The following is a 252,997-nucleotide window of genomic DNA, read 5'->3' as shown; positions in this document are numbered from 1 at the left end:
ATGGATGGATGATGGATGGATGGATGGTGGATGGATGGGTGGGTGGATGGATGGTGGATGGATGGGTGGGTGGATGGATGGATGGATGGATGATGGATGGATGGTGGATGGATGGTGGATGGAGGACTGTAGTTCTTTGAGAACAGGCAGTTTCTCTGTGGCCCTGGGCCTGGAAGAGGGCTGAGCCGTCTTTGCTGCATGTTGAGGAACCTGCGGAGTGAACCCATGTCTGGACCCCCATTGACGCCCTGTCTTTGGGGTCCCCAGGGGAAGCCTGTGCAGAGGTCCCAGGAGGCCCCGTGTCTGGCTTTGCCCTCCTGTTGCCGGGTGCGCTGGCTCCCTCGGGGCCTGCCCTGCAGGAGGGAGCTGGCCCGCGGCCCCCTTGGCAGACAGGCGCTCATTGAGCGTCCCCGAGGCCAGGCCCAGTGGGCGCCCCGGCCGCCATCGTTCATCACAGGCCGCGGCTGCCTGCCCACGCGGCGGCTTTGAGGCTCGGCCAGCGCCCGGTGGGAACGGCGCGCGGCTCTAATTGGGCTTCGCCGGCGGGAGGCGCGGGCCCTGCGCTGCTTGTCTGGGCTCTGGCTGCTGCTTCACCCTCTCAAGGGAGACACGGGCTTCCTGCTCTGGCGGGCTCCCCGGGCCACAAGTTCACCCTCGTTCTTCAGACGGAGAAAGGGAAGCCCCGGGGGACTGGGCCCCTGCCCAAGGTCACGGCAAGGCCGAGCAAGGTTGCCAGGAGGAACCGCCAGGAAGCCAAGCGACACAGCGCCGCCCCGCACTCTGCTGGCCGCTGAGCAGCGTTCCCACAGGAAAGAAACCCTCCCGGTCTCCCGGGCGGCCGGGCCCCCCAAGCACCAGGCACAGGACCCCGGCTCTGGCGTTCGTGTGTCCATGTGAACTGTCTCCCTACCAAACCCACAAGACGTCAGAGGAGCGTGTGGCCCACCGAAGTAGAGGGCAGGCTCCCTCTGGGGGAGCCGGGGTACCGCGACTGTTGGGTGCCTCAGTTTACCCTTCCCGGAAAGTGGGAGGCTTTCAGAGGCACGACGGCGGGACCAGGGGGGGCCTTGTCTGGGAGGCAACGTGCCTTTAGTTGGTCAGACTCAGGGCGACGCTCAGGTCGGGGGAGAACTTAGTTCCTGGCTGGTCCTGGCCCCCTCGTGGCGTCAGTCGTCTCTAGCAACCCCCCAAGTGCGGGCACTTCCTTTAGCAAGTGCATGCTCCCCCTTTTTTCCTTCTGCCACCTTCCCACCTTCTTACTGATTTTTAAATTTTACTTGAGAGAGAGAGAGGAAGGGAAGAGAGAGAGAGATTTGTTGTTCTGCTGAGCTACGCCTTCATCGGTTGATTCTTGTATGTGCCCTGACGGGATCGAGCCCACAGCCTTGGCGTATCGGGTCGGTGCGCTAACCAGCTGGGAACCCAGCCAGGCCCACCTTCCTGCTAAACGGCCATTCCTGTGCTGAGCCTCCGGGGCCCACGCACTGTGCCAAGGAGCGTCCGCCGGGCGAAGGCTGCTGCTCCCCTTCCAACCAGGGCCAGCACGTGCAGGCCGCCGGGACCTCGACCGGAGCAGGGCCAGGAGCGGTGAGGTGGGACGTGTGGCTACACCGGGCTCGGGAGAGAGTGGGGGAGGCCGCCCGCCTGGGCTCGGGCCTGTTGCCGGGCGTTTTCCTTTGGCGGTTGTGGGGCGCCCTCGCTGGGCCCATCCTGGCCTGGCTTCTCACCTGTGGGCTGCCTGGGTCGGGGGACCTGGCCAGCGTTCTGACCCTGCCCTTCCCCGGCGTGACAGTCCCTGCAGGGGGGCAGGGGGGGCGGGGGGCCCTCTCCCGGCTGCACCCGTGGCCGGGATGTGTGTCCCCAGTCGCCAGCGGTCACAAGTGTCTCCACACACACACCTTGGAAGTCTCTTCATTTCCTCTTTAAAATGTGCATTGACTCATGGCTGGTATATGTGTGTTTATTGATTTCAGAGAGGAAGCGGGGGGAGGGAGAGAAACATCAATGCTGAGAGAGAATCCAGGATCGGCTGCCTCCTGCACGTCCCCCTCTGGGGATCGAGCCGGCAACCTGGGCCTGTGCCCTGACCTGGAATTGAACCCGGGACCCTTCAGTCCACAGGCTGACCGACACTATCCACTGAGCCACACCAGCCAGGGCCGAGGGTTGTTTTAAATGCCAAGGGCTGACTTGCACGGTGCGTACATGTTGGATTTCTAACTTCTCCCCCAACTGAATATTCAAGTAAAACCGAGGCCCGTCTCCCTGGGCAGGTGCCCCTTCCGGACGCCCAGGCCCGTGGTGAGCTCCGTGTGGGGGTGTCCTGTGTGGCGGGGCGGCTGCTCTCCCAGGTCCTCAGAGAACCACCCTCATTCTGGGGGGCGTGCCCCCCCCCCCCCCCCGGAAGGGCCTGGCCCCTCCTCCCCAGCAGCTGCCCCCTCTCCCCTCCCCCCTCTCTTCAAAGTCCGCAGGGTCTAGCCCAGCACTGGCCGGGCTGGAGGTGCCTGTCCCTCCCTCCTCGGACGGACGGGGAGGCCCTGGCAGGCTCGGCTGCGCTTTGGGCTCCGTCCATGCTCCCGGGGGGATGGCTGAGCCCCGACAGACCCCAGGACCACCCAGTCGAGGCCCCTTATTGCTTGAGGACTGTCTGGGACCCGGGGAGGGAGGCAGACCCAGGGCCAGGCCGCCCGGGGCGACGTCGGGACTCTGAGCCGGCCTACAGGCCCTGGGCGGGCGGGGGCTGGGAGCCTGGGCCGCCCGGAGCTCCTGTCTGGTCACTGCGCATCCCAGGCCTGAGCGGTGACACTCAGCGGTGCAGTGGGTTGGCCCGGCCGCCGGCCCTTTGGGAGGGGCCTGGGCTGGCACCGGCGCGTGGGACCAGGGTCGCTGGCAAGGAAATGGGAGCGCCCCCCCCCCCCCCCCACGCGGCCCGGCTGCTTCCGCCGCTGACACGTAAGAGGATCAGGGCTCAGAGCCCCGAACAAGGGGCTCTTATTCTCGGGCTGCACTTTCATGGGCTCACAAAGTCCCGAGACCGGAACAAAAGGGGAGGAGGGGCCTCCCAATCCGTCGCCTCCAAGCCCTGGGCTTTGGGGGAGCACAGGGATCCCCTCCCTGCTTAGGGTTGGGGCCTGGCACCCAGCCCCATCGAGGTCTGCCTGAGGCTGGAGCATGCGGCCTGGTGGGGGGGCCGTCCTCACCCGCCTGGGGGTTGTCCCCTGCAGGCTGGCACAGGGGAGACCCTAGGCGGCTGTGGCTCCCAGGGGGATCCCAGAACCCCGAAAGTCAGGATGGAAGGAAGCATGCAGCCAGAGTCCACCTCTATGGGCATTTTCCTAGAGGGAAACTGAGGCCCAGAGAGAGGCCATGACTTGACCAGAGCCACTCCAGCTGGGACTGGAAGGAGGAATGGCGGCCCGGGGGCTGCCCGCCTGGCCTGGGAGTCGGCCTTGACGTCCAAAGGGCACGGAGGCCGACATTACCCGCCACGGGTCGGTTTTGCCTGCTCTCCGGTTTCTTTTTCTCTCTCTCTTTTTTTGGTTAATCTTCGCCCATTGATTTTTAGAGAGAGTGGAAGAGAGAGGGAAAGACAGAGAGAAACATTGATGTGAGAGAGACGCATCGATGGGTTGCTTCCTGCAGGAGCCCGACCAGGGCCCCGGCCGGGGAGAAGCCTGCAGCCGAGGTACCTGCCCTTGACCGGAATCGAACCCGGGACCCTCCGGTCCGCAGGCCGAGGCTCTGTCCACTGAGCCGCACCGGCCGGGCATCTCGGGTTTCTTATCGATGGAACCACAGGTCAGCGCTCTCTGGGCTGAGACTTCCTCTCAGCATAATGGCTGGGTGTTGAATGTGTTGGTGTTTTGTTCCTTCTGATGGATGACATCCCAGGTTGTCTGTTCGCCAACTGGCGGAACCTGACCTGCTCCCCTGTGTCATCACAAAGGCGCTGCTGAGAGCCTGTGCCCGGCCGTCCCCACCGAGCCGCCCGCTGTGGGACCGAGGACCGCGTTTCTCAGGATGTGGGGGGAGCCCCAGGAGGGCTCTTAGCTCAGGGGTGATGTCGGGGACTCAGTTTTAAGGGGTCCTTGGGCCTGGCCCTTTTGGCTCAGTAAACAGAGCCCCAGCCTGCGGACTGGAGGGTCCGGTTCGATTCTGGTCAAGGGCACGTATCTCGGTTACAGGCTCCTTCCTGGCCCGGGCCCTAGTCGGGCTCCTGCAGGAGGCGATCAATGTGTTTCTCTCTAAAAATCAATGGAAAAATGTCCTCGGGTGAGGATTAAAGAAAAGAAGCAACAAGGAGCCGAAACCGGTTTGGCTCAGTGGATAGAGCGTCGGCCTGCGGACTGAAAGGTCCCAGGTTCGATTCCGGTCGGGGGCATGTACCTGGGTTGCGGGCACATCCCCAGCAGCTGATCGATGTTTCTCTCTCATCGATGTTTCTAACTCTCTATCTCTCTCCCTTCTTCTCTGTAAAAAAATCAATAAAATATATTTTTTTTAAAAAAAAGAAGCAACAAGGAGCCCAGCGGGCTCGCGAGAGGGGGGGCGGGAGCGGGGGCAGGTCTGAGGCCCCAAGAGGGCTCCAGCCTTCGTTCTGGGCAGGAGGAGCCTTGGGGGGAGGTGGGGGTGGGGGGCATTCCCGAGGGGGCAGGCTCTGGAGTAGGAGGGCCGGGAGCTGGGCGCAGAGGCCCCCCACAGGCTGCAGCGCAGCTGTCCCCTGACCCCCGGGAACCAGGTCCGCTGGCGCCCACTGCCCTCTGCTGGGTCCACCCGGACCTGCGCCCGCTGCCAAGGGCTTGGGGTCTGTGGGTCCCTCCCACGCGGGGCTCCTACAAAACTCCTGTCCCCGATGGCAGAGGCAGCAGGGAGGCCAAGGGAGGCCATGGTGCAGCTGCAGCACATTGGGAGCGAGGCCACGGAGGCAGGGAGGGGGCTGGAGGGCGCAGGGGGAGGGCGCAGGGGGCACAGTGGGCGCAGGGGGTGGGGGGCGCAGGGGTGTCTCGCGCTCCCAGGTGAAAGGTGAGGACGCAGGGTGCCTGCATCCGGCTGGGGCCCCAGGGCACAGCCCCTGTGGAGGGTCAGGGAGCAGCGGGAGACGCAGCGGGAGCCGGCCTGTCAGGGCGGGTGGTCTGCAGGCTGCAGCCTTGGATGGAGGCGCCTTCCTACCCGCGGGTGTTGGGGTCCCGAAGGAGGACCCCAGAGGCCCAGGGTGAGGGGTAGGAATGCATGAGGCCATCTGGAGGCTGAGCCCCACATGGGCCAGCCCGGGGGGCGGGGACGGGAGTGGGATGTCCAGCGGGTCCTAATCGGAGGAGGCGGAAGGTGCTGGAGCCCAGGCTCAGGTGGAGGCGGCGGAAGGGAGTGGGCTTTGCTCCGAGCCCAGCCCCGTGCCAGGTGCTCAGGGTCCAGATCCGCTCGGATCCCAGGAGAGGTGTTTCTTTCCCTCCCTCCCTCCCTCCCTTCCTTCTGGTTGACTGAGCACCTGTCTGTGCCAGGGGCTGGGGCGCAAAGGCAGAGCTCGCACCCCTAGACCTCCCGCCCCCTGAGAGCGTCATCCAGAAAACAGCTGTGGCTGGGGCGGGTGCAGGACGCAGGGGGCGCCCCGAGGGACTGGGGAAGGTTCTCCAGTGGAGTTACAGCCGAGCTGGGACCTGAAGGATGAGGAAGGGCGTTCCAGGTGGAGGGAACTGCCTGTGCGAAGGCGGGGAGGCAGGAAAGAGCCCGCCTGGTCGGGGAACTGTGGGAGGGCGGTGGAGCCCAGGTCCAGGAGATCTGCTGGGTGAGGTTGGGGCCCCAGAACCCACTCCTGGACCCTCTGCCTCCTGGACCTCCCTTGCTCTCAGCTGCCTGGCCAGGAAGAGGCCCCGCCTACCTGCCCAAAAGGAGGCTTTGATGCTGGAGCCAGGGAGTGAGGAGGGAGGAGCAGCTGGTGTGTATTTTGGGATTGCCTCTCAGATCTCCTCCTCCCCCTCCTCCTCCCCCTCCGACACCATGGCAACCAGGGGGCAGCTGGGGGAGCCGCCTGTGAGCTGGCACAGTTGAGGGGGAGGTGGGCTGGGGGTAGGGGCCTTTGCTCCCCTCTCTGAGCTTCAGTTTTGGCATCTAGAACATGGGCACCGCCCTAGCCAGTTTGTCTCAGTGTATAGAGCGTCGGCCTGGGGACTCAAGGGTCCCGGGTTCGATTCTGGTCAAGGGCACATGCCCGGGTTGCGAGCTCGGTCTCCGGCAGGGGGCGTGCGGGAGGCAGCTGATCAATGATTCGCTCTCATCATGGATTTTTCTCTCTCCCTTCCACTCTGAAATCAATAAAAATATATTAAAAAAAGAAAAGAACATGGCACCACGACCCAGTTGCTGGCTCCTGTCAACCCAGATGCTCCAGGAAGCGGGGCCCAGGCTGGACTCATGAGGGGAAGCCTGGGGGTGAGGGCAGGGCTGGGGAGGGCCTCCGCAGGGACGGGGAGTCCCTGAGCCACGTGGCCTGCGCTTCCCACTCAGCAGCCCGCCTGCTGTGCCCACTGCACTGTCACTGCCCACGAGCCCGGGGGGGTTGGGGGGAGATAGGGCTCAGGCACAGACACAGGGATGGGTGTCCCCGGGAGCCCCGCAGTGAGAGGTCTCGGGGTCCCCCTGCCGGGGCACAGGGCTCAGCTGTTCCCAGAACCCGGTCAAAGCCCCCCAAGGAGGGGCAGGGAGGGGTCTGATTCCTGGGGCTGCTGCTCTGATGACTAAGACCGGCCTAACCCAGCGGGAGCAGGGGCTCTCCCCGTTCTGGGGCCAGAATCTGAAATTGGAACAATCTTCACCAGGCCCGACCCCCTTGTTCACGCGGGCACCTCCCGTCTGCGGAGTGGCAGGCGGCACAGGCCTCCCAGGGCAGCCGGGTGCACCTGGCCCTCGCTCGGCCCCCGCTGGCCCTGCCCAAGGGGAACCAGGTGTGGTTCCGCCCAGCCCAGGGCCTGCCTGGGAGGCGGCCGCCCTCTGCTGGCCGGTTCCTGTTCCTGCCGAAGGGAGCGTCCCTGCCGCCAGCCGGGCCGGAGCCCGCCCAGCACATCCTCCCACTTGGGTCAGGGCCGCCCTGCACGGCGCTGCTGCGAACACAGGTGTGCAGGGAACTGAGGTTCTGCTTTCGGTCTTTTTTAAAAAAAATGTATTTTATTGATTTCTACAGAGAGGAAGGGAGAGGGACAGAGTTAGAAACATTGATGAGAGACATCGATCAGCTGCTGCCTGCACGCCCCATATTGTGGATTGAGCCCGCAACCAAGGTCCACGCCCTTGACTGGACTCGAACCCAGGACCCTTCTTCAGTCCACCGCCGGCGCTCTATCCACTGAGCCAAACCGGTTAGGGCTGCTTTTGGTCCTTTTGAGTAGAGATACCCAGAGATGGGGTTGCTGGACACACAAAGAGACAGAGATGGAAAGAAAGAGGGACAGACAGAAACAGAGAGAGAGAGAGAGAGAGAGAGAGAGAGAGAGAGAGAGAGAAAAGACGGGTAGATGGAGTGAGATAGGGAGAGACAGACAGACGGTGGCTGAGCTGGTCCGAGATGGAGGAGGGAGGGCCCCGCTCGCTCCGGGCTGCAGGCACTGAGCCAGCGAGGCTTTCTCCAAACCCGCCCGGCAGCCTGGCGGGAAGGTCTGGGATTTCCAGCTCCCGCGCTGGCTGGTCAGACTATGAAAAGGCCTCCCAGGCCGCCGCGGGTGGGGCAGGGTTCCCACCTGGAATAGGTCACGCGATGGCAGTCGTTTGGCCCAAAGAAAACGGCCGGAGAAGCCCGGCCAGCTCCCACATCAGCCCCGTGTGGTCCAGTGTGAACCGGCCTGTGGCTGAGGGGGGCGTGGGTGCTGCCAGGGCAAGTGCGAGCGGCTCTGGGTCGAGAGACGCGCTCAGGCCTCTGCGCGTGTGGTGTGAACGCGTGTGCGCATTGCTCTTTGTGGCTCAGAACGAAGGACGGGTTCTGACTCCACCACCCTCACCAACACGGGCGCTGACAGCTCCCATTAGCGTAGCAGTGCCTCCCGTCTTCTCCACGTTGCCGTCATCTGCGCATCCCAACCCCCAGGAGATGGGCACTGTGACAGATGGATAGAGAGGAGCACACAGCAGCTCAGAGGTCCCTCCAGGGGACACGCTGGGCGGTGGCCAGGACTCGGACGCAGCCTCCAGGGCCCGAGCCTCTGCTCTTTCCTCCACGCGCTGCAGGGACAGCCGGCCGGGCGCTCTGCTCAGAAATAAGAGTGTCCCTGTGTGAGCGGAAAACAGGAGCAGGAGCTAGAATGGAGCTTTGTAGGGAGCACACAGCCCGCGCTTCTAGCACCGTCCGAGCTCGCCCGGACGCGGAGAGCGAGGCTTAGCGGGGAGAAGAGAGCCGACTGCGTGGGGCCTGGAGGGCGCCACGGCGAGGGCTCCAACGCCGCAGACCCGCAGGGCAGGAACCGAACTTGTTGCAGCCGCTGGAGCCGCCGGGCCGAGCGCGCGGCGGGACAGCGGCCGGATTCGCGTCATCACGCGTGCGCCGGAAGCGCCCAGGTCCAGGCGCCTCCTGATTGGCTGCGGTGGGCGCCGGCGGCGTCGCGCGTGCTCCTGGCCCGGGGGTGTGGGTGGCGTGTGCTGCGGTCCCTGCTGGTCTCCGCGGCAGTTTTACTTCCCCGTCCAGGACGCTGCTCCGCGAGCTCGGGATGTTCCCGGAGCTCAGTGACCTCCTCAATGCCTCCCCGGACCGGGCGGAGCCGGTAACCCGCCGCGCGGTGGGGCGGGGCGGTCCCTGGAGCCGGGCGGAAGCACGCGTCCCGGGCGCAGGGCACACGGACCCGCGGGCAGGACGCGCTGCCCACCGGTCGACCGTGCTTGGGGGTTGTAGTCCAGGGAGGGCCGGCCGGGCGTGGGCTGGACCTCGGGGCCCGCGTGGCGTGGGTTTCTGGGCCTTCTCGCGGCTTCGCGAAGGCCGTGGGTGCCCGTGAACGATCTGGGACGCATGTTCGACGTATGGACGGACTTAGGTTCACAAACGTGTCCCGGGAGCCCTCGGCGTGTCACCCGGTGGGGGTCCCGGCGCCCGGGGGAGGCTGCCGGAGAGGAGAGGAGAGTTGGTTCTCCACCTTCACAGCGGCCCAGCCCCTTCCCCGTCCTGAGTGTCCTGGCCCGGGAGCCCCCGCAGGTCGCGGCGATCGCTGCTGCTCCCTCTCCTGGCGCCTAGAAGCGCGCTTCCCCGCTGCTCTCAGCCAGCGCGGGGCTGTACCAGGCCACCTCGGGCACCACAACCTCGCACCGTTTCCCACTCCCCGCCTTCTGGGGCACCTCGACATGTTTCACCTTTTAGCCCAGGGGGGTTACCTCTCCCAGGAGCATCCCCGGCTCATCTCATAACCTTTGCCTTCGTAACGAAATGTCAAGCTCCCCCGGGCAGCCAAGACGCCTCCATGACCCCATAGTGCCGGGCAAATCAGCCTTCGGTAGGTCCGTGTGGATTTCCTGGTTGCCCGGCAGCTCTCGTCTGCCCACGCCTGCAGGTGGCGCTGGTTCCCTTGTCAATGGTCCTGCACCCCCGAGTGTTCAGCCCAGGGCCCAGCTGGGGAATGGAGTTCCCAGTGGGATGACAGCCCTGGGGGTCACCCTCAGGAGCTATAGTGTGATCTTTCATGTTTGTTTTGTTTTTAAGAAACACATTTTTTAATTAATTAATTAATTGTTAATCCTTACCCGAGGATCTTTTTCCATTGAGTTTTAGAGAGAGTGGGAGGGAGGGGGAGAGAGAGAGAGAGAAACGTCAATACGAGAGAGACACATCGATTGGTTGTCTCCCCCACATGCCCCAACTGGAGCCAGGAATCCAGCCTGCAACCGAGGTGCGTGGTGCCTTTGACCGGAATCGAACCCGGGACCCTTCAGTCTGCAGGCCAAGCAGGCCAACGCTCTATCTACTAGTACTCAGCCAAACCAGCCGGGGCATCTTTCATGTTTCATAAGTGAAAAAAGTCACAACAGCACAGAAGTGTCTAATCCCACTTGATCTTGACCTTCCCTTTTGCTGACAAGGAACTCGAGGTGCTGGGTCAGGGCCGCCAGGCATTGCAGAGACAACCATCCTGAGAGGCCTTTCCAGGGCTCCTGGCCAGAGCTCTGCCTGAAGCAGCGTCCAGGGCCATTGGTCACTGAGGTCTGTCAACAACCACGCCTTCCCTCCCTCCCACCTCCACACCCTCTAGCGGACTCGGCCGCAGAATTAGAAATGGGAGGAAGCTGGAGCAGACGGTTTTTTGAAGGTCCCTTCCAGTGTTGGCATACTCTGATTTTTGTTGGATTCTGATGGTAGACGCTTCCTTTGTCCAGTATCTCATTCCCCCAACACTAGTCCCTGAGTTACTAGGTGAGGAGTGAGGAAGAGGAGGGATTTTATTCTCTGTTTTGCTTCGGGGAAAATGGAAGCCAAGATATGCTTGCCCTTAATGAGTGACTTTATACTGATCACTTTAATTGTTGTTTTTCCCACAATTTTTACTTACTCTCTGATAATCCTAGTGCATGTGTATTGTGCATACACACGTACACACATACTCTTCAGATTACACAGCCAACCGCCCTCTTTCCGGGGATCTGGATCACCTTTTCGTGTTCCTCTTAATTTTTAGGGGAAACTGACTCTACTCTGTGATGCCGAGACCGATGGCAGTTTCCTTGTGCACCACTTTCTCTCCTTCTACCTCAAAGGTATGGGACCCATTGAGGCGACTGAGAAGGAAACCTGAGGCCAAACGTGCTTAGAAAAGCCTGTTTCAGGAAGAAATGGGACTAGTCGGGGCTTCGGTGTCTGGGTGGCCAGGTGGCTGTTCATTAGAATTAACTACGTTCAGTGAGGCAGCTAGAGCTTCTTTGCGTTTCCTTTATATCGTCTCGGATATAGGACCAGTTTTCAAAGTTAATTGTAGGGGCGATGGGGGGTAAGGACATATGTAACACCTTAATAAAGAAAAAAAAGTTAATTGTACTCCTGTACACTGACAAACAGAAAAATATAATTTCTTAAAGGCCACAATTTATTTACACTAGAGCAGTGGTCGGCAAACTGCGGCTTGGCAAACCACAGCTCGCGAGCCACATACGGCTCTTTGACCCCTTGAGTGTGGCTCTTCCACAAAATACCGGCTCTTCCACAAAATAGCGACTTCTGCGCAGGGGGCACGAAGTTTCAATCGCACTACGTGCGTGCCCACACGTGGTATTTTGTGGAAGAGCCACACTCAAGGGGCCAAAGAGCCGCATTTGGCTCATGAGCCGCGGTTTGCCGACCACAGCACTAGAGCAAAATAAGGTACACAGTAATACTAACAGAAGTACATCTCAGAATCAACTAAGTATTTTAAAAATCGCGTCTTAGAATCAAATTTGACCCCAGAGTCTCTAAGACCTGCCTTAGTGCTTCAGTTTCCAGAGGTGGGGGGGCAGGAGAGTGACTGTGCAGAGACATTGTTACGATACGTCTGTTTTGTCTCCCAGCTCATTGTAAGGTGTGCTTCGTGGCCCTCGTTCAGTCCTTCAGTCACTACAACATCGTGGGACAGAAGCTGGTGAGTATTTCAGACTCGGCGGTGAGGTCCCTGAGTGAGTGTGTGCGTGCCACACACGTGTGAGTGCTCTGAGGCGGTGGAGAACTTAGCAAGAGAGGGACTAGGGCCGTGGTCCGCAAACTGCGGCCCCTTGCGTGTGGCTCTTCCACAAAATAACCACGTGCGGGCGCGCACGCACAGTGCGATTGAAACTTTGTGGCCACGCTCAAGGGGCCAAAGAGCTGCATGTGGCTCGAGAGCCGCAGTTTGCCGACCACTAGACTAAGGAACTCGTGGGCCCCTAAACCCTTTATCTGGGGTTAAACAGCATCTCATGTTTTGTTAATTTAGAGTTTATGGACCCGGATCTTTGCTCGTTAACCAAACCCGTCTCTACTGGTTCTGGGCCAGTCCTGGTTTTCCCTCTCCATGTGGGCTTTCCTCTGGGCCCTGCTGGGCCGTCACAGCTTGTCTGCCCCAAGTTGAGTGGCTCCACTGTCTCTCCCGCAGTCTAGGGCTTAGGCCCAGATGTGGGGACAGGCACTTGGTCGCCTGCACCTCATCTCCTCAGATAAAGGCAGGTGGCACGTGAGGGCCCAGAGGCTGCTCAGGGCCTAGTGAGGCGTGTGTTTTGTTTTGATAGGCCGGCCTCACGGAGAGAACCGGTCACCCATCGGCAGCGATCTCTGAAGGGCCAGGTCACGCTCCTCCCTGATGCAGGGAGGCCGGTGGGAGGGTGCGAGGAGGTGGCTCTTTCTCACTCTGAGCAGTCGGGTCAGGAACACGCTGCGTTCCGGGTCAGGCACGTCCCCCTCTGGCCGCGGCGTCGGGCTTTCTGGATGAGAGAGCTGTGTCTCAGTCCAGACGGGCTGCTTTTCCGATGCCCGTGGCCTCACCGTCCACACGGCAGGGTGGTCTGCACGTGCTGGGTGTGCACAGCCTCGGTGAGCGGCCGTACCCGAACCTCACACCCTCTTGGTGTGTGACTGCACTTACACGAGCAGAATGGCCGTGAGCAAGAGCACAGGTGGCGGCCAGGGCGCTGCTGGCGCTGCTGGAGCTGCTGGTGGCGCAGAGTGGCGAGCTAGCGGGTGAACGGGCCATGGAGACCTGGCCCAGGGCTGTCCCCGTCCCTGCACAGAGAGGGAGGTGCCACCATCCTGGGCGCTTGCTGAAATGCTGACTCTTGGGCTCTGCCCCCCAGACTTCTGGTTCTGGAGGTCTGGGGTGGGGCTCAGGGATCTGCATCTTAATCAGTGTCTTGAGGTTCTTACTTGGGTGGTTCATAAAGAATCCTATTTAAGGAGTTCTCATTAGAGCAAGGGTTGACAAACTCCTGCCTGTGCCCCGGTGTTTTGTAAATAAAGTTTTATTAGAACATAGCCACACCCATTTGCTGATGAATTGTCTATGGTTGCTTTCGTTCTACAATAGCAGAGTTGAGTAGTTGCTACAGAGACTGTCATTCTCCCACCCTCTTACTGTTATTATTTACTTAATGCTTTTAAATGTGCTTAATTTTATAAATACATGCATTTAAAAAGGAATCTATATTACTGTTGTAAATTAGAATCTGTCTTGGGTAATCATAAAATAAATGTAAAAGCAAAAGATGCACTTTTTTAATATAAAGTGACAATCAATGTAAGTGCATCTCTGAAAACAGTGGGAATTGGGGGTGGGAACGCCCAGGGGAAAGGAGACACGCCCCCAGGGAGGGTGGACAGGTGCACATCTGCAGAGTTTGGGTGGGGCTGTGCCCTCCTGAGAGCTGGAGGCGAGAGCCCTGGGGTTCCCCCGCGAGGTGCCGTGGCTCACTCTTCTCTTGGTTGTGCTCAGGGTGTCAGCCTGACCACGGCACGGGAGCGCGGGCAGCTGGTCTTCCTCGAGGGTCTCAGGTCAGCGGTGGACGTCTTCTTCCGGGCCGAGGGCGAGGCACACCCCCTGCAGTTCCTCAGGTCAGTCCGCCTGCAGCCCAGCCCAGGGCACAGCTGCTGGAGCCAGCCCAGCGCAGCTGTTGCCTCCCCCTCGGTGCGGAGGGCGGTGCGGCTTCGGGTCAGACACGCCCCTGCTGTGGCGGCATTACTGGAAGCCCTTGCTCTGACCCTGGCCAGAGGGTGGGCGGGCGGCTGTCCCCAAAGCTGTGGGGAGCGTTGTCTGCGGGAATCTGGTGACCGGCTCTGTTTCTGGGAAATGGCTGCCGAGGGAGTCACGGGGAGTCACGGGGAGATGGGCCAGCTCCTCCAGGAACAGGTCGCATGTTACACACCAGCCGCCCCGAGACCAGAGCCCCTCACACCAGGACCCTGAGTTGCTGTTTAGCTTTTTACGCCCAATTAGGACCGGCTGGGAGGGCTGCTCCCGCCTGCCCAGCCACAGGGACCCTGCAGGGCCCTACCTCGGGTCAGGCGCGTGCTGCCTCTGTGGGCCTGCGGCTGTTGGCTTTTGTGTCTGCAGTTTGTAGCCCAGTGCCTGGTGCCCAGGGGGCCTCGAGGAGCATTTGTGTAGAAGCACAACTCACTGCACGCACAGGCCTTTTCTCGCCGACCACCTGACTCCTGGGGCAAAGGACTGGGATCAGCTCTCTGCCTCCCCAGCCCCTCCCTGTGATGCCGCTCAGTCCGAGACGCACGCTGTGGAGAGTGAGCTCTGCTGACTTCTGCCCCGTGTCCAGGGAGGCCAAGGCCGCCAGCCTGCAGCCGCTGTATGAGTTCGTGCGGGAGGCCCTGGAGCCCGTGGATCAGAGGGAGGCTGCCTGGAAGCGCCCGGTGCTGCTGGTGGACGACCTCAGTGTGCTGCTGAGCCTGGGCGTGGGGGCGGTGGCCGTGCTGGACTTCGTCCACTACTGCAGGGCCTGCGTGTGCTGCCGGCTGCAGGTACACGGGCCGGGCAGGCCCAGCCCTCGCCGGCTCGCGGTGATCTGTTGACTCATGGCTTGGGGTTGGGCTTTCCTCTGGCAGGCCCAGAAGTCTTTCGGGCTCTCTGCTCCCCGTAGCTGCCAGTGCTAAAGGGATGGCGAGCCGTGTGGTGCTGCGAGGTGCCAGCCCTGTGTGTCCTGGGCAGGTCACTGTCCCTCTGGGTGTGTTTAAAGATCAGTTGAGATAATGGGTATAAATTGCTTTAAAAATCGTGAGGTGCAGCACAAGTAGGCTGTCACCTTTATTGTCAAGTTATTAGGCAAAAATAGAGACTTTACCATACTAGAGATTTGATTTTATTTTTGGTTAATCCTCACCTGAGGATATTTTTCCATTGGTTTTTAGGGAGAGTGGAAGGGAGAGGGAGCGACAGAAACATCGATGTGAGAGAGACACATCGATTGGTTGCCTCCTGCACGCGCCCGCACCAGGGCCCGCGCCCGCCCCCCCCCAGGTGCATGCCCTTGACATGGAACCTGGGACCTCCAGTCCGCAGGCCGTGTGGCTTCAGGTGACGAGCTGGAAGCACAGGCTGGAGGTGCTGTTGATGGGATGTCCAGTGGGTGACGGGAGCTCAGGCAGGGCCCTCCCACAAAGGGGCTGGTCGAGGCGGCCGCTGACGGGGAGAGGGTGTGCGGCCCGATCCTGGGGTCCCTTCCGTCAGGAGAGGCTTCCGTCTGTGTCTGTTGCAGGGAAACATAGTGGCCCTTGTGCACGACAGTGGGGACGCCGAGGACGAGGAGAGCGGCGTCCTGCTGAATGGCCTCAGTCACCAGAGCCACCTGGTCCTGCGGGCTGAAGGCCTGGCCACCGGCTTCTGCAGGGACGTGCACGGGCAGGTGGGCAGCATCCTGCTGGGTGAGGGGCTGCTGGCGTCTGTGCCTGAGTCGCTCTCACGTGGGAGAGTGTTCTTTTAAAATCGGGACCCGGGCGGCTTTCCCTGAGGCTGGGTGGCCGCCCCGGGGGGGGGGGGGGGACGCTCAGGCGGAGGGCGGCCAGGCTCATCCCCGGCTGCCATGCTTCTCCGCCTTCTGAGGCTTCACCCAGCCCCACCCCAGGCTGACTTCCTGTGGCCACTCCTGCCCAGGGGCACTGAGAGGCGAGTGTGGGGTCTAAAGCGGCACAGCCATGCTGAGCGGCGGTGCTCGCGGCCGGCGTGAGAGGTTCTGCCGGGCGCTGGGGCCTGGCTCTGAAGGCTCAGGACTCGCAGCCGAGACGTCACCCAGACGAGCGGAGCCTCCGGGCCCGAGTGGAGCGCGTTCTAAGTTAGTGCGGCAGCAGGTGCTGACCGAGGAGGGAAGCAGGAGGAGGGCCCCACAGACACTGCGCGGTGGTTCCCTGGTGACTGTTCCTCTCCGTGGGGCGTGGATGTCACTGTCGTCATGGAGGCTCCTTGACTCTCCGCTGGTAGCAGAACAGCCTGGCTGTGGAGTCGGGCCCAAACCTGCATGGCACACGTGCCAGTGATCTGAGGCCCGAGGGCACAGAGGAGCCGGGAGGGCACGGAGGGGCAGGTGCTGGGCAGGGCCTCTCACTCTCTCCTGTCGCGCAGCTGAGGGTCCTGTGGAGGACGCCGTCGCCGCCCGCCCAGCGGGGTCGGAGCCTCACTTTCCAGTACAAGATCCAGGACAAGAGCGTGTCCTTTTTCGCCAAAGGACTGTCTCCTGCGGTTCTGTGACCCGAGGGGCAGACGGAGCCCCCGGCGGTTTCCTCACGGAGGGTGAAGCATCTCCGCCTTTGCAGCCGTGTTCCCAGCTGGACTGCGCCCAGGGATGAGTGGACTGTGGCGTGTGCCCTTGTCCCACGTTCAGAAAACACGTCAGGAACCCGCACCCTGCCTCTGCTGAGACAGCTGGGTGACGGGGTCCTTACACGTCAGCCCGGCCGTTTCCGCTGTGCCTTGGAGCCAGGGTGGGTCTGAGCGCCGGCAGGGACAGTCCGGTGTGGGCACCCTCGGGGACAGAAGGGGTTGTCCTGGCTGCCATAGAGGGCGCCCCAGGCGCCCCACATCTGGCTCCACGGGCATCTCACAGTTTCCACCTTTGTCTTGCAAAGGCCCTTTCCCTAAGCCCAGCGAAGCAGCAGCTTAGGAGGCGTGAGGCCCGAGGAGGCCACACTGGCTGACCCACCCTCCTGGGAAGGGGAGGGCTCCCACCCGTTCAGCTTGGCTCCCCCTGGCTCCCCCTGGTTCTGTGGAGAACGCGGAGGTGCTGCGGGGAGCAGGGAACAGGCAGAGAGGACAGGCGACGAGCCATGAAACCAGTTCGAGTAGCAGGAAGCGCACAGGCTGCCGTGGCAGGAGAGAGCAGTGGTCCCCTCGCTGGCGTGTGAGCGTCCGGAGCGGAGCTTGGGCGAGAAGGCGTGGTTTGGAAGCAGTGCCGGTGCGAGGCCTTGGAATGCTCCTGCTTTGTCTCTGAGGGCATCTTAGCTCCTCAGGGTTCAGAAATGTCTTTTCCTTCTTCACTGCCTGGAAGGGCTGTTCCTTTTTAGCTTAAAATAACTTCTAAGTGTTCCTTCGCTTTTGACTCATTTAGGATTCGTTACGGTCTTGTGCTTTGTCTCCGTGCTGATCATGAAATAGCCCGGCAGTACTGACTGAAGAGAACGTACTCTGATTTATTTACATGTAAAGTTTCTGACATTGAGCCTCTGTACCGTTCACCTATCTAGCTGCTGAAAGGTTAGTGTATCTGTGCTCTCAGGAGTCTTCAGTTTTTTATATCGATTTTAGAGAGAAACATCGGCTGCTTGTTCCACTTCTCTGTGTATTGGTTGATTCTTGTTTGTGCCCTGACTGGGGATCGAACTCACAACCTTTGTATATCGGAACAACGTTCTGACCAACTGAACTACCTGGCCAGGGCCTCAAGAATCTTTTTTGAAAGGGTATTGTGCCCGCCCTGGCCGGTTTGGCTCAGTGGATAGAGCATCGGCCTGTGGACTGAAGGGTCCCGGTTTGATTCCAGCCAAGGGCACACGCCCAGGTTGTGGGCTCGATCCCCAGTAGGGGGCATGCAGGAGGCAGCCAATCAATGATTCTCATCATTGATTTTTCTATCTCAGTCTCCCTCTCCCTCTCCCATCTGAAATCAATAAAAAAAAATTAAATTAAATATATATATTATTGATTTTTTACAGAGTGGAAGGGAGAGGGATAGAGAGTTAGAAACATCGATGAGAGAGAAACATCGATCAGCTGCCTCCTGCAACCAAGGTACATGCCCTTGACCGGAATCGAACCTGGGACCCTTGAGTCCGCAGGCCGACACTCTATCCACTGAGCCAAACCGGTCAGGGCTAAAAAAATATTTTTTAAAAAAGGGTTATTAAAAAAAAAAAAAAAGGGGGTTATTGTGCCCACTTATCAATGACCAATGACTTTCACCAGCACTTTGTCAAGTTCTATAAAGTGTTTTTCAGAGACTTTTCCTCATTTTTTAAAACTGTGGTTGTATATTTTTTTATTATTAGATTTTTAAATCTTTATTGTTGCAAGTATTACATATGTCCCCTCTCCCCCCCCCCCCCATTAATGTCCTCTAGCCCACCCCTGTCCCCTGGTTGTATAATTTTATTAAAACTAATGCAGAAATTGATTTAATACCCTCTCAAATGTTTTTTAGTTATTGGAAAAGGACTTACCTGATGTTATTGATTTTTTTAAAATGATGTTTTAGACATAGTAATGCAGTTGGCTTTTTAAAAAAATTTCTAAACTCTTCTAATGATTTTCAGATTGAGACTCTTGAATTTGTTAGATATTTCCCTTTTTTTAGGTATCGTTAACATCTGCAAATAATGGTACACACCTTGCTTATTCCTCCCTTGGATAACTTTAGTCAGCACTTTGCAATTTTTGAAATGAGAGTGGTGTGTAGGCATTTGCTGTCCAGTTTCTGTTTTTAATGGAATAGGAAGCATTTTCGTATAATACTTAATTTTAAAATATATTATCAAGTCAGTTTAAAAAATAATCTTGAAGAAGGAAAGGAGAAAGAAATGTTCCTCTTCCACTCCTATTCTCCCCCCCCCCCCCTTTTTTAAATATATTTTATTGATTTCAGAGAGGAAGGGAGAAGGAGAGAGAGAGAGAGAGATAGAAACATCAATGATGAGAGAGAATCACTGATTGGCTGCCTCTTGCACGCCCCACACTGGAGACCAATCCCACAAACTGGACATGTGCTCTTGGTTCTAGGTCAACGCTCAACCACTGAGCCACGCCTCTTTAAGGGCTCGACCAGTAATCATGGAACCCCGTGGACTTTCTCGGCTTCCTCGAGGTTCTGGCACTTTTCCTGTGGGTGTGCTGGCTGTGGTGACAGCTCTCGGGTGTATGACCCTTGAATCCCACCTGCAGTCTTGTCTTACTAGTATTTGTTCTATTTTCTATAAACTGCTGTTTGTTAGGCCAAAGATTTTAAAATTAATATTTATGTTTGAGATGGACTTATTTATTATGGTAGTATACCATCTGTAGTTGTGAGCAAAGATGACCTCTAATTATTTTTCTCTGTATTCGTCCAGTCAGGTTTGAACATGAAAATAATACTTGCCACATAAGCAGTGTTGAGGAACTCGCTGCCTTTCATATGCTCTAAAAGTCTTAGTGCTTTTTATTCCAAGTTAGGACTTGCATTGGTCAAGGTCAGGCAACTTTTTGGAATTTTGTCTTTGTTACTGGTCTTTATGGTTTTCTTTATTATCAGTTTTAGTACTAGTTATTTTTCAAATATTTATCTTTTCTATTTATTTTCCTGAAAAAGTATTTATAAATCATATATACAATAAGAGACTTGTGTCCAGAATATATAAAGAACTCTCACAATTTAATAAGACAACCAGTTAAAAAGTGAGCAAAAGATTGGCATAGACATCAAAGCAGAAAAGTCCCTGTTTGGGCGCCAAATGCTGGGGTCCAGGGGTTCCCAAAGGTGAGGACGGAGTCGGCGAAGAATGTTTTACACAGAGACAGCGTTCAGAACTCTCTAGCTTTCCTTAGTCTCCGTGGATCTTCCCTGTGCCTGGCTGAGGCCACAGAGAAAGATCCCAAGGCAAGATGAGCCTTTATTTTATAATGAGTGGTAAACAAGATAGTGGTTTCCATAGTTACACAGTTCTTTTAAGTTTCACTTGTTTACACTGCTCTTGTAAGTTTCACTTGTTTTTGTTCTTGTTGCACTTCCCTCAGCCCATTAGCTTCCCGAGTAAGATCTAGGGAGTGTCATAAGGTCAAGCCTAATTATGCTAAGAGGACTGTGCCCTCTAAGCTGGGGATTGTTTATGACTTTGCCCACAGGTCAGTCTGAGGCTTAACCCTATATCAGCTCCCCACACCAACATGCACATAAACATAAAATACTAACATAGCCCTGGCTGGCGTGGCTCAGTGGATAAGTGTTGGCCTTGGGACTGAAGGGTCCTGGGTTTGATTCTGGTTAAGGGCACGTGCGTGGGTTGCAGCTCCATCCCCAGTGTGGGGCGAGCGGGAGGCAGCCGATCCATGATTCTCTCTCATCATTGATGTTTCTCTCTCTCCCTCCACCTCTCTGAAATCAATAAAAATACGTAAAGAAAAAAAAGATACCTAACATAACTAGCCATCTGGGATGTTCCTTAACAGAGAATGTTGCTAATTACCACACAATTCAGCTAGAATTCAGTAACAGCTACAAATCAGACAGTCCTGTAGGTTTGGAAAGAAGGAAGCGTATACTTCAAGGAGCAGAGGGTCAATGGAAGAAACTGGATAACAATCACTTCATGCTCCCAAAGTGGCTACAAAACCGATGGGCCATGGGCCCTCGCAGGTGTGGCTCGGTGGATAGACAAACCCGGATCTACCCCTCACCCAGGCGACCAGGGTCCATCAAATGTCTCTCAAACTCAGCCAGCACGCCCACAGGAAAGTGCCAGAACCTCAAGGAAGCCGAGAGGGGGGCAGGAACAGGGCCATCCCACCTGGCGGTGATGGTGGAGATGAGTTTTTATTAGAGCACCGAGCACAAGACCTACACAACACAAGTGCTCCCTAAAGCGTTTACCCAGATCCCTGGCCCGTGTGGCTCAGTGGATAGAGCGTGGGCCTGCAGACTGAAGGGTCCTGGGCTCAATTCCGGTCAAGGGCACGTGCCCTGGTTGTGGGCTCCATCCCCAGTAGGGGGCATGCAGGAGGCAGCCGATCAATGATTAAGAATATATCATTAAGAATATATCTTAAAAAAGAATGGCTACTGTGTTTTGGAATCGAGGCATTTTACCTCTGTCCACCTGGATCTTAATTTGTTTCCAAAAGTCGCAGAGGTCAGTGTTGGCTGCATCCTGAGACCGGACTCCTCAGGTGCGGTTCCCTGAGGTCCAGTATTTTCGGGCCACGAGCAGCTGCTGCCGCTAGAACCAGGATGCAGAGCCGAGGAGTCTGGCCGGAAGCACCCCTGTCCACGTGATCCGCCGCCAGCTGCTGCCACTAGTGCTTAACTCGTGGTGAGCATGGTCACTGGTGCAAGTGACTGCAGAGACGGACCCGAATCGCCATGAAACACCCTTCTCTGTCCCGACGGCCGAGGTGCCTGGCCGTGGGTTGGAACCCAGAGTCCTGCGTCCAGGCTGTGGCCACCACGTCAGTTATTAGAGTCACCTCTCTCCCCTCTCAAAGAAATTTTCCTTATTTGTGAAATAGACCCAGCCCGTTTTTCAAGATTTTCATGAGGACTGGCCCAGTGTAGAAGCTTAAGTATGGGAAATTATGACTTCTTTTTTAAATATGTTTTTTAAAATTTATTTTGAGAGGAAGGGAGAGGAAGAGAGAGATAGAAACACCAATGATGAAAGGGAATCGATTGGCTGCCTCTTGCATGTTGGACCAAGCTCGCAACCCAGGCATGTGCCCTTGACTGGAATCGAACCTGGGACCCTTTGGTCCACAGGCCGATGCTTTATCCACTGAGCCAAAACCAGCCAGGGCTAAATATGTTTTTATTGATATCAGAGAGAGGGAGAGGGATAGAAACATCAATAATGGGAGAATCATGGATCGGCTGCCTCCTGCACGCCTCCCACTGGGGATCAAGCCTGCAAGATCACGTGCACCCTGCTGTGATCTCCTGGGTTGATCCTCAACCACTGAGCCACACCAGCCAGGCACTTCTTAACAAACTCTAAGCTCCATTTCATTTAATTTTTTGAGTTATTCCATGGTAAGCAATTTGAAGTACGGTTGAGCTTTGCTAATCTACACTAATAAAAGACAAAGATGCTAATTGTACCTTTGCTTTGCCCTAAGCCATGCCCACCAGCCAATCAGAGCGACTATATGCAAATTAGCCCAAGCAAGATAGCAGCCGGTAGCCACGGAGCTGGAGCAAGCAGGAGGCTTGGTTGCCTGGGTGATGGAGGAAGCCAAGCTTCCCGCCTGCCCTGGCCTGCTGTGGCCTCTGCTAAAGGCAACAAAGTTTCAATTATAGAAGCTAAATATATCCCAGATACCTGCTTCCAGCCAGCCTCCACTGGGAGCTTGGGTGGCTGGGGGTTGTGGCCAGCCTGCAAACAGCCATCAGACCCTCACCCAGGCTGGCCAGGCACCCCTATATAATAAAAGGGTAATATGCAAATTGACCCTAACAGCAGAACGACTGGGAATGACTGGTCACTATGACACACACTGACCACCAAGGGGCAGATGCTCAACGTAGGAGCTGCTGAGCTGTAGTGACTTGGCATCTGCAGTTCTTGGGTGACGCACCTGGAACCAGAGAGGAGGGAGCCGGAACCTGGGGTGCGTCACCTGAGAACCGCACTTTCGCAATCCTTGGGGGATGTCGGAGAGCCGGCTTCACCCGATCCCCGCAGGCTGGGCCGAGGGGTCCCACTGGTGCAGAGCCTGTGCACCGGGCCCTGAGTTGCCCGCATTACCGCAGGCTGGCGGCGGGGAGACCCGAGAGGACCGTCCCTTAACGCCTGGAGGGCGGAGCAGCAGGACGCGCGGCCCTGAGTATGTGTGGGAACCGCCTTCGCTACCCGCATCTCTGCGCCTGTTCACCGGGGAGCTTTCCAGGCTTCGGTTCCAGGCCGCCCACAGCCCCGCCCCGCCCCTCCGCACGGGGCGCCGGCGTCCGCCAGGGGGCGCGCGCAAGCTGCGGCGGGCGCGACTGCGCATGCGCGCGCCGGCCACGTGCGGAGGGCGGCGGGCGGGGCGGGCGGGGCGGGGCGGGAGGGGAAAGGTGGGAGGTGAGAGGTGAAGGGGCGGGAGCTGCGCGGCGCCCGGCGGCCGAGGGAGAGGGGCGGGCTCCACGCACCGAACCGCGGGCCAGGAGCGCGCACGCCGCCGCCGCTCTCGCCGCCGCTGCCCTCGCCGCCGCCGCCCTCGCCGCCGCCGCCACAGGTACCACCGCGCGGTCCCCACGGCGCCCGGTCGCGGGCCCGGCTCGGCCTCCCCGCGCGGCCGGTGGTTCCGGGATGGGCCGCCGCGGGCGCGGGCGTGGGCGCTGTCAGCAGCCGTGCCGCCCGGGCGGGGAGACCGCGGCCGGGTCGGGGGCCGGGTCGCCGTGTCCCCTCCCCCGGCCCCGCCCGCCCCGCGGGCCGCGCGCTCCCACCCACGCGCCGGCCCCCGTGACCGCGGCCGGGTCGGGGGGTCGCGCCCTGGGGCCCACGATCCCCGGAAGCTGCGAGCTCGGGACCCTGCGCGCCGGCCGCTGCCGCCTCTTGCGGAAGCGGAGCCGCGAGGCCCCGCGAAGCTGCTCGGGGGTTTGCTCGGCGCCGCTTTTCTGTTCGGTCCAAACCCCAGCCCGGCTCGCGGCCGGAGGGGCTGCGGGAGCCGGTCTGAGGGGCGGGGCGCCCGGCCCCTGTGCCCCCCTCGGCGGTGACCCTGAGCCCCGAGGCGGGTGATGCTCGGGCGGGGGGCGGGGGCCGAGGCCCGCGGCGCGGAGCTGCCGGCTCCTGTCCCCGCGTGTGAACGCGCGTGGGCGCCGCGCACCTGCAGCCGGAGCCTCCCCACGGGCGGCGGGGACAGGACGCGCGCAGGGGGGTCTCCGCGCTCCTTGTCGGGCCTCGGAGCCCCTCTCCGTCCCGCCCCGCCCCGCCCCGCCGACGGGCATCCGCTGCTGCAGGAGGCGGGGACGGTCCCCTCGCTCACGGCCGGAGTGGGCGGCAAGGTTGTCGGCTGCCCGAGGTCATAGGTGAGCGAACGGTTGGGAAACGCTGCACCTGTGGGCTCGGCACCCACGCGTTTCCTCTTCCTAACGCCCAGACTCGGGGGGCTGCTCTCCTGGTGTCCGGCCGCCCGGGCCCAGGGCCCAGGGCCCCCACGGGACGCGGAGTGTGCACCGCCGCTGCCCCCGGCGCTGCTGGCCCCGCAGGTCCTTCACGCACCGGGTGTGTCGTCACCCGTTGAACCGGTGGGAAGCTGCCCGCAGAGAAGGGGGTTCCCAGAGTCACCCGCTTGTGAGCCGAGGTCCGGCCTTCAAGCCAGACCTGCGGGCCTCCCCCCGAGCGAGTCCACTCTGACCCGCTTCCTTCCTGGGTTTGGCTCCTTTTGCTCCTGAAATAATAATTCTGGGCAGAGTTTTTCTTAAAGAGAATGTTCTTTAAAGAATACGTTTTTATTGATTTCAGAGAGGAAGGGAGAGGGGGAGAGAGAGAGAGAAACATCAGTGATGAGAGAGAATCATGGACCGGCTGCCTCCTGCACGCCCCCCACTGGGGATGGAGCCGGCAACCCGGGCCTGTGCCCTTGACCGGAATTGAGCCCGGGACCCTTCCGGCAGCAGGCCGCGCTCTATCCACTGAGCCACACCGGCCAGGGCTGGGTAAACGCTTTAGTGAGCACTTGCGCTGTGTCGTCCTGTGCTCGGTGCTCTAATGAAAGCTCATCCCCACCGCCCCGCCAGGTGGGATGGCCCTGTTCCCGCCCTCTTTCCCCACGCGTGGCAGAGGCATGTTTGGCGGGCCCTGGAGTGAGAGGGTAGATCCAGGCTGTCTGACAGCAGAGTCGATGCTTATGCTCTTGGCACCCGCTGGCTTCGGGGTCTCCTTTGTTGGCCGCGGGCAGGTGAGAGGCAGCAGCAGGTGCTGAGGCGCAGGGAGGGAGGCAGCGCCACAGACAGTCGGAGGTGGTGGAACTGAGCCGGCCGCGGACAGCAGTGTGGCCACTGCCTTTGACAGCTCCCGCTTGAGTGGTGGGCACCCCTGAGGACGCTGGTGGTGTCGCCAGGCCACGCACACGCTTTGCAGTGGAGTCCAAAGCGGGCGTGTCAGTGCGTGTGCGTGTGTGTTCGAGCACCAAGAGTGCACATGGGCCTCAGGAACAAAATTATAAACGATCTTCATGTTTATAGCAGCCTTACTGAATTTTTACTGTATAGTAATGAACATATGTAATATCACAGTAGTATGTGTGTATAACTTATATACATATGTGCTGCCAAAGCGAACACTATAATTTGTATGTAAATATGCATATATTGGTGATGTACTCAAATTGTTGTTGTGGATTCATAATCCAAAACCTTCAGAAACCACTGTTTATTTGCTCCTTAGCATTTTCTAGATGCATAAACACATTATTGAAGGCCTTATGCTAACCACTTGTTCTGAATTGGAAGTCTAGTGAGATTCAGTGCAATTCCACATAATCAGAGAGAATAGTATTTCATATTAACTGCCAGTTATAAATTATTTTAAAATCGCAGTCATGCGTGTGAGTGAGGATCTGATTTCCCAGTAGTTACGTTGCACACACAGCCCCAGCTCTTCAGTTTGAAGCTACAGTGACTGATAAAGCCCTTTGCAGGTTAGACTTTGGTTGAACTTCTTCTGTTTTAAACATGTTAGTTTCAGTTAGAAGCCAGCGAGACTGAAGCAATCAGTTCACAGAGATGTGGCAGTTGTAATCGTCATATTTGTGCTATTCTCCAACTCCAGGGTATTTTTTAATCATCTAAATATTTTGAAATTAAAATACAGTGATTTCTTATCACTTTTTACAAACTAGATTTGATCTTCAGTTCATTCCACTTTAGTGTTTAGTACGTTATCTCAAAATGAGCAGTTACAGAATTCTACCTGCTTTAAAAAATGACTAGAGGCACGCACTCAGGGGGTCCCTCAGCCTGGCCCGCACCCTCTGGCAGTCCGAGAGCCCTCGGGGGATGTCCGGCTGATGGCTTAGGCCTGCTACCCACGGTGAGCGGGCCTGCCAGCCCTGAACCCGGTGACCACTAGGGGGCAGCTCCTGCATTGAGCATCTGCTCCTTGGTGGTCAGTGCGTGTCATAGTGACTGGTTGTTCTGCTGTTCGGTTGGTTTGCATATTAGCCTTTTATTATATAGGATAGAGGCCCGATGCACAAAATTCATGCAAGGGGCTGCCCCCCCCCCACCCCCCCGTGGTGGCGGCCGCCTCTGCCTCGGCCCTCGCAGCCTTGGCTTTGTCCGGAAGGACGTCCAGTCTAATTAGCATATTGCACTTTTATTATTATAGATGCTTATTGCCCTAAGGTTTGCTCAATGGTTAGAGTATGCGTGCGCATGCCCACACACACACACACACACACACACACTCTGTCTGTGATCCTTGTGCAGCCACTAGTGGGTTTCTCAGGCTTCTTTTTTCTTTAATCAATAAAAATGTGTTTTTATTGATTTCAGGGGGTGGGGGGTGGAGAGAGGAACATCAATGATGAGAGAGAATCGTGGATTGGCTGACTCCTGCATGCCCCACACGGGGGATTGAGCCTGCAACCCGGGCCTGTGCTCTGACTGGGAATCGAACCGTGACCTCCTGGTTCCTATGTTGACACTGGGCCACGCCGGCCGGCACAGGCTTCTTTCTTGGTTATTCCTTGCTCTCTCTCTTTCTCACGGTATCATACTGTTCTGTATCCATTTTCTGTGTCACTGTGTGATCTTTTCATGTAAAAAACTATTCTACAACTTTTTTGGTTTCTTAAAACAAAGCCTCGTTTGTTTCTGTTTTCCAGTAGCTTCCTCCTGTGAGCAGCCTGCCCCCTCCGCCCCCCCAGCTGGCTGCACCTCCCGAGTGAGTGCTCCTCAGAGGGCCTCCAGCCGCAGCGTCTCCTCCCGCAGCGCCCACGCCCTGCCCTGCCCACGGCGGCCCACCCGGCCCGTCTCCCCTCTCCCAGCTCACGTCTGTACGCATCTCTGCGGGGTGATTAGGTTCCTTCTTTCGGGCCTGAGTCCCGGTCGGGTTCGACATCCGTTCACATATGTCACCCCAGTGACAGTGACTATGGCAAACGTCAAGACCCGCCTTAGCAGACAACAGGGAGCCGGTGCATCACGTTCTCGCCGGGGGGATAACCTTCAATTCTTCCCTCCCAACAGCCACCCCGTGTTCAACTGAGAGAGGACCCCCGGGGGCTGTGCGGGACGTGCACCTGTTCCCGGCAGCCTGAGGGCCTCTCTTCCCAGTTAACTTCTCACTGAACTCTGCACGACCCCATCGGCTCGCACTGGGATCTACATAGAAAGTCCCTGAGAGGATCCGGGAGGCCAATAGAAATGTCCTTCAGGGCCAGTGCCTGCTGAGCCGCGGCTCTGATTTTGTATTAAGTACAGGAGTGGGCAAGAGTAGGCTTACAGTCGCCGGTGTGGGGAAAGGTCAGGTTCCCATGGTTACAATAGCTCATTAGCTCCCAGGAACGCCACACGCCGCTGTAGGCCTGCCTTCGCGACACCAACTCTGTATCCTTCACACAGTGACGCCCGCGTCCCTCCCCCAGCCCCTGGCAAGCACCGTGCTGCGGCTCCTACGGTTCTGCCCGAGGACGTCCTGTGAGTGAGTCCCGGCATCGGTCTTGTGTTGGCTCCTCGCACTCATGACATCCTCATGGCTCCGCGTGCTGATTACTCCTCACCTGCTCATGGGCAGGGAGCTGCTTCTACCCTTTGGCTGCTGTGAGCACGGGGACCGCGTGTTCGCTCAGGTCCCCGTGTGCAGTTCTCCCGGGCGTGCACACAAGTGGACCCGCTGGCCGGGCGGTGATTCCATGGTTAACTCTCTGAGGAAGCGCCATCCTGTTTCCAGCGTTCGCACCACTTCACATTCTCACCAGCAGCGTGCAGAGTCCCAGTTTCTTCACGTTCTTGCCAACACTTGTTACTTCCTGTGTGTGTGTGTGTGTGTGTGTGTGTGCGCGCGCGCTAGTAGCCATCCTAATGGTGTGAGCATCTATCTCGGTGTAGTTCTGACTTTCATCCTCCTCGTATGTGATCTGGAGCGTATTTCCATGTGTGTATCCGACGTTGTATCTCTTCTCTGGAGAAATTTCTATTCAAGTCCTGTGTCCATTTAGAGTTGGGTTGGTTTCCTGTTCGCTGTGGACTCGGGAGCTCTGCTCCTTGTGCACACCCTCCAGGGACTGGCTGTGAGGTGTCCTCGCGCTGTGGCTGCCTTGGGCTCTGTTGACAGTACCTTCGGATGCACACAGCTTGAAGCTTCTGTGAAGCCAGCTGTTTATTTTCCGTCTGTGTTGCCTGGCCTTTGGCCCGGCCAGGAAATCGTTGCCAAATCAGCTGTCGTGAATCTTTGCTCGTTGTTTTCTTCTGGGAGTCATAGTTTCAGGTCTGGCATTTGGGTCTTGGAGTCTCGAGTGTTCGTTCTCACTAAATTTTGTAAGGGTGCAAATTCTTCCTTTTTCCTTCAAAATTTTTTATATGTGTACACACACAAAAACACACATATGTGTGTGTGTATATATATATATTTAAACATATTTTTATTGATTTCAGAGAGGAAGGGAGAGGGAGAGAGATAGAAACATCAATAATGAGAGAGAAGCATGGATTGGCTGCCTCCTGCACACCCCCCACTGGGGATCAAGCCTGCAACCCAGGCATGTATTCTGACCGGGAATCGAACCTGGGACTCTTCAGTCCACAGGCTGATGCTCTGTCCACTGAGCCAAACCGGCTAGGGCTATATTAGTGTGTGTGTGTGTGTGTGTGTGTGTGTGTATGTGTATGTGTGTGTGTATGTATATATATATATATTGATTTCAGAGAGGAAGGGGGAGAGCGAGAGAAACATCAATGATGACAGAATCATTGATCAGCTGCCTCCTGCACTGGGGACCAAGCCTGCAACCTGGGCATGTGCCCTGGCTGGGAATTGAACTGGTGACCTGTTGGTGTATAGAATGACCCTCAATCTACTGAGCCACACAGGCCCGGCTATTAAAAGCTATTGAACCCTAGCTGGTTTGGCTCAGTGGATAGAGCGTTGGGAGGGGTTCCAGGTTCGATTCCGGTCAAGGGCATGTACCTCAATTGCAGGCTCCTCCCTGGCTTGGGCCCGGGTCAGGCCCGTGCAGGTGGCAACCAATTGATGTGTTTCTCTCACATCGATGTTACTCTCTGTCTTTCTCCCTCTCTAAAAATCATTGGAAAAATATCCTTGGGTGAGGACTAGCAAAAAAAAAATTTTAAAAAGCTTTTGAGTGAGTAATAAAATAGAGACTCCTCACACCTCCACTTTGTGCGGACTGTCGGAACCCTGGCGCTCGCCGGCGGACCACTCCTGTAGGAAGCCAAGCGAGAGGCCTCCGTCCCGTGTGGCCGGGAGGTGTCCGTGTGGTGGGCACCGGGGGCTGGTTCTGGCCGTGCTTCCGTCTCACCTGCTGGCACGAGGCTCAGGGCACCTCCCCTGGGCCAAAGGGCTTGTCTTGTGAAACCTGGGTTGCCCGTGGGCGCCTGGTGGTGGCCAGCTTTAAGTCAGATCCTTGGCACACGCTGGTAGCCGTGGTCAGTTCAGGCCCCTGGCCAGTCATCCCTGCCCAGGTCAAGAGGGAAGAAGCGTCGGCAGCTGGCGTAGCGGGTCACTCTCTAGTGTCTGTTGACGCCCGCGGGCGTGGGGTGCGCGATGGCCTCCCCACAGGTCACGGATTTGGCTTCCCTTCCACCGGGGCGTTGCCGTGCCAACACGTACTCTGTCCCTCCTCTCGAGCGTGTGTGCTCCGAGACCGGCTGTCATTCCTGAACCAAATCTCTGTCTTTTCAGTCCACTTGGCGGTTCCTCCAGCTCACTTGGATAATTCTGATGCTTAGAGAAGCAGATTCCATCCTGGTCACTGGTCCCCTTTGCAGAAAAAACCTCCTTTTCCCCAAATGACTCGTTTGCGCCCAAGGGCTCGGTCGGCTCAGAGAACAGACCTGCCGTGACTCGGCACCAACCGAGCCCTGGGTGCTCCAGGGAGCAGAGGCCTTCAGCTGTGACTTCTCCCGGGAGGGACCCGGCCGTGAGGGAGCCGAGAGGGCTGGGATGCACGCAGGGCGGGGTGGGCACACGCAGGGTGGGATGGGCACACTCAGGGCGGGATGGGCACACGCAGGGCGGGGTGGGTACACGCAGGGCGGGGTGGGCACACTCAGGGCGGGGTGGGCACACGCAGAGCGGGGTGGGCACACAGGGCGGGGTGGGCACACACAGGGCGGGGTGGGCACACACAGAGCGGGGTGGGCACACACAGGGCGGGGTGGGCACACGCAGGGCGGGGTGGGCCACAGGGCGGGTGGGCACACGCAGAGCGGGGTGGGCACACGCAGGGCGGGGTGGGCACACGCAAGGCGGGGTGGGCACACGCAGGGCGGGGTGGGCACACAGGGCGGGGTGGGCACACGCAGGGCGGGGTGGGCACACGCAGGGCGGGGTGGGCGCACAGGGCGGGGTGGGCACACGCAGGGCGGGGTGGGCACACACAGAGAGCGGGGTGGGCACACGCAGGGCGGGGTGGGCACACGCAGGGCGGGGTGGGCACGCAGGGCGGGGTGGGCACACACAGAGAGCGGGGTGGGCACACGCAGGGCGGGGTGGGCACGCAGGGCGGGGTGGGCACACGCAGGGCGGGGTGGGCACACACAGAGAGCGGGGTGGGCACACGCAGGGCGGGGTGGGCACGCAGGGCGGGGTGGGCACACGCAGGGCGGGGTGGGCACACAGGGCGGGGTGGGCACGCACACAGAGCGGGGTGGGCACGCAGGGCGGGGTGGGCACACGCAGGGCGGGGTGGGCACACGCAGGGCCGGGTGGGCACACAGGGCGGGGTGGGCACACGCAGGGCGGGGTGGGCACGCACACAGGGCGGGGTGGGCACGCAGGGCGGGGTGGGCGCGCAGGGCGGGGTGGGCACACGCAGGGCGGGGTGGGCACACGCAGGGCCGGGTGGGCACACAGGGCGGGGTGGGCACACGCAGGGCGGGGTTGGCACGCACACAGGGCGGGGTGGGCACGCAGGGCGGGGTGGGCGCGCAGGGCGGGGTGGGCGCACGCAGGGCGGGGTGGGCACACAGGGCGGGGTGGGCACGCAGGGCGGGGTGGGCACACGCAGGGCGGGGTGGGCGCGCAGGGCGGGGTGGGCACGCAGGGCGGGGTGGGCACGCAGGGCGGGGTGGGCACACGCAGGGCGGAGTGGGCACGCAGGGCGGGGTGGGCACACAGGGCGGGGTGGGCACACGCAGGGCGGGGTGGAGGGACACAGGCTCAGAGCTTGTGCTGCTTGCACAGGAACCTTGTTGTTGTTTTAATTTTCCCTGTCGGTGCAGTAACACACTCACGTGGCACGGAGCTCAGCAGGCCCCGCAGCGTGCAGGCAGGAAGGCCCCTCCCTCCCGCCCCAGCCACAGATCCCCAGGTCCTCTCCCCAGGGCGGCCGCGTTCCCGGTTCTCGGGTGTCGGGTCAGGGTGTGCATGGCACAGACACACACAGAGCTCCTTTCTTTGCACGCAGGTGGCGCCCTGTGTCCCTTGCTGTTGGTCTCCGATTGTCATAGTTCGGTATCAACACGTGAGACTTTCTCGTTGTCGCTCACAATACCCCATTGTCAGGAGGTGCCTCATGTCCTTCAGCCAGAGCTCCTGGTGGCCGTGAAGGTGTGTCGTGCTGGTGCAGGGAACACGGGGCCCGGCGCACTCTGCTCCCTCACCGGGGGCAGGAGCACTAGTCGGGGGGTATATGCTTTGGCCTTTAAAAATTTTTTTTAATCCTCACCTGAGGATATTTTCCTATTGATTGAAGAGAGAGTGGAAGAGAGAGGGAAAGACAGAGAAACATCCATGTGAGAGATACACATCGATTGGTTGCCTCCTGCAGGTGCCCCGACCAGGGCCCGGGCCAGGGAGGAGCCTGCAACCCAGGTACGTGCCCTTGACTGGAATTGAACCCGGGACCCTCTGGTCCACAGGCTGATGGTCTATCCACTGAGCCACACCGGCCATGGCTGTTTGGCCATCCTGATGGCTCTTGCCAGATGCACCTCCATGGAGGGCTTGCCCACGCCGCTCACCGCGGGCAGTGCCACTGTCCACCCCCACCAGGTCTGTGCTACTGCGTGTGATCTCTGCCAGTTCGATAAGGGAAACCATTTCTCTCTACTTCCCCCCAGAACTTCTTGGTTCACATTATAGGGAAGTTACAGAGCAGCAGGCACACGCCCAGCGCAGGTTGGTTGCTGTGTCTCCGGCTGCCTGGCGGCTGGAGGCCGTTTCCGTTTCCCTCTGTGGAGGAGCGGACTGCCCTCGGCCGTTCCCGTCAGGCTTCGGCTTTTAATGGGTTTTGTCGACATTGTTTCTGGAGAAGCTTTGTGCTCCCCTGGCGCGAGGTTCGCTTGGGCTGAGAAGGATGTAAACACGTGGTTGGAGTCTGTGTCTCATATGCAAACACACGCAGGGTCATGCGGCGCCTGCAGTGGGACCTGCTCTGAGAAATGCATCCTTAGGCGATGGCGTCGCTGCACGTGTCAGCGTGACGGGCACAGGCCTGGAGGGCACGGCCTGTCCTGGCTGCAGACCTGCGTGTGCCACGGCCGAGTCCTGTCGGCAGCCGTCTCCAGTGCACGTGTTTGTGCGTCTGAGCGTGTCTGAGCCCAGACAAGACAGTGCAAATGTGATTCAGGAATGAGTGGGTTCGCCTGGACGCGGCGCCCACCGCGAGGGGCTTGCGGGACTGGGAGCTGCTCTGGTGCGTGTGTGTGTGTGCGCGAGGGAGTGAATGTCAAGGCCTGGACATGCTGGACCCGTCCGCAGACTGTAACGCTGCCCACAGCTCGGCCCCGCCTCTGCCGGCAGTCGGGGACGGCACACGGACGCTGTCCCTGTGCTCCATGGGCGGGTGGGGGGGGGCTGGGACACTGAGACGGGCTGCCTCGGTGTGGACGCCACAGTCCTGGCTGCCGGAGGGGGTGGCCGTGGCGCCTGCTCCCTGGGCAGGGGTCAGACGGGCTTTGCGGTCCTCAGAGCAGAGGCGTGGACGCGGAGGTGCAGACCCGGGGCTCAGCCGTCCGCCCCAGCGGAGCTCCGTGTCCTGAAGCTGAGGGAGCCTCGCGCGCAGCACGCAGTGTGCCTCACTCTTAACCCGTACGGCTACTCTGTGCCTTTTGATTCAAGAATTGGATGTATTTAGATTTAAAGTCATTGTTGGTCGTTAAGGCCTTAGTCCTGCCATCTCGCGCTCTGGCTGTCTTGTAAGTTTCCTTTTTGCTGTCTTTATGAATTGATAACTTTCAGTCAATTGAATGTTTTGATTCCTTTCTCTTTATCTCTTGTGTAGCTGCTGTATTTTTTCTGTTGTGGTTACCATGAGTTACACAGAACATCTATAGTTCAACAATCTATTTTAAGTTAAGACCTTAATTTTACAAAAAGTCTCTGTTTTTTATCACCCATAGATGTCAAAATTTACATTTTAAAAATATGTTTTTACTGATTTTATTTTTTAAATAGATTTTTATTGATTTCAGAGAGGAAGGGAGAGGGAGAGGGAGAAGAAACATCAGTGATGAGAGGGAATCATGGACCGGCTGCCTCCTGCACGCCCCACACTGGGATGGAGCCCACAACCAGGCATGTGCCCCGACTGGAATCAAACCCCAAACGCTTCAGTCTGCAGAGCCACGCCAGATAGGGCACAACTTACATGTTTTTATATTGTGTCTCCATTAACAGATTATTGTAGCCATAGTGATCGTCAACACTCTTGTCCTTTAACTTTTACATGAAAGTGGTTAGCACCCCACCACGTAATGCCGGGTAGCGCTGTGTCGGCCACCAGGCCCTCACGCGAGGCTGGTCTCGGAGGTCACGATGGGTTATGAGCAAACGGTTTGTCATGTTGTAGGTAAAGGCCCGGCCTCGCCGCGAGGTTGGGTTTGCTGCCAGCTGTGGGCGGTTTCACAGACCAGGCTCAGCTTGCTGTTCACCTGTGCAGGGGCCGGGAGTTGTGAGGGAGTGAGGGAGGGCTGGGCACGTGTGTGTGTGTGTGTGTCCGTGTCCGTGTGTCCGTCCCTCCTTCCTTCCCTCCCCGTCCCTTTCATTATTTCTCAGGTTTTAGCTCTCTGGGTCTCTTTTGATCTCTGCTCTCTCGCTCTCCCTCCTTCCCTCCTCCTGATCTCCCGCTGACAGCGCCTCCCTCCTCAGCCCTCCCCTTGCTCCCCAGTGTACACACACACACTCACACTCACACTCACACTCACACTTTGTCTTCTATACCATGTATTTACTGTACCTTTTCTTTGTTTGGGTAGGTTTACATCCACAAATACTTGGCGTTGTGTTGCAATCACCTCCAGCGTTCAGCCCGATAACCTGCCGTGCAGGTTTGCAGGAGCAGCTGGGCTGTACAGAGCAGCGGCCTGGTGTGCCCTGGGCGGCCTCGCTTGTGTGAGTGCATCCGGTGTGGACGCAGTGACGCAACCCCGTTGCTAAGCGATGCATGACTTGACGATGTCCTCACCTTGACGGGCGTCTACATTTTCACGTCGTCCTTCCCTTGGAGCTCGAAGGCTCCTCCCAGGTTCCCCTCGGGCAGGTCGCGTGCGGAGGAGCAGGGCTGCTGAGGCCTGTGCTTGGAGGGTTTTCTTCTCTTGCTCTGAGAAGTGAGGGTGAACAGTCTTGAAACAGATGGAAAATTAGACGTAAACTTAACATTAGAAATTTCATGACGAAAACGAAATAGAATTCGTTGAGTGGAGTCAGCGCAGAAGGGAGAGGAGAGAAGAGTTGTTTAACTTGGAGATGGAGCAACAGAACGGCCCCGTCTGGCCCGCGGGGATGGCGGTTAACGAGAGAAAACGACCAGCACAGGCCTCTCCCGTGAAGTCCCCGAGGCGGAGAGGGGCGCAGGCGTGCGTGAGGGGCTGTGGGGAGGGGGAGGGAGCCTGTGTGCAGGCAGCCATTTCTGAAGACTAGGAAGATGGGTTGGACCCTGAGGGCAGAGACGGCTCGTCTGCGAGGCTGGAAAAGCTTCTCGGGTGCCGCTCCCCATCTTCAGGGAGAGGGAGAGGGAGAGGCTCCAGTGGTGAGAGCATCACAGACGGCTGCCTCCGGCGCGGCCCCCACTGGGGAGCGAGCCTGCACCCCGGGCCTGTGCCCCGACCGACCGACCGACCGACCAACCGGGAATCAAACCTCGACCTCCCAGTTCATAGGTCGTGGCTCAGCCATGGGCCTCGGGGACCCTCTTGCGGGTCTGTCTCCACAGGGTCTCTTCTGAGTGTGTGTTTCCCTGTTGGGGACAGAAGGGGGTCGGGCACAGGAGCAGACGCTCCGAGTCCCGCGTCCGCCAGGTGGGGAGCAGTGGCTGCGGGTCCTGCCTGAGACTGTCCTGCGGGTGAGCCTGTGCCCAGCTCTGCTCCCGCCCTGGCCCTGGCGTGCTGCACTGACCCTGAGAAGGTGGCCGGAGAGGACGTGGAAGTGCGTGTGCGCGGAGGCTGTGCCTGCAGGGAGGGAGGGAGGGCTGCCTGCGGCCACTCGCTCTGCGTCTCCTGGCCCTGACACTGCTGAGGCGTCGGCTCTTTGGCCCGAATTTGCCTCCGGAGCCTCCGGAGCCAGGACACGTGTCTGAGCAGGTTCCTGCGCACCGACCGCAGCCGGGACCCAGGACGGAGCAGCGGGTTTCACGCTGAACTCGGGTGGGGAGCGCCGTGAGGAAGGGGTTCTGGGTCCCACGGACCCCGGGTCCCCCGAGTTTCCTGCTCAGATTGGTCAGTTTAAGGGTGTCCGCTCGGCGGCAGCAGATCTGGGCTTTGGCTCCCACGCGAAGGAGGGTTTGCTGGGACACGGGGTGCGGCACGGGGTGTGGCACGGCTGGAAGAAGCGGGGAGCTCGTCCTCAGAAGGGACCGGCGCCCGAGCCCCCACCCTCCTCCGGGGAGGGACCCCTGGGGGCGAATGAGGCCCTGTCCAGGTCCCCTCCTTCCTGCACAGAAGTCAGACCCCGGGGGGAGGCCCCGGCCTGCGGGCAGCGCGGCCTGAGTCCCTCCAGGCCAGGCCCCGAGAGGCGGGTCCCCTGCCCCACGGCTGCTCCTCACAGGGGGGCGTGGGGCTGTTGGCTGGAGGGGGCCGTCAGGCGGCTGTGGGTGCTTTCCCGGGGGGCTGACCCCTCCGGACATGCTTGACCCGTGAGTCCCTGCCGGTGGGACCAGCCCTGCCCGAAGGTTTCCCCAAAGGTGCTCTCGTCTGACCTGCGCACAGAGAGGGCGGCGGGAGGCGATGGCCTCACCCGCGAGCTTCCCTGGTCCCCGCGGGGCCACGCCCGGGGGAGTGCCTGTTAGACGCCCCAAGGCTCCCCCTCCCCCTTGCTCACTGCTTCCCCTCCCCCCAGGGCAGATGGTGGCCGCCAGCCCCGGGGAGCGCCTGCCGGCTGACCCCTGCGCACGTCCGGGATGGCAGCGAGGTGACCTGTGCTGAGGATGACCCTGACTGACAGGCTGCGTGAGAAGATCTCGCGGGCCTTCTACAACCATGGGCTGCTCTGCGCCTCCTACCCCATCCCCATCACCCTCTTCACGGGGCTCTGCACCCTCGCCTGCTGGTACGTGCCCAGGGCCGGGGGCGGGCGGTGGGGGGCAGGAGGGCCCGGTGCCCGGTGTCAGCCCTCAGCCCGCACGTCCCGGGAACCCACTCCGAGGTCGTGCTAGGCACGTGAGCGACCGCCAGCTCACCGAGAGGCCTGGCTCAGGTTCCCTCTCACAGCGACGGTCTCTCTGGTGCCGGGTTAACAGCAGGGCCTCCAGTCTGCGAGGCGAAGTCCTTTCGTGGTGGTGATGGGGGGGCTGGCCCTCACCACGCGTGTTTTCCCGTGACTTTTAGAGAGAGTGGGGGGGGAGGGGGAGAGAGAGAGAGAGACACATCGATGGCTGCCTCCCTCACACCCCCGACTGGGGCCTGGCGATCGAGCCTGCAACTGAGGTGCATGGCATTCGACTGGAATCGAACCCAGGACCCTTCCGCCCGCAGCCGACGCTCTATCCACTGAGCCACACTGGCCGGGCGCACCATCCGTATGATCAGCTCCTCGGGCGCCCCCTGGCAGACCTGCTCACCCAGGACCGCGGGGAGAGCGTGGCTGCCCCCCCAGGCCGGGGATGGGGACGTGGTGAGAGGAGAGGCCCTGAGACACGGCCGCAGGGAAGGAGCCGCCCCTGGCAGCCCGGTGTGTCTGACACGCGTGGTGCTGGCGGTGCCCTCACTGCTCCAGCTGAGGAGGCAGGTTCTTCCCGGGTGGACGGGGACGCGCGTCCTCCCTGGGAGGGTCCTGCTGGCGCTCGCGCATCCGTGGCCGGTGTCCTCCGGCCTCGGCAGCCGGGGCCGTGGTCCTGGCAGGGGTCCTGGCAGCTCCCACGGCACCAGAGAGTGGAGGCCCAGGCTGGTCCCGCCCACACAGCCCGTGAGCAGGGGAGCCGTGCCGGTCCAGCCTCGGGCCCTGGCCCGCCCTCGGCAGCGCCGACTCCCGGCAGCTCAGCGCAGGGCGCAGACGTGTACACTGTTCATTGCGTGTTGGCGGGAAGGCCTGGGAGAGGCCCCAGGAGTCGCCTCTAACAAGTCCCCGGGGGCCTGGGGGCCACACGCTGTGCCTTCCTCGAGGACCTCGGACGGTCTGCCCGGCTCCATTTGAGCGTTTTCTCTGGACTCTGTTGCGGGAGCGGCCGTTGGCTGGGCCTCGGGGACAGTGGCTCGGCTGCCTGTGGTTGGCGTGGGGTCCGGCCCCCTCTGAGCCCCGTTCCTCTGTGGCCTTCCCGCCTCTGCACGGGGTGAGAGGTAATGCGTGGTGGCCGAGGGCCTGAACGGGACTTGAGCGCGTGTCTGTGGGCAGTTGAAGGTGAAGGAGGGGTGCTGTGACCCTTCCCCAAAGGCCGCTCTGGCCGCTGAGGGAGGGGCTTCCCCTGTGCAGTCGCCATCTGGGCTGGGTGTCGCCGGCCGGCGCGTGCGGCAGCTGCTGATTCAAAGGGGGAGGGCCCGGTCCAGGCTTTGGGACGGGACTTCCTGTGGCAGGTGATGCACACGGAGCCTGGACGGCGAGTGACCTGGGAGCTGGGCCGAGCGCAGAGCGCGTCCCACACCTGGTGGGGAGAGCGCGGCTCCGGGCGGGTGGGGGGACCGTGGGCGTCGCGCCCTTTGCGAGGCCCATGGGCTTTTCCTGACATTTCACCCCCAAGGGCGGACTCCTGGACTCACAGGGTCCGCCCGTCCCAGACCTGGACAGGCCTTCGGTTTAGTCTGTTTTGTACGGAAAGTGAACGAGAACACAAAGAGCTTGACGTAAAAGGACGGAAACCGTAACCAAGAGGAGCTGGAGGCGCAGCCTCCCTGACGACCTTAGGGGGGCTCCGTGCACACAGGCCGCTGTGTGTCCTGTGAAATGAGCTTAGGAATTCCCATCTGCACCCGCCGGCGGGGCTCAGGGGTTGAGCATCGACCTATGAACCAGGAGGTCACGGTTCGATTCCTGGTCAGGGCACCTGCAGGGTTTCAGGCTCGATCCCCAGTGTGGGACGTGCAGGAGGCAGCCGATCCAGGATGCTCTCTCATCACTGATGTTCCTCTCTCTCTCTCTCTCTCTCTCTCTCTCTCTTTCTCTCTCTCCCTTTTCCTTCTTCTCTGAAACCAATAAAAATATATATTTTTTAAAATAAATAGAAATAAGAATTCCTGCCTGGGTGGCTCCCTGTCCGCGGGGGCTCCGCGCCCGTCCTCAGCGCAGACTCGCTCCGTCGTGTCCTAACTCCCTCTCCTCCTGCCCCTCCAGCTACCCGCTGCTGAAGCTCCCCCTGCCGGGGACGGGCCCCGTGGAGTTCACCACCCCCGTGAAGGACTACTCGCCCCCGCCCGTGGCCCCGGACCCCACGCCAGGAGAGCCGAGCGAGCGGCCCGAGTGGGTAGGTGCTGGTGCCGACTGGCCGGGGCCGGGCCGGGGCCGGGGTGAGAGGCGAGTGACAGGAAGACCAGTCTTGCTGACCTTGGAGGCGGCGGGGCGTGCAGCCAGGGGACGGGGCGGGGAGGGGGCGGGGGAGGAGAACTGGAGGAGCTGCAGCTCACAGGCTCGTGGCCGACACCTTGCTGGGGTCCTGTGTTTGGTCCTCACAGTGTCCGGGGCTGGAGATTCTGTCTTGTTTCCGCAGTGAGTCAGGGCCCAGCCTGGCGCGTGTGGAGACCGAGTCCCAGGCCCCAGCGGGGGCGGAGCCAGAGGTGGAGCCCAGGAGGGTCCCGAGCCTGCCCGGCCGGGACACGGGGACACGGGGACACGGGCCAGGCCTGTGCCCAGACGAGCCGAGTCCTGGCTCCTTGAGCCGTGGGTCAGGGTGAGGGTCTGTGCCCAGAGCTCTAGGTCGCTCTGGGTAAATGTGAGGAAGGATTGTGTTCTAGAAAAAACGAAAACAAAAGAAGCCTTCGGGCTCGGGCACTGGCCTGGCTCCCCCAGACCAGGTCAGCCGAAACCTGAGCCTCCTGCGAGCCCTGCCTAGGAGGCCGGAGCCGGATGTGGGCTTTCCCAGGGGCCTGGGTGACCTGCCTCACGCGTCAGCCGGGCCTGGGACGCCTGAGCCTTGGCTTCTTATCTGCGGCCTCGGCTCAGGGTCTGGCAGTCAGGGCGGCCAAGGCTGCCGCGGGGCTGAGGGAGCCTCCCCCCCGCCCCCCCCCCCCCCCCCCCCCCCCCCGCCCTGGTGCTTGGCGCAGGCCCCGCGTCCTGGCCTTGCGTCCTGGGCAGCTCCCCATGCGCCCACCTCACAGAGTGGGGGCTCCAGGGGGTGGAGGAGACAGGTTATTTTTTCTTCCAATTTTTAAAATTGTGCATCTTTTTTTTTTTTTTAAATATATTTTTATTGATTTTTTACAGAGAGGAAGGGAGAGAGAGAGAGAGTTAGAAACATTGATGAGAGAGAAACATTGATCAGCTGCCTCCTGCACACCTCCTACTGGGGATGTGCCCACAACTCAGGTACATGCCCTTGACCAGAATCGAACCCGGGACCTTTCAGTCCGCAGGCCGACGCTCTATCCACTGAGCCAAACCGGTTTTGGCAAAAATTGTGCATCTTAACACATTCCGTACCGCTAAGGAGTTTTCTCGTGTTTCGCGCCATCTGTTAAGAACCGCTCATGAGTGTTCTCGTTTTTCACGCCCGTGGAAAAAGGAGCTGATCTAGATACTTATGTAAATTTTGTTTGGTCCCTCTTCATAGAGGAAAATGTTTTACGCAGGACCATACGTTAAAAAAGTACTAGGAACTTTAATTGTTTAATTGTTTTTGTAAATAAAAATGTGATAGTTATTGAAAAACAACACCTAAAGTGCATTATGATGATTTAAATAACGTGCAGTTTGCCCAGAAACGTGCAGTCCCTGGCGTATGTCTTAGAGATTTCTATGCGGTACGCAATGTGTTAAAAATAAATGTAGCGTCTTAACCATCTTTACGCGTCCAGTTCAGTGGCATTAAACACATTCCCGCTGCGGTGTGCCCAGCACCGCCGCCCGCGTGGCTCCCTTCCTCTCATAAAACAGAAACTGTCCCTAAACAGGGCGCCGTCTCCCCCCCAGCCCTGCCGCCACCTTCTCTCTGTCTTGGCGAAAAGGGCGCTCGGAGCCTCATGTGGGGATCAGACATGCTGCCCCCCCGCGGACGCCCACGTTTAAACAATAGGTTTCTGTCAGTTCAGAGAGGAAGGGAGAGGGAGAGATAGAAACATCCATGATGAGAGAGTCATGGGTCGCTGCCTCCTGCCCGCCCCCCACTGGGGAACGAGCCCGCAACCTGGCATGTGTCCTGACTGGGAATCGAACCCTGACCTCCTGGTTCATAGGTCAACGCTCAGCCACTGAGCCCCGCCGGCCGGGCCTGGACGCCTTTGTTTCTGCTCAGCCCGAGGTGGACCGGCGGCGCCTCTGGCGCACTGACCTCTGGCGCCCGTCTCTCCGCAGTACGTGGGCGCCCCGGTGGCATACGTCCAGCAGATCTTGGTCAAGTCCTCGGTGTCGCCCTGGCACAAGGACCTCCTGGCCGTGGACGTGTTCCGCTCCCCTCTGTCCCGGGCCTTCCAGCTGGTGGAGGAGATCCGGAACCACGTGCTGAGAGACAGGTACCCCGGGCGCCCACCCAGCCCCGCTGTGGGGAGGTGGGCATGTCCTCGGTGCCACCACAGAGCCAGCAGCTCTGCAAGGCCCGCACCCGCGCTCCTGTGGCTGCGCCTGAGCTTGGGCCTGGGGGTCAGGTAGAGGGGGTGGCCCCTGGCCCACCCGCGAGGAGCTGCCTGAGGGCCGGTGACGCGTCTGAAGCCGCAGGTGTTGGCAGCAGGGGCTCTGGCGGCCCTGGGTGCACGGAGCCCGCTCTTCCCCTCGCCCCTCTGCCCGCTGGGTGGGCCAGGCGTCTTGGTGGGCGGGGCTGCGCACGCCCGGCCAGCCTGTCAGGTGATCAGCCTTTGGGCTCCACACGCTTGGAAGGTCCGACCCCCATGTGGCTGTCGACCTGGAGGAGCCTTTCCTGGCTGCCTGACCTCGGGCTCAGACACCGGCCTCTGGGGACTGGATGGCGCGGGGGCCGCCAGGCGTGGGCCTGCCCGTGTCGGCACACGTGCCTCCCTTCCCTGCCAGCTCTGGGGCCAGGAGCCTGGAGGAGGTGTGCCTGCAGGTGACCGACCTGCTGCCAGGCCTCAGGAAGCTCCGGAACCTGCTCCCCGAGCACGGCTGCCTGCTGCTGTCCCCGGCCAACTTCTGGCAGAATGACCGCGAGCACTTCCACGCCGACCCCGACATCATCGCGACCATCCACCAGCACGAGCCCAAGACCCTGCAGACCTCAGCCACGCTCAAAGGTGCCTCGGGCGTCGCCACCCAGCCCTGCGATGGGTGCTCGGCAGGTCAGGGGCCGCCCTCGTGCCAGGTGGAGGTGGGGAGGCCTTGGTCAGCGCCTGCTGGTTTCTCCCTGCAGATCTGCTGTTTGGGGTCCCCGGGAAGTACAGCGGGGTGAGCCTGTTCGCGAGGAAGAGGATGGCCACCTACACCATCACCCTGGTCTTCCGGCGCTACCACGCCAAGTGAGCCGTGGGCTCCTCGGGCTGCGGGCGCCACGAAGCTGGGGTGCCTGTTCCAGGCGGTGTCCAGGCGCCCCTGACGTGCAGGACCCGGCTGCCTGTGGAGTTTATCCCTCAGGCTGCGGGTCCGTCTGCTTGCAGTGGGGGGTCCAGAGTAAGGGGCTAAGGCCGGGCTGGCAAGCCCGGTGTCCTGGTGCCCCCAGCAGTCTCTCTGGAGCGTAGGGCCGGCCCCCCAGCTGCTCACCCCCGGGCCCCCTGGGGCTTGGCGTCCTCCAGCAGCGCTGCAGCGGCCCCAGAGGCCAGGACATGGAGCTCCTCCGGCTACCTCTCCGGGGCCTGGGCGTGGGCCTGGGCGTGGGCCTGGGCACTGGGTGGGCCAAGGGCTGGTACCGACTCGAGGAGGGAAGCTTTGCTGGGCCCCTCGCAGGGGTTGTCCTTGTCCCCTGGACCGTGAGGGACATCCCCCCCCGCCCCGTGCCAGGTTCCTGAGCAGCCTGCGGGCCCGCCTGATGCTCCTGCACCCCAGCCCCAACTGCAGCCTGCGGGCCGAGAGCCTGGTGCACGTGCACTTCAAGGAGGAGATCGGCGTCGCTGAGCTCATCCCGCTCGTGACCACCTACATCATCCTGTTCGCCTACATCTACTTCTCCACGCGTAGGTCCTGCCTTGTGGGGCTTGTCCCCGGCCTCTCGGGGGCCCAGGGCTCTGCGGGCTCCTCAGCAAAAGGCCCTGTGTCCCTGGGGTGGGGTGTTCGTGCTGTCCTTTCCTTTGGTGAAACCTGTCACAGTCGGGACACTCCTAGCAGCTCCTCCAGGGCTGTGGGAGCGTCGGGAACGTGCCCCTGACGTGCCCTCTGCCCTCCAGGCAAGATCGACATGGTCAAGTCCAAGTGGGGGCTGGCTCTGGCCGCTGTGGTCACGGTGCTCAGCTCGCTGCTCATGTCTGTGGGGCTCTGCACACTCTTCGGCCTGACGCCCACCCTCAACGGCGGGTAGGTCCCCAGCAGGCTCCCCTGGCCACAGGGGGGTCCTTGGGCGAGACCATGCCCCTCTGGTCGGCCCGGGACTGGGCACGTTGTTGCTTTGACATTTAAGAGGAATATTTTTTCCTCGTTAAGTTACCTGGCTTGTAGTCATATGTAAATAAATGGCGTGTGTGTATATGTACATGCATGTATATGTTGATGCATATGGGATATCTTTTATATGTATAAAAGCCCAAGTGACCTTCCGACCGGTAGCTATGGCGCACACTGACCACCAGGGGGCAGACGCTCAACACACAGTCATGGAAACATGGAACAGACTGATGAATCTCAGAGGGGAGGGGGGAGGGGGGAGGGCAGAAGAGATTAACCAAAGATCTTATATGCATACTAGAGGCCCAGTGCATGGATTCGTGCACCGGTGGGTCCCTTGGCCTGGTCTGCGGGGATCGGGCTGAAACTGGCTCTCCAACATCCCCTGAGGCGTCCCAGATTGTGAGAGGGCGCAGGCCTGGCCGAGGGACCCCACTGGTGCACCGGGCCCCTGGTGTATTTATGTGCCTGTATGTTGGTGCATGGACATGTATGACTATGTCTGCATTGTGTGTGTGCATACGTGTGGGTGTGTTTGTACACTTACGTGCATACTTGCGCATACTGCTCCTGCATGGCGTGAGCACGGGTGGTCTGAGAGAGAAGCATGCTCTCTTCCTTTTTCCTGTTAGAACATGTAAAGCCTGATACGAAGGGTCTTTCACAGTGAGGTTCTGAAGAGGTGCAAGCACCTCTAAGCTGTCACCTGGCCCTTTCCCTGCCCCTGGGCCGGGCCCCTCCCTGGGTTTGCCCTCAGGCTGCGGCTCCTTGGCCCTGACCCGGCCCCCCCACCCCGACCCGGCTGCAGAAACAGGGCGTCTGTGTTTCCTGTTACTTTCCCTGCTCACAGATCAGCTTCCTCTTGAACCTGCTGGTGCTAACCTCCCGCTTCCCACTGTAGTGTCGGCTGCGCCCGCCGAGCCCCTCCAGGCCCCACAGCAGCAGCCCTGGGCCCTGGAGGCTCCCCTCACGGCCAGGCCTCCCGGCAGCCTCCCCTCCTGCTGGCCTCAGTGGTGTGGCTGGGGTCTCCCCCTTCCTCAGTCCTGGGCCTGGCTGAGGGGTGGGGCCGTGGCCGGGCCTCCGGCCAGCAGGGCCTGGTGCGGAAGGACAGGGAGCGCCCTCCACGGACAGGGAATGCGCGCCCCCTGCCCTGTGCTTCTGGGGGTTGCTCAGCACCCCCACCACAGGCTGCACACCCCACCGCTGCCCTGACGCCGGCCCAGGCCTGTAGAGCTGGCTGCGTGTTGGGGCTCAGCACTCTCCCACCCTCTCCGCCCTCCCTGCCCAGCGAGATCTTCCCCTACCTGGTGGTGGTGATCGGGCTGGAGAACGTGCTGGTGCTGACCAAGTCGGTGGTCTCCACGCCTGTGGACCTGGAGGTGAAGCTGCGCATCGCCCAAGGTACAGGGCGAGGGCGCGGGGGGGGGGGTGGGGAGGGGGGTGTCGGGGCGGTGCTGGCTCTTCCTCCGTGGCCACGGGTCCTGCCGTGGGAGACGGGCCCTGGTTCATGTGTCTGTGAGGACCTGGCCGGACTCTGCCTCTGTGGGTTTGCTCGGCCTTGTCCAGGCTGGACCCTCCTGCCTCCTCCAGGCTCGGGCTCCTCAGTGGCAGGAGCTGGGGTCTGGGTTCTGGGGAAACAGGAGCCCAGGCCCGGAGGCCTCAACGCTTGTGACCCCTCTTCCCAGCCCCACATCTTGGGGGTCAGGGCTGAGGGCTGTTCACCCCGCAAACCTGAGGGTCTGGGGGAGCCGGGCCCTGTGCCAGATGTGGTGCCGCGGAGGTTCGGGAAGTGGCCCCACCCAGAGCCGCTCTGCCCCGTGGCAGGCGGGCATTCACCCCGTGCAGGGGTGGCAGCGCCTGGGCCCGGGCTCCGGCAGCCTGAGGGTGGGCGCTGGGGGAGTGGCTGCCTCCGGAGGCTGGGCCCCTCCCCCGTCTCTACCCTCGAGGACCATGGGTTGCGTGCGGACACGTAGCGGACGGCCGAGCGCCGGCCCACGGCCCTGCTGTCCCCGCAGGCCTGAGCTGTGAGGGCTGGTCCATCATGAAGAACATGGCCACGGAGCTGGGCATCATCCTCATCGGCTACTTCACCCTTGTGCCCGCCATCCAGGTGAGGCCCGGCCGCGCTCCGCCCGCTGTGAGCCAGGCACCGGGCGCCCCAGTGCAGGCAGCTCCCGGGACGGGGAGCCCGGCTGGGCTGTGGGTCGCGCTCCCAGCATGTCTCTGCCTGTGACCTTGTCCTCTCTGTCACTCAGCCGTGGGCAGGCAGGCTCGGGGGGCACCGGCCGGCGGCTGGCTCTGCCAACCCAGCAGACCTGGTCTCGAATGGGTCCCCTCCTTCCTGACCCACGTCGTCGGAGGGCCACCCCCTGTTGCCCAGAGTGGCCCTGCTCCTGGCACAGTGCCCTCGCTCAGCGGTGGGGCGGTGGGCAGGGGTGGGCAGCCCTGCAGAGTCGGAGCCGCCTGCTGCTGACCCTTCGGGGGGAGAGGCAGGAAGGGGGACGCAGCACGTCCGGGTCCTGCCCGGGGTGGGCCGGCTGCACCTGCCGGGCGCAGTGCAGTCCCGGGCATTGGAGCTGACGTGGCCACTGCGAGGGTCTGCCGGATCCCCCTGGGGGGCGTGCTGAGGCCTCACACGAGGGCAGGGAGGACTTAAACCAGGACATCCCCCCCGCCCCCTCCCCCGCCCCCTCCCCCTCCCCCCGGCCCAGTGCAGCTGTGGCGGGGCCTTTCTGAGCCCTGAGAGGGGCCATCCCGGCCTGTGGGCTGGTGGGGCTCTGAGCTCCCAGCTTGGATCCGACTCCGCGAGGTTCATGGAGAAAGACCTGGGTCTCTGCTGCCCCCTGGTGGGCAGGGAGGCGCCTGCACTGCCCCTGCTTGGCCGGGCCCAGACCCGGAAGGACTGCGGCTCCGCTGCCGCCCGGGGCTGTGCAGATGGTGAGGTGCCTGCGGGCTGGGCAGGGACCGCTGGGCCCTGAGGTCACGGGGCCGTTCTGATTCCAGGAGTTCTGTCTCTTTGCCGTGGTGGGCCTGGTGTCCGACTTCTTCCTTCAGATGCTGTTTTTCACCACCGTCCTGTCCATCGACATCCGCAGGATGGAGGTAGGAGTGGGTCCCGCCCTCCTGGGCCCTGGCTGAGCTCCCAGGGTCTCTGGGTGAGGTGTGACCTCGGGGGGCTGCTGCCCGGCAGCTCACGCCACGGGGCAGCTCACATCCAGGGGACAGCTCCCACTGACGACTGTGCCCACAGCTGGCGGACCTGAACAAGCGGCTGCCCCCTGAGGCTTGCCTGCCTCCTGCTAAGCCAGGGGGGCGCCCCGCGCGCTTTGAGCAGCAGCTGGCGGTGCGGCCGGCCACGCCCCACACCGTCACGCTGCAGCCGTCCTCCTTCCGGAACCTGCGGCTCCCCAAGAGGCTGCGCGTCGTCTACTTCCTGGCTCGCACCCGCCTGGCACAGCGGCTCATCATGGTACCTTCCCCGGCCCTGCCCTGCGCTTTGCCTTAGAGTTGGGGAGGGGCCTCCTCTTCCGCCCAAACCCGCTTCCCAGGTGAACAGCTGGTCTCGGGGGCAGCAGCCCTGGGGCGTCGGGCAGGGGTTGTGACCCCGGGCGGGAGCCAGGCCTGCTCCCTGTTAGGGTTCATCGCTGCTGGTCGTGTGTGGGCATCGGGAACGCTGGGCGGGCGGAGCAGATGGGCTTCCTGCCAGCAGGGCCTCCCCAGGGAGTGAGGTGAGGACAGGGCCTGTGGGTGGCCCTGCAGCAGGCCCGGCCTCGTCCCTCTTGCCGCTGACCCTGGGAATGGTCGCAGCTGAGATGGGGGCTGGCCTGCTGCTCGATTTCCAGGCCAGGCCACCCAGCCCTGAGCACGGAGAGGGAACTGGGTCCCCGGGGCAGCTGGCCCAGATGGTGGTGGAGGCTTGGGGGGCAGAGAGGACCTTGGCCGTGTCCTCTCCCCGATGCCTGAGGTCCCTGTGCTGCCGTCTCTGGCAGGAGGGCCAGGCATGTGGGGTGGGGCTGCCCCTTGCGCCCAGAGCCCTGGCTGAGCACCCCGTGCCCCCTGCAGGCGGGCACCGTGGTCTGGATCGGCATCCTGGTGTACACAGACCCGGCTGGACTGCGCATCTACCTCGCCGCCCAGGTGACGGAGCAGAGCCCGCTGGGCGAGGGCGCCCTCACTCCCGTGCCTGTGCCTGGAGGCATGCTGCCCGCCAGCCACCCGGACCCTGCCTTCTCCATCTTCCCACCGGACGCCCCCAAGTTCCCTGAGAACCACACGTTGCCGGGGGAGATGCCCGAGTCCGGGGGTCTGGCCGAGGGCATCCCTGACAGCCCCGCCCCCGAGGTCACCTGGGGGCCCGAGGATGAGGAGCTGTGGAGGAAGCTGTCCTTCCGCCACTGGCCGACGCTCTTCGGCTACTACAACATCACGCTGGCCAAGAGGTGGGTCGGGCTGCGTGCACCCTCCCCGGCGGTGTCAGCCCACCGTCCCCAGAGCATCCCTTGCCCCTCGCGGGGGGGGAACCCCCTGGTTTGAATGCTGTTTCCTGGCTGGCTGCGCGGGCACTGGTGTCTGTGACGAGCAAGGCTGAGGGGCCAGGCCTGGGCTGGGGAGGGGCCTCCTGGCTGAAGCTGTCCCCGGCCCTGTCCAGGTACATCAGCCTGCTGCCCGTCATCCCCGTCACGCTCCGCCTGAACCCCAAGGAGGCCCTGGAGGGGCGGCACCCTCAGGACGGCCGGAGCGCCTGGCCCCCGCTGCAGCCCAGGCCTGGCGGGCTCTGGGAGGCCGGCCCCCAGGGGCCAGGTGTGGCGCAGACCCACGGAGACGTCACCCTGTACAAGTAAGGCCCGAGCGGGACGGCTGCCCGGGACTGGCCTAGGCGCACCTGACCCGCCTCTCCGCAGGGTGGCCGCGCTCGGCCTGGCCGCCGGCATCGTCCTGGTCCTGCTGCTGCTCTGCCTGTACCGTGTGCTCTGCCCGCGCAACTACGGGCAGCAGGGCGGCGGGCCGGGCCGGCGGCGCCGCGGAGACCTGCCCTGTGACGACTACGGCTACGCGCCCCCCGAGACGGAGATCGTGCCCCTGGTGCTGCGTGGGCACCTCATGGTGAGTGCGGTGCCTCGGCCGGCGGCCCCTGCCTCCGTGCCCGTGCCCGTGCCCGTGCCCATGGCCGTGCTGTGCCCACAGGACATCGAGTGTCTGGCCAGTGACGGCATGCTGCTGGTGAGCTGCTGCCTGGCGGGCCACGTGTGCGTGTGGGACGCACAGACCGGGGACTGCCTCACGCGCATCCCTCGCCCCAGGTAGGTGTCTGTCACAGTCAGGCTCCCACCCCTGCTGCCTCGCCGTCCTGTCCTCACCCACCCTCCCGGCCCCACAGGCAGCGCAGGGACAGCGGCGGTGGCGGCGGCAGCAGCGTGTTCGAGGCTCAGGAGAGCTGGGAGCGGCTGTCGGACGGCGGTAAGAGCAGCGCAGAGGAGCCTGGGGACAGCCCTCCGCTGCGGCACTGCCCCCAGGGCCTCGCGCCACCTTCCGTCTTCGGGGACCAGCCTGACCTCACCTGCCTGATCGACACCAACTTCTCTGTGCGGCCGTGGCTCTCAGAGCCCACTCAGCCTGAGCCCCGGCACCGGGCAGGCTGCGGCCGCGCTCGGGACAACCCGGGCTACGATTTCAGCCACCTGGTGCAGCGAGCGTACCAGCAGGAGGGGCTTGCCCCCGTCCACGCACAGACCCTGTGCCCTCCCTCCCCTGGGCCCACGCTGCCCCAGGCCCCTGAGGACGAGGGGGGCTCTCCCCCCGAGAAGGGCACCCCAGCCCTTGCCTGGGCCCCCAGTGCCGAGGGCTCCATCTGGAGCCTGGAGCTGCAGGGCAACCTCATCGTGGTGGGCAGGAGCAGCGGCCGGCTGGAGGTGGGCAGGGGACTGGAGGGGGGAGCAGGGGGCTGGAGGTGGGCAGGGGACCGGAGGGGGGAGCAGGGGGCTGGAGGTGGGCAGGGGACTGCAGGGGGGTGGAGGCGGGCAGGGGGTGCAGGGGCTGGAGGCGGGCAGGGGCTGGAGGCGGGCCGGCCTATGGGCCTCTCCAGCCGCAGCTGCTCATGCCCTGGGCCTGCAGGTGTGGGACGCTGTCGAGGGCTCCCTGCGCTGCAGCTGTGAGCAGGTCTCCTCGGGAATCACCGCCCTCGTCTTCCTGGACAGAAGGTGAGCGCAGGCACCCGCCTCGGGCCCCTGTCGCCACCCGAGCTGTAGCCACAGGAGGCGAGGACCGTTTTCCTTCTTTGCTTCCTGAGGTCCAAGCTCTCTGGCCTCGATGCCGACTTCCTGAGTTTCTTGGCTGCATTTTCAGTTCCAGAAAAATGTGCTTTCAGAAGAGCCTGTTTAAACCTTCCTTTCCCGTTGCTGCTGGCCCGTTCCTCTCCCTCCCAGCAGTCGTGGCGCAGCCGTCCCCTCTGCACTCTCGGGACGGCTCTCAGCCCTGGCAGTGCCTCCTGCTGCTGCCCTGCCTGCCCCAGGCCGGCTCTGCCTTCCAGGGCCTGACCATGTGGCACCATCCACGCCTGAGCTGGAGCAGGAGAGGAGCCACTTGCCTTCAGCTCTGATTTCTGCTGCCACCCCCCCCACCCCCCCCCCCCGGCTTGTGGCACAGGCCCTGGCCCACGTCCTGCCCTCCAGCCGTGGAGGTCTTCCCTGCTGGTTCCTCTGCGTTAGGGAAAGCCCACATGTGCCCACTGCCTCCAGCGCTCCTGGCCGTCCCTCCCAGCCACAAGCAGAGTCTGGAAACACGCGGTGCCGTTTGCTGTGGCGTCAGCTTGGACCCCTGCTCACTGCCAGGCTTTGGGGCCCCTGGGCACAGGTCCCCGCCTGTGCCGGTCCACATGTGCCTGGGATTCTGAAGAAAATCCCGGTTTCTTTGTGGGAAAATAAATGGAGGGGGTGGTGCTTGCGCCTGTGCGACTCCTGTGGCTCCCAGCCGTGCAGGCCCTCCGCGTGCTGGTCTCTGATTTGCACGCTCTTGGGACCGCTCGTGAGGTGGTGCTGCTGCTCCCATTTCACAGATGAAGCACTGAGGCGGGTCATGGAGTTGCCATCTGGGCCTCTCCCGCATCTCTTCCCAGCCCGTCCTTCCCTCCTGGCTCCCAGCGGAGCTGACCTGTCCAGTCTGGTGCTCGGTCCCAAGGCCGGGGGCTCAGGGAGCCACCTGGCGTGCTTTCCTTTCAGGATCGTGGCTGCCCGGCTCAACGGTTCCCTCGACTTCTTCTCCTTGGAAACCCATGCTGCCTTCAGCCCCTTGCAGTTCCGAGGTCAGTGGCTTGGCCTGGGCAGGAGTTGCGTCTGACGTGTGGGTGAGGGGCCACCTGCAAGGGCTGACCCTCCGCTGGCCTGTTCTCTCCAGGGCAGGGCAGCTCTCCCGTGGCCCCTGTGTACAGCAGCAGTGACAGGGTGGCCTGCCGCCTGACCCACACCGTGCCCTGTGCACACCAGAAACCCATCACCGCTCTGAAGGCAGCTGCCGGGCGCCTCGTGACCGGGAGCCAAGACCACACTCTGAGGGTGAGTGCGGGCCCGTCTCAGGCAGTGGCGTGACGTAGCGCAGGGCATGGTGGTTTGGGGTCAGGGAGAGGCCGCAGGTGCCCTCAATGTGCTGTGGGAGGGATTTCCTGGCCAAAGTGTAATTTGGAAAAACCGACACCGGCACCTGATGCCCATCCCCCCAGGTGTTCCGTCTGGAGGACTCGTGCTGCCTCTTCACACTGCAGGGCCACTCAGGGGCCATCACAGCTGTGTACATAGACCAGGTGAGGACGCGGGCGGGTGCTGGGAAGCGGCGTGGGCCACCGCCGGGGCCTGGGGCCCCCCTGGTGGACACCCAGCTCCCGGCTCGCTCCCCTAGACCATGGTGCTGGCCAGCGGAGGACAGGACGGGGCCATCTGCCTGTGGGACGTGCTGACCGGCAGTCGGGTCAGCCACATGTTCGCCCACCGTGGGGACGTCACCTCCCTCACCTGCACCACCTCCTGTGTCATCAGCAGCGGCCTGGACGACCTCATCTGCATCTGGGACCGCAGCACAGGCATCAAGATCTACTCCATCCAGCAGGTGGGCGGGGCCCGCGGGCTCTCGGGGTTCAGGGAGGGACTCCAGACACTGAGCCTGTCCTGTCCTTGCCTCTAGGACCTGGGCTGTGGGGCCAGCCTGGGGGTCATCTCAGACAACCTCCTGGTGACCGGTGGCCAGGGCTGCGTCTCCTTCTGGGACTTAAACTATGGGGACCTGCTGCAGACCGTCTACCTGGGTAAGAACAGCGAGGCCCAGCCCGCCCGGCAGATCCTGGTGCTGGAGAACGCTGCCGTCGTCTGCAACTTCGGCAGCGAGCTCAGCCTGGTGTACGTGCCCTCCGTGCTGGAGAAGCTGGACTGAGGGCGGGCGGGGGCTGAGGGCGCCGTGGAGCCGATGCCCTGGACCGAGTCGGGGTGTAACGCGTCTGGCTGTCCTGCCTCAGGACGGGAACATTAAACTTTGTACAAAACCACACCCGCTGGGGCCTTGTGAGCAGTTGCGCTTTGTCCACGAGTCCCTCTCCCCGTGCCTCCCTCCAGCGGCTCCAAGCAGGAGCCCTACAAGGAGTGTCGGGGACAGTCCGGCGGGGGAGGCCTCCGTAGCCCCTCCGAGGCGTGCGAGGCGAGGGTGGCCCCCAGCTCACCCACCCACCCAAGGCCATGAACGGTGTCGGGTGGTAGGCTCCCTCTTGGAGGCAGCAATGGGCAGACATGGCCACGGACAGGTTGGTTTATTACTTCAGCAGCAAAGAGCTGGAAAAACATCAGGTCCCACAGTAGCAGGACCTGCCTGAGGCCTAAGGCCTGCGACACGTCTGCACCCCATAGGGGTGCGGGCTGGACCAAAAGGGCTGAAGGCAGCAAGGACAGGAGGAAGAGACCGGCCACCTCGGGAGGCCCTGCTGGGCGCGGGCAGGTGGGCGGCGGGCGAGACGACGTAGTGTGAGGACCAGGCGGGCAAAGCCTGCTCAGGTCTTGTTGAGCGTCCAGAGTGGATCCAGAAGGCTGAGGGGGTCGTCGGCGGGCGGGGCAGCCCGCAGCCCCTGCCCGTTGTGGGCGTGCAGGAAGTTCTGCTTGCTCATCCGCTGCTTTCCCCGCAAGGAGCTGTCCAGGGAGAAGGCCTCCGGGGTGAGGGAGGCCAGCAGCTCCAGGGAGGAGGAGGGGGGCCCCAGGCTGGGGACCTCAGGAACGGGCTGTTCCTCCTCGGGCTGGGGTGTCTCGGGCAGGGGTGAAGAGAGGGGCGGTGGGGAGGAGGAGGGGAGCTGGGTGGACTGTGGGAGACTGGCTGGCAGCAGGCCTGAGGGCTCCACAGGGCCTGGAAGGCAGGCCACGGGGGAATCCAGGCCCCCAGGCGGCCGGATGCTGAGCTTGGCGATGGTGGCCTGGATGGAGCTGATGGGCACGTCCCCCCCGAGGACCAGGTCCCGGGAGTCCTGAGGGAGGTGGTTCTGAAAAGAGAGGCGGGTGAGGGCGGGACACAGGCTGCGCTGTCCCTGTCCCAGCAAGCATCCCTGCCTCACCTTCTGGCTGACGCCTGTGCCAGCCAAGGGCCTGCAGGGCGGGGGCACACCATGGCGCTGCAGGACCTGCTCCACGTGTCTCACCACCGCCTCATGGCAGAACCGGAGGTGCAGCTGCAGGGGCACAGGCTGGTCAGGGGGGCGGGGGCGGGGCACCCCTCAGGGCAGAGCCTGTCGGCACCCAGAGCCTCACCTTCTCCTGCAGCATGTGCTTCCTCTGCTGCCGCATGCGCCGCACCAGCTGGGGCAGCTCGGGGAGCCTGTTCCCCGCCTCCACCTCCTGCACAGCCGCGTAGAGCAGCGCAAAGGCTCCCGTGCGGCCCACCCCGGAGCTGCAGTGCACGACGATGGGCGTGTGCAGGGGCCGCTGGTGCAGGTAATGCGCGTGCACCTCCTGGATGAAGCGCAGCAGGTTGCTGGGGCTGTCGGGCAGGCCTCTGCAGGGCGGGGGGGCTAGAGTCACACCTGACTGAGGCCTTGCCACCCTCCATGCTCCCCCCACCCAGGCGGCAGACGCACAGCTCGGGCCAGGTGGGGAAGTGGAGGTGCACGAGGGAGCGCTTGAGGCTCTGGTCGCGGAACTGCAGGCTCAGCACCCGTTCCACGTGGGTCTCAGTGGTGCGGACGCTGCTCAGCGCCAGGCTCAGGGCGCCGTGCACCATGGGCTGGCCTCTCTCGGTGGGGAAGTAGCGAGCCACCTTTTGCTGAGGGGCAGAGGGCGGTTAGGGGTGCTTTTCCAGGATCCCTGCTGGGCACCCACCCACCTCCCCCTCTCACCTTCTCCATCTCCGCCTCAGACACCAGCATGACAATGACCGACACTTTCTGCTCATGCACCATGAGCCAGAAGTCGGCAGCTGTGCCCGGCAGCGGGGCCTGGGTGGCCACCAGGGGCGGGCAGTACGGGGAGAGCCCCTCCACGCGGCTGGCGTTGATGTAGTCGTCCTTGCCCGAGCGCAGCACCACGCGGTTGCTGTCGTATGGCATGACGTCCTGGTGCCGGTTCTTGAGCGAGTAGCAGCGGGCGATGGCGATGGAGCGGCCACGGGCGTCATGCTCCTGTGCGTCCTGCAGCTCCCGCCACGCGGCATCCAGGGCCCCGGCATCGCCCAGCTGGCCCCGAAAGGCCTCCAGCTCTTGCTGCAACTGCTGCAGCCTCTCAGGACGCTCATAGGGGTCCCGCTCAATCAGCCGCAGGGCCTGTGGCCGCCGGCCCTCGGCCGCGTCCACCTTAGTCGGCTGCAGCAGGGGCTGCCCACCCCCGGGAGGCTGGGTGCCACCATGCTGGCTCTCAGGGCTGGAGGAGAGCAGGTCTGCAGCCACAGTCCCCCGGCGCAGGCATGGGGGCGGGTCTGCCGCAGGGGGCCGAGGAGGTACTGGGCCAGGCCCTGGTGAAGGGGCAGGTGAAGGCACCAGGTGGGGACTAGGGGTGGCCTGGCTGGCAGGTGAGGGGCCTTGAATGGAGAGAGGGGCTGCCTGGGGGCCCAGGGGCCGGGGGGAAGGGGCAGGACCATAGGCCAGGGTGGAATGGGGAGGCTGAGGGGGCCCAGGGCTGGAGAAAGGCAGAGCCCCAGAGTGAGGGGGCAGGGGTTCCTGAGAGGGGCCTGGATAGAGCTGGGAGTGTAGAGGTGGTGGTGGCTGCCCCAGGACAGCAGGCTGAGGGGCGAAGGAGTAGGGGGGTGGGGGAGTCATGAGCCCTGGAGCCTGGGATGGGAAGAGGTGGGGATGCTGGAGTGGCAGGGGCTGCTGGGGGAGCTGCTGGGGGAGCTGCTGGGGGGGCTGGGGCCCAAATGCTGCCCGTGGGGGATGAAGCTGAGGCTGGGGCCCTATCCTCGGGCCTGGAAACCCCGTGGGGATCCCAGGAGGAAAGTGGTGCTGGGCTGGGGGTGCTGTGAGGGGCTGCTTAGGCCCCAGAGGATAGGTGTAGGGCATGGACAGTGGCTGGGGTGGGGGTACTGGGAAGCAGGGTTGGGGAGGAGCAGGGTTGGGGCTTGGCCGGGGTGCTGTGTGGCTGGAGATGGGCGCCTGGACACTATCTACCGTGGTGGTGGCTGGCCGGACCCCCATTGCCAACTCGGGGCCCGAGAACTGGGGCGGGGGGGCGGAGGGCAGGCCTGCGGCTGGGGGGTGTGGGCCTAGGGCCCCATAGGGCGTGCCCACCACGCCGTGCTGAGGGGAGGAGCGGGGCACGAGGCCCAGTTCTGGTGTGTAGACAGGAGCCGCGTAGATGGGGGGTCCAGGCGCCATGGCCATCGCAGGGGGCCCCGGAGCCTGGGGGCCCCTGGGCTGCATCACCTGGGTGGGTCCTGAGTAACTGCCTGGGGGCAAGGGGCCTGAGAGATAGTGGGGTCCCGGGCCCGCAGAGCCAGGGAAGGGAACCGGAGCCAAGCGGAGTGTGGCGGCAGCTCCCAGGAAGGCGTCGGGCAGGCTGCGCAGCTCCTCGGGCGGGTCGCCCATCTCCCCGGCCTCACCCTCCTCCCTGCGGGGCAGCAGTGGCTTGGGGGCTGTGGGCCGTGGGGGTGGCTTCTTCTTCAGCTCCCTGCGGGACAAGGAAAGAAGGGGAACCAGCCCAATCAGCCAGACAGGGTCTGGGCTGCAGCGCCCTGCGGTCCCGGGGCCACACCTACCTGTCCAGGAGCTGCTGGCGGGCAGCCTCGCGGGCCTGGCAGGTGGACTGGGCCCGCTCCAGCAGAGCGGCCACCTTGCTCTCGAGGTCCGCATAGAAGTCCTTGCCCTCCTGGGACTTCTTCATCAGGTCCTCATAGGCTTCATAGGAGGCCACCAGGGTCTGCAGCGTAGAGTTCCACCTGGAGGGCAGAGGGGCCCGCGGGAGGTGAGTGCCGGGAGCCAAGCTCAGGGAGGGGCTCTGAGCAGGAGCGCAAGGCCAGGCACTGACTTCTGGTCCAGCTCGCTGAGCGCCCGGCGCACGGCCGCATACTGCACGTTGGCCTCGGTCAGCGCGCGGAGGACGTTGTCCTGGGCAGCCAGGTTCTGCTCCAGGTACACCCTCAGCTGGTCGTACTTCTTCAGCTGCTCCTCAAACAGCTTCTGAGGGAGTTGGGGGTGAGGACAGACACTCAAGGCTTTGCCACCTCAGGGTGGAGCCCACAGCCAGGGCCCTGCCACCTGCTCCCGCACCTTCATCTCGGAGCGGTCCGTGGTGACCAGCGAGGCGGTGATGTCGTCCTTCTGGATGAGCTCCCGCAGCTGCTGCTCCAGAGACACGCGCTGGTCCCGCATCTCCTGCACCTTGGCCAGGATGCGCTTCAGGTTCTGCAGCACGGCCTGGTCCTCTGGGGGGGGCAGCAGGGGTCAGTGAGGCCAGAGACGCCCCAGCCATCTCAGCCACGGCCCAGGAGGGGGGTGCTCACCTGGGGTGAGGGCTGGTGTGGGCAGGGCAGCCCGGACCTGGTCCAGAGGCCCACTGAGCAGGCGGAGGTTGCCAACGTGCAAGTTCATGGCGCGGTGCAGCTCACTGTTGGTGAAGGAGGCCTTTTCGTGGACCTCCACATACTTGGCCCATTCTCGCCTCACCTCTGCCAGCTCCGCCTTGGAACCGGCCACACTGGCCCCTGCCTGGCCCACTGCCTCCTGCAACTTCTGGTCTAGCAGCTCATCCTCCTCCAGCAGGTCCCTGATGTCCTTCAGCGAGGCCTCCACGTCCGTGAACACACCTGACAGCACTGAGGGTGTGTATGGGGAGGGGGACAGCCTGAGGCAGGCAGACCGGGCACCCACCCTGGCCTGTGCCCCAGGAGACAGCACTACCCTCAGTCAAGGCTGTGGGCAGCCCGATGCTTGCCGAGCAAGCACACCCAGGGTGTGGCGTGGGGGACGGTATTTGTGCCAGGTGCTGGGAGAGGTGCACCCTCCATCCTGGGGGAACAGGGGACGGAAAGGCCACAGAGGATGACATCCCCACCCTCACCTGCCTACCCCCTCCCACCTTGCATGGACTGGACGAGGTTCCGGACAGTGTCGGGCCGGACGCTGAGAGCTGCACACTTCTCCATGAGCTGGGGCGGGATGTGGTTGTACGTGTCCAGGTTGTCCACTGTCTCGGGATCCAGCTGCATTGAATCCATGAACTGGCTGTAGGGACACCAGGACCAGGCGGCTGATGGGTGCTGACCCAAGTCCTCACATGTACAGAGAGTACACTAGGGTCAGTCTCCCCCGCAGCTGCAGACAAGTCTGAGGCCCCAGCAGAGAGCAGACCAGCACCCTGACCTCCACCCTGAGGCTGGCCCGGCCCCAGGGCATGCCCACCGCACTGCGGACAACAGGGGCAGAATGGACACCCCTCCCACGACTCGGGCTCTCACTAACAAGACCTGAGTGGGGAGGGCAGAGGGGGGGGGACCACCCGCTGCCACCTTCCCTCCTGTGGGCAGCACCAGGGAACACCCGCTACCACCTTCCCTCCTGTGGGCAGCACCAGGGAACACCCGCTACCACCTTCCCTCCTGCGGGCAGCACCAGGGACCCACCGAGGTCTGGTGTGTACCCCCATACCCTAGCCCCAGCCCCACACTTACTCCAGCACCTCATTCTTGTCCTCAATCTTGGCCATTATCTCTCGAAGCAGCTTGGCCTTCTCCTCACTGCAGAAGCGACAGAGCAGTTGCTGGAAGCCTCTGTCTCTCGAGACACCCCACTCCCACCCGTGCCGAGGGCAGGGCCCGGCCTCCCACCCACCTGTACAGGGATGAGGCTTCATGGGCAGCCATGGGGACCAGCTTGGCGAAGATGTCAGGGCCTGTGACAGCTGGGTCTGTGGGGTTCACTGGCAAGGGCTTCACCAAGGGGGCACCTGGGAGAGAGAAGTTGTGGAGCCCAGGCCCTTGCAGCCCTCACTTCTGCTCTATGTCCCTGTCCCTCCTCCCTTACCCCCAGCCTCCCCCCAGCGGCAGACCTTTCACAGGCTGAAGGGTGTCCAGGGCCGGGACAGCCTCGTGGTAGATGAAGTCATTGTCCTTCTTGGCAGAATTGTACCTGGGGGTCCAGGGAAGGGGGGGGGGGGTCTTGGATGAGCAGCAGGGGCCCAGGAGCCTCCCTCTCAAGGGTGCAGGCAGAGGGCCAAGACCCCTCCTCATGAGAAGGACCAGGGCCACCCCCGGCCCCACAGACTCACTTTCCTCCAATGACGTCCATAGCAAAGCGAAGTGCATCTTGCACAGTGTCAGGCTGGCCCTGCAGGGTAGGGAAGGGGTCAGCATCAAGGCCAGTGCCAGCACCCCCGCCCGCAGGCTGCTCCGTCCTCAGGCTCTCGGGCAGCAGGCCCTTTCTTGTCTTTACCTTGGCCAACTTGATGGCTTCACTGAGCTTGTCCAGGGCGCTCTGGAAGTACGCGACCTGTGGGGACAGTGGGGAGAGCCTGGTCCTTCCCTGCTTGGAGTCTCCTCCTTCTGCCCCCCAATGAGCCCTGCCTGGCCGTCACATGACCCACTAGAAGGCCAGATAGCTGGGTGCCAGCCAGCCCCTCTGCAGGGAGTCTGCTATGCCTCCTCAGCTCCCAGGGATGAGGGCTGCACAGACAGGACACCCCAGGCTGCAGCAGGGGCATGTTCAGGGATGAGGAGATGGGAGGCCGAGAGAAGACCACCTCCCCTATTCTGTAGGGAAGGGATCCACCGGCATCTCACTAACAAGGCTGGAACCAGTCCTGAGTGCTGTCCTCACAACTCACTCACCTGCTCCCCGAATTTCTGCTGCTCCTCAGCCTGCTTGCCCATGTGCAGCTGGGAGGAAAGAGACATGGCTACTTAGTTCCCAGGCTGTGGCAGCTCAGCCCCGCCCAGAGCCAGAGGCACGGTGCCTCACATGAGCCACAGCCGCAAAGTAGTAGATCTTCATCTGCACCAGCTTCTTCCAGTCCTTCTGGATCCGGCCCAGCAGTGAGGCGGTGTCAGGGTTCTCCAAGGCCCGGCAGGCCTCCTTGTAGTAATCCACCACCTGGGGGCCCGATGGGGTCAGTGGGGCGCCGGCAGGACACCGAAGGCCAGCCCTGAGCACATCTCCCCCATCCCTACCTGGGCGCTGATGCGGGCCACCAGGAAGCTCTTCCTGTTGTCCAACATCGACTTCTCCAGAAGGCACTCCTGAGCCTGGCCCTGGGGCAACCAGTCAGGTCCACTCCCTGGTCCACCCGAGGCCTTGCCCTTCTTGCAGGCAGACCCCAGGGACACCTCTCCACACCCTCCCTCCAGTCCCCAGCCCTGCTCCTGACCCACCTGGCGCTGTCAGACCAGAGCCCAGGCCCTGCACTGCCCTCTGCTGGGCCTGTCTAGGGTCCAGCTCGAAGTCCCCTCCCTGGATTCAACTCAGTTCCCACCAGGGCACCTCCTTACCAGCATGAGGTTGACATTGAGAGTGAGGATCTGGCGGCTCATGTCGACGCTGTAGGCGTGAGGGAAGTGCTCCCGCAGGTAGGCAAAGGCGCCTGCTGCACACTGGAAGTGCGTACAGGAGACCTTCATGCCCTGGGAGGGAGAGAAGGAAGGTGGCCAAGGGCAGCACCAGACCTGGGGCAGGATTCAGCCCGACTCGGGATCTGAGAGCGCGCAGCAGCCCTCCCCGGTCACATCCCATGTCCCGTCCGCTGCCCTGCCCTGCTCACCTCTTCAGACACCCGCTTGTCCATGGCTCCCAGCATGGAGTGCAGTGCACCTGGGGAGGCAGAGGGCACAGGGTCAGTCTGGGGGTGCTCCCCACACCTGTGTTAACAGTAAGGCAAAGGGCGCAGCGTTGTCACCCATGATCAGGAAAACGGGTCTGCACTGGGGCAGCTGGTCCATGGATATCAAAGCTGAGCAAATGGGGAAACTCATCGACGCCTGGCCAAGACCCCCAGGCTCCTGCTCGGCACCAACAGGGGTGCCGGTGGGCGGAGGAGAGCTCCTGGGCAGACTCTAGCCTAGAAGTCCAATCGGGTCAGTCGGAAGCTTCTCCCTGGAGCCCAGCTGGGGCTGAGTCATCAGGTTGATAGCAGAGCCGGCTGAGCCCAACCTTGTTTTCCTTCTGCCTGGAGCAGCCCAAACTCAAAAGGGGGGTTGGGAACTGTCCAGTCAGAGCCATGGCGGCCATTGTCCCAGCGGAGCCCACAGCAGCCACACCGTGACAGCAGCCCCATAGAGCCTCTCCCCAACAGGTGGCTCCCTGAGGCCCAGAAAGGAGGCGCTGGCAGAGATGTGGGAGGCAGGGGAGGGGCCCGAATACGGGGGTCTTCCCTGCACCAGCCACGGCCCCATCGTCTGCTGCGGGGCGCAGGCAGCTCACCCAGGTTGTAGAGGATGCAGGCCTGCTCGTACTGGATGTCCTCGTGCGCCACAGACTTGCCCGAGAAGATCTCGGTCCTGCAGACATGGCACCTGGTCATCCTGAGGGCAGGTGAGGGCCCAGCCACCCCCGTGCAGGGTTGGAGGGAGGCCCTGGGAGACACCATATCCAGCTGCTCCCCACCCTCTGTAACAGGAAAAGGGAGGAAGGGGCATCCCCAGCACCCAGACGCCCCAGTCAGCTCTCACCAGGTGACAGGAACAGCAGCCTCCTGGCCTGAACCCATGGGGACCCGGCTCTGCAGGTAGTGGAGTTGGCCGAGGTACTTGCGGAGGACGCTGCAGCCCTCAAAGTCCCGCGGGACCCGGACGGCGTTCTGGGGGCGGATGGGAGAAGCAGGCCTGCCATCACTCGGGGCTGAGGAAATGCCTCAGAGCTGGACACTGCCCACCCAGGGGCCAGGAAAGCCCACTGCTGCATCCATGTCGTCCAACACACCGTCCCGCAGCCAGAGCGGTGGGCAGAGTCAGCCCACCGTCGGGAAGGCAGTCGACAACATGCATCCAAATTCTGAATATACTCAAACTGTGACCCACAGTTCTGTATCCAAAAACATAGAGAAACCCGGAGAGCGGCTGCCTCAGTGAGCACGAGGGACAGCTGGCACAGCGCTGTTAACAGGGCAAACAGCGAGCACCACCAACATGCCTGTTAAAGAGGCTGTTTAACAAAACGGAACAGACGCACAGACACAGAGCAAGGCTGATGGCCGCTGGGGGGGATAAAGTACAGCGCAAGGAATATAGTCAGTAATATTGTAATAACTATGGATAGTGTCAGACGGGTATTAGAACGCTTTATATGATTATCAAACCATTATGCTGTATACCTGAAACTAATATAAAATATTGAATGTAAACTGTAACAGAAAAATATAAAGCAGCTGTTTGGGTAGATGGGGGGGGGGAGAATTATTTAAGTAAGTTATGTCAAGGCCACCCACACAAGAGAATCTCTCACACAGAAAAACTGAAGATACGTTAAGATTTCCAGATCAGACGTATCATTAAGGCGAAAGTATGTAATAGATGAGGGACATGATTTCATTTATGTAACAGCATGTAGACACTGATATCCAACTACATTATATAGACAACAATAAAAATCTATACGGTTATATAGGAAAATGTCTGAGTAATAGGGTTTATTTTATCTTATTCTATACATACAGATATACATAAAGATATATTCAATTCTTTATGTATTTATAGTGAACACTTTCAATGTTTATAATAAGCAATAAAGAGACTGCTATTTTCAGAAGAAAAAAAACACACAAACAAAGCAAATGACCCCTCTGCTCCAACAGCAGAGCAGACGTAAGCCCTCTGAGACGCAGGTGCACACAGGGGGTGGGACCCGCCCGTGTGCCAGGACCGGACCCCCCCAGGTCCCAGAACTGAGGGCCGAGTGGGAAGCAGGCCACTGGCTAGAACTCCTCCAGGACTCCACACAGGACTGAAGTCTGTCATAACCATCAAACACGAGGAAGAAAGAAAGAAAAGGCATCCAAATCAGAAAAGAAAAAGGTAAAACTGACATTTGCAGATGACGTGATACAGAGAACCCTAAAGCTCCCACACAAAAAAGCTGTTAGAATAAATGAGCTCAGTAAAGTACAGGGTACAAGACAGATTCAGAAATCAGTTGCATTTTATACACCAACAACAAACTATGAGAAAGAAAAATTAAGACAACAATCCCATGTACAACTGCATCAAAAAGAATAAAATACCTAGCAATAAACTTAAAGACCTGTATTCAGAAAACGGTAAGACACCAAAGAGAAAAACTAAAGAAGACACAAGTGGAAGACTATAAATTATTATAAAAGGAAGAATTAACATAGTTAAAATGACCATACTACTCAAAGCAATCTATAGTTCAGTGCAATCCCTATTAAAATACTAATGACATTTTTCACAGAACTAGAATAATCTCAAAATTTATATGGAACCACAAAAGACCCTCAATATAACCAGAGCAACCTTGAGAAAGAACAAAGTTGGAGACAGCACGCTACCTGACCTCAAACTACACTGCTACGAGGTTAGTTATCAAAACAGGTTGGTACTGACATAAAAACGGACGCCTCGCTCTGGCTGGTGTGGCTCAGTGGATAGAGCGTCGGCTGGGGGCTGAAGGGTCCCAGGTTCGATTCCAGTCAAGGGCACATGCCCGGGGTTGCGGGCACAGCCCAGTGGGGAGTGTGCAGGAGGCAGCTGAATTGATGTTTCTCTCTCATCAATGTTTCTAACTCTCTATCCCTCTCCCTTCCTCTCTGTAAAAAAAATCAATAAAATATATTTTGTTAAAAAAAGAGAGAGACAAGAATACACGATGGGGTAAGACAATAAGTGGTGTTGGGAAAACTCAACAGATACATGCAAAAAATGAAACTAGACCACTTTCCAAAACCATATGCAAAAATAAACTCAAGTGAATTAAAGATTTAAATGTAAGACCTGAAGCTATAAAACTCCTAGAAGAAAACATAGGCAATAAACTCTTTGATATCACTCTCCGCAATTTTTTGGATACGTCTCCTCAGGCAAAGGAAACAAAAGAAAAACAAATGGGACTATGTCAAACTAAAGAGCTTTTAGGGTGAAGGAACCATCAACAAAATGAAAAGACATATTCGCCAATGATACATCAGATAAAGGGTGAATATCAAAATACAGTATAAAGAACTCATACAACTTAACACCAGGAAAAAAACACAATCTGATTAAAAAATAGACAGGAGATCTGAATAGACATTTCTCCAAAGAAGACATACAGATGTCCTAGAGACATATGAAAAGATGCTCAACATCACTAATCAACAGGGAAATGCAAATTAAAACCACAATGAGCTATCACCTCACACATGTCACAATGGCTATCAGCAATAAATCAGCAAAACAACAAGTGTTGGCGAGGAAAAGGGAACCCTCGTGCACTGCTGGTGGGATTGTAAATTGGCGCAGTCACTATGGAAAACCGTTTGGAGGTTCCTCAAAAACTTAAACATAGACCTACCATTACCATATAACCAAGCAATTTCACTTCTGGGTACTTATCCAAAGAAATGCAAAACACTAATTCAAAAATATATAGGCAACTCTATTTCTTTGAAAGGTGGGCATTAAAAACCCAATAAAAACAATGAACTGAGAAAAATATTTGTAGCACATAACACCAAGAAGCAGTATCATTAATACATGAATGAGTCTTATAAATTAGTAAGAAATAAAGTATAACACTCGCATAAAAAATGGACAAAGAGCAACAGCAGTCAAGTCCTTAAAGAGGATATATAACAAATACATAACAACTGTGAAACCTTACTATTAACCAAATAAATTCAAAGTAAATACCCTTTCACCTGTCAGACCGCCAGCACTGAACAGGAACAGGAACAGGCACACAGCTGCTAGGGAGACAAGTACATCCTTTTCTCCACCAGTTCCTACAGGAATGACCCTACCGAGACGGGGAGCATCAACTGGCAAAAACCGAAAATCACCTCGTGCTCTCCAAGAGGGGCCTGATGAAAATATACTTCAATGTAATGATCACAGGCCAGCCCTGACCAGTTTGGCTCAGTGGATAGAGCGTCGGCCTGCGGACTGAAGGGTCCCAGGTTCGATTCTGGTCAAGGGCATGTACCTTGGTTGCAGGCACATCCCCAGTAGGAGGCGTGCAGGAGGCAACTGATCAATGTTTCTCTCTCATTGATGTTTCTAACTCTCTATCCCTCTCCCTTTCTCTCTGTAAAAAACAAATAAAATATATTTTAAAAAAAATGATTACAGGCCATTGAAATACTCCTGTTGTATGTTCACCGATACAGAAACATATCCACAATATGTTGTGAAGTGAAAAAAGCAGGCGTATAGGTAGTATATGATTCTCCCGGGGTTTTATATAGTACTAGTGGCCTGGTGCACGAATTCGTGCACATTGAAATGAATTAGAACAGTGGTTCTCAACCTGTGGGTCGAGAGCCCTTTGGGAGTTGAATGACCCTTTCACAGGGGTCACCTAAGACCATTGGAAAACACATATATAATTACATATGGTTTTTGTGATTAATCACTATGCTTTCATTGTTCAATTTGTAACAATGAAAATACATCCTGCATATCAAATATTTACATTATGATTCATAACAGTAGCAAAATTATAGTTATGAAGTAGCAACAAAAATAATTTTATGGTTGGGGGTCACCACAACATAAGGAACTGTATTAAAGGGTCGCGGCATTAGGAGGGTTGAGAACCACTGAATTAGAAGAAATATTTATTTTTTAAATATATTTTTATTGATTTCAGAGAGGAAGGGAGAGATAGAAACATCAATGATGAGAATCATTGATTGGTTGCCCCTGCAGGACCCCCACTGGGGACCAAGCCCGCAACCCAGGCATGTGTCCTTGACCGGAATTGAACCCAGGACCCTTCAGTCTGCAGGCTGACACTCTATCCACTGAGCCAAACCAGCTAGGGCAGAAGAAATATTTTAATATTGCTGTTCTCCCTTTCTCTATAAGTGTCAACCAAATTCACAATCGACAATGACAGACTGAAAAACATGCATGCGATTAGCGCTAGTGAGAGCTTTATATGTATCACGCATGTGCGAGTCAACTTAGCCTTTTACAGTTAGAGAATAAACTCGCTTAATTAGACCTGTTTTCTGATGTAGCTAAACTTTTCCCAGCCCAGTGAAGCACCCCAACTTCTCTTTCAGGTAATTGTCAGCAACACAGCAGTAAATATCAACATGAAGCAGATTATTATTGTAGATCATGCAGGGAGAACAAAGGGTGAACTATTTAACTGCAGCCGTGTTTGACTATATTCTGCGCAGTGAGAAAACCTGAAGTCATTTTCAAGGTCCACCATTTCTTACTTCTTTTCAGTCGAGTCAAGTTTCTAAGCTTTCTAAATCTCCATTTTTCAGCTAGTGAAAAGAAAATAGGATTCTACCGAGTCTCCTATCCACCTACTCCAGGACTTCTGTGAGGATCATATGAGATGAGGCACAGAAAACGCTTCACAGACATCTGGTTAAAGTGTAAAGTGTTTGCACCTGGCTATAAAGCAAGTGGTGTTCCTGGGCTGAAGAAACTCCAAGGAGGCTAGTCGTTAGGGAGAGGAAGCCGGGCGTTGCTATGTGACGTCATTACCCGGTGCCCACAGCGACCGTTTCCAGGCTGGGATGGGCTGTGGGCCGCATTTTGCACCACGGGGTCTTGGCAACGTAGGCTGCGGTTTGGTGGGCTGTCGCTCCGGGGTGGTGGCGGGGCCTGTGACCCACTTGAGGGAAGCCGAGTGTTGCTTTGTGGGCACCAGGTCTGTGGTGCCATTTCTCTGTAAATGGCCAGTGTGTGTCATGGCAGCTCCTGCACTGAGCATCCGCCCCCTGGTGTTAGGTGTGCATTATAGCGACCGGACAGACACTTAGCATATTAGCCTCTTATATATATATATATATAAATAGATTTATAGATAGAAAGATAGATAGATAGTATATAGAAATAAAAAATTTTTAAAAAGATATAAAAATTACGAAATGACTTTTAGGATGGGTTTTCTTTTTGCTGTTTAGTATCTTCAAATTTTCCTATCATTAGTTTTGCTTTTACGCAGAAAAGTGCTACATTTAAATAAGAACACACAACAGCAAAACTGAAACTAAAAGGAGAACACAGCTGCAGGCGGTGTCTTCACGTCCCCTCAAACCAGTCCTGGCCACACCTCACACGCGGCCTCCTACCTGTCGGAGCAGCTCCAGCTTCTTCAGCTCCTCACTGTAGGCGTCGGGGTTCTCTCCGTAATTCTTCAGGACAAACTGCAGAGAGAGGAGGGGAATGTCATCCAGGGAGAGAGACTCCCGGCTCCTGCTCCTCTCCACCCCCCCAAACCTCCAATCACCAGTCAGGGCTCAGGAGCCACCCACACCACCACCACCAGCTCCTCCTGGGCCACCAGGAGCTCAATCACCGGGCAGCACCACGAGGCCGGCCAGAGCCTCCTCCCCTGAGCAGAACGGAGCCTAAGCCTGGACGGCCCAGCGTGAATCCCAGGCTGGTCTCCACGGCGCGGCAGCCTCTCCACGATGCCCAGGACTCTGCCAGCTCAGGAGGCCGGGGAACTCAGGGGCGGAATGGGATCCTAAGAGCATCCTCGAACAGGCCACAGTCAAGCCTCCTTTAGGTCGGACCTGTTGTGCTCTGGGTCACACCATACCCTAGCCCAGTGGTCGGCAAACCTCGGCTCCTGAGCCACATGCGGCTCTTTGGCCCCTTGAGTGTGGCTCTTCCACAAAATACCACGTGTGGGTGCACACGTACAGTGTGATTGAAACTTCGTGGCCCATGCGCAGAAGTCGGTAGTTTGTGGAAGAGCCACACTCAAGGGGCCACAGAGCCGCATGTGGCTCGTGAGCCGCGGTTTGCCGACCCCTGTCCTAACCCAACAGTAAGTGTCGACAAAGGTGCCAAGCAAGAGTGGGAGTGCAAGCCTCTTGAGCAGCCCACCCTCCTGGCTGGGAAGGCACCACAGAGACAAGTGGTCTGCAGTGTCCCCGGCGGGGAGGGAAGACCCATGGCTGGGTGACAGGGATGAGCAGACGAGGGGCAAAGGGAAGGTCACTGCTCACACCACTGCCTGCCCAGCCACCACCTCAGAACTGACCGCCTGGACAGTGACCACACTCACCGCTTGGAGGCACAGCCAGAACCAATGGGGGTGGGGACTGCCCTATCACCGCATTAGGGGCGAGTAAATTAAATGTTGGACCGAATATAGCAGGCTAGATTTTTAAAGATGTTTTCTTTTTAAAAAATATTTTTTTATTGATTTCAGAGAGGAAGGAAGAGGGAGAGATAGAAATATCAATGATGAGAGAGAATCATGGACCGGCTGTCTCCTGCACCCCCCACATTGGGGATCAAGCCTGCAACCAGGCATGTGCCCTGACCAGGAATCGAACTGCGACCTTCTGATTCAGAGGTCGACGCTCAACCACTGAGCCATGCCAACAGGGCTTTCCATTGATTTTTTAGGGGGAGGAGAGGGGGGGGAGGGGGAGAGAGAAAGAGAGAGAGAAACATCAATGTGAGAGAGACACATTGACTGTCTCCTGTATGCACCCCAACAGGGACCAGGGATCGAACTTGCAACCCAGGTACATGCCCTTGTTCGGGAATTGAACCCGAGACCCTCCCGCGAACAGGCTGAAGCTCTAAGCATCAAGTCACGCTGTTCAGGGTGAGGGAACTTTCTGGGCCTGGTCTTTCCATGCAGTGCACATATTTCTCCTCTTCCACTGGTGTCACCGTCTAACTTGTAAATGTCCTCTTCTAGATTACGAATGCCAGGAAAAAAGTGTCACCTCTTACCCATCTGTATCATCAGGGCTCAGCACAGTGCTCCACAGGCTGACCTGAACACAACCCATTTTTACCCTACTGTCCTAAACTGGACTCTACCCCTCAGCTCCAAGTGCATATTCCTGCAGCTCAGAGCAAGGGAAGAACAGGCAGAGTGGGGGCTCCAGGGCTGGGGAGAGCTCCCAGGCTGCAGGGCGTCACCTCGTCAGGACAGTCCCAGGGTGCCCTGAAGGAGGTGGCCATGCTCAAGCGCAGCCCACCCACCGATGGCTCCGGGGGCTCATGCAAACACATGTCAGAACCTTGTCAAATAAATGGTGGCACCTTTCCCACGTCCAAAGAAAAGGAAACAAAGAAAAAGAGCAGCTCTGCCGGTGTGGCTCAGTGGACAGAGCGTCGGCCTGCAGACCGAAGGGTTCCAGGGTGGATTACGGTCGGGGACACATGCCCAGGTTGCGGGCTCGATCCCCAGTGGGGTGCATGCAGGAGGCAGCCGATCCATGACTCTCTCTCATCACTGATGTCCCTGTCTCTCTCTCTCCCTTCCTCTCCGAAATCAATAAAAACATTTAAAAAATAAAAGAGCAGATGGACAGGAACTTGTCTCTTGAGCGGCTGACACCTCAGGCTAAATGGCTCCTGAGAACTCCTCTCGGAGGCCCAGCTTCTCCCACGGCGGGCACCGTGTCGCCAACGTGAGCCCCCAGAGAGCACCAGAGGTAAATTCCGACCAGGCATCTCCTAGGCCAGGGGTGGGCAACCTTTTTGTGAGTGCGTGCCAAAACCAGCAAAATCTCTGACTCAAATTCTTCTGCGTGCCAACCCTAGTTTTTTGAGAACATGTACGTCTACTTGATATCTCTTAAGGTGTACGTATGTGAAGAACCTTGAAGAAATAATAAAATTCATTCAAGCGACAAAAACACAGTATGTGATGATGAAAAATACATTTAATGTATACATGTACACTGAGAGTCCAACAGAAAACTTTATGACTCCGTTTGGTATTATCAATGGGACTTTTGCTGCTGCATCAGGTTTATATTTCGTGACCTTCAGAGATATGTGCGAGCTACTACTTTCATCCACCAGGCTACTCCTATTATGAGACTTAACAAAATTCATCACTGAGAACAAAGATTCACAAGCGTATGTGGATGCGCTGTTGCCAAGTTTCTTAAACAGAAAAAATTTTCTGGAATGGCATAGTTCATTTTCGACACTGGTACTCCTGTCTCTCATCGCTTTTTTTCAATGTTTTCCAAGTCAACTCTAAGGTCAATAAATTTCTGCTTCCAAATTGAGCTACCCTGAAATTCAATCAACTGCATTTCAAAGTCTGCCATGTCTATGGTCTTTAAGATAACTTGTTATGTAAAATTATTTATTTACCTAAGATGCACTACACTGAATTTGTGTGAAAAATAAAAAAAGCCGATATTAAGAAAAAACATCGTAAATGGAAGATTATAAGAGAGGGTTTCGCGTGCCAGCAAAAGTTACTGGCGGGCACTCCCAGGCGAGCGGGGGTGGGAGCGGGGGTGGGGGGTTACCCCCCAGCAGCACAGACAACCGTCACCAGAAGAGGATGAAGAGCTAGGGGTTCGTATGTGTGCGAAGAGCAGGTGGGGAGGTGGGAACGTCTTAGACGAGCTTCCTGGTTTTGTGAGGACAAAGGCCCACGGAGGTTAAATGACGGCTCCACACACAACGCGAGCTGCCAGTGTCTGCAGGAACGCAGGGCGGCGCAGAGAGGAAACTACTTCCCAGCCCATTTTCTTTTATTCTTTTAAATATATTCAGAGAGGGAGAGAGAAACATCGATGAGAGAACCACGAAGGCTGCCCCCTGCACGCCCCCCACTGGGGATGGAGCCGCCTGTGCCCTGACGGGGAATCGAACCCCGGCCTCCCGGTTCCTAGGTCGACGCTCACCCCCGAGCCAGGCCCCCCGCAAGCCCCTGCACCACCTGGGCCACCGGGCCTCCTGCGGGTCCCCGGGCCTCCTGTGGGTCCCCCGGGCCTCGTGCGGGTCCCCCGGGCCTCGTGCGGGTCCCCGGGCCTCCTGTGGGTCCCCCGGGCCTCGTGCGGGTCCCCCGGGCCTCGTGCGGGTCCCCGGGCCTCCTGTGGGTCCCCCGGGCCTCGTGCGGGTCCCCCGGGCCTCGTGCGGGTCCCCGGGCCTCCTGTGGGTCCCCCGGGCCTCGTGGGTCCCCGGGCCTCCTGTGGGTCCCCCGGGCCTCGTGGGTCCCCGGGCCTCCTGCGGGCACCGGACCTCGTGCGGGTCCCCGGGGCCTCCTGTGGGTCCCCCGGGCCTCGTGCGGGTCCCCCGGGCCTCGTGGGTCCCCGGGCCTCCTGTGGGTCCCCGGGCCTCCTGTGGGTCCCCGGGCCTCCTGTGGGTCCCCCGGGCCTCGTGGGTCCCCGGGCCTCGTGGGTCCCCGGGCCTCCTGCGGGCACCGGACCTCGTGCGGGTCCCCGGGCCTCCTGCGGGCACCGGGCCTCCTGCGGTCACGGGCCTCGGGGGTCCCTGCTTTTTCTCTCTTTTCCTCGGGCCTCGGCTTCTGCAGACTCAGCTGATGACGAGGATGCCCGGCTGGTCCTTCCGCTCCTGCCGACCCTCGAGGCGACCAGGGGCCCTTCCCAGGCCCACGTCGCGGGGCTCCCGAGGCGCAGTCCGCGCACCGGCCCGACTTCACACCCGATCTTCGGTCACAGGCCGCCGCCTCCATCGGCGCCAGGCCCGCCCGCGTCCTCCGACCTCCGACCGGCTCAACCCAACGTGCGAGGGCCTCCGGGCCGCTCCCGCTGCTCATCCCGGGGGCGGCTGGGAAGGCGGAGACCCGCCCCGGGGGACGCGGCCCGGACCGAGCGGCTCCGGACCGAGGGGCTCCCGGACCCAGCGGCACCCGGACGGAGGGGCTCCCGGACCGGGCCCGCCTACAACACGGGTCCGAGCGCCTCGGCGTCCGCCCGCCAGTCCCGGGGACCGCGCGCCCCCTCCCCCTGCTCCCGGGGGGCGGCTCTGGCGTGAGGAGGGCGGGGCGGGCTGGGTCCGAGCGTCACGCCGAGGAAGTGTGCGCCCCGCGGGCGCCGTGGGTGGCCCGGGACCGAAGTTAAACAGCGGCGTCGACGAGGCCGCGGTGCCAGCCCCGGGCGCGTGAGGAGCGGGAGCGGGCCCCGGGCGCGCGGGGGAAAGAGGCTGGGCCGGCGGAGGGAGCGGCGGGGCCTGGGGAGGGGACGGCGCGCAGGGGCGTCACGCGCGGGCCGACGGCGGAGACGCGGAAGGAGCGGGAGGGGAGCAGCGCTCACCTTCTTCACAGCCGCCTGGAAGAGGAAGTCGCCGGCCTCCTTCAGGTCCAGCCAGATCATGGGCATGCGGGGCACGGCCTCCATGGCGGACAGAGCCCGCCGGCCGCCGGGCCGCTCCCCTCGGCCGCTCCAGCTGCTGGCTCAGCGCGCGCACTGCCCCGCCCCTCCGCGCCGGAAGGCGGTCGTCACGCGGAGATGAAAAAAGCCCGCGCGGCCTTCTGGGAGATGTAGTCCTCGCCATGCCCGCGGAGCCTTGCGCACATGCGCAGTTCAGTCTCCGAGAAGAGGGCCAGGAGGCTTGCGAATCTCCAGCCCGAGGCGAAAGGGCTTCTGGGAGTGGTAGTCTTCCTCCCTTAGCTGCGAGGTAAGGCGCAAGCCGGTTTCTTCTGGGCCAAACAGACCCGCCTGCCGAACCTAGGCCTCGCCGCGGGACCAGAGCTGGCTAGCGGGTGGGAGACGCTAGCGTAGCGTCGCTGCGCAAGGAAAGGCGGGAGTGGGACGTGGGACCCGGGAAGCCGTTTGGCCACAGGACACAGAGCCCAGCACGAGGTCAGCAAGAGATCGGGATTAACAGCTGCTGGTCGGTATGAGCTGGAGCAGCAGGAAGGAAGGAACGGGGAGGAGTAGGAAGCCCTAGTGCAGCGGTTCTCAACCTGTGGGTCGCGACCCCTTTGGGGGGTCCAACGACCCTTTCACAGGGGTCGCCTAAGACCATCGGAAAACACATACATAATTACATATTGTTTTTGTGACTAATCACTATGCTTTCATTATGTTCAATTTGTAACAATGAAAATACATCCTGCATATCAGATACTTACATTATGACTCATAACAGTAGCAAAATCAGTTATGAAGTAGCAACGAAAATAATTTTATGGTTGGGGGTCACCACAACATGAGGAGCTGTATGAAAGGGTCGCGGCGTTAGGAAGGTTGAGAACCACTGCCCTAGTGGATCCTTGCAAGACAGGGAGGACCTAGAGAGGGTGGGAGGAGACGGCCGGCCAAAGGGGGCTCTGGCCTGTCCCCGGATGGAAGGAGCCGCGTGGGTGCTGCCTCCTGAGCTGCTTGGAGCAACTGTCCTTCCCCTTTTACGGAGCGGGGCCCGCTCAGCCGCAGGCTCCTGGGGTGGAACTGCAGACACAGGCCTGCGAGGACCTGGTGCCCGTGCCAGGGCTGCCACAGCCGGTGTCGGGCGGCATGGCCGGCTTCCCCGCTGGGGGCCACACGCCTGCGATCGAGGAGTCCCCACGCTGGCGTCTTGAGGCCCGACTCCTTGTTGGCAGATGAGTATCTGCCTGTGTGGCCACATGGCTGCCCTCCCGGGCACGTCCGTGGCCTAATCTCTTCTCGTGGGGACACCCTCAGGGCCTCGCTCACTGAGCCTCCCCTTTCAGAGTCTGTCTACATGGGCGATGCCTATATGCAAACGAGGTCTTTGGCTGATCCCCCCGCCCCCCGCACCCCCGTTCGGTGCTTCCGTGTCTCCGGATCCACTCCGTTCATCAGTTTATTTTGCTCGTTAGATTCCACACAGGAGTGAGAGCAGGCCTTCCTCTGGCTGTTTCCCTTGGGTCACAGACAATAGGGTGGTGAAGGCCTGGGACCGCCGGCTAGAAGAGGTCAGTGGGTGGGGGAGGAGACAGACGTAATATTTTCAACAGTGAAGATTTTTTAAAAGAATATCTACGAATAGAGTCACGTTCTAAGGTCCTGGGGCGTAGGACTTCCACACAGGAACGTGGGGGAGGGGGGCACCATTCAGCCCCTAACGGTCCTGGTGACACGAAGGGCAGTTGGTGTGAGAGGCGTCCAAGGCCAGGAGGCCCTGTGGGGAGGGGCCGCGGGTGCTGAGCGATGGGGTGGGCACGGGCCAGGGAGGCGGCCGCCAAGGGCGTCAGGGAAAGGTGTTTCCTGCAAAGGCACCCTTGGGAGTTTGGGGACACAGACTTGGAAGGAATGGGAAGGCGTGGGCCCGTCACAAGGGGGCAGCAAACACCCATTCAGCCAAATCAGTCACCTCTTCGTCCGCCCCCATGGGGCTCAGCTACAGGGTTTGGACAGGTTCAAGCCTCCGACTGAGGAGAGGGCACGGTCCTCTCATGGCCACGTGCAAGTCCCAGCTGGAGGGCAGAGCCTTCCCAGCACAATTATAGCCAATGGCTGTAGCTGTGAGCTTGAACCTGTGGTCCGAACACGTGGCCCCCCGTGCCTTGTGCTAGAGTTCAGGTGCATGTAGTTGAGTGAGGTTGAAACCCACGAGAATGCTGTAAACAACGTGATCACGCCCCTACTTTGCCTCGTGGCATCTGCTATAAAATAAAGACACGGCTTGTGGGCGCTGGCGCTGTCTCCTCATCAGGGAACAGCGTCCCATCGAGACCCAGCTTTCGTTCTCTTGTCTGTCTTTTCTGAGCCTTTCATCACCCCCACTCGGGGTCACCGTTGGCTGTGCTGGCGCGGCCCAAGTGGCGCCCGAACAGGGATGAGTTCGGGGGAATTTAAAAAGTGGTCAGGTGAAAAGAGGCTCCAAGGCGTGCGCAGAGAGTAAGATTAAAAAGCAAAAGTGAGATAAGGCCAAAAAGCAAAAGTAAGGTAGGGAGCCGAGGTGCGGTAAATTAGCTCGGTGTAAAACGGGGGACAATGCTTAATTGGAGCATTTTTAAAGTAGGCATTTTTAAATTTCTAAGGTAGAAATAAGCAGAAGCAACTTAGAGATTGCTATATAGCTGAAGGCCCAGAGAAAATTCCTGCTTCTATCTTCAGTTTGTGGTCCCTGATTCGGGACTACCTAGAGCCCCTTCCCAAAAAGGGATGGACGAATGCGGCAGGAGATGTAAGACAAACAGAGAGTGACCAGAGGCTTCCGACTCCACTTACACCTTCGGCACCTCCATTACCTCCTCCAGTCCCTGGGGCTACCATTCCTGTGGGGGAAAGCCCTCTGGACAATGTGCTTCCTCCAAAAAACGAACGAGAATTGGAGGAGGAGGCAGAGAGGGAACAACGCAGGCGGGACTGGGATGATGGGGGTCTAAGACAAGCCTTCGGGAAGCTCACTGTTACTCGTAAGCCTCTCCAGTCGCCTCTAAACAAGCAAGAACAAGAGTGGCATCTCTGTCTCTATTCCAGGGGTCTCTGCATGAGGCTAAGCAGGCTGGGGAAGACACTTCAGGATTTAGTAGCCAATCGTACTCTGAAAGTGCAATTACTAAAACAAACAGGGGGAGAAGAGGTTGTGTTTGTCTTTCCAGAAGGAGCAGTGCAGCCAATTTGGGTGCCAGAACGGTACGTGTGACACCACCATGGACCCAGAGAAGTTCCTTGTCCCTCCGTTCAAGGGACTGAGAGTTGCCCCGATGACAGCAAAGAGGAAGAAAAGGAAAACAGAGGCTACACTAGGGGCTGAGGTGCCCACATGGGGTCAGCGGAAGAAGCTGACAACGGAGGCCCAGCAAATGGCAGAAAAGCAAGGAGTGGAAGCTACCCCTTCAGCCATGTTTGTGGCTGTTAGCATAGAGCAGGGGTCCTCAAACTACGGCCCCGCGGGCCACATGCAAATACAAATATTGTATTTGTTCCCATTTTGTTTTTTTACTTCAAAATAAGATATGTGCAGTGTGCACAGGAATTTGTTCATAGTTTTTTTTTTAAACTATAGTCCTGCCCTCCAACGGTCTGAGGGACAGTGAACTGGCCCCCTGTTTAAAAAGTTTGAGGACCCCTGGCATAGAGAAATAGAGAAGTAAGCGGTAGAAAATAAGCGGTAGAAATGTAGAAATAAGCGGTAAAAATAAGTAGAAATAAGCTGTAGAAATAGAGAAATAAACGGGGGTTGCAACCAGGAAGGTTTGGGCAAGGGCAGCCAAGTTCATAGTTAGAGGTAGAGAAATAAGTAGAAAGTAAGCGGTAGGAGAAATAAGCTGTAGAAATAGAGAAATAAGTAGAAACAAGTAGTAGAAATAGAGAAATAAGTGGTAGAAAATAAGTAGGAGATACAAAATAAGGTAGAAATCTCCTAGGTTTTGTTTAAGCCACTGTAAAGCAGAAGATGGCTGTGGTTGCTGATGTTTAAGGAAGTAATTTTTTAAAAATATATTTTATAGATTTTTCACAGGAAGGGAGAGGGATAGAGAGTTAGAAACATCAATCAGCTGCCTCTTGCATACCCCCAACTGTGGATGTGCCCGCAACCCAGGTACATGCCCTTGGCCGGAATCGAACCCGGGACCCTTCAGCCCACAGGGCGACGCTCTATCCTCTGAGTCAAACCGGTCAGGGCAGTAATTTTTATTTTAGACCTAGATCGTAAGCTCGTGCGGCAGTTGCATTGTTTCTAGGCTTTGGTTATCTTTGCTTGCGGAACCAGATAGCTCCCTGGGACTTTGGGTCTGTGTGAGACCCCAGACTCAGAGTGGGAGGTCTTCAGCTCTGCAGGACCGAGGGCTGCTGGTTTCCATGCAGCCATGGCTAGAGAAAGAGGCTGAGAAGGGACCAGACTTCCACCTGTGCGGACTCAGTGCTGAGGACAACCGTCCAAACAGCCTGACCCAGGGCACTAGTTTTGCATCGGCGGGATATCAGCATGGAGTCTGCTGGAGAAGGTGGTGACTGCGGCCAAGCCAGTGGAAGCTATGCTAGCGTTGGTGAACTGTCGGTTTTCTGAAAAATCTTGCGGAGCTGAACCTAAGGACTTTGAGTAAGATGTCCTGAAAACGTTGACATGCTTGTAGTTTGGTTTTGCATTGGTATTGCTTTGTATTAGCCAGAGTTTTGTTCTCTTGTTAACATTGCTGTGTTTATGGTTTTGTTAATAGCCAGAAGTCAGTTTAATATTTCCTCCATGATCTTCAGCTTTATGCTGAATAATTTTAGAGTTTTTTGGATAATGTAAATAGGCATGTTTAAAAACAAAAGTAAAGGGGGATATATGGGGCGCAGCCACAGTGTATGGACAGGTTCAAGCCTCGGACTAATGAGAGGGCACAGTCCCCTCATGGCAAAGCCGCCTGCAAGTCCCAGCTGGAGGGCAGGGCCCTCCCAGCACAGTTAGCCAACAGCTGTGGTTGTGAGCTTGAACCTGTGGTCCGAACACGTGGCCCCCCCGTGCCTTGTGCTAGAGTTCAGGTGCATGTAGTTGAGTGAGGTTGAAACCCACGAGAATGTTTTAAACAACGTGATCACGCCCCTACTTTGCCTCGTGGCATCTGCTATAAAATAAAGACACGGCTTGTGGGCGCTGGCGCTGTCTCCTCATCAGGGAGCAGCGTCCCACCGAGACCCAGCTGTCGTTCTCTTGTCTGTCTTTTCTTAATCCTTTCATCACCCAACTCAGGATCACCTTGGCTGTGCTGGTGTGGCACAGCCCCCCCCCCCCCAAACTTGCCTGAGACACACACCCTCCCTTTTATACTGAGGACTGGACGAGGGAGAGGATCACTAATCTCCCAGCAAGGGTGGGCCTGGGTCTTCTCCCTCTCAGTTCACTTATTCAACAAATGTGTGTGTGTGTGTGTGTGTGTGTGTATTTTAGTCCCCATCCAAGGATATTTTTCCATTGATTTTAGAGAGAAAGACAGAGAGAAACATCGATGTGAGAGAAACACATCGATGGGTTGTGTCCTGCACGAGCACTGACCAGGGCCCAGGCTGGGGAGGAGCCTGCAACCGAGGTCCATGCCCTTGAACTGAATTGAACCCGGGATGCTCCGGTCCACAGGCCGGCGCTCTATCCACTGAGCACACCGGCCAGGGCTGTTCAGCAAATATTTATTCAGCCGTGCCCTGTGCGCTGTTCTAGGTGTCGCTGCGTAAAACAGGCGGACATCTCTGCCCTCATGGGGTCCCAGTGAGCGCGGGAGGCAGAGGGCGGCACGGTGGAGACGATGGGAAGTTAGAGGCATCACTGCCGTCTGCGGTGAGAGCGGGTGGGAACGTGCTGAAGGGGCACCTGCAGTGTCACACCTTTCATACCGGGGGACCAGGGCCGGCTGTACTGAGAAGGTGCTCTCTGAGCAGGGGTCTCAAGGACCTGAAGGAGCAAACCAGGGTCAGAGTGCGGGGAGGAGTGATCCAGAAGAGAGGACAGCAAATGCAAAGGCCCGGCAACAAGGTGTTGTAATGTACCCGGCGAATCACAGAAGGACGCCTCAAGAAGTCGAATTAAAGAGTCACATTTATTGCAATCCGGGACTCCGAGGGGGCATTTCCCTCTCCCAAACCTCGCAGTGATAAGATGGCCGCAGCACCAGACTTATAGGCAGAGATCACAAAGGTATTGATTACATCCCAGGGTTGGGAATGAGGACCCTGGTTGCACAAAGCAGTTACAGAAGCGAGATGGAGCCGATTAGTTATCTACAAAGATTAACTATAGTTTTGGGTCTTGGGGCCACTGAGTTGACAGGGAAACATTACCTGGAACCCTCAGGTCTTGGGATAATTGTGCTGTCCAGGTTCCCAGGTACAGAGGAATGTGCTTTCTAAAACCAGTAAGATCACAACCAATGGGATAGTCACATTACAATCAATAAGGCATTCAATCGAATGGGATGATTTACATAATTCAGAAAATCAAAATAACTTTTCTATTGTTAAACCAAACAGCAGGGTTAGAGTGAAACTACAGTTTCTACCTGAGATGGTTGCTACCGCACTTCAAAGGCTCCCGGAGCCTGCAGAACAGCAAGGCGGCCAGAGGGGCCGAGGCGAGTGGACGTTACACACGTGCATACGTGTCTGTGGACAGAGAGAGAGAGGAGGAGGAGGAGGACGCCAACATGGTGAACCGCTAGCATTTGGAGAACTTGAGTAAAGGGTACGAAGGGATCCTTTGTACAATTTCTGCAACTTCCCCAAGTAAGCCTGAGATGATGTCAAACTAAAAAGTTAAAAGGAAATCAGGGTGTTATAAGGAAAGTGGGAAAAGACAAGACCAAATTAGGAGAAAATATTGAGACATAAGCCACAAAGGGTTACTGTCTAGAACAGCGGTTCTAACCTGTGGGTCGCGACCCCTTTGGGGGTCAAACAACCCTTTCACAGGGGTCGCCTAAGACCATCAGGAAACACATACAAAACTACATATTTATGTAATTTTTGTGATTAATCACTATGCTTTAATGTTTTTGTGATTAATCACTATGCTTTAATTATGTTCAATTTGTAACAATGAAAATACATCCTGCATATCAGATATTTACATGACGATTCATAACAGTAGCAAAATTACAGTTATGAAGTAGCAACAAAAATAATTTTATGGTTGGGGGTCACCACAACATGAGGAACTGTATGAAAGGGTCACGGCATTAGGAAGGTTGAGAACCACTGGTCTAGAATATGCAAAGAACTCCAATGAGTTCTCAAGACAAACAACCCAGTAGAAAAATGGGCACATGTCTTGTATGGGAACAACCAAACATTCACAGGAAGATGTTCAACCTCACCACGCAGAGGGAAATGCAAGCCCAAACCACGACCAGCCCACTTGATACCCATCCGACCAATGAGTGCACGTCACTCAAAGATAGCGATGGTGCCCGGCCGGCGTGGCTCAGTGGTTGAGCGTCGACCTATGAGCCAGGAGGTCCTGGTTCCATTCCTGGTCAGGGCACACGACCAGGTTGTGGGCTCCAGCCCCAGTGTGGGGCGTGCAGGAGGCAGCCGATCCGTGATTCTCTCTCTCTCTCTCCCTTCCTCTCTGAAGTCAATAAAAACACTTTTTAAAAAGGTAGTTGATGGCGAGGATGTGGAGCAATAGGAAGACTCATCACCTGCAGAGGAGCGGCCACCTTGGGAAACGTGGGCATTGGCTCGTCGAGTGGACACCACACGTCCCTTGTGCCCACTGCTGGGCACAGCTCCAGGAAGAATGGGCCCAGTCACCCAAACAGGAGCCTAGGAGCTGCCTTCCTGGGATAACGATCACAATCATGGAGAGGGGAAGAGGCTGCCCCAAACACCAGGGGGGCGCCCAGGGGGGTCAGAGGTCTGGCAGGGCCGAGAAAGGGAGAGGGGAGAAGGGAAAGGGGACGGGAGGAGAGGAAGGGAGGGGAGGGGTGGGAGGGCAGGAGGTGCTGCTGGTCTCACCTGGCAGTCTGGGAGCCAGCGGAAGCGTCCCCGTCGCGTCCCTGCCCCCCAGCCACCCCACCCCGGCACCTGGAGCTTGGCCAGGGGACTCTGAGGCAGCGCCCCTCCCTTCGGCCCAGAGAGAGGCTCCCCGGGAGCAGCAAAGAAGCAGCTGCTCGTGACACAGCGGCCTCCCCTCTCCCTCCCTCCAAGGACCTGAGAGCATTGGTTCCTTCCTCCTGGAAAAGGCTCCAGCAGCACAGCTTGGGGAGAAGGGCAGCGCCCTGAGGCCCCTCCAAGAAGCAGAACCGCCTGCCGACTGGGGTGGCTCAGGGGTTGGGGGTCGACCCAAGAGCCAAGGGATCACGGGTGTGATTCCTGGTCAGGGCACATGCCCGGGTGTGGGCGCGCTCCCCAGCAGGGGGCGTGCATATGGTGGCCTATCCATGTTTCTCTCTATTCCTCTCCCTCCCCCTCTCTCTCAAATCAATAAAAACATCTATAATAATAAAAGCGTAATATGCTAATTAGACCATACGTCCTTCCGGATGACCTTCTGGACAAAGCGGGGGGGGGGGGGCTGCGAGGGAAGCCTGGACCCCCGGTGCTGGAGGGAGGCCTGTGCTGGCAGCCAGGGAAGGCAGGCCTCTAGTATTTAAATAATAATGAAGAAACCCACTCCCCCCCAGTTCTTGGACGTCACTTGTCCAGCAGATGGCGCCAGGGCCACCACCTGGGGCACCATTGGCTGCACAAAGGCCCGATGGACTTGAAATAAGGTGGTTTTGTTCAGAACCAGGTTTAATTCTCAGGCGAGGGGCACGCCTGCACCAGTGTCTGTGAAGGGAAGCAAGCAATGGAGGGTTTATCCCTCTCCTGCCAGGGACAGACCCCGGGTTCCGGCTGCTGGACGGGAGGGCCCGGGCCGATGAGCCTCAGGGTGCCCCGGGCACCCCCCCCCAGACATCCTCATCCTGGACTCCGCAGTGAGGGCTGGGGAGGGTCGCGCCCGGGGGTTGCCACACCTGCGGGGTCAGGGCTGGGCTCCACTTGGACTGTCAGAGGCCAGGCGTCCCTGGTAGTGGGGCAACTTGTGTCCACACGGCTGGTTTCGAAGCATCAGGTGTGTGTCCCCACGGGCAGTGGTGCCACAGCCCCTTTCTCCACCCGACTTGGGCAAGGGCTGAGGCCTGGGTCTCTGCCCGCCCTGACCACGCGTTAGAGCCAGAGGGACGCGGGGCCCAGCCAGGGCGGAGCCTTGCCCAAGGGCCGCCGGCCCTGGTGAAAGCTTTGCTTCCCCACGCTCTCACGGAGGCGCCGAAGCCATGGGGCCTGGGGAGGTGCTGCTGGCTCAGTGAGCCCTGTGGCAGCCACGCTCACCTGAAGGGGGGCTCTCGCCTCCTGCCGGGGGAGCCCCCATGTCCACTTCCTGCTCCCTGCACCCTCCAACGCCCTCAGAGCCTCACCTGCCCCCTGCCCCAAACTCAGCCCCAGGTGTCACATGCAGGGAAGGGCTTGGAGAAACCTCCTGCTGGACGCGGGAATCCTGCCCTCGCCCTCCCAGGCTCCAGGCTCCCTCCCAGCAGCTCAGCAGATGGGGGCCAGCAGCCCACAGCCCCGGGGAGGGCAGAGCGGCGGGGGCGCCACCCTGGGCTGGTAGCCCAGCACCTCCCAGCACCTTCCCTTACCAGCTCTGTGCCTGGGCTGTTCTTTTTTTTTTTCTTTTTTTAAATATATTTTTATTGATTTCAGAGAGGAAGGGAGAGGGGGAGAGAGAGAGACATCGATGATGAGAAAGAATAATTGGCTGCCTCCTGCACGCCCTCTACAGGGGATCGAGCCCACAACCCAGGCAAGTGCCCTGACCAGGAATCGAACCTGGGACCCTTCAGTCTGCAGGCCAACGCTCTATCCACTGAGCAAAACTGGCTAGGGCTGGGTGAGGATTTTTTAAAAGATTTATTCTAGGTGTACCAGTTAATAATGCGGATTTTTTCCAATAGATGGAGTTACACATATGTTGATATATATGCGATTTGATATGTATGCTATTTTGCTGTATTGACAACAAGCTTCAGAACTTCATATGTCAAATTTGCTGAAGGTGTTCACATCATAGATATTTTTACACTTAAAAATGTCGAATTTCATGCCAAAAAAAAGCATTTGCGGGAAGTTTTAATTCATTATTTTGAAGAAAATTGCTGCTGAAAGTGATCGTATACTTCGGGAAGCTTATGGTGAACATGCTCCATCTCGAGATCCTTGTGAACGCTGGTTTAAATGCTTTCAAAGGGATGATTTCGATGTGAAAGACAACATCCAGGTCAAACAAAAAAGTTTGAAGCCCAACAATTCCAAGCATTATTGGGTGAAGATGCGTGTCAAACTTAAAACCAACTTGCAGAAAAATGGAACGTTGCTCAGCAAACAATTTTGATCTTTTACAAGAAATGGGAAAGATTTTAAAGGAAGGAAAGTGGGTGCCACATCAACTGAACAAAAGACAAATGGAAAACCGAAAAGTCATCAGTAAAATGTTGCTTCAACGGCATGAAGGAGAGTCTTTTTGGCATCGAATTGTGCCTGGCGATGAGAAGTGGGTTTATTTTGAGAATCCCAAACGCACAAAATCATGGGTTGATCCAGGTCAACGGTCAACATCGACTGCAAGGCCAAATTGCTTCGGAAAGAAGACAATGCTCTGTGATTGCTGGGAGCAGGAAGGTGTGGTGTATTATGAGCTTCTCAAACCAGGTGAAACCATTAATATTGATCGCTACGGACAACAAATAATCAATTTGAACCACGCTTTGATCGTAAAACCACCAGAATGGGCCAGAAGACACGGCAAAGTAATTTTGCTTCATGATGACGCACCATCACACACTTCAAAACCAGTTAAAGACACGTTAAAAGATCTTGCCTGGGAAGTATTAACCCACCCGCTGTATTCACCAGACCTTGCTCCTTCAGGTGACCACTTGTTCCGATCGATGGCACACGCACTTTCTGAGCAGCCCTTAAAATATACGAAGAAGTGGAAAATTGGGTCTCTGAATGGTTTGCCTCAAAACAAGAAAGGTTCTATTGGGACGGTCTCCACCAATTACCTGAAAGATGGGGGAATGTGTAGCTAGCGATGGACATTACTTTGAATAAAGCACTTCTGATGTTTCTCTTGAAATTATCGTGTTTTCTTTGATTACAAAATTTGCATTACTAACCCGTTAATAGTCAATCCGCATTACTAACCGGTTAACAGTCAATCCGCATTACTAACCGGTTAATAGTCAATCCGCATTACTAACCGGGACACCTAGTAAATGGACATCAAGCACAAGAAAAAGGACACTGCCCATCCCAGCAGCTAGGAAGCCGTACCCCGCCTCCCAGCCTTGTCCAGGGAGCGGCCAGGAGGCGACAGTGAGGGTCTCCCGGGGAGGCCGCCACCGTCACAGCCACAGGGACGATGAGCCAGGGGTGAGCAGATCTGGCTTTTTCAGAGTCAGGCACAGGTTTCCGAAGGCTGACACCAGCTTGTAAAATGTATGTCACATCGTGGATGTCAGCCTGGCCCAGCCGCAGAGGGGCCGTCTCTGTGCCCGTGGCCGAGGGGCTGCCGCACACAGACTCCGTGTTCTGGAAGGTTCTTTGGGGTCAAACCAGAACCGCCAGGTGGAGACGGCACAGGGTCCTGCCGCCGGAGCCGGAGCCGGCCTCCTGGTGGCACAGGTGGGGACACGGGGGCCCAGAGGGAAGGGACTTGCCCCAGATCAGCCAGGTCTCCTGCCCCCGGCTCAGGGCTCTCGCCCCACTCGGAGGCCCTGAGCCGTTGCCCAAACCTGCTTGCTTCTTGGCCAATGGCATTTCAGAACATTGGCCAACAGTGGTGTCCGGCAAAGGAAGGGAGGGGCCCTCATGTCACCAGCAGCCCTTGCACAAGGCCGCCCAAGGAGCGCCTAAAAGGGCCAGCAAGTGGCCGTGGGCCAGAGAAGGGACATGGCAGGGGCCTGGAGGGCACTCGTGCTGGTGGCGGGCTTGGCGGCGATGGCCTGTGAGGCCCAGCACCGGCGGGTCCCCCAGGAGAGGGTTGTCGCCCAGGCCTTGCAATTCTTCAACTCCGAGAGGCAAGGCCAGCCCCTCTTTGGCCTGCTGGAAGTCCTCCCAACACCCAGATCGGTGAGCGTCCGCGGCAGCCCGCGAGGGCGCAGGCGGGAGAGGCGGCCTGGCACGGCCCCACGTGCCGGTTAACATGAGCTGTGGTTAACGTGGGGCTGCTTCTCCCCTCGAGGGGAAGAAAGGTGGTCATCTCTGGCCGGACAGCGGGCTAGCTGGGAGGTTTGGGGTCCGGCCCCAGGCGGAAGGATTGCACAGGCAGGAAAAGGCCTGCTCTCTCCTTCCCGCCCCACGGCCTCTCCTGGCAGGGAGCTGAGCGTGCAGGGCTGGTGTTCTTGTTTTTATTGTTTAAGTATTACCTACAGCATTTCATGTCTCCTTCCCCCCACTGTCACCCCCGCCACCCCCACCCCCCAAGGCTGGTATTCTTTTTGTTGTTTGTTTATCCTCACCTGAGGATAGTTTGTCCACTGCTTTTTCAGGGAGAGTGGAGGCGGGGGGGGGGGGGGGGGGGGGGGGTGGAGAGAGAGGGAGGGAGGGAGGGAAACATCGATGCGAGGGCCACATCGACTGGTTGCGTCTTGCACTCTCTAACCACTGAGCCACCGCCAAGGCAAGGCTGCTATCTTGTTCCTGGTCACAGCAGACGGGAAGTGGCCCCTCCGGGCCCATGGCTCTGAAGTGGCTCCTGCGGCCGGTCTCCGAGAGCTCCCCACACCTCCGAGGCCTGAGAGGCCCTGGCCGTGGTGGGAAGCCCGGGCCTGGGCTCAGCCCTTCCTCCGGGCAGTGGTGACCACTCGGTGCCTCGGCTCCGTCCGCTGAGGGACTCACCAGGAGCTGCTCTTGCTTCTGCAGAACTCCACCTTTAGGACGCTGGTCAGGTTCAGGATCAAGGAGACGGTGTGCCTCTCAGGGCGGCAGCAGCAGCCAGAGCCCCAGCAGTGCGCCTTCAGGGACGGCGGGGTGAGTCCCCCCAGCCAGCAGGAGCAGGGGGTCCTCTCCTCTCCACTGGCCTGGGGGGGAGGGGGCTCTCTGTCCGTCTCTGCCCATTTCCCCTGGCCACACGAGGTTTCACTGTAGGAGCCTTTTTAGAAATGTCTTCCCTATTGCTTTGTGTTTTCTTACTACAAATTAGTCCTTATTATAAAAGCAAAACATGCTACAAATGACTAAATAGTCCTGGCCGGTGTGGCTCAGTGGGTGGAGCCTGGGCCTGCGGACTGGAGGGTCCCGGGTTCAATTCCGGTCAAGGGCACAGGCCCGGGTTGTGGGCTCGATCCCCAGTGGGGGGCGAAGAGGAGGCAGCCGTCCCATGATTCTCTCTCATCAGTGATGTTTCTATCTTTCTCCTTTCCTCTCTAAAATCAACAAAAATATATTTTTTAAAAAAATGACTAAATAGAAAAAGAATAAAGTGGGACCATAATGTACCTAAGGTATGAAATTAGAAAAATAACATTTTCTGATGGCAAATTAACAAACTGTGGAGAAGCAAAATAAAATGAGGTCAAGATCTCCCACAACCCCACCCCCAGGGTCCGACAGCCCCGTGGGCGGCCCGCTTCGTGCCCCCACACATTTCAGCGGGCTCATTCGAGGGCGGCATCCCTGAGTCACCGACGAGCACGCCCTTCACCTGGGGGCGGGGTGCGCCTAGTCCGCGGGGCCCTGGGTCATCCTCAGCTTGCAGCTCTGGTTTGGGAGGATGAGCACAGGGCGGTGGGCTGTGGGGTGGGTGCCTTGGGCCCGGATCCGCCTCCAGCCCCTGTGCTCGCTGCCCCGCAGGAGGAGCGGATCTGCAAGAGCGCCTTCCGCCGGCGGGGCCGTCAGGGCATCCTGTTGGTCGACTGCAGCCCGGGCCCCGAGCGCCAGCAAGAGGTGAGCCACTGGCTTGGGCACATGGGGCCTCAGTTTCCTCGTCTGGAGAATGGGTTGATCACGATCAAGCCGTCCTCCAAGCCGGTTCTCGAGGGATTCTGAGGACGGCGGGTCATTTGGCACAAGGGGAGGGGCGAGGCCGGTGGTTGGGGCCGGGGGTGCTGGGAGCCGCTCCTGCCTCCTGGGCAGGACGCTGGCTCTTGGGAACCGACCCTCCTCTCCAGCCCACACTTGGGGGGAGGACACCACGGAGGTGCAGCCTCCTGGCCGGTGAGTGGAGAGCGGGGGGTGGAAGCGAGTCCCGAGGCCCAGGCCTGCCCGGGCCCTCTGGGCGCACCTCCAGCCCCACCAACGGCTGCCTGGGCCGCAGCCTCTTCATCGGCCTGGAGAGGAGCCCAGGCAGGACGGGAAGGGGGCGACAGTCCGTGAGGCGGTGAGCGTGACCACAGCGTCCCTTCTGCAGGACTCGCAGGAGCAGCCGTCGGCTCCACCCCCCGAAGAAGAAGCCGCTTCAGACATCGACCGCTCCAAGCTGCCCCCCGTGGTCAGGGACTTGTATGACAACGCCAGGAACGACATCATCAACAACATCCTGAGGAATTTCTAGGGCCGGGAAGGAGGGGAGGCCCGCATCCCAGCCATGACCTCCCCTCCCACCGCCCACTCCCTCGGCGCCCTCAGCACCCCCTTTGCTGCATAGTCCCCCACACGCCTCTCCTTCCGCACACCTGCTGCCCTCCGCTCGAACGCCAGCCCGTCCTGTGTCTAACTCCTACTCACCCTTCAAGGCTCAGCTCCAAGGCCACCTCCTCCAGGAAGCCCTGGGCTTGCCCCCAGCAGGTGTCCTTCCCTCCTCAGAGCCGGCGTGACCTGCTGTGCCCTGTGTGTGCACAGCTGTGCCCGCTGGCGCCGGCGACGGGGTGGGGGATGGGTTTCTCAACCAGGTGCTCCTGGGAGGACAGTCCTTCTGCAGGGACCCCGGCACCCCCGCTCCCGCCCAGGCCCTTCACATCCGCAGGCGTTGCCAGGGGGTCAGCCCATCCTCAGGGGAGAGGCTCAATAAAGCATTTCTGACAGAGACCGAGTGCCTGTGTGAATGAATGAAGTGTTAGCTGGGGCAACTGGACCCGGGGGCGAGGAGACCCGTGAGGCAGGCCCCGGGGCGGTTCCACTGCATCATGGTCCTTGGGGTCGGGACAGGGACGATTGAGAGCACACGGGATGCGGGCGGAGGGGGCGTGGAGGGCCCTGGGGCCCAGGGAGGCAGTCATCGGCCGCCTTTACTTCCTTTATGCCTTCTCCTCATCAGAGCTCCAGGCAGCACCTCTTCCCGACACCGACTTTATGTATCAGACACCTCCTGGGCCCCCCTGCAACATCCAAAGGGTGTCACACACTCAGCAGCTTCCCTCCGTCCATCCCAGGGCAACCGCCTCACCCCGGCCCCGACTGGCGCCCCCGGCCCCGACTGGCGCCCCTGCTCCTACTGGCGCACACCGACTGGCGCCCCTGGCCCCAACTGGCACCCCGGCCCCGACTGGCATCCCCGACTGGCACCCCTGCTCTGACTGGCATCCCCAGCCCCGACTGGCGCCCCTGACTGGCACCCCTGCTCTGACTGGCATCCCCAACCCCGACTGGCGTCCTCGGCTCGACTCTCACCAGCCTCGTCCCGGCTTGGTCCTGGCCACCGAGGCACCTGAGCTCCTTAAGGAGAAAACCTCTCAGGAAACGGGGCGTGGAGCCCGGAGACGCCAGCAGAGCATCCCGTTCCCTTGCACCTCCTGGGGGTGTGATGTTCGCTATCCGAGCGGCAGCCAAAGCCACGTGTGCGCCGCGGGGAGGAGTGGGCTCCGCGCCAGCGAGGGGGGAGGCCAGAGCACCGGCAAGGGAGCCGAAGCGTAGCAGCCCCTCCAGTGATGGGGTGTCGCTCACCGGGAAAGGGCGTCCCTACCTATGGGGCCGTGACCTTCCCCCACAGCTCGGAGCCCGAGGAGGACCTGCTGCCTCTTCTGTGATCTGCACACGGTGTCTCCTCGTCCCCTCGCTGCCAAAGCCCACGCCAGGCCCAGGCCGCAGACCACGCAGGGTGCGGGGCGGGACTGTCCCCTCAGATTTTTCAACTGTAATGTCAAGAGGAGCGGTGACCTGGACAGGAGCACGCAGGCAACACGCCGGTCGTCTTCCGCACGTTTTTCACCAGAACCCATCCATATAAAATGCACTCGTCTTTCCAAAGGCTGCTTTTGCTGTATCTGGCTGTTCCCTTGTTTTCACAGCATATTTTTACTTTGTTCTGTGTTCTTCAATGAATCACAATAAAAATACGACTTGCTTCTAATAGTGTTCAAAAAAATGAATCAGGAAAGGGCAAGACGATAGAAGTGTGCTCTTTATTTCTCTTTGGTTTAACACATGCGCTCCATAAATAAAAGGAAGTGAGATTTTCTGGGAAACAGTCAATTGGGGGGCGGGAGGAGGAGAATGTCTCCCTGCTCCCATCTTTGTGGCCACGTCAAAGGCTGGTCTCCAGCTCCCATCTCGGCTTTGATCGCAGATGAAACACCTGCTTTAAGGGGAAATGCCCAGGACACAGGTCACAGCCCTCTGCTCCGGGCTGGGCGAGACCCAAGGCCCTGAGCACAGCTGTCCGGCCTGGAAACCCCCTTGCACGTCTCCGGGGTGATGAGAAGGCGCCGGCACCAAAGGGCAGACCAGCTGCTGGCAAACATCCCCCTCGGACTGAGGGGCTCAGAGTGTAAAACTGTCGGTGTGTGTGCACCTGCGCTGAGCCGGGTCCAGGCCTGGCTCCCTCTCCTGGGAAGCGCTCAGTCAGCAGCGCAATGTCGCCGGGGAGGCAGGAGGGACGCGGGAGGGACGCGGGAAGGCCCTACAAGGGCAGCAGGTCTCGGGGAATGAGCCACCCCCAGTGGCAGCCTCCTAGGAACCGGCCAGGCCCCCTCCTTGGCCCACTGACCGATTCTTAGCGCCGTCACCAGCAGGCTTGTCAGTGCTACTTCAAGTTCACAGAAGGGGCTGATGAGAATCAGACGCGCACCACACACCGCTCTCCACCAGGAAAGCGGACCCACCTCCCCGGCCACCTCAGGGCCAATGAGAGGGTGGGGAATGTCAGAGCTGCTGCAGGGTCAGCTCAGCCGTATCGATTGTTGTCGTTAAAAAATCATGTTCAAGTGCTTGTCCCAGAGGCCCAGCGCCCAAGTGGCAGGCACAGGGTATTCCCTCCGGACACCTGGTGACTGCTCACCCGGCGAACCTCTCGGCCTCAGGCGGAAGACGACTCTGACCCACACTGCTCCCCGCCAGGCTCCCAGCCTCCGGGGTAGGCACCAGCGGACAGGAGGCCCGTCCTGCACTAAATACTGGCAGCAGGCAGAACACCAGCTCTGGCAGCAGCAGCTGAAGGACGGCCCCCTGCCCCGCGCTGGTGACCCAGGGGGCCTCCTGTGGGCCCGCTGTGCCTGTGAGGTCCCATCAGGGAGGAGGGGAGGGAGCAGTGCCCTCCAGAGCCCTTTGCTCTATCGGGGGAAGGACCACAAAGCTTGTTCTTTGCAGCGGCAGGAGTCCTCCGGCCTTGACTCTTCACTTGGGAAAGCCGGCTCTGCGTGCGAGTCGAGGTCCGTCTGCTGGTCAGGCTGCCGAGGGCGCAGGGAGGCCAGGCCCTGGGCTGCAGTGGGCGCAGCAGCAGTGGACGGGCAGGGCGGGCAAGGCCACCAGACCGAGTCCTCGGCTGGCTCCGGAGGCAGGCAGAGCCCCACAAGCTTCACCAGGAGCCTCTAGTAAGAACGACAGACGGGCCAGCGAGAGTCTGGCCAGATGGACTGCTTCCTGCTGGTCGAATAAGGAAGGGAACGAAAGGCGGGGAGGGGAGTGAGCGAGCCAGGGTGGCGTGGGCGACCAGAGGGGCGCCGGGGCCTCCAGCTACCAGCGGGGCGCTCCCCCTGCAGGAGCTGCGGAAGGTCAGCCCACTCGCTAAGCCTGCGAGGAAGAGGCCTCTGACGACGGGTGTGAAGACAACCGAGGAGCACCTTGCTATGGGGCCCGCCGTGCGCGGATTCGACACGCGGGGCCACAGGGAAGCCCGCGTGCGACCGGATGTGGGAGCGGTCACCACCCTCTACATGGTGGGTGGTTTTCTGTTTAAACACATGATTTCCTTTTAGTGTCTCTTTTTTTTAACATTTTCTTCTCGCAAAAAAATGTTTATTTAAAAAAAGGTATTTTTCTTTCCAGTTTCTTTCAAGTGTTTCTTTAAATTTCCTTCAGCTCCTTTCAAGTATCTTTTTTTCCTTATGTTTCTCCGGAATAAGATGAGAGAGACCTCACTGAGACCCCAACAGCAGACAGGAGAGCTCTGTGCGCCCTGCTCTCCCAGGAGGAGGACAAGGCCTCTGCCTGGATGGAAGGAGGCGCCTGGCGCGAGCCCCGGCCGAGGCGGCGTCTCCACAGGCAGCAAGAACTCCGAGTGTCCTCTCCCAGCCACACCCGCTTCCACGGCGTGGCCACTGCGGCTGCCCCAGACCGGCCGCTCCGTGGCCGGAGAACAGCAGGCAAGTGTCAGATGGAGCCTCCGGCCAGGCTGGCTCGGAGCTGGGCTTGGACGGGCCTGGGCGTGTGACCACAAGCAGCCGCTGGCACCAGCTGTGAGGCCCAGAGGCACCTGCCAGGCTGCGCGTCTTGGTGCCCTGGGCTCGGAGGAAGGACCGCGCAGCCGGGAACCGCCCCTCGGCTCCCCTGCGCCTGCTGGTCCCCCTCTCCGGCGGGCTGCCCTGGAGGGAAGTGCCCACGCTGGTACCTGACCCCGACCCCACCACGTCCCACCCTGCGCCTTAGACAGCGAGGACAGGAATGCAGCCCACCCCGACCCCGCCCTCGTGGCACGCCATGGGGGCCGTGAAGGCCCAGCAGTCCGTCTCCGGGTCGTACATCTCCACGGAGCTGAGGTTCGACTGTCCGTCGTAGCCCCCCACGGCGTAGAGGCGCCCACAGCTGGCCACCAGGGAGACGCGGCTGCGGCGGGTGAGCATGGGGACGAGGAGGCACCACTGGTCGGCTGCGGCGCTGTACACCTCGGCGCCGCTGAGGAAGCCGGAGCCGTCGTAGCCGCCGCAGATGAACATCTTGCTCCCCAGGGAGGCGGCCCCCGTGCCGGCAGCGCTTGTTGAGCATGCCCGCCGCTGGGTGCCAGGTGGCCGTGTGGTGGTTGTAGTGCTCCACCTGCAGCAGGGAGAGGCCGGCACGGGCGGTCAGCCGAGGCCCAGGCCGCCGGTGGCCTCACGGGCACCGAGGCCCACGTGGCGTCAGACTCGGGGACAGAGAGCCCTGCAGCGTGTGCCTGGCTCTGACACCGTCTCCTCGGTGGCACCCCTGCCCCTGGGTTTACAGGGACAGGGCAGAGCCTAGGCCAGTGATGGCGAACCTATGGCACGTGTGCCAGAGGTGACACGCAAACTCATTTTTTTGGTTGATTTTTCTTTGTTAAATGGCATTTAAATATATAAAATAAATATCAAAAATATAAGTCTTTGTTTTACTATGGTTGCAAATATCAAAAAATGTCTATATGTGACACGGCACCAGAGTTAAGTTAGGGTTTTTCAAAACGCTGACACGCCGAGCTCAAAAGGTTCGCCATCACTGGCCTAGACAGACTTTCCGTCTGTATTTACGGCTGCTCTGCGGGGGAGTGACAGCGGATGTGGGGGCTCCCTGAACCCGGCCAGCACTGAGGGGCCCTCGGAACCAACCACCAGTGACCGGCTGCTGAAGTTTTATTTCCAACAAATTGGGCCGAAGCATACAGCTGCCTGTAGCCGACCTGCTTGGGGCAGCGCTCTCACCAGTCGCATGCGGGTCTCCACGGAGACCGAAGGGGGGGCGCACTCTGCCCCCCGTGGCCTGAAACCCCACTAGGCGACGCCTCTCCCAGCAGCGGGAAGGCTAGTGTGTTCCCAGGGAACTGCCTTTCCCAGTCGCTCTCAAGGATGGAGCAAGGGCCCAGCCCAGGAGCCCAGACTCACGCTGTTGAAGATCTGCAGACCGTCGTGGCCGCCAGACACGTATATCCTGCCCTCGAAGACCGTGACCCCGGCAGCACTGCGACTGGAGCTCATCGGGGTCACCACTGTCCACCTTCAGGAAGAGCCAAAGCAGGAGGGGTGCTGTGAGATCGGGGTCCCTGCCCCCAGGAGCCTTAGAAGGCTCGGGCTCTGCCTGTGCTCCCCCCGCCCCGGCACCCACCTTCCCTGCGAGGCCGCCCCCAGCCTCAGGCCCGCAGCTGTCTCTGAGCCTTGAGGCCCCCGACCAGCCTCCCCGGGGCGCTCCCCCCCCCCCCCCCCCCCCCCGCATCCCAGGTCTTTCCCTCGGGCGCCGCCCCCTAGTGGCTATCCTGTGAACAGCAGCTTTATGGCCTCTTCTCCCTCATCTGCATTCTCGTGGCAACCAATTCCCCGCTGGTTTGCTCCTGGGCTTGCTTGTCCCCACCCCCTGGATCTGGGTCCCCCCCCTCCCCCCCAATCACTGCAGCAGCCTCCTTACAAGGCCCTGGCGCACAGGCCTCTCCCCCTGGGACCCTGAGCAGCACGCCCAGCGGCTCCCCCTGCTTCCTCGAGGCGGAGTCCACGCTGCCTGGTGTGGTTCCTTACCACGTGGTCCTGGTCTCCTCGCCGCCTCCGTGCCCTGCCCCACGGGCAGGCTAACCCCTGAGACCCCTTTCTACCACCTCCCTACCTCCCGAGCACCCCCAGATCCGCCATGGCTCGGCCCTGCCTCTCCCCCGCCCGAGGGGAGGAGGAAGGCCTTCCCCACGCTGGGCCCAGGACCGCAGCCACGGCCCGAGGGGACGACTGTGGGCCCAGCAGACAGTGCAACCTAAAAGGCTTAGATGCCCTGCTTGCTCCGACGTGTATTAAACGAATGAGGTACTGGCTTAAAACAGTGGTTTTCAACCTTCCTAATGCCGCGACCCTTTCATACAGTTCCTCATGTTGTGGTGACCCCCAATTTCATTGTTACAAATTGAACATAATTAAAGCATAGTGATTAATCACAAAAACAATATGTAATTATATATGTGTTTTCCGATGGTCTTAGGTGACTCCTGTGAAAGGGTCATTCGACCCCCAAAGGGGTCGCGACCCACAGGTTGAGAACCGCTGGCTTAAAAGACCGATGAATCCATCCTACTAATCCATCCTATATTGTTATATAACATGAGAAAATTCAAATACCGAAATGAAAAAACTGGGGCTGATAATTCCACAAGATGGGCCAGGAGTTACATAAATGAGGTGAACAGACACCACGTTTCCAGCTCACTGACCATGTCGCTCTGACATCCGCCCACCATCCTGCCCCTCCGGGAGTGCCGCTCGCCGGCTCCCCATTCTCTCGCCTGCATTTCCACCCTGACGGCTGAGTGGGTCTTTCTCACTCCCTCCCTCATTAAGCAGAGGTCACTAAGGGCCTGCAGGCCGCAGGCACTGCAGGGCTACAGGCAGGGCAGCTCCGCCCTGAGCAGCCTGACCTCAATGTCAGTTCTAACCGTTTACCCCCAGGTTCAGCCAGCCCAGGTGCCGGGGGCGGGTCCTTACTTGTCTGTCTCGGGTGAGTAGGTCTCCACAGAGTTGAGGGAAGAGTTGCCGTCGTAGCCCCCACAGACGTAGATCTGCCCGTCCAGCACGACCGTCCCCATGGCACTGAAAGACAGTCAGCCCAGGGGGCCTCAGCGCCCGGCTGCCTTCCTGTGCCCGAGACATAAACCCAACCACCAACCCTCCTCGAGAGCAGCCTAAACCCAGGACGGGCAAGTCAAGGTGGGAGCTGAGGGAGGACGCCGCCCTGGGCTCCCCGCTCTCTCATCCGGACTGCGGGTTCCTGCCCTCCTCACTCCGCAGGCCTGACCGTCTCGTGCCCCTCCTGCCACTGGCTTTGCTCCTGCTCTGACTGCCCTGCAAGGTCCTGGTCAGATTCCTTGCTCTCCTCCTCAAAAGCCACCTGATCCCTCAGCAAGAATGACTCCCCAGCCTCACACTTCCTCAGTGAACCCGACAGTGTGGTGTGAGGTGCCTGTACATACAGGCCTTGGCGTGTTTGGTGTGTTACCATGATCCTCCCATTCAACTCACTGTCAAGTTCGACAGGCGTGTTTTCAGTGCACACATGGCCCTGCATGGCCCTGATCTGCCGCAGTGAGAGGGGACAGCTCCTGCAGCTGCGCATCAGGACAGGTGTCAGGTGCCCTATGCTGCACTGTCCCCCGCCCCCCCGCCCCCCAGGAAGCAGCACCATCGTCAGGCACCAACGGTGGCTCCTGCCCAGCTGCCCAGAGAGGCGAGCTCAGACGTGAGTGAGACACGTCTCCTCCGTGCTGTTCGCAGGGCCAGCTCCCCCAGCACCAAGGACCCCAGGACACATGGAGCCTCGGTAAGCGACAAATGCCTAGCTGCCGACTCCTGTGTTCACCCGAAGCTGGAGGAGACTCTCGGTAAATCCTGGCGTCTAACAGGAACGTTAAATACCAGACTCCACTGCACAGCAAATCAGAGCGTCCACACGAGGCCCCGAGGGCCGCGTCACAGACCCCTGAGCAGCCTGAATGGGAAGAGGACTTGCCTTGGGCAGGGATGTGGGAAGGTCACACACCCACTGGACCTGCCACTGTCTGTTTAGAGGGGACACAAGTCACAACACGGAAGTTCAGCAAAAATATGAGAAATAGAGGAGCCACACCAGTGAGATGAACTACCAGCTCAGTGGTAAAGACGAGAATGAGGAGACCAGGGAAATGCTGGCTGGTCCGTGAGAGAAGGCTCCGGAAGCAGCCTGTCACCACTGGCAGGACAGGGGGCCGAGGGGGATGTCAGCAGGGAAGCGACGAGGACATGTGAAGGCAGCCTGTGACTGAAGGGGGTGCACGGAGCTGGGTCCACTGCTAATAATGGCACTGGCCGCGCGGAAACGCACCCCCAGGCCCCTCCCTCCCAGACACTCTCCAGCCCGTGGCCTGGAAGCTGGGAGGCTGCCCGGCGCCGACAGACACGGGAGAAGTGACTGCGGTCGAAGCAAACGGCAGCCACGGCCGGGACACGGAGCGGAGTCACTGGAGGCCCCAGAGCTGCCCAGGACCCACGGCCGCCCGAGCCGGAGGCGGCGACGGTGGGAAGAACAGGAGGGCATTAGCTTGCTCACCGCCTCGGGGGCGACCTTGCGGACACAGCTTTTCTCCCAGGAACCTGCTGTGGCCCTTTGTGCATCGGGTCTGACTGGTACAGAGGCAGGTCCTCTGGCTCGAGGCCACGGCTGACACAGACCCGATGGAGGTGGGACCTGTGCACCCTGGCGTGACACTTCCATGTGGCAAAGGACTTCACGCTGACCCTTCTCCCCCACTCACATGCAGCCACGTGATCTTGGCGTGGTCACATGATCTTACAAGTAGAGAGCCCAGGCATGGCCGGACAAAGCGGCCTGGGAGGCAAAGCCTTAGGCCCTTAAAGAGCAACCGTTCCAGGCTTTTAAACTGCCGCTTTCAGAGAAGCATTCGTGTAACTTGCCCCCCAAGTCGGGCGCAGGTCAGGGAGCTCAGCGTGTAAAAGTGACACGTGTGCGATCGGCTAAGAGGTGGGACCTGGGACTGCTTTCCTCTCCTCTCGGCTCTGGAAGAAGCATCTGAAACCCCTGATCCCGTGTGGCCTCACCGAGGGCAGGAGAGGGAAGAAGTGTCCAGCTCCACCCCACCCGCCGCGAACACTCCACGCACATCGATGGCAGGAAGGGTGCGCCCGTCACCTCGGCGCGGGAGGTGAGACGGCACTATCCGGCTGCCCTGAGTCCCACTGCTTGTGCAGGAAAGGTGGGCGGGCGGCGAGCGGCGGAGCTTGTCCACCCCCCCAGCCCTCCGCACTTGTGCCTGGGGTGGCCCTGAGGTGGGGAGCATGGCTGTGTTCACATGCTCCCTGGGCAGTGAAAGCACAGGCCTGGCCGGGGCCCTGGGGAAAGAAAGGGAAAAGGCAATACCTCGGATTTCCTCTTATCACTCCTTGTCCTGCGAGTCCCCTGTCCCCTCCCCTGACCTCCTCTCCCCGAGACCCTCGGAGGACGGAGGACGAGGCAGATGGGGCCGCTCCCACTGGAGGAGCCGCGGGCTGGCCTGGCTGCGGGGAGTGCCGCCCGCGCTCGTGGTGTATGCTGCCACGTGCCCGCTCGCCCAGCACGGTGCCCCGATGCCACGTGTGCCTGCGGGTACCTTCTCTTGCTGTTCATGCTCCCCGCCCGGGCCCAAGTGTCCGTCTCTGGGTTGTAGACCTCCACGGTGCTCAGCCGCAGCTGGCCGTCGTAGCCCCCGATGGCGTAGAGCAGCCCGTTCACCACAGCCACGCCGACGCGGCTGCGGGCGGTCGTCATGGGATGGCACTTCTCCCAGCGATTGGCGAGCGGGTCGAACACTTCCACCACATTCAGGGAATCACCTGCATAAAAATTTGCTACTCACATTAAACACATGACCCCCGTTTGCATCACAGCTGCCGGGGACTGGTTAGAGGGGATGTTTAATGTGGCTCTATCGGCTCTTCAAGCTGGAAGGGCCACTGAGAAGGGTCAGCCTGACAACCTCAAAGCTCAGCCTCGAAGGGAATCAGAACCGGATGGAGGCGTTACTCCCGAGGGAGGGCAATGGGTGCTCCACCTGCTTACAGCAAAGTGAAGCAGGTGGGTGCAGAGTTCCCCGAGCAGGAGGCAGGCCCCAGGGAGGGTGTGGGTTCCAGCGCCCACCTTCCTGTCCTCTGCTCACGGGAAGGCACTCTCGAGGGCAGAGCGGCCTGAGGTGAGGGGTGTGACCCGTCAGTCACCTGCCCAGTGCTCGGCAGCCGGTGATTCTCCAGCCTCACCTTTTCCTCAGGCTTTTGTGGGGGTCAAATCACACCCCCCCTGCTCTGGGCACTCAGCCTGCCACCCAACAGGTCACTGCTGAGAACTCAGAGGCCACAGACTAGTACCCACCCTGCATGGACTTTCAGTTAAAAACAAAGCTGCCCGGACTGCACACACCACCCCCCCGCCCCCCACCCGCTGGCGCTGTGGCAAGGCCTGGCCCTCGCACCAGAGACCAAACTCCCTGTCACTGCACTGCCCGTACCCAGGTGTCCTGCCTGCGATGGAGCCCGGGCGCGGCAGGGCGGGCCCACGGAGCTTCCCCCAAACCCCGACTGTCTGATACGAGAGCTGCCACTGGCACCCGGACTGTGAAGCGGGTGCGTCACACTGAGCGGTGAGAGCGACCAGGATTGCTGACCGTGGCCCACACTGCGCGTCTGTCCTTCTTGGGTGACATTCTCGCAGTCGAACCCCAGGGATCCATTTGACCAAATGGGATCAGTCAGCCTGGGGTCAGAGCTGGGTCTCTATGTCCTATTGAGGGCTGAGCCCCTCGACGGCCAGCGGGTATCAGAGAGAGTGCTGGCTCAGGAGTCAGGACCCACGATCCAGTCCCTGCCCGGCCAAAACCAACTGTGAGCACGGGGCAAGTTCTCTGGGCCGCAGTTTCCCCACTGGGAAGGTAAGGGGCCAGGCCTCAGGATTTCTAAAGGCCTCTTTAGCTCAATATTCTGATCAATGGTGTCAACACCTGACATGCTTTAACTGCAGAACAATTAAATAAAACCGAGATGGGCCAGAGGGGTGGCACGCACAGGGAGGAGCCAGAGGGCAGGCGAGGCTGCTTGGTGCTCCCTCACCCTCGAGTGCAAGGCAGGGCTCTGCGAGGGGGAGCTGCAAGGTACCTGCTGAGTTGAGGCCTCCCACTGCATAGATGAGCCCAGTGATGGACGTGCAGCAGCGAGGCCGCGTTCGGAAGGCTGGCAGGTGGGGCCGGCGCTCTGGCGTGAGGTGATAGTCCTTTGCTTCGTCCACCAGGTCCCTGGAATGAGTGCGAGGTGCTAGGACAGCAGGCATCCTCCCAGTGGGGTCCACACTCCCATTTCCAGCCTGGTCCCCCCACCTCCACCCGCAGGGGACTGTCGGCAGCGCCCTGGGCAGCCCCACCCTGCTCACCGGCACTTGTGGCAGCATCGCACCAGGTCTTCCTGCTGCACTCGGTCCGACAGGAACTGGGGCCGGCAGAGGGGCAGCCGGATATTGGACAGCAGCTCGGGCAGGCAGGGCCCCCTCTGCTCGCGGTCGTACCTGACCCAGGCCAATGCGGCTTCGAAGACCTGCCCAGACAGAGCGGACGCTCTGGCGGCAACTCTTCCCAGTCAGAGGCCACTTCCCTGCACCCCGACCTAAAGCCCCCCCCCCCCCTGCACTGAGGCAGTCCCTGGGCCGTTCCGTCGTTCCGACTTGTCTCCTGAAGCCACTGTCTTCTCTCTACTCCCCCATGGGGCTCCATCTCGGAACGCAAGCCTGGGTGACCATGACCGTTCGCGGCTTTCACCGTGACTCCCTAATGCAGCGGTCCTCAACCTGTGGGTCGCGACCCCTTTGGGGGTCGAACGACCCTTTCACAGGGGTCGCCTAAGACCATCGGAAAACACATATATAATTACATATTGTTTTTGTGATTAATCACTGTGCTTTAATTATGTTCAATTTGTAACAATGAAATTGGGGGTCACCACAACATGAGGAACTGTATCAAAGGGTCGAGCATTAGGAAGGTTGGGAACCACTGCCCTAATGGAAACCTGTCAGTGGAAGCTTTCCGTATCGCAACGAAGTCTGTTCACCCTCCTTCCTGCTGCTCCTGCACCTGCTCCCCCAAATCCCCGCCCAGGCAGGCTGGCTCCCCGCCCACACGGCCCCTTCACCTAGAATGCCCCTCCTCTCCTCCTCTTCATCTCAACCCACTCCCCTTTCTTAAGGTCTGGCTCAAGGTCCAGGTTCCCAGGAGCTGAAACAAGTCAGAAGCGAATGTGCACGGAATTACCAGCATCTCCCTTCCCACCCAGCCTGCCCCGGCATCTGGGTGGGCCCTGAAGGGCCTGCCCTCCTATCAAAGCCGCACCACGCGTGCTGAGTGCGTCCCTTCTAACCCGCCCTAGGCCATCACCCCAGCAATCACTCTCTGTTCTCCGACTGCCAAGTCTTCCCTCTTCTGGAGAATTCCCACCGGCGGTCCAACTGCACATCTCACTCCTCTCATTTGAACCAACAAACCCCTCCTGACTTCCTGTTTCCCACTGGCAACTGCCCCAAGGCTCGACTCTCGCTTAGAGAAAGACACTTTCAGAAAGTGAGCTATGCTATTCCCGGTTCCCCTCCGTGAGTTCTAACAGTGAAAACGGAAAATAACCCGGGCCTCCGAGAATAAGGAAGCAATGGAATGCCGTTTAGACACTGAAACGCATAAAGGCCCTGGCTGGTTGGGCTCAGTGGATACAGGTCGGCCTGCGGACTGAAGGGTCCTGGGTTCAATTCTGGCTAAGGGCACATGCCCGGGTTGCAGGCTCCATCCCCAGTAGGAGATGTGCAGGAGGCAGCCAATCAGTGTTTCTCTCTCATCATTGATGTTTCTCTCTCTCTATCTCCCTCCCCCTCCTCTCCGAAACCAATAAAAATATATTTAAAATAAAAGGTATAAAGTTTTCATGGAACATGCACATGATATAATACGACAAACCCATCCTACACGACTGTGTACATATCATGGTCTTCGCTTTGTTAAAAAAAGAAGGGAAGACCAGGAAGAGCAGCAGCCCACGTCGGGCGGCCTGCCTGCCCACAGACCTGCTCCTCGGACGTGACGTTCAGCTCATCGCGAGACACCAGCTCCAGCACGTCCTCCAGGGGCAGGCCCAGGAACTCCTCCGACACGGACACCTCCACGAAGTGCTGGTGGACGAAGCTGTCGGCCGCGTCGTACAGCACAGCGCACATCATCGTCTCCGCAAACTGGCGCACGCCCAGGCAGTTTTTGGGGTGAAGCCTTTTGCATAAGAAAAAAATGGCAAAAATAACGAGGCATCAGCCGTCTCTCGGACTCGCTTGTGGATACACACTGAAGGCAGGCTTTCCCTCGGGCTCTGCTTGGGGCCTGGTGCTCTGTGCCTCTGGGTGGGAAGCAGCTCTCGGAAGAGGAGAGAAGAGATCAGGTGCTGGAAACCCGTCTGCTTTCCTTCGGCTGCCGACGTTCCTGGCTGAGTGGGCACCGCTGGCCACCAGGAAGGCACCGAAGGCGTAGAATGAGAGAGAGCTTAAACCCCGAGGAGAAGTGACTCTCCAACATCAGGACCTTACATGTTTCTGTGTTTACACAGGAGCCCGATGGGTCCAACTAGTTAGACCCCCAGAAACAGCCGCAGGCAGCCACCCCCAGGGAGCCCAGCGCTTTGCCAGGCCTGTGATCTTTCTCCAGAATCTTAACGCTGCAGAGCAGTCAGGGCTGTCATTTTCAGGTGGAAAATGAGGCTCAGAGAAGCGATAAAGGGCATAATTGGGGCACGAAAAACGGCTCTGGTCTAAAACTCCTGTTCTAAGCATGTTTTAGGGACACGACCCTGTAACGGCCTGGATCCAGGGTGACGGCGATGCCCGCCACAGCCCCTAGGTGGAGCTGTTGTCCCGAGAGGCTGGCCACTTCATCCTTCCCAGGGTGCCTACTCAGCATTCTCCACTTTCCTGGGGACAGAAACTGAATCCAGGCTGCGTCCTTAAGCCGCTTACAAACGAGTAGGAGAGACAGTGTCTGCCCCAGCCCCGACCTGCAGCCCTCCAGCCTGCCCAGAAGGCACCCAGGGAAGGCTCCCGCCAAGCTCTGGGACTGCGGGTCTCCACCTGCCTCACCATGAACCCATGCACTCCGCACCCAGGAGAGCACCTCATGCTGGGCATCGCTGCCCGGGTCACCAAGACCAGCTGCACACAGCCGTGCCCATGAGCACCACCGGCCGGTGTGGCTAGCAGGGGCGGCCACAGAGCTCAGTGAATGGGGTTGGTGGAGGTGAGAGGGAGAGGTCGGCTCTAGGAGGGAGGAGGCTCAGAGGGCAGAGCTGAGGCGGGAGGAAGGCTGGTCTTCAGGCCGGGAACCTGCTGGTCAGAGTTGTCAGGTGCAGACCAGGCCCTGGAGGGCACCAGGCACAGGAGCGCTCGGTGCCAGCTCGCCTGCCTGTGTGTAGCCCAGCACTGACCCTCATGTCCACGACTCTGTGGTTAAAAGGCGGCTTTTACCTTATGACTAAGAGCTCTGCCCGCTTTGGAGGCGGGGAGACTGCTCAGTCATCAGAAGGGCACTGTCAAGCGCTGGGCATAGGACAGAGGTGAGCCCAGTCCTCCCCTAAAAGAGCACAGGGGACCGGAAGCCCCGGGAGGCGGCATCTGGGTGGGCTGTTAAAGAGCTGAAGAGGAAACAGGACGGAGACGTCCAGGACGGAAGGATCTGAAGAGGCGGTGTCTGGAACGGTCAGGGGGCACCGAGTAAACCAGCGCGGTGAGAACGGTCGGCTCAATTAGCAGCTGGTCAGCTTGGGGAGAGAGGACCAGGAGGAGAGGAACACGCCAGGCCCCGGCAGAGAGCAGGCAGGGCCTGCTCGCCGTAAACCATGTTCCTCAGGGGTTCAACCCAAAGGGCTGGGCACCGCCTGGTACTGATTTCAAGAAAGGTCGTTTCTGCAAAGTGGCCTCCGGCTCACTTCTTCCTCACACTCTGTGCCCCAGAGACTCGGCGAACTGGCAGGGGCTCCAGGAATGAAAAGGCCACGCTCCCCCCAGGCCGGCCCCCGCCCTCACCGTTCTTGGAGGAACGTGCAGCAGGCATCCTTGATGCTCTGCAGCTGCAGGAAGCTCGCCCCCATCAGCAACGACTGGACATTCTGCTGGTCGATGGCGAGGTGGCCGTTGTAGGCAAAGTTGATGAGAGCCTCCAGGGCGCTAGAGGGAAGAGGAGAGGTGCTCCTTAGAGACGGGGCTTCGCCCACGAGACTCGGCCCCACGTGGGCGGACAGTTCCACCTGGGGAGACGGGACCATTCTAGCAGCCGTGACATCCTCGCCCTTGGAGCGCCTACTGAATGGGATCCTTCCCCAGAGCCCGACTGTCCCACTCTGTCTGTGTCGCCCACATCGCTTTGTTACAGAAAAGTTTAAAAAGAGAAAGCAATCCCCCACACGTCACTACTGAGCAGGCCCACGGTGTCACCTCCCTAGGCCCTTTTGTCCCTCTCTGCACAAACGGTGTAAATCTGTTTAAGGCTCACGAGGCCCTTTCCATGTTGCTACACTGCCTTCACGTCTTGTTTTTAGGGGCTGCTATGCAGTATTCCGGAAGGTACGTATGCTCATTCCCTTTGTTACTAGGTGTAATAGCTACTACCATCTTACTGCCATTATCAATCATGGCTGTGGACTATTCTTTCTTTGGGATAAATGTCCAGAATGAGAATTCCAACATTTTCTTCTCTCCCCCGATGCACAGAGAAGACAATCCAAATTCCACCCAGGCCTGTCCGTGGCCTGGCTCCTCCACTGCACGACCTCGTCACCTTCCACTCCGCCCCTCACTCACCCGGGCCTCTGCATGGTGCGCCCTCTCTTCGGAGGGCTCGTCACCCAGGTGGCTCATTCCCTCACTTCAATGAAGCTCTGGGCTCCACGGCCACCTGGTCACAGAGGCCTTCCCGGCCTCCCTGAATACACAGGCCCCTCCTCACGCGCTCGCCTTGGCTCTGCTCTGCTCTCCTGACATCATGTTCACTTCCCGGCCAGCTCACGCGTGTACCTGTCTATCACCAGCTCACACGTGTACCTGTTTATCACCAGCTCACACGTGTACCTATCACCAGCTCACATGTGTACCTATCACCAGCTCACACGTGTACCTGTTTATCACCAGCTCACGCGTGTACCTATCACCAGCTCACACGTGTACCTGTTTATCACCAGCTCACGCGTGTACCTGGCTTTCACCAGATCACATGTGTACCTATCACCAGCTCACGCGTGTACCTGTCTATCACCAGCTCACGCGTGTACCTGTCTATCACCAGCTCACGTGTGTACCTGTCTATCACCAGCTCACGAGTGTACCTGTCTATCACCAGATCACGCGTGTACCTGTCTCTCACCAGATCACGCGTGTACCTGTCTCTCACCAGCTCACGCGTGTACCTGTCTATCACCAGCTCACGCGTGTACCTGTCTATCACCAGCTCACGCGTGTACCTGGCTATCACCAGATCACACGCGTACCTGTCTATCACCAGCTCACGCATGTACCTGTCTCTCACCAGATCACACGTGTACCTGTCTCTCACCAGATTCTTCCACTGGAGTCAGTGCAGGAGAGGTGCTTCCATGTCACCCCTCAGGCAGCCTCGCACACACACAGGTGCTTGGCGGCCTGCGAAGGAAGCGCCTGCACTGTGCTTGGCGATTAGCACGGCTCCTGCAGACACAGACCTCGAAGAAGAGAGTACAGCTGCCCTGAGACCCACTTGTGTGTGCTTCCTCCAAATCCCCGGCCTGAGCCGTCTGCAGTCGTGGTTATAAATCCTCTCCGTGCCCTGGGGCCGATACCTCAACCAGCAGAGGGCGCCACAGGTTCGCAGCCCCTCTCCCTTGTATTTTCACACCGTGAGGTGAGGCAGCAAATGGCAGGCCACTAGCCAGTGTTAGAGTCACTGGTCATTTATTGTCTCTTCCCACGAGAACGTCCTCACCCTTGTGCGTCGTGCCTGCTGCTGCATCCCCAGACCCCAGGTCAATGATAGGCACAAGGAGGTGTGCAGGGCACCCTGGGATACAGCCCAGGTTACACACACAGCCTCAATTCATAGATCTGCAGCAGATCTTTTTAGTGACATAAACATGCCTTTTCCTTTCAAGGCCCAAAAAGGCATACTATGGAACATCCTATATAATCCTATGTAATAAAAGCCTAACATGCTAAGTGTCCAGTTGTCTGTTCGACCAATCAAAGTGCAATATGCTAACGATATGCTAAGGCTGTTCAACCGTTCACTATGATGTGCACTGACCACCAGGGGGCAGATGCTCTGACCGTTAGGTTAGCTTAGCTTGCTGCTGGGGTCCGGTTGATCGGGACTGAGACCGGGGACACATCCTGGAGCCCTCCTGCAGTCCCTCCCCGCTGGCCAACCTCCAGCATTTCTCCCCAGCCCGGATCATACACGGGTGGGGTCTCTTGGCCTGGCCTGCGCCCTCTCGCAATCCAGGACCCCTCGGGGGGTGTCGGAGAGCTGGTTTCAGCCCCATCCCGCAGGCCAGGCCGAGGGACTCCACTGGTGCACGAATTCGTGCACTGGGCCTCTAGTGTTTATATAAAGTCTTTAGACAGAAACCAGGGAGTATTTCCATGAAGCGTGTCCAGTGCTAAGTGACTCCAGATGTGAGGACAACTTCAAATAAGCCCCTGAGCGATGTGGTCTCGGGGGTTATGGACTGCCCCAGGTTCCTCTGGGGAGAACTTCTCCCCGCTATGCTATGCTATGCGGCCTCTTGGATGGAGATGTTTGGGGGGGGGGGGGGGGGGCCGCGTTTGAGCCTGACATCCTCGGGCTTCAGTATTCTCATCCATCAAATAGCTACGATCTCTGCCACCTTCTTGACCTGTTGCTCCAAATAATACCAGCTACATGCAGGTATTTAAAATTACTTCTAAACGAACGGAAATGAAATACAATTTAGAATTCAGTTCTCCCGTCCCACTAGTCCCACTCCGAGTGCTCACGTGGCTCGTGGCTCCCGTCCGGCAAGGACGGCAGGACAGTCCCGTCACTGCAGGAAGTGCTGAGGGACGGCACTGCTGCAGACCGAGGACGGGCTCTTGAAAAGTTTGCCAGCTCACACGGCTGGCACAGAGAAGTGCAGAGAATTACAAACCCACCTTTGTACCCATCCCAGACAAAAAATGTATCTTGGACTCTATTGCCTATTAAATGTGCTATGAACCCTGATGCCCCTAACAGAGCACAACACAGCAGATGCCTCACTTTCACCCTGTCTCAGGCCACAGGCGAGGGCCTAACTTGTTCAATGATCGCCACATAGAGCGGAGCGTGCACTGGGCGGTGCTGGAGACGCCGTGTCCTGCCGAGGGCCCCGGGGGGCACCGGGCACCAGCACCGGCAGGACTGCGCAGGGAAGCAGCTGGGAGGCCTGGCGGAGGAGCGCGGTACCTGGGGTCCATTCCCTGCATCACAATCTCATCCTGCTTGCACTCCATCATGTCGTTGGTGAACATCGCGTGGAAGTACGGGATGGAGGCTGCCAAGACGATTCGGTGAGCGCTGAATTTGTGGTCCCCGATCTGCGGGCGAAGTAAAACACAGAGATAGGGAGGAAGGCAAATACAAAGACCCACACGCCCTTCCACGCTGATCCCGCCCCCCCCACGGCAGCGAAGGCATCCACCTCGTGACGGCCACGGCTCACCATGGAGACCTGCGAGTCGCCACCCAGTGCCCTCAGTTATGGACATGCCAACAGCTCACCTCACAAGCGTTCAAACACGCGAGCCTGAGGGCTTCACGCGGCCGCTTCGCTCACCTGCGTCTCCACTGCACCCCTCCCGACGCCCCCAACCCCTGACTTCCCTGACAGACCAAGAACCCTGACGCCCCTAGCAGCAAGGTCCTCAAGAGTAAGTACTCAGTGACAGGAAGAGACCAAACGTGAATAGGGGCACATGTGGGTTCAAGGACAGAGGAGGCGCAGTGGGTGCAAAAGCTGGGGCGTCCTTGGGTACGAACCAGCCTGTGGTGGACCGTGGAGCCCAGAGCCTGAGCCTGGCAGCAGCGCTGGGCTGGAGCTGTGTGTGGCCCAGGCGCTCAGCCACAGGGCGAACTCTAATTTGTACCAAACCCTCAGGGCGGCGTCCACAGCCCAGGGAGTTCTAAAGTGCTTGCCAACGACCTGCCCAGAGGATGCCTTCACAGCCCCACCGCACCCACATTCCCACGAAGCACTGCTGCTCTTCAGCACCCATCCCCTCCCCTTCACCAGCTTCCTGACTCTCACCCGACCTCACCTCACCTGTGTCACCTCCATCCAAGGATTCCAGCTGGAGCCCATCTGTCCCCCCCGTGGACCCCCTCCGTTACCCCCTCGCCGGTGGCCGCTCTGGTGGAGGCTCTAAGCTGGGTGTCCTGCAAACTGTGTGACTCACACGCTTCTGAAACCAAACACTGGCTATCACATTGTCAGCCTCCAAGAGGTTTCCTGAGGTTCCTTTTCCTTTTTAAGAATATGCTGGCCATGTTTCATGAATGTACTATTTCTCTAGTCGCTCCGGATCCCAGAGCGAACGGTCTCCTCCTCCTCCTGCTTCCACGGGTTCTTCGGCGTTTTCATCCCCCGTCGTTCTGGCCTGTCTGTTCTGCGAGAGGCTTGCTCTCAACGTCTGGTGATGTTGGTCAACTGCTCATACTTGTAGAAGCTGTTTGAAAGCTGAGTGTGAGTGTGAGTGTGTGAGTGTGTGTGTGTGGGTGGCCTAGGCTTGTCAAGCGTGGGTGTCACATTGGGGTGACAGATGAAGACCGGCCATTTTCACTGGGGACCCTAGAAGCAGGCGTCGTCAGCGCTCTCAGAGGGGGACCCGTCTTGTGCGGGGAGTGACTGCGTGCAGATACCCTGGCAACTGGTGACTCTCACCAGTAAAACACAGAGATAGGGAGATAGGGAGGGGTGGTCCTGCCTTCACTGCTTAGGACTTAGTCTGAGGCCTGACTGTCAGTTCTGCTCCAGGCCATCCCGTCTTCTGTGCTTCGTGTGCCTCCGTTTCAACACCTAAGACGGGAAGCCCTGCCCCCTGAGAGGACGGGGGAGGGACTGTAGGCATCTAATTGCTGTTCACAGACTTTCAACTGATCTTCCTGTTTTCAGTGTTGGTTTCTTCAGCTCTGGCACTATGCCAGGTTCCGCATTACAAATCCTCTCTCCTCTTGGTCTCTCCCCAGCAGGCCCTTTCGGTTCCTCTGGCCACTGAGTTCATCGCACGTGCTTTTTGCCTTTAACATGCCATCAATTGCTCATTTGCCGATATCTTTTCTCCCTTTATTATCATTTTAATGATATCACAGGAGGGAATGGATGTCAGAATGTGTGTTCAATCTGCCCTGTTCAACTGCTATGTATTTATTTTCCATCTAGAAAGTGGGAAGACACGAGAGAACAGGCTGCAAGTGCTGCTTGACTGGGTGACCTGACTCCCAAAAGAGCTCAGCTAGAACGAAGAGAGCTGCCTGGGGAGATGCTCGCCGATTACAGCTGCACCCGTGTTCAGCTCAGGTCTGTCTCTCTCTGGAAGGGAGACCACGATGGGAAAGGGGAACGATTCGTCTTATGAGGAAGAGCTGAGGAGAGTTTGTCTGGAAAAGATCGTTTTGGAGTCGGGGCCCAACAGCCGTCTCAAACCCTAGAAGGCCTGTCACACGAAGGAGGGCAGGCCCAGAAGGAAGCGGATTTTAGTTTAAAAAATAAGCGTGTTAGAGGGAGTCCTTCATTGGTTCTAAAACTATTAAGGGACCTTCCAATTCTACAGTCCTGGGCTCTTACACTTTTGTGAAAAGCTTTAAAAACACCAAATACCCTCATTTATAATCTCAGTTTTTTAAAATGTCACTTAAGAAAAATGAGATAATCATTTATTGAGTTCCCATTATATTTTCTCATTTTAGTCCTCTACTATGAATTCCAGTAAACCAAGATTTAGAAGTTAGGTAACTTGCCCAAAAGTTAAATAGCTATTATGTGAAAAATAAAATAAAATAAACATATCCTCGGGTGAGGATTAAAAAACTTCCGTTGCACCCAGCTGAGAGCAAATGCTATAGAGGACTAAGATATAAACAACTGAAATCCTCACAGTTCAGTCTGCTTAACAGAACCCGGACCAGAGAAAAAAACTCAGGAGTTTTAGGGCCAGCTCTGTTCCAGACATAAGCAAGCTGCCCAATTTCACCAAGCTTCAGGTTTCCAGGTTGGAATACAGGATTTTACTTATGGGGGCAGGGCAAGCAATATAGTAATCAATCAATTAATTGATTCTCAAGAGAAGCATTATAAATACTGGTAAACGTTATTATAATAAATCACTCTAGCCCTAACCGGTTTGGCTCAGTGGATAGAGCGTCGGCCTGTGGACTCAAGGGTCCCAGGTTCGATTCCGGTCAAGGGCATGTACCTTGGCTGCGGGCACATCCCCAGTAGGGGGCGTGCAGGAGGCAGCTGATCGATGCTTCTCGCTCATTGATGTTTCTAACTCTCTATCCCTCTCCCTTCCTCTCTGTAAAAAATCAATAAAATATATTTAAAAAATAAATAAATAAATAAGTCACTCTATTAGACAATATTAGAAAGTACAGCATAGTATTAATTGTCAAAATATGTGCCAATCTCTCCCTCTGTGACCACCCCAGGGGGACACAGTATAAGGTCATGGCACATGCAAACGAGCCAGCTCCCACGCACCGTTCCCTGCTGCAATGGAGGCGAATCCCTCCCCTTCACCCCAAGCCTCAGTGTTCTCCTCTGCATATGAGGGTCTTGACTGGATGCGGCTTCTCAACAGGTGGTAGCTGTGCTTACAATAGCTTAACACAAATTCAGGTTGCTTTTTCCCTTTTTTATATATATAGTTGTTTTTCTTTTTTTTTTTTTTTTAAATATATTTTATTGATTTTTTACAGAGAGGAAGGGAGAGAGATAGAGAGTTAGAAACATCGATGAGAGAGACATCGATCAGCTGCCTCCTGCACATCTCCTACCGGGGATGTGCCCGCAACCCAGGTACATGCTCTTGACTGGAATCGAACCTGGGACCTTTCAGTCTGCAGGCCGACGCTCTATCCACTGAGCCAAACCAGTTTCGGCAGTTGTTTTTCTTTTTATTTTTATTTTTTTTTCTTTTTCTTTTTTTTTTTTATTGATTTTTTACAGAGAGGAAGGGAGAGAGACAGAGAGTCAGAAACATCGATGAGAGAGAAACATCGATCAGCCGCCTCCTGCACATCCCCCACCGGGGACGTGCCCGCAACCCAGGCACATGCCCTTGGCCGGAATCGAACCCGGGACCCTTCAGTCCGCAGGCCGACGCTCTATCCACTGAGCCAAACCGGTTTCGGCAGTTGTTTTTCTTTTTAAAAAAATATATTTTTATTGATTTCAGAGAGGAAGGGAGAGGGAGAGAGAAAACACAAATGATGAGAGAGAATCATTGATCAGTTGCCTCCTGCACGCCCCACACTGGGGATGGAGCCCATAATGCAGACATGTGCCCTGACTGGAATAGAACCGTGACCTCCAGCTTCATAAGTTGACGCTCAACCACTGAGCCACACTGGCTGGGTGAGCTTTTCCTTGATTTGATGACATCTACATACATTTGAAGAGCAACTATACACAAGTAAAAGATCTGCAGTGCACACGTGGATTTGGGGGTGCCTGGCAATGACTATGCAGGACCCCTGCGGCACGCAAAAGTAAACAGCGAGTAGGTTCTAAGACTGTAACTAGGCAAAGGGTCCCAGAAGTCCTGAGCACCTGTCTACCTAACTTCTGACATGTTCTCTCTCTCTCTCTCTCTCTCTCTCTCTCAGACACACACACACACGCCTTCCCATTCTTCCTTGGAAAGCCTGGGAAACTGCCCTGGTGGTATCTCTGGGTCAACAGTGATGGCGTAGCTGACACCACAAATTCTGTTTCCTATCACAGGCCAAGTGTGGTTCAAGATTCAACCGCTGCCTCTTCATGCAGGAAAAGCAGCGGGGCCAAATCTGAGCTGGGAGTCACCTCAGACAGGTGTTCCCAAAGAAAGCAAGAGGTGCCCGAACAGATTTCTTCTTGATGGAACATTTCGATGCTGCTGCCCCTGCCTTCAAGGAGCTGTGAACACACACGACACAGGAAGTGAGCAGCTCAGTGCCCAGCCTGTGCAGACAGAGCACCCTTGGGGGCGTGGGGTCTAGGCAGTCACAGAGATGCTGATGGGCACGAGGAGTCGTCCATAATTTTACTGGGCACAAATCTGAGGCCATGAAGCTGGTGTGTAAGAATGAGTCTGTGACGGAGATGCAGCAGGGATGAATTAATCTCTAAAACTCCTTTAGGCTAGAAGTTAATCATTGTAAATGTTGAAGGGAGACCCCATGTCCTGGTAGTAAGAACAGGCACTGTGGGGCTAAGTTACCTGGGTTCGAACCCGGGGTCTGCCATCTGCGACCTGTGACCCCGGGCTAGTTACTTAACCTCTCTGTGCTCAATGTACACATTTGCAAAGTTAGGTCAATAACCCTTCTCTCGGGGGTTATTCTGAGGATGACATCAGCTAACACAGTGCATGACACACATTCAGCGCTATATGCCTGCTTGTTAAAGCAAACCTCCTCAAGTCCCGAACTTTACAGAAGTTATTGTAAGACCTTTAGACAAGGGGTCAGCAAACTATGGTCTAGGGGCCAACATCTGGACTGCCTCTTGGCTCTGTGCAACGCAAGACTAAGTGTAGTTTTTACATTTTTTTTAAAATATATTTTATTGATTTTTTTACAGAGAGGAAAGGAGAGAGATAGAGAGTTAGAAACATCGATGAGAGAGAAACATCGATCAGCTGCCTCCTGCACGCCTCCTACTGGGGATGTGCCCGCAACCAAGGTACATGCCCTTGACCGGAATCGAACCTGGGACCCTTCAGTCCGCAGGCCGACGCTCTATCCACTGAGCCAAACCGGTTTCGGCAGTTTTTACATTTTTATATGGTTGAAAAAAAATCAAAAGAAGACATGCTTCACGATGTGAAAGTTACATGAAATCCAAACTTCAGCGTCCATATATAGTTTTATTGGAACACAGACATATCCACAAAATGGCACAGCTGCGTAGCTGGAACAGTGACCGGGAACCGGCAGAGACAACATCTGCCCTGGCCAGTGCGGCTCAGTTGTGAGTTGAGCGTCGTCCCAGCAGTGAGAGGTCGCCGGTTTGATTCCCGGCCAGGGCACATACCCAGGGTTCTAAAAAATAACTTACTTCTGCCCGCTGGCCTCTGCTCACAGGGAACAAATATGAGAAGATGCTGGCCACTCATCTAGGACCCTCAACCCCCCGCCATGCCAGCCCACATCACACCTGATTTGCCGCTGATGTTCACAGACTTTCTCTGCTGACCTAGTGGGTGCTGTCTGTCCTTGTGGAATTCAACACTGAGATCCTGTTGTTTACAAAACGTTTGCTCCTTTCAGAAAGGAGATGAGCTAAGCCTGCACAGAGGCATTCGGGCTGGAGCCATGAACGGCGTGCACGGGCCTGCCACCAACAATGTGCCTTTTTTAAGCCTTTGCTTTCTTCATCACAGTTACACAATTTTCTCTCTTTCTCCATTCCTCCCTCCAGCCCATGGAGTTTAAATGCTAACCAGCCTCGGCAAATAATGCAGCCTCGTCCATCAGAAATGTAGGAGGTGAGGCCTTGAAGCATCCATCCTCCCACCCCAGGTACCAACCAACCCTCCACCTTACTGAGCAACCACTGAGCACAAGGCCAGAGCAGCCCAGCTGGATGAGAAAGGCTATTCCATGTTTGAGACGTGAAGCCTCCGCCTCAGGGACTGTACTGTTCTGTGTTTATCTGCTCCAGTGGCTAACCTTTAGAAAAGGCTCACCTGAAGACCTTAAGTCCTGGGCTCCCTCCGGGGCAGCAAGGAGCTATCAGATGCTCTGTCACCCTCCATGAGTGACAGACCGGCCTGCAGTGGGAGGAGGGTGTTGACCATGGAGGGAGTCTGGGCAGGATTTCAAGGCCCCAGGCCCACCAGCAGCCCTGTCCTTTCTCCAGTTCAGTACACGAGCTGGTAACTGATGGTCTTGCTGAGGCTGGTTCTGCCACTTCCAGCCCGAGTTCTGATGACTGGTGTCGACAAAGCCCGGGGGGTTCAGAAAAGGGGGTCCTCCTTGCTGGCCTTAATCAACGGGCTAGGACGGAAGGTGGCTTCCCTGAGCTCTGGGTGGGCCCTGTGGTGCCTGGAGGCCCCACTCGGCTACCCAGCCAGGTGTCACAGGGCCCCTCTGCACAAACACCTGGTGCTGGGCCCAGGCCGGGCAGACGGCACGTGGCAAGCACAGTGTTTCACGGACGGGACAGGACGCCGAGGTGCGCACAGAATCGGCCAGCAGGTGTCTCTGACTGTGTGACTCACCGGTTGCATTCCTAAGGGTTTACTTTCTTGGAAAAGGTGTCACTACTTTGGAGGGAGAAGCAAACCCACGACCTGAATTCCTGTCATAACTGAGGTGAGTGACCTGCCTGAGGTCAGAAAAACAGGAACGAGGCCATTCGGTTCCCTCCCCCGAAACGGCCGGTGGATTTCAGAGACATGTGGCTATTTCCCGCAACTCCACCCTCCTTTTCTCCCACCATGGCGACGCCCTGGTCATTTTATTTCTTACATCCTCATCCAAGGAGATGTTTTTACTGATTTTGAGAGAGAGAGAGAAACACTGTGAGAGCATATCAGTCAGCCGCCCACTGTGTGCACCCTGGTGTACCGGACGATGCTCCCACCAACCGAGCCACCCTGCCAGGGCCAGACTCTGATCATTTTAATAACCCTGTAACGAATAAGGAAATTAAATTTGTAATTTAAGCCGAAACCGGTTTGGCTCAGTGGATAGAGCGTCAGCCTGCGGACTGAAGGGTCCCAGGTTCGATTCCGGTCAAGGGCATGTACCTGGGTTGCGGGCACCTCCCCAATAGGATTTCAAGGCCCCAGGCCCACCAGCAGCCCTGTCCTTTCTCCAGTTCAGTACACAAGCTGGTAACTGATGGTCTTGCTGAGGCTGGTTCTGCCACTTCCAGCCTGGTGCTGGGCCCAGCACCAGGTGTTTGTGCAGAGGGGCCCTGTGACACCAGCCCGAGTTCCAGCCCATAGGAGATGTGCAGGAGGCAGCTGATCAATGTTTCTAACTCTCTATCTCTCTCCCTTCCTCTCTGTAAAAAATCAATAAAATATATTATTTAAAAATTGTAATTTAAAAACCCACGCTCTAGCTGGTTTGGTTCAGTGGATAGAGCGTCGGCCTGCGGACTGAAGGGTCCCGGGTTTGATTCTGGTCAAGGATGCCAGGGCTGCGGGCTCCATCCCCAGTGGGGGGCGTGCAGGAGGCAGCCAATCAATGATTCTCTCTCATCATTAATGTTTCTATCTCTCTCCCCCTCTCCCTTCCTCTCTGAAATCAATAAAAATACATGTAAAAAAAAAGAGTAGACTAGTGTAGAAATGCTCCCAATTCACACTCAGAGGTGTGATGAAATAACAAAAGTATTACAAATAATACGATTTAATAGTAGGACTTAATATTATTTAATTATATATGTATTTTAAATTCAGACTCCTGCGCGTGACCCTAGATCAGTGGTTCTCAACCTTCCTAATGCCTCGACCCTTTAATACAGTTCCTTATGTTGTGGTGACCCCCAATTTCATTATTACAAATTGAACATAATTAAAGCATAGAGATTAATCACAAAAACAATGTGTAATTTTTTTTAAAATATATTTTATTGATTTTTTACAGAGAGGAAGGGAGAGAGATAGATAGTTAGAAACATCGATGGGAGAGAGACATCGATCAGCTGCCTCCTGCACACTCCCCACTGGGGATGTGCCCGCAACCCAGGTACATGCCCCTGACCGGAATCGAACCTGGGACCCTTTAGTCCGCAGGCCGACGCTCTATCCACTGAGCCAAACCGGTTTCGGCAAAACAATGTGTAATTATATATGTGTGTTCCAATGGTCTTAGGCGACCCCTGTTAAAGGGCTGTTCAATCCCCAAAGGGGTTGCGACCCACAGGTTGAGAACCACTGCCCTAGAGATTTTTCTCTCTCTCTTTTTAAAAAAAAATATTCTTTTATTGATTTCAGAGAGGAAAAGAGAGAGAGAGAGAGAAACATAAATGATGAGAGAATCATTGATTGGCTGCCTCCTGCACGTTCCCTACTGGGGATTGAGCCCACAACCCGGGCATGTGCCCTTGACCAGAATCGAACCCAGGACCCTTCAGTCCGCAGGCTGACGCTCTATCCACTGAGCCAAACCAGCTAGGGCTAATGATATATTTGTGATATATTTGTCAAATAAGAGTCCTGACAAAAAACTCGACAATAAAAAAACAAACAAAAACAATCCAATGAAAGAAATGGGCAAAAGACCGAAGAGACATTTCATCAAAAAGAATATTAAAAAGGATACACCAGTACTATATGACAAGATGATCGCCATTACCCATTAAGAAAATGCAAATTAAAATCACAATGAGCTATCACTACACATTTCACAAAATGACCACAATTTAAAAATAGTGATAATACCAAATGCTGGTGAGGCCACAGAACTGGGTCTCCAGATAAGCAGAACTAGTAGGGTATGGTGTGTGTGTGCGCACACAGGGTGGGGCAAAGCAGGTTATAGCTGTGATACGCGAAGGGCAGTTTACTCGTTATTAGTCCTCACAAACCCGCAGGGTTGGAAAACAGCACATACGATAAAACACCCGGGTCCAGCCTGGGGCTCTGATGGCATTTTCAAGCACACTGTCTGAACCCCTCTATCCTTTTTTTTTTTTAATATATCTTATTGATTTTTTACAGAGAGGAAGGGAGAGGGATAGAGAGTTAGAAACATCAATGAGAGAGAAACATTGATCAGCTGCCTCCTGCACACCTCCTACTGGGGATGTGCCCGAAACCAAGGTACATGCCCTTGACCGGAATCGAACCTGGAACCCTTCAGTCCGCAGGCCGACGCTCCATCCACTGAGCCAAACTGGTCAGGGCCCCTCTATTCTTTTTTTGTTTTGTTCTTTTAATCCTCACCTGAGGATATTTTTCCATTGATTTTTTTTTAGGGAGAGTGGAAGGGAGAGGGAAAGACAGAGAAACATCGATGTGAGAGAAACACATCTATGGGTTGCTTCCTGCACAAGCCCCGACCAGGGCCCAGGCCAAGGAGGAGCCTGCAACCAAGGTCCGTGCCCTTGACAAAAATCAAACCCGGGACCCTTCAGTCCACAGGCCGACGCTCTATCCACTGAGCCACACCAGCCAGGGCTGAAACCCTCTCCTGATGGAGTGTGGGTCTTTCTGCTTTGGGGGCCCCACTGTGTAAAGTGACTCCAGAAGGGGTAAGGGAGGAAGTGGCTGACCATCTAGCACTAAAAAAAATAAATAAATAAGATCTGGCCCTAGCTGGTTGTAGGCTCAATCCCCAGTAGGGGGCATGCAGGAGGCAGCCAATCCATGATTCTCTCATCATTGATGTTTCTATCTCTCTCTCCCTCTCCTTTCCTCTCTAAAATCAATAAAAAATATTTTTAAAAAGACACTATTTTAAAAAATCCTATATAATAAAAGCCTAATATGCAAATAGACAGAATGGCAGAATAACTGGTGGAATGACCAGCCACTATGACGTGCACTCACCACCAGGGGGCAGACGCCCAATGCAGGAGCTGCCTCCAGCCCGCAGGCCCCAGGCTGGCCAATGCAGGTGCCAGCGCAGGCCTCAATCACCCTGCCGGTCACCCCACAGATCAGCCCTGATCGTCCGCCAGGACCAGGGACCCTACCCTGCATGAATTTCGTGCACCGGGCCTCTAGGAAATAAATAACGACCTGGGCTCTGACCCCAGGTAGAGAGCAAGGGAAAATATTGAGACCTGTCCCACCTCCTCCAAACCCTCCCTGCCTCCCACCCGTGCCCAGGAGGAACAATGGAGAGAAGAGGACAGGAGGGTGGAGTCTGCAGAAACCACTGAGCCCCTAACTGTGCAAACAGCATGTGATCTGCAGATGTTTCTTCCCAGTCCAGACCCTTCCCCATGAGAACTGAAGTTCAAACTGCACCTAACCAGCTCCCAGCCACACCTCCCACCCGACTGCCAGGTCCTTCTTGCTCAAGAAACCTCCTGTACGTGGACTTCCGTGCTGGCCCTGGAGCAGGCGCTCCCCGCCCGGAATGCCTCTTCCCACAGCGTGCCTGCCGACGTCCTATTTCTCCACCAGGTCGTCACCAGGCATGCTCCTCTCCGTGACACCACCCCACACTCATCTGGAAGTGACTGCCATCTCTCGGCTCCCTCAGGCCTCGGGCGGTCCCTGTGCCTTGTCTCGTACGTCACTGAGGGGTGTCTCTCCCCGAGTCTGTAAAGGCCCAAGGTAGGGCTGACTCCCCTCACAGCAGGTGCAGGCACAGTCGAACGCACTTCACCAGGCTGGCTGAAGGAACATCGCAAACCGAACGCCAGGGGCCCTTTAGGGAACTCAGCAAACACGTCCCAGCGCCTGACACATGCCAACAACTGTGCTAGGGACAGGCTTCACACGCTTCGGAAACTCGACACAGGGGAGAAAACACTCCCGCGCACCTGCGCCCGTGTCTAACAGGACCTCAGGCGATGCTGGAGAGCGGCAGTTCACAGGCTCTGCCGCCCGGAAGTGCACAGGAGGGCAGGGGGCGGGAGGACAAACGTGCACCACAGGCGGTGCTGAGCAGACACAAAGCCAAGTGGCCTGGAGAACAGAGGAAGGAGTGGTCGGCCTTTCTCTCCCCTCGAGAACAAGTAGGAAAGGAGCCTCGAAGCACGGGCAGGATTCTGCTGGCAGATGTGAGCGGACACTCCACGCCGAAGGAAGCCTAGAGCAAAGGCCCAGAAATCGGAGAACACAAGGCAGAAGAGGAGCCGTGGGTGCGGGGGAGCGAGGCCGGAGCCTCAGGAACCCAGCGGCAGTCCTGGAAGAGGCCGGAGGGTCAGCACCTGCAGGACATCCTTCAGCTTCTCCCTACGTCTCACAGATGGCGCTGACGGATCTGTGAGCAGCTTAGAATAACCAGAGGCTCCGTTAAATCAGCAGTCCTTCCCTTAATCCTACTGAAGCCATCACCACCTGCCTCTCCTACACCCCCCTCTCCCCCCGCCCCCCAGATGTCTTGCTGACTTCAAGAGAGAGCCTACGGTAAGGACAGGGGGAAAGACAAGCTTTACCCACGTGGGCAGGAGCATCGTTAAAGACCCGAGAGCTGAGGAGCTGTTCTCCTTCCTGCCCCCTCACCCCCCAAGTTCCCAACCTCCGTTTTCCCTGTGACGCAGAATAACACAATTCCTCGGGAAAGAACAAGCCCGAAGTGGTCTTTCTTGCTCTGCCCATCAGCATCATCGCTCGGGAATGGGAGAAGCAGGGAGAGGTGCCGGTGATTCCTGTGATAGCCTCGCGGAGTATAATAAACGTACCCTCCCTTCTTAGGCACACCCCTAGCCCCCCGCATTCATGAGTGAGTGAACAGTTACTGTCTTCATTCACTCGTTCACAAGGATTTCCTCAGTCACACTGCACGATGCAATGACCTCTGTGGGACCTGAGGCTCCCTCTCCCACCTCCGGTCTTTCCACTTTTCTCTGACTACGTGGGGGGCGAAGGCACAACAGAAGAGGGACAGCGTCCACCCCCGGAGATGACTGCCACCCTCAGGTGTGCCCTGAGGCCTCGGTGATGCCCGTGCTCACCGATAACTGGTTCTTACCACACCAGCAGCTTGCTGTTCCCAAAGTGCCACCTCTGCTCCTGCCTCAGGCTCTAGAACACTCTTCCCTCTGCTGAGGACACTCACCCACTCCCATTCCTCAGGGAGGCTGGCTCTGGCCCCTCCAACAAGAAGAGCACTTTCAGCCCCCGCCCCCCTTATTTCTCTTCACAGCACTTATCACTTACTGGGCATCTTATACTGAGCTAGAGGCCCGGTGCATGGATCTGTGCACACTGAAAGGAAATTCCATATAGACATAGAATAAACTTGCTTCATTAGACCTGCTTTCTGATGTAGCTAAACTTTTCCCAGCCCAGTGAAGCACCCCAACTTCTCTTTCAGGTAATTGTCAGCAACACAGCAGGAAATATCAACACAAAGCAGATTATTATTGTAGATCACGCAGGGAGAACAAAGGGTGAACTATTTAACTGCAGCCGTGTTTGACTATATTCTGTGCAGTGAGACCTGAAGTCATTTTCAAGGTCCACCATTTCTTACTTCTTTTCAGTCAGATCAAGTTTCTAAGCTTTCCAAATCTCCGTTTTCAGCTAATGAAAAGAAAATAGGTTTCTACCGAGTCTCCTATCTGCCTACTGCAGGACTTCTGTGAGGATCAAATGAGATGAGGCATGGAAAACGCTTCACAGACATTTGGTTAAAGTGTAAAGTGTTTGCACCTGGCTATAAAGCAAGTGGTGAGGGAGACCAAGATGGCGGCGTAGGTAAACACCGGAGACCGCTGCCGCAAACAACCATTTCAAAAATACAACTAAAAGACTGAACGGACATCACCCAGAACCACAGGAAGGCTGGCTGAAGAGAGACTCTACAACTAGAAGGAAAGAGAACAGCAAATCGAGGCTCAGAGGCGGCGCAGTGTGGAAAATACAAAGGTACCGAGGAGCGCGCGCAAAGCGGGCTGGTGGCTGAGGGCGCGGTTGTCGTTTTCTGTCGGGAGTGAGTCTCAGACTCTGGGCTCCAGATCCGGGCGAGTCTCTAGGGACCCAGACTCAAACGGGAGAAGCGGGATTATCCGGCATCAGTTGGAACCTGAGGGCAGCTTTCTCTCCGAGGTTTGCAGCGGCTGCCGGGGTTCTGAGAAGCAGAGCCTCTGGGAACGGGACTGAGCGTGGCCATAACTGCTCCCTCCGCCCGCCCTGTTGATCCCGCCCCGCCCAAAGCCTGCGCACAGCCATTTGCCGATCGCCTCAGGCAAAGGCTGGATTAGCGCCTCCCCAGAAGGCAGACATTTTCCGTACAGCTGATTCCTACAGCCAGTCGGCCTGTGGGTCAAATCCCTCTAGTGTTAACTACAACAATTAAGGCTTGGCTAGAACAAGACTGCGCACAGAGACCACAAGGGGGTGCACCAAGAAAGCATAAAAGATGCGGAGACAAAAAAACATGACAGAAATGGAGGATATGGAGCTAAGAATCGCAATTTTGAGGGCTTGCCATAAATTTGTGCAGAGCCTCACGAAAACTAATGAGACCCTCGATGCTACGATAAGGAAATTAGAAAGTAAGCATACACGGACTGAAATAAAGAATATTATACCAAATAGCAGACCAGAGGAGTACAATAATCAAACCAAAGATTCGACAAAAAACACCCAATTGGAAAAGCAAAATGAAAAAAGAATCCGAAAGTGTGAAGATAGTGTAAGGAGCCTCTGGGACAGCTTTAAGCGGTCTAATATCAGAGTCATTGGAGTACCAGAAGATGAGAGACAGCAAGATACTGAAAACCTATTTCAAGAAATAATGGCAGAAAACTTCCCCCACCTGGTGAAAGAAATGGACTTACAGGTCCAAGAAGCGCAGAGAACCCCAAACAAAAGGAATCCAAAGAGGACCACACCAAGACACATCATCATTAAAATGCCAAGAGCAAAAGACAAAGAGAAAATCTTAAAAGCAGCAAGAGAAAGAGGCTCAATTACCTACAAGGGAATACCCATACGACTGTCAGCTGATTTCTCAACAGAAACTTTGCAGGCCAGAAGGGAATGGCAAGAAATATTCAAAGTGCTGAATGCCAAGAACCTACAACCAAGATTACTTTATCCAGCAAAGCTATCATTCAGAATTGAAGGTCAGATAAAGAGCTTCACAGATAAGGAAAAGCTAAAGGAGTTCATCACCGCCAAACCAGTATTATATGAAATGCTGAAAGGTATCCTTTAAGAAGAGGAAGAAGAAGAAAAAGGTAAAGATACAAATTATGAACAACAAACATGCATCTATCAACAAATGAATCCAGGAATCAAGTGAATAAATAACCTGATGTACAGAATGAACTGGTGATTATAATAGAATCAGGGACATAGAAAGGGAATAGACTGACTATTCTTGGGGGAAAAAGGGGTGTGGGAGATGCGGGAAGTGACTGGACAAAAATCATGCACCTATGGATGAACACAGTGGGTGGGGAGTGAGGGTGGAGGGTGGGGTGGGAGCTGGAAGGAGGGGAGTTATGGGGGGAAAAAAGAGGAACAAATGTAATAATCTGAACAATAAAGATTTAATTAAAAAAAAAAATAAATAAATAAAATAAAAATAAAAAAAAAAAAAAAAAAAAATAAAGCAAGTGGTGTTCCTGGGCTAAAGAAACTCCAAGGAGGCTAGTCGCTAGGGAGAGGAAGCCGGGCGTTGCTACGTGATGTCATTACCTGGTGCCCACAGCGACCGTTCAGTGCTGTGCTGGGCTGGGCTGTGGGCCGCATTTTGTGCTATGGGGTCTCGGCAGCGTTGGCTGCTTTGGTGGGGTGTCACTCAGGGTGGTGGTGGGGCCTGAGTCCCACTTGGGGGAAGCCGAGTGTTGCTTTGTTGGCACCAGGTCCGTGGTGCCGTTTCTTTGTAAATGGCCAGTGCGCGTCATGGCAGCTCCTGTGTTGAGCGCCTGCCCCCTGGTGGTCATTGCGCATTATAGCAACTGGTCAGATGGTCAGACACTTAGCATATTAGCCTTTTATATAAATGGGTTAGTTTTTACATCAGCCAATCACCCCAAGAGGATGTGAGCTCACACCCATAGAGGTTTTGCTTACTCAGCTCACTGCTGTGTCCCCAGCACCTAACAGTGCTGGGGCGCATGGTCGGAGTGGATGCATTCCGAACCGAGCACGCTGATGGGTGAGAATGAGATGGGGAGCCACTCCGAGGATGACTCATCAGAGCTGAGACAGACCCGCTCACCGCACAGGATCACTCCCTAAAGGGTGAGAACGCTCTCAGCATGGCACTAAAGGCGAAAAAACAAACAAAAACCTGGTTTAGGTAAAAGGTGAAGCGTGTCTACATTAGGACCATGGTTTGCTGAGCACCTATCATGTAAACAAACACCTCAGCGAATGGTTCAGTCACAGCCCTTGGAGTGCAATACTGTACACGATTATGCAATTATTATTGCGAGAAGAGCCACAAAATACACATAAAAGAGCCAAAGCCAAGCCCAGCATTTAGTCCCACATGACCGGATGGATGGCGTGCCGTCCTCACACAGAGCGAACAAAGAAGAAATGGTTTGGAAGGAAAGGGGCTTCCTTTCAGACATGATGGGCATGCGGGTCCACAGGATGAATGGAAACGTAGGAGCAAATTAAGGGAGCAACATAGATGGAAGCCCCGTGACTGCAGACGACGCCCACACACCTTGTCCTGGAGACACGGGAGCACACCCTCAGGACAGCTGTCAGGGCTGCCTGATGCTCTGAGTTCACAAACCGGCACAGGAAGAACGAGCTCACGACCTGAGGCCCTTCATGTGCATCTGCCAGGAGCCCGTTCCTTCCGGTGACCACTGGAAGGGCAGCCGCGGCCTGAGCAGCGAGACGTGGCTCTGAACAGCTGAGGCGGCAGCCACAGCGGCTGAAGACCAGGATGCGCGCACCTCGCACCAGATGGTTCCCGTCAGGGACTGGCTGCCGAGACATCACAAAGCACTCCCTGCAACCCACCTGCCCACTTGGTAATAACTCTTGAGCTTATTAACTCTTTTTTTTATGTGTTATATACATAACATAAATTTACCACTTTAACCATTTTTCAATCTGCACCCGAGGATATGTTTATTGATTTTTATTTTAGAGAAAGAAGAAGGGACAAAGAGAACATCGATGTGAGACAGAAACACTGATCAGTTGCCTCCCTTACTCGGGCGGCCCCAACCAGGACGGAACCCGAAACCTTTTGGTGTGTGGGATGAGGCTCCAAACAGAACCACAGCTCAGGGGCAGTACGCATGTTCACACTGTTGTGCAACATCACCGCCATCCATCTCCAAACTTTCTCATCTTCCCGAACGGAAACTCTGTAGCCACGAAACACTGACTTCCCATCCCCACTCCCAGCCCCTAAGCAGTGACCGGTCTACTTTCTTTCTGCGAATACTTGGCTACCCTATCACTTCTCTTAAGTGGAATCGTACCATGTTTGTCCTCGGTGACTGGCTTATCTCACTTAGCATGGTGTCTTCTAGGTTCTCCCATGTTTCAGCACGTGTCAGAGTGTCCTTCCCTTTTCAAGGCTGAGTAACATTCCACTGAGGCGTGGAACATGCACCACGTGTATCCATTCCGCCACCGATGCACCGCTGGCCGCTTCCCCCTTCGCATGTGGATACAGACGCTCTGGACGTGGGGAGGCAAATACCTGCTCCTGAGCTTATGGTTTGAAAGCGTTTCTGTGTTCTGACCGGATGTGCATCACACGCTGCCCAGACATATTGGGCCACAGTTGAAACACAGGTCGACTCTGCCTGTCGCAAGCCCACACTCTGGCCCTTCCCTTCACGGCCCTGAACACAGCGTCAGGTCCCCCGGACTCAGGGGCCTGCCATCCCGCAAACAGCCGAGCAGCCTCGGCGGCGACTGAGAAAGGGCGCCAGGATCTCTCATTAACGCTCCCGGCTCCCGCAGCCACAAGACGTTCAAGATCAGGTGCGAATTTTAACAGTAACTTCTCCTACGAGAGTTCCTCAGTCACCGACCGGGACAGTCCCGTGTGCCCTGCAGTGAGCTGGGGAAAACAGTTCTCCACTCCTGGTTCAGCTGTTCTCTTTAAACAAGAGATGCTCCCAATTTCTAGCGACGTTGAAACCAAAGAAGTATACGCTGGGGCAACAAAGCCAGTGTAACCTGCTTCGAAGGCCTTCAGCTTTCCAAAGGCCAGACGCCGTACACAGCAGGGGTCAGCAGACAAGAACGGGGCCCAGGGCTGCTTTGTAGACAGAGCTTTACTAGAACACACCCCTACCCTCGCTCATGTGTCGCTACAACCCCGGAGTTGAGTAATTGCAACTGAAACTGTCTGACCCACAAATCCTAAAATATTTACTATCTGGCTCTTCACAGAAAATGCCTGCCAGCGCCTGGGCCACACATATTGATTGGCTCATTCTCAGCTGGAAACAGTGGCGAGGGGATCAGCTGTGGGGTAGAAACGGCTTCACTAAACGCACTGGGGGAGGCTGGCTGGTCCCACCCCAGGAGGCAATGGGGGCGGCAACTCTCCCCACATCAGACTCAGGAAGCAGACGCCAGCCCTGCCCGTGGTTTAGGAGGCGTGGAGCACCTGCAGCAGAGCACGTGGTCTCACTTCCCAGCACCAGCCTGCGGTGAGCAGTGGAGTCTCCACAGGACAGTGAAGAACCCGCCTGCGGTGAGCAGTGGAGTCTCGCACAGGACAGTGAAGAACCCGCCTGCGGTGAGCAGCGTTCCAGGCACAGGACAGTGAAGAACCCGCCTGCGGTGAGCAGCGTTCCAGGCACAGGACAGTGAAGAACCCGCCTGCGGTGAGCAGCGTTCCAGGCACAGGCTTCTAGCGCCACCCAGCGAGTGACCCACGGCCACGCTCCAGGCCTCGGGGCGGATGGGCCCCAGGAAGGTTGGCCGGTTGGTAACTGACTCTCCAAGATTCTCCCAACTCTCAAGAGTCAGTAGAAAACCCTGGGGGTGAACTATATTCAGAAGCACAGGCTTTCCAATACAAGGTCATTTCAAAGTCAAAAGAGTCAAGAATGTGATTTGTCCAGAAGACTAGCAGAAAAGCCTCCATCTTCCTTCTCTCCTGCGACAAGTGGTGCTGCATCTGGAAGGTACCTCCCTGCCCTCCACGCCCAGGGGTGACACGGCGGATGTCAGCTCCCGGCCGGCGAGTGCCCAGAGGACGTGAAAGCATCGCTCCCACCAGCAAACAGCTGTGTCGAGCACAGCAACACGGCGTTTGCCTCGGGCAATCCCTCCATATCTCCAAGCCTCCGGGTTTTTACGTCTGCAGAATAAATGGCTTTGATGCAGGACCTCCGTGGCTCCTGTCAACATGATTATCCTCGCTCTGTAATTATATCTGTGTTGCTCACTGCCTTACTCATAACACAGAAATGGCATGCATCAACAAGTCCTTACTTCACTTCCTGATATCCTTCTCCACCTACTCTCTCATCACAAAATCCGTGTGACAAATTAGGCAAGATTCCAGAATCAAATGTGTGGCTCTTGAAGCCAGGCTCAGCGGAAACTGTCTGCCTGGATGTAGTGGGCAGACAAAAGGAAGTCTAATACCGTGCCTTCCACCATGAAAAAGACTTTCCTTCTGGAGGCTCAATTCTCAGGTCTGGGTTCAGAACCTCAGCAGGGGCCTTGGAAATGCTGGGAAGGCCGATACCAGCAGCTCTTGGAGGAGCCACTCACCGGTGATTGCAAAAACAAAGTGTGTGTGTGTGGGCACATCCTCTGTCCTAAATGTATGGTCAGCAAACAGCATGCAGGTTTGGTGACCCCATTCTGCTCTCACAAATAAAAAGGAAAGAAGTGAGTGAGGGGAGGGGAGGTAGAAACAGTGAACTTGGGGGGTCTGGATCTCATGAACATGAAGTTGTGGGGACACTCCTTGAATCTGGGGCGTTTGCCCAATTCACTGGACCCAGATGAACCCGACAGATGTGACCGGAGCCCTGGGCTCCAGGTGGCCCTACAGCTGGGAGGGGACAAGAGCCTCCCTGAATGCAAGCCTTTCTACCCAGACCAAGTCTTCGGCTACAGGTCGCCAACACGGCCTGCACTGCTGTCCTCCTAACCTTCAAGATAAAACGACTTCTTCTGATGGAATCCAACTCAGTTGGATTCATGACCCAAGATGGGCATCAGGGGAGCTGCTCTCAAGAATGAATGCAGCTCTGGCCGGTTTTGCTCAGTGGCTAGAGCGTCGGCCTATGGACTGAAGAGTCCCAGGTTCAATTCCGGTCAAGGGCATATGCCTGGGTTGCGGGCTTGGTCACCAGGGGGAGGTGTGCAGGAGGCAGCCGATCAATGATTCTCTCTCATCACTGATGTTTCTATTTCTCTCTCCCTCTCCCTTCCTCTCTGAAATAAATAAAAATATATTAAAAAGAAAAAGAACGAACACAAAATTTTGCACATATGTAAGTATGTACATTTTTTTCTGGCGAGAAGGCTCATCGCTTTCATTTTTCAAAGAGGGCCATAGAGAATGTGATTTTTAAAAATCCAATATATCACCCTTTTTAATTATGCCTCTACTTAATTATCCAACAGGTATCTAAGGAATTTAAATTTCAAATATCCCCCCCCCCCCAAATTAAGAAAGGTCAAGAGTTGACTGAAGTTTGAGAACGCGGCATGCCTGCTAATGCTTTCACTCTCTCCCGAAAACTCAGAAAGACAGAAGAGATTACGTCATGACTGATTACAGCTGACCTGAGGTAGATCCATTCGCATGATCGCAGCTGAAATCAGTTCAGCCGCTGTCAGTAACGGAAGAGGCGATGGAGATCCCGACGGAATACGAGACCAGCAGTCCAGTCCTCGCTCCCCGCCTTAACCTGTGACCTTGGGAGTCCCCCTCCTTCTGTGCTCGGGCCTATCAAATGCAGGCCACCGAAGCAGAACGGTGGTTCGCAAACTCTTTGAAGGCAATGAACATTATGTGTGTATAAAACCACCTAGAATTCATCCGAAGCTGAAACAAATTCAAAATGGCAGGCTGAACATACGCATGTATATCCACTTCTGGAAACCCCGTAAGCTATTATCCTTCAATATCTATACTTACTGAGCATTTACCACATGGGTTGTTTTTTTTTAATGTTTAAACTGAGATTTCAACCCTGGACATATCAGTCGTTTCTTTTTTAAATATGTTTTTATTGATTTCAAAGAGGAAGGGAGAAAGAGAGAGAGACAGGGACATCAATGATGAGAGAGAATCATTGATCAGCTGCCTCCTGCAAGCCCCCCACTGGGGATGGAGCCCGAATCCGGGAATCTGGGCGTGCGCCTTTGACCGGAATCCTATCAGGGACCCTTCAGTCCAGGCCAACGCAGGTCACATGATTGTTTTAAGCGTATTATTAACTAATGGAAACCTTAACACTTTATAACAATAATTTTATTGATTGATTTTAGAGAGAAACAGGAAGGGAGAGGAAGAGAGGGAGAGAGAAACATCGATTTTTTGTTTTACTCACTGATGCACTTATTGGCTGATTCTTGTATGTGTCCTGACCGGGGACTGAACCCTCAGCCTTTGGTGTATTGGGACGACGCTCGAACGAACTGAGCTCCCAGCCATGGCAAAACCTGACACTTTTACCAGGAGGTGCTGGTCCCCACATCACAGACGAAGGAACTCAGTCACCAGCGTGGAAGGCACGTGCCCAGGTCCCCACGGCCAGTGAGTGGCGGAGCCAGGGTGCAGGCCCAGGCAGTCAGGCCCAGTCTGTGCTGTGCACACCCCCCCTCAGACCCACAACCAAGGAGCAGCGAAGCTCCCAGAGACAGAGATCAGTTAAAATGTCACCCTATTTGGGGAGATGGAAAGCGGACCCATGAGGAGTAATGACTTGGGTGGAGTCTACGAGTGCTGTCCCCCTCGCAGACCGGCCCCACACTCCACTGCTGGAGACAGGTCTCCTCTCGCGGGGTGAGCGTTAGGGAAGCCTGAAGACAGGCAGGCGGGGAGGAGCCCGCAACCGGGGCACAGGCCCGAGACCGGAATCGAACCGGGACCCCCTGGTCCCCAGGCCGGCGCTCCATCCACTGAGCCACACGGCCAGGGCCGTTCTCGGCCTTTCTGTCTGGGTGGGCTGCCCCGGGCAGACCAGACATTTCTGTTCTGTAACATTTACAGCGATGAGAAGCGCAGGCCAGGCATCGGGCAAACACCAGACGCGCTCCCGTAATCCTCGGGCCGAGGCTGAGAACGAGGATCACCTCTGTTTTCTGCTGGAAAACTGGCGCTTAGAAACGGAACCTGCCACCGGGATGGTCGCCACGGTCCCCCCCGCACCCGGGGCCACTCTCAGCCTCTCCGCTCCGCTGTCTGCAGAGACCTGCCTCCAGCCGGAAGAAGGAGAAGTTCCCTGAAGCCGTAAAAATACGAGCAGAGCAGGAGCTCCGCGTGGCTTGCCGTCACCGGAGCCGAGGCCGCCCGGCCAGAGCCCGGCAGGGACCGCACGCGGCTGCACCTGCCCGTCGGGGGCTCCGCGCAGCCGCTCGGCCGGAGGGAGGGCAGCCCGCGGGCCGCCAGCGGGGGGGCTGGTCCCGGGAGAGGACCCCGCTGCAGGCGACCACCGCCCCCCCTTCGCGGTGATGGGGGCGCCTCGCAGTGCGGGCCGAGAGCTGGCTGTCTACCCCAGAAGGCCCCCCGCTCCGATTTTCATCGCTACTTTTTAAACCCCACTTATTTTTTAAAATACAGTTTCGTTGATTTCAGAGGGGACAGGAGAGAGGGAGAGCGACGGAAACATCCATGATGGGCCGCCTCCCGCACTGGGGAGCGAGCCCACAGCGCGGGCGGGAGCCCCGACCGGGAATCGAACCCGGGACCCTGCGGTCCGCAGGCCGACGCTCTAACCACTGCGCCACCGGCCAGGGCCAGACCCGCGGCTCCAAGTTCTCAGCAGACGAGGCGGCCAGGCGACGGCCACGGGCAAGCGATGCCCGCGAAGGCGCCCCCGCGCCCCCACCACCCGGCGGACCTCGGGCGCAGAGGGGCGCCTGGAGGCGGGGCAGGTGCTTCCGCGGAGCCGGCAGAGTCGGGGGCCCCACCCTCCTCCAGGGGGGCTGCCGGCCCCTTTCCTCCGGTCCGCGACCGAAAGGGGTGGCGGGCCCCCGATGGCCCCCACCCCGGGGCGGCGGGCCGTGCGGGTCCGTCTCCCGCTCGCCGCCTCCTCGGCCCCACACGGCCTCCCGCGGCCCCCGTTCCCACCTCTCCGCCCGCCAGACCTCGCTTCCCCTACGGGCCCCGCCCCTCTGTCTCCCCTCGGTCCCTGCTCCCTCAGCCCCGCGCCGCCAGCCTTCGGTACCTTGAGCGTCACGTCGCACAGCTTGCCCTGCCGGCGGATCTCCTCCATGACGCCGTAGCCGCGACTCGGCAACTCGGACACGGAGAAGTGCACCAGGTCCTCCAGCTCCTCCGCGCCGTCCTCCACCATCTTCACCCGCCGCCGCGACTGCGCAGGCCTGGCCGGCCGGCCGGCTCTCGGCTCCCCGGGGCGGGGCGGGGCGCGGGCGCGCGCCGACGTCGGCTCCGGCGCAGGCCTGGGAACAGACGGGCCTGCTCGGCCGCCGTAGTCGGAGCCGGTTCTGCGCCGGAAGCCCTGCTGCCCCGCTTCCTGGTTCGTGCGCAGCTTTCGTTCCCTTGCTATCTCGACCCTTGTCTCGCACCTGCAGCTGCCGCATTCTTCCTAGAATCAGCGATCCCATCTCCTGTTTTCCTGATGCTGCCCTGACGTTACTCGTGTCTCCACCGAGGACCGCGGACTTCATTTCCGCCACTACCTCAATACTTCCGGGACCTCCGGAAGCGGCCCGTTGCCATGGCGACCGTGTACACAACCTGGCAGCTGCGCGCGCGGGTTTTCCTTCGCAGCAGTTGCAGTGGTGGTGCTGCGGCGGGACTGCTGCCTCCGGAGCGGTAAGCAGGACCCACGCGCCGCCGGGGTGGGGTGAAGGGAGGTCGGAGAGGAGGGGGTGTACGCCGGGGCGGCGGGCAGCGGCTGGCACCCGAACATCGCTCCACCCAGGAGTTCCCCAGCATCGCTCCCTGACCGGTGAAACCCGGGCACAGCATCGCGGGGTGGCCCTTGCAGACTGGCTGAGGCTTAGAGTCTTCAGATCTAACGTTCCCTGTCCCCACGAGGGTCCTACGTCGCGCCCGAGATTCCGAGGATGCGAGGCTGGGAGCCAGAGGTATTCCAGGCTCTTCTGCTCTTAACGGTTTTCAGGCTCGCCAGTCCGAGCCCTTTGCTTTACCGATGAGAAAACTGCTCCAGAGAAGGACAGGGATGGTCCTAAGGCCCACTGCCTCCCAGACTCCACATAGGGGTCCGACATGTTGGGTGAGGAAAGGAGAAAGGCCAGTTTCTGCGTGGATCCGAGTATTTTGTTTAGCCCAAGGCTGGGTGCATTTGGACCCTGTTTTGGGCTGGTTCCGATGCTGCTGCCGCTCTGGCTATGAGGTTTCCCATGACAGTCCCTGGCCTTGGCAGGAGCGCTGTAAGATAGGAACTCACCTGGTGCCGACCTTCCCCGCGTGTGCCCCCTCTCCTTTCATTGAGCCGTCAGGTGCTTGGTGGCAATTCTATTCCTTCCCCACCCCCAAAAACAAACGAAGACACCCCGAGCCTCTACAGCAGGGGGCTTCCTGGTGGCCACTCAGAAATATCTTTTTTTTTTTAAATATATATTTTATTGATTTTTTACAGAGAGGAAGGAAGAGGGATAGAGAGTTAGAAACATCGATGAGAGAGAAACATCGATCAGCTGCCTCCTGTACACTCCCTACTGGGTATGTGCCTGCAACCAAGGTACATGCCCTTGACCGGAATCGAACCTGGGACCCTTGAGTCCACAGGCCGATGCTCCATTCACTGAGCCAAACCGGTTAGGGCTCAGAAATATCTAATGGTAGCAGCCCCCATGAGGGAGCAGCATTCCCCACAAGGACCTACGGGAGGCGGGCCCCACTAAAGGGAGGGCGTGGTGAAGGGGGCAGAGCATAGCTTCTTGAAAGTGGTGCTTGGAAAGTAAGTGTCCTCCTAGAGGGGCTGTGGGCTTCGGGGTGGGTGTGGGAGGGGAGAGGCATTTCATGCCCCTGGGTACTCTCTCAGTAGTGACCAGGATGGACCCACATGTGGAGACGCAGCGCCCCTCTGACTTCCAGCCATGACCGTCACCACCCACCACCGTTTCTTGGGCACCTGCTCTGTGCTGGGTACTGCTGTGGACCTTGAGGAGGGATTCACATAAAAGGCACAGTCCTTCCCCCAGCAGCTTGTCATGTCATTGGGGAGCTGAAACCCGCTCAGATGATGTGGCATAAGAACAGTAACAAGCATCTCAGTAAGTGCGAGGTGCATGGGGTCCCCAAGGTCTGGGTGCCGAGGGGCTGCTGCATAGCAGAGGTGCAGGAGGGTGCAGTGAGTAGAGAAGCAGAGAAGGCTTGTCTCTGGGGATGGGCATGGCTCCTGGCATACGTGGGGCCATGGGTGTGAGCACGGGGAGGGCCTTGGGCAGCACAGATAGGCGACTGCATGTGCATGTTGGCCAATTGCATGGTAGAGAAGGGGCCGGCTCTGAGGGGAGGGTGATGCTTGGAGATGGCCTGCGCGGCCCTTGTGCGGTCCGTGGGTGGGGGCTGCCAAGAGGGACCTGTGGGCACCGATCCCCAGAGGCGGCCCTAATAGGTACCTCTCAGGAGGAGGCTGGGCCCTCAGGCTGGTCTGGGAATGGTTCCCAGAGCTTTAGAGATTGAGGGTGTTTGCTGGAGTCAAAACACACCTCCCTCTACTCTCAACTTCCCAGTGATCTCCACCAAAGTGAACTTAGAGCTGAGAGGTTCTCTTCAGCTTCTTCAGCTTGGAGCTGGTGTTAGAGCTACTTGTGGCTTTTCGTTTCTCAAGATCAGTTTTGCTGACAAGGATTTCAGGACTGAAATTGGACAAGCCGTGACCTCTGCCCTCCTGAGGGCCTTTCACATTCGTTTTCTAACAATTAAAAGGTCTGAATGCTCCCCTGGTGGAAAAGACGTTCATGCCGCCATCACTCGAGGCATGTCGAGGCGGACACACTCTACAACAGGCAAATATGAAAGTAACGCGTTTGCTGACTTGATCCGACCTCTGACAGGCTTGTAACTGGGGTTGGAGTTTTACGTCCACATCATTGACACTAAACAGAAAGGGCAGGGCCTGTCTCTATTTAACTTGCTTCTATAGGGACTTAATGCCACCTGAGAGTTAATATAATTAAGAGAGGAGATCAAGTGGTCACCACAAGTGGTGTCTAGAGGTGTGGAGGGACATTCATGTTTTTAAAACATCGAATCATTTTTAGCCAGTAACAGTCACTGAACCTCTCTTAGATGATACATGTAAAATGTTACCATTTATATTTAATGTGCTTTTAAAAAATGCAATAATGAACTTTAATTAAAAGACGAAATCTGGCCCCGACAAGTGTGCCTCAGTGGTTAGAAGGCTTATGGGTTCGATTTCTGGTCAAGGGCACATACCTACCTGGGTTGCAGGTTTGGTCCTCGGCCCCAGTGGGGGCAAGTGCAGGAGGCGACCAATCGATGTCTCTCTCTCACATCAGTGTTTCTCTCTCTTTCTCTTTCTTTCTCTCTCCCCCCTCCTTCCTCCCTCCCTCCCTCTATTTCTCTCTCAAAAAACAATGGAAAAATATCCTCAGGTGAGGGTTAACAAGCAAAAAGAAGAAGGAATCTGTCCTGGCTTTTTCTTTACAATAAAGCTCTTGGAAATTAGCTTTTAAAACCTATTAAACATCATGTCAGTTTTGCAATAGCCCACAGTGTTAGCGCGCTTTGCAATGCCCCAGCAAGCTGTTTTTCTCCTAATAATTCTGTTGATAATGCTTTTCTCCAATTTGAAGGAGAAATGGAGTCAGCGCCCCGTGCCTCATGCTTTCCTAATTCCTCATAAAGTCAGTAGATTCCTTTGTGGGTTGTCTTTTCCACAAGGATCCAGGCGATTTCTTTAGCCTCAACTCCTCTCTCCTGCCCCAGGAAAGTACCGGTTATTGTAGGGGCAACGGCTCCTTCCCTCCTCCCTCCCTTCCTTCCTTCCTCCCATCCTTCCTTCCTTCCCTCCTTCCTTCCTTCCTTCCCTCCCTCCCTCCCTCCCTCCCTCCTTCCTTCCTTCCTTCCCTCCTTCCTCCCTCCCTCCCTCCCTCCCTCCTTCCTTCCTTCCCCCCTCCCTTCCTTCCTCCCTCCTTCCTTCCTTCCTTCCTTCCTTCCTAAATAGTTTTATTGATTTCAGAGAGGAAGGGAGAGGAAGAGAGAGACAGAAACGTCAGTGATGAGAGAGAATCGTTAGCCAGCTGCCCCCTGCACGCCCCGCACTGGGATCGAGCCCACAACCCGGGCCTGTGCCCTGACCAGGAATCGAACTGTGACCTCCTGGTTCCTAGGTCGACGCTCAGCCACGGAGCCATGCTGGCCGGGCTCCTTTCTGATTGAACTGATCCAACCTGACAGGGAGTTGGAGAGAGAAGCATCTGACACACACACATCCTCCCTCAACTTTGCCTCTGTTCAGAGTCGTTTTGTGCACATGGAGCATTAACTGTAAACGAGCTGTTAGCATTCTGCCTTTAGATTTATGGTTCCACAAAGTGAAATTATTGAAATTTCAGAGCCCAGTCTTAAGACTACATGACCACAAACTACGTGATGGTATTCAAATTATTTTTTAAAAGGAGAAAGAAGGAAAGAAAAATATATTCGGTGGTCCTAGAAAAATTTGTTAAATTAGAAATTTTGGAACCATTTTGAAAACCTTGGAATAATTTAAAATCGTATTGTGTTCCCAATAGTTTTGAACAATGAGATCATTTTGTATATTTTGCTAGGCCTGTATCATGTGTTCCAGTATGACTAAATTAGGGTTAGTGCAATTGGTAATTACAGATAGGTTTTTACTTCGCTTTTCATAGAGCTCTTGACATTTTCTCTCAATATTTAATCCTTTTTATCAGGGTATAAGAGGCACCTAAAGGGTTGATTGTTTTTCACTGATTTCAGAGAGGAAGGGAGAGAGAAACATCAATGATGAGAGAGAATCATTGATTGGCTGTCTCGTGCACGCCCCCTACGGGTAAGGGGTGGGGGGGATTGAGCCCGCAACCCCGGCATGTGCTCTTGGCCAGAATTGAACCTGGGACCCTTTAGTCAAACCGGCTAGGGCAGGGGTGGGCAAACTTTTTGACTCGAGGGCCACAATGGGTTCTTAAACTGGACCGGAGGCCGGAACAAAAGCATGGATGGAATGTTTGTGTGAACTAATATAAATTCAAAGTAAACATCATTACATAAAAGGGTACGGTCTTTTTTTTTTTTTAGTTTTATTCATTTCAAACGGGCCGGATCCGGCCCGCGGGCCGTAGTTTGCCCACGGCTGGGCTAGGGCAAGAGTTGATTGTTTTTTAAGTTCCTCTTGAAACAATAAAAATCTGTGCAATTATTACTTCTATTTAATAACCCTTTTGCTTCTACACTCGATGTCAATGCTATAACCAAAACTTACTGTCTAATTAGCATTAAATGCTCTATGCAGACACTGCCAGGAGAGCAGGCCTAGTGTAATTTGACAGTGAGACTAATACCCAATAAAGACGAGACTTCATAGTTATCCTTGGAGGGTTGTACAATTCAGTTGTTGTTGTTTTTTAATTTTTCTTTATTGTTGAAAGTATACAGGTGTCCCCTTTGTTTTTGTAAGTGTGTGTGTGTGTGTGTGTGTGTGTGTGAGTGTGTGTGAGTGTGAGTGTGTGTGAGAGTGTGTGTGAGTGTGTGTGTGAGTGTGTGTGTGTGTGAGTGTGTGTGTGAGTGTGTGTGTGTGAGAGTGTGTGTGAGTGTGTGTGTGAGTGTGTGTGTGTGTGTGAGTGTGTGTGTGTGAGTGTGTGTGAGTGTGTGTGTGAGTGTGTGTGTGAGTGTGTGTGTGTGAGTGTGTGTGTGTGAGTGTGTGTGAGTGTGTGTGTGAGTGTGTGTGTGTGTGAGTGTGTGTGTGTGAGTGTGTGTGTGTGTGAGTGTGTGTGTGAGTGTGTGTGTGAGTGTGTGTGAGTGTGAGTGTGTGTGTGTGTGTGTGTGTTTCCCCATTGACCCCTCCTCCTTGCACCCACCCTCCCAAGCCTGCGCCACACTATTGTCTGTTCGTGGGCTACACATATAGGCATAAGTTCCCCGGTTCATCTCTCCCCCCACCACGCACACACACACACCCCACACACACCTTCCCTCGGAAATTCATCCGTCTGTTCATGGGTCGATGTCTCTAGATCTATTTTGTTCATCAGTTAATTTTATTTATTAGATTCCACATATGGGTGAGATCATGTGATACTTATCTTTTTCTGACTGGCTTATTTCGCTTAGCACAATGCTCTCCAGGCCCATTCATGCTGTTACAATTCCATTTTTAGAAATATTTATACTTTGTTATTTGGGTAGGATCTTAGAGATCAGTTAACTCTCCCCTTTTGTAGCATCTCTTGAGTTTGCTTTACTGCTTGTGGAGTTTGTGGTCCTGCCTTGAGAACATGTTTTCCACTATAGGACAGCTCTATCTATTAGGAGGGTCCTTCACTTAAATCGCCCCCCATCCCTTGTATCTATAAGCATTCTATCAGACATTTATTTCAGCATTTCGTTAGTCATGGTAATTACTTGTGATCAGACAAATACAGGAATACACATATAGGTGTTTCTGTCTGAAAGAAGATGGTGAGACTCCAGTTAGTTTTAGGAGAAGAGGAAGGAGGGGACTATCCGTGATACTTTTCTCGATGGAGTGCCAGAGAAGAAAGAGTATTTGATTATGAGCTAGCGGGTCGCGGGCTCGATCCCCAGTGTGGGGCGTGCAGGAGGCAGCGATCGTGACTCTCTCTCTCACTGATGTTTCTCTCTCTCCCTCTCCCTTCCTCTCTGAAATCAATAACACTATTTTTTTAAAGAAGAGAATTAGTTGTAATGCTTTTCATGGTAAGTACGTTCAAGGAAAATACAGTGAACAAGGCAAAGCATCAGTGGACTCAGACGCGGAGCAGTTCTAGAAACACACCTGAGACGGGCGCGGGAGGGCTGGGGCGGGAGGGGGCTTCTGAGCCTTTACTCCAGTCTCCTAGGGCCGGGGTTGGAGGTGGGCACAGCGAGGCCACCTGGAGAGCAGGAGGTCCTGTGGGCAGAGCACTGAAATGCGCCGGGGGAGGGGGAGATGGCTCCCGGGGACAGGAGACCGGGGACTGGACACCACTCCTTCCTCCTCTGCCTGGTGGGGGACAGCCCTCTCGCTGTGGCCTGGTGAGTGACAGCCCTCACTGTGGCCTGGTAAGGGACAGCCTCTCGCTGTGGCCTGGTAAGGGACAGCCTCTCGCTGTGGCCTGGGGAGTGACAGCCCTCACTGTGGCCTGGGGAGTGACAGCCCTCACTGTGGCCTGGGGAGTGACAGCCCTCACTGTGGCCGGGTGAGTGACAGCCCTCGCTGTGGCCGGGTGAGTGACAGCCCTCGCTGTGGCCTGGGGAGGGACAGCCCTCACTGTGGCCGGGTGAGTGACAGCCTCTCGCTGTGGCCTGGGGAGTGACAGCCTCTCGCTGTGGCCGGGTGACGGACGGCCCTCGCTGTGGCCTGGGGAGTGACAGCCCTCGCTGTGGCCTGGTGAGTGACAGCCTCTCGCTGTGGCCTGGTGAGTGACAGCCTCTCGCTGTGGCCGGGTGAGTGACAGCCCTCGCTGTGGCCGGGTGAGTGACAGCCCTCGCTGTGGCCTGGGGAGGGACAGCCCTCACTGTGGCCGGGTGAGTGACAGCCTCTCGCTGTGGCCTGGTGAGTGACAGCCTCTCGCTGTGGCCTGGTGAGTGACAGCCTCTCGCTGTGGCCGGGTGAGTGACAGCCCTCGCTGTGGCCGGGTGAGTGACAGCCCTCGCTGTGGCCTGGGGAGGGACAGCCCTCACTGTAGCCGGGTGAGTGACAGCCTCTCGCTGTGGCCTGGGGAGTGACAGCCTCTCGCTGTGGCCTGGGGAGTGACAGCCTCTCGCTGTGGCCGGGTGACGGACGGCCCTCGCTGTGGCCTGGGGAGTGACAGCCCTCGCTGTGGCCTGGTGAGTGACAGCCTCTCGCTGTGGCCAGGTGAGTGACAGCCTCTCGCTGTGGCCGGGTGAGTGACAGCCCTCGCTGTGGCCGGGTGAGTGACAGCCCTCGCTGTGGCCTGGGGAGGGACAGCCCTCACTGTGGCCGGGTGAGTGACAGCCTCTCGCTGTGGCCTGGGGAGTGACAGCCCTCGCTGTGGCCTGGTGAGTGACAGCCTCTCGCTGTGGCCAGGTGAGTGACAGCCTCTCGCTGTGGCCGGGTGAGTGACAGCCCTCGCTGTGGCCGGGTGAGTGACAGCCCTCGCTGTGGCCTGGGGAGGGACAGCCCTCACTGTGGCCGGGTGAGTGACAGCCTCTCGCTGTGGCCTGGGGAGTGACAGCCTCTCGCTGTGGCCTGGGGAGGGACGGCCCTCGCTGTGGCCGGGTGAGTGACAGCCTCTCGCTGTGGCCTGGGGAGTGACAGCCTCTCGCTGTGGCCGGGTGACGGACGGCCCTCGCTGTGGCCTGGGGAGTGACAGCCCTCGCTGTGGCCTGGTGAGTGACAGCCTCTCGCTGTGGCCTGGTGAGTGACAGCCTCTCGCTGTGGCCGGGTGAGTGACAGCCCTCGCTGTGGCCGGGTGAGTGACAGCCCTCGCTGTGGCCTGGGGAGGGACAGCCCTCACTGTGGCCGGGTGAGTGACAGCCTCTCGCTGTGGCCTGGTGAGTGACAGCCTCTCGCTGTGGCCGGGTGACGGACGGCCCTCACTGTGGCCGGGTGAGTGACAGCCCTCGCTGTGGCCGGGTGAGTGACAGCCCTCGCTGTGGCCTGGGGAGGGACAGCCCTCACTGTGGCCGGGTGAGTGACAGCCTCTCGCTGTGGCCTGGGGAGTGACAGCCTCTCGCTGTGGCCTGGGGAGGGACAGCCTCTCGCTGTGGCCGGGTGACGGACGGCCCTCGCTGTGGCCTGGGGAGTGACAGCCCTCGCTGTGGCCTGGTGAGTGACAGCCTCTCGCTGTGGCCTGGGGAGGGACAGCCCTCGCTGTGGCCTGGGGAGGGACGGCCGGCCGCTGACACTGTCCTGTGTTCCTTTCTCCAGCGAGAATGAGCACGAGGAAAAAAGTGCACGCGTTTGTCCGTGTCAGACCCACCGATGACTTTGCTCATGAAATGATCAGATACGGCGACGACAACAAAGTAAGTGCGACGCGTGTGCCCTCGCCGCCTCTCTCCGTCCCGCCTCGCTCGCTCGCTCGGGGTGGTCAGAGGGGACGGGTGGAAGCCCAGCAGGACTCCAGGGTCCCCAGGCCCAGCCATTCCCCTGCGATGCTGGTGGTGAGGCAACTCCCCACTCCCGGCTTCCGTCGTCGTCTTGGTTAATAAGTTTCCCTTTAGCCCTGGCCGGTTCGGCTCAGCGGGTAGAGCGTGGGCCTGGGGACTGAAGGGTCGTGGGTTCGATTCCTGTCAAGGGCACAGGCCCGGGTTTCGGACTCGATCTCCAGTAGGGGGCGTGCAGGAGGCAGCCGATCCATGATTCTCTCTCATCATTGTTTCTAGCTCTCTCCCCCTCTCCCTTCCTCTCTGAAATCAATAAAAATACTTTTTAAAATAATAATAAAGGCCCCCCTGTGCTAAAGCAGTTTAGTAAGAACATGGTGCATGTGCTTGACCCCGTATCAGAGGTGGGGCCACGACATCCCCCTGTGAACCAGGGAGAGATGGGTCCGCACTTCCCTCCCTCCCTCCCTCCCCAGGAAGTCACCCGGACAGGAGCCTGCCCGGAGCCCCTGTCCTTCCCAAGGGTCACCTCACCTCCCCTTCGTTTCCAGATCAGGACTCGGCCATCGGTGATTTTTTTTTTTTTAAATATATTTTATTGAATTTTTACAGAGAGGAAGGGAGAGAGATAGAGAGCTAGAAACATCGATGAGAGAGAAACATCCATCAACTGCCTCCTGCACATCTACTGGGGATGTGCCGGCAACCCAGGTACATGCCCCTGACCGGAATCGAACCCGAGACCCTTGAGTCCACAGGCCAATGCTCTATCCACTGAGCCAAACCGGTTTCGGCCGTCGGTGATTTTTTGATGCCAATTTGCAGCCATTTCCTAACAAATACGCATTTGTCTCCCCGTCTCCCTCTCCCTCCCTCCCCTTCTCCTCTCTTCCTAGACCATCGATATTCACTTAAAAAAAGACACTCGGAGAGGAGTTGTCAATAACCAGCAGACAGACTGGTCCTTCAAGCTGGACGGAGTTCTCCACGACGCCTCCCAGGACCTGGTCTACGAGACCGTGGCCAAGGACGTGGTTTCGCAGGCCCTGGACGGCTACAACGGTAACTGCGCGCGTTAGCTGTGTGACCTGTGGACAGATCCCGGGGGGCCCTTCGGAGAGGGGCACGTGTCCCACGGTGAATGAATGAATCCTCGTGGTGCCATGCGGGCCTGGCTTGGCCCAGGTCCGGCCCTGCCTGCCTGCACAGGAATGACCGGGCTCTGGGTCACGGGGGCTTCGCCTTCTGTGTTGCCGCACAGACTGGTTGGGGAGACAGTGCCCTCGCGATGCATTTGATGGATGCAGACGTCCTCTAAGCTACCTGCTGGGTGTTGTTGCCATTCGTTCCATCAGCATCGACTGTTTTCACTCCTGTATTGGACTGTGTGTGAATATAGCGCTAAAAGCATGAGTAACGTTTGATTTCTTAACAAATTAAAAGCAGCTGCATCAGGAAATTTTTACAAACTTGTTCAGTGTAAGATTGTTTTGAAATCTTCTTTTTTTCTTTCCCCTTTTAAAGATTTAAAAATCCTCAGCACATATCACAGTTTGTGGGCTTTGCTCACTTGGTGGCCGCTGACTAGAATGTTCCCTGTTGGCAACGCTCAGGTCTGCGACCAGCCCCTGCGCCTGGCTGAGGGGCTCGTTGGTTAGAGCGCCGTCCCTCGACGCCAAGGTTGCGGGTCCGTCCCGGTCAGGGCTCATCCAAGGAGCGGCCAGTGAGTGTGTCAATAAGTGGAACAGCAACTTGATGTTTCTCTCTCCCTTCCCTTCGCTCTGAAATCAACACATAAAGATGAGCATTTTGAGAAGGCCCTGGAGCGGAGATGCTCAGACACTGTAAACACTCCCTGTGGTCCCGGCGTGTGGTCCTCACTGACCCGCGGGGTGTGGCCCGGAGGCGGCAGAGACAGGAAGAGAGGCCCGGGTGCTGTGGGACCACAAGTGGGTCCTGAGTCCCAGCCCACGTGACTCCTTCCTGCTCATTTGTGTTGGGTCAGTGGACACTCCATCTGGGTTCCAGCGCACGTCTGGATTTAGGTGGTAAAAATCTGCCCATCCCAGACATGGAGCATCCGTTCGGCAAAGCAAGCTCTGGTTTCCATGGCACCGCATTGCCTGGTGGGTCTGCTGTGTGAACCCCAGGAGCAGCCTTGGGCACAGGGTCTGGCACCAGCCGCCCAGGAGGAGGAGCAGGTGGGAGCCTGAGCCCGGGGCCCCCTGAGCCCGGAGCCTGGGGTGACGTGAGAGGTGCAGGTGGAAGCGTCCCCGAGGGCAGGGGCTCCCGGTCAGGACCTGCCTGGGGCGTCTGCTTCCGGAAGTGGAAGGGGCCTCCTGGCAGCCCCGTTCGGTGCTGTGGGAACCTGCAGTCTACAAAGAATTCTCACTACTGGTGGGAAAAGCCTTTGCCACCCCATCTCTTCCTGGGCATTTCAACGCCCTTGCCTCCTGCCCGGCCAGGCCCTCAGGGAGGCCTCGCCCTGAGCCCCTGGCAGCGCAGGGCCTTGCTGACAGAGGGCTGGAGTTCTGCCCTGGCCGGTGCGGACTGAAGGGTCCCGGGTTCGATTCTGGTCAAGGACACATGCCTGGGTTGCGGTCTCGATCCCCAGTAAGGGGCGTGCAGGAGGCAGCTGATCAATGATTCTCTGTCATCATTGATGTTTCTATCTCTCTCTCCCTCTTCCTTCCTCTCTGAAATCAATAAAAATATATTTAAAAGTCTATAATAATAAAAGCATAATATGCTAATTAGACCGGACAGCCGAATGTCAAATGACCTTCCGGATGTCCTTCCGGACGACCTTCCGGACGAAGCCGTGGCTGCAAGGGCCATGCCCCTTGCACGAATTTCGTGCATCGGGCCTCTAGTAAAAATAAAAATAAAAAATCAGTAGAAAAATCGGGTGAGGGTTAACCAAAAAAAGAAGGGCTGGAGCTCAATCCCTTTCAGCTCTCCTCCTCTTCCCGGGAAAATCCGCAGCCGCTCTGCTCCCTGGGACCCCGCCCCCCTCTCCCCGGAGCCCGGGGTCAGATCTCTTGGTGGAGGGAACGCAGAGCACCTGGTGGACCTCGGATTCAGAGCAGCTGCCTGTGCTTTGAGCATTTATGTCCCCATTTCCCTGCCCACCCACCCTCCATGGCAGGAAATCCCGGTCTCTGCGGTCTCTGCGGAGGCGCCCGATGGCCACCTCCAGGCCGGGTCCTGGCTGGCCCTGGGGATGCAGGGGTGGGGGAGTGGGATTGGGGGGAGGGGGAGAGCTATCCTCGGAGCTGTTCCCTGGAGGTCACCGAGTCGTGTTTTTGAAATGTTGGCAGGCACCATCATGTGTTATGGGCAGACAGGCGCTGGCAAGACTTACACCATGACCGGGACCACGGAGAACTACAGGCACCGAGGGATCCTGCCCCGGGCCCTGCAGCAGGTGGGGGGGGGGGGGGCGCGGGGGGCACACAGGTCCCCGCTCGGCCGCAGGTGCTGCCAGCCCAGGCCAGCTGCTGGACGCTGGGGGGACAGGATGCACAGGGGGAGGCGGTGTCCGTGAGTCAGAGGCCTCAGGAAACCAGGAGTCCGGGTGTTGGACCCTGGCCCACGCCCATGCTGAGCCTGCTTCCTCGTTTGTAAAAGAGGGAGTGGGACTTGCCGACTGGCTCCTGGCTCCTGTGCTGGCCTGTGGCCTGTGACTGAGGCCCCCAGTTCAATTCCTGGGCAGGGCACGTGGCCGGGTTGCGGGCTGATCCCCTGGGGAGCGGGCAGGAGGCAGCCGGTCAATGATGCTTATCTCTCTATCCCTCTCCCTTCCTCTCTCTCTAAAAATAAGTCAATTAAAAATATATTAAAACAAGGTGGTAGTAAATATCCCCCAATGGACTAGGCTTATAGTCGCTGCTGCTGATGGTCGTCACACCGACTAGACCGTAAATCCTTTTAGGAGGAGGGTTTTCTGGTCGCACGCCAGGATGCCCCCGCGGTCTGCCCTCCCGTGGCAGGGGCTGCCCCCTGCAGGGGTCCAACCGCTGTCCGACCTCCCCCAGGTTTTCAGGATGATCGAGGAGCGCCCCACGCATGCCATCACGGTGCGTGTCTCCTACCTGGAGATCTACAACGAGAGCCTGTTCGACCTCCTGTCCACGCTGCCCTACGTGGGGCCCTCGGCCACGCCCGTGGCCATCGTGGAAAACCCGCACGGGGTCTTCATTAAGGGCCTGTCGGTCCACCTCACGAGTCAGGAGGAGGACGCCTTCAGCCTCCTCTTTGAGGTGAGAGATTTCTTTCTTCCTCCCTCCCTCCTTCCCTTTCTTTCTTTCTCTTATTTTTTCTCTCACACCCTTCTTAGTTTTTTACTTTGATAATCAGGATGAAAATTAAAAGATACTCGTTTAGCAAATTCAGCTCGTACTAAAACATAGGAATAGCTCTGGCCGCATGGCTCGATGGTTAGAGTGTCGGCCCCGAGCACTGAAGGGTCATGGGTTTGATTCCTGGTCAAGGGCACCTACCTGGGTTGTGGGTTCAATTAAAAAGATATATACATAAATGGCCCTGGCCAGTGTGGCTCAGTGGAGAGAGCGTCGGCTCTCGGCCTGAAGGGTCCCGAGTTCGTTTCTGGTCAAAGGCATGGACCTCGGTTGCAGGCTCGATACCTGTGTGGGAGGCAATCAATCGATGTTTCTCTCTCTCTCTGTCTCTCCTGCTCCACTCTCTCTCAAAAATAAAAATATATACATATATACACACATATATGAATAAAAAAATTACTTATTTGTTTTCTACATGTGGCAACAATAATGTATATTTTGGCTTATTTCCTTCTAGTCTTTTTTTCCTGGGCAGTTTTTTCTTATGTAGTTGAAATTGACCCCCCCCCCCCACCCCCCGCAGTTAACATTAAATCATGGGCATTTGTGGTATAGAAAAAAATAAGGATTAATGTCCTTAGTACCTTTTACAAATCAATTAAAAAATTCCGTAGTGTATGCTATTCTTTTAAAAGTCATATTGGCTGGAACTCATACGTTGCTGGTGACGTGTAAAATGGTGACGCCCTTTTATCCATAGGACCTAGCAGTTCCACTCCTAGAAATCTATCCCCCAAAATAAAAGTGTTCACACACACAGAGGCTTTACGCAAGTGTTCCTGGCAGTGTTGTCTGTAACAGCCAAAGACTGGGAATAACCAAGTGTCTGTCAACGGTGATGAGTAAACAAGTATTACGTCCATACAATGGAAAACCATTTAGCAATGAAAATACAGCGGAGCGCTGAGGCAGCTGCAGCATCGGCGAATCTCAAACAAAACAAGGCCAGGTGAGCCCGGCCAGGGTGGCTCAGTGGTTGAGCATCCACCCGTGAATCACAGCTCAGGGCACAGGCCGGGGTTGCAGGCTCGATCCCCAGTAGGGGCGTGGAGGAGGCAGCCGATCAGTGATTCACTTTCACCCTCATCATTGATGTTTCTACTTCTCTCTCCCTCTCCTTTTCTCTCTGAAATCAAAAAATAAAATAAAATAAAAGCACCAATTATTGTTTCCTACCCCCCATTTTTAAAAAATATATTTTTTTGCCCTAACCGGTTTGGCTCAGTGGATAGAGAGTCGGCCTGTGGACTCAAGGGTCCCGGGTTCAATTCCGGTCACGGGCATGTGCCTTGGTTGCGGGCACATCCCCGGTGGGGAGTGTGTAGGAGGCAGCTGATCGGTGTTTCTCTCTCATCCTCCTCTTCAGGGAGAAACCAACAGGATCATCGCCTCCCACACGATGAACAAGAACTCGTCCAGGTCCCACTGCATCTTCACCATCTACGTGGAGGTGAGTGTGAGCCCTTCGCACGCCCGGGCGTCGTGGTCCGTGCCCTGGGCCTCAGTCTCATCTGTTTGGATGTTTCCCAGGCCCGTTCACGGACCTTATCGGATGAAAAGTACATCACTTCCAAAATTAATTTGGTGGATCTAGCAGGCTCGGAACGGCTGGGCAAGTCTGGGGTAAGTGGGTTCCTTCTCAACAAGCCATGGCCTGTGTCCGGCACAGTGGCCCAAGCACGGCGGGGGCGGGGGGCGGGCAGGGGTCCGTGCCTCATGGGGGCTGCCCCTCGTGGTGAGCACAGCCCCGACGGAGACACAGTAGAGCAGGGTCGCCAATCCCTGGTGGTCCGTGAGGCCCGAGAGGCTGGCGACCTGGTCCGTGAGGCCCGAGAGGTTGGCGACGGCTGCAGTAGAGCACGTGGGCTTGACCCTGCAGAGCTGGAGGGACAGAGGCAGTTCCTCCCTGACAGGCTTTTGTAAAGTTGAAATGAGATCATAGCCTCTAAGTCAGTGGTTCTCAACCTTGGCTGCACATTAGAATCACCTGGGAATCTTTTTAAAATCCTGATTTCTGGGCCTCATCCTCCGGAAATTCTGTTTCTTTGTGATGGGGTGGGGCCACATTAGTAACAAAGAAACAGAATTTCCGGAGGGTGAGGCCCAGAAATCAGGATTTTAAAAAGATTCCCAGGTGATTCTAATGTGCAGCCAAGGTTGAGAACCACTGCTCTAAATTCTTTTTTTTAAATATATTTTTATTGATTTCAGAGAGGAAGGGAGAGGGAGAGAGAGATAGATCACTGATGAGAGAGAATCATTGATTGGCTGCCTCCTGCATGTCCCCCACTGGGGATCGAGCCTGCAACCTGGGCATGTGCCCTGGACCAGAATCGAACCCGGGACCTTCAGTCCACAGGTCGATGCTCTATCCACTGAGCCAAACAGGCCAGGGCGTAGCCTCTAAATTCTTAACAAGGAGCCTGGTGCTCAGTCCGTGATTAGCTTTTCTCTGAGTGAGTGTTCACAGGAGTGTTTGCATGAGTGTTTCATCTGAAATATTTGTATGAATGTGAGAATTAGCATAAGTAGTCACTAGAGCACACAGCTGAAACTAATATAAAATAATATCGAATGTCAACCGTGATTGACAAGTTAAAAAAAAGGAAGTTGCTTAGCCTGAGGGTAGTAGGATCTGGTCTCCGTTTCAGCTCCATGGTAAGGGAGACTCAGGCTTCGACCCTCTGATCGTGGTTCGGATAATGCGCTCTCCCTACCCAAAACGTAGCAGAGTGGCCAACGAGCCAGGTAGCGTGTATTAAAGTCTTTTTTACTCGTGTATATGAAGGAGTATTGTGATTAGCTGGTTAAAATTCTAATTTGAAACATTGTAAATTAACATATGCAACATCAAAAGGTATGTTAAAATGTCCAAGTGGAAAAATACATGAAAAAAGAAAGTTAACAACAACAACAAGCATTCGCCGGTGTATTGGGATGAGCGTTCTCTGTGCGTGCGTGTGAGTGCCCCTATTTGTGTGAATACCCGCAGGGCTCTCTGCTCGAGTGACTGCACAAATACCCACATGTACACTCACGTCATGTGGCTTTTCAGTGGGTTCTTACGTGAATGTCCACGCGGTGTTCACGTTCGCAAGCACCACGGGTGCTGGTGGGGGATCCGCCGCGTGTGGGCAGCATCGGCCCGGGTGGAGCACAGCCCCCGACCCTGAGGGAGGCTCTTGGTGGGGCCGCCTCCCCCTGGGTCTGAAGCGGAACCGACTCTGGTTTGCAGTCCGAGGGCCAAGTCCTGAAGGAAGCCACCTACATCAACAAGTCGCTGTCCTTCCTGGAGCAAGCCATCATCGCCCTCGGGGACCAGAAGCGGGGCCACATCCCCTTCCGGCAGTGCAAGCTCACCCACGCCCTCAAGGACTCGCTAGGTGAGGGCCCGCTGGTGCAGGCCCCAGGCTGACGCTCTATCCTCTGAGCCACCCCGGCCAGGGCTGGCCGATCTGCTGCTGTGATCACGGAATTGCCCCTTCCCGGTGGATGAGCCTCGTGCAGCCTTTTCACAGAACCACGCCTAGCGCCTCTCCCTTCGCCTACAGCACGTCACCATGTTCACTCCCAGAAGCCGGGCCTAAGCTCTGGCCTCTCCTGGGAACACCTCCGAATTCCTCTCATCCCTAAACCCGCTGGCAGAGCCTTCGTCACCTCCAGGGCCCAGAGTGGCCTCTCCCAGGACGTCCTTCCTTCCCCCACAGTCTCCCCGACGGGGTGAGGGCGGTGTCTTGTCATCCCTGTGTCCCCAGGTTTTGTGTTGGGCCTAATGACACAGTCATTGGTGTCTGGTTATTTTACAAATATATGTATTTTATTGATTTCCGAGAGGACGGGAGAAGGAGAGATAGAGATAGAAGCATCAATGATGAGAGAGAACCATCGATTGGCTGCCTCCTGCACGCCCCCCACTGGGGACTGAACCCACAACCCCGGGCATGTGCCCTTGACTGGAATCGAACCTGGGACCCTTCAGTTCCCAGGCTGACGCTCTATCCACTGAGCCAAACCAGCCAGGGCGGTGTCTGGTGATTAACTGAGTGCGACTATGAGCAAAACCTGCCCCTGCCCCTCCCGGCCTTACGCCATCTCTCCTCTGCTGTCCCCCACCCTCGTGACCTCATCTACACCCAATTACCTTCTCAAAGCCCCACCTCCAAACACCACCACCTGGGGAGCTAGGACTCTAACATGTGGACGTGGAGGGCACACACGCATTCTATTCATAACCGACCCCCCCAGCCTCAAAGGAATCCCGGGCAGCAAACCCACACGTTCATGGGCTTGCGTGTCCCGCCTTCTGCAGGGGGAAACTGCAACATGGTCCTGGTGACGAACATCTACGGAGAAGCCGCCCAGCTGGACGAGACGGTACGTGCGCAGCCGGTGCGCCCGGGGGGATCCCTCCACGTGGGTGCAGGGCTGGGGCGGCTGACCGGCTGGCGCAGCCGGCACGCAGGCCGTACGCCCTGTCGGGAGTGGAGGCACCCGGGGGGAGTCTGAGCCAAAATCGCTGAGAGGGGTCCAGCCAGGATCCAAATACCAAGGACCAGGGGGCAGAAGCTCTGGGAGGCAGGCTGGCCAGGGGGCCTGTGCCAGCAGAGGAGGCCGAGAGCCAGCCCTGAGGGCAAGGACAGGCTCGCTGGGGCTGCTCCTGGAGCTGGGCCGAGGAGGGCGGACGCCGAGTTCTCATGGTCAGACGGGTTAAAAACCTCGACAGGAACCCGGTTCCAGGCGTGCTTACTCGGCTGGTACGAACTGATGGGAGGGGAGCAGCTCGGTAGGGAGGAGCCACGCATGGCCTTGGGCCTGGGAGTTCGTGGAGCCCCGATGGAGGGGTCCCCCAGAGGGAGGGTCTCCCTGGAGCTGGGTGAGGAAGGCGGGCGCTGAGTGGGCGTGGCGGCAGGGAACGGGCCGTGTTCCTGGCAGAGGGTTGGTGGGCCCTCAGGTGGCCCTGCCTGGGAGGCTCAAGAAGGAGAGGAGGGAGGAGCTGCAGGGCCGGGTGGGCCCTGGCGGCCTGGCTGAGGCCGTGGCTGGGCCCAGGGGGCCGGGTTGTCATGGGCTTTGAGTAGGAACGGGCTGTGGCTAGAGTTGTAACTGAGGGAGATCCACCCAGCAGGGTCCCAGGCGACCTGGGGAGGGAGAAGGCGGAGAGCCGAGGCAATGGAGGCCGAGCCCACCCCGCTGGGTGCCAGCCCCCCCCCACTCCCCCCGCCTTCCTCGGAAGGTTTGGAAAGCGCCCCTTAGACCAGCGGTTCTCAACCTGTGGGTCGCGAGCCCTTTGGCGGTGGAACGACCCTTTCTCAGGGGTCGCCTAAGACCATCCTGCAGATCAGATATTTACATGATGATTCATAACAGCAGCAACATGACAGTTATGAAGTAGCAACAAAAATAATGTTATGGTTGGGTCACAACGTGAGGAACTGTATTTAAAGGGCCAGAAGGTTGAGAACCACGGCCTTAGACTTTTCACTTTTTAAAAAAATACTGGTTTCAGGGAGGAAGGGAGAAGGAGAGAGAGAAACATCCGTGATGAGAGAGAATCATGGACCGGCTGCCCCCTGCACGCCCCACACTAGGGATGGAGCCCGCAAACCGGGCCTGTGCCCTGACCGGGAATCGAACCAATGACCTCCTGGTTCATAGGTTGACACTCAACCACTGAGCCACGCCGGCCGGGCTAGACACTTCGCTTTTAAAATGCGGGTGTTTAGGGCACTTCAGCCATCGGATAACCCTCGTCGGTCCTGTCCCGGGACACCACAGAGCAGGACCCTCCGCTGGCCTCCAGCTTCCTGCAGGAGGGGCTGACTGTCTGGCTTCCAGGGAGCCGCCTGCTAAGGGCCTGGACTCGGGGGCGGGATGGACGCTCCCTCTGACGCTCAGGCGGCTTCCCCAGGGGCAGGCGTCAGGGCCTCCTGGTCTCCTGGCTGAACCCCAAGAGGAGCCCTATGAGGCCTCCGCCCCCCTCCCCCCCAGACGGTCACTGCCCGGGAAGCGGCTCTCCTGGCACCTGCTGCCCCCGAAGCTGTGCCCACGCCGCTGGAGATCTGTGCCCGGAGCCGAGCCCGAGGAGCGGCCGAGGGGCCCCGGGGTTGGGGACAGGGCGCACTGGGGAGTGGCAGCTGGTGACTCTGTTCCCCAAATGTTTACAACCGGAAGGCGGTTCCTGTCAAGGGTCCTGTTGCTCCTGCGCTGACACGCCGTGGGGGTGGCCACAGTGAGGGCGTGTGGCCTCGGCGGTGGCGGTGGGGGAACCTGCCCGCCCCTCACGGGGCAGCTCAGCTGTGGGAATGGAGGCCCTGCCGCGGCTCCCTGTGGGCGGTGCTGCCCAGAGCACGCTGCACGCCTCACCTCCGGTCTCCCCGGGACCCCGGGGGGCAGAAGTCGCAGACCTGCCCGAGGTCGCACAGTGGGTCCGCGGCGGAGTCTTGGCCACCAGACCCGGCGCCAGATTGCTGCCAAGAGGACCCCTGTGGCCCTTCCCTGGGCCACTCCCAGGTGACCTGTCCCCCTCCCGTCCTTCCCGGCCTCAGGGCTCCGAGTCGGCCTCCGGGTGAGGCCGGGTCTCAGGTGGCCTCGGGCACCACTGCTCCTCCCCCCGCAGGGAGCAGCCGGCCGCGTGGTGGGCCGTGTCCGGCCGTGTCCCCAGCGCCTGCCTGTGCGGCTGCCGCGTCATTGCCCCTGGCGGCCCCTCCAGAGGGGCTCGGGCAAGACCCTCCTGAGGTCACTGCACGGTCGCAGGAGACCCCGCGGCCGATGTGGAGCTTGTCTCTAAACAGGCGTTCGCCATCCTAGTGGAGCCCTTTCCTGTTCTGAAATCTCTCCCCTCACAAGGAATTGCCCCCAGTAGCGAGTCTGTCCCGTTTCAGCTGTCCTCGCTGCGGTTCGCGAGCAGGATGAAGCTGGTCACCACCGAGCCTGCCGTCAACGAGAAGTACGACGCTGAGGTACTGGGGGCCTGCGGGGGCGGTGGGGGTGGGTGCTGGTCACACAGGCCTGCTTCCCTTCCGGCCTCAACCAGAGGTGTAATCCGGGCCAGTCCCTTCCTGTTTCAGGACCGGCCAGCCATCGGGGTCGCCGGACACCCCTGTGGGGGCTGCCACCAGGGGAAAGGGTGAGGTCAGGGGTGCCTGGGGCATCAGCAGGGATGTCCCTGACTGACAGCTGCCTGTTGGAGAGCGAAGCCAGCTGGGCCATCTCCCAGCCTCACCGGGTGTGTCCCTGCAAACCTCCTCCCTCCCAGCCCAGCAAGCTGGGCTGACCAATCAGAGGGAACGCTCAGCATTCCCATGAGTCCGGGAAATACAAATTAAAACCCCAGACGAGCAAAAATTAGAATTTTTCTGACTGCAACTTGGTGGCGAGAGGTCCTGAGACAGGGGCGCCGCTCTCTTTCTGGTCGGAGAATGGATCCGGCCGCGCTGGAGAGCATCTTGGCAGCATCTCGTAAAGGGAAACACATGTGCTGATCATCCGGCTGCGTTTACTGTGCTTGTGGAATCCTAGTTACTGCGCACAGGGGCACATGCATGCCCTGAGCTCCTGCCAAACCCGTTACACTTTCTGGATTCCACATCCTGGCGGCAAACGCCAGGCCCTGTGGCTTAGGGTGGGGGGAGGCCGGGGGGGGGGGGGGGGGGGGAGGGAACAGCGCTTGGAGCTGGCTCTCAGCCTTGAGCGGGCACCAGGGCGATGCTGTGGGCTTGCTGGACCACAGGCCCCTGGACCGGCCCCATAGCTCCTGATGGCGTCAGCCTGGGATGGGGCCCGAGGAGTCTCATTTCTAGGCGTTCTCCACTGATGCTGCTGCTGCTCTGAGGCCTCACTTTGAGAACCGCTGGCTCGGTGGCTGGGAGCCCCGGCCCCTGCCCTGGGCTGCCGTGGCTCAGCAGCCTGCTTCCCTGCATCAGCTGTGTGGCCTCAGCAAGATCCGTCGTCTTCCTGAGCTTCAGCTTCTTTATCTGTGAAGTTGGGGCCCTGGTCTTGTGGCTCCGTGGATAGAGCGTCGGCCTGCGGACCCAAGGGTCCCGGGTTCAATTCCCGTCAAGGGCATGTACCTTGGTTGCGGGCTTCTCTCTGGCCCGGGCCCTGGTCAAAGCACATGCAGGAGGCAACCAATCGATGTGTTTCTCTCTCATCGATGTTTCTCTCTGTCGTTCCCTCTCTATTCTATTATCTCTAAAAATGAATGAAAAATATCCTCAGGTGAGGATTAAAAAAAAAGAAAAAAAAGATGCAAAGAATAACATGAGGCCTGACCAGTGTGGTTCAGTGGTTGAGCATTGACCTATGACCCAGGAGGTCATGGCTTGATTCCCAGCCGGATTGTGGGCTTGATCCCCAGTGTGGGGTGTACAGGAGGCAGCCAATCAATGATTCTCTTTTGTCATTAATGTTTCTATCTCTTTATCCCTCTTTCTTCCTCTCTGAAATCAATTAACTATATACATATGCGCACACACACACACACACACATCCTATATAATAAAAGCCTAGGTGGCGTCAGGCCCTTGCGTGATGCCCTCATGCAACATCATCACAAGATGGCGGCCGCAAGATGGTCGCTCTCACGTCATCACAAGATGGCAGGCAGGGGAGGGCAGTTGGGGGCGACCTGCCTGGCAGGGGAGCAGTTAGGCATCAATCAGGCCGGCAGGGGAGTGGTTAGGGGGCGATCGGGCCGGCAGGGGAGTGGTTAGGGGGTGATCAGGCCAGCAGGGGAGTGGTTAGGGGGCGATCAGGCTGGCAGGGGAGCAGTTAGGCGTCAATCAGGCTGGCAGGGGAGTGGTTAGGGGGTGATCAGGCCAGCAGGGGAGTGGTTAGGGGGCGATCAGGCTGGCAGGCAGAAGCAGTTAGGAGCCAGCAGTCTCGGATTGTGAGAGGGATCCCAGATTGGAGAGGGTGCAGGCCGGGCTGAGGGGGACACACCCCCTGCATGAATTTCATGCACCGGGCCTCTAGTATATATATATACACTATGTATAAGGTGATGGATGGAAAACTCTTCGCACAGTGCTGTCCTGTTGCTGATGCTCAGGAGATGTTGGCCAGCACTCCGCTCACTCCCACAGGTCCCTGCCAGGTCTGCGTCACAGAGTAGACCGCAGGGGTGTGTGTAAAGAGGTTTACAGGGGACAGGGCTCTCACTGCTCCTTGTGAGCAGGTGGGGACATGACCAGTCACCTTTCGGGGGGAGTGGCGATGCGTGTTGTGCAGAGAGGGAGCCGGAGCCAGGGCCTGACCTGGATCATGTCAGGTGGGGACTGAAGCGGCCCGAACGGTAGCATCTGACATCGACTCCAAGTGTAAACACATTCGAAGCGAGACTGACGACCACTCACGGGTACAGATGCTCCTGGGCTGACGACGGGGCGACGTCCGAAACCCGTCTCAAGTTGAAAATATCGTGAGTTGAACATGCATTCAACCTACCCAACGTCATTCAGCCTCGCTGGTTTCTGCTGAGCCACATCGCGTTTGCACCATCACAAAGTGAAACAGAAGTCCAACCATTGTCAGTGGGTGCCATCTGTGTGTGTGTGTGTGTGTGTGTGTGTGCGCGCACACGCTAGTGACAGAGGAAAACAAGGCTGGAGGGTCCCTCTCGGGTGTCTGGGGGAATGGGCTTGGACTGGGGTACACCGGGACTTCACATTTATCCGAAACGTTTTATGTCTTCACACACACACACACACACACACACACACACAGATGCCAGTATGGCAGCATGCGGTTAAATCCAGATTTGGGGGTGGTCTAATTACATTTCATGGCATTGTTTTCTATCCTTTTCTGCAGCTTTAAGTCTTTGATTTTTAAACTTTTTAAAAATTGATTTAGAGAGAGAGAGAGAGAGAGAGAGAGATTAATTTGTTGTTGCACCTATTGATGCATTTCTTGATTGAGTCCCCTCTGTGCCTAACTGGGATCGAACCCACAACCTTGGCGAATCGGGACCAGGCTCCAACCACCTGAGCTACCTGGCCGGGGCTTCATGTTTTTACATTTATTTTTCTTGTTACTTGGAGTTCTAACTCAGGAGGTCACGTGGCCGCCTGTGAGCCTGGCGGTGGGCGTGTGCCTGCCGGGAGGACCCTCATGCTCTGGGAAGTGACTTCTGTTCTGAAGTCTGCGCTGTGGCCCTGGATGAGCGCCTTCCTTTATGAGCCTGAGCGCTGAGAGCGGTGGGGACACCTGCTCTGCTGCCCCTTTCCCATGAGCCCGTCCTCAGGTGGCTCCCAGGACCTCCCTCCCCGCTGACACCTGTGTGCGAGGCGATGGAAGAGCTTCCCAGATTTCCTTGGCTGGTGGGCCTGGCTGTGAGGCAGGAGGCTGGGCTCTGGATCCACCTCCGCCAGCAGCTGGGCCTCGGGGTAATCACCGGGCGAACGAGGGAGGTTGGGCTGCTGACCTCCCCCTGTCCAGCTGCGATTCTGTGAGCCTTGGGCTCGAGCGGACGGCAGAGAGACGAGGGGTGCTGCGCTCTGCCGAGAGGGGCTACACCTGCAGGTGTGGGGGGGTCGCCACTTTCCAGGGAAGCTTTCCCGGCTGAGAGCTGCTGGCCTGGTGCTGCCCGGTGCGGCCTGGTGCTGCCCAGTGCTGCCCGGGGCAGCCCGGTGCTGCCTGCTGCTGCCTGATATGGCCTGGTGCTGCCAGGTGCTGCCCGGTGCGGCCTGGTGCTGCCAGGTGCTGCCCGGTGCGGCCTGGTGCTGCCCAGTGTGGCCGGTGCTGCCAGGTGCTGCCCAGTGCGGCCTGGTGCGGCCCGGTGCGGCCTGGTGCTGCCCGGTTTGGCCCGGTGAGGCCTGGTGCCGCCCGGTTTGGCCCGGTGAGGCCTGGTGTGGCCCGGTGTGGCCTGGTGCGGCCTGGTGTGGCCTGGTGTGGCCGGTGCGGCCCGGTGCGGCCCGGTGCGGCCTGGTGCTGGCTCACACAGAGCTCTCAGGGCCATCCTCCGTGCGTGACGGTGAAAGCGCCTGGCTGGCAGGGAATGTGAGTCTGTGCTGTGTCCACAGCGTTCATTCCACCAGGGAACGCTCCGGTTTCTCTAAGGCAGTTGGTCAGCCGAGTGCTGCCAGGCGTCGTTCCGTGGGGTCAGCCGCTCCAGCCTGCGTCCAAGCAGCTTCTCCCTGGTCAGTGGAAGAGGGTGTGTCCTGGAGGCTGGTGACCCCCGGGCTGATGGCCCACTTCCCCGTGTCACCTGATTGGCCAGAGGTCACATTGGACAGTCCTCCAGTCGGAGACCCCCAGCAGCTCAGCCAGACCCCTCCCCCCCACCCCCGTCCCCGCTGAGTAAGCCCACCCGAAGGAGCAGTCGCTTCCCAGATGCCAGGTTCTCCACCTCGGGCAGGGCACTGGCCACAGCTGGGTCCCGGATCCCACTGCCAAGGGCTCCCTCCAGTGGCCATTTTAACAATATATATTTTTATTAAGATTTCAGAGAGGAAGGGAGGGAGAGATAGACACCTCAATGATGAGAGAATCATGGATCAGCTGCCTCCTGCACGCTCCCCACTGGGGATCGACCCCGAAACCCCGCATGTGCCCTTGACCAGAATCAAACCCGGGGCCTTTCAGTCCGCAGGCCGACGCTCTACCCACTGGGCCACACCAGCCAGGGCGGAGTTGGGTTTTGGTGCGGCCCTCGGGGTGCCAGTGCTCACTCTGTTCTGCGTCTCCTCTGCCGGGGCTGCCGAGGCCCCTCAAACCCTAAACTCACCCCAGTTGGGGAAAGTCACCAGTGGGGAGGGAATCGCCCAGACTCAGGATCAGTCCACAGAAGGGCTCGCGGGCTGACGGAGGGCAGGGACTGGGCTGACGGGGGAGAAGCCGTGGCTTCTCTGACTGCCCGCTCCACCCCCTGATGCTTCCCTGGCAGCGGATGGTCAAGAACCTGGAGAAGGAGCTGGTGCTGCTCAAGCAGGAGCTGGCCATCCACGACAGCCTGGTAAGGGGCCAGGGGCCTGGGGGCCGGCCTGGGTGCACGGCGGCCAGATGGGCAGAGGCCACGTTGTCAGGGAGACTCGGGGAACACAGACTGGGGGGGCTAGGGATGCCTGGCGGGCAGGGGGTCGGAGGCCCAGGGAGCAGAGGCAGGCAGGCGGCAGGAGGACGAGGGCCGAGGGCCAGCAGGTTGGGGTACGTGGCAGACATGATGGGTCAAGGTCAGGGATGTGGGGCAGGCTGGGGTGTGGGGGGGCAGCACAGAGCCAGGAGTGCAGGGGCCTGCCTGGGTGACGCTCAGGTCCAGAGGGGCCCGGAGGCTGAGGCCGCACCGCCCTCCCATGCCCTCCTCCTAGAACCCGCCCGCAGAGCCCCTCCCCTCGCTGGCTCGGCTGTCCCTTGCTGACCAGAGCCCCTGGCCTGGGCCAGGCCCCCTCCTCCAGGCCCGATGGAGAGAGGGTGGGGCTGGCTTGGTGGCCAGGAGGGGCCCAGGCTCCCGTGCTGGTTCTCAGGATGCCCCCTGCCGCCCCGTGGGCTCAGCGCCGCGAGCTGATGTTCTGCCTCCTCCTCCAAGGCCAACCGCTCGCATGTGAACTACGACCCCATGGACGAGGTCCAGATCGCGGAAATCAACTCCCAGGTGCGGCGGTACCTGGACGGGGCGCTGGACGAGATCGATGTACGGAGCCTCTCCTCCGGACCCACCCGTGTCCGACCCCAGTGTCCGCTGTGCTGGCCCTGGGACCTCCCCTGAGAGGGTGCAGTGGGCGTGGGGGGACCCCGATCTCAGAGTCCCTTCAGCCACCGAGGCCTCAGCTTCCAGGTTCAGGGTGACCAGGCTGTGGGTGCCCCGCCCAGGGGCCAGCGGCCTGAACGTCTAGCGCACAGGACGCAAGCCATGCCTGGACCAAGCGGGCCTGCAGCCAGGCAGCCCGGTCGCACCCGAGCCACGCGTCTCCTTGCTGCGTGACCTCGGTACCCGGGTCCCCTCGCCTCGTTAGCGGGGAAGGGGCCTGAGCCGGGCTCCTCAGTGCTGCTGCGGAGGTGGAACAGGCCGGGCAAGGATGATGGCCACGCTGGCTGTCCGCAGGCAGACCCAGGCGGGTGGGCCCTCGGGGATGCACCGTTCCCTCAGCGCAGGCGGCCAGCTCCTCATAGGAGCTGCCTGCAGACCCGCCTCCCCGGCCAGGGCAGCCCCAGACCGACCCGGTCAAGGGCACTGCTTGTGGGTCAGGGTCCAGAGGGAGGCGGCCTCCTCCAGCCACAGGCGTGGGCGTGTCTGCACCCACAGGAAGGCACAGAATGGGGCCTCGAGGAAGCGGGGGAGCTGAGGACAGCACGCTTCATAGAACGACTTTCCTGAGTATTTTCAAACTAGAGCCGTTCCGGTTTTATGGAGATTCACTTAGAAACGGGTGTCTGTAGCTCAGAAAGCACTCGGTTTGGAAAGGAGTGACCAGGTGCCCCTGTCCTCCGCGGGCTGTGCTGCCTCCGTGCTGAGAGGCCGTTTGCAGACGTCCTGCTCTCGAGGCAGATGGTCCCCGGTCAGCCCCGGTCCTGGCTTCTCCACTGACAGACCCAGCCTGGGCCCCGGTGCCAAGGCCTAACCTGCCTCGTTCTCTTCTCTCCAGATAATCAACCTCAGACAGATCCAGGAGGTGTTCAACCAGTTCCGGGTGGTTCTGACGTAAGGGGCCCCCCTGCCCACCGACTCCTTCATGGGGGGAGGGTGACTCCGCCTCCAAGCACACCCCCGGCCTCTCCTGGGCGAGTGCATCCTCTGCGGGTGGGGGCTTGGCCGTGGGTGCACCCTGGGGACCCAGGCACAGGTGAGCTGCTCCTGTCAGGTCTGGTCGACGGTGAGGGCCGGCTCCTTCCCGCGGGGCCACACCCGAACCTCTGCCTGCAGGACGCACCGCTCTTTCTCACTCTCCCCAGCCAACAGGAGCAGGAGGTGGAAGCCGCTTTGCGCCGCAAGTACACCCTCATAGACAAGAACGACTTTGCAGCCATTTCTGCTGTCCAGAAGGTACGCACAGCTGCCTCTTGCTGGCAGCACTCGCGTCAGGTTTCTCTCTCCCAAGACCTTTCCAGAGGCAGCAGGTGTCCTGCCTGGAAGCCCGTGTAGGGTGGGAACAGGTGGGGTCACGCAGGGTGAGTGTGGGGTGACCGAGGCAAGGCCAGCCCCGTGTGGCTCGCAGGGGCCTCCAAAACGGGAGACAAAGCGAATGGTGAACAAGACAGTTCCTGCCACTGTGCTGGGAAAGGCTGGGAAAGGCCCGAGGATCCCAGGGCCTGGAGCCAAACGCCAGCGGGGGGAGGTGGGGAGGAGACAGGCTCGCTGGGGACGGCCGGAAGCTGGCAGCCGCCGCCGCCTGCTGTGGGCTACACGTGCCCACCCGAGCCTTCAGCCCACGCACAGCTGTGTCCCCCAAAGGCCGGAACAAACCCTGAGCCTGACCTTTGCCCCCGCGCTGGCCTCTGTCCAGGCAGGGCTTATGGATGCTGACGGCCACCTGGTGGGTGAGTCTGACGGACAAGGCTTTGGACTTGGGGTTGCCTCTTACTCTAGCAAACCTGGGAAGAAAACCAAGTCCAGGAGGACACTGAAGGAGCAGCTCAGGTGAGTGACTGCCCTGCTGGCCTGCCGCTCAGCACCTGGCCCTCCTGGGCTGGCGACAGGGAGGACGCTACCTGTCTCCCCCTTCCTCTGGTCTCGCTTCTCTGTGGCCACAGTGCGTGTCCCTGCTGCCAATACTAGCAACATCTATGGGCCCAGGGGGCTGTCCCCTCACCGCACAGCAGCCCCACGAGCTGGGAGCTAGTGCGTCCATTTCACAGATGAGGAAACTGAGGCCCAGGGAGGGGAAGTCCCTGCCAAGGTCACACCTCCGCTGAGCCCAGCAGCGTTCAGGCAGAAGCTGGGCTGGCATTTGCCCTCCGCTACTTCCTGTCAAACCCACCTCCCAACAGAGTCCTCTGTGACCAGCTGCCTGGCACTCACACCACCCAACACCCCAGTCACCACTCAGGCCAGACTCCTCTGTGGGTGCAAGGTGGGGGGGTCAGGGTTCCCTCACTCAGCCCCGCGTGTGCTGCGGAGAGGCAGGCAGCAGCACAGGTTCTGGAGGGGGTGGCTGCACCCCTCACTCCTCACTCCCCGCCTCTCTCATCCCCGGGGCCTCTCCCCTTGTGTCAGCCTGAGCCTCTCTGGGCCTCGCCTTCCCGTCTCTGAAACGGGAACAACAAGCCCTGCGGGTTAGAGCGTCGTCCTGATACGCTAAGGTTGCAGGTTCGATCCCCGGTCAGGGCACAGCCAAGAATCAGCCAATGAATGTGTGAATGAGTGGGAAACACATCGATGGGCTTTTTTCTTTTCTTTTCTTCTCTCCCTCCCTCTCCCTCTCTCCCTCTCTCCCTCCCTCTCTCTCTCCCTCTCTCCCCCACTCTCTCAAATCAATAAATAAAATTGTTTTAAGAACAAAGTGGAATAGTAATAATGACAGCATCGCTGTCGTTGGAGTTGCTGTGAGGATGAGTGAGTGAATGCCGCCCCTTGTTGCTGGTACGATCACTCGATCACTCTCCAAAGGATGTGGCCCAACACTGACTGCAGAGTCGCCCCCCCAGCCCCACCCCGTTCTGCAATCGTAATCTAATCGGTGCAGTCGCAGGTAGACGAGGCTTCCTCCCCTCCCCCAAAGCCGATGTTGCACGAAAATGAAGAGGAGGAACCAGCAGGGGCATCTCCTGTCAGCACAGGCCCTGCTCACATGGGCCTCTCTGGGCGGGAGACCCGGCAGCCATGTCCTGGCTGGGTGGGCACCGGTGTGGGCGGAGAGCAGGTCCTGGGCTGGTCCACAAGCAGCCCGCCTGGTGGAGGCTCTGCGGGTCCTTCCCAGAGAGGCCTCGGGACTCGGGGTGGCCCTGAGAGCTGTGGCCCACCCCCCAGGGCCCGGGGCCTCCTGCCCAGACTGCTCCAGGGCGGGTTCCTTTCTCTCCCCATCTGCATGGCTCAGGGTCATACTCTGTCCTTGCCCCTGGGCATAGGACCAAGGTGGGAGCTGGGCGGGATGGGGCTCCACGTGCGAGGGCGGAGAAAGGGCACTCCGTCAGCGTGGGGGACGCCCCCCTCCCCAGGCCTGAGCCCTGGGGCTCCACCCTCTCCTTCCAGCTCCCCGGCAAAAAAGGAAGGTGGCAGCAGCCCTGTGAGCGGCAAGGATATGGATGTCTCCACCTCCAAGACCCAGCTGACCCCACTCTCCAAGGAGGGGGACGTCAAGGACATGATTCTGCGGGACCGGGAGACCTCCAACATCGAGACCCTCCCCTCGGACTCCCCCAAGGAGGAGCCACGCCCACCCAGGTGACCGTCTAACGCAGCTCCAGCCCTGATCCCCCCAAGCCAGGGTGTGATCCTCAGCATGTGGAGTCCCTGCAGAGAAGACGGGGTGACAGGCAGGCCCCGTTGCACAGCCCAGAAGGAGGCCACCCGGGATCACCTGCGAGGGTCCAAGCACAGGCTTATGAGACCCTCCGAGTAGCCACTATTTTGGGATTGAATTTACATATTTTTGGAATAAGTAATGACTCAGAAAGCAACAACTTTTCCAGGTGGTAGACCCCTTCCTCCAGCCACACGGTTCCTCTCCTCGTGAGCGAGGGAGTGAGTTCTCAGGAACCTGCCCTGAGGAAATGACCAGAGATCTGGACAGAGGTCTATGCAGAAGGCGGCCATGGCGCCAACTGGAAAAGCAAAACCAAACACCTAACAGCTGACACCAGGGGATTATCGTCTCCTCCCTGGGGGTGTGCGAGGATGTGCATGAACACACACACACACACACACACACACCCCAGCGTGACCACGTCCAGACACTCAGAGGAGATGGAAGAACTATGCCGGTCACACCCTGACTCACGGCTCACCTGTGACTGTGCCCAGTTCTTGGTGTGCTGTCTTTCTCTCCTTCCCTCTGTCCCTCCCGGCACGGGAGATGCAGACAAGTCCCTTCCCCCCGGCACTAAATCTCACCTCTCCTTAACTGGAGTTCTCAGAGAGTTTTTTATAGCGGGAAAGAATGCTTCTGAGAAAAAAAAAAGATGTAAAATTATTCATGCCGCATGACCTCCAGCGTTTAAAAATCCCTCAAAGCAATCCCTGAAGGAGGTTCAGCAGAGCGAGGTTTGCTTTGGTTTCTGTTGGTTCCGCGTCCCCTTGCTCCCCTCGTGCTGTGCCGCGGTCACCCGCCCTTGTGTGCGAGTAACACAGAGGAGGGATTGGTCCCCCCCCCCCCCCCCCAGGGGAGGGCGGGGGGCGGTGCCCAGGAAGCTGGGCCTTCCTGCTGCCAAGGCCCCAGGGGAGACAGGTGAAGGACCTGGTGGCTCCAAGATAGCTGACCCCCTCCCCCTCCATCTTCAGGCCCAGCACCCCACCCTCCAAGCCGGTGGCCTTTGAGGACTTTAAGAACGAGCGAGGCAGTGAGATCAACCGCATCTTCAAAGAAAACAAGTCCATCTTGAACGAGCGGAGGAAAAGGGCCAGTGAGACCACACAGCGCATCAACGCCATCAAGAGGGAGATGGACGTCACCAAGGAGGGACTGAGTGCCCAGAGGTCCCTGCGGGAGAAGCAGGGTAAGGAGGTGGGAAGGTGGCCGGGGCTGTGGGGTCGGAGTCACGCTGTTCCGAGTGGGACCGCCTCGGGAGCCGGAGGACGGGGTGGGAGGGCCCCCTGGGGCCGTGGGGTGCGGCCTCCGCTCTGGGTCAGCCCTGGGGAGCCAGAGTCCCTCTGGTCAGCCAGCCTCTGCCTGTGGCCCCTCCTTGCTGCATCTCACGCCAACTCTAGGCCTCATCTACATGCATCTGCTGCTCATGGACATAGAGGCTTCCCAGGTGGAGGGGGGCTGGTGACCCCGTCAGGTCCCTGGGTCTGATGGCGGTGGGGTGCTGGCTAAGAGGAAATCGAGGAGCAATGGGAAGGGGCCGAGCAGAGGGCCAAGGATTCACTGTCACGGAGACGTTCCTCAGGCACACCCTCGCCGTACTGGCTCGGCAAGGACCCGTCTCCTAAGGCAGGTAGTGAGGGGCCATCAGGCTCAGAGAGCAGGCCCCCCACGTAGGCACCCTGACCTGGCGCCCTGGTCCCAACGGGAGACACTGCCCACACCTGCCCCCGGCCGCCAGGTGAGCGGCTGACAGACCATGTTATTTTGCCTTAACCCATCGATCCTCAAGGAACTGACGGAGCTTCAGGTCCGTCCGGAGAGGCTGCCTGGAGCAGATGCTAAGAGCACAGCTGGCTCCTCTCCCGGAGCCTCTGCAGCCACTCGATAGGGTGCAGGCGTCCCATCGTCTCTGACAAGGAGGTGGCTGATGAATCTCCGGTCACCAGGAGACCATCTGGAACGCGGGCTCCCACACCCGCGAGGGCAGCGAGTGGAGGCGCGGGCTGTGGTTGCAGGCCCCGCACCTGCGGCCACCGGCCGCCCGCCAAGCGCAGGAGGCAGCGTAGCGAGGCCAGGGCGAGCCTATGGGACATTAGCGGGACTGGCGCCTGAGGCCCCTCAACTTCGTCTGCTGAGGAGTCAGGCCCGGATTCTGTGCGGGAACGGCACCCACACCCCCGAGGCAGCGGCTGCCCATCCAGCTGAGCCTAAGGGTTTCAGCGATGAGTCCCACAATCAATGTCATGTTTGTTGTTTTTTTTAAACCAAAAACCAAAAAACGGTAAACATGCATATATTGAGATGCTACTGAGTATTTTTCAAAACATTTTTCCCATATGTTTTATTGATTTTTTTACAGAGAGGAAGGGAGAGAGATAGAGAGTTAGAAACATTGATGAGAAACATCGACCAGCCGCCTCCTGCACACCCCCCACTGGGGATGTGCCCGCAACCAAGGTACATGCCCTTGCCCGGAATCGAACCTGGGACCCTTCAGTCCGCAGGCCGACGATCATTCCACTGAGCCAAACCGGTCAGGGCCTGAGTATTTTTGATTGATGGGGTTTAAGATCACGATGTGTGGCACATGGGTCATTCCTACCCCTTCCCTGCGACCCTCGCTTGTCCTGGAAATGCCAAGTGGGCCTGCTCTGAGCTCCCTCTCCCCGTGGGACGTGTCCTGGCAGCGGGCCTCCCAGTGCCCGGCCTTCCCTGGTCTCCCGTCCTGTGCTTGGCCAGCTCTCCCCTCTCTCTGGACCACCTGCCTCCTCACTCAGCACAGGTGGCACCTCACCCTGACCTCCTCCCTCCTCTACAGGTGAGTATGAGAAGAAGGGGCTGATTATCATCGATGAAGAGGAGTTCCTGCTGATCCTGAAGCTCAAAGACCTCAAGAAGCAGTACCGTGCGGAGTACCAGGACCTGCGTGACCTGAGGGCTGAGATCCAGTACTGCCAGCACCTGGTGGACCAGTGTCGCCACCGCCTGCTCACAGGTGTGCGGTCTGGGAAGGGTGGCGGCCGTCGGGGTTCCGGGACCCGCAGACCTGGGTTCTAGAAGCAGCTTCTAAGCTTCCGTCTGGCCCAGCTGGTGTGACTCAGTGGTTGAGCAGGGACCCATGAACCAGGAGGTCACGGTTGGATTCCCAGTCAGAGCACATGCCTGGGTTGTGGGCTCGATCCCCAGTAGGGAGCGTGCAGGAGGCAGCTGATCCATGATTCTCTCTCATCACTGATGTTTCTGTCTCTCTCTCCCTTCCTCTCTGAAATCAATAACATATATATATTTAAAAATAAATACAAGCAAGCCATGGATCTTAGAAAAGAGAAGCTTCTCTCTGGCAAAGGCAGGGGTAGGGCAGGGCCTTCAGATGTTTGTTTATAGGATTTGGGGGCAGGAGACAGAGATGGGCGAGGGAGACGGTGGAGCAGGAAGTGGCAGGGTGAACCTCTGATGAGCACACAGCCTTTGCCTGCAGCCTCAGGGGCGCCCCCTCAGTGCTGGCCCCCTCCTCCTCGCAGAATTTGAAATCTGGTACAATGAGTCCTTCTTCATCCCCGAGGACATGCAGGCGGCCCTGAAGCCGGGCAGCAGCATCCGGCCGGGCATGGTGCCTCTCAGCAGGATTGTGTCTCTGGTGAGTGGCCCCCGTCGGGGGTGGGTGAGGGCAGTGGGCAGTGGGCAGTGCCTCTGGTGCTTTGCCCTTTTCTCCCCACAAACGTGGCACGTGTGGGCCGCTCCCACGGCTGCCCAGGCAGGTGGGAAGCCACAGGTCTCTACCCAGTGACCGAGGGTGGGCACACAGACGATACCACTTGCTGCCGCCACCCTTTCGGGTGGCTCGTCCTGCCCAGGGGGCAGTTACAGGGCATCTGTGGTGACGCTGGCAGACAGGGCCTGAGTGTGTGAGCTGCCGCAGGGGGGGATTTGCCAGCCCAGCCAGGGGCTGCCCTCTTGCCCACCACGGGCCCTGGCAGGGCGCGTCCTGCCCCTGCCAGGCTGGAGGACGACCTTGAGCTGGGCCCCCAGGGAGAAGACGACCAGGACAAGTTCAGCCAGCTGCAGCAGGACGTGCTGCCCGAGGGCCCGGAGTCCATCTCCTTCTACAACGCCAAGGTCAAGAGAGAACAGAAGGTAACTCGGCTCATGGCTCCGGGGGACGGGGCCTCGGGACCCCGTCACTAGCACCCCCCACCCAGGATCACACTCCCCACTGCAGAGGCCGGGAGGAGCGTCCAGCTCGGGGAGCCAGTCACCCAGAGGCAGCGGTATCTCCCCGGCTCGAGTCCCGGGGCTGCCCAGTGAAGTCCCACAGGCTGTGGCCAGGCCTGGACACGGCTGTGAGCAGTGACCATCCTTGAATCACCCCTCTGCCCGGTGCATCCGTGCTGGATGCGCTCCCCACGCTCCCTACCCGTTCGTCACCGAGTGGCCATCTCCACCATCAGATGGTCGTGGTGCTGCAGTGCGGGGGCCTGTCCCCTCTTACGTGGTGATGGCCCCCGAGAGTAAGAGGAGCCTCTGAGTCCAGGACGCACGTTAGTGTGTGTGCATGTGTGTGTACATGCATGTATGTGTGTGTGCGTGTGTGTGCGTATGCGTGTGTATGTGTGCGCGCGTACGTCCTCGCTGGCAGGAGGAATGACGGGGATTGCAGGTGGTGCCTTCTGAGCCCTAACCAATCCCTCCTTCCCTTCTCCGCGTCCAGCACAGCTACTTGAAATCCACGCTGGGCCTCCCGAAGGCACAGAGGAAGTAGGGGCTCCTCGCAGCGCCCTGCCTGCTCCAGAGGAGCTGCCCACCACCCCCCGGCCCGGCCAGTCTGCTCCAGGCTGGCCCAGCCCAGAGGACACGCAGCGGCCGGCCTGCCAGGAGGGACATCCCCCAGAGGGGGCTCATCTTCACAGGACGCTTCTGGTTTCAATTCACTGTCTCCTATGCAGGGACCAGATAAACAGCTTATCGTCTGGAGCATGTGCTTATTTCATGTTGGGAGGCTGTCTTGCCTGTACAGGTGGGGTCAGAGCGGAGTCTTCAGTGAGAACAAGAGCGAGGAGCTGAGCCAGGCTCCCTGGCAGCCTCTCCTTTCCTGCAGGGACACCCGGGGGGTGCGGTGGCCGAAGGCCCTGCTCTCAGCCCCCTCCAAGCAGGGCACCCTCTCTGCAGCCGAGCCACGAAGGCAGAGGCCCTCCCCCCTCAGCAACCAGAGAGGACGGGCAGGTAGAAATGGCTGCAAGGAACGTTCCATCTCAAAATAACAAGAGCCTGAGCGAGAGCAGCCCTGCCATGAAGTCAGCAGCAGAGCCCCGCGGGGAGGCTGGTGGGGAGGCTGCGGAACCTGCACCAGAGGATGGCTGAGCTGGAGGCAGCTGTCCCACCCAAGACCCCAGGATTCTGTTGGAGCCATCGAGGAAGGCTCCACCCTGGAAGAGGAGAGCGAGAGTTCCCACCGGCCTGGAGAAATAGCCAGGAAACTCCCCAGGGATGAGGGGCACGGATCCTGTGAGAATTTGTAACCACACACAGGTTTGGGATTCAGATTTACACTGTGCGGTCCAGGAACCACCAGGCCGAGGAATTAGTATAAAAGTTAGCCCAAGGCTGAAACAGCTAATAGGACAAGAAAAAGCTGCCATATGGGCCCTTTTCCCAGCAATACAGCATCCCCACTGCTGGGGTCCTGCCCCAGCAGGTCCAGGGGTCCCCAAAGGTGTGGACGGAGACAGCCTTCAGTTGATCAGCAGCCTAGCCAGGATCTCTAGCCAGGAACTCCAGCCAAGTTCTGGTCAGGATCTCCAGCGAAGTTCTGGTTTGGAACTCCAGCGGAAGTTCTGGCCAAGTTCTAGTGTTTATTGTCTTGTTACATCTGTATTTATACCAGTTGATTTTAATCCTATCAATTTCTATTGCAAAGGTTAGGGCGTTTCTTATCTCCATTCCAGAGAGTAAAGATTATGTAGCTTAAGCGTGATGGTTTGTAGTGAAAGTGATTAACTACCCACCTGGCACTTAGTTAAGGGGTTGTATCCCCTCCCTAACCTCAGGGAAAAATCCCCACCTGGGGAAACAACCTTTCTCGGAGAGGTGACCTTGATTAAAACACATGGCGCTAAGGAGAGCAAACATATTAAGAACAATATGCTATATATGCCAGGTCCCTTGAAACATATGCTGTGCAGATGTTTCTTTCCTGCAGTGACTGTGTCAAGCAGCAAGGATGGACCAGCTTCCGGCACCCCACAAGCCCTAGTAAACATGAGCTCCCAAGAGTAAAGGCGCGCACACACGCAGGCACACATATATGTTCATGTGCGCACACGTGTACAGAAACAACCTCGCATGGAGGCATAATGTCAGCAGGATCAGACTTAGAAGAACTTCAGATAACAAGTTACGGGTGCCCCGGCCAGTGTGGCCCAGTTGGTTGAACGTTGTTCCGTGCATCAAGGGATCACCGGTTTGATTTCCAGTCGTGGCACATGCCTGGTTGTGGGCTTCATCCCCAGTGGGGGCACGTAGGAGGCAGCTGACCCTTGTTTCTCTCTCCCTCTCCCTCCCTCTCCAACGGTCAAGGTAGGACAGAGAGCTCCGGGCGGCGCTCCTTGTCTCATCTTTACTCTGAAGGGCTGACTGCTCTGTTGCTGTGTCCTCTGCCCCTGCCTGGAGGCTCCAATCCACTTGCCCGTCGCCCGAGGAGCCCAGAAACTCTCATCTGAACTTGACCGTCTGCGGCAACAGGACACGGGGGAGCACAGGTGCAGGCGAGACTTCCTTACATCAGGACCGTGTCACACTGCGTGGGACCTGCCTTCCTTTCCCCTGTGGACGCAGTGTCACTCCTGGGCGCCGTGGAATGAAGTGATGGACGCCAGTGTACACCAGGGTCTCAGCCAGCTGGGGCTGCGTGACAGTGACGGTAACTCTGATAAAGGTGTCAGTGTGCCCGACATTATATGATAGATGGGGAGCTGACAGACATACTGACACACGCCCAACCAAGGTGGATTCTGGATGTGAAAAGGCAGCATTCAGACTGGCATTACCTTTCTCCAGCCCATCCTGACTGATGGCTTCTTAACACATTCCGTACCGCTCAGGAGTTTTCTCGTGTTTCGCGCGCCATCTGTTAAGGAACGCTCACGAGTGTTCTCGTTTTTCACGCCCGTGGAAAAAGGAGCAGATCTAGATACTTATATAAATTTTGTTTGGTCCCTCTTCATAGAGGAAAATGTTTTACGCAGGACCATACGTTAAAAAAGTACTAGGAACTTTAATTGTTTTTGTAAATAAAAAATGTAATTATGAAAAACAACACCTAAAGTGCATTATGATGATTTAAATAACGTGCAGTTTGCCCAGAAACGTGCGGTCCCTGGCGTATGTCTTAGAGATTTCTATGCGGTACGAAAGGTGTTAAGACCAATCTCAGATTTGACAGAAGTAGCTGCTAAAAAGATACCCAGTGCCACCCGGGCAGTGTCACTGGAGGTCAAGTGTCTTTTTTTTTTGGTGTAGCAAAGATGGAGATTTACTGAAGAACAAGTAGACTCCCACGTAGGGAGGGGGAAAGGGTCCCACTCTGGGGGTCAAGGGTCTTGGTTAGGAAAGTACTTGCCCTTCATGTTGGGGCTGGAGGCAGTGTTTTTAGTGGACAAACGCCCAGGGGAGTGGGACTGGCGTCACAGGAGGTTCTGAAAACTGTCACGTAAGGGGTAATCGGAAAGTAGGGACATTCCATCTGAGAAGATCCGAACGGCACATTTTCTGTCATTTTGGGAGGAAAACAGGACAGGAGTTGTCTGCCCTGGAATGGATGGCCTTGCTGCAAACGGGGCTCCCGACCCTGGCGGAGGAGAGCATTGCCTGGGCAGCCCGGCCCTGGCCCCGGCCCCGGCCCCGGCGAGAGAAACCCGGAGGAAGGTCACGGAGGCCTCCGGCTCCTCCCAAATCGTAATCCCTGGCTCCATAACCACTTGTGGAGAAGCTGTCTAACACATCAGTTGAAAATTACATCCTATACACAGATTTTCACACTGTTTTCTCCATCAAATATGAAATTGCCTTTATTAATAAAAATATCACTTACTTTAGAAAGAATATTTTTATTAAGAAAAGCAACCTGTCTATGAGCAAATGACGTTTCTACCAGCTTCGATTCCCAACAACAGGGAGAGGCACCCATTTGCAGAAATGTATCCCCAAAGGCCACCAGGAAAAAGGGGGGTCTCGCATGAGGGAAGGGCTCCCCTCAAGAACCAGCCGAGATTTGTGATTCAGTAACTACTAGTAAATGGCTTGTTGGAAACGGATTTCGAACCCTGTTACAGGCCCCTGGATGGAGAATCTGCTCTGCCCGGAAAAAAGCCGTCAAAGGCATTTGGAAGGTGAAGTTGAGCGTGCGGAGTAGACGACACTGTTCTTAGGTTTGGGGATGGCGGCCAGGCTGGAAGGAACCCCTGCTGTAGGGCTGTGCCCTGCCTCTGCCTGTGGAAGGGGAGGGGCCGAAGGAGGGACCCTGAGGCTCCCAGAGACTGAGAGCAGAGCGAACATGCCTGTGTGTGTGGCCGGTGACGTGAACGAGGAACATAGGATGGGAGAGCTCCATACGAGGCCACGTGCCACCATGCAGTCTGTGACCTGGGTGCCCTCACCGCTCTGAGGCTCAGTCTCTCATCTGTGCAATGGGGGCAGCAGCTGCTGTTGCCTCGCCCACTGTGAACTGCTGACGATCACGTCTATGAAAACGGCCGTTTCCAAGGCCTCCTGCAAACACCTGACCATCCCGGTTCCTCAGGAAGTCATACGAGGCAAGCATCTCCTCTTTGGGTTAAAGCCACAGAAACGAGAGTTTTGACAGCGAGTCAAGCATTAAGAAGTTCCCGTGCTTCTATTTCTTTACATCTTCTCACCTAAATTAGTTACCATCGGTTTAATATTCGCAAAGATGCACGATCAGCTCCCGTTACAGCGTGTGGCTCCCTCCAGTGCGACTGAACAGCTCCCGGAGCAGAAGATGGAAAAGCCCCTTGGTGGCCGGCAGCCCCGGGATCCGGGGCCTGTGATTCTAGGTCAGTTCTCCCTGCACCTCCCACTACACACAGCAGGCCAAGAACTCAAGGGCAAAGGGGACAGATTATTACCCCGAACCTTATAGGATCAGGCTCTGAATAAATTGAAAAAAGAAAGAAAAATCACGTGTTATGTACAAGCAAAAAAATTCAATAAAGAAAAAGGGGGGGGGGGGGGTGCGTGTTTGAGTTCTGACACAGCTGTTCCCGTCCTGGCGGAACATTGGTCACCTGGGTGCTTCTATGCGGTTCCGGTGCCGAGGGCACGTCCTGGGCCAATTACATCAGAGCCTCGATCCGGGGAACAGTATTCCCTGAAGCCCCAAGTGAGTCTAGTGAGCAGAGTGAGTTGTGGTAGAAAAAAACCTGGACATTTGTTTTTCGTCTTTGGTATGTTTTTGTTTACCTGATTAATATGGTGATAAATTGTTGATTAACCTTAATTAGCAAGGATTTAATACCACATACTATCCTGGCAATAAGCAAAGAAGCTTCTCTACCGATTAACTTTCCATTCACAAACTTCCATGGTTTTTAATACCCTTTCTAATAAAGAGGGAATATGCTAATTACCCTCACACCATCGCAAAGATGGTGGTGCCCACAGCCAATAAGAGGGAATATGCTAATTGACTGCCCCGCCCTCAAAGATGGCAGTGCCCAGTCCTCTCAGGCCCCCCCACCCCCCGGGGGCACCTGTCTCCGGAGTCCCCCAGCCCCAGCCCCCCAGGGCCACCCAAGGCTTGTGCTGCCGGCAGTGGCAGTAGCAGAGGTGTGATGGGGTGTTGCCTCCCGCCCCTGAGGGCTCCCGGACTGTGAGAGGGGCAGGCCGGGCTGAGGGACCCGCCTCCAGTGCGTGAATTTTCATGCCCCGGGCCTCTCGTGTGTGTGTGTGTGTGTGTGTGTGTGTGTGTGTGTGTATTTTATTGATTTCAGAGAGAAAGGGAGAGGGAGAGAAAGAAACATCAATAATGAGAGAGAATCATTGATCGGCTGCCTCCTGCATGCTGCCCCCTACTGGGGACCGAGCCCACAACCCGGGCTTGTGCCCTAACCTGGGACCCTTCAGTCCGCAGGCCAACGCTCTATCCACTGAGCCAAACCAGCCAGGACTCCATGGTTTCTGATTATAAAAATCTGAACACCCAAGGGTAACACCTGTGTACTTGTTGTTTTACACGCTCCCCAGTCAGAACTGGGAGACACAGCAACGGGCGCTCAGTAAACATGTAAATAAATGGGTGTGGTGCATGGATGGCGGGTGGTTGGATGGGAATGGATCAGGGATTCTCCACTTGGGCACTGACGACATTTTAAGTCGGATAATTCTTTGCTGTGGGGCTGTCCTGTGTTGTAGGCTGTTGAGCAGCCTTTGTGGCCTTTATCCACTAGGTGACAGTAGCATCAACCACTTATGACAGCAGAAGATGTCTCCAGGCATTTCCCATTATTCCCTGGGGGCAAAATGGCCCCTGGTTAAAAACCACAGGGGTAGATTAATGAATGGGAAGGTGACTGGATTGGTGGATGGATGGATTGATGGGTGGATGTTTGGATAGAAGGATGAATGGATGGTGGAGTGGATGGGTAAGTGGTGAATGGATGGATAGATGGGTAGTTAGATGGGGTAGATTAATGTGAATAGATGGGTGGACAGATGGATGGAAGGACTGATGAGAGGCTGGTGGACAAAGTGATAGGTGGATCGATGGATGGACAGAATTATCAGGCCTCATAAATCTAACTGAATGTCTTTGTTCCTAAGGTTTTACTTTGAGGACATTCTTTGCTCCTTGTCTATACAAGAGCATAGCACAGAGAGTGAATACTTGACACACAGATTGGAAGGACAGTTGGAAGGACACAGAAGGGCTAAATTTGAAATTTCAGACATTGACATCATTCTTTAAGGTAAAACTGAATTCTAAAGTCTGATGCAGGAAAAAGTAAAATAGTAAATAACTGACACAAAATAAAACTTGTTGCTGACTGAAAATTGACAAAAGAATCAAATCTTCATCATGACAGTAAGATGGAAAAATGTAACCTGAGGAAATTGGCTTTAATAGGTAAAGACAGACCACAAAATAAAACTCACATTGACAAAAGCTATAAGCAAATACATTTGGTACAAAGATTTTTCAAAGATTCAAGTGTTTTCTAAACAATATGTACTACTAAAAATAAACTTAATAAAATATTTTTGTTCTTTTTAAAAATTATTATTTTTCTAAATATATTTAAAATGAAAAAACGATTAACTTTAGTGGTAATGTGTAGAAAAATTATGGATTAAATAGGCCTAAAGGAGCATGTTTTCATTAAAAAAATTTTTTTAAATGCATTTTTTATTGATTTCAGAGAGGAAGGGAGGGGGAGAGATAGAAACATCAATGAGAGAGAATCATTGATTGGCTGCCTCCTACATGCCCCACACCGGGGATCGAGCCTGCAACTGGGGCATGTGCCCTGACCGAGAATCAAACCAGTAACTTTTTGGTTCATGGGTTGATGCTCAACCACTGAGCTACACCAGCTGGGCTTTAGTAACTTTCATTTATTTTTTAAAAAATATTTTTATTGATTTCAGAGAGGAAGGGAGAGGGAGAGAGACAGAAACATCAATGATGAGTCCTCACTGATTTGGCTCAATGGATAGAGCATGAGCCTACAGACTGAAGGGTCCTGGGTTCAATTCCAGTCAAGGGTAAATGTCTGGGTTGTGGGCTTGATCCCCAGTGAGGGATGTGCAAGAGGCAGCTGATCACTGGTTCTCTCTCATCATTGATGTTTCTCTCTCTCTTTCCCTCCCCCTTCCTCTCTGAAATCAATAAAAATATATTTAAAAAAACACATCAATGATGAGACAGAATCATTGATTTGCTGCCTCCTGCACGCCCCCTACTGCGGATCGAGCCCACAACCTGGGCATGTGCCCTTGACTGGAATAGAACCCAGGACCCTTCAGTCTGCAGGCCAATTCTCTATCCACTGAGCCAAACCAACTAGGGCTCATTTAGTTTTTAGTTTGTCTGATGTTGCAGCTCTACCAGCTTTCTACTGTTATATTTGCATGACATCTCTTCCCATCCTTTTACACCTTTTTGTTTTCTTGGTTTAAGAATGTATCAAGCCCAGCTGTTGTGGCTCAGTGGTTGAGCATTGACCCATGCATGAACCAAGAGGTCACTGGTTCGATTCCAGGTCAGGGCACATGCCTGGGTCGTGGGCTTGATCCCCAGTAGGGAGCGTGCAGGAAGCAGCCAATTGATGATGTTTCTCTCTTATAGATGTTTCTATTTCTCTATCACGCTCCCTTCCTCTCTCTCCAAAAATCAATAGAAACATTAAAAAAAGATGCAGACATCAGTCTACATTAAAGAAAAAAGAATGTATCAAAAGTAACAACCTTAATCAATCAAAAAAAAGTAGTTTATGGTTGGATTTTATTTTGTTCATTACATTTTAAAAAAATTGGACCGTTTATTCCATTTACATTTACTATAATTACTGAAATATTTGCATTTCTTTTTTGTATTTTTTGTGCTTCTATTTGTTTCTTTTTTTCTATCTTTATATCTTTCTTTTTAAAAATTATCTTTCTCCCACTACTAATTTGGAAATTATATACTGTTTTAGTAGTTACCTGAGATATTTTTAACTTGTACACATGAAAGACTAAAGCTTAAAGTTAATCAATATTTCCACCCTCTTCCCAAATAATACAAGGGCCTGGGAGAACCAACTGCAGCCATCACTCTGCCCATCCTACTTTCAAATGACCTTGTGGTCCAGGATATCAGTTCTATATTGCTTTACTTTATTAACTACATAAATTATGTATTATTACTTCTTATGGTAAATATGTTTTAGTTTTGACCACTTCTTTACCTTTGTTATTAAGAGTATAGGAAACCTATACTCGTCTGCTTTTTTCTCATTCACCTCAGGTTAGCTCTTATCAACTCATACTTGCATTGTTTCAGCCACTGCCACCTAAGATTAAAATAGCCTTTTACTATCTGTCTAATATCAAGTGGCTCCCAATGGCCTGTGTGGCAAATAAGGCCTCAGGTCCCAAGCCTGAAAGACAACCCGTACTCACTGAGAGGCATTGTACAGGCATGTTCGCTGCAGTTCCATCATCACAACACCCTCTGTGCAGGGATAATAACTCTGTTAGCTACGGATGAGGCCCTGGAAGCATGAAAAGTGATCATGCCCAGCATCCCATGGCGAGGACGCGCCGAAGCCGGCACCCAGTGGAGCCCCTCACCGCTGTGCCGTGGAAGGGCCAGCATTTACTGAAGCTTTCAGGCTTTGCAAATATTATCCCACTGAATCCTATCAACAGTGAGAGGACCTGAACACATTAAGTCTCACCTTACAAATGAGAAAAGGCCAGAGAACTGAGGCTCCACTTGCGTCTGCAGAAAAGTGGCCTTGGGAGACCGGAGCCTCTGGTGGCTGGACCTGGATGATGCCAACATCAGGCCAGCGAGACGCACGCACTCCAGCACGAACGGACGCTGAGCGCAGGGTGTCCTCTAGGCCACATCTCCCCAGCTGACACCGTTTCCGGCAGGCGCTGGAACAGAATACAATGGGCGGGTGACTCGGGAAAAGAGATTTATTTCTCGGCTTCTGGAGGCTGCAGGTCCGACCCCAGGTGCCAGCAGGGCCTGTGTCTCACCTGTTCTCACGGGGCAGACCCAAGGGCTCAGTGGGGTTTCTCCTGTAAACGCCCTAATCTGGGTCACCCCGACCCTCTCTCAAGGCCTAGTCCCCGCCCCGGGCTGGCTCCGTGGTCCCTCCACCTGGGACCTGGGACCCGGGACCCGGGAGCACCCTCCCCCCCTCCGCCTGGTCCCGGGTCAGGGCACAAGCCGGGGGTGCGGCTGGGTCCCCAGTGCGGGGCGAGCAGGGGGCAGCCAATCCATGAGGATCCACGATTCTCTCTCATCATTGACGTTTCTCTCTCTCCCTTCCTCTTTGAAATCAATAAAAATATATTTAAAAAAAACAACCCTCATCCCCTTCCAAGGCCCCACCTCCGACCACCAGCCCACCTCCTCCTCCTTGTCTGCTGGTAAAACCCGCCTCCACATTTCAGCGGAAAGAAGAAAACCCACCCGAAAGTCCACCCCACGAACCCCAGTTCCCACGGCCACGGACTCCCCCCCCCGAGCCCGGGGTTCGCGGCCTACCCGCGCCGGGGCCCTCGGAGCAGAAAAGTGAGCAACTGCTTTCATTTCCTAAGGATGTGTCCCCTGAGGCCTCCGAACCCCGAGACCGGAGCTGCGGGCTGCAGATTTGGGGTGCGGGCAGGGGGCACCCGTCCGGGGCAGGAAGAAGGGGGAGGGGCGGGGGCTGGAGGAAGGGGATGGGGGCTGAGGGGCGGGGTGGGGGCAGGAGGGAGGGGGTGGGGCAGGAGGGAGGGGCGGGGGGCAAGAGGCGGGGTGGGGGCAGGAAGAAGGCGGAGGGCGGGGCCGAGGCGGGGTCAGGGGGCGCCCGGGGGTCGGCGTGGGGTGCACCCCCGGTTGGCGCCGGCACTGTCCTCGCCGGGGCCGAGATGCAGCGGCGGGGAGCGGCCGCGGGGCGGAGAACCGACGGTGAGGCGCGCGGGGGGCGCGGCGGGCATCACCTCGGGCCGGGAGGCCTCGGCGCCGCGGGCTCGGGTGCCTGGGGCTCCGGGAGGGGCAGGTCTTGGCGGTGCGGGGCCCGCGCTGGTGCCCCGGCGGGTTCGGGCCGTTCTCCCGGCGCCGTCGGCTGGGCCCGCCTCGCAGGGCCCGGCGCTGTGGTTCCGGAAGCCGCCGGGTCCGGCCCGGCCCGGCCCGGCCCGGCGCTGTGGTCCCGGAAGCCCCCGGGTCCGGCCCGGCCCGGCCTGGCGCTGTGGTCCCGGAAGCCGCCGGGTCCGGCCGGCGCTGTGGTCCCGGAAGCCGCCGGGTCCGGCCGGCGCTGTGGTCCCGGAAGCCGCCGGGTCCGGCCCGGCCCGGCCCGGCCCGGCGCTGTGGTCCCGGAAGCCGCCGGGTCCGGCCCGGCCCGGCGCTGTGGTCCCGGAAGCCGCCGGGTCCGGCCCGGCCCGGCGCTGTGGTCCCGGAAGCCGCCCGGGCCCGGCCGGCGCTGTGGTCCCGGAAGCCGCCGGGTCCGTCCCGGCCCGGTGCTGTGGTCCCGGAAGCCGCCCGGGCCCGGCCGGCGCTGTGGTCCCGGAAACCGCCGGGTCCGGCCGGCGCTGTGGTCCCGGAAGCCGCCGGGTCCGTCCCGGCCCGGCGCTGTGGTCCCGGAAGCCGCCCGGGCCCGGCCGGCGCTGTGGTCCCGGAAGCGCGCTTGCGCCGCGGGTCCGGGCTGCAGCCGGGCGGTGCGTCCCCTTTAAGGGGCCGGGCCTGCGGAGGGCGGGCGGCGGCGGCGCCGAGGGGAGCGGGCGCGGGCGGAGGGCCTGAGGGAGGAGGAGGGAGCGAGCAGCGCCTCGGCCGCCCCTGCCGCCGCCGCGGTCGGACCCGCGGCCTCCGCCCTCCCCCTCGCGTCGCCGGCCGGGGAGGGGGCGCCGTCGCCGCCGCTGGGGAAGCCGCCGCCGCCGCGGCCGCCTGCGAAGATGGGCGATTTCTACGACCCCGAGCACCCGACCCCCGAGTAAGTACCAGCTCCCGCCGCCCGCGCCGCCGCCTCCGCCCGAGCCCGGCCGGCGCGCGGAGTAACGGGCCGGCGGGGACGCGCGCGGGCGGCGTGGGGACAGGCCCGCGCCGCCGCCTCGCCCGGGCCGGGCCGCCACGGGCCGGCGGTTGGGCCGGGCCGGTGGGGGAGGGGCGGCCCCGGCCGCCGCCGTCGCGTCCGCACCGACCGGCCGGCCGCTCCCCTGGCGCCCCTGGCTCCCCGCCGGCCGCGCTGCAGGCCCGGGGGCCGAGGCGGGGCGGCTGCCGGCTCCCGGCGCGGCGAGAGGGCCCCGGCGCGGGTAGGCCGCGAATCCCCGGGCTCGGGTGGCAGCCCGCCCCGCTCCCGGCCTCCTGGCCCCGGCGGCTGGGACCGGAAGGGCCTGGCGCGCGTCGCTGGGCTCGGGGCCGCGGAGGGGCCCGCGCGGCGCGCCCGGGTGGGGTCTTTCCGCCGGGACCGGGCCCGGCCTCGGTGCGCGCCCGGCCCGCGTCGGCTCCTCGGCGCTCGGGTCTCCTTCATGGTGGCGAGGCCTCCGCCGCCCGACGGCGCGGTGACACCAGGGCCGCTTTTCCGCCCGAAAGTGAAAGCCCGCGGAGGGGCCCCCGGGGTCGCCCCGGCTCCCGGCCCTGCGCTCTCGGAGGGACCCCGGAACCTCGCCCTGAAGGGGTGACTTTCGCTCCCCGAGACTCGCGTGGGAGCCGGGGCCGTGCGTGCGGCCGGTGTGTGTTGTCTGCAGCGCGGGGCGGCCCTGCGCGGGGGCCCGGCCGTGTCTGCCCCCCGGGAGCGCCGTGCACCTCGGGGCGCCCCCGCAGCCTGGACTCGCTGCCCGCGGAGACTATTGTTTTGCAAAGCGGTGCTTCTGCAGCTGCTCGCTGGTGCCGGGAAGCCAGGCCGGCCCCGCGAAGGGGTTCCCCACGAAACTGTTACTTTTAGGCCAGAAGGGTACCCGCAGGCCCCTCTTTGGACACTTTTTACCTTAGTTCTCCCCTGGCTCTCTTTCCCCTTCCTTTTCCCTTTGCAGCCCTTTCCCAGGTCTCTTCCCCTTGGTCCAGAGCTGCCTGGATCTTAACAGTCGTCAGTTTCCAGGCCGACACCGAGGGACCGGTTCTGTTGGGGGTGCTGGTGGGCAGCTCCGCACAAAGAGGAAGGGCTGTCCGCCTCGCTGCAGCGGGACCGGCTCTTTATGTGCAATCCGCGCCGACAACGTGGCTTCTCTCCTCGCCTAGGGTGTTGCTTGTAGCTTAACAGAATCCTAACTAGATTGTTGTGATTCGCTGCACCGTCATTGGCGGCATTACAAAGCTCCTGGCACTGGCTTTTGGTTTGGGGCTTGGGAAGCCTAAAAGAACAGAAATCGTCGTGACCCAGGAAAGCTCCCTTGGCTCACCTGTGCGGTGCTCACCTGTGCGGTGCTCACCTGTGCGTGCAGGCTGGCGGGGCAGGCCTGGGACGGTGCGCGCCTGCTTCCAGCTCCTTCCCAGGCTAATTATGAAAAACATGATTCTTCATACCCTGTGGAAAAGTAGACCCAAGTGCATCTTGATAGACATGAGTGGAGAGGAATCGAGACTTTTTGTTGTTTCACGTAAGGTCTTAGAGTTTTTCACTGCTTTTCTGTTGCCACTGCTTTGGATTGCTAACAGGGACTAAGGAAACGTGTTGCGCACGGACCTGCCTGGGCTGTATAAAGGGTTATAGTGTTTTCTGTTATGAGGACTGAGGGATCTCGATGGGCATCCTGAACATCACCCGTTTTACAGATGCAGTGAGGTGACAGTAAGCCTGTGAGGTGGTGGGTATCAGACGAGAGAGGAACAGCATGGTGAAGGGGTAAAGAATAGGCCTTCTAGTCAGACTTGGGTTCTGCGCTAGTTGAACCTTGGACAAGTGGCTTCATCTCTCCGAGTCGGATTTCTCATCTTTGAAGTAGGTGTGTGATGGCAGCACCTCAGGGCTTTGGGGGGACCGAGGAGAATCACGTGTGGAAAGCGCTCGGCACAGAGTGTGGCCTGTGCATGGCTTCTGGCCGGGGCGTGGGGAAGAACGGGAGTGAGGAGTTTACGTCCAGCCTGATGAGATGAGGCGGTGACAGGCTGGGGGAAGGAGTGACCACGGGCTCCTTTTAGACGTTTGTTTGAAATGGTTCTTAGATACATGAAGAAATTGAGGCACGAAACACGTAAAATCAGTTTGAAGTAACAGTTGGAACCTGATGTTCTGTATTTGTCTTGTGCTCGCTCTTGAATCAGGCACAGCTGTCAGACCTGGCCTTTCCCGTGGCGGAAGGTTCTGTGTCAGGTGAAAGTGGCTGTGAGCACCTGCGGATCTGCTTCCGGTGGCTGCTGCTGGGCAGGCCCAGGTGTTGAGGACACTGCACCTTAGAGCTGGTCAGGCCCCAAGGGACTCTTCTAGAGACAGGCAAGTCCTTTGCAGCGGTAGAGATGCTCTCCTTCGAGCAGAACATGTCTATTCTGTGCCAAACACAGGTGTACTATGGGCGTACAAAACAAACTTTTGCCCCTGCGGACAGCTGCTAGTGAGGGATGGCAAACAGAAAATAATATAGAATGTTCAAAGGTAAATGCTTTGAAAAATGCAGCAAGGGGGATCCAGAATTTCTGGGGAAGATGTTGTAGTTTAAAATGAGGTGACCGGGTGAGCCTTAAAGGGGCGGGAGGTGGTCATGTTACTACCTGGTGGGGAAGCGCTCCAAGTAGAGGGAAGAAGGAGCTCACAGCACCGAGGCGAAGCCTTTGGTGAGTCCTGCCAGTGTGGCTAGGATGGAACCAACAGAAAGAGGCAGAGTGGGTTGGGTTGGGTTGGGGGGTGCACATTGCACAGGTCTCCGTGGAGCTGCTACAAGGACTCGTCCCCGAGCTTTCACAGGTGTGAGCAGAAGGCTCTCAGTGTGCAGGGGAACGATAGTGGAAGCAGGGAGGCTAGTAACGAGGAGGGAGATGCTGGTGGTGACTGGTACCAAGGTGGTCACAGGAGACGGTGAGACATGGTTGAATTCTGCATATATTTTGAAGATTAAACCAATATGACTTGTTGCTAGGTCAGATGTGGCATGTGAGAGAGGAACCAAGATGGTTCCAAGGTGTTTGGTCTGAGCAGTTAGATTGAGTTGCTGTCAACCATGATGAGGATGACGCACGAAGGCAAGTTTGGGGAATAGACCAGTCGTCCAGTTTTAGACGTGATGAGTTTGAGGTGCCTGTTAGACGCTCGTGTTGGTGTCCAAGTCTGGAGTTGAGGGGAGAGGTCTGGTCTAGAGGCGACTTGCGGAGTCATCACTTAGGTGGTATTCAAAACCACTGGACTGGACAGGGTCATCAAGGGGTCCCGTGTGGGAAGAGGGCCCAGGTTGAGTCCTTTTAAACTGCAGTGTTGAGAGGATTGTTGTAGTGTGCAGTGTTAGGGGTCTTAATGTGGATATTTTTAAAATAATGTAAACTTAGGGGGAAATTACCTCTTCACTAATACCTAACAAGAAGTTGGCATTTCTTTTAATTACTAATGTAAACAGCACACTACAGTACTATTAACAGTACCTGTGTGTCTGCTAGTACAGATCACAGATTTCTTTATAATATACAAGTAACATTGAAAGGAAATTGATTAGAAGGTGGCCCTCGCTCGGGGCTGGGATGGGGAGAAGGGCCAGGCATGCCCTGGAGCCAACCTCCTGCAGTCCCTCCCCCGCAGCTGCAGTGAGCAGGGTCCCTCCAGCAGGTGGGGTCCCTAGGCCTGGCCTGCGGGGATCAGCCGAAACCGGCTCTCTGACAACCCCCCACCCCACCCCCAGAGGCCCCGGAGTGGGAGAGGGCACTGCAAAGTTGCTGTCGTGCAGGGTGTGGAACCCGAACGCACGTGTGCAGTAAACCAGGTTCAGGGCAGTAGTGCCCCAGCAACAACATGACCCACGGCCAAAGGTGGAATCGCACGGCGAGGTGCCTCAAGGATTCGGGCTCCCTCCTCTCTGGTTTCGGGGTTCGTCACCCGAGAACCGCCGCTGCCAAGTCACTGCAGCTCGGCAACTCCTGTGTTGAGCATCTGTCCCCTGGTGGTCAGTGCATGTCATAGTGACCGGTCGGACACTTAGCATATTAGCCTTTTTTATATGTAGGTTGTGTTTATTGTAGATACCTCAAAATGTGATTTATGTTCATCATTACATTAAAATTACAGTGGATATGAGATCCACCACTAGATTAAGAAGCATATTACTATACTATTATAACACATTTGAGGAGTTTTTTTGGTCCCCAATGTAACTGGTCTCTTGTAATTATATGTATTTTATTTTACACATTTTTAAAAATATTAAGCTGAGAAGGCATCCACAGGCTTCATCAGGCTGCCAAAATGGCCTGTGGCACAAAAAAGTTAAACCTCTGGGCTCTGGAGCCAATAACTGCTGGTTTAGAACCTTACCTTTTTTACTTAACAGCAGTATTCACCAGGATAGGTTTTGTTATGACTCTGCCTTGGTGTCCTTATTTGTAAAGTGGGGATCATAATAGCATTTTCTGCAAAGGTTTTTATGAGAATTTAAGAGTTAGAATGAATATTGGATGGAAAGATGCAGCTAGGAAGAATAGTACTTTACAAGGCACCCTCATTTGAAAAGCATGGTGAATTTGGCAAAACTAAAGTTTATTAAGTGGAAAAATATTTCAGTATTTTTAAATAAGATATAAAGCTGTGAGGATAAATTCTCACAGTTCTCATAATTCCCCTTGGCTACATTGGGGATAGAGATGCCATAGAAAGTTTAACTAGGAGAAAGTCTCATAATGTAATCACCAGATTCCACATATGGTCTAGACCAGTGGTTCTCAACCTTCCTAATGCCGCGACCCTTTAATTTAGTTCCTCATGTTGTGGTGACCCCCAACCATAAAATTATTTTCGTTGCTACTTCATAACTGTAATGTTGCTACTGTTATGAGTCATAATGTAAATATCTGATATGCAGGATGTTTTTAGGCGACCCCCAAAGGGGCCGAGAACCACAGGTTGAGAACCGCTGGTCTAGACATTGAGTAGCTTTGTATACAGTACATGAATAAAATCGTTGGTTATTTTATAAGAGAGAAATATCTTTGTAGTATTGAGGTATGCCTCTACAGGCCAGGGTTCCCTTTTTGGGCTACTGAGGTACATGGGAGGCCAAAATATTACTTGGAGGGTTTTCTGGTGAAGTATAGGAAGACTCGTGAACTCCCCTGTACTTAGGATGAAGTACGTCCCTCCAGCATTCACGTCCTTTTCTGTTTTGCGCTGGCCTTTTCTGGATTTCAGGCGGACGATTCTCCTATGGATACATTATTTCTTTAGCAGGGTATGAAGCAACTGTTGATACAGTTGTGTTTTCCTAAGAAATGTTCCAATGGTTAAGACACTTTGTACATACAGATTATCAATCATACTTTCCTAATTTCCTTAGTGGAACGTTGGTATTCCCAAATCTTTTCTGCTACCTTTTACTATCGTGACTAGATTTAATCTATTCCCCCTTTTAAGAAATGAAATTCATTATGATTTACTCTTTAACGGATAGAATAGTTTTTCTTGACCCTGATATTCAGCGTTCCATGAGCATTGTCAGTTTTTGCAGAGGAGCTAGAGTAGTCATATTCTGGGTGGCAAAACATGACTCGACTGGGCTACAGAATCAGAAGTTGACCAGCTTCGTCATTTTTTAAAATTCTTTCAGAGTACTGTTGAGTACCTTATTTTGTAATGCACTAGGTAATTATTAGGACCCTGAGAGATTATTTATATGGGAAACCAAACCATTTATACCCAGAGTCACTGAAAATCAGCTTTAGAATTCTTTTTCTTTCTGAGATTCATTCTTTAGGAAAGAAAAACACTTTTTTTAAAATTTTTTATTTTTTTATTATTTTTTTTAAATATATTTTATTGATTTTTTACAGAGAGGAAAGGAGAGAGATAGAGAGTTAGAAACATCGATGAGAGAGAAACATCGACCAGCTGCCTCCTGCACATCTCCTGCTGGGGATGCGCCCGCAACCCAGATACATGCCCTTGACCGGAATCGAACCTGCGACCCTTCAGACCGCAGGCCGATGCTCTATCCACTGAGCCAAACCGGTTTCGGCGAAAAACACCTTTTATTTTGAAAAAATTTCAAACTTGCAGGAAAGTTGCAAGAATAGTGTAGTGAATTCCCATATACTTTTTGTCTAGATTAACAAGTAATTGAAAATTTGCTACATTTGCTTTATTTTCCTATATAAAAGACATATATACGTTTGTTTCTTTTTGGTTAAACTATTTGAGAGTATAAATTGCAAACATGACTCTTCATCCCTGAATATTTCATAGTATTAACTAAGAACAGTCATTCTCTTAGATAACTAATATACAGTAATCAAATTCATACAAGTTAACATTCGGTTACCTTATACTAGTATATAGTTCATATTTAAGTTTTGCCTATTGTTCCAATAGTGTCTTTCTTTCTCTTTTTCAATAGTGTCTTTTAATTTTAGTCTAGGATTACGTATTTCACTTAATTGTCATGTTTCTTAGTCTTTTTTTCTTTAATATCTGAATATAGAGCTTTAAATTCAAGTTCTAGGAGGTACTTTGCTATGATCTTTTTGTACTAACTTTAAGTGTGATATTTTAGAAACAGCGATGTCTGACACTATGTTTAAAATGGTTTCTTTTATTTTTTTTGTTAATTCTCGTCCAAGGATATTTTTCCCCCATTGATTTTTAGAGCGAGTGGAAGGGAGAGAGGAAGAGAGAGAGAAACTTCAGTGTGAGAGAGGCACATTGACTGGTTGCCTCCTGCACACGGATGAGGCTGGGAGTGAGCCTGCTTCGGAGATACGAGCCCTGGACTGGGAATTGAACCTGGGATCCCTCAGTCCGCAGGCCGATGTTCTAGCCACTGAGGACAGCTGGCCACGGCGAAATGGTTTCTTTTTTAAATCACTAAAACAACAAATGCTTGTTGCAAAAGGGTAAGAAAGTACAGGTGTTTATAGAGAAAAAAGGTAAAAATCTACCCGTAACATCTCTTCCCTGCTCCACCTCTCCAGACGGTTCCTCTTGTTGATTTGTGTGGATAAGGAGACGATTCTACCAGGACTGATGTTTGTTTTCATGTAAATGGAGTCCTACTACTATACACACCGCTTTCTTCTACTGATGGTATCATGTTTGCATTTACATATAAGATGTGCTCATCGTTTTTTTAATAGGCACTATACTATCCTATGGATTTACTATATTGTTTTATTTTCTTAAGGTGTCTGGTTATCATGTTAAGCAGTTTAAAAGGGCCTTATGACATGTTGTGCTATGTGGAAGGTGTCTCCTTTCAAATCTGTTTCCCCCTGGGGTGAGTATGTCTGGTAATTTATGATAGTGCTTTGACGATTTTATTTAGAGTTTGACTCCTATACCGTTTTCTTTTTTCAAAAAAGTGTACTTTATTGTCCATACTTAATGTTTGCCATGGTGCTGATGGATTAAAGAATTTTCATTCTGCCCTACTTTGATTAGTTGCTTAGTTACTTTATTTTTAATATATTTTTATTGATTTCAGAGAGGGAGGGAGAGGGAGAGAGATAGAGATAGAGATAGAGATAGAAACACAATGATGAGAGAGAACCATTGATTGGCTGCCTCCTGCACGCCCCACACTGGGGGTTGAGCCCAAACCCAGGCACATGCCCTGACTGGGAATTGAACCATGACCTCCTGTCCTAGTTCATAGGTCAACGCTCAGCCACTGAGCCACGCTGGTCAGGCAGTTGCTTGGTTATTTTAAAGAGAAAACTTAAGGCATTTAAGTGCAGTTTCTTGAAAATGGTTGGTTTGAAATTGGCCGACACATTGGCCAACTGAACACTCAGTAGGTTTGTTGTTTTTAATAATTGGATTTATATTCGACAGTCTGCTTCCATGGATTCCAACGAGAGACAATCACTACCTTGTGTAGATTTTGGTTATTGTATGCTAATAAAACGTTGTTTGTATTTGTACCCCTCGCTTTGGAATTCATGTATAATGTACTTTATGTTGAATTTGGTAGCCTCCCCTTCTTAAAAATTTAATTATTATTTTTTAATCCTCACCTGAGGATATTTTTTCATTGATTTTTAGAGAGAGTGGAAGAGAGGGAAAGACAGAGAAATATCGATGTGAGAGAAACACATCGAGTGGTTGTCGCATGCACGTGCCATGAGGAAGGACCCTGCGACCGAGGTACGTGCCCTTGACCAGAATTGAACCTGGGACCCTTCAGGCCCCAGACCGATGCTCTATCCACTGAGCCGAACTGGCTAGGGCCTTTTTTTTTTTAATCAAGCTAACAATTACTTTAGTCTTTTCCAACTGAGCATATACATTGGCCATTAGATGGAGGTTTAAAATTGGTCTGAATTAGATAGATGCTTTTTATTTTAGAATGCTTTTTCTGTCAGATGCTAACATCTCACAAGTGAAAATATCCTTGGGAGGGTGTGTGGGTGTTGGTATGAGTGATATTGCTGGCAGGCTGGAGGAGGTCTGGGAGCTTGCTGTGGGCTGGCCAGAACCTGGAGCAACTCTGCTTTCCGACTAGAGCTGTTCTTGCCACTCACTTCTGCCAAGTGTAGTGAGGGTCTCTCTGGGAGGGTTGTATAGTAATCACCAATATTTGCTTTAGTGACTTGTATTTTGAGTCTCTTGTCTGATATTTAGCCTCTTGGTGAATAGTTATTTATTTTTTGGTGAATAATTATTCATGACATACTCTACTTTAGTTGACAGATGATGCATGTCAGGTTTAAAATTTTTATGAATTTTGTGTTAATGTAAAGTAGAGCTAACATTTTGTATAAATTATGTAGATAGCTGCACAAACCCTTTAAAAATGATTTGAGAGAGAGAGAGAGAAAGAAAGAAGGGAGAGAGAGAGGGAGGGAGGGAGGGAGGGAGGGAAGGAGGAAGGAAGGAAGGAAGGAAGGAAGGAAGGAAGGAAGGAAGGAAGGAAGGAAGGAAGGAAAAGAAGAAAGAGAAATGTTGATTGGTTGCCGCCCATGTGCACTCTACCTGGGGATTGAACCTGCAGCCTTTTCAATCTGTGAGACAATGTTCCAACCAACTGACACACCCAGCCAGGGCTGCAAAAACCCTGCATATTGAAATCCATTTATTCTGACCTTGAGCACACACAAAGGCTTTCTAAAATTGCCTGGTTAAAAAATGTAACTCTTCCATTAACTTACCAACTCTAGACCAGAGTAACTATCTCAACTCTATAACATAAGCTGCATGTTTTATGTACTACTTCTGTGGTGGAAATAACGTTATGAAGACTCAAGTCAACTGGAACATTTACTAAGCATGCACTACTATGTCCCCAGCTGCTAGTTACTGGGATTCCTCCATTTAAAAGAATAAGTCTCTACTGTATCAGGTGTTCATCATGGTCTTTGGATTTTCTAGGAGATGGGACTACAAAATCCCTCAGGTCCTAGCAACAGAACCAAACAAGTCCAAACCTTGTGAAGGAATGGGTAAATGGTTATACAGGCTCTAATTCACTGTTAGCTCTTCTTTATGCTTTGTATTAGTAACCACCTGAAGTATCTTAAAAGTTGGAGAATTATAAAAATACACCTGCTTGCAAACACATTTAAAACATTTTTTATATGGAAAAAGTAGTAATGATGAAAATAAGAATTCATAGACAATCTGTATATGTCACAGAAACACACATAGCTATCAGTGTTTGCAGCTAGCATATGCCCAGCTCACAGCCAGGTTCCAGCTTGTGCCCCAACTTTATATCCTCTGACACCGAGCTTACCTTCTCCAATAATGAAGAAAAGTAGTCAAAAGAAGGTGAGCACCAGCTATCTCTTGGTGGTCTCCTTGTTTCTCCAATGCGTACAAGCAGTGCTGTGATTGGGGAAACGCTGGTTTTATATTCAACTACCATTGGTTGTTTCAATGTTGACATTCTTCCTTAATAAACTGCTGTTGGTCTGCTGTCATAATTGTGACAATAAAGTTTTGTTTTTACTTTTTTTAAAAAAAAATATATTTTATTGATTTTTTACAGAAAGGAAGGGAGAGAGATAGAGAGTCAGAAACATCGATGAGAGAGAAACATCGACCAGCTGCCTCCTGCACACCTCCTACTGGGGATGTGCCCGCAACCCAGGTACATGCCCTTGACCGGAATCGAACCCGGGACCCTTCAGTCCGCAGGCCGATGCTCTATCCACTGAGCCAAACCGGTTTCGGCTTGTTTTTACTTTTTAATGGACATGGTAAACTTAAGCTTAAAGAGTATGCCTGTTATACTTAACCTTGGGGAAAACTTCAGGAGTTCATTTTCACCAATTTCTAACAAAATATTTAATTCTACCTCAATGAGATTTATCTGTTTACTGTAGATAATTTGCCTTCTGTGGAGAGGGGCAATGTTTATTTTATGCCTTTCTCAGGTCACACACTACTGTGCTGCTGCTTGCGCTACTTTTGTCTTGCTTCGGTGCAAACTGTCCAGGTGGTGAGGTAGTCCCAGTCCACGGTGATCATAGTGTTAGGTTAGGTGGCTCAGGAGGCGGCGCAAGAAATAGAGAGTCCAGTGAATCAGAAAAGAAAGGAAAGGAAAATAGGACTTGAAGTCATGGTTTCTGGACAGACAGACAGGGCTCCCATGAGCAATAATGACCATGTTTGTGGGAGCATAAGATGCCCAAGAGCTATCGTTCCTCACTGCTAACACTAGGGAATCCAGGTGGTTGTGGATTCACAAGAGGTTATGCAATTATGGTTCCTTTGAAGTGAGAAATTTCCGTGTAACTTGCGTGGATGATTTCTCTACTTAAAGAATTGTTTGGGAAAATGGGACCATTCTTCTCTAGCCTAAGTCGTACAACATTAAGACGTTAACGTAATGATTCTCTGATTCAGAAATTTGCATTATTCACAGTTAATTGTTAAAACCCGTGCTCATTTTACGGTACTACAGAGGCAGAACGTATACTGGTACAAGGTTGGCGAATATTTCCAAAAAGAACTTAGGTCATACTTTGAAATTTCCCTGTTAGTGAATTTTCTTATTTTTTTGTCCTCGTTAAGAGAAAGTTTGAGGAAAGTAAGTGACATTGTTCTGTTTCAGTGAAATTTCAGGTTATAGATTAAGCCTAGGTTTATTAAAGTAATTTCTTTGAGGCCATCAATGCATATATTTTGATTTTGTAAAAGGCACAATTTAGAACAGGGGTTGGCAAACTGGCTAGTTGGCAAAATCCAGCCTACCAACATGTTTCCGTACAGCCTGTGAGCTCAGTTCCCAGTCATGTATCTTGATTGTGGTGGTGGTTACGTGAATCTATATGCATGGACTAAAATTGCATAGAACACACACATACGCAGGTATGAATATGAATGCAGGTTAAAAACAATGGTGTAAACTGAATAAGATCTAGTCTGGCTAACAGAATGTGCCAATGTCAATTTCCTGGTTTTAATATTTGAGTATGGCTATATAAGATGTCACCATTGGAAGGGGGCTGGATGAGAGTACAGAGCTACTGTTTCTGTAACTTCCCGTCAATCTGTAATTATTTAAAAATAAAAAGCTTAAAAATGTATAAGCATATTGATCACTGGTAAATATCAGATTGCTGTAAAAGTTTCTAAACTTTAGTCTCAATTTATGTACTTCTGGATATGTAACAAAAGTTGGCCACCTGGCACTGGCCTGAAGACTACAGTTAAGTGTCAATAACTCCTTGTACCCTCTGTAGCTACTCCATATTTTTTGCCATTTGCAGTCTGTCTACCTGTTATCTCTCTCTCTCTCTCTTTTTTTAAAAAAATATATTTTACTGATTTTTTTACAGAGAGGAAGGGAGAGAGATAGTTAGAAACATTGATCAGCTGCCTCCTGCACACCTCCTACTGGGGATGTGCCCGCAACCAAGGTACATGCCCTTGACCAGAATCGAACCTGGGACCCTTCAGTCTGAAGGCTGACCCTCTATCCACTGAGCCAAACCTGTTAGGGCTCTACCTTTCATCTCTTATCTCTACTCCTCATTTGTTCAAAATTATTTACTGTGCACCTTATCAAGACCTGGGGATTAAAAAAAAAAAAAAAAAAAGCAAGGCTCTTACTATTTATGCTTATTTTCTTTCTTTTTAAGAAAAAATATTTTTATTGATTTCAGAGGGGAAGGGAGAAGAAGAGATAGAAACATAAGTGATGGGAGAGAACCATTGATTAGCTGCCTCCTGCACCTTCTGGGGATGGAGTCCACAACATGGGCATTTGCCCTGACCCGGAATTGGGCCATACAAAATTATCAACTTCATATTAGCCCGCTATATTTGGCCAAACATTTAATTAACTCACCCTAATGCCTTGGCAGGGCCAGACCCAGTGATGGTGCTTAAAACCCTGGATCTAGATGAGCTGAGGTAGGAGCGAAAAGAGTAGATGGAGAAGAAAGAGGAAGACAAGCAGAGACAAGTTTTGGGACTGTAACGTGAAGACATCTGGTATTATAGGAAGACCAACAGATAAGACTCAGGAGGAATAGCCAGTGAAAATGGAGAGAGAAACAGAAAGCATAGAAGAAAGGCAATAAGTAGGAAATGAAAATACTTGGGAAGGCAAGAGGGAGAGGACACTGAGCAGTGGTGAGATCATCGTCTAAGAGTGGTCAGGGAGCCTGGCCAGTGTGGCTTAGTTGGTTGAGCATCGTCCCATGCACCAGGAGTCCACCGGTTCGATCCCAGGGGGGCACATGCCTGGGCTGTGGGCTCAGTCCCTGGCAGGGGGTGTGCAGGAGTCACCTGAGCAGTGTTTCTCACCTATGTTTCTCTCTCGCTTGCTATCTCTGAAATAAATAAAAATTTAAAAAATGTTTTTATTGATTTTTAGAGAGGAAAGGAGAGGGATAGAGAGATAGAAACATCAGTGGTGAGAGAGAATCATTGATCAGCCGCCTCCTGCACGCTCCCTTCTGGGAATTGAGCCTGCAACCCGGGCATGTGCCCTCACTGGGAATCTAACAGTGCTCTCTTGGTTCCTGGGTTGACGATCAACCACTGAGCCAACCAGGAGGGCAAAACATTTTTTTTTTTTTAAAATAGTGATCAGGGAGATGGTAGTGACAGAAATTGGGGTCAGGCATCTAGGGGAGTAAGAAAGGAAATTGAGTGGCACGAGTCATAGTGTTAGTAAATGGTAGAAACAGGATTGCAACCTAGGTATCACGGAAGTTTGATGTTTTTGCCATGTCATATTACCATGCTAGTAAGCAAAGTGATTAATACTAAAGAAGATGTGCTATCATGCAGGAAATCAGGAAAGTGAGAGTAGGATGAACTGAAAAAAGGAAAATCTAAAAGAAAGCCCCTTATTAGCCTTCTCACTTGTGGCAGTTATTTACATTGTATTACAGTTACTTTGTATATCCTATGCCATATTCAAGTAAAGTGTGGAATTCCTTGTGTGTGAATTTGACCTCTTGCCTTTACAGAACTAATACTATCTTGAGAGAAAGGTAGATCCTTTTTTTAAAGTATATATTTTTATCGATTTCAGAGGAAGGGAGAGGGAGAGAGAGAGAAACATCAATGATGAGGGAGAATCATTGGTTGGCTGCCTCCTGCATGCCCCCTATTGGGGATCGAGCCCGCAACCTGGGCATGTGCCCTTGACCAGAATCAGATCTGGGACCCTTCAACCTGCAGCCGACGCTCTATCCAGAGCCAAACTGGCCAGGGTGAGAAAGGTAGATCTTAGTAACTGTTGAACAAACAGCCTTGTGATCAATGAGAGTACTGCACTTACAGTTCACAGAGTTGCCTTTGTAAAACAGCCATTGGGTAATCGGTGATTGCATGCCACAGTAGCCTTAAGCCCAGCTAACTCATGGTAGTCAGCTGGACACCTATTGCCCAATCAAAACCTTGGGCTCCTGAAGGACTAACTCTGCTTAAAAGAGCTTTGCAAACGTGCACGTGCACGACCATAAACTAAGCAGGGAACTAGGTAGATGTGATTCTTTGTGATAAAAGCTTTTCTTCTGAAGACTTTCTTTTTGACGTGCTCTTCCATATCGTTGACTGTCAGGCGTTTAAATTTAAGTCTTGAATGTTTGGCACTGTAAGTGGCCAGGTGTATAAATGTCGAAACACGCATGACTTCAGTGCAGTTCCAGCTTCTCCTTCAGGTCAGATGTGTTCATTTGTGCTTGTTGAGACCAAAGGTTTAGAAACCTAAAAAAGAAACGAACGCTAAAATGGAAGCAAACCTGAACAAATAAACAAGCTGTAAAATCCTGTTTCTCGCCTCATGGGGAAGGTCATCACTTAGTCCTTGAGAAGGGAAGGGCTCCGCGTACTGGCTGTGCCTCTGCTGGGATGCGTTCTGTGTGACTGACCAGTGCGGTCTTCGGTGGCACTGGTGCCTGCCTTTCGTTACCAACCAGTTCTCCTGTCTTCGCTCTGAGTTCTGCCTCTTCACAGTTCCCTTCGGCAATTTCATATTGTCATGGGGTCTAGTTTTATGTAGTTTATTCTCATCGGTGAGTATGAATTTAGAAAGATCTGACTCCTTTCTTCCAGCGTGCTCAGAGTCTGTGAGGTGGGCACTGCACTGCCCTTTTCTGTCCTTTTCTGTCCCGTTTCAGACACCACTGCTAACCCGGCCCTGACGCTGTTTGTTTGTTTGTAATTTGCCTTTTCTTTATTAACATGAAATGCCCTTAGGATGAAACACTTGATATTTTCTCCAAATTTTCGATGTGCTTATACCCTTTTTATTATAAACTTTTTATTTTATTATCAAGTTATGGGCTATGTCTTGCCATCTCTGTCTAGCAGTTGTCTGATTTCTGAAATGCACCCTCCCCCCAGCCAATTCCACACGTACAATGTCTCTTCAGCCCTTTGACCGTGTGATTACTTTCTTCACAGTTTGTCAGGATTTTCTCTTCATTTGCTTGTTGAGGCTGGGGAAGGGTCCGTCTCCTCAGATCTCCAGCACTTCCTGTGTAGGGCCCATGCAGACAGCATGGGTGCTCTCGAGTGCCCACTGAGAGGGGAGCAGAGACACAGATGGCACTGCAAGTGTTTGGGAAACTCCACAGTGTACGGATTTAAATCAGATCTAGTGCCATGGGTTGTGAGACACATGAGTTTATGAATCACTAAGAGGAAAAACACTGCCACCTCCTCGGTGATGCTGGTGCTGGTGCGATGCATCTGCAAGGTGTGACGTGCGGAAACGCACACCACGGCTCGGATGAAATGCAGCCGTTTCATCTCGGCTGTGAGTGATGCCTTGAAGACTACAGGTATTTATATATATTCAGAGAGGAAGGGAGAGGGAGAGAGAGAGAGAGAAACATTGATTGGCTGCCTCCTGCACACCCTCTCCTGGGGATGGAGGCTGCAACTCAGGCAAATGCCCTTGATCGGAATCGAACCCGGGACCCTTCAGTCCGCAGGCTGACGCTCTAACCACTGAGCAAAACCAGCCAGGGCACGGCTGTGAAATTTTGAGTCGTTTCTATGGAGTAGAAAAAAGTGTTTAGCCTAGGCACTGCTTCAGGTTTCATTACTAAGTAGTTTTTTTTTTTTTTACCCTTTTTTACTTGGTTTTGTATGGCTACCTTAGACGCTGGTGAATGAACTGAATTATGGTGGCGTTAGGCCTACATTTGGGAAAAGGTTTTTTTGTACATTTCTTTTAAGGGCCATTTAAAACAGATTATTATATATATGTATTCCAGTCTTGCAACATAGCCTACAGCAAGCATGTCAAACTCAAAGGCTAACATGGGCCAAATAAACAAGGTTTAAGTTTATGTGGGCCACAAAAAACCCCAAAAGCTTCAATTTTCCTAGAAATGTAGGTTTATTTCAATAGAGACATGCTGAATACAAAGGACTGAAATAAATGAGTCATCGTTAACATAAAATAATAGGACATTTTAATAAAAATGAATATTTTTTCTTGAACATTAACTTACCAGACACTGAATAACTGCACAAATGAATCAGCGTAACGCTAATAAACCTATTTTTCTTGTTCTCCGAAAGCGAAATATTTCCTGTTGTGCACACCAAACAAGTGAGGTCAAGACTAATGACATTGGTTGTCCATTCCTTTATGGCCATCGGCTGCTAAAAGATTCGTTGCTGGTATTAGTGGGGAGAAATGGTGCGCCTGTGTGTAAGGCAAATGAGTGCAACACGATTGTAGTCATCAGTCATTAGCAAATGTTGTAGTTCATTATTAATAATGATGTATAACAGGATATTGTAAAAATTAAGTTACAAAATTCTGATTAAAATGTTTCTTACTGTTATATTGGCTGGGCTGCAAAAATACTTGTTGTGGGCCGCAGTGGCTGGAGCCACCTGCTTAGCATATAAACCTGGCTGTCGGTCTTATGTCCTTTGTAGCTCTCCTCTCCCCGCATGCCCTTGGGTACGTGTGCACACCAGACCTTTGGCTCTGGATTCCTGAGTCATTGTGGTTACCTTCGTTGGACACACTGGGAACTGGGAGCTCAGAGAGAGGCGTGCTGTGATGTGCAGCAGAGGGGTAGACCTTGCCCTCAGCGAGAAACTATTGAATATACACCGAAGAGGCTTGAGAACCATGACCCATAAGACTTACCAAATACGTTTCTCCTCAGGAGAAGCCTGGCCTCTGGACCTGGCCACTGCCTCCTCCTTCACCTGACTAAGGGCTTCTTCCTGCTTTACGCTTACACCTGCTAATAGGAGTTATTAGGGTCTATTTGCACATGAATAGTTTTATGTTTTAATCTCTGTACCTTTGCCCAGTCTTCCTACAAATAAATTTTTCAAAAATTTACATTTTTTTTTAGGGAGGATTCTTTGTATTCCTGTCCTTTCACTAAACTTATTCTTTTTAGTCCTCACCCAAGGATTTGCTTTTCCTGATTGAGAGAGAGAGAGAGAGAGAGAGAGAAAGAAACATTGATGTGAGAGAAACACCAATTGGTTGTCTGACCGGGAATTGAACCCACAACCCACAACCTTTTGCACGGATGCTGCTCCAGGCGGCTGAGCCACCCGCTGGGCCTTATCTTACTCTTTGCTTTGCACTGAGCATATTTCTATCCTTGTACCTACTTTTATAACAAAATTATATTTTGTATGTATAGCTATAAGCTTTTTAAGGGCAGGGGACTCAGCTTTATTCACCTTTTTTGTTGTTAATCCTCACCGAGGATATTTTTCCATTGAAAATGGAAGGGAGGGGGGAGACAGAGAGAGAAACACTGATGTGAGACACACGCATCAGTTGGTTGCCTCCTGCCTGTACCCTGACCAAGGCTGGGGATTGAGCCTGCCACCGAGGTAAGTGCCCGTGACTGCAATTGAACCGTCGACCCTTCAGTCCATGGGCCAGTGCTCTATCCAGGGCAGCTTTTTTCACCTTTTATTTCTAGCACCTAGCATAGAAAACAAATATTTGCTATGTTAAAAGGTACCCGAGGCCATGAAGGAATGGATAGTTCGTATAGAATATACTGTAGGTTGTACGTATCCTAAGTTTTAATTAAAAAAAACAACTTTCATTTCAATTGGTTTTAAGTATTTATGATTTCTTTTTATTCTTTTGCATGCTTTCTTGGCTGGATGACAATAGAGAAGAAGAAAATGAGGTAAGTATAATTTAACTAGTTATTTAGTAATTGTGGAATTGAAACCATTTAAAATTTTGCTATTTGGAATGTGAAATGAAGTAATGGTTTTTGTTTAATTTTGGTTTTGGATCCATAGTAACTTATTCTAGAGAGGGCCGTTATATATATCAAGGAAATGGTTTTTAAATTTTAGCACTTCCAGAGCTTTAGGCAAGATAAAGGAAGCCAGCAGCTCTGGGGAGTTCCTTTTCTTTTTCAAAAAAATATGTTACTGACTTTTAAAGAAGAAGGGAGAGGAAGGAGGGAGAGAGAAACATCGATCAGTTATTTCTCTCACACCCTCTTCTGGGGATCAAGCCTGAAACCCAGGCATGTGCCCGACCAGGAATTGAACCGGTGTCCTCCGAGCGCACGGGTTGACTCTCCACCACTGAGCCACGCCCGCCAGGCTAGAGGCCGCTTCTCACCTTGTTTTCACAGACTGAGCTTCCAGGGAAGATTTATTTTGAAAAGTGGAATCTGTTTTTATAAGTACTTAAGTGCTGCTCTGTGGGAATGCATGTGAAGATACCTTTCCACTTGAATGGCCACTGTATAATTTCGAAAGCTGGTTTTAGATTTTACTACGTTGGGGGGAAAGCTATTCTCTTAAACAGCCAGAGTTGATAAGAGAACATCTACTAGAAGAATGCTGCAGATGGCAACGGTCCATCTTTAATTCAGGCTTGGGTCTGTTGTCAATTTTTCTGAAGTTCTGGGCTACACCGTAGGTTATGCCTTTAACTTTCCTTTGGTGGTTTGGCTAATAATGGAGGGAGAAGTCTTCTTTTAAAAAAAATATATTTTATTGATGTTTTACAGAGAGGAAGGGAGAGGAATAGAGAGTTAGAAACATCAATGAGGGAGAAACGTCTATCAGCCGCCTCCTGCACACTCCCTGCTGGGGATGTGCCTGCAACCAAGGTACATGCCCTTGACCAGAATCGAACCTGGGACCCTTCAGTCTGCAGGCCGATGCTCTATCCACTGAGCCAAACTGGTCAGGGCGGGAGAAGTCTTCTTAACACTCCGGTGTGGGGTGAATTTCCCGCCAAAATATAAGATGGCGCGGGCAATTATTTAGGTTTCCCGCGCAAAATCAGGGATTTTTATGATACCTATTACCCCAATGGGTATGAAACGGTTCGCATACGCAGGTAGGTATCTTTGTGAACGGCAAACAAACAAATATTTGGTAATACGCAGTTACAATCGGCCCGAGTTTACACGTTTCCCGCACTCCACCGCAAATCTATATGAACCGAGTTAAGACGGCTCCCGCGGAGTACGCGCAATTCACGCGAGCCGACTTAACTCGTTTCCCCCACTCCAAGTGTTAAATTATATTTGTAGTTGCCCCTCATATAGTAGGATCAGACTGCACATCAGCGTGGCCTGATGGGTTGGGCCTAGGCAGAGAGAGTGATAGTGTGCCAAGGCAGAGAAGGCAGAGAGGCCTCAGACTTCATCTGTACAGTGAGTGAGATGGGAGGCTTTGGTTGTGGAACATAGGTGGGTACTTGGGGCTTTATTATTTTCCAAATTTTGGAGTATGTTTTTAATTTTTAAAAATACTAAAGTACTCCTCGTGCACTGCTGGTGGGAATGCAGACTGGTGCAGCCACTGTGGGGAACAGTATGGAGTTTTCTCAAAAAAAAAAACCTAAAAATGGAACTCCCATTTGACCCAGTAATCCCACTTCTAGCAATATATCCCAAGAAACTAGAAACACCAATCAGAAAGGATATATGCATCCCTATGTTCATAGCAGCACAATTTACCATAGCTAAGATTTGGAAACAGCCTAAATGCCCATCAGCAGATGAGTGGATCAGAAAACTGTGGTACATCTACACAATGGAATACTACGCTGCTGTAAAAAAGAAGGAGTTCTTACCATTTGCAACAGCCTGGATGGACCTGGAGAGCATTATGCTAAGTGAAATAAGTCAGTCAGAGAAAGATAAATATCACATGATCTCACTTATTTGTGGAATATAATGAATAACATAAACTGATGAACAAAAACAGATCCAGAGACAGAGAAGCAGCGATCAGACAGTCAAACCTCAGAGGGAAGGTGGGGGAGGGTTGGGGGTAAGAGGGAGAGAGCAACCAAAGGACTTGTATGCATGCATATACGCCTGACCAATGGACACAGACATGGGGGGAGGGGGGGGGAGATAAGGACACATACGTAATACCTTAATCAATAAAGCCAATAAAGAAAAAAAATACTAAAGTACTTATTGAAAGTTATACTGTTTGTCATTAAAAAACAAAAGACTTAATTCCCCTGATGTTTAAAACTGTGATGATAGCCATTTGAAAGTAACTTTGTTGTAGTAGTAACTGCTTGTTTTGTTCATTTCTAGGCAAAGATTGAAAATGTGCAGAAAACAGGTTTCATCAAAGGACCGGTGTTCAAAGGTGTTGCTTCTAGTCGGTTTTTGCCCAAAGGCACCAAGACAAAAGTTAATTTGGAGGAACAGGGACGACAGAAGGTGTCATTCAGCTTCAGCCTTACAAAGAAAACTTTGCCAAACAGGTTTCTGACTGCACTTGGCAATGACAAGCAAAGTGATACTCCAACCTCCCCAGCTGTACCTCTTCAAGTAGACTTGACCCCTAAAATTAAAATGGATGTTGGCGAGACCTTATCTACTGCAGAAGACTCTTCCCCACCAAAATCAAGGGTAGAATTGGGAAAAATTCATTTTAAGAAACATCTGCTTCATGTAACATCCAGGCCACTGCTAGCTGCGACCACACCAGTGACATCACCTCCGCCCACAGTACCGTTACCAGCAGTCATAGCAGAATCAACAACTGTAGACTCACCGCCTTCATCTCCACCTCCTCCACCTCCTCCACCTCCCCAAGCCACAGTACCCTCACCACCAGCACCAATAACAGAGCCAGTGGCCTTGCCACATGCACCAATAATGGTTCTGATGACAGCACCGGTAGATTTAACAGTTAGAGCCTTGAAGGAACCACCAGTTACAATTGAACCGGAATCTTCGGAAGTGGACACTAAGCAGGACACTGTATCGAATAGTTCAGAAGAACACATAGCTCCGACTTTGAGTGAGCAAGCACATCTTCCCTCACAAAAAGAAGATTCCCATATTGGGAAGGAGGAGGAAAGTCCAGATAGTTCTAAGAGGAGTCTGAGCTCAAGAAAGACAGGTTCTAAGAAGAAACCCTCACAATCTGAAAGCACCTTTCTTGGTTCAGAATCTGATGAAGATTCTGTCCGGACTTCCTCAAGTCAGAGATCACATGATTTAAAATTTCCAGCAAGCATTGAAAAGGAAAGAGATTCAAAAAAGAGCTTAGCACCTTTAAAAAGTGAGGATTTAGGGAAATCTTCACGATCTAAAACAGAAAGAGATGATAAGTATTTTAGTTACTCAAAACTTGAAAGAGATACTCGGTATATGTCCTCTCGATGTCGATCAGAGAGAGAGCGAAGGCGAAGCAGATCTCGTTCTAGATCTGACAGAGGCTCTAGAACTAGCTTATCTTATTCCCGGTCAGAACGATCCCATTATTATGACTCTGATCGTCGCTACCGTTCCCCTTATCGAGAGAGGGCACGTTATTCTCGGCCGCATACAGATAACAGGGCACGAGAGAGTTCTGATTCCGAAGATGAGTATAAAAAGACATACTCGAGGCGCACCTCATCTCATTCCTCTTACAGAGACCCAAGGGCATCATCATCCTATTCTAAATCCGATCGGGACTGCAAAACCGAATCTCACTCAGAGATGGAGAAAAGAGGGAAGTATTCTTCAAAGCCAGAAAGAGAATCCAGAAGGACTTCAGAAAATGAAGCAATGAAAAGGTGTTGTTCTCCCCTTAATGAACTGGGATTCCGACGGGGGTCATCATATTCCAAGCACGAAAACAGTGCTTCCCGTTATAAATCTGCTCCTTCAAAATCTATATCCAAATCTGATAAATCAAAAAATTCTTTCTGTTGTGCAGAATTAACTGAGGAAATCAAACACACTCATTCGTTTAGTTTACAGACTCATTGTTCAAAGGGTAGTGAAGTCAGAGTGATTAGTAAACTTCCTGAAAGAGAAAAGACGGGATCTCCTCCTCTATCAAATCGATTAAATGATTCACCAGCTTTTAAAAAGCTAGAAGAATCGCCTATTTTTAAATCTGAATTTATAGGACATGATAGCCATGATAGTATTAAGGAATTAGATTCTTTACCTAAAGTGAAGAATGATCAGTTAAGAAGTTACTGTCCCATGGAATTAAATATAAATGGATCTCCTGATGCAGAATCTGATTTGGTAACATTTTGCACTTCTAAAACTGACACTGTCTTGATGTCTTCTGATGACAGTGTGACTGGATCGGAGGTATCCTCTTTGGTCAAAGCATGTGTGCTTTCATCAAATGGATTTCAGAACATTGACAGTTGTAAAGAAAAAGACTTGGACGATATTTGCATGCAGTATAGTAAGGCAGAAAGCCCATTTAGAGAAACAGAACCTCCGGTGTCACCACACCAAGATAAACTCATGTCTTCGCCTGTTATGACTGTAGATTACTGCAAAACAGTAGTTAAAGAACCAGTTGATATGAGAGTTTCTAGCTGTAAAACCAAAGATTCAGATGTGTATTGTGCTTCAAATGACAACAACCCTTCTTTGTGTCATTCTGCAGCTGAAGATACTGAGCCTCCAGTTAGGAAGATTTCTTCAAATAGCTTTATGAACGTGCATTTGAAATCAAAAACAGTTATATGTGATAATAGAAGTCTGACAGATCAGCACTCAAAATTTGCATGTAAGGAATATAAGAGTGTTGGTAGTGCTAGTTCGGCTTCTGTTAATCATTTTGATGATTTATATCAACCTATAGAGAGTTCAGGCATTGCTTCATCTCTTCAGAGTCTTCCACCAGGAATAACAGTGGACAGTTTAGCTCTCTTGCAGTGTGGAGAGAACACATCTCCAGTTTTGGGTGCTGTTCTGAAGAGTAAAAGCACAGAGTTTGCAAAGCATGGAGAAAAAGAAATGCTAGAAGTAGGCAGTGGCCTTCCTGCTTTAGGTAGGGGGGTTGCTTCCTGGGAAAACAGGCATAATAATGGGTTATCTGGGAAATGTCTGCATGAGGCTCAAGAAGAAGGGAATAGCATGTTGCCTGACAAAAGAGGAAGACCAGAAATCTCTTTAGATGAAGAAGGAAGAAGAGGACATGAACACACTTCTGATGATTCAGAAGTTGTATTTTCTTCTTGTGAGTTGAATTTAACCACGGAAGACAGCGAGTATATGACATACACCTTAAAGTGTGACAGTAGTGGTCATGCCTCAGAGATCGTGTCTACTGTTCACGAAGAGTATTCTGGTTCCTCTGAAAGTTCAAGTGATGAAAGCGATTCGGAAGAGACAGATTCTGACGACAGCAGTCTTCCCAGGAACCGTCTTCAGTCGGTGGTGGTTGTGCCAAAGAATTCGACTTTGCCGATGGAAGAAACCAGTCCGTGTTCTTCTCGGAGCAGTCACAGTTACAGACACTATTCTGACCACTGGGAAGATGAGAGATTGGAGCCAAGGAGGCATTCATATGAGGAAAAATTTGAGAGCATAGCAAGTAAAGCCTGTCCTCAAACGGAGAAGTTCTTCCTTCATAAAGGAACAGAGAAGAGTTCAGAAATGTGTTTCACTCAGATGAGCAGAAAACAGATAGACAACCACCTGACTGAAATTGCTCACCCTCAGAGTGACGGAGTTGATAGTACAAGTCATTCTGATGTAAAGTCGGACCCTGGAGGTCATCCAGGTTTTGAAGAAACACTGAGAGCCAAAATAGCTGCCAGGCAAGAGGAGCTGCCACTTTATTCTTCTGATGATTTTGAAGATGTTCAAAATAAGTGTTGGCAACAGACCCCTTTCCCTGATAGGCCAGATAGTAGACTGGGAAGAACAGAATTGAACTTCTCTTCCTCTTACGACATCTCCCGAGTGGATGGCTTCCATTCATCGGAAGAGCTCAGGAACACGGGCTGGGACTTCTCTCCACAAGAAAAGCCGACGACCACGTACCAGCAGCCGGACAGCAGCTACGGAGGCCGTGCTGGACACAAGTATCAGCAGGGCGCAGAGCCATATGCTGGGACACGGAGTTCTTGGCAAGGCAATGGCTACTGGGACCCCAGGTCAGCAGGTAGACCTCCTGGAACTGGGGTTGTGTATGATCGAGTTCAAGGTCAGGTACCAGATTCCTTAACAGATGATCGTGAAGAGGAAGAGAATTGGGACCCTCGGGTAGGATCGCAGTTTTCAAGCCAGTCCGGTAAATTTTTTGTATCCCTTCAGCAGGACAAGGGGTCAGTGCAAGCACCTGAAATAAGCAGCAATTCCATTAAGGACTCATTAGTCATAAATGACAAGAAAGCTCTTTCAAAAAACTTAGAAAAAAGTGATATGAAAGATAGAGGGCCTCCTAAAAAAAGGAGGCAGGAATTGGAGAGTGATTCTGAAAGTGATGGTGAGCTTCAGGACAGAAAGAAGGTGCGAGTGGAGGCACAGCTGTGTGAGACGGCAGCGCCCCCAGGCTCGGCGCTGGCAGGGCCTTCCTGTGTCATGGAGGACTTCAGAGACCCCCAGCGATGGAAGGAATGCGCCAAGCAGGGGAAGATGCCTTGTTACTTTGATCTGATTGAAGAAAATGTTTATTTAACAGAAAGGTAAACATCATTAATAATCTGACAGATTTTAACATTTTTAAAACATTAGTTTTCAACAATTCAGAATATATGACCTTCATTGTAGGAAATGTAATTGCATGATAAAATATAAATAGAAAAGTCTAAAACGTAGATTTTTAACGTGTATTTACTTATTTAGATGCCCCCCACCCCGGAGGGGTGTCTCATTACCTTATAGTTCTAGAAGTATAATTTAGGCCAGCCAATTTTTTAAAAATTCCTTTTACATGTGAAACTGGCAGAAAATGAAACCCAAGTCGCACTAAAATAGTCTACTCTTAGAGAAGTAAAAAGTAGTTAGTTTCGATTTTTTCCCCTCTACTTTTCAAAAAAGTTCAGAATGAAGTATCTTTACTTTGTACAGCTGGAACTAGGATAGAATATGGGTTTGTCAGGCTTTTTAGTCTATTGTTAATAGGTTAAATTTGGCAATAGCAAAACATGTTTTAGAAATAGATGTTAAAATGGTTTGCCACAAATCCCTAACATGAAACAAGGTATAATGAGAATAGGAGTAATGAAAACATATTCCTCTACTTACTCCAGAAGTTCTCATATGCTTGCTTTCACCCCTTGCACTAATCTCATTTTCCCAATATAAATATATGCTGAATCTGCCTTTTAAAAAAAATCTGTAGTCTTCTAACTACCCACTTTCTCCTTATGGAAATTTCTCCTCTAGTTTAACCTTGCCATCCCATTAAGTATTCAAAATTTTTTTGATGAGGAATTTTTATTTCTTTAAATATATTTTTATTGATTTCAGAGAGGAAGGGAGAGGGAGAGAGGTATAGAAAATAGAAACATCAAGGATGAGAGAGAATCATTGATCGGCTGCCTCCTGCATGCCCCCTACTGGGGATCGAGCCCGCAGTCCAGGCATGTGCCCCTGACCAGAATTGAACTCAGGACCCTTCAGTTCACAGGGTAACACTCTATCCACTGAGCCAAACTGGCCAGGGCTTTATTTTATATTGTGGATGAGATAAAAGATCTCATTGTAAAGTTAGGTCTCATCAGAAATTTTTTTCTATTTAAAAGTAACTCCCCCCCCCCTCCTTTGGTGTAAAGGATTTCCTACAGTTATATTCATTTACGTTTTTTTGTAAATGAGGTTTAAATTCTTTTTTAAATAGTTCATTTTTCTTTTAAGTAGGATTTTGTACAAATGTGATGTTGCTGAAAGATTCTCTGAAAGATTTGAGTTAAACTCTTAATTTAAAACTTTTTTTTTTAGCAACTCCCTTTCTTCCTCAGCCTGTGTCTCAGCTGTTATTTGTTCATCCTTGAGGACTGATTTTAAACTCTTTAATTAGCAATGTCACTATTTGGTACTCATGGGTTTTCCTGTTTTTCTCCTGAGCCAAACGTTGAGTATTAACACGTGAAATTGCACAAAATCCCTGGCTTAGCTGACCTGGACTAGGGAATAGGGGCTGAGTACAAAGTGACAGACTTGAACTTATCCCTTGTCCCATCTGCCAGGGTTCATGTTGCCTCTCATCTTTTTTGCAAAATAATTAGTCATGTTCCCGTCTCACAAATCCTGGTGATTGGATGTCTTCTTCCTTTTGAATGATTGAGGTGAAGCTAATGAGAGCTAGCACATGGTTTGATTGTGTGTGCAGTGTCATTGCCAGGAGGTTCGTTTAACCGTTTTTTTTTATAAAATTTTACCCACTAGAAAGAAGAATAAGTCCCATCGGGACATTAAGCGGATGCAGTGCGAGTGCGCACCTCTTTCTAAAGAGGAGCGAGCTCAAGGTGAAGTAGCCTGTGGGGAAGACTGCCTCAACCGCCTCCTCATGATCGAATGGTAAGGGCCTGAGAAGGCTTTGCTTCTGTTCAGCTCTATGAAGTGTCTCAATACTAAGAATTATTAGCGAAGAGCAAACTTTCACCTTTTTCCTTCCATCTTTTGTTGAGTGTTTATAAGCAATAAAGCTCTTTCCCTTATATTTTGTACTAGATTATAATACACATTGTAAATGCCCTGTAAAGTAGCCCTAAAATGCTAATCATGTAATAATTAATTTTTATCCGGTCTCCTTTTATTTCTTATAATGTTTGTCTTGAGAGGTGAGTGTTGTTATTCATTAGCTTTTACTGTAAAATGAGATAAAACCTTATTATTTAAAAAAATTCATAAAATAAAATGTATTTCTCTCCCAAACCGCAGTCTCTCTTTGTAGTCTTTCCAGGTAAGTTTTATGTCTATGTCAACATAAGTAAATTAAATCTTACTGTATCTACTTTTAAAATCTTTGTTCTCTTCCCCTTCGCCCCCGCCATACACACACTTAATAAAAATGCTTTGAAGACCTATTCAGAGCCATGCATAAAGGACCTACCTCAATCTTTCCCTTAGCTGCCTTAGATATTCTATTCATAGTTAACCCCTCAGTATTGATTCCCTATTGGTAGGCATTTGCTTCTATATATTTTTTTATAAATAGCGAATATCTATACATTAAGAAATGTCTGATAAATTTTTTTTAACATGAAAAGACTATTAAAGGTGATTTATGGTATGGTTACCTTATTTTTAGTGTTAATGAATGTTTTTTTCAAGGCTAAGTTTTTGGTTTTGCTCATGTTACGTTATAAAAATAAAACATAGATACTGTAAACAAAAAGGAGAGAAAGCATTTTTAGTATTCCTTGACCTAAACTAAAAGTAGGATGACGTGTACGTGTACGAAGAAGAGACAGAGAATGAGCCCTGTTCCCCTGACTTGGCACTGTTGCCCTGGTCTCTGCAGTCTCTGGCTTTTCTTGCAGCCTTGCTCCATAGGAATGAAGTGCAGAGTTTCTTCATGTTATTCCCATGCTCAAACCTTCGGTTGTCCTTGGGATTGTGTTCAGATTGAGCCTGGTATTCAGAGCCCCTCAAAGTAAAGCAGCACCTTCCTCTCCATCTTCCAGCAACCAGTTACCCTTAGCAGTGTTAGCTCCGCTTCCTCTAGTGCAGGGGGCCTCAAACTGCGGCCCGCCGAAAACGTTTATCCGGCCCGCCGAAAACATTGACCCGGCCCGCCGAAAACATTGATCCGGCCCGCCGAAAACATTGATCCGGCCTGCCGAAAACATTGACCAGGCCCGCCGAAAACGTTGACCCGGCCCGCCGAAAACATTAATCCGGCCCGCCGAAAACATTGATCCGGCCCGCCGCTGCCTGTCCTGCTGAGCAGCTGTCCCAGGCCCGCAGTGCGCATGTGTGGAATGTCTGAGGGACAGTGAACTGGCCCCCCGTTTAAAAGGTTTGAGGACCTCTGCTCTAGTGGGCCTTCTTCCTGTTTCTGCACACAGACGGCACTGCTGCAGTCTCTTGTTTTCCTTACTGTCCGTGTCGTGGGGTCGTTAGAGGCTCTGCTTCAATCCTGCTCCCTCTGAAAGCTTTCCTTTGCCACCTCACTCGAACGTGAATCTTCCTCCTTTGAACATCTATGAACATATTTACTATTAGTTTGACAAGATATAATGTATTGGAAGTGATTGGTAATTCCTATTTTAGCCTTACTCAGCATTTAAACCTTTGTTTCTGCCAGTTTGGGACTACTGAGAATTCAGTGAATGTTTGATTTTATTATTTTTATCTAATATACATGGGGAGTAGGCTTGCCACTTTATATTGTGTTTACTCTGAACAAGGATGTTTAATGGTGGCTTTAGTTTCTCTTAAATGTAGATCAGTTAGTTACATTCAGAAGATCAAATTAATGATGATTGGAGTGGAATATAAGAGAAGGTGCCGGATAGAACATAAATGAGCCCTGCAGAGTTGTCAGGAGGACGCCTGGACATGTGTCCGAGACACCCAGAGGGGTGATGGCGAGGCGACAGGACTGTTGCGGGCATCCTCCAGTTCAAGGACCCCTTCATGGTGGAAGGGGTTCCCGAGGACGGCTCACCCGGGCGTCTACCACACATAGGCTGTCGGTGCCAGAAAGCGAGGGGTGTAGTGTGCACTCGAGCAAACGTTTAATGTGCTTCATTTCCCACAGTTCTTCTCGGTGTCCAAATGGGGATTACTGTTCCAATAGACGATTTCAGAGAAAACAGCATGCAGATGTGGAAGTCATACTCACAGAGAAGAAAGGCTGGGGCTTGAGAGCTGCCAAAGACCTTCCTTCGTAAGTGGCGGTTTCATCACTTTTCACCTCATTTTCGTGTTGTTGAAGTTGATGAGATACTTTGTAGGAAAATAATTTGTCTGCTACACTGACGTGTAATAATGTTTATTGTGCAGAGTGGCCACCTAGTAGCTGCTGTGTAAAAAAATCCACTTTTGTGGGGGGGGGGAACCGCCTCTCCTGTCTGTGTGGATATAAAAGAAGGACATTTTTGACATTTGGACTAAGCAGGTCCTTTTTTGTCTAATAGTTATGTTTCTTTTAATTCCAAACAATTGCTGAAGTATTGGCTATAGATCCCCAAAATTCTTGTGAAATTTTGTAAAGGTAAAAAGAAGTAAGAACAGAATATATTAGTTTATATGAAACTGATTTTGGATCAGAGTAGACACTATCTGAGGGTGTTGAGGCAGAGAATCGAAGAATTGAGACTTGACAGACACTCCATAAGCATTTGTATGTTGCTTCCACCTAACGCGTGTAAACTTATATGTAATGCAGTGAAAGATTCACTTTCTTTTCTACCATATTCAATATTTCCTTTAAACATAACTTTGTCACATATCACATATTAAAATATTCTTATGCCTTTTTCTTATAAAGTTAAGTAATACAGGTTAAATGTGTTTATTTCATTTTAAAAATATATATTTTTATTGATTTCAGAGAGGAAGGGAGAGGGAGAGAGAGGTAGAAACATCAGTGATGAGAGGGAATCATTGATTGGCTGCCTCCTGCACGCCCCACACTGGGTATCAAGCCTGCAGCCCTGACCAGGAATCCAACCATGACCTCCTGGTTCATAGGTTGATGCTCAACCACTGGGCAGCACTAGCTGGGGATATGTGTTTATGATTTAAATACACAAAAGGAATAAAGGAAGAAAAAACATTTGCTGGATTCTAGGAACTCAGGCACAACTATTCCTTCAGAATCCTCTAATCACATGGCCACCCTTAGATGGGATTGGAATGGGGCGAGGGTTTTTAGTCTGTTTATTATGTGTAGTCACAGGAATCCCCACAGGTAACAACCTAACCCTCACCACGACTACCACTACCAGGCAATTTCATTTCCTGAGAAATTTCATCTATCTTCTAAAAGCCAAATCATTCTGTTTTTCTTGTGAAAGTAGGAAATGATGTTTGTATCAGTCTGGTCTTTTGGGAACCAACCAGGAAAAAGAACACATTTCATTATATGAAGAGGGGACAGTCAGAACCTCATATATTTCCTTCTCTACAGAATCATCGTGTTGTATTCTATATCGACTTTGTTGGATACTTTATAATATTTTAAACAAATAATAGGCTAAGCTTCCTTTGAACATAGTTAATGACATAGAACTTCCCAGTTTAGGCCAGTGCATTTCCAAAGTAACTAACTCTGGTCTAGATACAGATTTTCAGGGACCTAAGCCAGCCAGGCTGTTCTCTTTGAGTCTTTTTAAAAATTTTTTTTTTTTTTTTAAATCTTTATTGTTCAGATTATTACATTTGTTCCTCTTTTTTCCCCCCATAACTCCCCTCCTTCCAGCTCCCACCCCACCCTCCACCCTCACTCCCCACCCACTGAGTTCATCCATAGGTGCATGATTTTTGTCCAGTCACTTCCCGCATCTCCCACACCCCTTTCCCCCCAAGAATAGTCAGTCCATTCCCTTTCTATGTCCCTGATTCATTATAGTCACCAGTTCATTCTGTACATCAGGTTATTTATTCACTTGATTCTTAGATTCATTTGTTGATAGATGCATATTTGTTGTTCATAATTTGTATCTTTACCTTTTTCTTCTTCTCTTCTTAAAGGATACCTTTCAACATTTCATATAATACTGGTTTGGTGGTGATGAACTCCTTTAGCTTTTCCTTATCTGTGAAGCTCTTTATCTGACCTTCAGTTCTGAATGATAGCTTTGCTGGATAAAGTAATCTTGGTTGTAGGTTCTTGGTATTCATCACTTTGAATATTTCTTGCCATTCCCTTCTGGCCTGCAAAGTTTCTGTTGAGAAATCAGCTGACAGTCGTATGGGTATTCCCTTGTAGGTAATTGAGCCTCTTTCTCTTGCTGCTTTTAAGATTTTCTCTTTGTCTTTTGCTCTTGGCATTTTAATGATGATGTGTCTTGGTGTGGTCCTCTTTGGATTCCTTTTGTTTGGGGTTCTCTGCGCTTCTTGGACCTGTAAGTCCATTTCTTTCTCCAGGTGGGGGAAGTTTTCTGCCATTATTTCTTGAAATAGGTTTTCAATATCTTGCTGTCTCTCATCTTCTGGCACTCCAATGACTCTGATATTAGTCCGCTTAAAGCTGTCCCAGAGGCTCCTTACACTATCTTCACACTTTCGGATTCTTTTTTCATTTTGCTTTTCCAATTGGGTGTTTTTTGTCGAATCTGGTTTGATTCTTGTGCTCCTCTGGTCTGCTATTGGGTATAATATTCTTTATTTCAGTCCGTGTATGCTTACTTTCTAATTTCTTTATCGTAGCATCGAGGGTCTCATTAGTTTTCGTGAGGCTCTGCACAAATTTATGGCAAGCCCTCAAAATTGCGATTCTTAGCTCCATATCCTCCATTTCTGTCATGTTTTTTTGTCTCCGTATCTTTTATGCTTTCTTGGTGCACCCCCTTGTGGTCTCTGTGCGCAGTCTTGTTCTAGCCAAGCCTTAATTGTTGTAGTTAACACTAGAGGGATTTGACCACCAGGCCGACTGGCGGTGGAAATCAGCTGTGAGAAAACTTCAGTCCTCAGGGGAGGCGCTAGTCCAGCCCTTGCCTGAGGCGATCGGCAAATGGCTGTGTGCAGGGTTTGGGCGGGGCGGGCTCAACAGGGCGGGGGGGAGGGAGCAGCTATGGCCACTCTCAGTCCGCTTTAAATGAGCTTTAAATGAGCAAGTTCAGGGAGGAGCATTTAGTTTTTGTTAGGAAAGGAAATGGATGTGTTTTTACGAATGAGCTTCCAAATCCTGCATAAGGTATGTTTTATAGCTAGTTATTATCATATTTAACCTACATGTCAGCCTGTGATGTTATTTTTTTTCTTTTTCTCAAGAGAGGGGACTAATCCAGAAAGTGGAGAGTCCAACCGTATAAGAGCTCAAATTTTGTCGTCATTCTAATACATTTCTTACCAAATGATAAGCTTCTGAGGTTGGAAAGGAACATTTAAGTGTTGTTTATAACAATAGTTATTAGACCTTTCAGGGTTATCTGTGAGTAATAGATTTTGATTATTGAGATTTAGATGTGTTTGTGATGGATTGCTGCACAGATGCATGTATAATACCATTATAATCCTGTTTTGAAGGTTTGCTTCTTTTATATAATTGTTTTTTTCTCATTTGTTTTTTTTAATAACTAAATCTTTATTGTTCAGATTATTACATTTGTTCCTCTTTTTTCCCCCATAACTCCCCTCCTCCCAGTTCCCACCCTACCCTCTGCCCTCACTCCCCACCCACTGTCCTCATCCATAGGTGCATGATTTTTGTCCAGTCTCTTCCCGCATTTCCCACACCCCTTCCCCCCCCAAGCATAGTCAGTCCATTCCCTTTCTATGTCCCTGATTCTTTTATAATCACCAGTTCATTCTGTTCATCAGATTATTTATTCACTTGATTCTTAGATTCACTTGGTGATAGATGCGTATTTGTTGTTCATAATTTGTATCTTTACCTTTTTCTTCTTCTTCTTCTTCTTAAAGGATACCTTTCAGCATTTCATATAATACTGGTTTGGTGGTGATGAACTCCTTTAGCTTTTTCTTATCTGTGAAGCTCTTTATCTGGCCTTCACTTCTGAATGATAGCTTTGCTGGATAAAGTAGTCTTGGTTGTAGGTTCTTGGTATTCATCACTTTGAATATTTCTTGCCACTCCCTTCTGGCCTGCAAAGTTTCTGTTGAGAAATCAGCTGACAGTCGTATGGGTATTCCCTTGTAGGTAATTGAGTCTCTTTCTCTTGCTGCTTTTAAGGTTCTCTCTTTGTCTTTTGCTCTTGGCATTTTAATGATGATGTGTCTTGGTGTGGTCCTCTTTGGATTCCTTTTGTTTGGGGTTCTCTGCGCTTCCTGAACTTGGAAGTCTATTTCTTTCACCAAGTAGGGGAAGTTTTCTGCCATTATTTCTTCAAATAGGTTCTCAATATCTTGCTCTCTCTCTCATCTTCTGGCACCCCTATAATTCTGATGTTGGTACGCTTGTAGCTGTCCCAGAGGCTCCTTACACTATCTTCACACTTTCGGATTCTTTTTTCATTTTGCTTTTCCGGTTGGGTGTTTTTTGCTTCCTCGCATTTCAAATCTTTGACTTGATTCTTGCGCTCCTCTGGTCTGCTGTTGGGAGTCTGTATAATAGTCTTTATTTCAGTCAGTGTATGCTTACTTTCTAGTTGGTCCTTTATCACACCATCGAGGGTCTCATTAGATTTCCTGTACATCTCATCAAGTTTATCGACAGCCTCTAGAAGCCTCTTGAGAGACCTCAAAAGTGTGGTTTTGAATTCTATATCCAGTAGCCTGCTTTCCTCTGGTTCTGTCCTTTTTGGCCTGTTTCTTTGTCTTGGCATTTTTTTATGCTTCGCTGTGTCGATAGAGTGGCTTTCCGTGTTAAGTGTCCCAATTACCTGAGGTAGACACTCTTGGTGCACCCCCTTGTGGTCTCTGTGAGCAGTCTTGTAGTCAAGCCTTGATTGTTGTAGGTAATTACTACTTGACCTCCAGGACAACTGGCTGTGAGAATCAGCTGTGTTTGCAGTGGGAGAACTTCTGTCCTCTAGGGAGGTGCTAATCTAGCCTTTGCCTGAGGCTATCCGGCAAATGGCTCTGTGCAGGGCTTGGGCGGGGCGGGTCCCACGGGATCAACAGGGCAGAGGAGGGAGCAGTTATGGCTGCTCTCAGTCCGTCCCCAGGGGCTCTGCCTCTCGGTCCCAGCAACCGCTGCAAACCTCGGAGGGACCGAAGCCAGACAGTCCCGCTTCTCCCGTTTGAGTCTGGGTCCCTAGAGACTCGCCCGGATCTGGAGCTCTGAGTCTGAGGCTCCCTCCGGATTGAAACAGACAACCGTGCCCTCAGCCACCAGCCCGCGCTGCGCGCACTCCACACCTTAGTATTTTACTTCAGCACTGCGCCTCCTCTGATTCTCAGTTCCTCCTAGTTGTAGAACTTCCACTCAGCCAGCCTTCCTGTGGTTCTGGATGATGTCCGTTCCGTCTTTTAGTTGTATTTTTGAATTGGTTGTTCGAGGCAGCAAACTCCGGCGTTAACCTATGCCGCCATCTTGGTTTTCTCTCGTGTTAATAACTGCTTTATTTTCTAAACTAAAAGGGTTTAATTATTTTTCAACTGGCAATTAATTTCTTCTTTAATTAGTACACTGATTATATCAACAAGTTGTAAGCAAATAGAAATGATTTACATTTTTACATTTTATTTTATTTTATTTATTGATTTTTTACAGGGAGGAAGGGAGAGAGATAGAGAGTCAGAAACATCGATGAGAGAGAAACATCGACCAGCTGCCTCCTGCACATCTCCCACTGGGGATGTGCCCGCAACCCAGGTACATGCCCTTGACCAGAATCGAACCTGGGACCTTTCAGTCCGCAGGCCGATGCTCTATCCACTGAGCCAAACCGGTTTCGGCACATTTTTACATTTTAAAAATCTCTGGTTAGCCCTAGCTGGGTTCTCTGTCTTTCCCTCTCTTCCACTCTCCCTAAAAATCAATGGAAAACTCTATCCTTGGGTGAGGATTAACAAAAAAACATAAGTTAAAGTCTCCAGTTAGAGTGAGGGCATATTCCTTTTGAAGGGGTAAGATAAGACTTCCAGGTCAATGCATAGAGAAGCATTTGACTACATGGAGGTAGTAATACATGAAGTCACTGGTGGGAATGAGCTTTTATAGAATAAAGGGAAGGGGGGAAGAATGAGAATTTAATATTTCAGTAGAGAATAAAATAAGTAAATAACCAAGGAAAGAACAATCAAGGATAGAAAGTACCTGAAAGAAGCCAAAGAGAGAAATTAATAATTATTATTGATAAATGCTCGAGAAAACTTAAAGAGAACGTAGCCAGAGAAACAGCATTTTAAAAAAAATCCTCACCCGAGTATATTTTTTCCATTGATTTTTAGAGAGAGTGGAAGGGAGGCAGTTGGTTCGGGGGAGACAGAGAGAGAGAAACATCAACGTGAGAGAGACACATCGATTGGTTGCCTTCCGCATGCACCCTGATTGGGGATGGGGATCCGAACCTGCAACCGAGGTACATGCCCTTAACCAGGAATGGAGCCCGAGACCTTCGGTCCACAGGCTGACACTCTAAGCTCTGTGCCAGACCGGCCAGGGCAGAAACAGCATATTTGACCTTTAACTTTGTTTGAGACCTTCGATGGTAAAGGCAGTAGAAGGGCTGCTATGTTTGTTTACCTTGCCTTCTGTTTTCCTGGAACATAAAGCCTCTAATCTTTCAGGGCTTCCTGATTTCTTCAGAGGTGTATCTGTGAAGCATTCTTTTCATGATAATGAAAACCAGAGTTGCAAGTTTGTTTTAATACCTAGTTAGAATAAGGATGTGCATCTGGGCACTATGTATAAATTATCAAAGCTTCTTAGAATCAACACTCTTAAAAGTATTCGGAAGGAGGAAATTAACCTGGAGTAGATGCTAGGTACTTCACACATATTTTTACTTACGTCTTGTGCAATACCAGTTTTATCCGCTTTGGAATATTTCTTTAAATTCACTAATTTTGCTCGGACGTATGTATTTTCCATGTAAGAAAGTGTCCCTAGGCAGGAACTGCTATTCTTCCTTTGTTCCAGGAACACCTTTGTCCTGGAGTACTGTGGAGAGGTCCTTGATCATAAAGAGTTTAAAGCCCGGGTGAAGGAGTACGCACGGAACAAAAACATCCACTACTACTTCATGGCCCTGAAGAATGATGAGGTGAGCGGCACGGATGTGTGTGCTTTGAAACAGATCTGGAACTTGCTGAATTCGAAAGGGTTATTGATATAATAGGTCACCGCTCCACCACTGAACCACACTGGCCGGGCCATGTTACAGCTCTTCACAATTATCAGTGACCCCCCCCCCCCCCCAAAGAGTTTTTGTTTATGTGGGTTATATTGGTCAATATTTATTATATTGAAAATTAAAGCTGAGAAATATTTATTAGACCTTTTCAAAGTAATAAGCCCATTATATTGACTCTTTTTTTTACAAATCTCCTTAATACCTGGCTTAATAGAATTTACCTAGATTCTCATATTTGCCTCTACATTCAGTCTGGAAATGCAAATCCTAGCGATGGACTCCAGGATCTGCTGAATCTAACTCTGGAGATGGGCCCAGTAGCAAGTGGTCCAGGGCGCTCAGATACGCCAGTTTGAGAGCTGTTGCACTGTGGCATGGCGTGCACTTGAGAATACAGTGACACACAAGAAGTGAGGTTGGAATACAGTGGGATATAAGAAATAGCTCAAAGTAGATGAGAGAATGATAGATAAAGGAGATAATTTTGTCTGTGGATAAAATGTTTATAGTCGGCAGATCTTCCAGAGGACAGGGCCACCACTCTGAAGTATAAAGTAGTATGAGAGTGTTTTCTAAAGGAAAGGGATTGGGAATGGGATTTTAAATTTGCCTGATGCCTTTCCTTTGCATAATGCAAGTATATGTTTAGGTCTCGTTTTTAACTCTTCCTTTTCCCTCTCCCTAGATAATAGATGCCACTCAGAAAGGAAATTGCTCTCGTTTTATGAATCATAGCTGTGAGCCAAACTGTGAGACTCAAAAAGTAAGTTGGGGTGGATTTAGAGTTTGGGGTATTAAGATTCTATTCTGACCTTTTCAGATTGTATATCAAAAGCACCCAAGACTAATATTTTTAAATCATTTTTTCCTATTCTATTGTTAAAAGTTTTTATTTTGGAGTAAATTTAGGTTATGAAATAATAAATAGTGCTGAGATAGTACAGAGTTCTCATACCATCCTTCACTTAAGCTTCTCCAAATATACATTGTACATAACCATAATAGTTACTCAACCCAGGATGTACTGTTAACTGTTACCTAGTCTAAAGACCTTATTCAAATTTTACCATCTGTCATTTTTTGGGTCTAGTATTCGGTCCAGAAAACTCCTGTTGCATTTAATTCTCACCTCTTTTTACCTATAAATTTTAGATATTATTTCAAAGTTGCCAAAAATACAAAACTAAATTTTGTTTTTAATGGAGTCCAGAGTGTGTGTGCACTATTCAAATTTTTAAAAATGTTTTTATTGATTTTTAGAGAGGGAGGGAGAGGGATAGAGAAAAACATCAATGAGAGAGAAACATCAGCCGGCTGCCTCCTGCACCCCCACCTCCTACTACTGGGCATTAAGCCTGCAACCCTGGCATGTGCCCTGACTGGGAATCAAACCAGTGGCCTCTTGGTTTATGGGTCGACACTGAGCCACGCCAACTGGGCCCATTCAGATTTTTATCAGCTCCTATCCAGGTTCCAGATTTGACGGTTGCAATGATGCAATAAAGGGCAAATCGGCCACAGGTGAGAGGGACTCTGTGCGGTGCGTGTGGGCACCCTGCTCCTCAGCAGGCCAGGCTTCGGGTCTTGCTTTTCTTCACGCCCTGTGCCTGGCTCAGAGTTGGCACTTGATAAATCCATTCATCGGTGGATTTGTCACTTTGAATGTGTCTCATTTGTGTTTTGAGCTTAGATTTAAAATATATAAATAGATTAGAACTTTGGTTCTTTTTTAGGTTAAGAAAACTATGGATCCACTCCCTAGGAAAAATAGATCCAGTGGTCCCCTCTCATATCGAAATAGTGGTTTTGGATCCTGGTATTTTTTGCCTTTGATCTGTGTGCCACTCGACCTTAAATAGGACTTTCTGAGAGCTGAGCCATATCATGAATGGGAGACATTGGTCTGAAATGACTCAGCCGACAGTTCTGGCTCAGTTCGCCTGCAGCTGGTGGCCATATGTCTGGCGGTGAGATTCCAACTGCGTGGTGTCCCTTCGTCTTTTTAAGATGTTTTTTCCATTGGTAACATGTTCAGATGGTCTGGAAAGGCGCTCTACAGTCGACTTCCATTGCAAATGATCTGGAACTACAAGGCCTAACTCCTGTGTACTAACCCCGTTTTAATTCTTGAGTTTTATACACCTTCCCTCTCACTACACGCAGCAGTGTGACCCCTGCTTCATGAAGGTCAACTTTTGGCATCATTTCCCCCTGGTTCCATACCCCATCTTATCTTTGAACATAATTACTTTTTTTTTTTTTAATATATTTTATTGATTTTTCACAGAGAGTAAGGGAGAGAGATAGAGAGCCAGAAACATCAATGAGAGAGAAACAGCGATCAGCTGCCTCCTGCACATCTCCCATGGGGGATGTGCCCGCAACCCAGGTACATGCCCTTGACCGGAATCAAACCCGGGATCCTTCAGTCCGCAGGCCGACGCTCTATCCACTGAGCCAAACCGGTCTCGGCTGAACATAATTACTTTTAACATAATGTATCTTTACTATGTGGAAATCAGCGCATCAAAACTAATTAAAGTAACAGTTACTTTTATTAGATACAAATTATAGATGATATTCAATCTGATAGTTCATGAAATAAGAGTTGCTCTTTAATATGTTAGTTTATTTAAAGAAAAAAAGTTCCCTATTTACCTATTTGGAAAAGCCTTTATCTTCTAAAGATGAACATGCATAATTAAGGTTGATAATGGTAATCTTTAAAAAAAACATAGATTAATTAGTTACTAATTTCTTTCCTTTTACAAACAACATCTCAGTGGACTGTGAATGGACAGCTCAGGGTTGGGTTTTTTACCACCAAACTGGTTCCTTCAGGCTCAGAGTTAACATTTGACTACCAGTTCCAGAGATATGGGTGAGTATTGTTTTTTCTGTGTTGCTGCTTCTGTGGGAAAGTAGACTGTTCAGATACAGAGAGAGAAAACTGTGATGTGAGCTACTGAGGAGTTACATATATCACCAGCTCTTATCTATAGTGGACTTTCAATTTTGTGTTTTTCCTATTGTAAGGCACTTTTGGCCATTAAGGGGTATTGTGCATGAACAGCATAATTTTCCTCTGAACTTCATACTTCATATATAAGTATGTTTCTAATGTAATTTAAAATTTTTTAATTATAGAAATGTCAGCAATGTGTGTGTGTAAAGAGAATAGTACAATAAATCTCTATTCGTCATTCAACTCACGCTTAATCTTGTTTCATCTATGCTGTATTGTACTTTGAAAAAAATTGTTATCTAGTTTTGTTTACCAAAATCAATAAGTAATGAAGTAGCAGTCAATGCCCTAAGCATCTACATTGTGGTTTTACAAAATCCCACTAAAAAGGAACACGGGTCCTTGGAGCAAGCTGATTTCAAGCTTAAAACACATTGAACAAGGTGATCCTGGATTATCTTGTCATACCAGAAAGCCAGTTATAAAACACTAGAGGCCCGGTGCACGAAATTCATACAAGTGTAGGCCTTCCTTCCCTGGCTGCCGGCACCGGCTTCCCTCTGGCACTTGGGACCCGGGCTTCCCTTGCAGCCCTGGTTTGGTCCTGAAGGACATCCGGTCTAATTAACATATTAGATTAGGAGGGTCATGTCAAAGGGGCTCAGGAGCTAGCTCAAATAGCCTCTCACTTACCAGAAGTGGGAGAGTTCCTAGTAACACTTAAGCATCAATAGGGTAACAACTGCAGCAGTGTGAAACACATTATGTAGAATCCTTGAATATTAATAGTATTTTGAAAATAAAATTGCATTCATCATAATTGATGAGAACCAATTCATGACTTTGAAAATGAATTTTAAGAATTAAAAAAGAAAGAAAGAAAGCATTTATTTTGCCATTCCTAGTGAATTCTACTTCAGGTTTAACCAAATATTTGATGAGAAGAAATTCTTTATAGAGGTTATTTCAGCTAATAAATGAAGTATAATGAACGGTATCACCATTTCACAACACCTCATGGACTAATGTATCTGGGCTGTGGTCTTGTTTTTTACTGTCCTCTATACATCTTTTTATAATAATACATTTAGTTGTCTATGTGCCAAATATTTACATATAAGTAATAGATATTAAACTATTTAAGCAATTTTGTTCTTAGTCCAAATATGTATACGAGCTCTTATTTTCATATGTTAGTAAGTACTTTTATAAAATGAAGAAATTACTAATTAACCTCTTGGCTAGTTTTGTCTAGCTAATAAAGAAAGATTAGAAAAAGAATGAATATTTTTAAGAGGAATTTTCAGGCATTTGCATTAGATAGTATCAGGTTTTTTGGAGTCTCAAAATAAATTTTTTTTCTGTAGTCTAGATTGACTTCTCTCTTGTAATTATTATATTGTCAGCATTTTTACATGGTTTACTTTCACACACTGACATTTCTCCTGTGCTCCTTGAACAGAAAAGAAGCACAGAAATGTTTCTGTGGGTCAGCTAATTGCCGGGGTTACCTGGGAGGAGAGAACAGAGTCAGCATTCGAGCGGCAGGAGGGAAAATGAAGAAGGAACGATCCCGTAAGAAAGATTCAGTAAGTGTTGTGTCTTTCTTTCAGATTTCACCATAGACATTTTAAGGGAGGTAGCTTTTCTGATTGAAGTTTGAAAAGTCAGAACTACAACCAGAGAAATTCAGGATCAGGTGAGATAATCATGGAAAAGAAGAACGAATGATGGCTGTTTTATTTCAGGGTCACAGGAATTAGAATTGGATACGTTTGAGAAATAATGAAGTCATCTTGAAAACACATGTGCTAATGATTTTTTATAGCCAATGAAACTAATCCTAAGTAAAATTAAACTGTTTCTCTGTTAGCTCACGTGAGGCTGGTCTGTATCCCTAATCTTTCATATTGGTCTGTTTGGTTTGGACCTAAAATTTGCAAGTGTTCTGAAAATCTCTGAAAACCCTCTTTGGAATGTGAAGTGAGTTTTGAGAGGTAACAGGCAACGTAAGAGTGAGAAATAGTCTCAAGTGGTCTTTTCATTTAATACATTAGAACAGTAGTTGATAGCCTTTTTCTACCCGGGCTCACCTGAGTCACTACTGAAGGCAGGAGGTTTCTTGTTACTTACAGGGGCTCTTCACTGGGACAAAGTCTTCCTGTTAATGTTGTTGTTTTATAAATTCCCCTCCCTTCCCTGAGGATTCCTTTTTCAGAGCCTGTGTGTGAGCCTCATAACCACCTGTGAATCCTAGTGGGGGGCTGGGAGGAAGGCCTGGGGGCTGGGGGGTAGTTAGCATATCCCTCTGTGATCATTTGCAGTTAGCCCATCCCTGGGCTTGTTATGAACCAACTAGAGGCCTGATGCACAAAATTCGTGCGAGGGGCTCGGCCCTGACAGCCCCGGCTTCCTCCGAAGGTCATCCAGACGGTCGTTCGGCTGTTCGGTCTAATTAGCATATTAGCTCTTTATTATATAGGATTATATAGGCTACTGTTAAGAATCATAAATGATGTCAATCTTACGGTTTAGATGAGACAGCAACGAACATGGAGTAGATAGAAGTATAATGGTACAAGATTATGTCATTAAGCCCAAATTAATTGAAAAGAATTAATTATGAAGAAACTAAATTCTATAAGAAGACATAGCTAGCAGAAAGCTTTGAAAAATGCCATTTTTAAAATGCAAAAAAGGGGGAAAGTTTATAATAAACACCCATGTTTCTACCACCCAATATGGGAAAAAAACTCTTCAAAGTATTATGTGTGCTTCAGCTCTCTTTTTAGAGAACATACATAGTGCAGCTGTATGCCAAGCACTATTCTAAGCACTTGACATATTAACTCGCTTAATTCTCACAGTAAGCCCTTACTTAAATAACGTACAGGGAGAAACATCAACATTGGTTGGCTGCCTTCTGCATGCCCCCTACAGAGGATGGAGCCCGCAACCCAGGCATGTGCCCTGACTGGGAATCCAAAGGGTGCCCTCTTGGTGCATGGGTTGATGCTGCCTCATAACCAGATGTTTCCTTTGCTGTGGTAGGTGGATGGAGAGCTAGAAGCGCTGATGGAGAACGGGGAGGGTCTCTCTGATAAAAACCAGGTGCTCAGCTTATCCCGGCTAATGGTTAGAATTGAAACTTTGGAACAGAAACTTACCTGTCTCAAGCTCATCCAGGTGAACACTTTGATATTTATTAATTTATTTTTTATTTCTGAATTTGATGTGGGACATTTAAACTATAGTTCAGAATAAATGAATGAAGAAGGAATAATTCTGATGGGAAGAATTTGTTATTGTAAAAATGGATATGTGAGTTCTGCATGACTTTGAAAGCATGTATTCTTAAAAATGGCTTGGATTTCAGCATAATTTAGTCTATTAGCAGATCCTACTTGCTTTCTCTCTTTAATCAGAGAACATGGTGAGTGTTTTTGTGCAACAATTCATGATACTTGATATGTTCCTTTGCTGTGGGAGGTGGGCAGGGGGCTAGACCTCTCCCCGTGGTTATTCGCATAACAAAGCCATCTTAACCACAGGCTCTCATTTACTCCAGTTTATCTTTATAGTTTTAGCTTTTTCAATAAAAATGAATGTAAGTTTTTTCTTACTCCTTTAGAATTGGATTTCATTGTAAATGACTTATTAATGTTGATATAATTTTCTACTTTAATAAAATAAAGGTTGACTGGATATATTTTGGGTATCAAAAAAGATTATAATCTCTTACTTTAAAGCATTTTTCAGTTACATAGTTCTAGTTGAGGTAAAGTAGTTTCTAGGTTTTTTGGAATATAAACAAACTCTAGTTTTCTCTGTGGGCCCTCTTTAACATTCTGTCTGGTGTTCTCCACCCCCTCCACCCCCCCAACACCCCGCACCCTGCTTCCCTGCCGCCATGAAAGAACACTCACTCCCAGTCTCGCCTGAAGTCCTTCCTGGAGCGCCATGGGCTGTCTTTGCTGTGGATCTGGATGGCGGAGCTGGGGGACGGCCGGGAAAGCAACCGGAAGCTTCAGGAGGAGGTCAGTTCACAGTTAGTGCTCTTGATTCTTAAAGCCACTTGTTGCCTAGGTGGGCGGGATGCGATGCTCTCAGAGACAATGAGTTTGACATTACATTTACTGCTGGTGTGAAGTATTTTTATCATCCCAAGGTCATCCTAACTATAACCTTTACATGTACTTCTCTAGTATCGAGTTTAAGGGCAGTATTACATAGTTGGGAACTGGGAGAGCAAGATATAATACCATAGTTAAGTGAAAGATCCTGTCTGTTGCTAAAACCATAGTTCTTTATGTGTTGTTTTTTAAAAATTTTTATTGATTTCAGAGAGGAAGGGAAGGGGGAAAGAGATGGAAAGATTAATGATGAGAGACAGTCATTGATCAGCTGTCTCCTGTACGCCCCCCTACTGGGGATCAAGCCCACAACCCTGGCATGTGCCCTTGACCGAATCGAACCCGGACCCTTCAGTCCGCAGGCTGATGCTCTGTCCACTGAACCACACCAGCCAGGTTGCTTAAAAGCATAGTTTTAAAAGATAGGAACCACATGAACTCACTTCTGGGGCTCTAAAAAATTAGTGAGGAGCCAAATTTTGGTTGACGAGTAAGAACATTTTGAGGAATAAATGAGTGTTTTAAAAGATCTAGGTAAATGTTCGTTGGTAGCATTGTTAGTGGGGTTGTGATTTACACCTTCCCGTGAAATAAATAATATAGCTAACGTGGTTCAAATGTAGTTCCTTTTAATCATAATTAAAAGTGGGCAAATAAGTGATTGTCTTGCCTTCATTCTCCTGGGAGATTTGGCAGTAAGTAGAAGTGGGGGAAACCTTGGGGTTGTGGTAGAACTGCAGTGCAGGCTGAACTTGGGAAGAAACTCTTGTATTTAGGGCAGGAGGGTGGTTATTTCTGAATGAAGAGAGTCTCTTTCCTGGGTGTATCAGAGGCTAAAGAGGTAAGTATCTGCGGTGTTTTGTGTCTCTGAGACATCATTTAACTGTATGTGGTTGCATAGTTCCCATACTGTATCACAGTCACTTGGGGAACTTTTTAGAAAAAGATACCCAAGGTGATGTCTGGTAGTTAAAATATTTTTAAAAATCTAACCAGGTGGAGAATATTAACATGAATCACTCCTATTTGATGATGTGAGTACTCACCGGCTGTACCTGTTATTTTTGCTGTTGAGTCTTATTGAAAGTTTTCCTTCCCTTTGATAGATAAATGTTATGACATTTGAATCTTTTTGCAACTACAGAGACTGAGTCTTAATTTAATAAGACAGTAAAAAAACAAAGAACAAACAGAAAACCCCACTGCTCCTGCAGAAATGATCTGGCCCCCATCCAGAGGTTTGAAAAGTCAGGTGTACAGAGTGATGTGATTTTTTTTTTATTGTGTTTAATCAGATTATAAAGACTTTGGAACACTTACCTATTCCTACTAAAAATATGCTGGAAGAAAGCAAAGTACTTCCAATTATTCAACGTTGGTCTCAGACCAAGACTGCTGTTCCTCAGTTGAGTGAAGGAGATGGGTATTCTAGTGAGAACACGTCACGGGCTCACACGCCGCTTAACACACCTGATCCTTCCACCAAGCTGAGCACTGACGCTGACACAGACACCCCCAAGAAGCTCATGTTTCGCAGACTTAAAATTATAAGCGAGAATAGCATGGACAGTGCCATCTCTGATGCCACTAGCGAGCTAGAAGGCAAAGATGGCAAAGAGGACCTAGACCAGTTGGAAACCATCCCTGTAGAAGAAGAGGAGGAGTTACAGTCACAGCAGCTGCTCACACAACAGCTGCCTGAGTCTAAAGTTGATAGTGGAATTGCTGGGGAGGCCAGTAAGCTGCCCACCCCTGAGCCGGAGGCTGATGTCGAAATAGAGACAAAGGAGAACAGCAGCGCGAAGCTGGAAGAGCCTGTTGCTGAGGAAACGCCGTCCCAAGATGAGGAGGAGGGCGTGTCTGATGTGGAGAGTGAGCGGAGCCAGGAGCAGCCGGACAAAACCGTCGATATCAGTGATCTGGCCACCAAGCTCCTGGATAGTTGGAAAGACCTAAAGGTAAGAAAAACAGTTTTGTTCTTTTTTTTTTTTTTTTTTAATATATTTTATTGATTTTTTACAGAGAAGAAGGGAGAGGGATAGAGAGTTAGAAACATCGATGAGAGAGATCGATCAGCTGCCTCCTGCACGCCCCCCACTGGGGATGCACCCGCAACCAAGGTACATGCCCTTGACCGGAATCGAACCTGGGACCCTTCAGTCCGCAGGCTGACGCTCTATCCACTGAGCCAAACCGGTTCGGCCAGTTTTGTTCATTTTAACCTGAATTACTCAAGTGTAGAGTTGCACAGACTTTAAGTAGAATTACCTACTTTCCTAGCTATACATGTATTTTTGAGAAATGGAATACCATCTTACTATCAGCTAATTATTATAAATGTCTCAAACATATTTTAAACCTTGGCAAGAGATATACCAGCTAAACTAACATACAAATATCCCCTTTTTCTCATTTAGGAAAGTATATCACAACAGGGAATTTAGTAATTCAAGTGCTCTTCACAGTGAAAACAAAAACAAAAAACCCTTTGAGTAACAAATGTGTGGTTGGCTCTACATTGAAAATTCTCTGTAAAATTCTATGGCAGAAAACAAAGAATGTTTAAATTAATTGGAAATTAATTTATTGGATTAACTGAAAATTAATTTAAATGAAAAATTAATTAGAAAACCAAAGTAGTATAGCACCTTTTCATAAAAAATGACTTGGCATAAGTTTCTGTTCCAGTAAAACAACTTTATATGGAGCAGCGCTAGTTGGTATTCAGGTCCAGTGTTATGTCTGAAATAGACCTGTCTTTAAATGCCTATTTCTTCAGAAAAAATACGCTATCTAGCGGGAAAATAGAGGTGTGGAAGCCTTGCGCTTAGACACCATCTCCTGTTAAAGGAGGGAGCAAGGTGTGCAGGGTTTGCTTTGCAGAAAACCCGCCTGGCTCTTGGACAAACAGATGTAACAGGATGAGCCTAGGAGAGATGTGGACCCAAGGCATCTAAATCTTGGATCCAGGTCTTAAGGATCCTGTGGGAACAGTTTACATTTCTAGCTCCTATTTTTCTGTTCCTCCTTTCTTCTACCAGAGGTGAAGCATCCAGGTAAACCAGCAGTACTTTTTCATTTGCAGCGAGATGGATACCTGAGCCCTCCCTGTCCCCAGTTATGACAACAAAGCTCACCTAGTAGATCCTGTGATTTGAGCCATAATGGAACTGGCCTTACACTGAGCAAAATGAGTAGTTCAGTGTTCGTGCACTGTGCTTATTTTTGGCTTTTGCGTTTTGTTGTGTCAAGACCCTTCTTTGAATATTGTGTGGTTTCAGCTCATTTACCCATTTGAGCTCTTACTCATGCTATCTTCCATCACTTACAGTTCAGTGTAAACTCAGCCTTATGAAATCTGACCTTTTTATAAATCTAAAGAGAAGGATTCATAATAAATCTGCTTATGACACAACATGTGAACTACAGAAACTGGAATTGTAATTAATTGAAAGAGATGCTGAGACAGTTGCTTGGGTGGACCTTTACTTAAGGCCCGCTTTTATTTGATTCTTCCCTGAGAGACGTGGTTTGTGTTTAGAGACTGCTAGGAGAGCCTGTGCTATGGCTGGCTCCTAGGGAGCTGGAAATGGAGACAAGTACACTGGTGAACATAGCAAAGGCCTTATACACAGTTTTATAGAGAGAATGGAGTTGTAGACCCAGCAGTTCACTTTTGCCTGAGAAGTCTCTGATTGATATAACTAAAAAAAAGAAAAAGACATGAGTATCATAATTCCTTAAAACCCTGTCTCTTAAAATCTGGAGAAAGTGAGTATTTTTATTTCTCTATATGGTAGTTTTTTTTATTGTAATTGTAATGGTATGAATTATTCTCTGGGATTTCCTTAACCCAGTTAGAGATAATGTATTTTAAAGTCACGTTCTAGACATACATTTTGAGTCCTACAAAATTACTTCTGCCCCTGCTTGTAATCCTCCCCACTCCTGTCTGAAAGATCAAAGGAGTTGCACAGTACTGTGTAGCTTGATGGTCCTCTTGAGGTTTAAAATTTTATTCGTACTTAAAACATATCCTCCTTACTCTTTCTACTTTGGGTTTATCCCAATTCTTAGCATTAAGGAAGCCATTAACTAAATGCTCTTTCTTCAAAGTTGAGTTTGCTCTGGAATCATTACCCATCTGGGATTGCATTGCTGAGACATGTGTTTGCTTGACTGACTGTGATGTCTTATTACACGTTGGTGCTAGGGTTCTTAATTCCTCTGTTCTATTAACATTTACAATGGTTCTAACTTCAACACGGGTTATGGTTGCCTTTAAAAATATTCTTTAGCTAGCATCTAGCAAGAACTCTGAAATCAGGAAGCTGTGATTGAACATTTTAGAGAAATACATTGACTTGATGTGATGACTGTACAGTATACCCGTGCTCTCCCGGCATTGAAAGAGTTAACTACTTCTGTCTGACTTCCACCTGTGTGTTCAAGTAGAAAGTAGACCTCGGCAGAAAAGGGAAGGTCTCACTCAGCCCGTCTTTACTAAGCACCTGTTGCCCAGCACCGTGTTAGTTGCTGAGGTTAATTCCAAGATCGCACTGAAAAGACTGGCTTGGACTGTGGTTATGTTAGCCACTCCCGGCTTCCCTGACCTGGGCCCCCTGCACTTTGCTGGGGTGAGTCCCACTTGGCCTTCCTGCACACGGATGGAGTGAAGACCGCAAAGCAGTGGCTTCAGATTCCTTAGTCGTGGTTTTGCTGTGAAGGCAGACTCTAGGGATCATCAACAAATGAGAGGGCGGGAGGGAAGGGAATGAAGCTTCATGAATTACTCTTTGTCCTCCCAGATCTGATGATGATCCCTCTTGTAACTTGAACCATTTCCATCTAGCTTCTCAGGGCAGCAAGGAGCTTGTTAACATCACCAGCTGACCATGTGTCTCCTTTTCTCAACTCCATTTTCAACTTCGTGCTGAAGAAAAACAAGAACCTAGCGTGCATTCTGTGAAGAAACAGGACGAAGGTTGGGAAGTTGGATGATGCATGAAAGATATAATAGGTGAAAAGAGGACAGAGGTGGTTAGCTCGTGGCGCCGGCGTTGTTTGGTGCGTCCATTGCCGGCAATGGACGTCGTTCTGGGAAAATCCCGACTCCTGGCCAGAGAGGATTAAGTGAGCTGCTGTTTCTGTGCCTCTGTACACAGGACCTCTGCCTGCCTTGGCTCCTCAAGGCTTACACGTTTTGACTCGTAAAGTAAACCTGAACGAGAAACATCCTCTAGCACACGGCTGCACATGAGCACGCCTTCACGTTCACACACAAACTCACTGGGTTACGTTTTCAGCAGGGACATGTACATGTATTTCTGTTCGCAGAAGGAGTTGTACATCACCCCTCATGCTGAAAACACACCCTAGACTTCACAGGGCAAAACAGCTGGTTGTAAGTGGTGATTAATTATAACCTTGACTGGAAAATCTTCATTCATTTGGATCGTAAGACAAAGAGGTAAGGTTCCTGTGAATTTGGCAGCTTCCGTTGCAGTTAAACACCCAAGAGATTGTGATGGCTATTGATTCCAGAGCCTGTCTTGTAGACCTGTAGGTTATAGGATGTGCCTCTCCTTAAGATGAATTCTGGGTAGTTATAGTTACACCTGGATTAGATGATTTAGGGTCAACATTTTGTAACATGATAAGTTGGACTCTTCTTAATGGCCATTCTTATTCTTACCTTGCATCTTTATCTCCAGATATTATCTTTAATTCAACAAACACATTATTTTCCTAGGAATTTAAGCATTAAACTCTCTATAGAAATAACATGGAGTTATCCAACTAAAAGTTTTGAGTTACTGCTTGGAATTTTGATCTGTAACTAATATTCTGTGTGAAATCTGCAATGCAACATTTCAAAATGAAATTTTGTGCCCTGAATTTTTGTAATAAATTTTTAAATCCTTAGTAGAGGTTATTCTATGTTCATAAAGATCAATATTACATATCTTTATCTTTAAAAAGTATAATTGACCCCAAGAACACTATATTAGATACTGGTTCCTTGGTAAAAGGTAAATTGGCCTTAAACTTATTAGTAGTCCCTTTGTTGTTATTGGATAAATCCTTCCATCTAAATCGCAGGTTGGCCAAATCTGCTCCACTGCCCGTTTTTGTAAATAAATATTTTTTGGTTTTTGTGTGTTTGTTTGTTTTTAACAGCCATGTTTGTTTGTCTGTGGCTGCTTTTTCATGCAGTGGTAGAGCTGAGTAGTTGCTTCATTGACTAGGTGACCAGCAAAGCCTAAAATATCTACTGTCTTCTTTACAGAATAAGTTTGCCAACACTTGATCTAAACAATAAAGTACAGAATGTGGTTGCTCTAAACATTCTGATACTGAATGAAGTCATTTTGACAATTTATTTTTTGGGGTGAGCTCTTAATTCTATTTCTCTAAAGACATAATGATCATGTTTTTATAACCATGAAGTTAAAAAGAGTCTTGACACTATTTAGGAAAAGTTACTTTATTTGGATGTAAGACTGTCAGAAGTGGGAGACTGTATACATTACTAGGAGCCCAGGGCACAAATTTGTGCACCTTGAAAGGAACCTGTGGGCCATGAGGCTGCGGTAGGCACAGGGGCAGGTCTCGGCCCATCCTCCGCACCCACGCCCAACCCCTCCCACCACGGCCCCCAGCCCCCTGTCTGCCGGCAGCCCCGCTCCCACCGCCATTCCACGCGCTGATGGCCCCAGGCACCAGCAGCGGGTGCGAGGGAGCAAAGAATTTTCAGTAACCACCAGAGGCTCGCCCCGATGACAGCAACTGGCACCCCACCTTGGTCTGGTGCCCCCGCTCACCTGCTCCACCATCCCACCGCGGCCAACACCTGCCATGCTCCACCCCCAGGTGGTCAGTGCACGTCATAGCAACTGGTTGTTCGGTTCCAGTTGTTCCACTGTTCAGTCTATTTGCATATTAGCCTTTTATTATATAGGGAAGGATTACTGGTCTGGAAGAGACCTTTAAGGAATATTGGTTTTCCCTCAGGCCAATGATCATGTTAGTTAGAAATGAGAATTTTTGAATATAAATAAGTTGGTGTGATTTAGTTTTATATGTAATCATAATTGAAAAATATAAATTTTCCTTCTGAAATGTTCTTGTAATTTTATTTTTTAATATATTTTTTTATTGATTTTTTACAGAGAGGAAGGGAGAGAGGTAGAGAGTTAGAAACATTGATGAGAGAGAAACATCGACCAGCTGCCTCCTGCACACCCCCCACTGGGGATGTGCCCGCAACCAAGGTATATGCCCTTGACTGGAATCGAACCCGGGACCCTTTAGTCCGCAGGCCGACGTTCTATCCACTGAGCCAAACCGGGCAGGGCATGTTCTTGTAATTTTCGACATACAGGAAAACTGTAGGCAAACCCTTGTATTTGTATTCTGCATATAATACACATTTTAGTGACAAGTGCAGGGAAAAAACTCAGCTTAAAGAACATTTTTTTTAAAGAATTTGATCTTCTGTACATTTTATTTTATTTTTTAAATATGTTTTTATTGATTTCAGAGAGGAAAGGAAAGGGGGAGAGAGAGAGAGAAACATCAATGATGAGAGAGGCTCATTGATTGGCTGCCTCCTGCATACCCCCTACTGTGGTCGAGCCCACAACCTGGGCATGTGCCCTTGACCGGAATCAAACCTGGGACCCTTCAGTCTGCAAGCCGACGCGCTATCCACTGAGCCCAACCAGTTAGGACTTTTTTTTTTTTTTAGCTTAAAATTTTTTAAATCCTTCACCCAGGTTCCCCAATTTAACATTTTACCAAATTTGTCATATCGTTTTTTCTTAAAAAGTTTATCTTCTGCCCTAACTGGTTTGGCTCAGTGGATAGAGCGTCAGCCTGCGGACTGAAGGGTCCCAGGTTTGATTCCGGTCAAGGGCATGTACCTTGGTTGCAGGCACATCCCCAGTGGGGAGTGTGCAGGAGGCAGCTGATCGATGTTTCTAACTCTCTATCCCTCTCCCTCTATGTAAAAAATCAATAAAATATATTTTTTAAAAAGTTTATCTTCTAAAGAGGTAAGTTTTACAGATGGACACCTGCCGCTAGATGTTTTAGTGTGTATTTCTTCTACATGACTTCAGTAAACGTATCAAAACCAGCAAATTACAGTGACACAGTACTGTTCTTTAATCCACAAACCTCCTTCACATTTTGCTAGTTGTGCATATAATGTTCTCGATAGCAAAAAAGAAAAGAAAAAGAAAATTTTTTTCTGTTCCAGAATCTAACCTGAGATCAATAGTTACATTGAATTGTATGGCTTTAATATCCTTTCATTGGGAATAGTCCCTCAGTCTTTCTTTGTCTTTCATAACCTTCACATTTTTTACTACTTTTCAGTTTCTTAGAATATTTCTCCATTCTGGCTTGTTAGGTTTTCTTTGGTCTGGATTCGGGTCACACATTCTTGGTTAGAAACGTTACAGGAGTGTCCATCCCAGGATGTGGGTTGGTTCCGTTGTTGGCGTTGTGAGCTGGGGTCACTTGGTTAAAGGGGTGTCTCCAGGGTTCTCCAGTGTGAAGTCACTGTTTTTCCCTTTGTAATGAAAGAGTGTCACTGAGAAACACCTTTGGAAATACGGAAATATTCTGTTTTTCCATCAGATTTATCCATTGGTTTCACCATCCCGTGGATTTGCCTGAGTCACATAATTGTGATGGTTGCCAGGTGGTGATTTTCTAATCCATCGTTTCTTCTGCTGCTTTGTTTTTTGGTTGGCATCCTTTGTAAGCAAGAGCTTTCCCTGCTCTCCCATTTAGTTCTTTATTCATTGATAATGTCAGTTTAGGCTCATGGATTCTTGTTTTTATTCAATGAATTGTGATCCATTATTTATTCAGTGCTTAAATTGTCCCTTGAAGTCATTGCTACTGGGACGTCACTTGTAGGAGCTGTCAGCAGACTGTAAAAAATACATACATATGTGCATCCGTGTGCGAACATACGGAAATGAGTGTGTGCGTGGAGTGCTTGACCGCCATCGTTTCGCTTGCCTTCCCTTCTGTTCATCTGACCCCACGCCCTCTCCTGAGGCATCTGCATTTCCTTCTGGCTCTCACTGATGTTCCTGTTCTGCCTGTCCCTTAAAGGCGGGTATTTCTTGGGGCACCTGAGTTTTCTTTGTCCTGCATGTGAAATAGGTCCTATCGTCTCTTCTTTGCCATTTTAAATTTAGGTTCTGGTCATTTCTCAGGCGATGTTAACAGCCTCCTATTTGTACTTCCTGCTCCCATTCTTTCCTCCTTTATATTACCCTTTACTAGAGGTCCATGCACTCACTGGGGGTGGGCCCCTCAGCCCAGCCTGCGTCCTCTTGCAGTCTGGGATCCCTGGGGGGCCGGCAGCCGGCAGTCAGACATCCCTCTTGCAGTCTGGGGCTCTCGCAGTCCGGGACCCCTCACTCCTTACCACCTGCCTGCAGCAGAGGCAGGAGAGGCTCCACCACCGCTGCTGCGCTGGCTTCTGGCTGAGCGGCGCTCGCCCTGTGGGAGCACACTGACCACCAGGGGGCAGTTCCTGTGTTGAGCATCTGCCCCCTTGTGGTCAGTGCGTGTCATAGTGACTGGTTTCGCCTTCTGGCTGATTTGCATATTATGCTTTGATTATATAGGATCATGCTGTAGCATTATCTTCTTAAAAACACAGATGTGATCAATAATAGGAATCTCTAGTAGCATCACAGAAACTCCTATTACTGAAAGAACAATGCCTGTAAGTGTCCGGGGGCTAAATCAGTAGGGGAGGTACTTCCATGCTTACCTAAGCTTCCTGCCCAGTATTTTCACTTAAACACTCAGTGCAAGAGTCACATATACAGGGCGGGGCAAAAGGAAGTTTACAGTTGTGAGCACGCAAAACACAGTTTATTCCTGTATTCTTATTTATTAATCACTGTATTTCCCACAAGAAAACTATAAACCTACTTTTATCTCACCTCGTTTTCACCTTTTATGTACTTGTATCTGCTGCTCTCTTTGCTTAGAATATCCTTCCTCTTCCTCCCTCCCTCCTTCCCTCCCTCTTTCCCTCTCTCTCTCTCTCTCTCTCTCTTTCTTTCTTTCTTCCTGTCTTCCTTTATTCAGAGTTATAATTGCAGTTCATCTTTTATAGTGTTCTGTCCTTGCCTATATTTCTATACTGTGGTAGTAATCTTAAGAGATTACTGAAATTACTTGCTTAGATTCTTGTTTCCTCTCACTGGGCCATGAGATCTTCAAGGGCAAGGACCTTTTCTTAATCTTTGTGGTAAGAGTTACTTTTATAATTGTATCGTCATACTAGTGGTTATAATAATAAGTTACCGCTTAATAATAGCGAATGACTGTGCCCCCAACAGTCTTTGTTACATTTAATAGCAGAGTGACCTTTTGGAAAATAGAGACGTGTTCCTGTCCGTGTCCAATTTAAAACATTTAAATGGTTCCTTACTACATTATTAAAATTAAGTTCATTTTTCTTAACGAGGCTTGCATGTCATGCATAGTCTAGTCCTCATTTATTGATGTAGTCTCACCTCAAGCCTTCCTGGCCCACCAGTTGGCCTGTGCTGCTGATGTTCATGTATACAGGTAAACACACACTCACTCATTCCTGAAAACACTTTCTTTCGTTCAGATGTCTCTTCTCCTTTCCCCAGGAGAGCCGTTCCTGTTCCTCCCAGAAAAAGCATTCTACCCTTTCATGTGCTCTTAGGACAGTGATGGCGAACCTATGACACGCGTGTCAGAGGTGACACACAAACTCATTTTTTTGGTTGATTTTTCTTTGTTAAATGGCATTTAAATATCAAAAATATAAGTCTTTGTTTTACTGTGGTTGCAAATATCAAAAAATTTCTATATGTGACACAGCACCAGAGTTAAGTTAGGGTTTTTCAAAATGCTGACACGCCGAGCTCAAAAGGTTCGCATCACTGTCTTAGGACATCTCCCCAGTCCTGGTGGACGACGTTTCATGCTTGTACATTGTGCTGCTCGCTCGGTCTCTTGGCTTTCCCCAGGGCACGTGTTTTTATCAGCTGTGAATGGAGACAAACAGGTCCGTGAGGTTGTTTAAATGACAGAGATAGAAAGTGACAAAGGTCTTTCGATTTCCTATATTCTTTCTACTCCTTTTTCTGATCCAGCAAATAGTGATTTCTATACCCTTGCTAGGCAATTCATGTAATTATGGTGAATACTTTTCAGGTTTATCTTAATCTGCTTTTGATTTAAAAACTAGTAAGTCCAAATTCCTTCTGAAAGCATAGAAACTGTCCTTTGAATGTTTTGTCGAAGTGGCTTTTTTCCCTTATTGTTTCAGAGATCTCAGCCTGTGACCTAGGGCTGAACTTCAGGGGATTTTCAGAGCCTGCAAAACCTTGGAGGGGAGGAGGTTCTGGGGCCAGGAGTCCATGAACACGAGCAGCCTCTCAAGCAGGAGAGGCGTGAGCTGTAGTTGGAAAGGGGAGAGCTCCCAGTCTTCCCTGCAGTGCCGGCTTGACTAGTACAGTCAATAGGAAGCCACTGGGGTTTTTAAGTTATAATTAGAAACGTTACAGAGGAGTCACATTTGAAGTGTGGGGGGACATCTTACTTTTGAAATTAATTTGCCTAGAAAACAAATCTGAAATTGGGAAAGCATTTAATCATTATGACCTCGAGGTGGTCATAACCTTGATGTTCTTCAGTGATCACTTAGAGCTTGTGAACGCGTGTGATTCTGTATACACTTGGCTGCTGGGCTGGAGGGAGTGGAACGCAGGGATCTGTGTTGGCTGCTCACCTGGCGCTCAGGATTTCCTGTGAGCCTCACACGTTTTATATGCACGTGGGAGGGCACAGCATTGCGGAGGCAGGTTCTTCAAGGGGGGAGACAGGAGGGGGAGGCTGGGGAGGACAAGCTTACACTGAATGGTGGCGAGCTCAGAGGGCTTTTTCAGGAACAGGTTGCCGTGGGAGCACCCAGTTCCTTAGGCCTTTGCCCGAGACCTCACAGCCCCCGCGGGTGGTCTTTACCATGAACATAGTCACAACGCACAGAAGTCTTTCCTTCTATATTCATCTTTAAGACAGGCCATTACCATACATGACAGGAAATTCAGAAGGCACACAGTGAGATGGATGTCTTGTTTCTATCCCTGCCCCACATCCTGTTTCCTGGGGGTAACCAGTCCAGCAGCGTCTTCGGTGACCTTTCAGAGACAGTCGTGTATGTTATGGGTATGGAGGCTTGTTGTTTTGTGTTTTTTATAACATTTTTATTGATTTCATAGAGGAAGAGAGAGAATCACCTATTGGCTGCCCCCGCACACCCCCTACTGGGGATTGAGCCCGCAGCCTGGGCATGTGCCCCAACTGGGAATCAAACCATGACCTGGTTCATAGGTCAGCACTCATCCACTGAACCACACTAGACCGGCTGTTTTGTTTTTAAAGCTGGCGACACTATTTAGCTCCTTGCTTTTTTTTTACTATACTAGAGGCCTGATGCACGAAATTCATGCACCGGGTTTTGGGGCGGGGGCGGGGGTAGTTCCTCAGCCTGACCTGCACCCTCTCCAATTTGGGAGCTCTCAGGGGATGTCCTACTGACGGCTTCGGCCTGCTCCCCGTGGTTCTCTGCTCTCTGCAGACCTGCCTGCTCGATGCCACCGCAGGCCCTGGTGTCTGCTCTCTGCGGGGGCCTGCTTGCCCCTTGCCCCCGCGGTGAGAGCTTAAAGGACTGGGGGACTCCGGTGGTGCTGAGGGGACTGGGCACTGCCATCTGCATATTCCATCTTTATTAGATGGGGTTGTAAACGTTGTATTCTCCCAGTTTGTAAAGAACGCATTTTTCACAGGTGCATTGTATTTCATTATATAGCTATGCAGTAATGAGTCTCCTGTTAGTCATATTCATCAGTCCCGTATCTTGGCCATTTAGGTTGATTCCTTTCTTTAGCTTAGCAGCAAGTAACTTTTACTTAAGTCATTTTGAACGCAGTCACACATGGGAATATACATTTTGGGTAAATTACTAAAAGTAGTAATCTGAGTCAGTCTGTGTTGTTTGTCACTTTGATAGGTGTTGCCAAATTGTTCTTCACAGTGTTCCCAGTCTAATTCTCATCAGTCATGTATACGCATAAGAGTGTATGTATATGCAGTAATGTATATTCACCACATGCTGCCCAGCACAATTATGTAACTATTTCAGTCAGACTGATAGGCAAAAGTGAAGTATTGTTGTAGTTTTAATTTGCATTTCTCTTAATGCATGAAGTATTGAATATCTTTACATTTGTATTTCTTGTTTTAGGAACTGTGTCCATATTCTTTGCCCATTTATCTGAGTTGCTTAACACTGAAGCTGAATCTTACCACCTTCCGTTCCTTGAGTGCTCAGCTCTCTGAAGTTAGAAGAGTATATCCTCGGGTTTTTATAAACAAAGCTATTCTCCACTTTTTCCTCTCTCTCCCTTCCTCTACCCCTCTCCTGTGTGTGATTTTATGAAACCTCCATACATGTATGTTACCTTCTAAGTTTTTCCCCCGGTCAGATCTCGGGACCTCTGTGACTTAATGGCAATACCCTACTCCTGCTGCTTGTAATACAATTTATGAGAGAAAATCACAGACTCTTCTGCTTTATAGGTTCATGATGATGACAGTTAAACAATCCTTTCTGTTAAGAGAAGGTCAACCTTGGTCATAAATCATTACCACTGAAGGTCTTCACAGAATTTAATTTTGTTAATTGAGAGAATGGATTTTCACTCTTTGTACTAGTGTATAGGATCATAAATCAGGTATATGGCAGACTCATTTATCACCCAAAGAAGTGCTTTTATTTCTCTAGATCAAGCGTTGGCAATTTCACGGATACAGTAGCTTTGTCACTGTGTGGCCTGGGGGTAGTTAGCCTCTGGACCTATTGTATGTGCGGTAAGAGCATGTGAGTGCAGTTAGAGGGTGAGGCACACAGCAGGCAGTGTCAGCCATGTTTATTAGTCTGTGAACCCTTGGCAACAGGTACTGTGCATCTCCAGTGTCCAAAACGTAGGAGACCCTTCACACCTGCTTTTAGCACATAGTTGTTGCTTAAGTAGTTGTCCTATAAGTGAGCAAATCATATTTCCACAAGTAGCATCTCCACCTACATTTAAACACTTTTATAAAAGGAATGTTGGTGCATTGGTGTCTCATGATCCTGTTAATGACTTGGTGCTTAGCAAACAATATCTGAAAGTTGATTTTTAAGCCTTTGATTGAAGAGGATGATTGGTCACGTGTAGACTGTTCTAAGCATTGAAAAGTTTAACATGTTGCACAGACACACTTACTCATCTGACCCTGGAAATATGAAATATTTGTGGTTATACCTGAGGCCTGTAAATAGTGTTCTTAACCAGCGATGAAAGAGAACCCTATATAATAAAACCCTAATATGCTAATGATATGCTAAGGCTGCTCAACCACTCACTAGGACGTGCACTGACCACCAGTGGGCAGAAACTCAGAACAGTAGGTTAGCTTGCTGCTGGGGTCCAGCCCATCGGGACTGAGCAAGATGCCCTGGAGCCCTCGCACAGTCCCTCCTCTGCTGGCCAACCTCCCACGTCTCTCCCTGGCCCCAGTCGTGCATGGGTGGGGTCCTTCGGCCTGGCCTGCACCCTCTCGCAATCCTGGACCCCTCGGGGGATGTCGGAGAGCCAGTTTCGGCCCGATCCTGCAGGCCAGATTGAGGGACCCCTCTGGTGCACAAATTCATGCACCGGGCCTCTAGTGATGGTATAAGTTTAATGACAAGAAAAAAAGCACGAGATATATAGTCCTTTTGAGTTATTTAGCAATGTGTGGTTGATTTATACAAATTAGAAGTAGAATTTCACTTGTTGGTCCACTCAACAATTAATTGAGTGTTATGTGCCCGGCACTGTTCTTGGTGCTAGAGATACAGCAAAGCATAAGATGATCACGGCCCTAAAGAATTACAGCTGATGTCCGTGAGCCTGTGTGTTAGCTGGGAGCATCGCCTAGACACCAAAGAAATAAAAGAGGGTGGTGTGGAGAGAGTGTTCGTGGGAGTGGGAGCCAGAATCCAGGTTCCTGACTCACCGCTCAGTGTTCTTTAATAATATGCCAGTCTCTTGAGTAGAATCTTCTAACAAGTAAAGTGATTTTACATAAAGGGCTAAAGTCCATGAAGCCAACTCCGATAGGTCCTTTCTGCAGGGGATTCAGTAGCCTGTGGGATGACATTATTCCAGACAGACTTCCAGCGTGTAGGTGCTGCTGCCGCCTGTTCACCAGACCAAGGGTCTCAGAAAGCGCTCAGTGCTTTCCCATGACTGTTTCCGCCTCTGTTTTCAATACGGGGCAACTTTGGGGAAACTTGGTGCATTTTCAGGCTCCAAAGCAAATAGTCTGAGTTTCCGCTTTTAATTTTATTGTGATGCCCTAGCCAGTTGGGCTCAGTGGATAGAGCGTTGGCCCAGGACTAAAGCGTCTCAGGTTTGATTCTGGTCAAGGGCACAGGACTTCCACTGCAGGGTCAGTTCCGGCCCCGGTCCGGGTACTTGCAGGCGGCAACCAATTGATGTGTCTCATGTCAATGTTTCTCTCTCTTTCTGTGCCCCCCCCCCCCACTCTCTCTAAAAAATCAATGGAAAATATCTTCCTGTGAAGATTACCAAAACATAAAATATATTTTACTGATTTTCCACAGAGAAGAAGGGAGTGGGATAGAGAGCTAGAAACATCGATGAGAGAGATTGATCAGCTGCCTCCTGCACGCCCCTGACTGGGGATGTGCCTGCAACCAAGGTACATGCCCTTGACCGGAATCGAACCTGGGACCCTTCAGTCCGCAGGCCAACGCTCTATCCACTGAGCCAAACCAGTTCGGCTAAAATAAATTTTATATGCAGTTTTTACTACATGTAAAGGAGGACCAGGCTAGTAACTGTAAGCCCTTAGGTGTATATTGATAGAACTTGTTCTGCATGGTGTTAGGCACACACGACTCTCTGATCAGTTGCTCTTGGCCACTAGTCATCCACTTTGTGAACATCGAAATACACTTTCTACTTAGCAGTTGCTATAGACTTTTGAATGGAATTAAGAATATATCTTTGAGCCCTGGCAGGTGTGGCTCAGTTGGTTGAGCGTCATTCCATGCACCGAAAAGTTGCTGGTTTGATTGCCAGTCAGGGCACATGCCCAGGTTTCTGGTTGATACCTGGTTAGGGTTCATATGGGAGGCGCAATGGATCAATCTCTCTCTCCCTCTCTCCCTCTCCCCCTCCCTCTATCCCTCTCTCCCTCTTTCCCTCTCTCCCTCTCCTCCTCCCTCCCTCTCCTTTTCTCACTCAAAAAATAATAATAATCAATAAAAACATAAAATAATAGACTGTATCTTTGAGAAGTGTATCCTCCTCTGGTACTTAATGGCCACCACAGAATGGGTCCCCACCTTGAGATCTGTATAATGAATGACTATAAATGCTTGTAACGCCAAAACCTCATGTAAAAGAAGCTAAGTAGGTTAAGATAGTGCTGTTCTTAGTTAACACAGACATCCCTTGATATATCTGTTCTACCACCTTTCATGAGTAATCGTGTTATCTTTTGGAATGCCATCGCTGGTAGAATACCTGTTTTTCCCTGTCGTTTGGGCAGGTGCTGATGAGTGGCTTTATTGCTTTTTCCTAAGTTTGGTAACCCCTCTGAAAAGGGGAAGGCGGGATCAGACAGCGCCAAGAGTGTCCGCTCTGTTCTCCTGTCTTGGTAGCTGACTCCGTGTTTCAGGTGGACACTGACACTGGGCAACGCCAAGCCCCTGCAGGGGGCTGATGGGACGTGCCCTCTCTCCAAGCAAAGGCAGCCCCAGGGGCCAGAGCCTCCGAGCTGAGGACAGGGTGCTTCATTCGTGAGTGAGGGCAGTAAGAGGCCAGTAGCTCAGTGGTTCTCAACCTTCTCTGGGCATCCAGAATCATCCGGGAGCTTCTTAAAATACAGATGCCTGGACCCATGCTCATAGTTTTAGATTCAATGAGCGTTTCCTGGAATGGCCCACTTGTGCAGCCAGGTCAAGACTCTCAGCGCAGAGTTCTCCGATCCATGTGGTCCACGTTGGTCATTTTTAGTGGCAATCTAGTAGCGCATCTTGACCCCTCCTCAATTTTTTGTCATTTGGGTTATTTCTCATTTTCTGCAGATATCACTAGAATCAACCATCAAAGGGGGGAGAATTCTTTGATTTTTTTTTTTTTTTTAGGAGTACAATTCCTTTAAAAATGGAATTACCAGGTCATACAGATATGTTCAATATTATGAGATGATTCTAAAGGGAAGGTATCATATGATGTGCCATTGAGAATATGTGGGTTTGTCGTTTTCCCACTTAACAAGGTGACTGGTAAGAAGGGTTGTGCCCAAGAGCTATTTGATGGACCAGGACAGGAGGGACTGTCAGAGAACAGAGCTGGTTCTGGGCTTCGATTCATGTAGCAGGAGAGGTATCTTCAGGCCTCGAAGCACACTTTACGTTTCTCAGGAACAATTTTGGTGCTATTTCAAGAGCAACAATGATCTAATGTTTCTTTCCTTTTTTTTTAATCCTCCCCCAAGGATTTTTTTTTCATTGATTTTTAGAGAGTGGAAGAGAGGGAGGCAGAGAGAAAGAGGGAGAGGGAGAGAGAGGAGAGAAACGTCGATGTGAGAGAGGCACACTGATTGGTTGCCTCCTGCATGCGCCCTGGCCGAGCAGGGGATGGACCTGCAACCCAGGATGTGCCCTTGACCGGGAATCAGTCGGAGCAGCGCCCCCCGGTCATCTTTCCTTTTCTAACGACAGCAGTGTGGAAGTAGATATTACAGTTGGCCATCAGCCAAGTTGATTTTGCATTTATAGAAAAATGTGCTAAATAGCAGGAATTGTCTTCACACATGGGATGTTTCTGAAGTGTTTTTCATGTAGTTACTACTCACCGTTCTTTAAGGGGGGTGGTGAGTGAGACGTAAGAATTGTTCTTATGAATAATCTCAATAGAGGAACTACAGATGACTTCACGTTATGTGTGGGAAGCATACAGAAATCACCGGGAAGTGTGTTTATATCAGAAGTAAAATGCCTGCTCAGTGTGTTATTGACTAAGGAGGTCATGCAGGCCTTGTCGATGTTAGAATGTTTTCACTTGTGCTGCGTATGTTCACTTGCTTTTAAGGGACTGGGATATATTCTTATGTAAAGCCAGAGTAAGTCAGATTTTGGGGGGAAATGAACCAGCCTGTTTTCTTCGCATTTCTTTGTTGCCGTGTAAAATCCCTGTGCTTCAAAGCAGTCACCATTTCCAGCCCACGCTGACAACCTCCTTTTGGTGTATTTTTTGCAGGAGGTCTATCGAATTCCAAAGAAAAGTCAGACGGAAAAGGAGAGCACAGGTAAGTACTCAGAGACCCTCTGTAGCTTTGCAGACACTCTTTGGAATATGCAGAGGTAACCGATAAGAACTTGAGTAGTTTCATTTTTGAAACCAGACAGTATGTAGTTAGGTAAATGGAATATTTGGTTTGGAAACTTGTAATTTTATGCTTTCTTAGTAAATTTTTGCCAAAGGAGATGTCTCTTTGTATTATCTTTGTTGTTGGTTTCCTTGAAGTCATGGCCTTTAGTAGTCTTTCTTCCATGCATTGGTTCCTTTAGATCAGACATTCTATATATACACATACATACACACATATATATACATACATACATATATATACATACATACATATATATATATATACATACATACATATATATACATATATATATATGTAAAATTGATTTCAGAAAGGAAGGGAGAGAGAGAGATAGAAACATCAATGATGAGAGAATTATCGATCGGCTGCCTCCTGCCCGCTCCCCACTGGGGATCGAGCCTGCAACCCAGGCATGTGCCCTTGACCAGAATTGAACCTGGGACCCTTCAGTCTGCAGGCTGATGCTCTATCCACTGAGCAAAACCAGCCAGGGCTAAAGATTCTTACATTGGTTTGATAAAAGTTGTCTAATCCTTTTTTTTAATTAAAGAGACATTTCCTGTTGAAGTTTTTATGTCAGGCTGCTCTTCTGCAAATTGTAAATATGCAGAGTTACAGGGGCAGTGGATGGCGTTCACATTTTTTTAAAAATATATTTTATTGATTTTTTTATAGAGGGGAAGGGAGAGGGATAGAGAATTAGAAACATCAATGAGAGAGAAACATCGATCAACTGCCTCCTGCACACTCCCTACTGGGTATGTGCCCGCAACCAAGGTACATGCCCTTGACCGGAATCGAACCTGGGACCCTTGAGTACGCAGGCCGATGCTCTATCCACTGAGCCAAACCAGTTAGGGCGGCGTTCACATTTTGAACTGACAAGCAGACTGCCTTGCTAAAGGTCACGGGGGCGTCTTGTGTGCCGTGTCCACGGAACTTGCGAAGGCTGCTGAAGGCGCGGAAGACACGTTGGTGGGGAAAGTACAAGAGGGCATCGCAGAAGAGGTTTTCGGGAAGCACAGTGCACTCACACACAGTCCTGTGTCTCGTCCAAATCCAGGACGGACATGAGGGAGGAGTCCACGGGCTCATTTGTTGGATAGAAATTTTATCACACGGTTGATGCATCATGATGGAGAAAAGTCTACCAAGTAATTTTTTTTCATCCTTTTTCCCTTAGTAACTGAGCGAGGAAGGGATGCTGCTGTCTTCAGAGATCAAACCGCTGCCCCAAAGACTCCTAACCGGTCAAGAGAGAGAGACACAGACAAGCAAACTCAAAGTAAAGAGAAAAGGAAACGAAGGGGCTCCCTCTCCCCGCCCTCCTCTGCCTACGAGCGAGGGACCAAAAGGCCAGAGGACAGGTGAGTGGCAAAAGGTGCTCAGGTCACACCTGGATTTGGACCCCAGGGCTTTTGGAATAAGTATATCCTCTTGATGAGTGAGTATAAAACTTCACCAGGAAATGTGGAGACAGTCTCTTGGTATTAGTATTAGCTGTGAAGACTAAGAATAGGTTTTTGGCTCTTGAGTGTTTTCCACTTGATAACATTCAAATCCTGTTTGAGGAGCCAAAGGCTTGTTCTCTAAGGGACGTGGCCGGCGGGGGGGTGGGGGGTGGGGTAGCTCCTCAGAGGTGGCGGGTTCTTGTCAGAGCTTTCCGAGTGACTGCGCCCCATGAGCCAGAGTGCTGATGGATCCTGTGTCCGAGGCTCTGTCATGCTCGCAGGGGAGAGGCCATCTGATCACCACAAGGAACTAGAGGACACTTGCTCCGGAGAAGTTCCTTATAAATATTAGATTTGCATTCACGTAGCAGTTGTCAGGGTTTTTAGTTGTGGGCTCTCTGGGTGTATGATAGCATCTCATCATGATTTTAGTTTACCTTCCCCTGACCACTAAAGAGATGGAACATCTTGTCATGTATTTATTGGCCATTTCTGTTTCCTCTTCTGTGAAGCATCTTTATATGTTTTATTCATTTATTATTTGTCTTTTTGAGTATTGGGAGGTTTTTTGTTTGTTTGTTTGTTTTTAATATGTTTTTATTGATTTCAAAGAGAGAGGAAGGGAGAGGGATAGAAAAATGGAAACATCAATGAGAAAGAAATGATGATTGGCTGCCTCCTACTGGCAGCCCTGGGCATGTGCCCTGTCCAGGAATCGAACCAGTACCCTCCTGGTTCATGGGTCAGCGCTCAACCACTGAGCAACACTGGCCGTTAGGAGTTTTTTATATACTACATTCTAAATATAATTATGTTTTACTGATAATTTTTGCAAGTATTTTTTCCCTAGTTTATGCCTTGTGTTGGGCTCATTTTGTACTTATGATATACAGAATTTGTTCATTATGGTTTAATTAAGTATATTATGTACTGTATGTTTCCTTTATGGTTGGTTAGTGCTTACTGTGTTTTAAGAAATTCTTTCCTAGCTTAGCAGTAACATATACTTGGTGTTGCACAGAGAAGAGTATATAAACATAACTCTGTTCTTTCATGTGTTTATATTCATCCTCGGTTGGTATTTGTTATAAGTGTGTGTGGCCAAACGTGTCATTCTTTATCTTTTATTCTTTATATTTATCTTTTATCAGTGTATTTTGATTTCTGTTTTAATTTCAGAATGTGTGGTTATAGATCTGTCCCCAGCTATAAAGAAGAATCTATTTAGGGTGCTATATATATATCTTTAATTTGAAAAGCTAGAAACTTAGAATATGACAAACTTGTTTTTTTCCATCTATGTGTCTGTTTCCTTGGGCTTCTCTTCTATTTGCAAGACTCCTTAACTAATTTTGAGTGTGATTTTTAACCATTGCCAAATTGGAGTTGGTGTAATTAATGATTTAGTATTGAGTGACACAACGCTTAGTGCTTTGATTATGTCTATAATTCAGGGAACAACATTTTGTGGTGCTCTTACTCTTTTCTTTCTAGATATGATACACCAACTTCTAAAAAGAAAGTACGAAAAGACCGCAACAAGCTTTCTACGGAGGAGCGTCGGAAGTTGTTTGAGCAAGAGGTGGCTCAGCGGGAGGCTCAGAAACAGCAGCAGCAGATGCAGAACCTGGGAATGGCATCTCCACTGCCCTACGACTCTCTTGGCTACAGTGCCCCGCATCACCCCTTTGCCGGCTACCCACCAGGGTACCCCATGCAGGCCTATGTGGACCCCAGCAACCCCAATGCTGGGAAGGTGCTCCTCCCCACCCCCAGCCTGGACCCTGTGTGCTCTCCTGCTCCTTACGACCATTCTCAGCCCTTGGTGGGACATTCTGCAGAGCCCCTGGCTGCCCCTCCACCTGTGCCAGTGGTGCCACATGTGACAGCCCCTGTGGAAGTTTCCAGTTCACAGTATGTGGCCCAAAGTGAAGGTGTGGTACACCAAGACTCCAGCGTCACCGTCTTGCCTGTGCCGGCCGCGGGCCCAGTCCCGGGACAGAACTACGGTGTTTGGGATTCCAGCCAGCAGCCTGTCAGTGTGCAGCAGTCGTACTCGACGCCCGCACAGTCGCAGCCAAGCATCTATTACCAAGGACAGACGTGTCCAACCGTCTATGGTGTCACATCACCCTATTCACAGACAACGCCGCCGATTGTACAGGTGACTAATGCTGGAACCTCTCTTGTCTTAGAGTTTGCTTATGGGATACTAAACTGATATATGGGGGAATCCTGATATTGATCACTTCTATATATTGACCAATACTAATTATGTATTGCATAACAAATTACTCTAAAACTTAGCTGCCTAAGACGACAAGTAATATCTGACAGTTTCTGTGGCCAGAGATTCAGAGCACGGGCAGGGTGGTTCTGGCTCAGAATCTCCATGACTTTACATCAACCAGGGCTCAGTCATCGGCGGACCCGCTGGGGCTGCAGGAGTCACTCTCCAGCTCACTCACCTCGTTGTTTACTGGCCTCTCAGCAGGGCTGTTTACAGCGTGCCCGCTGGCCTCCCAAGCACATGCGGGAGAGGGGCTTTCTTCATTCTCACCAAGGACATTTTTTCCATTGCTTCCTTTTACTTTACTTTATTTTATTTTGCAGAGAGGGAGAGAAGAAATTAATGATGAGAGAGAATCATTGATCAGCTGCCTCCTGCACGCCCCACACTGGGGATCGAGCCCGCAACCCAAGCCTGTGCCCTGACCAGGAATTGAACCACGCCTTCCTGGTTCATAGGTCGACGCTCAGCCACTGAACCGCGCCGGTTGGTTGTCTCTTGCACAAGCCCCAACTGGGGCAGGGGGTGGAACCTAGGTACGAGCCGTGACCGGGAGTCGAAACCGCCACCCTTTGGTGCGCTCTAACCACTGAGCACACTGGCCAGGGCAAAATGACTTTTGGATTTCTCCTCTCCTTTTGTTTATAGGCAGTGACTTATATACAACTTACTCATCTGTATCCCTACGAAGGAGCCCCTCTGTCCTGATACCTGAATTAGGACATGGCTTGCCCTTTCTTCTTCTAGACCCATCTTGTATATTATTTCCTATAACCCTACATGTTTATCAGTAAGAAGTTTGCCAGAGTGACTCTTAATGCACTGAGCCTAAGGATATTACTATGGTAGGAAACTATTATTAAATTTAAAAACTAAGAGTGTACTGACTTTATATTTTAAAATGTATTGTTTTATGTTTTTAAATCATTTCTTTTTCTTATAAAACAAAGCGATACATTTTAAGCGTTAAAATTAAAAGGAGAATGTATAAAGCATCGTTCTTACCACATTCCTATGTCTGTCTGTCTCCCCCCCATCACTCTTCATCGTCCCCAAAGGAGAATGTGGATAGCAGACTCCGGATGTTTCCTGCACATTATTCAGTATTGACCAGTGATGTTCACTTCTGCTATTGTTACTGAGCTGAAGCTGTATCCAAATTCAGTTCCAAAAGTCACGACAAAAATGTCCTCCTCTAATTCCTAAAGCCTTAACTATATGAACTAGTTTCATTTTTATGATCTCTTTGCCCACGATTATATATTTTTATATACGTGTAACCTTAAAGATCTGAAGTTTTTTTATCCCATTTTTTCTACTTAACATTATTCTTAACCATTTTTCCAAATTTTGGATTTTTTTGTATGTATATACATACATACACACATATGTATATGTATACATGTTAATAGCTATATAATATTTCGTTTGCTTTTAAGATCATTTTCAATCTATTTTTCTGGGGTAGTCATTTAAGTTGAAAGCTCTTTTTCATAATTATAAACAGCACTGTACTGAACATTCTTTTTTCTTTTTTTTTAAATATTTTTATTGACTTCAGAGAGGAAGGGAGAGGGAGAGAGAGATACAGAAACATCAGTGATGAGAGACAATCATCGACCGGCTGCCTCCCGCACGACCCCCACTGGGGATTGAGCCCGCAACCTGGGCATGTGCCCTTGACCAGAATCGAACCCGTGACCCTTCAGTCCGCACGCCGACACCCTATCCACTGAGCCAAACTGGCCAGGGCTCACTTAACATTCTTATACTTAGTTTTGTGTATTTTTTTTTTCTTTCATGTTGGCTTAAAATGAATGCTAAAGTGCTTAATAAGGGTAGTAAGAAAGTGTTCATTATTGGTTATTAAGTATTGATTTTACACAACGTTTAGGGACCTTAAACAAGTTTCTTAGATCCTGACTTCTGTCTTGCCCTATTCTTTCTTGGACCAAGACATTATTTTTGAGTTTTTTCCTGAGAAGACGTATCACAAGTAAAGGAAACCTCCGCTCTGTCCCGCTCCTGTCTGACGTGTGTCCTAACCTGGCTCTTAGGCCTGAGCAGCAGCCGTGAGAGCCCTGCAGAGACGCCGCAGCAGAATGCTCGCTGGTCACCTGGTGGTTCTGATAGAACAGAATCTGGGGTTTTTCCATCCCAGTGAGCAAAAGGCTTCTCTAGGGTTCATCAGAAGTAGCCGTACGATTCGAGTGTCGCAGTTTTACTTGTTCCCAGTTTTCCAGGCTGCTCCTACCAAGAAGTCATCTGTTGACTCCCTAACCCACTCTGTGTGCTGAGTCGTAGATAAATGGATGAGGATGATTCAGACCACCCTTCCTTTCCCTTCCCTGAGCTGAGCTGAGCTGAGCTGATGTGGGCTTTGGGTAATGAGTGGCGTAGAGCATGTTGTGAGTGTGTGTTGTGAGTCCTAAGCCATTATTTATCGTCGTTATTTATTGTGTGTCCTGAAGACAGGCACTTAGATTCCTCAGTTTGTTTTCTTGTCTATAACATGAGCTGAACGCCTCAGAGTGGTTGAGGTTTGCATGAGATGATGAATGAATAATGATAGATTTAAAGCACCGTTTACCTTGAGGTTTAATTATAGTTACTACTCAAACAGTTACCACAGTAATACTGAGAATCTGCCATAGTGAGCTGTCACGTGCAGCTCGTCCCGGTCACCTGCCTCTGTGTGGCCTGGAGATCTGACCCCGGAGGAGGCCTGGAGGGCGGTGTCTGTCCGTGTCCGTTCGTGTCCGTCGAGCCTCGAATCAGCCATAACAGGAGGGGACTGAGTGTATAGATATGAGAGCTTTGACAGTGAAGGATTATGTGATAAGATATAAATTGTATGTGTGCATATATGATACTTTTGACATTTGAGGTAGATGTGTTATTGGAAGGCGACCGTGTCACTTTTTTGTCACAGTTGCTTATTAAATACAAAAAGCTCAGTTTTAACTGAGGCCACATGATTTATAGTGGTTTTGTGACATTACTGAGTGACCTTTCAAAGCTATACTGAGTCACATCTCAAAAAAATTGAGTGCTTAGACTATAATTTTTTATGTTATAAAGTCAGGTGACTCAGATATAAAGTAATAGTGATTTTTCCCCCTCTAGTAGTGGGGGAAGAACAATTATGTTTTTGCCTCTGTAACATACTGGACCTTAGTTTTCTCTTGTAACTCCCATTGCAAATCACATTTTGAAGATATTTCTTTTTTCTTTTAATAATATATTTTTATTGATTTCAGAGAGGAAGCTGAGGGAGAAATAGAAACACCAATGGTGAGAGAGAATCATTGATCAGCTGCCTCCTGCACCCAGGCATGTGCCCCTGACCGGGAATTAAACTGTGACCTCCCAGTTCATAGGTCGACGCTCAACCACTGAGCCACACCAGCCGAGCTTGAAGATATTTCAAGACTGTGTTTATGTTTGCGAAGTTAGCTTTTGTGTAATTTCAAGTTCCCTGAAGGGGATAGTCATTTCCTACAGCTTTCCCCGCAGCCAATGGGGAGATGTGACAGGCACATGCTATTGAAATATATCTCACAAGTGTATGCATCTGTGTGTTATTTCAGTGATATTATAAACCGGTTTTCCCTTCTTATTGCTGTTGTTGGTTTTGGCTCTGGCATTAGCACTCGATTGCCAGCTGATTTGGGGAGATACCATAGAACTCTGGAAAGTGTTCACTTTCCCTTTACTTGTTGACACTGTACCTCTACGTGGAAGATGATGCCAGCGTGGGTGTTAATTGCTGCTTTATTGGAGCTAGAGAAGTGTACATCATGCGTTTCTGCATTTTCTCTCTCAGAGTTATGCCCAGCCGAGCCTGCAGTACCTCCCGGGCCAGCAGCTCTTCTCGGCGCCGGGAGTGGTGGTCCAGCCGGCCGCCGCCGTGACGACGGTCGTGGCGCCCGGGCAGCCTCCGCCCTTACAGCCAGTAAGAATCTTCCGGCCGACAAAACGCTCGTTGTTTTGGTTTGGCTTTTATTTTTGTTTTTTTAATTTGTAACTTAAACTGACCTTATATTTTTATACTTGCTATGAATTTCTGAAGTGATACTTTTTTAGACCAGCTATTATTTATGATGCTGTAGGATGCTATACTAGACATCATGAGCTAGTATAGTGTAGAATTGAATGCTGTGCACTGTGTACTGAGGGGAGCTTTTGGTATTCACCATCTGTAGAAAGATATGGTGAAACCTGGATGAAGGGCTGTTTTGGGATGAAATGGGAAACAGGAAGCTGGTCTTGGAAGCAATTGAGAAACTAACAGATTCACATGATCAGAATAGCAGGTCTGACGACGGCTCTCGAACGACCTGGCGAGTGCTGGTGGCTGTAGACAGGCAGGGAAGTGGAGAGGGGGACCCAGGCTGCAGGGAGGAAGTCAGTGAGCACTCACAGCAGGAGTTAGGGCTTGGTACGCGCTGGCCCTCCTTAGCATTCTTCATACAAATAGAAGACTGCATTCCTATTATTAGAAGTTGATATTCTAAGAGTTGAGGATCACGATGAATGATATTTACTATCATGAAAGGTACAGATGAAGAGTTTGGGGGAAAGAATCATTCCCAGGTGGGGGAAGGACTAATAATTTATTAAATATTGAATGACATGCAATATTAAGTGACACCAAAGCTTGGGGAAAAGAGGCCAGATAAAGGACTGCAGGAATGGAAGAGGTGGAACTTAAGCAACGCCAATAAATAAATAAATAAATAGATAGATAGATAGATAGATAGATAGATAGATAGCAGCTACATAAAGTAGAGATGGAGGGGGGTATGCACAAAGCAGCAATCTCAAAGACCCATATTCACTGAAAAGAGGAAACATTTTATTTTAGCCTTGATGTCGGGTTCCTCTTTAACTGCTCAAGCAAAGGGAAAGCTGGAAAAGCCGTTCTCGTGTGCATATGTGTTTCTTTCAGCCTGAAATGGTTGTGACAAATAATCTCCTGGACCTGCCGCCTCCCTCTCCTCCAAAACCAAAAACCATCGTCTTGCCTCCCAACTGGAAGACGGCCCGCGACCCTGAGGGGAAGATTTATTACTACCACGTCATCACAAGGTGAGGGCTGCTGGGTGTCCGATACACCGTAGGCTTTGGTCCTTTTCAGGTGTGTTGGTGTATTTTTGATCTGCAAAGCTCTTTTGGAGAAAACAAAGGGGTTTTTAAAAAATGGTAACGACTTCATTAGCGTAGATATCAGGGGTCAGAGGTCATGGGCAGACCTCTTCTGTAAAAGACCAGACCAGCCCTGGCCGGTGTGGCTAAGTGGTTAGATCATCAGCCTTTGGAACGAAGGGTTGTGGGTTCGATTTCCGGTCAAGGGCATGTAGGCTCCCTCTGTTGCAGGCAGGATCCCTGGCCCTGGTCGGGGCACATGTGGTAGTCAGCCAATCGATGTCTCTCTCACATCCATGTTTTTTTCTCTCTCTGTCTCTCCTCTCCCTCCTCCCTTCACTCCATTCTCTCAAAAAAAAAAAAAAAATTATAAAAAATATCCTCAATGAGGATTTAAAAAAAAAAGACCAGATGATAAATATTTTAGGCGTTGCTGGCCCTCTGTCATGACTACACAATTCTGCCATTGTTGTATAAGCAGCTATGATAATACGTAAATGAATGGGGAAGTCTTTGTTCCAATAAAGCTTTATTTACAAAAATAAGCAATGGACCAGATTTGGTCTCTGAGCCATAGTTTGATGACGCCTGCTATATATAAAAAAATTATCTTTTTTTAGAAATTAAAAAAAATGTATTTTAGACGAGACAGCTGTGAATTTGTGTTTTCTCTGAGTGTGTGTGGCTGCACTCATCAGTATATACTCTGTATGAAATGTTTGGGTGCATGGTTTATAATTTGCAGCTACTTTGTTTTTAATGCTTGCTTACATTTTGTTGCAGGGGTTAGCAAACCATGCATCTATGGCCCACTTATCTTTGCAAATAAAGTTTTTTGGGATCACAGCCACACCCACTTATTTAGGAATTGTCTGTGGTTGCTTCTATAACACAGTGGCAGAGTAGAACAGTGATTGCAGAGACCACAAGGCCAAAGATATTTACTCTCTGACTCCTCATAGAAAACAGTTTGCCGACCCCCGCTCTCTTGTATGGCCTCACCAAATTTTATTTAAACCCACCCTGATTGATGGGTTTTCACTATTTTATATGTAACACTAACCCTGGGCATCCTTAAACACTCATCTTAGTACCTTCTTCAGTTAGATTCTTAGAAGTGGAATTGTTGGTGAAAAGAAATATACATTTTAGTTCCTTTTTTCTCTTTTTAGTTACACATTTTAAATTGATAAATAGACGACCATTAGCCGAAACCGGTTTGGCTCAGTGGATAGAGCGTCGGCCTGCGGACTGAAAGGTCCCAGGTTCGATTCCGGTCAAGGGCATGTACCTGGGTTGCGGGCACATCCCCGGTAGGAGATGTGCGGGAGGCGGCTGATCGATGTTTCTCTCTCATCCTCATCGATGTTTCTAACTCTCTATCTCTCTCCCTTCCTCTCTGTAAAAAATCAATAAAATATATTAAAAAAAAAAAAATAGACGACCATTAAAAAAATTATTTGTACCAACTTAGACTCCCAAAAAAGTAAAGAGGGGCCTTTTTCATCATGTAGGTTCTTTTAATCTTGTGTGTGTATTAGGTGAGAAATCTTGTTTTCATTTACAGTTTTTTTTTTGTTTGTTTTTTTAAAATATATTTTATTGATTTTTTGCAGAGAGGAAGGGAGAGAGATAGAGAGTTAGAAACATCGATGAGAGAGAAACATCGACCAGCTGCCTCCTGCACATCTCCTACTGGGGACGTGCCTGCAACCCAGGTACATGCCCTTGACCGGAATCGAACCTGGGACCTTTCAGTCCGCAGGCCGACGCTCTATCCACTGAGCCAAACCGGTTTCGGCACATTTACAGTTTTTACTGAGATGGAGCGTCTTGTCTTCGTTAGATTATTGGCAGTTTGTATCTTTTGTGAACTGTTTGTTTTGGTCTTCTGTCCTTTTTTGTCTTTTTATCAAAGGTATTGCAAGTATGTTTTTGTTTGTAGTATCTTGTGACATAAGGTTTTCATACAAGTATTTTTCCTTTATGTTTTCTCTGTAGAAAGGCCGTTGTTTTTCCTATAAAATACTTCTATAAAAGAAGCCTTTATTATATTACTAACTGAAAACATAGTGATTTTAAAACCATTGTTTGCAAATTTTTCAGAACTTTGTTTTTCAATATCAAAGCAAACTTTTTAATGTACTATCACTTTTCCAAAAGAAAAAGCTTGTATTTCTTATTTACATGGTTCTTTTTCCAAGTTTTTCCTAAGTTTCCCTTAGCTAGCATCTGAGCGTCATACTTCTCTCTCTGTTCACTTTCCATAATAAAGCCACAGCTGCTGGTGGTTCTTTGATTACAGTAGAAATCTTGAGCCCATTTTTATTTTTATTTATTTTTAAAATATATTTCTATTGATTTCAGAGAGGAAGGGAGAGGGGGAGAGAGAAACATCAATGATGAAAGAGAACCATTGGCCAGCTGTCTCCTGCACGCTCCACACCGGCGATGGAGCCTGCAACCTGGGCATGTGCCCTGACCAGGAATTGAACCATGACCTCCTGGTTCATAGGTGAATGTTCAGCCACTGAGTCACACCAGCTGGTCTTGAGCCTGATTTTTTATTTTTCACTTTTTTATTTTTGGTTAATTCTCACCTGAGGATATTTTTCAGTTGATTTTTAGGGAGAGTGGAAAAGAGAGGGAAAGACAGAGAGAAACATCGATGTGAGAGAAACACATCGGTTAGTTGCCTCCTGCATGAGCCCCTACCAGGGCCCAGGCTGGGGAGGAGCCTGCAACCCAGGTACGTGCCCTTGACCGGAATCGAACCCAGGACCCTATGGTCCACAGGCTGAGGCTCTATCCATTGAGCCACACTGGCCAGAGCTGAACCCATTTAAAAAAGAAAAGTTGCGTTGGTCAGAGGTAAGCCTGTTTTCACAGCCACCTGAACACTGATGACATCAGGTGCCTCTCGTGTTGCTGGCTGAATGGTGTGGGGTGAAAGCAGAGATTTCAGTGGCAGAGCCGCCGGGCAGAAACGTTACAGCGTCTCAGGCTGTTCACATATGAAGTGATTCCCCGTAAAGCATTCCCTGTGGGAACTGACTTCAGAACATGAATTCCCTCACTTCGATTGTTGCCTCGCAGATCTAGCTTTAAAAAAAATCTTTGTCTACTTATTTTCAAAACAACTACAAACATACACGGGTTGAACCCTTCTTTTCGCGGTCAGTTGAAGATATTTTCAGACTTGGGCACCAGTCTTTAGCCTGTAGGTCTTTTCCATGCTGTCAGTCCTTAAACCAGAAGGCACAGTGACAGCCAGAGGCTCCTAAAGCAAGGCAGGCGTTCCCACCGCTCCGGGTCCCGAGCAGGTGCTGGGTGATTCTGAACGGGGACCTGCCGACACCTCTGAGGCTTCGCTGAGTCTTAGTCTCAGGACACAGCCGGGCGAGAGACTAAGGTGTTCGGTTGTGCTGCTCTCTTTGACACCATTGGCTACAGAAGAACAGGGGGCTGAACAGCCCTCTCGGAGAGAGAATCGTTGTTGCTGGGAAGGTGTCAAAAGAAGGTCTCTTACGGCGCCGCCTCGTTCTGTGTTGGTGGCTGTGATGCTGCATGGATGTGTGAGCAGAGATGCCGGGCCAGAATTCTCTGTGTTCTGGCCATGACAGCAGGGCTCTTCTTACTCCTTCTAGGCAGACTCAGTGGGACCCTCCCACGTGGGACAGCCCAGGAGACGAGGCCAGCCTTGAGCATGAAGCTGAGATGGACCTGGGAACCCCAACATACGATGAAAACCCCATGAAGGTGGGTGTGGCTGACGCCTGTTTCCTGGTCGCTTGGGATTCTGTGCCTTGTAGTTTTGTAGGGCCGGTAGCCACCTGTCTCGGGTTCTGTTCTCCTTCTTGGTTCTGGAGAATTTCACGGGTAATAAATGCTGGGGGCAGGGGGAGGGGCAGCTCGGAGATGCCGACAACACAGAAATGTGGTCTGTAGAACAGCAGAGAAGAGCCCGTAACTGCTGTTCAGCTGCTCTCCTTCCCTTCTCTCTCTCTCTCTCTCTCTCTCTCTCTCTCTCTCTCTCTCTCTCTCGATACATAGTGCCTTTAGGGCAGGATTCTCAGCGAGGATCAGGCTTGCTCCTCGGGACATTTGACAATATTTAGAGAGATTATTGGTGGTTGTCGTCGAGGGGATGCTACTGGCTGCTGGGGGTTAAAGGCCAGGGAAACCACTAAAACATAAAATGCGCAGGAGTGCCCCCCTCCCCCTCCCACATCGCTGCTTTAAAGTAAGAGCACCGCCCGCCTTCCCCTCCCCCACCCGTGGGTTTCTAGAATCTTCACGAGACCCCCTGCAGCACCCTAGATGCTCCCGACCCGTGAGGTCGCCTGTGATGTTTGGGGACCCCTGGTCCACTCGTGTCATTTCTGGGGCTGAAGGGTCTCTGACTGGCAGCGGGCATTTGGGAAGGTCACGAACACTTGGTCTTAAGTCTCTGAAGGCGTTCATGTCGCGTCCATCAAACTGTCCTGGACTCTGGCTCCTGGGATTGTGTGGTGTTGGGCTTGAGTGAGCGTTAGCCAGTTTCCGAAATCATTTCCGTGCCGTTCGCAGACCACAGACCACGGGGTGTGGATGTCAGTACCCCCAGGAGCACTTCCTTTGTCTCTCGGTGCCCATGCTGCAGTCTCGGCGCCTGCAGTTAAACAGCCCCTTTCTCAGTCCCAGTAGCACCGCACTCGACGGGCCCTGGGTCTCCCGACGGAGCTCCGTGGACTGTGCTCCGTAACTGTTCTCACGGCCCACCCTCCCCGGCCAGAGAGAACCAGACAGCTGCTCAGCGCGCACAGCCCGTTCAGAGGGAGCAGGTTCCTGTGGGCACAGCCCTCCTATGAGGGCCTGGCTGTCCTCCCTCAGGGCGTCCTGTCCTCCCTGCTCCCGCTGCTCATGTCTGAGGCCCAGAGACCTTGGAGGATGTGTTGCAGTGTCCTCGGCTGGTTCGGGCAGTTTTTGATCCCTTGCTACCTGAGGCACACCCACCCTCTCTAGTCCTGGAAAAGTAAACACAAAATCCCAAAGCAGAACATTTGAAAATAGATTGCTTGTCCAGTTGTTTTATTTCCTGACAACAGAGGTTGATCTGTGTGTTCTTTCTGTCCCTCCTCCCCTCCCCATCTGCTCCCACAGCCACAGAAAGAAAGTAAAACAATGGAAACGATGTAGATCTTTCATAACAAATCCGAGAAAGCTGATTGTAGCCTAGAGCAGGGAGGGCCACCTTCCTCAGGAGCCAGCCCAGGGAGAGGCCTGGCTCCCATCGTCAGCACCTTCATGCTGATGGACGTGGAGGGGTCGCAGCTGGGGGTGGTTGGGAGAAGGAAAGGTTCTCTGCTGTGAGTGGCAGCAGGAGCAGGACGTGCCTGTCATACCAGCTGCAGCTTCTGCGCCCGTCGGAGTGACTGCTCCACGGGGAGCGCTCGTGACCTTCCACAGAAAAGTGCATTTGCCACATTTCCACCGAGAGGGTGGCTGGTGGTGGGCAGGTTGGGCGACAGCCTTGCATGGAGGCGCTCTGAATGCCAGTGCTGCTGGTGCTCACCACTGAGCAGTGCTGGCTGGAGGGACGTGGCCCCTTCCTCTACCCCCCCCCCCCGCTGGGAGGGACTATCCCGGGGATGTCGCCCTCTTACCAGCTTGGGACCCAGGCACCCTGTGTCTCATCATCTGCTCACTGACGGGCACAGCCCTTGTCTTCTTCCCCCGGAATCCTAGTTGCCTCTGGTCTTTGCATTTCCGAACTGGAATCCCACCCTCCCAGGAGCCTCTCCTGCAGTCTGGCCAGCGCTGCCTGAGGAGGAAGGAGGCGTGTCCAAGGCGGGTGGGAGGACTGGGAAGAGGACGCGTGTGTGGGAACCTCCAGATGCGGTGAAAGGTTCCAGAACGTGTTTCCGTGGTCCTGGAACCCTGGCGTGTCAGCAGGAGAAGTGGCGCTCAGTGGGCTTCGGCCTGGACAGTGCTGGGCACTGGGCGTGGGGTAGTGAAGCTCCGGCGGGCATCTGAGTGGTCCAGGCACAGCAGGGAACTCGGCTCTGAAACAACTAGCGGTTTTTGCTCCATCACGGCTGCAGTGCTGAGTGAGGGTAGAGAAGTAGGACTTGGTTCGTTGGGGTGAGGGCTCAGCCAGATGCCTCCAGCCTCGGGCCTTAACGCTGAGAGGCCAGAGGGAGGGAGGAGGAGCTGGAGCAGCAGGGCATCACGGTCTGACCTCGTCCCAGCGCTGCTGCTTTCTCTTCGTTTCTAGGCCTCAAAAAAGCCCAAGACAGCAGAGGCAGACACCTCCAGCGAGCTGGCCAAGAAAAGCAAGGAAGTGTTCAGAAAAGAGGTAGGTTTGCTGGGGGCTGCTCAGCTCCGAGGCTGATTAAACCAGTCTTTCCTTTCCCGTCCTCAGCACCCACAGCTCGTCCCCTCGCCTCCGCCATTCAGCTGTGCAGCCGCTGTGATGGCGCATGGCATGGCCTTGCACTTGGGTGATGAGCACTTCCATGCCCACTGTCTGATTCCGTCCACACAGCCCTTGAGGTGGGCAGGGGAGGAACCGTCAGGCCTCGCGGACGGGAGCAGGAACCCCTAGGGCTCTGAGAGGCAGGTGCTACCCAGAGACTTGAACTCAAGCCTCCTGGCAGTCGGTTCTCTCTCTGTGACACCTCACGGGGCTGCCTGATCCTTAGCGGCCGGAGAAAGCAGCTCCACTCTGCTCCCGGGGTTCCAGCTGGTCTGGCAGGGATCTGGGTTCTCACACGCCCTGGTTTCCTGAAGGGACCCTGGTGTGCTGGCGGCTGAGTGAAGAGGGCGCTGAGGGTGTCGGCGTCCGGAGCGGGAGGTGGATGGGGAGCGTGTCCCTCAGGCCTTGGACGTACAGGAGAAAGCCGGCAGTGTTTCTCCAGGGAGCTGTGCGTGGCCATGGCTGTGCCCGGGCGGGAGGGGCATTGGGAGATGCGGCTGAACAGTCCTGCGCTGCTCCACACACGGCCTGTGTGGCTCACAGGAAACCAGGCAGGGCTTTCAGCAGGAGAGGGATTGAGGCAGAGAGTATGGAGGCCAGGAGGCCTCATAGCTCACGATCCCTGTGAAATGATTGGTGTTTCAGCTCAGCCAGCCAGCAGCTGGCTACTTCCTTAGTGCCTGCTGTGCGATAGGGCGTTGTCCTCTGGCTCAGAAGGCTCCCTGAGCTTTGAGGGCGGTGGGCCCTGGGCAGTGCTCCTGATGAAGTGGCTCTCGCTGGCCTCCTCACTCCCTTTGTCCCTGGGGTCTTGGTGCCATGAATACTTCAGAGGTTCTGTGTCTGGGTCTCCTGAGAGCCCTGGGCAGGACAGACACCGAGAGCTCAGAGGACACGGACGTTGTATCTAGAAGAGGGTCCTGCCCAAGGCTTTCCCCGCCAGCTGTCATGCTGCGCTGCCACCTGCTCCACGCAGCTGCGGTGTGAATGCACCTGCTCCACGCAGCTGCAGTGTGAACGCCTGCTCCACGCAGCTGCGGTGTGAACGTGCCTGCTCCACACAGCTGCCGTGTGAACGCACCTGCTCCACGCAGCTGCAGTGTGGACCCACCTGTGCCTCACAGCCCCTGGCAGCACTGGGCTTCTCTCTGTGCTGTTTCTGGAGCCAGAGGACTCAGCTGCCGCCTCTACACTAAGGAAGTGCCCTGTGCTCGCTGAGCCCGGGGCCTGCATTCCAGTGGCATAAAGAGGATCGCTTTCTCCAGTCCCTGCTGCCGGCCCCCGGCTAGGCTTGCTCAGTCCACCCCAGGGAGCCCCTACCCCCACCCCCCAGGGCTGATCTCATTATGACTTCTTCCTTCCTGGATATTGAGCGTGTGTTCTCTCCGCTGCCTGCAGATGTCCCAGTTCATCGTCCAGTGCCTGAACCCTTACCGGAAACCGGACTGCAAAGTGGGAAGAATTACCACCACGGAGGACTTCAAGCACCTCGCTCGAAAGGTACTCTCCCCCTGTGAGCTGGCAAGTTGTGGGCAAACTAGACCTCCTAAGAGTGCCTCTCTGAGAAACTTCCAGGGCTGAGCTGCCCCTCCTGGTGGCCCCAGACCAGCCCGCCCCACCCTTTCTCCTTGTCAACTCCCAGTCTTGGTCAGAAGGGCCCTGAGGCCGCAGGCTGGCCTTCGCTCCAGTCGTGTCCCCTCTGATGGCGGCCTGTTCTCTCCCGCGTCCTGACAGCTGACTCACGGCGTCATGAACAAGGAGCTGAAGTACTGCAAGAACCCGGAGGACCTGGAGTGCAACGAGAACGTGAAGCACAAGACCAGGGAGTACATCAGGAAGTACATGCAGAAGTTCGGGGCCCTTTACAGACCCAAAGAAGACACGGAGCTAGAGTGACTGGGGGCCAGGCGGGAGGACGCTGAGCAGGTTGGACAGACTCGGCGAGGAGCCTGCAGCCTCCCTGCCCGCCTCCGTCACACCTGTGCTACTGACGCCCCATCACTGGGACCCTGGGAGCCCAGAAACGAGCTGTCTCCAGCAGGCAGTCCCTGGCCGTGAGCTGTTGGGGGAGGTTAGAGGCCATCAGAGGCCCTCGGACCCCGGCCAGGCCTGACCCCTCTCACACCTGGGTCTCCTCCTTGGCGGTGCTGTCGGCGCACGGACCATGCGCATCCCCACCCACCACCTCTACCCTGACGACCTGTATTATATTTTAATGTATATGTGAATATATTGAAAATAATCTGTTTGTTTTTTCCTGGTTTTGTTTGTTTTTTTGTTTTGCTTTTAGCCTTTACATGCTAGGATCACAGGAAGACTTTGTAAGGACGGTTGAAGTTCTCCTGCAAGGTTTAATTTGTTATCATGTAAATATTCCAGAGCAGGCTGCCTTGTGGTTTCGGCCAGCCTTGTGCTATGTTGATAAGATTGATTTACTGCTTAAAATCACTTTACTTTATCCAATTTTTACTGAACTTTTTATGTAAAAAATAAAATTAATTAAAGAACTTGGCATGTGTGTTCCCTACGAGCTAGTTGAGCATGTTTGTGTCTGCGGTTCCTGGAGGAGAAAGGAGAGGAGTGCAGTCCAGAGTCATGTTGGCCGCAGGCCTGTCCTCACAGCCCCAGGGGCTGGGCTGAGGCAGTGCTTGCAGGTGACTGACAGGCCCTGTGGCTGTGCTAGGGGCGGAGTCACTCAGCGAAGGCGAGGCCGACATCTCCCTGGCAGGGACTTCCCTCCAGAGACAAGTCCACCTGGCACTGGGCCTGGACACTAGACGTAGGATAGGTGGGGACCCCGATTGTGGGGCGCAGTGCACAGGTGGATGAGAGTGGGCATCTGGAGGAGACCACCCCCCACACACCCCTGTCCGGGCAATGAGCGCCAGAGGCTTCAGGCCAGCCCGGGCCCATCTGCAGAGTCTGGTCCATCTCTTCCTCACAGCAGCAGTGCCCCTGGGCTCTGAGGTCGGGGTGGGTGCAGCGCTCACGGCTGTGGGTGCACCGGGCTCTCAGATCGGGGTGGGGTGGGTGCAGCGCTCACTGCCTGTGGGTGCACCGGGATCCTAGAGCTCAGGCTGTGCTCAGGACCTCACAGCCCTGAGGTGCAGGAATCGGCTCCGTTCGGATGAGCAAACAGGTGAGGGGCACTTACTCATCTCCTGTCCTTGTATGAAAGGACATGTTAACACAGTAAGAGAAAACCTCTTTCCGTCATAATCACTGGGCACTGGACCTGCCAGTTCGAGTGCATTAGGAGTGTCTGCGGGGTGGGCTGGCCTGCAGGGCGCGGCCAGATGCACCCAAGGTACCCAAGGAGCCGGGCAGTGCACAAGGGACCGCTGAAGAGGAAGGAGTCCTGTTGGTTTACCACTGTTGGCTTTTCCACAATCTTTTCCCTTCCACATGCCCCGGACACCTTCAAGCTCCAGTCCCCAGTGGTGATGGAGGCTGCCAGCTCACTGAGAGCGGTTCACGTTCACGCCCAGCCAATCCGTGGTCAGCTGCGGCCACTCACTGCTGAAGTGGGTGTGGTGTCCCCAGGGCTCGTCTGATTCTAGCTGTGGGAATGCTGGGTCTTTTCCTGCTTTCTCTCCTGGGTTATTGCTGCCCCAGGGTCATCTCAGGATGAAGGTGGCTCAGTGTCCCCCCCCCCCCCCCCACCTGCCTTTTTTATATATATTTGTATTGATTTCAGAGAGGAAGGGAGAGGGAGAGAGAAACATCGAGAGAATCATTGATGGGCTGCCTCCTGCACGCCCTACACTGGGGATCCAGCCTGCAACCCGGGCCTGTGCCCTGACCAAATTGAACCGTGACCTCCTGGTTCATAGGTCACCACTCCGCCCCTGAGCCAGGCCGGCCAGGCAGTGCCTTCCCTGTGAAGGAAGAGATTGGGGGTCGAGCCGCCCCAGGAGCTGTTTTTCAGGAGCAGCAGCAGCAGCTGGTGAGCTGGGTCCTCAGTCTGTGCCATCTCAGCAGGGGACGGGGCCTGCCCTGGGCCCCTGGACCATGACGGCCCCACGTTTCCTGAGTCAGTTTGGGGGTGGCTGCCAGGATGGTAGCCGTCAGTCCTCCCTTGGCAGGCCTGTCTGCTGCCGCAGCCCTCGCCCGAGGCGGTCACCACACTGCCTGCCTCTCCCTCCCAAGGGAGCACAGCGTGGGCTGCAGGTGGCTGGGCTGCGGCTGTCGTGCCCTCACCTGCCCCTCAGGTGGGCGGGGGGATCTGCCAGCCCTCGGCTCGTGCAGACAGCACATCCGCAGCGAGGGAAGCTCGCTGGCCCTCCCTCTCCTGAGGCCGGAGTGTGGGCCTGGGAACGGTGGCCCTTTCTCCCTTTAGCTCGAGAGGTAGGTGCCCAGAGGCCCTTGGGGACCAGCCTCCCCGCCGTGCCGGGCGCCGCCACCTGCGAGTCTCAGGTGGGGGGAACCGGCTGAACTTGCCATTCTCGTC

General features: G+C 53.5%; 7 protein-coding genes across 13 annotated transcripts; 5 read left to right on the top strand and 2 right to left on the bottom strand.

Moving 5' to 3' along the window:
• The first annotated feature begins 8,604 nt into the window (after nt 1-8,604).
• ELP6 (elongator acetyltransferase complex subunit 6) lies at nt 8,605-17,230 on the top strand. Of its 3 annotated transcripts, none has more exons than XM_070391141.1 (7): nt 8,605-8,741; nt 10,638-10,716; nt 11,503-11,573; nt 13,392-13,510; nt 14,227-14,424; nt 15,135-15,309; nt 16,023-17,230. In XM_070391141.1, exons 1-7 carry the CDS (start codon nt 8,688-8,690, stop codon nt 16,146-16,148), a joined length of 822 nt encoding a protein of 273 aa, XP_070247242.1. In that variant the 5' UTR covers nt 8,605-8,687; the 3' UTR covers nt 16,149-17,230. The 3 variants fall into 3 exon arrangements, with proteins under 3 accessions (XP_070247242.1, XP_070247241.1, XP_070247243.1); XM_070391140.1 differs by having other exon boundaries at nt 14,227-14,428; nt 15,163-15,309; XM_070391142.1 differs by lacking the exons at nt 8,605-8,741; nt 11,503-11,573 and having other exon boundaries at nt 8,869-10,716; nt 14,227-14,428; nt 15,163-15,309.
• Nucleotides 17,231-22,720: 5,490 nt separating this feature from the next.
• SCAP (SREBF chaperone) lies at nt 22,721-51,388 on the top strand. Of its 2 annotated transcripts, none has more exons than XM_070391138.1 (23): nt 22,721-22,850; nt 36,077-36,286; nt 38,501-38,630; nt 40,673-40,830; nt 41,342-41,562; nt 41,679-41,784; nt 42,263-42,435; nt 42,646-42,772; nt 44,148-44,260; nt 44,875-44,969; nt 45,863-45,961; nt 46,110-46,328; nt 46,922-47,298; nt 47,508-47,696; nt 47,761-47,962; nt 48,044-48,159; nt 48,237-48,768; nt 48,971-49,056; nt 50,074-50,156; nt 50,249-50,406; nt 50,571-50,651; nt 50,747-50,953; nt 51,029-51,388. In XM_070391138.1, the coding sequence occupies exons 2-23, from the start codon at nt 36,165-36,167 to the stop codon at nt 51,272-51,274; spliced, it is 3,840 nt and encodes a 1,279-aa protein (XP_070247239.1). In that variant the 5' UTR covers nt 22,721-22,850; nt 36,077-36,164; the 3' UTR covers nt 51,275-51,388. The 2 variants fall into 2 exon arrangements, with proteins under 2 accessions (XP_070247239.1, XP_070247240.1); XM_070391139.1 differs by lacking the exon at nt 22,721-22,850 and adding an exon at nt 34,001-34,135.
• A 237-nt stretch (nt 51,389-51,625) lies between these two features.
• On the bottom strand, nt 51,626-70,603 carry PTPN23 (protein tyrosine phosphatase non-receptor type 23). The gene is made up of 24 exons (XM_070391137.1): nt 70,462-70,603; nt 65,539-65,613; nt 59,960-60,087; nt 59,712-59,788; nt 59,053-59,102; nt 58,784-58,915; nt 58,466-58,546; nt 58,257-58,388; nt 58,127-58,174; nt 57,732-57,788; nt 57,568-57,626; nt 57,349-57,428; nt 57,132-57,246; nt 56,972-57,037; nt 56,380-56,525; nt 55,805-56,116; nt 55,572-55,726; nt 55,330-55,481; nt 55,061-55,240; nt 53,211-54,972; nt 52,953-53,137; nt 52,627-52,870; nt 52,434-52,547; nt 51,626-52,361 (listed from the first exon to the last, which is right to left on the bottom strand). Exons 1-24 carry the CDS (start codon nt 70,543-70,545, stop codon nt 51,882-51,884), a joined length of 4,914 nt encoding a protein of 1,637 aa, XP_070247238.1. The 5' UTR covers nt 70,546-70,603; the 3' UTR covers nt 51,626-51,881.
• An 11,879-nt stretch (nt 70,604-82,482) lies between these two features.
• LOC138992399 (15 kDa protein B-like) lies at nt 82,483-85,609 on the top strand. Its single transcript, XM_070391136.1, has 4 exons — nt 82,483-82,716; nt 83,509-83,616; nt 84,439-84,531; nt 84,995-85,609. The coding sequence occupies exons 1-4, from the start codon at nt 82,537-82,539 to the stop codon at nt 85,136-85,138; spliced, it is 525 nt and encodes a 174-aa protein (XP_070247237.1). The 5' UTR covers nt 82,483-82,536; the 3' UTR covers nt 85,139-85,609.
• Nucleotides 85,610-89,381: 3,772 nt separating this feature from the next.
• Nucleotides 89,382-126,583, bottom strand: KLHL18 (kelch like family member 18). The gene is given in 11 exon segments (XM_070390896.1): nt 89,382-89,696; nt 89,698-89,769; nt 90,573-90,684; nt 92,145-92,249; nt 94,799-95,021; nt 96,333-96,469; nt 96,604-96,764; nt 98,278-98,476; nt 100,276-100,416; nt 103,682-103,812; nt 126,414-126,583. Coding segments are annotated over 11 exon segments (1,725 nt in total). The 5' UTR covers nt 126,543-126,583.
• A 363-nt stretch (nt 126,584-126,946) lies between these two features.
• Nucleotides 126,947-165,449, top strand: KIF9 (kinesin family member 9). 4 transcript variants are annotated; one of them, XM_070391132.1, is made up of 21 exons: nt 126,947-127,024; nt 135,285-135,382; nt 136,360-136,525; nt 138,784-138,890; nt 139,501-139,725; nt 141,191-141,274; nt 141,355-141,447; nt 143,060-143,207; nt 144,134-144,198; nt 146,703-146,780; nt 151,706-151,774; nt 152,345-152,449; nt 153,402-153,457; nt 153,709-153,799; nt 154,260-154,393; nt 155,945-156,136; nt 157,193-157,407; nt 159,037-159,213; nt 159,740-159,855; nt 160,248-160,352; nt 160,927-165,449. In XM_070391132.1, the coding sequence occupies exons 2-21, from the start codon at nt 135,290-135,292 to the stop codon at nt 160,975-160,977; spliced, it is 2,370 nt and encodes a 789-aa protein (XP_070247233.1). In that variant the 5' UTR covers nt 126,947-127,024; nt 135,285-135,289; the 3' UTR covers nt 160,978-165,449. The 4 variants fall into 4 exon arrangements, with proteins under 4 accessions (XP_070247233.1, XP_070247232.1, XP_070247234.1 ...); XM_070391131.1 differs by lacking the exon at nt 126,947-127,024 and adding an exon at nt 128,271-128,451; XM_070391133.1 differs by lacking the exons at nt 126,947-127,024; nt 152,345-152,449 and adding an exon at nt 128,271-128,451.
• Nucleotides 165,450-171,806: 6,357 nt separating this feature from the next.
• On the top strand, nt 171,807-251,077 carry SETD2 (SET domain containing 2, histone lysine methyltransferase). Its single transcript, XM_070391130.1, has 21 exons — nt 171,807-171,916; nt 189,624-189,639; nt 192,037-196,382; nt 198,088-198,219; nt 200,408-200,536; nt 207,362-207,485; nt 208,261-208,338; nt 210,359-210,456; nt 212,003-212,129; nt 213,592-213,726; nt 214,458-214,577; nt 215,969-216,631; nt 233,072-233,120; nt 234,388-234,571; nt 236,150-236,819; nt 240,772-240,900; nt 241,897-242,036; nt 245,741-245,852; nt 248,350-248,430; nt 249,946-250,047; nt 250,282-251,077. Exons 1-21 carry the CDS (start codon nt 171,879-171,881, stop codon nt 250,441-250,443), a joined length of 7,635 nt encoding a protein of 2,544 aa, XP_070247231.1. The 5' UTR covers nt 171,807-171,878; the 3' UTR covers nt 250,444-251,077.
• The last annotated feature ends 1,920 nt before the right edge of the window (nt 251,078-252,997 follow it).

The sequence above is a fragment of the Myotis yumanensis genome, unplaced genomic scaffold (genome assembly GCF_028538775.1).
Source record: "Myotis yumanensis isolate MYYU_CA2020_CCGP unplaced genomic scaffold, mMyoYum1.0.hap1 SCAF_14, whole genome shotgun sequence".
Classification (NCBI taxonomy): domain Eukaryota; kingdom Metazoa; phylum Chordata; class Mammalia; order Chiroptera; family Vespertilionidae; genus Myotis; species Myotis yumanensis.
This window is presented reverse-complemented; position numbering and strand designations above follow the sequence as displayed.

Bases quoted from the DNA above. Each gene is read 5' to 3' on its own strand.
- SETD2 (XM_070391130.1), top strand. From the start codon at position 171,879: ATGGGCGATTTCTACGACCCCGAGCACCCGACCCCCGA. The intron at 216,632-233,071 runs GTAAGAAAAACA...TATTTTTTGCAG, and splicing joins ATAGTTGGAAAGACCTAAAG to GAGGTCTATCGAATTCCAAA. The intron at 248,431-249,945 runs GTAGGTTTGCTG...CGCTGCCTGCAG, and splicing joins AGGAAGTGTTCAGAAAAGAG to ATGTCCCAGTTCATCGTCCA.
- KIF9 (XM_070391131.1), top strand. From the start codon at position 128,418: ATGATGTGGCATAAGAACAGTAACAAGCATCTCA. The intron at 151,775-152,344 runs GTAAGGGGCCAG...TCCTCCTCCAAG, and splicing joins TGGCCATCCACGACAGCCTG to GCCAACCGCTCGCATGTGAA. The intron at 157,408-159,036 runs GTAAGGAGGTGG...CCTCCTCTACAG, and splicing joins GTCCCTGCGGGAGAAGCAGG to GTGAGTATGAGAAGAAGGGG.
- ELP6 (XM_070391141.1), top strand. From the start codon at position 8,688: ATGTTCCCGGAGCTCAGTGACCTCCTCAATGCCTCCCCGGACCGGGCG. The intron at 8,742-10,637 runs GTAACCCGCCGC...CTTAATTTTTAG, and splicing joins CCCCGGACCGGGCGGAGCCG to GGGAAACTGACTCTACTCTG. The intron at 14,425-15,134 runs GCAGGTACACGG...CCCTTCCGTCAG, and splicing joins GCCTGCGTGTGCTGCCGGCT to GAGAGGCTTCCGTCTGTGTC.
- SCAP (XM_070391138.1), top strand. From the start codon at position 36,165: ATGACCCTGACTGACAGGCTGCGTGAGAAGATCTCGCGGGCCTTCTAC. The intron at 47,299-47,507 runs GTGGGTCGGGCT...GGCCCTGTCCAG, and splicing joins AACATCACGCTGGCCAAGAG to GTACATCAGCCTGCTGCCCG. The intron at 50,652-50,746 runs GTGAGGACGCGG...TCGCTCCCCTAG, and splicing joins CAGCTGTGTACATAGACCAG to ACCATGGTGCTGGCCAGCGG.
- PTPN23 (XM_070391137.1), bottom strand. From the start codon at position 70,545: ATGGAGGCCGTGCCCCGCATGCCCATGATCTGGCTGGACCTGAAGGAG. The intron at 58,389-58,465 runs GTAGGGATGGGG...TCGGGCCCCCAG, and splicing joins TGGCCCGCATCAGCGCCCAG to GTGGTGGATTACTACAAGGA. The intron at 58,175-58,256 runs GTGAGGCACCGT...CTTTCCTCCCAG, and splicing joins ACTTTGCGGCTGTGGCTCAT to CTGCACATGGGCAAGCAGGC.
- LOC138992399 (XM_070391136.1), top strand. From the start codon at position 82,537: ATGGCAGGGGCCTGGAGGGCACTCGTGCTGGTGGCGGGCTTGGCGGCG. The intron at 82,717-83,508 runs GTGAGCGTCCGC...TTGCTTCTGCAG, and splicing joins TCCTCCCAACACCCAGATCG to AACTCCACCTTTAGGACGCT. The intron at 83,617-84,438 runs GTGAGTCCCCCC...GCTGCCCCGCAG, and splicing joins GCGCCTTCAGGGACGGCGGG to GAGGAGCGGATCTGCAAGAG.